Consider the following 244,371-nt stretch of genomic DNA (forward strand, 5'->3'; position numbering starts at 1 on the left):
ACACCAGGTCCGACCGCCCACTTCTCCTAGGCAACGGGGCCCGCCCCTCCCCAGGCTCAGCAAACGCGCGGAGCTTCGGCCCCTTTAAATCCGGCTGGAGGGAGGAGCTGGATTCTGAGTGACATATGGCAGCTCACTAAGGTGGATTTTTTATTTTATTTATTTTTTTAATGTTTATTTTATTTTTGACAGAGAGAGAGAGGAGTTGTGGAGAGGCGGGGTGAGCGGGAGAGGGCAGAGAGAGAGGGAGACGCAGAATCGGAAGCAGGCTCCAGGCTCTGAGCTGACACCCCTTTGCAGGGCTTGAACCTACAGACCAGAGATCATGACCTGAGCTGAAGTCAGAGCTTAACCAACTGAGTGAGCCACCCAGGTACCCCTTAGATGGCTTTTAAATGAGAAGAGTTGACTTTTGTCGATCCATAGTATAAAAAAAACATGGTCTGTCCACCTTAAAATGAAGTTGTAAAAATGGCTATTTGTCCTCAAGCTAAGCACAATAACGCGTTTCTAGTGCTGTATTTCCTATGCAAAGCGTGTAGGTGGAAAGTATACTAAATGTCTTACAAGGGATTTTTTTCATTTATTCCTGAATATTTTATGAGGTAACTATTAATATTATCCCCAGTGTCCAGATGAAGTTTACAGTTAAAGGTTTTTCTTTTAAATTTTCTTTTCAAAAATTTTTAAAGCATAAGTATCTTTTAAAAGGCAAAAAGTGCACCATTTGCAACTACATGGATGGAACTGGAGGGCATTATGCTAAGTGAAATTAGAGAAAGACAAAAATCATATGACTTCACTCATATGAGGACTTTAAGAGACAAAACAGATGAACGTAAGGGAAGAAAAACAAACATAATATAAAAACGGGGGGGGGGGTGGTATGAAACAGAAGAGACTCATAAATATGGAGAAAAAACTGAGGGTTACTGGAGGGGTTGTGGGAGGGGGGATGGGCTAAATGGGGAAGGGGCATTAAGAAATCTACCCCTGAAATCATTGTTGCACTATATGCTAACTAATTTGGATGTAAATTTAAAAAATAAAATTAAAAAAAAAAGAAAAGGCAACAAGTACAGGTAATAGAAATGTATTCAATGGGATATAAAGGGAAATCAGAAGTGCCTCCAACTATATAGAAAAACTGAATGGATGATAAAGTACTCATTCTAAAACTAACTTTAAAAATCATCTAGGGGTGCGTGGGTGGCTCACTCAGTCCGGCATCTGACTCTTGCTTTCAGCTCATGTCATGATCTCATGGTCCTGAGATGGAGCCCCACCGGGGGCTTTGTGCTGGGCATGGAACCTGCTTGAGATGCTCTCTTCCTCTCCCCCACTCGCACACAGGTTCACTCTGTGTCTCTCTAGAAAAAAAGATTCTAAAATTTAAGGTTAAGTTATAGAGAAACCATCAGAAAAAAGAATATAATATTTATCAGATCTATGGGAAAATAGTCATTCGGTTTGTAGGCAAAAGATATACCAAAGGAAAGACTGACAATCTCAAATATATAAAAATTTGAGAATTATGTGTAATTCAAAATAGTAACAATAAAATGATAAAAATGCAAGTTAACAAGAAAAATATATTAAATATGACAGAAGATGGAAACATTTCTTTCAATTTCATAAGAAAAATAAGTTTATAAGTAGAGTAAGAAAGAAAACAATATGAAAATGGGCAATAGTATTTCACACAAAAGAATCAACCTGTACACAAAATTAATTCATATAAAAATAGAACATAAACAGCCAATCATTAAATGCAAGTGTAAAAAAATTAGTTACAAGTAAAAAAAAAAATGTTTTGTTTTGTTTTGTTTTGTTTTGTTTTAATTTCAGTGCTGGTGATTTAGCATCAAAAGTAAAAGTATAGAGGCACCTGGATGGCTCAGTTGGCAGAGCATGTGACTCCTGACCTCAAGATCGTGAGTTCAAGCCCCATGTTGGCTATAGAGATTACTTAAAAAAAATCTTTAAAAAAAAAAAAGTATACATTTCTAGTGACAGAAATTGGTATCTTTCTTGAAGGCAGAGACCATAATAATGTATGGGAAGAACCATAAAGATATTCACATCCTTTGACCTAGTAACTGTACTACAAAAATGTATTCTAAGAAAATATTTCCATGGGGCGCCTGGGTGGCTCAGTCGGTTAAGCGGCCGACTTCGGCTCAGGTCATGATCTCGCACTCCGTGAGTTCGAGCCCCGCGTCGGGCTCTGTGCTGACAGCTCAGAGCCTGGAGCCTGTTTCAGATTCTGTGTCTCCCTCTCTCTGACCCTCCCCTGTTCATGCTCTGTCTCTCCCTGTGTCAAAAATAAATAAAACGTTAAAAAAAAAAAAAAATTAAAAAAAAAAAAAATTTCCGTAGAAACCAAAAAGTATGCAGGAAAATTGTCAATCCATATTGGCCCCAAACTGGAAAAATTCTCAATGCCCAACCATGAAGGAATGTGGTAAGTGGTTAAAAATGAGAAATAAATCCTATTAAAACTATTAAGTGTCCATTAAGGTTATCGCTAGGAGTTAAATAGGACCACAGACAATGCATGGCCTCAGAACCAAATCGTAATCTGTCCCCCAAGACCATAAGCCCAAAATGAGCAGGACCTTGTCTATCTCACTCTTGTCTCCCCAAGTGCCTGGCCCTGAACTGTTCACAGAACACTAACCACACTTCCCTCTTCTTATTCACTTTTAGAAGCTCCCCCAATTTAATTCCAGCCACAGAAATAATACTCCACAGAATCAAGCATCACCCATGAGCCATCTCCAGGTTGTATAGGGGAATTTTGATCTTTTATTTATTACACTGAGATGTACTTCTCTCTTCAAATCCTGTCCACAGCTGACCAGAAGAGAAAGTCACTTAATTCTGGGTACCTCAGGTTCCTCATATGGAAATTGAAGATGATAATGCTACCTACCCTAAAGCATCGTAATGAGGATTAAGTTAGATAATGTATGCAAAGTGCTTAGCATAGAGCCTGGCAGAGGATTAATGCTCTGTAAATGTAGGCTACTAAATTGCATAGCTTAATAGAACTCTCCCAAACACTGAAAAACCCTATTCAAGGCTAGTGATGAGAAACTGGGATCATGCATTTTAGAAGCTCTCTGTTGTAATAATGACACATCTTATTTTATGAAGGATGAGGATTATGACTTAATCCCTGGCAACAACCACAAGATGGAACAGTCATTTTGTAATGGACTCACTGTAGTCTTAAAAATCAAAAGAGCAATGAAAACCCATCTTTAAGAGGGAGCAGTGCTAATCTCAGTTTTGCTCCAAGTTGATTAATTTTTTTTAGAACCTCAGATTTTGTAGGAAGATAAGAAAAGGGAATCTAGGGGCACCTGGCTGGCCCAGTCGGTGGAGTGTGTGACTCTGTCTCTGGGTTGTGAGTTCGAGCCCCACGTTGGATGTGGAGATTACTTAAAAATAAAATCTTGGGGCGCCTGGGTGGCGCAGTCGGTTAAGCGTCCGACTTCAGCCAGGTCACGATCTCGCGGTCCGTGAGTTCGAGCCCCGCGTCAGGCTCCGGGCTGATGGCTCAGAGCCTGGAGCCTGTTTCCGATTCTGTGTCTCCTTCTCTCTCTGCCCCTCCCCCGTTCATGCTCTGTCTCTCTCTGTCCCAAAAATAAATAAAAAACGTTGAAAAAAAAATTTAAAAATAAAATCTTTAAGCGGTGCCTGGGTGGCTCCGTTGGTTAAGCATCTGACTTTGGTTCAGGTCACGATCTCACATTTCATGAGTTCAGGCCCCATGTTGGGCTGGCTCTGTGCTGACAGCTCTGAACCTTGAGCCTACTTCATATTCCGTGTCTTCCTCTCTCTGCCCCTCCCCTGCTTGCACTCTGTCTCTCTGTCTCAAAAATAATAAATATTTTTTAAAAATTTTAATAATAAATAAAATCTTAAAAAAATAAAAGAGAATCTAGAAAATGTACTTTTGGCCAACATACGACTCATAGGGTGAGCAACCGGAATGAACCTCATTTCGTTTCAAGGCTGGGTTTTCTGAGCCAGTGGCTAGCATCTGCCTGACTTGGGGCATAACGCACTCTCCAACACCCAACTGAACCCTGCTGTCCAGTTCAGGCAGAGTGTTTTGTTAATGCCAAAACAGCAGCCCTTTAAAATGCCTTATATTTCCAAATCTGTTTCCAAATTTGGCTCACTAAAATAATAGTTCCTTTGGGAGACTAAAGTCATAAAACCTTCTTGTCATGCAAATTGCTTCATCTATCTCTCAACTTTGGCTTCTTTAACCTATAAAATGAGATAATTGCTAGAAAAATCAAATTAGATAAAACATGTGAAACAATTTGATAAATGTGAAACATTACTGTATATAAATTTATATTGATACGTGTTCTGACCATATACAGTTGACTGTTAAATATATTTATGAGAATTACAATAGACAACATAGGGTGTCTAGGTGGCTCAGTGGGTTGAGCGTCTGACTCTTGATTTCAGCTCAGGTTATGATCTCAGGGTTGTGAGATTAAGCCCTACCTCTGACTCGAGATGAGTACAGAGCCTGCTTGGGATTCTCTCTCTCTCCCTCTCTCTCTACCCTCACACACACACACACGCACACACACACACACACACACACGCACTCTCTGTCCCTGAAACAACAACAAACAAACAAAAAATCAATAATGTATACGAAAATTGCAAGCACACTGCATGGAACAGAAGTTCTCCATAAATGTGAACTAAATCAGTACGAAGTGCGTCTTCAGTCATCTAAAATAACTCTACTGATAATACTTTTCTTAGTTTCCAGTCTCATCCACAGCTAGCTACAAACTTCCTTCCCTTCATTTGAGCCCTTGATTAGCTCAGGCTTCAGAGAAATCAGTGTTCTTCCTCCTACTTGGGGCCAGTCTCACACCTGTACCCTGGCTTTCATTTTCTCCATCTCCCAGGGGCCTCCCTACATCAAGTATCCCACTTTCCTTCCATCTTCAGCATCTCTCTCTTCTGAAAAAAATAAATAAATAAATAAGAGGGGTGCCTGTGTGACTCAGTCTGTTAAGTGTCCGACTTCAGCTCAGGGCATGATCTCACAGTTCATGAGTTCAAGCCCCGCATCAGGCTCTCTGCTGTCAGCACAGAGCCCACTTCAGATCCTCTGTCCCCCTCTTTCAATGTCCCTTCCCCGCTCATTCTCTCTCTCTCTCTCTCTCTCTCTCTCTCTCTCTCTCTCAAAATAAATAAACTTTAAAAGAAGCAGAGATGCCCACTCCTGTTGCTCCTTCCGCCCTCTGGCTCCTTCTCTGCCTTTCCATCCCTCTTCACGTCAGTGCTCCCTTAGAGAAGGGCATGGCAGATGTAGAGGGGTTGGATTCATGTAGAAGAGGCTGCCTCAGGCAGGGCTGGTGGCCTGGGCAGCTAGAAGTGGTAGAAGCCAGAAGGAAAACACAAGATGGTACCCTAAAGAAAATGCTGCAAACTTAAGACTGTCGTTAAAACCAAGAAAGAAGGGGCGCCTGGGTGGCGCAGTCGGTTCAGCGTCCGGCTTCAGCCAGGTCACGATCTCGCGGTCCGTGAGTTCGAGCCCCGCGTCAGACTCTGTCTGGGCTGATGGCTCGGAGCCTGGAGCCTGTTTCCGATTCTGTGTCTCCCTCTCTCTCTGCCCCTCCCCCGCTCATGCTCTGTCTCTCTCTGTCCCAAAAATAAATAAAAAACGTTGAAAAAAAAAAAATTTTAAAACCAAGAAAGAAGCAGGGGCCGTGGAGGCCCCAAATAATCAGATTTCCAGCAAACGCAGGAATAGAGCTAAAGGTTAAGAACAAAGGTGCAAATAGAATAAGGGAGTGTGGGACTTCCCCACGGACACAGCTGACATGTCCATGGTTCTTTCTGCTTGGAGGCTAACCTCACAGTATGAGGTTGGGTCAATCGTGACAGGGATCAACACAGGACACTTCTCTCTTCATGTGAGTTTCTTGAAGGCCAACACTCCCTTTCTGTACTTCTTTATCCCTCCTTTCACTTCTCAGTTCACTGCCAACTAACTTCCACCCCCCACTATCTCACCTTTGTGATAACAGTAAGAGGCAAGAGAGGTGCAAATTCTAACCCATGAGCTTCAACACTGCTTGAGCAGGGCTCTGATCTACAAAAAAGTGCAGACACACCCTCTCTAAGGTCACCAATCACGTTACCGTCAGCTCTAATAAAAGCTGACCTCAGACCCTGTGTGACTTCACCTCTCTGCAGCATTAGCATGATTGGCCATGCTCCATTTTATTTATTTATTAAGATTTTATTTTTAAGTAATCTATACAGCCGATGTAGGTCTCGAACCTATGACCCCAGGATCAAGAGTCCCACACTCCACCAGTGGAGCCAGCCAGGTGCTCCTCACCACTCCATTTTAGATCACTCCTCTGTTGTTTTCTGAACTCTCTCACCTCAGCTCCAGGGTTTCTATACCTCCTTCTCAGTCTCATTTTATTGCTTTTTCTTCTAGTGACATAGGGAGCTAGAGAACAAAAGGGAAGAACTTAGTCTGGGGGTAGAAATCAGTTAGTTTAGGGGCACCTGGGTGACTCAGTTGGTTAAGCGTCAGACTTTGGCTCAGGTTGTGATCTCGAGGTTCATGGCTCTCTGCTGTCAGCATGGATCCCACTTCAGATCCTCTGTCTCTCTTTCCCTCTGTCCCTCCCCCACTCTCTCTTACACACACACTCTCAAAAATAAATAAACATTTAAAAAAATTGTGAAATCAGTTTATTTTCTGGGAAAATGGAGTCTGAAGTGCAAATATAGATCTCCAATTAGATAAACATATACAATGGCTGGAGCTCTGGCAGCCATTTTGGACCATGAAGACAAAAGCCACACCCTATGGACGGAGGAAGTGGAATTGGAAAGAGCCTGGATCCCCAATGACAAGGAGCTCCATATCAAGCTACTTCCTGACTTCTTTTACATAGATAGAACTGAGCTTCTGTTTTTTAAAAGCCACTTACTGGATTTTGGTTTTTGCATCCTAATCCAAATTACCTACCAAATAAGATTCAAACATAACCAGTGACTTGGCCCCTGCTTACCCTTCCACTTCATCTCTTCCCATAGCATTTCATCGCTATTCGCTTTTACTTTGTTCCCAGCCATTTCAAACCACTTGTAGTTCTCTGAATACACTTTTGTGTCTTTGCATGTGTTTATCAGTGCTCCTGTTGGTGTCATGGAGCAAATGCCATTAGCCTATCTCTACCCTCCTTGAACTGGAGTCTCTGCAAAGACTCCCACCCAGGCAACACAGTATTCTAGGAATTCCACAACATAAACCAGGCTGACAACAAGATGAGCTCTTAACTTGTGCAAAACCTGTCCCAAATAATCCATAGTTATTCTGAAAATAAAAGCTAGTATTTTTTTAAGATCCACCAGAGGGAGACAAACTGAAAGAAAACAGGTAGAAAGAATTCAGAAGCAAAGCAAGCACATTTGAAGCCTTCTAGATTAAGATTTAAAGAAAATGATTAACTCGTACTAATTAATGGTCTTTTAGGATACAAATCTATTACAATTTAGCCAGTTTCATAACTTTTTACTTGTTAAAACATGGGCTATATTCTTCTGCTTTGTAGGTGTTCGTATTTAGTTGCATTTGAGGTCAGTAACAAAAAAGTGCATTAAGACTATAAAAATTAATCATTTTAAAGTCCAAAGGAAAGGGGCACCTGGGTGGTTCAGTTGTTTGAGCTTCTGACTCTTTTTTTTTTTTTTTTAACGTTTTATTTATTTTTGAGCCAGGGAGAGACAGAGCATGAACAGGGGAGGGTCAGAGAGAGGGAGACACAGAATCCGAAACAGGCTCCAGGCTCTGAGCTGTCAGCACAGAGCCCAACGCGGGGCTCGAACTCATGGACCACGAGATCATGACCTGAGCCGAAGTCGGCCGCTTAACCGACTGAGCCACCCAGGCGCCCCTGAGCTTCTGACTCTTGATTTCAGCTCAGGTCATTACCCCAGGGTGGTGAGATCAAAATCCGAGTTGGGATCCGCAGTAAGTATGGAGCCTGTTTAAGATTCTCATTCTCTCTCCTTCTCGCCCCCTCCCCTACTCCTATTCTCTCTCAAATATAAATAAATAAAGAAGTAAATAAATAAGTAAATAAATAAACAAACAAACAAACAAATAAATAAAAATCAGTCCAGAGGACAAACTGGAAGTTGAGGAAAAGTGGTAAGAGCACAGCAGCTGAATTCCACCTATGTCTCTGTCATAACTTAATGATAGGACCAGACTAGTCTCTGCTGCCATTTTCTTACCTGTGAAACACAATTACTGCATTAAATAATTATAGCTAGCAAGTATTGGCTCCCTTCTTTAGGCGAGATATATACATTATCTCATTTAATCTCCATAACCCTATAAGGTAGGTACTATTACTGTAGTTATTGCTGCTCTACAGATAAGGGGAAACTGAGTTTCCAGGAAGTTAAATAACTTGCCTGATACTGTACACTTATTAAGTCACAGAGCCAGGCTCAGGAATCAGGAAATTGGACACCATTGCCTGTGCTCCACACCACTGCTCTTTTTTTACGAAGATTCTTTCTGGTTCTCAAATTTCTGTGACTTTATGATAAGCATAAGAGTTAAACAAATGGGGGCGCCTGGGTGGCTCAGTTGGTTAAGTGTCCAACTTTGGGTCAAGTCACAATCAAGCCCCATGTATTGGGCTCTGTGCTGATGGCTCAGAGCCTGGAGCCTGCTTCAGGTTCTGCGTCTCCCTCCCTCTCTGCCCCTCTCTCACTTGTTCTCTGTCTCTCTCTCTGTCTCTCAAAAATAAAATAAACATTAAGGGGGAAAAAAAGTCTTAAACATAAAGATAGTTTAAAATCTGTCATAGTTTGTATGTTCTTTCTAAATTCTAACACACATTAGACCAAGAGCCTTGGAAGTATGTACCATAATATGCTTGTACTTTTTGATATGGTCTCATGATGAAATCTGTATGAATTCAGCTGTGATCACTCAGAGACACATTCTAAATACATTTACCAATACTACCAGTAATTTAAAAACAATTACATTAAGCTAGTAATCCTTTTTTAATATAAAAAGAAAAGAACTCAGGGATTAGTAAATGTTCCAGCAGCTCTTTTCTCTTTGTATCATACTGGTTTCATTCCAGAGAAGATTAGTAAGATTTAAAAACCATTGGCAGCCCCGAGGCCTATTGGGTAACCAGTTTTTATATAAAGGAAGCTCTAGGGTTCACTTAGGAAGAACAATTTTTTTAAACAGGCCAGTTTTGACTTTCGTTGGTGTCTTCTTCCCATGGTACTTTGCCAACATGGCCCAAGGTCATTGTTTACATTCTGTTGAAAACATTTTGCTGACGCTTCCAAGTAGAATTTGAAGGGGTTCAGGACAGGCCCCCCAGAATGTGCCACTTTGGTGTGCGGATTATTTTGAGTTGAAAGCAATCAAGACTCTACTAGCTCAAAAGAAAGTTTTGCCTTTCCCTTAACTACATAGATGAATCTAAATGGATGGGGGGAGGTGGGGAAGGGGGGAGTCTTTCCAGAACAAGGGTTATTACCAGAGATAAATTTTATCTGAGTAACCCATCGTATGGCAGGGCAAACACCTAATTACCAAACATCTACTCTCCTTATTATCCTGTAAAGTGCATTCCTTTTTTTTGAAATCACAGGCCCTTAGCCCCTTTTCTTTGGTTCAGGATGACATATATACTTCATTTTGCTTGATTGGCTGTAGAATTTCCATGCTATGTAGATTCTCTGTACGTATGCTATTAAATTCAATTTTCTCCTGTCAATCTGTCTCATGTCAATTTGGTTCCCAGTCCAGCTAGATGGACCATGAAGGGGACAAGAATTCTTGCTCCCCAAACAGGGGACAGGACATTCTTGCTCTCCCCAAAATTGTAGCTGCTTCCCCAAAGGGAATGAAAAATAAGACTAACTTACCTTTTGACAAGTATAAAAAAAGACGAGATGGTCTCAGAAAGAATGTTGAATATGTGTAAATCACTCAGCTGTCCATATTAACCCGCAAAGAGTTTATAATCTCATTTCTTTTATTGGTTAAATTTCAACCCCAGTACTGTCTAGAATGCCTAGAATGGTCTAGAATGATGTACATTCAGCTGTGTTTATAATCACTCTTTGGTTTGTGTGTTCATATAAATCAGTGTTCTCATTTAAAAAACAGCATGAAAAAGATTGTGCCAAGTGATTGCTACTTATATTTGTGGTTTTAAGAGAGCAGTTGCCAAGTGGGAAGCCACCTGGATTACAAGAATTACATACGTCCTCAGTCTTTCCAGAAGGGAGAAAAGGGAGTGTCTCTCCAGTTTTGTAGCTTCATGAATAATTCCACACCCATCCGCATGCCTTTACCCGTTTGCATAAGGCTTTTTTTTTCTTCTTCTTTTTTTTTTAGTTTAGGCCACAGTCTGTTCTCTGAGTCACTCAGGAAAAAAAGAAATCCACAAAGAGAAAGAGTTTTACATGTTTTTTTTCCAAACACAATGATCTGGGGCACAACAGAGTTTAGTGTTCTCCTTAGATTAACATTTTCTCGGTTTCCTCTAGCATACAAAGATGAGTAAATGATGGCATTTTGCTGTCTTCTATGAGGAACAGTGTTTCACAAGCCATGGTGGAGGTTTAAATGGACTGTATGGGCTTAATTCACGTGAAACTGTGCCTAAATAATTTGTCTTGTTCACTCTGTCCTTTATTCCTCCCCAGCTGCGTTTCTTAAATATTATTAATTAAATTTCTGTACCACAAGCCTTTCATTGGCCCCAAATATCCACTCTAATTGACAACAGTTTAGCTTGAGCAGTTCGAGATTATATTCCTGAGAAAAGCAAATGAAAACAGACTCCTAGTTTATCGGTTTGCTCCCCCTCTCCAGAAATCTAATAAAGGAATGCAAACTGCTACCCTAGAAATCCATTCCACTATTTGAAAATCGAAAGCAGGCTGTCCAATATAAGCTACATGTGAATTTTAAATTCTCTAGTAGCCATATTAAGAAAATAAAAAGGGTAATTCATTTTAATAATATATTTTATTTAACCCAACATATCAGAAATATCATTTTAATACACAATCCACCTAAAAATCATTAGTGAGATTATGTCCTTTTCTCAGACAGACAGTATGTATTTCACACTTACAGAACCAGCCACATTTAAGTACTCAATAGCCACAATATCGAACAGGGTAGGTCAAAAGGATCTGTCTCTCTTTCTTTCTCTCATTGCATACAGGAATGAGAGAGCAGGGCTCTAATATGTGGGTTCAAATATTATTTAGTCAGGGATGCCTGGGTGGCTCAAGGTGGTTAAACATCTGACTTTTCATTTTGGCTCAGGTCATGATCTCACAGAGATGAGATCAAGCCCTGTGTCAGGCTCTGAGCTGACCATGCAGCCTGCTTGGGATTTTCTCTCTTCTTCTTTCTGTCTCTCCCCCTTGTGCCCTCTCTTTCTCTCTCAACGATAAATAAACTTAAAAAAAATTTTTTTATTTAGTCAATCATGAGAGGATTGCACTCTACCCAGATGACAAAAGGACAGAACACTATGTCTCCCCATTTCTCTGACCATGTGCTTCATGGCCTCTCTTCATACCTCCCTGGGACTTCATATACCCCTGCTAATGTAGGTCTGTGGTTTGAGGCTGTTTCTGACTTCATGAAATTGAGCCCACTCCGTGCTCATGTATGCCAGACTGTGCTCAATTAATGCTAGCTTCAAAATTATTCCATTTCCTTTTCCCCAGCTCAGAATCCCTGCTCTCTCCCTGCATGAATTTAGTATCCTTATCGCAGAAATGCCCAGCAAAGTACCAAGTCAGCAAAAGAGTGAGGACAAAGCATGAAAAGGATTGTGGGGACCCCGGTCTGAAACTCCAGACACCTGAGCCAAAGTTTATTTTTTATTTTTATTTTTTTGAGTAAACTCCATGCCCAACGTGAGCCTCAAACTCACGACCCAAGATCAAGAGTTGCACACTCCAACTGAGTAGACAGGTGCCCATGGGCCCTGAGCCAAAATTTAAAGATTCTTCTTGTACTGAGCTCAGGAAAAGGATAAAAAATTCCTTTAAAAAATATTATGGCAGGGGCACCTGGGTGGCTCAGTCAGTTAAACGTCTGACTTCGACTCAGGTCATAATCTCACAGTTCATGAGTTTGAGCCCTGCTGTCAGTGTGGACCCTGCTCTGGATCCTCTCTCTCTGTAGCCCCCTCCTCTCTCAAAAATAAGTAAATATTTTTAAAAAATTATTTAAAAATATAGGTATTATGGCACATTCCTGAGCTCCAAATCAACCTTTCCCGTTGTTTCTCTTGCTCCCCTCAGCCACTCCCCGACTGCCTTTTTTTTTTTTAACATAATGTTCCATTTCAGCATATCTACAAGCCCAGGATTACACCCAGGATTCTAAATGAGATGTGAGAAACTCATTTACGTAGACGAACCATTACTTCCTCTGCTCTATGAGGAAATACCCTGTTTGCAACTAGACTCTCCGCGATCTTATTATCCAGCCCTAGGACTCTTTCCTCGTTATTGTCAGCAATTCTAACAATTAAGACTTCACTTAAATGTATTATGGATTCTACTCTAATGCATGATCTTCCAGCTTTGCGAGACTGAATTTCATTAGCCTCGTTTCTGCCCATTTCCCTAAGCTGTTTAAATCTTTAGTAATCTGGCCCATTCCTGGAATGTAGCAACTGATACTCCTTCATCACGGGTTCATCTGTAAATTGACCTTCTTACCTGAGTGCACAATGCACTCAATTCTCCCTTTGTGTTAAAAAGTACCTAGCACAGGGTAATACGGATGGCACACTGCCGACAGGGGCCCTGCTTTTCTAGGCTGGGGGTGTGGTCTGAATGTGGGGTACCCGGCCCTGGACCATCTGAGCCGTGCTCCTTACTTCTCCCCACTCTGCACCTTGGAGTTGTAAGGGCGATGGGGAATCCTTTTCACATTCCCAGAGTTTTCTCTTCATTCCAACCTCCCTGCCCTGCTATAACCCTCAGCTCCAGCCACACTTGCCTTTCTGCTTCCATTTCTAGGGAGGGGAGAGGTTTTCACTGAGAAATTAAATCCACGCGATGGGTATGGGGATTCTCTTTCTCTTCACTGTCCCTCCCACCCCTTCCACATTCCTCCCTCTTCTCCCCACCCCTGAACGTACTCAGAGCAACAACAGAAATGCCAGCTTTAATGATGGCTAGTAATGCCTCTCAGTACCAATTTTGCTGTTCACCTGGGTGCTCTGGGTTGATGCTTTGCCCCACTCAGTGCCGGTGGGGGTGAGGGAGGGTGGGGAGAGGGGGGAGCTGAGCTTTAACCTGGCGTCCGTCTCCCACCTCCTCCCCTGTTTTGTGTTTAACCACAATGGCTGAGTCTGCTTGGTGACAAAATGGCAAAACTGGAGTTTGAATCCAGGCCTTTGTGCCCCAGGCTTGTGTCGAGATCAGAACCAGGCTTCGAGGAAGATGAGCAGACAAGCGTGTGTGATTGTGGGAAGCAGACAGAAGCAGGGCGGGTGGCTGAGGCAGGCGGGCCAGGTAAGGTCACTGTGTCGGTTCAAGCGTGAGGTAATGAGGAACCTGGTTAAGACCAGGGGCAGAAACAAGGCAGTCAATGTGACAGACATCTTGAGGTGAGGAGTAATACAACTTGGGAACCTATTATATGAGAGTTGGGAAAGAGGGGGTGAGCAGCTGATACTGAAAGACCACGGAGCCGGTTGTCAGGAGGTGCCAGGAGGCCCAATCGAATCCGTTAAGCCTGTTAGATTCTGTATCCTCCTTTGTAAACTGATGTGGTTGGACAAACTGTCTCTCAATTACTTTCTACAGCTAGGGCTCCCTGGCTTTAACAGACGTCTGTGCTCTTCTCAACAAGTATTAAGCATTAAGCAATGCCCATCAACGTAAGATGTGTTTTCAAGAAACTGGCCAGTCTTCAGAGTGGTATGGTCCCATGAAAGCACTCACACGAGAGGTATCTCTTGCTTCTTTCACAGTAGATATCAGGAGCAAGACTTACTTAGACCCGGGCACCATATTCAACTCCCATGTGCTTCAGTTTTCCCATCTCTAAAATGGAAATGATAATAATGGTGACTACCATATTGGGTTGTTATAAGGATCAAATGAGTAAACTCATTTGCCTGGCACACAGCATTCAATACACTTGGTTATTGCCATTTCGTGTTTCTTGGTCCCTGAAGTCCCACTATTTAGTTTATCCAAATAGGACTTAATTGTTCCTTCAAGGAGAGGGGGGAAACAGGAAAAAAATTAAAGTAAGCCATTTTCCCCAAATCACAGTATGAATTAACTCATTAGAGTCCTTCTGATGTGAGCTAGAGCAAATTTAAATCAGAAGGAAGCTGGAATGGGGGGTGTGGGGCAGTAGTGCTGATGAGGAAGGGGGCTTGGGGCTTGGACAGTCAGGCAACAGCAGGGGGAGGACAGAAATGGCACTGCAAGAGGGGGAGAGGGGTGCAGGGTGAGGAGGGGAGGACGCAAGGTTACCTTTGTTTCCCACACACCGCACCGGCCAGGGGGGTAGGAAGGTATGTGGGGAATTGGTCACAGGTCTTGGAAAGCCAGGGTCCCGGCTGCCTGGTCCCCTCTCCTTCTCTGACTCTCTCAGGAGGCCTGGGCAGGGGGGGAATATAACCAGGCCTATTCTCTCCCTGGCCATAAAGAGAATGAGAAGGAGCAGCCGTGGCAGCTAAGGGAAAAATAAAATAAAGGGCCCATGTGGCCAGCGCCTCTGATAGCTATGGCTTCCACCTGTGTTCCTCCTTTCCACCAAAAAGAAACGAACCCATGGAGGAACAACAAGATAATCTCAGCCCACTTCGGGGCTTCCCAATAAAACTGCACATCTTTTAAGGCTTTGTCAACCATAACATCCAGGGGGGTCATTGCTGGAATAGGCTGTGGCCCGATCTCTCCGGATGAATGAAAACAATAACTTTCAGGACAAGTAGGTACAGTTTGTCACAATAGTTTCAGGATAGAATAAACGTTTAGTTCCTTGTTTCTAGAAACTTGGAAACAATCCTTCCAGATGTTGTTTTTTAAGTAGGCTTCGTACCCAACATGGGACTTGAACTCACAACCCTGGGATCAAGGGTCAGACGCTCTACTGACTGGGCCAGCCAGGCACCAGGTGTTTGGTATTTAATAATAACTCTCAACAAACATTTTCTCTCCTCAGATGTAGCTGCTGGTGTCTGAATTCTAGCTTGTTCCAGTGTGTCATGAGCCTCTGTCTTATAGTTAATGTTTAATATTTATACTAGACATATAGAACCAAACATTCCATCTTCACTTGGATGGTTTTCCTTTTAAAATATTGTTTTATGGTTGCGGGGCACCTGGGTGGCTCAGTCGGTTAAGCATCTGACTTCAGCTCAGGTCATGATCTCAAAGTTCATGGGTTCGAGCCCCATGTCAGGCTCTGTGCTGACAGCTCAAAGCCTGGAGCCTGCCTTGGATTCTGTGTCTCCCTCTCTCTGCCCCTCCTCCACTCATTCATTCTCTCTCTCTCTCTCTCTCTCAAAAATAAATAAACATTAAAAAAAATTTAAATACTGTTTTATGGTTGGAATAATAATACTGTTTGTGTATTATTTTTAATATTTTTCATTTTTAAAATTCTTGTTCTGAACCGGGGATTTTAAAAACCATGCAATAGTATGTGAGGCAGTAGAGCACAATTTTCATAATCATATAGAGCTGGGCTTTAATCCATGCCTTAGTAGACTAGCTGTGTGATGTTGGAGAAGTTACTTAGCCTCTCTGTGTTCAGTCTACTTATCTAAAAAATGGGATAATAATCGTTCCCACCACATGGAATTGTTGTAAGAATTGCATGGTTAATGAATATGAAGCAGTTGGCACATAGTAGGTCATTAGTAAAAGCGACTTCCTTTTTCTACCACCGTAAAGGTTTCCACGGATACCAGGTTTCTGTTGCAATAACGTGGATAGCAAACACCTCCAAAATCTCAGTGGCTTAAAACAACTACGGCTCATAGCTCTGTATGTTATTGGGGCGACTCTACCTCAGGCTGCAGGTAGAGGCTGCGCCTCTCTTTCTGGGAATAAGTTGAAGGGGCAGTGGCTAGCTGGCGTGCCTCTCACGGCACCCAAGATCACAAGAGGACAAGCCAAACCATGCAAGCTTATTTAAAACCTCTGCTCTTGTCCAAATCTGCTCTTTGTCCACTGGACAAAGTCACAGAGCCAAGCCCAAGCCAGTGGGCAGAAAGGTATTCCCCACACCCCACGAGATGGAGGGGGAGAGAAATGGCTGAATAGCAATCTAATCTGCCACACCTGAGAGTTCAATTTTCGTAAATTTCTGAATTATATATCAACAAGTAAAGAGAACTAGAGAACCCAGATCAAGATTTCATTACAATTCCTTTCCTAATATTTTAGGAGGAAAAAAACAACAACCGAGAATGCACATTAAAATATAATACAATTTGTTTACAAGCACTAATAAATACGGAAAGGGTTTTGAAACTATAAAGCACAGTACGAATGTGAAAGGATTATTTTTCCATCTGATTTATTTCGTGACACAGTGATTCACTTTTATGGATGCTCTCTATAAATTGCCAAATATTATACGTTGAATTCAGCTTTCCTTTTAACCATCATATATCCACAGTTTTTTAAAAAGGCATAGTCATATCATGTTATTTATAGTGTTTTTATTGTGTTATTTTATGTTTTACTAACATATGAATAGATTTTAAATGTTTTATTTTTAAGTCATAGGCTATATACACCTTTGTCTAAGTATTCATTGAAAACACAGTACAGTACTGTACTAGGAGCTCTAGGGACTAAAAAAGTCTGCAAAATGATGTCATGGAAGAAATCAAAAGGCTTGGACTCTTGCCCTAGTCCTCCAACAGGCCACTGATATTCACACTTTCCATCTCTAGGGGCACTAAGAGGGGAAAAAGAAGTAGTCAACCAGGTGGTCGCTCTGGCTCCAAATGTTCTGTTTCTAGATAGAGGCTATGGTCCTGCTTTGTGAAGAAATGGGAATGCCCAGGGCATAGAGGAGGGAACTTGTATGTCATTTTACCTGTACCAAAACTCACAGGTGGTTCTGCACAGAAATGCTAGATCCAGGCTGTCTGGCTTTGCGTCCTGGCTCTGCCACTTACCTTGGGCATCTTAGGTAACCCCTCTGAACATCTGTAAAATGTTGATTAAAAAAACAGTACCTACCTCATAAGCATTTGTGAGGATTAAAATGAGTTAATCATCAAAAGTAGTTAGAACACTGCCTGATACCCAGGAAATGCACAATGTTATTCATTGCCTCCGTTAAACAGTTTAAAAGTTTGTGTGTGGTTATTTTGTTCCTTACAGAATCATTAAGTAATTTTAATCTACAATAGTTCCTTTTTCACTCATCAGAGAAACAGTGCCTATTATCCAGTTAGAAAGGAAATCTAAGTTATTATCTTAGAAGTAATTCAATCATTAGCATCTCCAGTAGCTTTACATTGTGGATAAGAACCAGAGTCTATTTAAGAAAGACTGGTCTGCCGGGTTGGCTCAGTCAATTAGGCGTCCAACTTCCACTCAGGTCATGATTTCTTGGTTCGCCAGTTTGAGCCCCACGTCGGGCTCTGTGCTGATAGCTCAGATCCTGGAGCCTGCTTTATATATAGTTTATATTTATATTTATATTTATATTTATATTTATATTTATATTTATGTATATATTTAAATTTATATATATATATATATAAAGGGAGTATATAAAGGGAGATTGAGGTAATATTACTCCCTTTATATATATGTGTGTGTATGTATATGTGTATGAATATATGTGTATATATTTATATATATATAAATTTATATATATAAAGTAATATTACCTCCCTTTATATATATATATATATATGTGTGTGTATGTGTGTGTGTGTGTGTGTGTGTGTGTGTATATATAAAGGGAATATATATGTATATATATAAAGGGAGTAATATTACCTCAATCTCTTTCAGTCCATTACAACTCCATCTAGGCTTGTATGCTTTTTTTTTTCACTCCCTACTAATGTTAGTAAGAAAAATCAATCAGAAAGGATATAGATAATCCTTATTTGATTTGTTTCTTCCCTGTCTTGACCTTTGATGATGTCTTCACTCACCTCTACTTTCACTGATTATAGCATTCAAAACATAATCGTATCATTGGTTTCATTTTGTATTATTAAAAGCTTAGAAACTGGTCACTTAATATTTAATTGATGATTATTTGCCATTATTAAAAATTCTATTAAATTCACAGACCCATTTTCATAATTACCATTTTACTTTTTAGCATGTTTATTTTTTTTTAAGTTCATTTATTTTTAGAGAGAGAGAGCATGCACACACATGCAAAGCGGTGGAAAGGCAGAGAGAGAAAATCCCAAGCAGGTTCCACACTGTCAGAGCAGAACCCCACTCCGGGCTCGACCTCATGAACCGTGAGATCATGACCTGAGCCGAAATCAAGAGTAGGACGCTCAAATGACAGAGCCACCCAGGCGCCCCCAGCACGTTCATTTTAAATGCAATAGGGTAATGAAATAGTGTTTCTCCATCACAGCATAAAAGTTTACAGTAAGTGGCTACTATCTTGCTCTTTCAACCAATTAAAACACTGTCTTCATATTTATTTTTGGGGATCCTGCTCCGTCTCATGACATAGAAACATTATGAGCACAAAGCTAAGCCTTGATGCTCATGAAACCATGATAAACTTGTTATCCTTTGTTATTGTCAAATAACGTCTGCCCTTCCCATACACACCCCTACCCACCACCAGCTGCAGGGAAACACCAGTGTTCCATGCTGTGTTCAGCACTGTCAGGATGCACCGTGAATACTAAAACGTAAGCCTGTACAGCACTGTAACCAAGGAGCTCAGAGAAGCCATGAGGAATGGCATTGCTACCGAAGATGCCAAACCATGTGAAGAGTTAACTGTTCAACCCAACATTCACTTCACTAGTTGCGGGAAATGCTCTAAAACTCACAGCGACCTTCTTGCACAACTCAAGGGCGGGGGCACCATTCATGTAGTTATGCCTCCCAGCAGCCCTGTGAATTTGCTTTTATTTGTCCATCCTGGTTGGCTTTTTTAGAGACTAAAAAAATAATTCAATCAACTAAAACTCCCCAATTACCAGCATTTTCTCAAGATTAGAAGAGCAGATAATAAAGCTCACCCAAATCTCAGAGACATGGTCTTTGCTTTCAAAGCTGTTGGTCTGATGTTTTCAGATCTTTAAAGAAGCTTGACTTTCTGTAAAAGACCTCAGTGTATGTTAATCATTAGCACTAAGGATCATAAGGTCTAGAATATCATAAAATGTCACCATCACTGTCTATCAACAAAGAGCTGTGCAGCAATGACATGGCCTGGATTTCTGGCAATTTAATAAATGTATAATTAATATGATGGATTTCAAACCTGTGAAGACTGACCATATGAATGCATTTATACATTAGGGAAAAAATCTTCTGTAAGATTGTGTCCATATTTTGGTATTAGAAAAAGTAGTTATCATAAACATGCATCTGATTTTGTGTTTGCGTTTTTTTAAAAACATAAACTGATTGAGTTTGTTAGTCTCACAAAGGCTACTGAGGCCTTTAATTTTTTCATAAGACTGGAAAAAGCAGTATTTTTGCAAAACAGAATGAGGATTAATAATTTAGTTATTTGAGAATACTATGCATACAAGAGTGAAACCACACTCAAAAATTAATCAAGAAGAGCTATGGAGGTTTTGGGCACCTGGGTAGCTCAGTTGGTTAAGCTTCTGACACTTTATTTCAGCTCAGGTCATGATCTCACGGTTTGTGAGATCGAGCCCTGAGTCGGGCTCTGTGTTGACAGGCATAGAGCCTTCTTAGGATATTCTGTCTCTCTCTCCTTCTCTAGGTCTCTCTGCCTCTCCCCCACTGACCTCTCTCTCTCTCTCTTAAGATAAATAAACTTAAAAAAAAATCAAAGACATATAGTCCCAGCTCTCTCCTTCTCATGGGCTATCACATTTGCTTTCCTGATATTCTTCCAAAGATACTTCCTGTGTGTGTGTGTGTACATTTTATGTAAAATGGCATTTTTGATTAGGAGTTTTCTGTCTTATATTTTCGCATGCATAGAAACCATAAACTGTTCTGTGTGAAATGTCTTAAAAATCATAACAACTGTTTAAAAATATCCTGATTTCCTTTCTCTAAAGCACCACATTTAATGAAATGCACTCAGTTGCCTGACTCGTATGTCAGAGCAACTCTGTCAGTTCTAAAATGCTGCCCTAGTCTCAGAATTCACTTTACTATTATTATCTGACTGCAAGCACTTAAGATTCTCCAGAATTCCAATGAAAATATTACCAGGGTTCAAAATAGGAAAAAAAAAATGCTAGCAACAGTCCGTCTTTAATTAAAATTGTCCCTTCACTAGCAGATTCTTTGCTTTCCTTTAGTTGTGCTGGGTGTTTGAGAGCTTACCAGTGACATAACAGTTCAGATTGCCAGCGGTTAATTATCAGTACTGTGAATGTGTTCATGGAAGTTCTGATGAACGTTTAATCTTTCAGCAATGGTGTTCGGTACTGTTCTAGTAGGCAGAGAAAGCCACAGCAGATGGTTCCGGCTTGTGAACAGCGGGTAGAAAGCTGTAGAGTGGACTCAGATGAAGGAGGGGTTCGGACACCAGCCAGAAGAACTCAGATTTAATGTTGCTGTCAACAGGAAACTGCTGAAGGTTTCTGAGATTATACTCTAAAAGTATGTTCCTGCTCTGGATTGGAGGAACATTGAGTGGCAGGGGATCAGGAATTAGAATGGCCAATTCTAATTGGCTCTAGTAAAATTCAGATTTGGGGTTACGGAGACTTAGGCTTCTGTGGCAGCATAAAAATGTGGACATTTTGTTAGAAAAACAGACAGGACTTGGTGACTAAGCAGAAATGGAGAAGAGGGAGAGAGATGAGTCAATGATGACACCACGATTCTGAACATGGCTTGGAAAGTGGTAGCACACAGGCAGTAGGAAGTCACAAGGAGGGAATTTGACTTTTTTGTAAGGAACCTGATAAATTTGGCTCCAGACAGGGTGAATTGGAGCCAAAAGTTTGGTGGAAAGTTGAAGATGTGTAACTAAGGCACAAGTCAAAGGATAGGATTGAAGATTTTATATATATGTAAAATATGTATATGTGTGTATATATATATATGTGTGTGTGTGTGTGTGTGTGTGTGTGTGTGTGTGTGTGTGTATATGTATTTTTTAATAGAATATTTCAAATACATCAGACATAGACCAAACAGTAAAAAACCCTATCATCACCTGGCTTCAATAATGATCAGGTCTTAGCCAACCTTGTTTTATCCAGACTCTCCACCCCGTATTATTCTGAAGCATATTCCAGACATGGAGAGACAGATTTAAAAGTATGAAGTACAGGGGCACCTGGCTGGCTCAGTCGGTAGAACATGTGATTCTTGATCTTGGGATGTGGGTTCAAGCCCCAGGTCAGGTGTACAGATTATGTAATAAAAAAGAAAAGTATGAAGCACAGAAAACATAGATTTGGAAAGACCGCAGAGAAGTTTAAAGGACACCCTCTCATCTTACCAATGAGCAACACTAAAGATTAGAGATGGTAATGAATTTCCACTAGTTTAAAAAAAAAAAATACAACTGTGGAGCTATAACTGGAACCCAGTTCTCTGCAAACAGTTTTGTCAACTTTTCATCTTTGAGATGAAATGAGAAAAATAAGGATGACATGTGAATTCTTCAGAAAGCTAAAATTCAAAACATTACTGTTTGTAAACATTTTACAAATTACTCTTTGTAAACATATTTATAAAGTTAACGTTTGTCTTGTATTCACTTCATTTGTAATTCTGTCAAATAACACCACGGGTGCCATACATCCTAAACAGAATGAGAACATAGGCCCCCACCCTAACAGTGCAACAAGAAAACTGCTTACTTAATTATCGTTTGTTGGTTTTCATACCGTGGCCCTCCAGCCTCCGGGGTCACTGTAAGCATGCCTTGGAGACAACAAAAGGGTCCTATCTGTCTGGAGTCGGTTTACTTTTGGCTGCCAGGAAAGTCACCTTGAATGACACATCACTTCTCAGACCATGCCTCCCTACATTTGTAGAGCAAACTTTGTGTTGATTGTGGTGAGCAGAAAATATAACAAGGCAGTAAGAGGTGTATATAAATTCCATAGAAGGATGCAAGCTGAGTAACATTCAGCCTGCACCAAAAAAAAAAAAAAAAAAAAGATAGTTTTTATCAGAAAATACGACAGTTCATGGGTCCAACTTAGATTTAACTTTTTACTTAATCAGTGTGAGTCATAGTTTAAATATCTGGCAATGTTCTTTGCGAAGATGTGATGAAGCCAAAAAAAAAACAAAAAAACAAAACAAAAAAAAAACCAAAAAACTTTGGCTTTTTTTTTTTTTAATCTGATTAAATCCTCATGATGAGCCTGCGAGTTAGGTACTCTTTCCCCCACCACTGTCTCACTCACCTGCTGCCTTGAAGGAAGTGAGAATTTCAAAGAGGGTGGTCTATTACCCAATGCAATAAAACAGTTCAAAATGAGAGCAGGCAGAACATAAGAAGGCAACTGAAGGATGCATGAATAGAAGTGGGAACAGAAGCCAGTCAACGAGCCAATGAGGCTGACCAGTGGGGTTACATTATAGCCCAACACTATTTATTTTTGTTTAAATATAGTCTTCTAGGGGTGCTTGGCTGGCTCAAGTGGTACAGCATGTGACTCTTGATCTTGGGGTTGTGAGTTCAATCCCGTCGAATGTAGAGATTACTTAAAAAAAAATGTTAGTGCCCACTGGTGATGGTTTAAAAAGTTGAAGATTTAAATACATATAGTCTTCTAAAAATACTGATTTGCAAAGCTATCATCTCTCTATACTGCTTTTATTTATACATTTATACACAAGTTTGAGACTACTGAAAAAGTGCCCTTTCTCTATTGTTATCAACACTTTTAAGGCCCCTTTTATATGTTGAGCATGGTGGTGATGCTTGGATTTCAGCCTCCCAATCCACCGGCTACAGCACCGTGGGACCTTAATGGTTGCCTCATCCTTGAAATCAGACATACTTACCACTCAACAGTTAGCAAACATAGAATCAGGATAGAGAAAGCCAGAGTCTTGAGGGTCACATTCTTTGGGGAACCTCTGACCTCGTACTTTCCTTTGGGTGGGGACATTAAGAAACTACCTACTGAGGGACTCTAGTTAGTTCCATAAATCTCTGCCACGCCCCTTTGGGGAGGATGTTTAGGATATAAAGCTTAAGTGTCAATATTTATGTAACATACTATCTAAATCCTGCAAGTAAATTGAAACTAACAGTTTTTAAAGAAATGAAAGTACTGACGTATCAAAGCAAAACACCTATCCTTCGTTCCATTATTTAATATTATCAAGTGAATTAGCAAACTGACATTAACATAAAACTGTAATTGCAATGCAGCATTAACATAACTTGACATTATTTTGATAATAAGCAGCCCATAAGTATAACATTGTGGAATGTTATATGTTAAGCCAAATGGTGGAAAGAGCCTAAATGTCCATCAACTGATGAATGGATAAAGATATGGTTTATATATATAATGGAATACTACCTGGCAATGAGAAAGAATGAAATCCGGCCATTTGCAGCAACGTGGATGGAACTGGAGGGTATTATGCTAAGTGAAATAAGTCAGTCAGAGAAAGACAGATATCATGTTTTCACTCATATGTGGATCTTGAAGACCATGGGGGAAGGGAAGGGGAAAAAATAGTTACAAACAGAGAGGGAGGGAGGCAAACCATAGGGGACTCTTAAATACAGAGAACAAACTGAGGGTGGGTGGGGTGCAGGGGAAAGGGGAAAGTGGGTGATGGGCATTGAGGAGGGCACTTGTTGGGATGAGCACTGGGTGTTGTATATAAACCAATTTGACAGTAAGTTGTATTAAAAAAAAATGTTTACCAAGCTGAAGGGAAAACAACTGAGAATAAAACATATTTCACACTGATCTTTTAAAGAAGCACCAATCATTTCTTCCAGTTTCCATCATTTACTTTCTTCCTAACATTCATTTATTCAACAATAACCCAAGTGCCAATGTGCCCGCAGCGCACTGGGGACACTAAACGAAACTATCACCATTCTGAGTCTGACTGCTCGCTGTGCAGGTGTCCGGCTCTGACAGCAGCTCCAAGAGTATTGGGGGGAAAAAAAAGGCTTTGTCTAGACAGAAAAAATTTTATTTTATTTAGCAATTCATTTTCCGATTTTTTTTTAATTTATGAGAGCTAAAGGGAAATAAATATAATACGGTGGTATAAATCTGATACTCAATTTAAAAAAATTTAAGTTATGTTAAATTTTTTTTGCTTCATGTACATGTCCCATTGATTCAAACCATACAGTAATAAGATACAGAAATTTCATGGACAACATACACAATAAAAAATTGTTCAGTGGTATAACAAGTCATTTTTGAGAATTACTTTTATCATGTTTTCTAATAATGTCCATAAGATTAGCACCTGTAACCAGATCATTCTGTGTCTGTTTATCTTTCTGTTGTTCCTTTCTTTTCTGGTCGTGAAGGTAAGGGGAGTTTAGTAACTGTGGGGGAAGAATGGATCCTGTGGGTTTTACTCTTTTTGCAATATCCCAGAAGAGTCTTTTTGAATTGTTATTGATGAAAGTAATCGCCGTTCCATTTTGACCTAATCTCCCCACTCTTCCAACCTGAAATGAAACGCAAAGGACATTTTCAAAATGTTCATATAAAACCTTAATGTCTCTTGCAAGAAAATTAAGATTAGTATTTAAAGAGGCTTTACTAAGATTAACGTTCATCATTCCCATAGCACTTTTTGTATTGTACATCGCAATGTATTTTGTGAAATCAATTTAGGTAGACTGCCACCAGCATCTTTTTAATGAAATAGCTCAAACAGAAAATACGAAAGTGATCACATATAATACCAGTAAGGATTGTTTGTGAACCCTGTGTTTCAGTTCCGGTATCTTGTGAGGGGGTGGCCAATGACATGAAGATGTTTCTTACTGTGGATAGGGGTAAGGTAAAAACTTTCTGAAAGCTACTGCTTTTAGAGCAAGAGGACTCTTTAGAGTACTTCAGTGCCTTGAAATGTGAGATTTAAGTGAACTCATTTTTGCATAAAGTTCTCATTTTGATAAAATTAAATGAACACAAAATTGTGATGAAAATACATGATAAGGAACAAAATTTACTTGTCTCCAAATATACTGAGAAACTCTTCAGAAGAAGGGGGTAAATACACAGTCATGGTCAATTTCTGCTCCTTAACTGAAATGTAGAACAAAGTCTATATTCAGAGTATTTAAACGATTAGATCATTGCTGCCAATATATAGGACATTTTTAACGTTGTAAAAACAAAACAAAACATGGCCATCTATGGAATGAGACTGGGCACAAGAGAAGAAATGTTGCTTTATTTATGTTACTGAATTTTTCCAATAAAACTAAAAACTAATATAAAATATAGCTGCACTCACATACTAGAAGAGAAGATTTGTGAATCATGTATCTGATAAGGATCTTCTAGAATATATAAATACCTTTTACAACTCAATAATAAAAGGACAACCCAATTAAAAAATAGGCAAAGAATTTAAAGATATTTCTCCAAAGAAGATACACAAAGGGCCAGTAAGTACATGAAATGATATTCATTAGTCATTAGGGAAATGCAAATCAAAAGCACAAGGAGATATCACTTTATACCCATTAGCATGGTTATACTTAAAAACATAAACAACATAGGTGTTGATAAAGATGTGGAGAAACTGGAACCCTCATATATTGCTGGTGAGAATGTAAAATCATGAGGCCACATTGGAAAAGAATCTAGCAGTTCCTCAACATGTTACACACAAATTTACTATATGACCCAGCAATTCCATTCCTAGGTGTGTCCCCAACAGAAATGAAAATGAACATATGTTGGCAAGGATGTACAGAAAGAGTAATACCAGTACACTGTTGGTTGGAATGCAAATTGGTGTAGCCTCTGTGGGAAGCAGCATGGAGTTTCCTCAAAACATTGAAAATAGAATTACCATATGATCTAGTAATTCCACTACTGGGTATTTACCCAAAGAGCAGGAAAATACTAATTCAAAAAGATAATATGCACTCCAATGCTTATTGCAGCACTATTTAAATTTTTTTTAACATCTATTTATTTTTGAAAGACAGAGACAGAGACAGAGCATGAGTGGGGGAGGGGCAGAGAGAGAGAGGGAGACACAGAATCTGACGCAGGCTCCAGGTTCTGAGCTGTCAGCACAGAGCCCAATGCGGGGCTCAAACCCACAAACCTTGAGATCATGACCTGAGCTAAAGCCAGACGCTTAACTGACTGAGCCCCCCAGGCGCCCGTGCAGCATTATTTACAATAGCCAAATTATGGAAGTAGTCCAAATGTTCATCCATACATGATACATGAATGGATAAAGAAGATATGGGGTGTGTGTGTGTGTGTGTGTGTGTATATATATGTGTGTGTATATATATATATATAAAATGGAATATTATTCAGTCATAAAAAAGACTGAAATCTTGTCATTTGCAACAACATGGACCTAGAGAGTATAATGCTAAATGAAATAAGTCAGAGAAAGACAAATACCATGTGAGTTCACTCATATGTGTAATTTAAGAAACAAAACAAATGAACAAAGAAAAAAGGAGATAAACCAAAAAACAAACTTTTAACCATAGAGAACAAACTGATGGTTACCAGAGCGGGGAAGGGAAAGGGTAAAATAAATGAAGGGAATTAAGAGTACACTTATCATGATGAGCACTGACTAAAGTACAGAATTGTTGAATTACTATATTGTATACCTGCAACTAATATAACACTGTATGTTAACTAGACTGGTATTAAAATAAAAGAAATGAAAACCTACATCCACATAAAAACTTGTACATGGGGCGCCTGGGTGGTTTAGTCGGTTAAGTGTCCAACTTCAGCTCAGGTCATGATCTCATGGCTTGTGAGTTCAAGCCCCACGTCAGGCTCTGTGCTGATAGCTCAGAGCCTGGAGCCTGCTTCAGATTCTGTCTCCATCTCTCCCTCTCTGCCCCTCCCCTGCTCGTGCACTGTCTCTCTCTCAAATATAAATAAACATTAAAAAATTAAAAAAAAAACTTGTACATGGATACACACAGCATTATTCATAGCAAACAGAAAGTAGAAACATGCTAAATGTCTAGCAACTAATGAACAAAGAAAGGCAGTATATCTTTGGAATATAATGTAGCAATAAAAAATGTACAGATACATGCTACAACTTGAGTGAAACTTGAAAACACTGTGATAAGTGAAAAAAGGCAGAGAAGAGTACATACCTATGATTCCATTTATAGGAAATGTCTAGAAGAGATACATCTATAAAGACAGGCATAGAGTAGTGGTTGCTTAAGGTGTGTGTGTGTGTGTGTGTGTGTGTGTGTGTGTGTGAGAGAGAGAGAGAGAGAGAGAGAGAGAGAGAGAGAGAGAAGGAATGGGGAATGACTGCTGAAGGGACAGGTATGGGGTTTCTTTTCAGGATAAAAATATTCTAAAATTGACTGTAGTAATGGCTGCACAACGATATGAATATGCTAAAAACCAGTAAATTGACTTTCAAGTGGTGAGTTGTATAGCATGGGAGTTCTATCAATTGAGACATAATTTATTCTGAGGTATTTTATACTGTAACATAAGCTGTTCAAGAACATAACTGCAATACTCTCTAGACTCTAAAAGCTGACTCAACAAATTCCAAATTATGTGCCCAGAAGTCCCTGCCCCCTAAGTTAAAAGCAAACACTTGGGAATACCTACTATAATTTAAAATACACATATCCTTAAAAAACAATAATAAAAATAGAATAAAATAAAATAAAATACACATTCCTTTGACCTAGCAAGTCTCCTCCAAGTCTATTTTATAAACATACTGCATGAGAGAAACAACTGTATAGATGGCTGTTCACTGCAGCATTATTTAACAACAGAATATTGGAAATATTTGATTATCCATCAAATTGTAAAGGATTTATTGAATTATGGTAATCCATACAATACACTACCATGTAGCAATGAAAATAGATCAAGCCCAATTGAAAGCAAGTAAAAACATTTGAAGAGTTTAGAACAGTGCCTGGCCATATAGTAAGCACTCCATACATATCAATATTTTTTAAATGGTACCTATTATGTGTGCTAATAAGGAAAGATGCCTAAGATATATTTAATAAAGAAAGCAAGGCATAGAACAGTTGGAGGAATGTGGTCCCATTTACGTAATAAGCGTAACATGGTACGCATATACATGTGTACTTGTGCATAAACATGCATTTTATAATTTCTGCACCATTAACTGTTGTAACCACTCAAAAATAGGAGGGTTACCTTACAGAGACTTATTTTTCACTTTATATCTTTTGTTATTTGTATTATTTCTTATTGTGTATATGTACCGTTCAATTACTGAAGCAAACAAACAAAACATACCCAGATATAAGAACTAGAAAAGCAGAAGGATATGGGGCCATTCTGAGTAGAGGTTAGAAACTCTACATACTCAACACCCCCTGAGGCCATTGCTCAGGGTACACTGTGAATGTGAACGATAACTCATGAATAACTGAGAGCAATAGGGTTGACTTTGGGATAGCAAGAAAAAGTTACATAACTGTAATCAGCATGCTCTATTTAAGAAGCAGAGAAGCTTCTTAAGTATTTTAGTATTTTTAGAAAATTATTAAAAATTCAAAAGAAAATAAACTTCATTTATTTGAACAATCAACTCCTGTGTAATACTCAATTCCCTGATGCACAGGTAAATGAGGTGGGACCAAAGGGAGAGAAAGAGAGAGAGAGGCACTGCTATGTTACTAAGTCTGAGTAAAAATAAAAGCAACAATGCATTAAAGGCACTAAAAGCGTTTCAGTGGGTGATCCAAGTAAATGTGGCATTCAGAGGTAATTCTAAGAACATTACAGAAAGGCTTTACTTGAAAAGTCTGTAAGTGATGCCGGAGAAGGAAGACAGGTAGCAGTCAGTGAGATAACACGACGCTAAGAGAAAGCTCTATTTCTGCTAGAAAGAAGAGCCTGCTGTTATCTTTGGCAGCAAAATAAACAAAACTTTAATAGGCGAAAGACTAGAACAAATAAGGATATGAAGAAGAGATGAAGACAAGATTCCCAAAAAAACAAATACTTTAACGGATCAATTTTATTTCGGCCAGATAGACCAATTTAAAACAAAGCCTTTTCTTCCCCCTGATTATAAACGCTATTTAATATGCTCGCTAAGTAAGAAATAGAAAGGAAATTAAAAACAAAAACAAAAACCACTACTTAAAATTTTATTAAACTGATATTTTAGGTTATTTCCAATTATTTAGAAAAAAAAATTTTTAATGTTTATTTTTGAGAGAGAGACAGAGTGTGAGCGGCATAGGGCCAGAGAGAGAGGGAGACACAGAAGCTGAAGCAGACTCCAGGCTCAGACCTGCCAGCACAGGGCCCAAGGCAGGGCTCAAACTCAAGAATCATGAGATCATGACCTGAGCTGAAGTTGGACGCTTAACTGACTGAACCACCCAGGCGCCCCTCCAATTATTTTTTTAATCCATTTTAGGCACACATAGAGTTTTTAAAAACAAAATTTAGGGGCGCCTGGGTGGCGCAGTCGGTTAAGGGTCCGACTTCAGCCAGGTCACGATCTCGCGGTCCGTGAGTTCGAGCCCCGCGTCAGGCTCTGGGCTGATGGCTCGGAGCCTGGAGCCTGTTTCCGATTCTGTGTCTCCCTCTCTCTCTGCTCCTCCCCCGTTCATGCTCTGTCTCTCTCTGTCCCAAAAATAAATAAAGAACGTTGAAAAAAAAAAAATTTTAAAAACAAAATTTAGCTTATATACATGTATGTTTTAAAAGCAAAACTACATAAAGTTTATAAAATCTTTTTAGGTCTATGATAAAACTTATTTTTTCTTTTTTTAGAATACTGTCTCACTTTTTTTCATTTATTTTATTTTAGAGAGAGCAAGCAAGCAGGGGAATGGGGCAGAAGGGGGGACAGAGAGAGAGAGAGAGAGAAAGAGAGAGAGAGAAAGAGAGAGAGAGAATCTTAAGTCCTGACTCAGGGCTTGATCCCACCACCCTGGGATCATGACCTGAGCCAAAATCAAGAGTCAGATGCTCAACCAAGCCACTCAGGCACCCCAAAACTTTTTATTTTTTAGTTACCACTCTATTGATAATGCCTTGCCCAAGAGAACTCGGGAGGAAACATAAAATCTCTTTACCTGATGCACGTACTCATCCATACTTGAAGGCATATCGAAATTGACAACCAGCCTGACACTGATCAAGTCCAGGCCTCGTCCCAGGACTCCGGTGCTCACCACAACTTCATAGTCTCCTTCAAGTAATCCCTTCCCCGAAAAGCAACAAACTTCATTATTCAGAATTTATCTTATGTGGTTTTATCTAATTCAGATACCTTTTCTTCTTTTAATACTTTCTTCAACATTGTTGTTGCAGTATCTTTTCAGTAAGTAAAGGTCTTAGAATACCTGAGAAATCTGTGTGGTTTAAATTCTTCCCAACCACCCCCCGCCCAACCCCATCAAATGTTTTCTCTTAATGTACTCAAGCAAACCCTTTCCAAGGGTGAACTACTGCTCTGCCCCCGTCTAAACTGACCTGATTTCAGAAATGGTAGATTCTGAATTAGTAATCTATTTAGCAGATAACCCTGTAGGGAACAGGCTTATTGCTCCCAAGACACAGAAGCCTGAGCAAGAGGAACAATTAGCTGACAGTCACTGCTTGCCTGAAGTTAAAAAAGGTCGCTTTAAAAACCAGCTGGTAATAGGGGGTCCCTTGAAAACAGAATGCTGAGTGCCAAACCTTTAAAATGTTTTTCCTTTCTGTTTGTGACTTCTCCGAATGTATAGACACACTTTTTAGACCAGTGATTTTCTGCACTGCCTCACTCAGCAGATCTGCTCCCAGCTTGCAGTCCACAAATACTAACACTGGAGGCTTGAAGAGTTTCCTATCCTGAAAAACGAAAAACATAGGTCTAAAATTATTCATACAACATAATTTACAATGGGAAGTTTTTCTGAAAGCATTAGTATAAGCTAGTTATCAACAGGCTTATAGAGGAAAAATGAGTGTTAAAATGAATGTTTTTTAAATATGCACAAACAGAAGCACAACAGTCTACTGCTGTTCATATTTCTCCAATACTTCATTAATATTGCAAAAATAATTTTAAAATTTTGAGTGCAATTTAAAATTTTAAATACTGTTCATAAGTAAATACAAACATATTTAACTTAATACCTTATTTTTAAGTAACTGTGCTACACATATCACCCACTTAACAAATTTCTGCTTAAACAAGTTACCACTAAAAGATTCTATTTCCCAAGGACAGAATGATCAAGAAAGAACTTGTCTTTAACCCGATATATAAAACTACTAAAAATTTTTCAAACAAAAAATATTACTTAAGAATAGTCTTGATATTTAAACATCTTTCGATAATAGGGGGAAAAAAGGGCAATTCTGCATCCATACAGTAAGCTTATATAAATAAATATTTATCTGATCCCACAGAATTGAGGTAAAGCAATTTAGTTATTAAGTATCTATACTAAATTCCCCAAAGGCTGCATCTAAAAATCACAATCTTAAGGACTGTGAAAAATGCAAACACAATCTACAAAACAGGGTTGCGCAACTACTCACATTTAAGATTTCAAACAATTTTTTCTTTTTGGCTGGTTCTTCTACCCACAAAATAATCTGGCGCACACTGGAACAAGGCAGGTTCTTTTCCCCAGTGATAATTCTCACAGGATTATGCAGAAGCTGGCTTCCTAGTTGTTCTATGCTAGCTGGAATTGTAGCTGAAACCAAAATGGTCTGACAATCATTAGGAACGTTTTCCAAAATGTCAAGCACTTGCTGTTGAAAGCCCATCTTTAACATGGTATCAGCCTAAAATAAAATCATTTTAAAGTTAGTCCTACTGGCCATTACAACCCTGGGCCACCCAAGGGAAAAACTGAAATGATTATGAACATGAAAAATTAAAAACTTTTACACAGAAGAATATACCACAATGTCAAAAGGTAAAGGATAAATTGGGAAAATACATATTTATATAAAATTATACATTGGGTAATTACAGGTTTTCAATGATATACAAAGGTTTTTATGGCATTAACAGTGGCAAAAAAATGTATATATCCTAAATATCCACCAATAGGGGATTTAGTAAATAAATTATGGTAGATCCACATAATACAACCCTCTGCTATCATTAATTATGACTGGAAAGCCTTTTATTAAGTGATAATGAATCACTGCTAGCAGGAAAAAAGCAAAGTACAGAACACTATGTATAACATGATACCAGTTGTGTATACACTCAAGAAACTCAATTGTTGACTCTGGGGAGAAGGCTTGCAGGCTGTAGAAGGGGGTGCAATTTAATTCTTCATTTTATAGCTTCTTGCAAAGTTGTTTTTTTTTTTTTAACCATGGATGCATATTTATAATAAAATATTAAATAAGTAAAAACATTTACTGTTGGGGGCTTCCACTTCAGTATATACTCCTGTGTTGCCGGTCTTTAAAAACAATTTATGTATTACTAAGCAAACAGAAGGAAAAAAATTAAGTTAAAGCTGCTTCAAAATAATAAAGATTAAGGCTATCTTGATTTTTAAATACAATCTAGCTATCTATAATTTTGAAAAATAAGTTATTTAACTATTTTAGAGTATTTAGACTAAGGCATTGTATTTTTAAGCGTCCACTAACATACTATTAAAGTATGAACACACATTTTAATATTCACTCTGTGACATTTAAAAATCTAAAATAATCATGATGGTCTGGGTTTGAACCTGACTCTACCTATGACCTTAAATTAACCAAGGTAACGAATGGCTGTAAGCCTCAGTTTTTCCTTTTACAAATGGGAATGATAATGGCAGCTACCCTATAAGGCTGCTATGAGCATTAATGAGGATATATTATGAGCATAAAATATATAAAACACTTGGGACCACGTTCACAGCATGGTAAGTCTCAATGTTTCAATTTACTATGAGACACAGAGCACGCGCACACCCATGCTATGTCTTGCAAATATCCCCTGCTTTTCTTCAATAATCCCACTAAGCCCCCCTCATCTCAGGAGATGGCCTTGCTTCCCCTGGTTCAGAAAATAGAGAGGCCATCAGAAATAAATTCTCTCAGTTTCTCTTCTCATCCAAGCTTCCCTGCATCTAATCTGTTTACACTAACACACCCCCAAATCCAGCTACTTCTTTCCAGCTCACATTTGTGAGACTCCTCCTCATCCCGTCACCCCCACACCAGAAGCCATCTACCTCAAGCATCCAGAATCTTCTAGAACATCAATCAGATCCGTTACTCCTCTGCTTAAACCCTCCAGTAATTTCCCATCACATGTAGAATAAAATCCAATTGTTAAGCACAGTCTTCCAGTTTTCATCCTCATCCACTTCTCTGACTTCATCGCCTACCATTCCCCCATCTCACGTCCCACGACCCTGCCACACCAGCCTTCTATCCCCAACTACCCCATGATCACTCCCACATCAGCTCCTGAACACTAGCTGGAGACTGATGGAAGCAGTCTTTCCTCCAGATGGATTTTTGTGTGGCTGGCTCCTTTTTGTTCAGATTTCAGCATCAAAGTCACTCAGAGAGCCCTCCTCCCATACCAAATTGAGAAAACCCCTGTTGTCTCTGTCACACTACCTGTGCACATACATCTGTCAGAGCTTATCTCACTTTCCATTGTATCCTCAAAACCAAGGACAGTGTCTAGCATGTAAAAAGCCCCAAAAATGCATCTGATAAACAAACAAGCATTCATCAAGTCTAAGCACTGAAAAAGCACTGTCAGGCAGTTCACTAGTCAGTGTGTCCCAAATCTCCCTAAAGAATCACCCAGAATGAGTTTTTAAATATTCCTGGACTCCAACTCAGACCTACTGAGTCAGCATATCCAAATAAGAGATCTGGTCATTTATTACATTTGCTGAGTACACTGGGTAATTCTTACCATTAGGGAAACTTGGGCAAACACTGTGCTTGATTACTGGGATAAACCAAGGAACATAAAAGAAATTATAAAGTCTACATAGAGGTCAACAGAGCAGAGAGGAAAGAAGGCCTGAAGTCTATCTAGGGGACTGACAGAAGGTTTCAGAGCCACGGACACATAAAGGAAGAGCAGGTGGATGGGGTGGGAGAGAATTCTAGGCCAAAGAATAGGTAGGAAGACAGAGCAGATTTTCTAATTCCAAAAGAATTATCTTAGTTTTCATGCCTTTTCCTTTATCTTCATCGTCCTCTTAGAACAGAGACCTCTCTTTTCAGGGATATTACTTGTTCTCACTTCCTTCCTGGTCTCTCAAACTACACCATGTTTACAGACTCATCTTCAAACTCCATAAGCAGACACTTGGCCCCAGTCCTTGTCCCTCTCCAACCTTCCTCCCTTAGAGAAACCAGTGTGTCTCATGGATGCTAATGCACATTTCTCATATCCACACAGCATTTCATCCATCATTCACAAGAAATTCAACATTTCTAAAACCAAACTCAAATATTATTGCCAAGCTCCAACTCTTACCCACTTGCCCTTTACTTAAAATTAGAGGCACAACCAGCATTTATAGAGTCACGTCAACCACCTTCTTCTCCATCCTCTCTCATATTCAGTCATCAGAAGATTCATGAATGATTTACAGTGGTTCTCAGATGTCCTCATGACTCCCACTGCCTCCGCCCTGTCCCTGACCCTACTCACCTCTTGTCTGGGTTGCTAGCCACTCTGTCCCACAGATTCTTTCTTCTTTAATTTCTCTTGCACGGAGCAGCAGAATAACCTTGCTCAACCACCACTTTCCACTTGTGACACCCCAACTCAATAATTTTGAAAGCCTCATTGTTTCCCACATCAAATCCAAGATCTTCCTCCTCCCTTTCAAGGCCCTCTATAATTTGACCCCACCCTAACTACCCAACTTTACTTCCTATTATTTCTCAGGAAGAATGCTTCAAGCTGGTTGGTCTCTCAGTGCATGTACTTGGCCTTTCTGCCTCTGCCTATGTTAGCTTCTTCACCTGGAATACTGGATACATTCTCAAGTTTTCTAAATCCTTTTCCATCTGTGGATGACCAGGTCAAATCCCATTACCTCGGAGAGGCCATTTTTTACAGTGCCAATTCACACAATCTCTTATTTCTTTCTCTTGACCTTAATTGCACTGAAAAATTAGCATATCATACATAGTCCTGTTTTTTTTTTTTACTAACAGCTTATATCAGGCGTCAGCAAACTAAGGCTCTTGGGACAAACTCAGACCTCTGTGTGTTTCTGTGAACAGTTTTATGCGAACACAGTCATACCCATTTATTTACCTACTGTCTATGGTTGTACTGAACAGTTTCAACAGAGACCAAGTGGCCCCTGAAGCCTTAAATATTTACTATCTGGTCCTTTACAGCATGAGTTTGCCATTCCCTGGCCTACATTACACACTTTAGTACTTTGTATTTCAGTATATATGATAATGCTCTTGCTTAATTTCAAGTGTATATGTCTTTTTCTCCAATAAGGTTTCAGTACTTTGTAGGCCTGAATAGTATTTAAAATTTCTTTGTGATTCCATCCAAACTCATCTAGAGCTGGTCAATCTACATATAGGTCAGAGAGGAAAGAAGACCTAAAGTCTATCTGGGGGACTGATGGAAGGTTTCAGAGCCAAGGACTCTGAATAGCACTTCTATGCTGACTTCAGTTTCAGTACATGACCAATTATGTTGTTTACCAGCTCATTTCCTTAAATGCTGAGGAGCTGGGACAGAGGCTGCACATAACAAGCACTCAGTATAGGTTTGCTGAATGAATACTCCTTTTGTATTCTGAGCATAGCACTGAGGTGTCCTGTGAAACCCTATTAATTGGCAAAGATGGAAATGTCGTGAAGGGAAGCAAACAGGAATGGAAATTAACTTTAAAATCAATGTGATGATCCGTTTCTCAGGCTCATAAGATGGCAAGAACTTAAGAACATGGGCTTATCAACAATGGGAAGCCCATTCATACTTGCAGGGTGGCAGTAAGTCTGATGATAATCCAATGCAATAAATCAGTTGAACCAAAAGGCACACCAGGAAAATGCTGACCTAGCAGCACCTTTTAAAGGACTGAGTAACAGTTCACAATAGCCAAGGTATGGAAACAACCTAAGTGTCCATCGGCAGATGAATGGATAAAGAAAATCTGGTGTATGTATACACAATGGACTATTATTCAGACTTAAACTTCTTACATTTTTAGTAACATGGATGGACCTGGAGGGCATTAAAGTAAGCTAGACAGAAAAAGACAAATACTGTATGATAGTACTTATATGTGCAATTTTAAAAAGTTCAACATGGGGCGCCTGGGTGGCTCAGTCGGTTAAGCGGCCGACTTTGGCCCAGGTCATGATCTTGCGGTCCGTGAGTTCGAGCCCCACATTGTGCTCTGTGCTGACAGCTCAGAGCCTGGAGCCTGTTTCAGATTGTCTCCCTCTCTCTGACCCTCCCCCGTTCATGCTTTGTCTCTCTCTGTCTCAAAAATAAATAAACATTAAAATAAATAAATAAATAAATAAATAAATAAATAAATAAAAAAGTTCAACATAAGAAAATAAAAGTCAAATTCATAGAAAGTAGTAGAAAAATGATTGCCAGGGGCTAGAGAGTGGGTGAAACAGGAAGAGGTTTAGGATAAAAGGGTAAAAACTTTTGGTTATAAAACAGGTAAGGTCTGATATGCACAATGTGGTTACCATAGTTGGTTAACACTATACTGTATAACTGAAATTTGCTAAGGGAGTAGAACTTAAGTATTCTCACTGGGAAAAAAAAAAGGTAAATATATAAGGGAAAAAAACAGAAAAAAAATAATAAAGGACTGAATAACATTATTTTACATTTTTACAGGACTTTTCAGTCTATGAGACATTTTCACAATGTCTGGAAGATTAAATGACTTGCCCAGCATCCCATAGTAGGTAGAGTAAAGGCTCAAATCCCAGTCTTGCGGTCTCATCCAGGTGTTCTTTCCACACCCCCTGGCACCCTACTGCTACTTACTGGGCCCCACAGAAGGCAGGCCAGGTTGCCATCACTGGTCAGCACTTGGACCCCACATCTGTGACCCCTGCTGGGCCTCTGCTCTGTTACTGCTGTTGGGACGTGTGTGAAGGCAGAAGTGCAATGCCCTGCAGGCAGAACCGGCACATGTCCAGCCTGGGCTGACACATGGTTTTGTGTCCTCATGCTTGTTTACATGGTGGAATATCAGCAGACACTAACATATTTATTTTATCTTGTAAGCAAACCAAAAATATAAAAATGCTTATCTGCTCTCTGTACCACTGAAAATCACAACCACAAATGCCTATGACCACGTAGAAAAAAAATATAAAAGGTCATCCAATTAAGCATTCTCAGCTACTTCCAAAATCCCTGTTAATAGTTATTTGCCACTAATCCATTTATTTTTGTAGACAAATGATAGCCAGTGTCAAGTGTTTAAAAAACTTATCACTGAGAATACAGTAGCTGTTGGATTTGTGTTTTCTGTCAATTAGGAAAAGACAGCTAATTTTATTTATTAATGTGGTTTAATTTCAGTGCACTATACCTTAGGGTAGTTGCAATGCTACACAGGAACTAGCTTAAGAATGACCACTGCAATTAGGGGCTCCTGGGTGGCTCAGTCGGTTAAGCGTCTGACTTCGGCTCAGGTCATGATCTCGCAGTCTGTGGGTTCGAGCCCTGCATCAGGCTCTGTGCTGACAGCTGAGAGCCTGGAGCCTGCTTCGGATTCTGTGTCTCCCTCTCTCTCTGCCCTTCCCTCACTTGAGTGTGCATACGCTCTCTCTCTCTCTCTCAAGAAAAAATTTTTAATTAAAAAAAAAAAAGAATGACCACTGCAATTTTAAAAAATCCCTAATTTTTTTTTCCTTTGGGGAGAAAATGCCTGAACACACAGTGAGATTATATAACTATAATGTATTTTTCATAAACTATATAAAATTATGTAACTAATGTTCTAAGTAACACTACTTACTTCATCTACTACTACAATTTTTATACCACGGAGTTCTACAGAGCTCTGTTTTATTATATCCAGAAGTCGCCCAGGAGTTGCAATGATAACCTGAATAAATGAGAAAAAGATAATAAATTAGATAATATTCCTTCCTTCCTTTACTCATTCTTTCTATATATACTTACTGGGTGGCTAATATGTGCCAGTCACTGAGGTTAGGTACTCAGAATCAATGATGATTAAGTCAGACGTAGTCTCTGCTCTCATGAAACTTGTAACAAACACAAAGGATCAGATAAATACTCATGAGGTCAGTATGGTATGCAATAAACGGAGGCATCTGTCCAGTCCTCGCTAACATATAAGCTAAACCCTAACACAGAAGTAGTGAGAGCTAGCAAGGAGAGGACCAGGTGGAAGGAAAACATCCAAGAACCTTCTGTGGCTGGAAGGCCACAGAGGCTTCCGCGAGGTAAAAAAGGGGAAGAAAGACTTGGATGAAGCTTGAAAGTAGGCAGAGACCAGACCAGGAAGGGCTCTGCAGGCAGGCTGACCGCTATTTGGCTCCGTAAACAAGTGCAAATCCCTAAACCCCTTTGGGCCTGCTATTTCGTTTTAAATTAAAAGGTTGGGCACAATGATTTCTAAAGTTGCTCAAGGCTCTTAACAGTTTTATAATAGTTGAAGGAGTAGTTAAAAGTAGGCACTGTTTAGTCAAACTTCAGTAGGAGTCTTAGCTATAGCACTTAATAAATGGCGTGAGCCTCTGTTCTCACATTCATAAAATGGAAATGATAATTATTATAAAGATTAAATGAGACGGTGCCTGGCAAAAAGTCGAGTTACAAATGATCTAATAAATTCAATTGTATTCCACTTTTCAAGGACACAGCAACACAACGGCAAGCTCACAGAGAATGATAAAATTTCAGGGTTGTAAGGATCTGTATCCATAGAGCTATAGAGCTCTGCTTGGTTTCTTCAGAAATACTGTAAGCATTTAAATCCATTTCAATTATTTTGAACTGAGTTCATCCCTTCTATTCCTCTTCCACTTTCCCGCATTCTGCCAGTTTGGAAGTTAGAAACTTTTTTTTTTCCCATTCTTCTAGCACTTCCCTTGAATTTTAACAAATATTTGTAATTTAATAAAATCTAAAATTAATTGACATATGTACCTTTTTCTTGAACAATCAAGGGCAATTGATTTACACCAATCACAACCTTTCTGCACTTATATGCTACATTTGGCCGGTATTTTCCTTCTTTTTTTTTTTTTTTAAACCCACAAATTGTTCATGACTACTTTTTATTTGGTCAATATTTGTTTACACTTATCCATAGGCTTAGTATTGTCTTTGCTCGCCATTCTTTCTTTGATCCTAAACCTTCCTTTCCAGAATCAGATTCTTTGTACGTGGAATATCTTAGTTTAATGATCCTTTAGGTACTCTATTGGTAATAAACTCTCTCAGCTTTGTTCATCTGAAAAGGTGGCTATTTTGCCCTGGCTTTTGAAAGATCACTTTGTTGGACAGATTTTTTTCTTGAAATGTTTATTTATTTTTAGGAGAAACAGAGAGAAGGAGAGAGAACGAGCAGGGGAGGGGCAGAGAGAGAGGGAGACCAAGGATCGGAAGCAGGCTCTGCGCTGACAGCAGAGAGCCTGATGCAGGGCTGAAACCCCTGAACAGTGAGATCATGACCTGAACCAAAGTCAGATGCTTAACCAACTGAGCCACCCAGGTGCCCCTTGACAGACACATTTTCTCAGAGAGCATCTGTGAAAGACACGGCCCAGCATAGGGAGTGGGAGAGATAGGAGGGTGAGAAGGGGCCTCCATAGAAAGGTGGCCCTGCACAGGGTGTTGGTGGTCTCAGGGGGTGAAGAGGGCGCAGGGTGGAGCCTAGTTAAGAAGGCATCACTCTGTGGCAGTGGACAGAGATGAGGACGGGCAAGGGGTTACATAGAGGAGGATTGGTCAAGTAAACAAATATATAAAAGATAATGGGTAGCAAGTTTCTCACTGCCAGGGTTACAAACACGGAGACAGAAAACCCCAAAACAAATCTTGTTGTGTTTAATTAGAATTGGAAGTATCGACATGAACTCATGGTCTCCGATAAATACAGATGCAGAATACCCAATTATGGAGTAATTTCATCCTTCTATTCACTAAGAAGTCCTAGAAGCAATGATAACTCAATAGCAAAAGCCAACAGCAATGAGCCCAACCTAGAGCCCAGGTCTTGGTTTCTAAATACTATCCTGTAGCAAAAGGAATCATGGCAACTTGGAGAAAAGCATGATTCCAGGGCTGAGGCAAGGAAAGAACAATGGAAGCATGAACATCTTCTTCAGACAGAAAGAAACAAAGTGCTCAAAGAATGATGGGGATATAATAAAAGGACACAGAACCCAACTTGACGGTGATTCCACTGCTCAAATTGGGGACTACTGGAGAATCAAAACAAATAATGGTAATAACAGATTATAATCCTTTCTTTTTTAATTCATTTTTTTTAATTTTAGAGAGAGAGAGAAAGAGAGCAGAGGAGAGGGGTAGAGGGAGAGACAGAAGCTTTTTTTTTTTTAATGTTCATCTATTTTTGAGAAAGAGAGAGAGCAAGCACACATGCACAGTGGGGGAGGGGCAGAGAGAGAGGAAGACAGAGGATCCGAAGTGAGGTGGGCTCTGTGCTGACAGCAGTGAGCCCGATGTGGGGCTCAAACTCAAAAACTGTGAGATCATGACCTGAGCCGAAATCAAGAGTTGGATGTTCAACCGACTAAGCCACCCAGGTGCCCCCAGATTATAATCCTTTAAATGAAATAGGAAATCATGAGTCTATACTGATATAAGTATATATATATATATATATATATATATATATATATATATATATATATATCACATATATATATGTATATATTATATGTATATACTTGTATATTATGTAAGTATATATATGTATATATTATATGTATACATATATATAAAGAATAAGCTTGAAATGTGGTAAAGCACAAGAAATTTACAGTATGAAAATACTCCTCAAAATACAAAGGGAAAAAATAAAACTTTACAGTTACTTTATAGGTAATATCACCAGTAAAAGGACAAACTGACATTATGTATCATCTACAAGGATGTAATGAAAAAAACAAAGCATCTCTTCTATGATATTCCTTTCAAACATCTGTAACTTGAATCTAATCAATTGAGGGGCCTTCTTCAAACTAAGCAGTTTATAATCCTTTAAGTGTCAAGATCATGAAAAAAAAAAAAAAAAAGCAAAGACTGAAGAACTCTTCCAAACTGAAGCAGATGAAAGAGATATGACAACTAGATGCAAAATATGATTCTGAACTGGATTCTTGTGCTATTAGGAAAAAAAAAAAAGGTGATGGGACAATTAGTAAAACACGAATGGGGTCTGAAGAGTAGATGGCAGCAACATTAATTCCTGATGCATTCCAGTGTATCCATGTTAATTTCCTGATTCTATAACTGTATTGTGGTTACATGGGATAACCTCCTTCTTTGCAGGAATCACACTCTAGGGGCACCTGGCTGGCTCAATCAGTAAAGCATCCTACTCTTGATCTCAGGGTTGTGAAAGCCCCATGTTGGGCACAGAGCCTACTTAAAAAACAAAAAAGGAAATCACACTTTATAGTAGCTATGGATCCTTAGATAAATCCCATCTTTCTGAGATTCAACTTCTCAAACATAGAAGATGGGATATGCCAACCCACCTTCAAGAGCAAATGTGAAAACTGAATAGGATAATGCAGGTGAAAACATCCAACAGGATTTGGCATATGACAGCCACTCAATAAATTGTGTCCCTTTCTGATAGAAACAAACTTAAGGGGCACCTGGGCAGCTCAGTCGGTTAAATGTCTTGATTTTAGCTCAGGTCAAGATCTCCTGGTTCACGGGTTCAAGCCCCGCATCTGACCCTAAACTCATAGTGTGGAGCCTGCTTGGGATTCTCTCCCCCACCGCCGCCCCTCCCCTGCTCCCTCTCTCTCTTTCAAAAATAAATAAATAAACATTAAAAACAGTAAAAGATTTATTAAAAAAAAAAAAAACCTTAAAAAAAATTAAGGCTTGCTTGGCAAGAATTTAAAGGTTAACCTAAGGGCACCTGGGTGGCTCAGACAGTTAAGTGTCCGACTCCTGGTTTCAGCTCAAGTCATGATCTCACAGTTCATGAGGTCCAGCCCTGCACTGGGCTCTTCACTGGCAGCACAGAGCCTGCTTGGGATCCTCTCTCTCCCTCTCTCTCTTGCCAGCCACCCCCTCAAAATAAATAAAGTTAAAAAAAAGGTTTAACCTAAAATCACATTCCTTAAGGGCAAAAAAATAAATAAATAAATAAACAGAACAACAACTAGCTGCCATATTGCTTACAATGCTTTTCAAAGGCATTTTACCAAATCGGTGCTCACCTTAACATGTTGTCGCAAACGATAAAGCTGTGGAGGTAAGGGTAAGCCCCCTACCAGAAGCACAGTTTTCATGCGTGGCAGACCACTCATCAATTCTTTAGCTTGGCTCTCTATCTGAATGGCTAATTCTCTTGTTGGCGTAAGAATGAGTGCAGATGGAGTTTTGCTCTGCAAAGATGGGAAAAACAAGTCTAAAAGCACTGGCAATTAATTCCTGCAGATGTGGACTAAATCTTCAAAGTGATTCTAGGAACGTTCCAACCCAACTGGATATGAACCCTCCTGCCTTCTGTTCACTGCAGATGTTCTCTCCAAAAACCGTTGTAAATTGAACCCATTTCTATCGCTTCTCGGCCTTTTGGCTAAGATCAAGTGTAAATTGAACCCATTTCTTATAAAACACAGACATACAATGAAAAATCAAAACTGGGGCCAGGGAGGAGCACCCACAATAACCAAGGTGGGAAAACCGAAAGTTTGCTCCCAAATGGACTCTGCAATCTCCAGCCATGCTCCTCTGAAGAGAAAACCATGAAGATCTAGTTAAAGTTTGGCATCCCACCCTTGGCTCTCCTATGGATTCACTTACTGTTACAAATGTCCTATTTCCTGCACTATAGCTCTGTTTTGGACATCCAGTGAGTTTTACCTATATTTTAAACATGAGGTGCTTTCTTTTATTTTTTCCTCACATTATCTTCCACAATTCTTAGTTTTCCAAATTTTCCTCCTTTACCTCTCCTCTCTTTGCCTACATTTTGCACTGGTTTCCCTTCCTGCCCTACTGCAGACCCCACAAATTCAATAGTACTTGGTAAACATTGTGGTTAAAGTAATTATGTGTGTGTGGGGGGGTGCTTTATACACTATAAACTCACAAGTAAAGTAAGGCAGCATTATTTTAAGATGAACCACGAATCACATTTAAGGGTAGCTTTTGAACTCTACGATAGCGTTCTAACTTTGGTATAAATCAGTTTTTTCAAAACACAAAATCCAAGGAGGCTAAATGGACACAAAAATTGCAGGTCACCCAGTCAGCAGCATTTCTTTCCCCAGAGCAAAAGTTTACTTCTTGAATAGAAAATCTGTTGAAGATATTTTGTAAGGAAGGCAATTTTTAAGACCTTCAAGGAAAAGATCTTTGGTCCAATCTAATAAAAGGAAAATTCCCTAAAATTATGTTCTTCATACAAACTACCATCAGAAGCAAAATCACTAAGAGCACTAACGACTAAGATTATAGTTCAGTTTGCAGCTTTAATGTAATTAAGGCTGAAACTTGGTATATACCTGACTTGCTTCTGAGAGTAACACATGTGAACTCTTACCTCACATAAAGCTCGAGTGATAACAGGAAGAAGAAAAGCGGCTGTTTTTCCTGAGCCAGTATCCGCACTGGCCAGAATGTCTCTTCCCAGGAGTCCTACAGGAATCATCTGCATTTGGATGGGGGTTGGAACTTCATAGCCCGATTTCTTCAAGTTGAGATTTAAGGCCTCAGGGAAACCACAATGCTCGAAGTCAATAATAGGTCTGGTGACATCTTGCCCTTGAACTACAATTCCTAGCTGCCGTTTAAGATTTTCAATCTGGTCTTCCTGAAGGTTCAAAATAAAGGGGTGCTCTTTATAGACATAAAAAGCATTAAGTGGAGCCTCGGGCTCAGAATCAGCTTTCTGAGGACTGCTGAGTTTTAATCTCTCTTCCTTTTCCTTTACTTGCAGAAGATGTTTGGCTTTACACTCCAAACTACACACATCTTCGTCTGTCTTATCGCAGATATACTCTCCGTAACGACCACAAACAACACAGACAGGTTCTCCAGGTTCTGGCCAGCGCTGTGTTTTGGAAAATGACTTTACAGGCTCTTCAGAAAGATCGCTATCCTTTGCGTCCTGCTCAGGTCCAACCAAACAAACCTCAGCCAACTGGCCAGCTGTGCTGGGGAAAGGGCATGGTTCTGTGCTGGGCCTGTCTGACGTCGTGGCTTCTTTTGTAACTAAAGCATCAGTTGAATCATCTCTGCCTTCATCCAGCTGAAGGTCTTCTGCATCTGATTTAATTTTCTTAGCTGCACAACTTTTGCTGTCATCATTAGCATTCCTCTTGATTTTTAGAGATCTTGGAACAAACATCCTCTGATATTCTGTTGAGGAAATTATATAATGAGATTTATTTAACCCTCAATGAAGAATAAAATTCACATATAAAGTATGGTTATCTTGCAGTCAGCCTAGTGTCCCTGGGCTTTGCCTGAAAGGAATAGAAGAAGGCATCATGACACTACTTACAGCAAGCTTTTCTGCCATTCATCAATTTCCTCTGGTGAAAACAAACAGACAGCCCTTTTCCTTACACATGGGAGTGGTGAAACTTTGCACACTGCTTAGCACAGCCTTGTGCATACTGCCTGCTTCTGTTTACTGGCTACTTGCACTTTGAAATACCAAATATTACAGAAATTCTGGAGTAAATCCTTTTATTACGTTTTCACAAAACAGGAGAAACACTTCACAGCTGGAATCTCGAAAATCAAAACCACAAGGCATAGAGAAAAAATGCTATTTTGATGTAATAAGTAACCCGTATGTATTGCTATGTTCCACAGTGCTTAGCGCTTCAAGACCTGTTAACCTGATCTTCACAAGCTTGGAAAGTAGGTTAGCACCACCGCCCCCCCACCCCGGACATATATAGATATTTATTATGCTGTATTATGTATTCTATTATAATTTTTCACATGAGGAAACTTGGCCAGCTAGAGATTAAGTGGCTTGTCCAAGCTCACACCATTCTCAAGTGTTAGAACCCAGGCATTCTGGCTCCAGAGTGCAAGCTCTCAACCACTGCTATGCCTATCTCCACCAAAAATGTTTTTGCAAAATGACTGTGGGCCGTGAAACAAGGCTTTTAACCTAATTTTGAGCCTATTAAATATACTAAAACACCTTTCTCAAAAAAAATTCTTAGGATAAGTTACCAGATTCAATTTTTCCAGAAAAATTCCAACAAAAATGCAACTGAAGGTCTAGAATTACTATCCCAAGTCTCCGCGAATGTCAAGGAGGTGGGGAGAGGGACGGCTCTGTGTCGGCAGGGAAGAGCTTGGAACTCAAGGTCCTCAAATGGCGAAACGGAACCGGCTCCGGCAGGGCGCGGGGAGCGGCGCGGCTTCCCAGTAGCCGAATCCCTCCCGGGGCGCGCTCCCAGACCCTCCCCTCGGGCGTTGCCCCTCACCCCCGCCCCGCAGCCCAGCACCCAAAGGCGCACGCACGTCACGGCGCTGCTAGGAGACGGGGAGGGCGGGGCGCCGGATTCCGGCCGGAGGCCCGGGACCCCGCGACTGCAAGGGTGGGAGGGGAACTGTGTAGGGGGTGGGGGGATCCTACCGCCGCGGCCTAGCGCCCCGCGTCCCAGAGGCAAGGGAGCACGACGGGAAGGAGGGCCGAGCGGCCGGGGCCCGCGGCACGCTCACTCGCGCAGGCCTGGGGCGCGTCCGCTCCCGCTCGGGGCCGCCTTCCCCCTCCAGGCGGTGGGCCCAGTTTCCTGCCGACAAGCCTGGACCCGCTCGGCCACACTACGGTTAGGAAAGGCCGTGCGGAGCGCAGAATCCACTTCTCCGGGTTTTGGAAGGAGGCCGCGGCGCGCCTTAGCGCGGCGGGGAAGGCGGGGCTACCGCGGGAGGCGGAGCTTGGCTTGTAGCTGAGGGGGGGCGGGAGGAACGAGGGAGGGGCGGGGACTGGGAAGTTCCGCGCCTTTCCTTGCCCTTCCCGGTTCCCGGCTGCTGGTAAACTTCGGAGCGTGGCTGGAGCTGGCCAAGTTCTGCAGGGCGGGGCGGGTTTGGGGATCCTCTTGGAAGAATTTACGTAATCGAGTGGGCCAGGACTGGTGAAAAACAGTTAGACCGCCCGGAAAGACTGAAGCGGGTGGCGCGGGGGCCTGGTACACTTAGAAAGTGGGAAGTCTGAGTGTAAAAGGGAGGGGCAGAGGCCCCAGAGGCCTGAAAACCCGTTCTGCTTTTAGCTGGCAAAATAACTCTAAAACTAAATGGAGTAAGTTTAACATGATGTATTTGATACGCTGGATAATATTTCCATACTACCACACCCCACCCATCACCAAACAGAAAATAACACAAGTCACGGTTTTGGTCCCCATGGATTGCCATTTCTCTGCTTTGCTAGATTCTGGAGCCACATGCCCCCAGCAGCTGGTAGTTAGTTAAAAGATCGTGATGCGGAGAAAGGGGGGAAGGAAGGAGGAAAGCCAAGTTTGCCGACTTCAACATTTTTCTTACCTATTCAGAAATACTTTCAACCTAATGTTTGGTGCATACAAAATAGCATTTTGAGCAATTAACGTTAAGTTTTAAAGCGTGCTGATAATACGAAAGTCTGTGACTCCGCCACGTTATTGGTATAAGCATATATCCCTTCATCTCAGATTGAACACCTTGCTGCTTCCCTCAGCGACCACTATGCTGGATTTCTTTTCTCTCTCCTTTCCATTTTAGTAGTTTTATCAGAGTTGGATGCATTCCTAATTGATACATTGTTTCCTTTTCCTTCTTTTTGAGCTTTATAAAAACAATATATATCTAGCCGCGTGGGATTCACTTTTCATCATTCAGCATTTGTTTCTTTGATTCCTCCAAGTTGTTAAGCGTAAGCAAGCAGTAAAGCATTCATTTTTCCCGCTATAATATTTTGTACCTGTAAAGTTGTTTACGTGTATTTTCCTATGTACTTTTGAATTGTCTTCAGTATTTTGTATTTATTAGAGGCAAATTTACCGTGAAGCTAATGAAATTTGAGCTTCAGGGCCCCCACTCCCATGGGTCCCTTCCAAAGCCCTAAAAGAGGAGCCTTGTCCATGTGTTCACACGGTCATATGTTTTTGTAAAATCTTCTAACGAAGTATTTAAACCAGGATGGATTAGGACCACTTTTTCTTTATACTCCGGCTTCCCCTCCGTCAACACTTCTCAAGTTGGGTGGTGATAGATAGCAGCAGGCATTTGGGGATCCAGCCAAGGTGGGTTGAGTTGCAGATACATTTACTTGAGTTCAGTGGAATGTATTTATGGGTTTGCAGTCTGTTAATGTTAGGCTTTTGCTTCCCATCCCAGAGTAGGAAGGGGCAGGGACAAATGTCTTATCAGGATATGAATGTGTCCTATAGCATCCAGCATCAGAAGTATATGCATGTTGAGGGAAAAATATATAGTTTGAAATGGAGGGAGCTAGAAGCTGGTCTGTAAAAATTTATTAGATCTGTAAAAATGTAAGCAGAGAATGGTGTTCTGACCAATGCTTAAGTCAAATGGAAATTCTCTCCCATCAGGAATGTATTCATGATTATATCATTACAAAAGCACTTTACATTTTTCCTTTATTGATGGGAATCATTCAAAGTAAAATTTATCAGAATCCCTGAGTTTGTAGGTCACAGACAGTGATTCTGTCCAGACTTTTTTTTTTTTTACATCTTAAAGATTAATAATTAAAAAAAACTCAATTAACCATGGTAAAAGAAAGACTTAGTCTTTTTTATTCTCTCTACATAAACAACATTACAGAAATCATGGTCATGAAGAGGGATCAAAGAGTATGCAGTTTAAAAAAAAAAAAAGGAAAAGGGAAAGGTATAGAGGTGTGTAAAACACTTAAAAAAAATAGTATGGTACTTTACCCAGTTTTGTCACATTTGTAATTTGTTGTGATTCTTCTGCAATTATGTAATCTCATGCCCTCACAAAACTCAAATCTTCCCTCGTAATTACTAACAAGGCTGGTGGGAGCATTCTGTGCACATCTCCTGTGGATGTGCCTGAGTTTCATTTGAACCCAGGAGTACCACTTCTAGGTCAGAGGGTATGGGGTATTCAACTTTAAAAGGTAATGCTGAAATGTTTTCAAAGTGGTGGTACCAATCTATGCTGCCAGCAGCACTGATCGGCCCTTTCTTATTACTCCACATTCTCTCCAAACCTTATTATTATCAGACTTCTTAATTTTTGCTAGTCTATTGAGAATAAATCTGTACCATAATGTTGAGCATTTTTTCATATGTTGATTGTCCATTTCTATTTCTCTTCTAAGAGTTTTTCCTTTCCTTTCCTTTCCTTCCCTTTTCGAGAAAGAGAGAGACAGATCACGAACAGGGGAGGGGCAGAGAGAGGGAGACACAGAATCCAATTTTAGTATATGTGCTGCCGAAGCAAGTCCGAGAGACACAGAATCCAAAGCAGGCTCCAGGGTCTGAGCTGTCAGCACAGAGCCCAATGTAGGGCTCAAACCCATGAACCATGAGATCATGACCTGACCAAAGTCAGATGCATAACCGACTGAGCCATCCAGGTGCCCTAAAGGGTTTTACTTTTTAAAAACTATATTCTTGAGGGGCACCTGGGTGGCTCAGTCAGTTGAGCGTCCAACTTTAGCTCAGTTCACGATCTCACAGTTTGTGAGTTCAAACCCTGTATTGGGCAGGCTCGCTGCTGTCAGCACAAAACCCACTTCCATCTCCTCTGTCTCCCTCTCTCTCTGCTCCTCCGCTGCTCACACTCTCAAAAATAAATAAAACATTTAAAAAATAATAAATACAAATATATTCTTGATACCAATCTTTTTGTCAGTTGCATGTGTTGGAAATGTTTTCTCCCTGTTTATAGCATGGGTTTTCACACATTAAGAAAACATTTTTACTCTATTTTGGAAAAAATATCAAACTTACAGAAAAGCTTCATGACAAATACAGTGAACTCCTGTGTACATACCATTCATATCAATTCACAGTTTGCTATATTTGTGTATAAAATAGACAATATACACATCACTTTTGCTCATCTATTTGGGACTAAGTTGTAGCATGTATCCTTGAAAACAAAAATATTCTTTTACGTGCCCATTTCCAAATTTGGATAGTTAACATTGAACCGTTTTCAAATTCAGGTAGTTTAACACTGATAGAACACTAACATCCAATTCACAGTTTATATTGAAACTCAGCCCAGATGTTCCGATAATGTTCTTTAGAGCAATTTTCCCCCCAATCCAGCCTCCAGTCCAAGATTTTTTCACTTTCTTTATGGAATAAAGAAACTTTTACTTGGAAACTTTATGGAAACTTTATGGAAAGAGTTTAATGTAGCTGAAAGTGTCCATCTTTTCTTCTGTAGTTTGCAACTTGGGCATCTAAAAAGTCCTTGCCCTGCCCCGGGCTGGGGGGTTGGAGGGATGAATACGTTTTTCTGCCAGTGAAAGCACTATGTTTGATACCATGATGGTGGATACTGTCGTTGTACATTTGTCCAAACCCATAGAATGTATAACACTAGGGGTGAACCCTAAAGTGATGGTGGACTTTAGATGAAAATGATGAATCAGCATAGATTCATCAATAGTAACCAACATACCACGGAACATGTTGGGACGTGTTGATAAAGGGAGAGACTATGCATGAGTGGGCAGGTAGGTTTATGGAAAACCTTCAGAGGGACACGTTGGGTGGCTCAGTTGGCTAAGCATCAGATTTTGGCTCAGGTCATGATCTCTGAGTTCTTGAGTTCGAGCCCCACTTCAGGCTCTCAGCTGTCAGCACAGAGCCTGCCTGGATCCTCTGTCCCCTCCCTCTCTCTGCCCCTCCCCCACTCTCTCTCCCTCTCTCCAAAATAAAAATAAACATAAAAAAAAATTTTTTTAAAGAAAGAAAAAGAAACAATTCTTGCGTACCCTAAAGTCAAGTAATTCTTAGAATTTGGGAGGAAACTTTAAAGGTTTTGCCTTTCACATTCAAATCATTAGTCCACACAGAATTGGGTTTTGTTTGGTACAAAATAGGAATCCATTTCTTTGTTTTCCAAATGGCCAGCCAATGTTTCCAATACCGTTTATTGACTAGAATTTCTCCAGTGATCTACAATGACATCTCTGGTCATATAACAAGGTTTCATAATGTGCAAGTCTGTTTCCAGACTTCTATTCTCTTCCAAGTTCTCTATCCCTGTGCTAATACCATTCTGTCTTAATTACTTTACCTTTATAAGTTTTGCTATCCAGTTGAGCAAGTTTTTTTCAGGAGCGTGTTGGCCCTTTGTTATTACTATTCTTGGCCCTTTGTTATTACATATACATTTTAGAACCAATATATCAGTTTCCATGAAGTCCTGATGTGATTATGATTGGAAATACATTTTCTGTACATCAACTCATGAAGAAAATTGACATTTTTACAATATGACCTTCCTATATATCTCTAGTTTTTTAGGCTTTTCTTAATGATCTCCATAGAAATTTCTAATTTTCTCCAAAGATGCTTGTCTATCTTTCATCAGATTTATTCCTGGACTCATTATACTTTATATTATGATTGTAAATGGGCCCCTTTTAAAAACATGTTTTTCAATTGTTTGCTGGTTTATAAAATAAAATTTATATACTTTTTATAAATTTATATAATTTAATTTTTACAAATTTTATCACTTTGCTAAATGCTTTTCATATTCTAATGATTTTTAGTTTCAGTTTTCTAAAAATAAGTAATTTTAAGTAATGTTAGTTTTGCTTGTCTTTTCCTTTTCTTTCTCTTACCTGACTATACTGGCCAGAATTCCAGTGCGGTATTGAATAAATGTGACGTTAATAAACATTCATGTCTAGTTCCTGATTTTAAACAAATTAAATAAATAATAAATAAAAGCCTTTAAGTCACATGATTCCTCATTAAGAATGATGTGTTTTGAATGTTTCTCAAATACACTTTAAGAGCTTTTTTTCCTTCCTTGAGCTATCGGGATGAAAAATTATATGTTTTTCAAATTTTAACATCTTTGTATGCCTGAGATAAACCTCATTTGGCCATAATACGTTACCTTTCATATACCTGATATTTTATGTTAACATTTTTTAACCTGTGCATATAAGTGAGATGGATCTATAATTTTCCTTTTTCACACTCTTCATGGTTATACAGGCATCAAACACTCAGTTGGGGAATATTTCCTTGCCCCCACTCTCTGGAATAACATATATAAGATTAAAATAATCAGGGGGGTACCTAGCTGGCTCAGTTGGTAAAGCATTGGACTCTTGATCTCCGGGTCATGAGTTCAAGCCCCACATTTGATATGGAGATTACTTAAAAACAATTTTTTTTAATTTTTTTTAAATTTTTTTTTTTAACGTTTTATTTATTTTTGAGACAGAGAGAGACAGAGCGTGAATGGGGGAGGGGCAGAGAGAGAGGGAGACACAGAATCGGAAGCAGGCTCCAGGCTCCAAGCTGTAAGCACAGAGCCCGACGCGGGGCTCGAACTCACGGACCGCCAGATCGTGACCTGAGCTGAAGTCGGCCGCTTAACCGACTGAGCCACCCAGGCGCCCCTAAAACAATTTTTTTTTAAACCTGGAAATAATCTCTCTAAATTTCCTCTAAATAATCTGGGCATGGAGGGTTTTTTTGTGTGTGTGGAAAAATTGTTACATTGAGATTTACTGTCTTTAATAGTAATAGGACTAGACAGGCTTTCTCAGGAATTCAAGGTAAATATTATTATATGTATATTTTTCAAATATATATTTATTGCATTGTGGCCAGAAAAGAAACAGGACATTAGTTCTTCAAAATATCTTGAGATTTGCTTTATGAACTAGTCCCTGATCAGATTTGCAAATATTCTAAGTCAGACAAGAATGCTTTTTTTTACTTTTTTTTTTTTTTAATGTTTATTTATTTTTGAGAGAGAGAGTGAGACAGAGTGTGAGTGGGGGAGGGCCAGAGAGAGGGAGACACAGAATCAGAAGCAGGCTCCAGGCTCTGAGCTGTCAGCACAGAGCCTGACGTGGGGCTCGAACTCATGGACAGTGAGATCACGACCTGAGCTGAAGTCGGACGCCCAACTGACTGAGCCACCCAGGTGCCCCAAGAACGCTTTTTTTTAAAGTTTATTTATTTCGTGAGAGAGAGTGAGCACACATATGTGTGAGAATGGAGGGACAGAGAGAGAGGGAGAGAGAGAATCCCAAGCTGACTCCAGGCTTTCAGCATGGAGCCCATTGCGAGGCTCAAACCCACGAACGTATGAACCATGAGATCATGACCTGAGCTGAAATCAAGAGTTGGACGCTTAACCAACTGTGCCACCCAGGTGCCCTAAGAGTGTTTATTTCTAATAAATATATAGTTGCATATATTAAATAAATCAAGCTTAGGAGTTCAAGTTCAAATGTTCATGTTCACATTTGTCCATCAGTAGTCCTCTTACCCATTAATAAATAAAAGAGTTCAGTGAGTCTTCCATTATACCGGTGGATTTGTCTATTTCCCCCTGTAGTTCCTGCAATTTTAGTTGTGTGTATTTTGGGGCCGTTTTATTTTAGAATCAATATTTATAAAGTTAGTTAAGCACTAGCATGTCATAGGATCTTAGATCTGAATGCATTCACTGGAGTGCAGCCACAACCCCTGACACTCTTCATGCCCATACAGGAGGAACGATTTCACAGCACGCTGCCACACAGCCAATGGACTTATTGAATAATTTTAGAGGCAGCCAGCTTCCTACGTTATAGGGCAGCCCAGTTCTTCCTTGGAGATCTTTGCTTGATTATAGTCCCCACTTAATTAGACTCTAAGACCAGGCAGCATGTAAAGCATTTTACAAACATCATGTTTCATTCTCGCACAAGCTTATCAAGCGGGTAGTTTGTTCCCATTGTACTATGAGGAAATAGAGTAATGAAGCAACTTGCTCCAGGTTGCACAGGTAGTAGTGGAACAGCAGAAATTTAAGCCCAGGTTTGTCTCCTAAATCCACTAGACTACAGGTTTTGTTTATTTGTTTGTTTTTTAAGTCATCTCTCCGCTCAGTGTGGGGCTTGAACTCACAACCCAGAGATCAAGAGTCACATGCTCTACAGACTGAGCCAGCCAGGCTCCCCAACACTCCTAAGTTTTTAATTAGGTCTCAAATCATGTCGCTCTAACCACTATTGTTAATGTTCCCAGCACTTCCCAAATCCTTGGAAGCCTCAGAAGCAACTCAGCTAATATGCATTCCATAACCCTGCCCAGCTTTCCTCAGTTTTCTCTTAGAAGCTTTGGCCCTTTGCCATATGCCTTCTTTTTTTTGTTTTTGTTTTTGTTTTTTTTTTTGTATTTTTAATGTATTCTTTTTTTTTTTTTTTTTTTAAGACTTTCAGGTAATCTCTATGCCTAACATGGGACACAAACTCATGACCCCCGAGATCAAGAGTCACACGCCCCACCGACAGAGCCAGCCAGGTGCCCCACCTTCACGTATTTTTACTACTACTTTCAGAAAACTAGTCAGTCTTTCCATGTGGGATGCTTCATTCTTAATGCACAGCTTAGTGAGTTCCAACTCATTTCCGCTCCTGAGTTAGGCCTGAGGAACAAAGCCTAATATTTAACATCAAGTCCTTTATCTTCCAGGGTTTATAAATCAAACCTCAGAACCATGCAGGTCTCAGATGTATGTTCTTTAATAAAGAGCTCAGCACCTGGGTGACTCAGTTAAGCATCTGATTCTTCATTTCGGCTCAGGACATGATCCCACGGTTCATGGGTTTGAACTCCACATCGGGTTCCTGTGCTGGCAATGCAGAGCCTGCTTATGAGGCCGCTCTCTCCCTCTCTTTCTGCTCATTCTCTCTCTCTCTCTCTGAAGGTAAATAAATAAACTTAAGAAAAAATAAAGGGCTCAGATTCAAATTTCCTCTTAGGCCTCCCAGAGCACTATCTAATTAATCTAAACTGCTATTTCTGTTTTCTTCACAAAAAGTCTTCACTGACATGATTTTATGAGGGTCTTTTAATTGTGGGACCGCAGAAAACCTTCCCTAGAGTAGTTCACATGGAAATCACAGATGGCATTACTAATACATTCCTATTATGCATTATGCTTTATGGCAGGGAGGGACAGGAACATATCCAGGGTGACTCAATTAGACAAGAGTTGTGGAATGCATACATCCTCCGTAACCATTCTGAGAGTTTGCCTTAAGCTGTGCCTTAGAACAGGAAATGCTGCAAAGATGTGAGCTGACCTGTATGTTATTCTCAGGTGCTGTTGAGACATGTATGGAAATAATAATGCCTACCATTCTTTCACCCCAGGAATCTTCTGTCTCACACCTATTAGTTTATAACTACTCCTTACTCTTTTAATAGGGAGGCTTGGAAAACCTGTATAAATTTACATCTAGGTAAGGACAGTCAAGCACAGATTGATAATGACTGGCCTGTCGTTGATATTTTTTTCACTTGTACCATCACAATGAATCAGACCACAGCTCAAACTCTACAGCAGTTTCCTGATAAGTCATATGACAACACCTTCAAGTTCTAAAAATTGAATTATTTAGTCATTCAATAGATTTGTGGCATCTACCATGTGGCAGACCTGGGAATACAGTGATGAATAAGAAAGATCTAGTCTCTGTTCTCACCCAAGCTTACAGTAGAGGAGGGGAGACAATTACAGAGTAGTGAGGGCTAGGTATGAGAAAGGAAGCACAGGATGTCCTAGGAATGTATGGGCACATAATCCAGACTTGGGGGATCAGGGAAGACTTCCCAGAGGAAATGTCATCTAAAGTGAGATCTGGGGACGCCTGGGTGGCTCAGCCAGTCAAGTGTCTGACTTCAGCTCAGGTCATGATCTCGCGGTTCGTGGGTTCAAGCCCCATGTTGGGCTCTGTGCTGACAGCTCAGAGCCAGGAGCCTGCTTCCGATTCTGTGTCTCCCTCTCTCTCTGCCCCTCCCCCATATGTGCTCTGTCTCTCTCTGTCTCTCAAAGATGAATAAACGTTAAAAAAAAATTTTTTTAAGTGAGATTTGAAGGCTGAATAGGAATTGGAACAATTAAAACAGGAAAGAAAAGAGGAGGGAAAGGCACATGCAAGGAACTGAAAGGAGTCAGGTGTGTCAGTCTACTCAGGTCAGGTTATGCTGCAGTAACAAAAGACCCCAACATCTCAGTGCCAGTGGCACAACTAAGGTTTTTTTCTCATGCTGCAAATGTGGAAGAAAGACTGTAGGGGCATAAAACTGAGGTAGGAAGGCTAAGGCAGTGATTCAAGCCAGAAAAGATGGTAGGCTGAACTAAGGTAGTGGCAGTGGAGACAGAGAAGTGGATAGAATCAAGAGATTTGTAGAAATTAGATTAATAGCTCTTCCTGATGGATTGGATATGGAGCATGAAACAGAAGTCATAGTTGACACCCAAGTTCAATATATACTATGTAGCTTTATTTTTATTTATTTATTTATTTTTTAATGTTTATTCATTTTTGAGAGACAGAGAGAGACAGAGCGTGAGCGGGGAAGGGGCGGAGAGAGGGAGACACAAATCTGAAACAGGTTCCAGGCTCTGAGCTGTCAGCACAGAGCCCAACGCGGGGCTCAAACTCATGGACTATGAGATCATGACCTGAGCTGAAGTCGGACGCTCAACCGACTGAGCCACCCAGGTGCCCCTATATACTACATAGCTTTAACCACAAAGCATAACATGAAGATAAAAGCATTTATAGATGAACTAAATACAATAGCATGATAGCTATTTTATTATTGATAACTTTAGAAATATCTTCCTACTAATCTCAAACACAGCATGGAGTTTATGACCTCAGTGATTAATATTGTTCTTTCTGCCAAAGTTCCTAGTACAGATGCATTCACAGAAGTACAGAATTCTTGACAGTGATGCTTGTGGGATGCAAAATTAAGAGATGCTTTGTTAAGAGTATGTCTATTTTATAATTTGACATTCATCCTAAAACTTGAACTCACAAAGATGTCATTGGGGAGTTAAGGAAAAATAGATGGGTGCTGAGCTATAAAGTCTTCTTTTGTAAACCTTAGCAAAGGGAAATACATACAGGTTTGACTAGTTCAACATTGTAAGGCCATCACACTCTGAAGACACCATATGACAGCTATGACCATCAGAACACTTAGAAACCTGCTGCCAGTATGGATTCATTTTACAGAGGTAAAAATGCTGTACTGGATTCTCCTTTTCAAGGTTAGGGGTGTTGCTGGGTCATTAAATCCTTGAAAGAGAAAGAGAAGAGCATCCTAAGTTTTTCCAAGGAACTCTAAATTTCTCAGCAGTGGGACAAATTGAGAGCACCGATTCAGATATGTATTTTTTTCTTTTTTTTAAATCTGGCAATAACCTCCTTTCCTTCTAACTTTACTTGTCTAGCTTCTCCCACCGTGATCATTTTTCATCCACACAGGGACTGATAGTCTATTAATGTTTCTATTTTCCCCCAACATTTCTGCCATCTCTGTCTTCCTTTTCCATCGTATGCAATTTAGATTCTGTACTGTGAGGGTTAATTCCAACATGCCTACGATAAGCCTGAGCTGTTTCACTGAGATCAGAAATGTACCAGAATTACACAGACTCCTGTCAAGGCATGAAATGTGCTGATTAATGGTGTTGCTTTATGACCAAGAATCTGAGAAATTGGTTCCCTAGCGTCCTCCAAATACGACCTTATGAAGGTGTTGGGGTTTTTTCTTTAATCTTTATGAACTCAAAGATTTTAACATATTTGATGCATTTCAGCTCATGTCACTAATGTTTTCTTTCTGAAGCTGAAATTGTGCCATCTTTGACGTGGGAATCTCTTTAAGGTGGCTTCTGGGTCCTTCAGACATAATTAGTCCCAACAGTCTTTGTTTCCTTGTTTTCTGGTATGACAGAGCCTAGTCCAGAATCATCTTACATATTTTTGCCCCAGCTTGGGAAGATATTTCTGCCAGGAGCCTGGTTCCCTGAGTTCCCTTTAATAGAAAATGGTATTTAAAAGCCACAGTCTGAGCATTAGGAATGCTAATTGCTACTAACTTGATTGTTGTCTTTTAGACCTTTTTAGTGGACAGAACCAAGATGATCATCTTCTCCTCCTCCTCCTCTTCCTCCTCCTTCTCCTCCTCCTTCTTCTTCTTTTTCTTTTTCTACTTCTTCTCCTCCTCTTCCTCCTCCCCCTCCTCCTCCTCCTCTTCCTTCTTCTTCTTCTTCTTCTTCTTCTTCTTCTTCTTCTTCTTCTAGTTCATTCAATTCAAATTTAAAATTATAAGATTACAAGTTTATTTAACTCCTTTGACTTTATACTGGTATCATTTTTATACCAAAAATCTTGGTTTCTAAGAATATTAATGTAATTATTTATTTGCAAAAAATAATATTTGAATAACTTCAGAGTGACAACCAAAATTGTTACTAATCATATGATTACTGAAAACAGTTTTAAAGTCTTTCAAGTTTTAAAAAAAATTTTCACATCTATTCCACTAGGTATGTATAATCAAATTATTGTGTTTTGAATCCATGTAAAATAATCTTTTCTGTGTGGTTAAGACATGAAATCAATGTGCAGGTGGGCTGATTTGTTTCATTTTGCTTTTGAGTTTTAGGAATTGTTTTTCTTTTCCATTTTGATTTAGTGCTGTTTTGTGATTATGTAAGACATTTACATGATTTGAAATCAAATCTAAAAAGTAGTGTATATTCTTTTTTTTAATACTTAAGCAGTTTCCTTGTTGTTGCTGTTGTTAATATTTATTTATTTATTTAAGTTTATTTCTTTATTTTGAGGGAGGAAGGGACAGAGAGAGAGAACCCCAAGTGGGCTCCACACTGGCAGTGCAGATCCCCACACAGGGCTCAAACCTACAAACTGTGAGATCATGACCTGAGCTGAAATCAAGAGCCAGACATTTAACCAACTGAACCACCCAGGCACCCTTCAAAAATAGTGTATGTTCTGAAAAGGTTAGATTTTATCTTTGGTTCTTCTGCCCTATTCCTGCCTTCCTCACAGGTTTTTTTGTTTTGTTTTGTTTTGTTTTGTTTTTTTTAAGGTCTATTTACTTTTGAGAGAGACAGAGAGACAGAGAGAGAGAGGGCGTGCACGTGAGCGGGGAAGGGGCAGAGAGAGAGGAAGACAGAGGATCTGAAACGGGCTCTGGGCTGACAGCAGCAAGCCTGATGTGGGGCTTGAACTCACGAGCTGCAAGATCATGACCTGAGCTGAAGTTGGACACTTAACCGACTGAGCCACCAGAGAGCTCCCAGGTCATTGTTAAAACTTAAAAAATTTTTTGTCCGTGCTTCCAGTTTTGAAAATATAAGCAAATATTTTATATATGTGCACAAATATGTACATGCCTTTTAGAGAAACAGTAATTGCAACAGACACTTTTCTGTACTTTGTTTTCATTTAGCAACATATCCTGGAGATCACTTTATAATAGTGTATAGAAATACTCTTTACTCTTTTCCCTTTCTCCATTGGATGTTTGCACTATACCTCTGGTTTCCTGTTGATAACTATTTGAGTTGCTTCCAATTCTCTGCTATTAAGAGCAGCTCTGCAATGCATAGTTTACTAGACACTTTATTAAGCATTTACAAGTCTGATCATATTTCACTGAATCTGGAACTCTGTCGATTATAAGAGGCACCATTACTTTATGTAACACAAAGAAAAGAAAAACATCCTGTCAAATTAGTCCTAAGATACATCTCAGTTTCAGAGATTTAAAATGTTGCCGGGGGCACGGGGGGCGGGAGGGGGGCAAGGAATAGTGTACATCTTAAAATTGATGAAATTAGAATCTCATGTAACCCTTACAGAAATCCCAAAGGGAGGTACAATTATCATGAACCCCATGATGGAAGATAATTTTTCTTGCCTTTTACTCTATCCCTAACCCAAGAACTATGCTTGGCATGTAATGGACAATACATATTTGTTGAATGAATGAATGAATGAATGAATGAATAAACAAATGAGTGAATAAATTTCCATTTTATGAAGAAGGAAACTTTGAGTTACAAAGTTGATCTAACTTGCCTGAGATCAAACAACTATTTACTGGCAGAACCTAGATTTCATGCAAGAAAGTCACAACTCATATATATCTGCTGCATGGCACCCTATAAATTTATGATCACCAGCTACAATCAGGCCCTCAACAGTTCTATTGCTTTTCTCTGGTCAACTTGCACTTCCACTCATAGCAACAATTATTTTATTTATTATTTTTTTAAGATTTTTATTTTTAAGTAATCTCTACACCCAACGTGGGGCTTGAACCTACAACCCTGAGATCAAGAGTCATTCCACCAAATGAGCCACCCAGGAACCCCAGTAACCATTATTTTAAACCATCACTACCTCCAAGCCTCAAGGGTCCCTTCCCCCAATTTCCACTATCTCATTCCCTCACTCTGAGTAGAGAAACTTTCCTCCTATTTCATAGGCAACATGAAGCCACACATAAGAACTGCTTCAGATTCTTATCAAACACATAACCTTCCCATATCTACACTGATTCTTAACTCCTTTACTCTGTGCCAATAGAGGATGTGCCCCTCCTTCTACCAAAGGTTGATTCTTCCCCTGGGAGTTTGGATCCCAACCCTCCTGCCTTTTCCCAGAACCCTAACGCTGGTAGTTACCCCTATTCTACCCTACAAATTCAACCCATCCCTCTGCGTCAGCCAAGATGTAAAGAAGACCCTCATTAATTGTGAGTTAAACAGGAGAGAAATTAATTTCTCTGCCACGTATTTATTTAAAGTTTTATTTGTTTGAATACGTAACGGTCATTGTACAAAAGTTCAAAGGTAAAAATTGGTGTACCAATTGTACAATATTCCTCTAGTTCTTCTGGTTCTTTCTAGTTGTTCCTCTTGCAAGATTATAAATGGAATTTCAAGCCACAGGAAATGGTCCCTAAGGAGCATGTGTATTTAGAGAGAAGGGCCCTAGGACAGAGAGCTTATTTCAAAGCTGAGCAGAAAATAACCTGCAAAGGGTTTGAGAATAAACTTCATTAAAATAAAAAGAAAACCCAGAGATTGTTTTGATCTAGAAGTCAAATGAAGAAAACATTTCAAGAAAAAGAGAGTGTGGCCCTAATGCTCAGAGATTCAAGATAAGAATAGAGAAGTGACCATTATGTCTGGCAAGAAGAAAGCTGTTAATAACCTGGACAAGAGGACTCTTGCCGGGGGGATGGACTATGGAGAAAATGTGAGGAAACAAGTTAAGTCAGTGATTATGGTTAGTTAACTCATGAAATTTTGTTAAGAAGAGGATCAGAGAAACTAAACTAGAAATGAAGGACAAATGAGGTCAAGATAATTTTTTTCTCTTATAGAAGGTATTGTGATATATTGTTTGTGGAAATAAGCCATTAGAAAGGGGAAAATGTATTATTTATGTGAGAGAGGAAATGATTGCCGAAGCATAGTCCTTGAAGATGAAAAACTACATAGAATCCAGAACACAAGTAGAAGGACTGACCTTAGAAATGAACTAGGACACTTGATCCAGAGAATTAGGAGGAAAATCACATGGGTGTATATGAAGGTAAGTTGTAGTCTGAGTGGTTGTAGTTGTAGTTTGGATGGTCTGCTTTATTTTTTAAAGTTTTTTAATGTTTATTTATTTTTGAGAGAGAGAGACAGAGAGAGAATGAGTGGGGGAGGGGCAGAGAGAAAGAGGAAGACACAGAATCCAAAGCAGACTCCAGGCCCTGAGCGGTCAGCACAGAGCCCGATGTGGGGCTCCAACTCATGAACCACAAGATCATGACCTGAGCCAAACGAAGTCAGAGGCTTAACCGACTGAATCGCCTAGGCTTCTCCTTTATTCTTTACTTTTTTATGACCATAATTTAGGAGGTTTCAAAAGATAGAAGGTGTGAAAGAGTTGTTTTGAAGAGTGGGAAAGAGAACATTACAAGACATACAATAGGATTGTCAAGCAATACTAAGCACCCAGTTGAGATTTGGGGCCATGAATTTAAAGAAGTCTAGCGGACATGGTAAATAAGACCAGCTGAGTTATATTCAGCTGCTCTAGTATAGACCCAAAGCAGGCAGGTTGTTTGGTATAACCAGAGTTGGGACTTTCCTAATGAATACAACAGGTAGAACTCAGGGAAAGAGTGGCAAGGATTTTAAGGATATCTTCAGGAAGTAATTATAAATGTTAACTATAGACTTTTGGCAGGGTGAAGAGGAGGATGTGATGATATGGGTAGATGATTACAGTTGAGAAAATGATAGAATTTATGGATGGGAGTTCTTGATGAGGTCGAATAATTGCTGGAGCAGGAGTTCTAGAGAAGGGGAGCCCGAAGGATGGGTAATGGTGGCCAGAGAGTGGGATTCTTAAAGTCGGAATTTCAGAGGTAGTGCAGTGATTGTCATGGCAAAGCAAGGAATGTGACCTTGGATGAGTGAGGTCTGGTAGACGATTGGATTTTTAGAGGCCAAGAAGGCTGAGGAACTGAGTGACACCTGGGTAGCTTAGTCAGTTAAGCGGCTGACTGCAGCTCAGGTCATGATCTCACTGTCTGAAGAAAAAAGAAAAAATTAATTGGCCTCCATCAAAATTTAAAATTCCCTGAAAGAAGACACCATTAAGAAAATGAAAAGGTAGGGGCGCCTGGGTGGCTCAGTTGGTTGAGCATCCAACTTCAGCTCAGGTCATGATCTCACCGTCTGTGAGTTTGAGCCCCACGTCGGGCTCTGTGCTGACAGCTGGGAGCCTGGAGCCTGCTTCAGATTCTGTGTCTCCCACTCTCTCTGCTCCTCCCCTGCTCACACTCTGTCTCTCTGTCTATATGTCAAAAATAAATTAAAAAAAAAAAAAGGCTAAAGAACTGAGACACCAAAGTGTCAAATGGACCATCCATATGAAAATGGAAATTTCTAACAAAGAGAGAGAGAGAGAGAGAGAGAGAGAAAAGAAAAGGAGAGCAGTGAGGCAGGTGGGATGAGGACTAATTATGCCTTACATAAGGCCTGGTCTTTCCACTCTTTGGCTTCCTGAGGGGAAGATATTTATAAAAAAGAGAAGGGACCAAACACAATATGAAAGGAAAAAGCTAAAAAAGTTTGTCCCAACCCAATCTTCTGGCATGGTAACCTGATTGTGAACTTCAAATACATTTTACTCTCACCCAAATCTGAGCATCATTTCCTTGGAAATGATGAACAATAAAAAGAAACTGAACAATAAAAAGAAAAATAACCTAATTTTTAAAAGGGCAAAGGATGTGAATAGACATTTTTCCTAGAAGATATACAAATAGCCAATAAACACATGAAAAGATGCTGCACATCATTAGCTATTAGGGAAATGTAAATCAAAACCTCAATGAGATACCACTTCACACTAATTAAGAAAAAAAAAGAGGCAATAAGTGTTGACAGGGATGTGAGAAATCGGAGCCTTTGTATGTTGCTGACAGGAGTGTAAGGTGGTACACGGTCATTGTTCCTCAAAATGTCAAACACAGAGTTAACATATGATCCAGAAGTTCCACTCCCAGCTTCCAAGAGACTTGAAACAGGTGTTAAAACAAAAATTTGAACATGATATTCATAGCAGCATTTTTCATGACAGTCAGAAAGTGAAAACAGCCCAATATTCCTTATAAATGGATAAACATAATATGGTATATCCATATAATGGAACATTATTCAGCACTAAGAAATTAAGTGTTGATACATGCTACAACTTGGATCTAGAAAACATTAAGCTAAGTCTAAGAGGTCAGTCACAAAACACAGTTCCATTTATTTGAAATGTTCAGAATAGACAAATCTAGAAAGACAGAGAGCAGATTAATGGCTGCCTAGGGCTGAGGAGGGGTAATGTGTGGTAGAGAAAATGAAAAATGACTGCTAATGGGTTTCTCTATAGGGTCATGAAATGTTCTAGAATTATATTGTGATGATGGTTGTACAACCCAGTAAATATACTAAAAGACATTGAATTGTGCACTTGAAATGGGTGAATTGTACAGTATGTGAACCCCAAGAAAGCTTTTAAAAGTGTTAACAGTATCTATTTCTGGATGATGGGCTTATGTTGATTTGATCTTTTTGTTCATCTGTATCTTCTACAATGAACAAGTGTTTCTGGTTGTAGGAAAAGAGAAACAACGTTATTGGCTACAGGGTTTATCTCAACAAAATGACTTCTTAGAATTAAGTGTAGAGCTTCATGGGTTTAAGGCGATTCTTTTTTTTTTTTTTTTTTTTTTTTTTTTTTTTTTTTTTACGTTTATTTATTACGGAGAGATAGAGAGAGACAGAGCATGAGCATGGGAGGGGCAGAGAGAGAGGGAGACATAGAATCCAAAGCAGGCTCCAGGCTCTGAGCTGTCTGCACAGAGCCCAACACGGGGCTAGAACTCAGGAACCGCGAGATCATAAGCCGAAGTCGGACGCTTAACCGACTGAGCCACCCACGCACCCCAACGCCATTCATTCTTAAGTTAAATAATTGTCCTTGGAAGAAGGACATTCTCCCCATCCATTTCCCTCATCTCTTTACTGTTCTCTACTGTAAAATAGAGGAAGTTTTTTTTTTCCCCCTTCAAATAATGGAATCTGTGGGTGTTCCTATTTTTCTCACTTTGTGTGGTGATTCATTTCAGGCTGGATGCCTTTCCATTTTTGACTTTTCATTGTTTGCTGCATTGCAAGAAACTTCTGTACTTTAAAATCTTAATTTGGATGGTAATACATTCAATGTGATTTTGCAAATGGAGTTTAATACTTTAAGCCACTTTAGCAGATTGCATTCTTGTTCCTTCCCCTACCCCATGACAAGTTATCATTTGGTTTTAATCCCTTAACAGTGATAAATACAAATAACAATGAATATTGCACATTTAAAACAAATTTCAATTTGATAGTATAATGATATACTGTGGGAATTAACAGATGTGTTTAAACAGATTATAAATAGTCTGAGGGATTATATAAAAGTATTTTAAACAATTGGGGATTTTCTCTTTATTACATATAGCATATGTTAATAGGTTGATTAATCACTTTGCTGCAAGTGGTGGATCAAGCAGTACCTGATGATAACTGGGCTTAAGGAAAATAACTGTCAATTCATACTTGCTAAGAAGAGATCTACTCAGTTGAAGGGCCATACTCCTTTAAGCAGAAAAATCCATGAATATGTTATAATTTCAAATTCTTCTCCGACATAGACCATGAAATTAGAAATGACTACATTAAAATTGGAGGGGACACGGACCACAGAATCTGAGATAATTCATAGAAAAGCCCTTCCAAAAGTGAAAAGCATTATAAAATATAAGATATTATTATTAGTACTATTATTATTACACGAAGCAAGAAGATATATGCTCTTGAAAAGCATGAAAAGAAGCCCTCGCAAAAATTTTCAAGTTTTAAGTCTTTGTTTATATTTTGGTTGTGTTGAATTCAATGTTCTAAAAATTAGCAGGAGTTCTACAGAGGCACCTGGAAATTGGGAATGGGGGGTGACAGACTTCATTTTTATACCAAGTGTTGATTTCATTTAAACACAGGGTCTGGGGGTGCCTGGGTGGCTCAGTAAGTTAAGCATCTGACTTTGGCTCAGGTCGTAATCTCCTGGTTCGTGAGTTGGAGCCCAGCATTGGGCTCTGTGCTGACTGCTCAGAACCTGGAGCCTGGATTCTGTGTCTTCCTCTCTCTCTGCCCCTCCCCCATTCACGTTCTCTCTCTCTCTCTCTCTCTCTCTCTCTCTCTCTCTCTCTCAAAAATAAATAAATATTAAACACACAGTCTGGAGCTAAAGAAAGGAAAATAAAAAGATATTTTCGGGATGCTAATGCTGGTTTCAGTGACCACGTACATAAATAATCTTTTCATAATTAATTGATCACTTGTGACTTCCCCTGAATTCCAAGGAGGATACATGAAAGGCCTTTCTATGGCAGGCAGACCCAGAACTGTGTTAAAAACTGCTGTCAGAGCATTAGCTCTAGAAGGGCTTAAGTTGTGTCAAGAGCCAAGGATGTCATTGTGTTTGCATCTCTTGGAGACTATGCTTAAGCAAAAGATTAGTGGGGTGAGTGTCAGGGAAATGCTAATATAGTCGAATACAAGATACACCTTTCGCTCAGGGTTACTATGTAATAATTATTTTGGAGGGGGAAAAATCACACTCAGGCTCTATCAGAGCCCTTTACAGAGATTGCTTGCCTGTTTCCTATCTGCCTCACCACTTTCCTGTAATTCCTTGAGGGCAGAGACCCTGGATTTCTACTTTGGATTTCACCTTTGCAGTACTTGGCATATCAAAAATATGTATTTGAATGACTTACAAGGATTTAGGAGCATCTGGGTGGCTCAGTTGGTTAAGCATCTGACTTCTCAGGTCATGATCTCACAGTTCGTGGGGTTGAGCCCCATGTTTGGCTCTGAGCTGACAGCTCAGAGCCTGGAGGCTGCTTCCGATTCTGTGTCTCCCTCCCTCTCTGCCCCTCCCCCACTCACACACACACACACACACACACACACACACTCTCTCTCTCTCTCTCTCTGTCTCTCTCAAAAATAAATAAACATTAAAAAAATTTGAATGACTTACAAGCATTTAATAATCTAGCAAGTTATCAGTTTAAATGATTGAAAGTTATTTTCCAGCTCAAGGTAACTGTGGCTCTCAGAGGAGTGAAAGCTGTTAGCAAGTGCCATTTGCAGATTTTTTGGGGGGTAAAGAGAGTTTTTGGCCCCTGAAATTTTCCATCTTAATTAGTTTTGTCCCCACACCTAAAGTACTTTTTATAAGGTTGAGTCATACAAAACCTTGCACTGCCAGGCTGGAGAGCCTGTTTCTCTGGAAGGTAAAGGATTTAGGTAAGTAGTCCATTTGAATTACTCCAAATAATAACACCTCAAAAAAGCATTACAAATATTTCTGGTTTAGGATTCACGTTTGAGAAATGTGAAGAGGCTACATTTCCTGAGTCAAAGAAAATTTTACTGTGAATACGGCTGCTTCATCATGACCTCACTTGGCTTTCTATAAGTAGGCAAGTATCAATTTGTATGTCTCTAATTTCTTTTTTAATTTTTCTTAATGTCTATTTATTTTTGAGAGGGGGGAGGGGCAGAGAGAGGAAGACACAAAATCCGAAACAGACTCAGAGCCTGCTCAGAGCCTGACACGAGGCTTGAACCCACGAACCTTGAGACCATGACCTGAGCCCAAGTCGGACGCTTAACCGACTGAGCCACCCAGGCACCCCTGTCTATAATTTCTTAATTTTAATTTTTCACCTTGTTACTAAAAAAACCAGAACAGAACAAAACAAAACAAAAACAGTATTTAGTTTACTTTTCAATTACTTAACAAAACAAACAAACCTATATGCTATGACCTGAATGTCTGTATTCTCCTAAAATTCATGTGTTGAAAACCTAACGCTCAATGTGATAATATTAGGAGGTGAAGCCTATGCGAGATCCTTGGGGTGTGAGGGTGGAGTCCTCATGAGTGGGATTAACATTCTTATAAAAGAGGCCCTAGAGAAAGCTCCCTGCCCCTTTCAGCATGTGAGGACACAGTGATAGGGCATGACCTATGAACCAGGAAGTAGATCCTCGCCAGATACTGAATCAGTTTGCATGATGGTCCTAGTCTCCAAAACTGTGAGAATAAATTTCTGTTGTCGATAGTCTACTCAGGCTGTGGTATTTTGTTTTAGGAGCTGGTGTGGACTAAAACACCATAGGGGCTTAAATGTGTAATGCAGTTGGATATGGAATTGATTTCCTTTCATGATGTAAAAATTGAAAAAAGAGTGTATTAGTAATAATTTTACCTAGCCTTACTTATGTTCTACTTATAGGTAGATAGTGATGTGGAGAACAAAGGCAGAAGAAAAAAAATTAACTTCCTTACAACTTATAGTCCAGCGTGACCTTCCTCAAGGAGCTTAGCTGCCTTAAAGTTAGTAGTTTGCTAGAGGCAAAAGGCAACCTTAGCTTGACATTAGTCCGATTTCCAGGATCCTGTAAAAATCTCTTTGGAAACATCCTTTATCTCTACTCCCCCCGCCCCCCACCAAGATATGTGTTAGCAATCATCCTCCAAGCAAATGGCCCACTGATATACATCTTAAGGTCCTCATGACTAAGGTTTTACTAGACAGTAGTAAATGACCTTATCCTAACAGCAGCTAGCTCCTCAAGGTCCTGAAAACCTTGCTTCCAAATTCCTTAGAGATTTTCACTATCCCGAACCCGCTCCCAACTTGAAAGGATATGATCAGTCAGCCCTCGCAACCCCAGTGCAGCTCTTTCTGCCCACAGGTCCTGTCCCTGTGCTTTAATAAAGTCACCCTTTTTGCACCAAAGACATCTCAAGAATTCTTTCTTGACCATTCACTCCTGAACCCCAACATTTCATATCAGATAGAAAAAACATTTCATGATGATAGAAAAAAAAAAAAAAAAAAAGAAAAAAAAAAAAGAAAAGACAAGAAAAATAGAAACCCCAATGAGTCATCTTTGGAAGATGCCAGAGAACTGTGACATAATAAGACATATGTACTGGGTCTGTGCACTGGGTTCCTGGCACAGAGCTCGAAATCCCTGGAAATTTCCTGAGTGATAGGAGAAAGAGAAGCATCTTTTGTTCTTTAAAACAAGCCCTTTTCAATGACACCTAAATTGATGTTAATGATGTGGCTTTGAAAAACCCTTACCTATGGGATTTCGGAGGACTGGTTGTCTGGGGAACCAACCACCTGATTAGAGGGTCAGACTTTTAGCACCACCTCTGGCCTAGGGGGATGAGAGAGAGGCTGGGGATGGGCTTAATTAGCAATGGTCATTTAATCAATTACACCCGCAGAATGAAACCATGATTAAAAATCTAAACAACAGGATTCAGAGAGCTTCTGGGTTGGTGAACACACCAAAATGCTGGGAAAGTGGTGTGCCCAGAGACAACATGGAAGGTCTACACTCCTTCTCCACACCCGTTCCATTTAGCTGATACTCAGTTGTATCCTTTATAATAAAACAGTAATAGTCAGTGCTTCCCCGAGGTCAGTGAGCCACTATAGCAAACTATCAGACCTGAGGGGAGGGTTGTGAAAACCCTTGATTTGTAGCCATTTGGTCAGAAGCACAGGAACTGTAGCCAAATAGCATGAGTTTCCTCCCTGGTGAGTCACAGATAGAAACTACACTAGGTGAGTTATCCCACAAAGGAAACTATTTGTAGCAAATAAGGAGATCACTAGAAATAACTTCCAAAGCTGCTGTGTCTCCCCAAACAGGGGTAAAGGGGTTCTTTGTATTTAGGGTTACGATGAATATCTATCTATCTATCTATCTATCTATTTATGCATGCTTGAGAGAGAGAGACTGAGAGAGAGAACACAGTGGTAGAGGGACAGAGAGAGACAATCCCAAGCAGGCTTCATGCCTAGCATGGAGCTGGACACGGAGCTCGTTCCCACAATCCTGAGATCATGACCTGCACTAAATCAAGTGTCAGGTGTCCAACCAACTGACCCACCCAGGCACCCCTAGGATGAGTATTTAGATAAGGGAGGCTTGTCATCATATATAGAGGTGGGTTTAAGGTTGCACACGAGCCTTAAGGAAGCATGTCTATTACATACATTGTATGTTATGTAAATGAGGCTTGCGCTCTCCCTTGGGCAGAGATTTTAGTATTATGAGGAGCTAAAGGGAATTGTGGGTCATTCCAGAGGTCACTGCTTGGCCCATCTGTGCAGACACAGGTTGGGGGCTTAGCTCAAACTAGTCTGGGAGGTCTGGGCCCCCAGAGCTCTTTCTTCGGGCAGTCATTATTGCTTGAGGGGAAGTTTCAGTTTCCATCATGGGACGTTGTGCCCATAGGGTCTTTTGCCTGAGTTAAGAGATAAGTAGGACAGAAGAGCTTAAGGAAAAATGTGTGACAAAGGCTGGTGGGTACATGCAGGTGAGCACAGATGTTGAGTCTTAGAGTCTAGCTGGTAACAGTACCTGAAATTTGCATTTAGTAGCTGAAGTTAGGGACAATCTTGTGGGACTGAGCCCCTAACCACTGTGTGCTAACTCTGGGTAGTAAGCGACAGAGTTCCCCCCCCTTCTCTCCCCACATTTAGCCTTGTTGAGAGTAGAAAGAGCAGTATTTTTCTTTTAGGAACCAACTTATAATTCTAAAACCTTATAAATAAGAAGAAAAAAATCAAACAATTGCCTGTCTTTCTTGTACAAACCATACATGAGGGCAACCATTCGTTGATGAAATAAAGTTTCCTTTCAATAAATGAAGCAGGCATAATCTAATTAGAATATCACGGTGTGGGGACCTCTAATGAAATAATGGACGTAAGAAAAGATCATCAACGGCTCCTAAAAGCATTAGGTGAAAACCTCACAGAGAACGTGATAGTGCATGATTCACTGGCTTTGCCTGAATCTGCTGATCAATCTTAGCACCACAGAGAGAGACAATCAAATACTTTGTGCTTCCTGAAGAAAGTACACAAACCGCTCACAAAATGTTCATGCCAACAAATCGAACCTAAATCTGATGGAGCCTCGAAATGTGTTAGTTTACAGAAAATATAAGAGACAGGAGTTCTTTGAACAACATTGGTAGGATGCAATTAGCAAAATTCAGATCTTGGGGGGGGAAAGGAAAAATGACAAGGAAAAGAAAGGGAGAACAAGAGAAACAGAGGAGGAACCCAGTCTAAAAGAGATGGATAAACCAAAAGGAACATGCAACCCTTATTTGGTTCTTGATTTAAACAAACTGATTGTAAGAAACAAAAATTTCAAGAGCTGCCAAAATGACTGTCCCTACTAAAGACAAAAACAAGATCACAAGCCCACCTACTCACGTTGACTTTTGCTGGTGTAAATCCTATCATCAAAAAAGGTGTACCTCTTGGTTAACCCTTCTTGTCCAGGGTAGAACACTCCCAAAAGTCAGCACTCCCAAAAGTTCTTAGGTTTAACTGAGTTTGGGAGCTCATTTTCCCAAGGGCAGGCATCAGTAAAGGACCGAAGTCTTAAAGATGATGATCTTTTGCTTAAAGTGCCCAGAAAAGGGGGGTCATACAAAGAAAGGGAAAACTCCAAAATGAAATATCACCAGTTTCACAAATTTACTGCCATCCTTGGGCTTTAGACATTTGATTTTTCATACAGTCAATTCCAGATAATAGGCTGGTAGAGGTGGACTGCAGCACAGCTTGGATTGAGATGGTGACATTTGGTTTTTTGTTTGTTTTGTCCTTGGGTTTTTTTTCCCCCCAGAGTGTTTTAATATGAATAACTGAGAGATTACAAGACCGAATATTTCAAACCAAACAAGGAAGCCATTTTGTGCAGTTTTAACTCCAAAGCAACAAGAGAGCCTCCTGGCCTCCCAGCTAGCCCCAGGGTCACTTTTCAAGTGGATATGAATCTTAAAATCCAAATTAGAGGTGGAAAGGCATAAGCCCCTTCGACAGCACCTCTCATAAATAATCATCCATTCTATTTAAACACCTCCCAAAATAGGAAATCTCAGCCATATTCCATTTTGGTGAGGTTTGTTATGAAGTTTTATTGTTGCACAAGAACAAGTCTGCCCATCTCCCGAAACAGCACTTTAATTCTTGAAGACAGCTTTCTCATCCCCTGCTAAGGCAGCAACTCTCACCTGGAGTCTAGCAAATGTGGAAGCAGAATGAGGAGAATGCCCTCCTTTCGGACAATATCAGCAACTTAGAGCAGAAAAGGCTAGTAGTTTTGAAAAGTGTTAATTCCTGTGATGCCTCGTTGAAGTTAAAAATTTATTTCAGTGGTTAAAAAGAGAGCATGTGTGCTAAAATCTTTTAAAAATGGTTGTAAAGCCATTATCTTAAGTCTTCCCCTGATTAAACATTTCTTGCTCTTTGAAATGTTGGCAACCTGTATTAATATATATTATTATAATATTTAATAAAGTATATTATTTAAATATATATAATAAATAACATATATCATATATTATTAGTGTAACTATATATGTAACAAATATATATTGATATAAAAGAGTAAACTAATCCACTTTCCCTTTTAGGATTTGACATGGAAATTGCATACATCCCTTCTACTTGCATCTTATTGGTTAGAACTTTGTGACATGGCTACACATACCAGTAAGGGAACTGGGAAATGTAGTGTTATTCTGGGTAGCCATGGGCCTGGATAAAAATTCCCTTAAGAATTTGGAAGAAGAGGGGGTGCCTGGGTGGCTTAGTTGGCTAAGCATCTGGCTTTGGCTCCAGTCATGATCTCACGATCCGTGAGTTCGAGGCCCCTGTCAGGCTCTGAGCTCTCAGCACAGAGCCTGGAATCTGTGTCTCCCTCTGTCTTTGCTCCTCCCCTACTCGCACTCTGTCTCTGTCTCTCTCCCTCAAAAATTAATAAAACATAAAAAATTAAAAAAAAAAAAAGAATTTGGAAGAAGAGGAGAATGCATAGTAGGGAACTATTGACGGTCTTTGCTCCAGTAACTCTAAATAAAAGCCATATATCACACCATATATCACAATGATCGTGTGTCCTAAACTAAGAGTTTTAGTGAAATACCCAAATACAGGTAATATATATGTGATGGACACTTGTTCTTGGCTGCCTAACAGCACTCACTCTACTTCCCGTAACAATTCTGGTTTTTATTTGGGAATCCATTCTTCCTTTCAGTCCATGTAGTTCTATGGACATGCTTCCATTCTTGAATCCAGGGGTGTCTTCTGACTTAACTAGCCTGGCTAGTTAGAATATCACATTCCTTAGACAACAATGACTGATTCAGGAATGGGCACATGATTTCATTTCAGCCACTAGAAAAGCAGACTCTCCTTTAATTCTGCAGCCATCTTGCTACATGGAGTATGATGGTCAAAACCATTTTTTTTTTTTTTTTAAGTCTAGGATCCAGCCATGTTTGGAGTCTGTTGTACACTGGGACTTCTAAGCTACGAGATCTAGCAAATCCTCTTTTCCATTTTTTTTCTTTTATTTCTATCCTTACACTAGTTTGTAGTGGGTTTTCTGTAACTTGCAATAAAAACAATCCTAACTGATGCATGTGAGACAATTTCTAAATCTCCAAAATGTCAAATTATACAATAAAGAATTAAAATAATTTTTAGTTATTTAAAAAAAATGTTTTAATGTTTATTTATTTTTGAGAGAGAGACAGAGAGAGAGACAGAGCGTGAGCAGGGGAAGGGCAGAGAGAGAGGGAGACACAGAATCCAAAGCAGGCTTCAGGGTCTGAGCTGTCAGCACAGAGCCCGACGTGGGGCTTGAACTCATGGACTGTGAGATCATGATCTGAGCTGAAATAGGACGTCCAACCAGCTGAGCCACCCAGGTGCCCCTAAAATAATTTTTAAAAATCAAGTAAGATATCTGACCAGTTCATGTATTTCAATGAGTAAACTATTATCATTTGGCAAAGATGTCACAAAGCATCATTGTTCCACACCATACTTGCAGAATTTGAAGCACTAATTTGATTACAGGCTTCGAGAATTCTTTCTCATACGTTACCAACCAACTCATATTCCTGCAGATTCAAGAGCTTAAAAAATTTGGTGATTATCAAGAATCATCCTTAAATCCTTCCGGAATGAGGTGGGAGTATAAATAAGTTTTCAGAGGTATCAAGCAATTTCTTTCTCTTTCTAGTAGCTTCTTTTCTAGGCAACCAACTCTCTTTTTATACAGACTCCGCAGTCTCATTCTGTGGTTCTTAAAAAGCACCAATAATACTTCATCTTACCACTTAAAGTGAATAAATAATTCAGAATAAGATAGTACCAAATGTAACATAGGACTAATCGCATTTCTTCCACATCCCTTGAGAAATGTCTTCAAAGGAAAATACTGAAGGACGATTTTATGTATTCCTGTATTGTTTCCAATAATGTCAAAATAATAAGAAGCACTCACACTTCTTTCTGTCTGTTTGGAGAAGTCCCATGTGATGAATGGGGTGGTGCTATAGTTCAGTAATGCGGTCTCAGCCTAGACGGCTCCTGCAGTGTGCCAGACCAAAGAATACAGGCTGAAAGGTCTTCTAGGACATCTCCTCTAAGGTCTGATTGCATCAGAATTACCCTAGAAATAAGGGATTTTGTTTCCTCATTTTAAAGATTGGCAGAGAAAGGACTTTCATTCTTTTTCAGTAACCCATGTCAGTACATAACAAGCTTCACAAGAAATTAATCAACTATATTTTATCCAAATCCTTTGAGCTGATATTCTTCTGTTCTGGAAATAAGAAGCTGCTGATGGCTGTCATCAGCGTGAGAGCTCTTCATATATTTGGACACTATAATTAAAAGCCCTCCTTTTAATTATTTTTTTTATTTTTAGAGAGACTGCATGAGCTGGGGAGAAGGGGGGGGTGGAGAGAGAGAGAGAGAGAGAGAGAATCTTGAGACCCTGGGTTCATGACCCAAGCTGAAATCAAGAGTCGGACGCTCAACTGTCCGAGCCACCCAGGCACCCCTTAAAGCCCTTCTTTATGCTGACTATTTTAACTCCTTCAACCCAGTCATTCTCAACTGAGAGTGATTTTACCCCCAGGGGACATTTGGCAATGTCTGCAGATTTCTTTGGTTGTCACAACTGGAGGGAAAATGCTACTGGCATCTAATGGGTAGAGGCCAGGCATGCTGCTAAATATCCTGCAATGCACAGGAGGGTTCTACACACACGCGCATACACATGTACACACACATGCACACACACACACGCACACACGCACGCACACTCAGAAATACACTACACCCCAAAGAATGATCACAAAATGCTAACAGTATCAAGATTGATAAACTCTACCTTTTCTAACATAGTCTTCTTTTCCAGACCTTTATAATAATCATTAAAATTTTCTTTCGACCTCTGCTCAAACTTACATCATCCCACTTAGACTTGGAGCTGTTAATTACGTGTGACTATTACTGAAAAGTAAGAACAAATTCCTTCATAATTCCTTCAGTCTGTGATATATGTTGAGGAATAACCTGAAGTGACACGTCCTGTGTGACGATTATAAACACAGAACTTCGCTGGAGATGTAAAATGACCCGCCTCAAATGTCTGTAGACACTTGTATGGACTACAAGGGCCCATGAAAAGTTCTACTTAAATAAGATAATTGGAATATCTGAGCCTGATAGAAAAGGAAAGGAGCTGAAAGTGTGGGCAAGAAGAGGATGATCTTCCTGAGCTGTGGCCAAAGCAATAACACAGAGTGATAGAAAATGGAAGAAGGAGGTCCGCGAGGCCTGCTCTTACAACTCTCAATGTAAGCAACCAAAGAGAGAGGCTAAGCAAGGCCTCCTAGCCACAGATACGTTTTACTGTGACCTAGGGACATGTATTTAAGATATCTTTTGGTAAATTCTTAAACTTCTGTAACTTTTCCACTATCTGTTTATTTGTAATCCCCTGTTTCTCAATGTGTAGCAGTGAAAACCCTTAAAATGAAAAGACTAGTGTGTTTGCTTCAAAACTAGCTGGAGTGCCCCCCTCTAACCTTGGCAGACCTTGGGAAAAAAAGATTTCTGGAAGAAAAACTAGACTGGTCATGGCTAAGAAGAGAAGCAATCTGGGGAAGTCCTGAGATCCACAAGAAGAAATTTGGGATGTATGCGGGACTAATGCTGGGGTTGGAAAAAGTTCTTCAGATTTTCAAAGATGGATGCTGAGTTCTGTTTTACATAGAGCCTCACTCACGTAATACATGGTTTTCTGATTTTGATTAACATTTTGCTCCTAACTACTGCTCTTAAATTCAAATTATAGCTTTCCAGAGGATACGAAAAAGAAGAAGAGGAAGAAATGTGCTGAGGTTTGCACACAGATCAAATAACCATTCCATTCTAAAACCATAGATTCTGCCATTTGTCAAGATTTTCTGCCAGGTTTGACATTTCTCCTGCTTGATGTCTACATACAAATATTCACATTGGAAAGTCTAAACAAAAATCACTTGGTTGGCTTGAGTTCTCTGAGGGATATATAAAATGTTCCTTGAGGGGCGCCTGAGTGGCTCAGCTGGTTAAGCATCAAGCTCTTGGTTTCTGCTCAGGTCATGATCTCATGGCCCGTGAGTTCACTCACGGTTCATGAGTTCAAGCCCTGCCTCAGGCTTCACACTGACAGCACAGAGCCTGCTTGGGATTCTCTCTGTTCCTCTCTCTCTCTCTCTCTGGCCCTCCCCTGCTCACTCGCTCTCTATCAAAATAAATAAATAAACTTAAAAACATTTTTTTAATGTTCCTTGAAATTATAGTTCCAAGTATGTTTTTATGTTTAGATAACTCACAAAGACTTTCTTTCTTTCTTTCTTTCTTTCTTTCTTTCTTTCTTTTCACAAAGACTTTATTTTCACACTATCCGTTTAACATGAAAGATGATCTGGATGAGTATGAAAAGCTAACTAATTTCAAATTTATGCGAGGGAAAGATAAAGCCTGATGTCTCTGACATTCCCTCTACTTCCAACTCTGCCTACGTTCCAGCTTCATCTGCCAGCCCACTTGGGAGGCAGGAGGGACCTGGGCAGTGGGAATCAGAGGCCTGAGGTGATGCTTTCTGGACTGTAGGCAGGAAAGAAGCTGGGGGGCAGAGTGGGGTAGTCCTGATGCAAAGACCTGAAGATGGTGGTCCAACTACCGAGGAGGGGTGGTTGGACTTCTTGATGCCGGTGTCATGATAGAGCTGGCCTACCAGCAGGTTGATTTCTGCCCTGCTTAATTGTGCATGTTCTCCATGACCCCAAGCAGCTGGGGAGGAACCAAACTGAGGCCAGGAGAAGTTGAAGAGATCAGAGAGCAGGGGGGCTTCTTTCGTTCCTGAGGACACGTCTGCCACTATGCCACCGTTCGATCATTGACCGCTTCCCTTCCACGTTCTCAGGGCCACTGATACTTTAGCTGTTCCCAAGAAGCTAAATCCCAAAGAGAAAGCACAAATCGCACAACCAAATTAAGTTCCCTTACGTTATAGAGAACTGCTGGAGCGGACAGCAACTGCACGGCAAGAAAAAACGAATGAGGACCCTAAGGAGATCTAAGTGCAGCATAAAAGAGATGCTCGGAAGATGAATCAAACCATGATTGTCAGACTAAAAATTTAATAAAATGAAGGTCGTTGTTGGTATTCAGTGGAAAATTCAGTGGAAGAAATATCTCAAATGACAGAGCAAAAGTATAGAGAGATAGAAGTCATAATAAATCAATAAACTAAAAAGATAAGAGGTTTGGGATATAGAGCCTAAAGGATTGCTTCCAGAAGGAGGAAAATAAGCACTTGGGGGAGAGGTAATAATAGCAGAACACATTTTTGTGTTAAAGAAAGACCAGTGTCTGCAAATTCAAGAGGCTTACTAAGTTCCAGGCATGATCAATGAGAAACATATCCTGGCATCTACTGGTAAAATTCTTGAACTTCAAGAGAAAGGGAAAATCTTGTACGTTTCCAGGGGAGAAAAAAGGTAAATTATAAAGAAGAATAATCATACAGGCGTGTGACTTATCTTCAACTTTGGAGGCTAAAAAACAGTGGAGTGAACTACAAAGTACTGAGAAAAATGTCCAGAAATTCAAGAGTTCTAGAGGCGCCTAACTGGCTTAGTCTGTTAACCGTCTGACTCCTGGTTTTGGCTCAGGTCACGATCTCCCAGTTATGGGGTGTGGAGCCTTCTTGGGATTCGCTCTCTCCCTCTCTCTGCCCCTCCCCCATATCAAAATAAATGAACTTACTTTTTTCAATGTTTATTTATTTTTGAGAGAGAGAGAGTGTGTGTGCACGTACAAGCAGGGGAGGGGCAGAGATGTCAACACAGAGCCTGAACCAGGGTTTGAACTCACTAACTGAGAGATCATGACCTGAGCAGAAGTTGGCGCTTACCCGAGTGAGTCACACAGGTGCCCCTCGAAATAAATAAACTTAAAAAAAAAAAAAAGGAGTCCAAGAATTCTGGACCCAGGAAAGTTATCATTTACTTGTTAGTTTGGAAAGGTATTTGTAACTACACAAGCATTCAGAAAATATCTCATAGACATACCACCGGTTGAGGAAAAGACCTGAGAAAGCACACGAACAAATTAATCTGAGGAGAGCTTAGAAGCACAGTGTTAGTTATCTATGACTGCATAACAGATTACCCCAAAATGTGTGGCTTGAAACAACACTAAGCATTTATTATCTCTCACAGTTTTCATGGATCATGAGTGGCTTAGCTAGGGGGCTCTGGCTTAAAGTCCCTTAAACGTGAACTCATGATGCCGGCCAGGGTTGCAGTCCTTCGAAGACTTAACCGGGGCTGCAAAATCTGCATGCAAACTGGGGGTCTCACATGGCCAGCAAATTGGTTGGCTATTGGTCGGATACCTCAGTTCCTTTGCACATCAGTTCTTCTAGGACTGCTTGAGTATCCTCATGATATTGACGCTGGCTTCCCCCAGAGCTACTTATCTTTGAGAGAGGCAGGTGGAGCCCCAGAAGTCACACAGCATTATTCTATTCATTAAAAACAAGTAACTAAATCCAGCCCGCATTCAAAGATAGGGGACTTCGGAGAATCGAAAAATGCATGAACCACCACATAGATAAAATAAAAGCTAATGGAAACACAAGGAAAACCTCATAAAAATTCAATTATGTTGAGATATTTTAACATATCCTTTTCAGAATGGAACAAAATGAACAAAAATAAGGAACTTAGAGGAAATGAATCAATATACTATATTGAATATACATACATAGACCCTTACATTCCTCAAAAAAAAAAGAGAGAGAGAGAGAGAGACATATATCTTTTTTTTTTTAATTTTTTTTTTTACATTTATTTATTTTTGAGACAGAGAGAGACAGGGCATGAACAGGGGAGGGGCAGAGAGAGGGAGACACAGAATCTGAAACAGGCTCCAGGCTCTGAGCTGTCAGCACAGAGCCTGATGCGGGGCTCAAACTCATGGACCGCGAGATCATGACCTGAGCCGAAGTCAGAAGCTTAACCGACTGAGCCACCCAGGCGCCCCAAGAGACACATATCTTTAATGGTGAAATAATTTTTTAAAAAAGTGACTCGGAGTAAAAATATCTAGCAATATATGTGCAGGCATTATTTAAAAATTCATTATGTCAGGAACTGTTCTAAGTACTTTACATGTAATAATTCATTTCATTCTCATAATAATTAATGAAGTAGAATTATATAACTACTTGGAAATGAACAAACACACCCCCACACCCCTAGATTATCTTTGGTCCAAAGAAGGAATAAAAACTGAAATTATAAATGGGAGTGGATATTCCTTCATGTGCACTGATAACGGCTCTATTGATGTTAATGGCTCTCATCCATCCTGATTGGTAGGTGCTCACAAATACTGGTTGTTCAATATTTTTAATATCACTCCCATCACAAACTGCCTATTCTTTTTTTTTTTTAATATTTATTTATTTAGGAGAGAGAGAGAGGGCAGAAAGAGAGGGACACAGAGAATCCTAAGCAGGCTCCACTCTGCCAGTGCAGAGCCCGATGTGGGGCTCAAATCCATGAACCGTGACAGCCTGACCTGAGCTACAATCACGAGTCGGATGCTTAACTGACTGAGCCACCCAGGCGCCCCGTATCACAAACTTATCTAAAACGCTTTGAAAAGAACACTTCAGAACAAAAGCTAAGAAATTCAGCAGAACCTGAACTCAGAGGCAAACTGAATGTCCTTACTATTAAAGAAGAGAAGCAAAACTGAAAGAACAAAATTAGAATTAAGAAATTCTAATTAATGAGTTAATTTAAAAATGAACTAAGAAATTAGAATAGCGACTGAATATACCAAAGTACAAAGATGGAGTTAATGTGAAGATATTATAACTATAAAACATAATATAAAGCTGAACATAGTGATTAGAAAGAGGACCAAGCAGTTCATTCGGCATCAGTCAGACAAACATGTCAAAATTAGGTGCAACCGGAGGAAACCCAGAGGCACTGACAAGAGGGTGCACTGACAAGGGCCAGATCTTGAGGTCCAACATGGGTTATGGGAGCAGCAGGAAAACAAAGCACACACTGTCCAGGGACTTCTGCAAATCCCTAGCCCTCAACATCACTGAGCCTGAAGTGTTACTAATGTGCAACAAATCTTACTGTGGAGATTGCTCACCACGTCTCTCTCCTCCAAGAACCGCAGAACCGTGGTGCAAAGACCAGCCACCCAGCCCATCAGAGTCAGTAATCCCAAAGCCAGGCTGTGCAGTGAAGAACATGAATAGACAGCTTCAGTGCATGTCGTGTTTGTGTTAATAAAACCATAAAACTACAAAGAAAAAAAAACACAACTCCCTAGAACGCTTCAACAAAATCATAGGATGCATGATGACACTAAAACCAATCTCATTTCCACATGCTAGCAATGAACATGAAAATGAAATTTAGAACACAGTATCACTTGCAGTCACTCCAAAGAAAATGAAATACGTATGTATTTTATTTTATTTTATTTTTGAGAGAAAGAGAGAGGGAGCACAAGTGGGGGACGGGCAGAGAGAGAGAGAGGGAGACAAGAATCCGAAGTAGGCTCCAGGATGCAAGCTGTCAGCACAGAAACTGACGCGGGCTTTGAACCCACGAACCGTGAGATCATGACCTGAGCCAAAGCCGGATGCTTAACCAACTGAGCCACTCTGGCGCCCCATGAGGCATATGTTTTTTAAAAGTGTGAACAAAAATAAATAAATAAATAAAAATTAAAAATAAAAATAAATAAATAAATAAATAAATAAATAAAAGCGTGAACATGATCTGTGTTCTGAAAATTATGAAAAGTAAAATTTTATAAATCAAAGAAGATCTGAATAAATGAAGTGGCATATGGTGTTCGTGCACAGAGAGACTAAACACTGTAGAGATGTCGCTTCTCCCCAAATTGATCTATAACTTTAATGCAATTCCTATAAAAATCCCAGCAAGTTTTTTTGTTGATGTAGGCAGGCTTATTCTAATATTTCTATAGGAAGCAGCAGGTCCTGGAATTGCTAAAACAACCTCAACAAATTGTTTTGAATAAAATGGGAGGAATCACTCTACCTGATAGTAAGGCTTGCAAAACAGCTGTGGTAACTATGAGAGTGTGGTATGGATGGAGGGAAAGACACACAGTTTAGGGGTACAATGTAAAGAACTGGAAATAGACACACAAATATGCGCAAGTGAGTTTTGACAAAGATGCAAAAGAAATTCACTGGACGAAGAATAGCCTTTTTAATAAATGGTGTTGGAACACACAGATCTGCAAAGGAAAAAAAAATCTGGACTTAAATCTCGAAACATGATACAAAAGTTACTTCAAAATGGATTTCATGCTTGAATGTAAAATGTAAAATTATAAAACTTTTTGAAAAAAAAAAAAACAGGGAAAAATCTTTGGGACTTAGGGGTAGGCAGGGTTCTCCCACTTAACACCAAAAACGTGAACCATAGAAGGAAAAATGAATGAAATTGACCTCATCAAAATTTAAAAAAAACTTGCTCTCCCAAAGCCTGTGTGAAGAGGATGAAAAAGTCAACTACAGACTAGAGGGAAATGTTTCAAAACCACGTATCTAGTGAAGGATTCACATCTAGAATATATTAAGATCCCTTTGAACTCAGTAAGAAATCAAACAACCCAATTACAAAATGGGCGAAGATATGAATAAACATTTTACTAATGAGGCTCTATAAATATCAAATAAAGCACATGAAAAGATGTTCAACATCATTAAGCATCAGGAAAATAAAAATGAAATCTGCAATAAGGTTTCGCTACGTGCATCTCAATATTGCAAAAGTAAAAATTACTGGTAACACCAAATGCTGACAAGGATGTGAAGAAACAGGAACCCTCATGCATTGCTGGTGGGAATGTAAAATGTTGCAGCCACTCTGGGAGACAGTTTGGTAGTTTCTTATGAAACTAAACATGCAATTACCGTACAACCCAGCAACCACACTCCTGGGCCTCTGTCCCAGAGGAGTGAAGACTTATGCTCACACAAAAATTTGTACGTGAATGTTCAGAGCAGTTTTACTCCTGAGAGCCGAAACAACTGGAAGGAGCCCAGATGTCCTTCAGTAGGTGAACGGTTAAACACACTGTGGTACGTCTATACTATGGAATACTACTCAGCAATAAATAGGAATGAACTATTGGTCTGTGCAAAACCACTTGGGTGAAACTCCAGGGAATTATGCTGAGGGGGGAAAAAGCCAGTTCCAAAAGATTACATATTATATAAGCCCATGTGCATTCCATTTTTGAAATGACAAAATTACAGAAATAGAGAACAGTTTAGTGGCTCCAGAGGCCAGGGAAAAGGAGGTGGCTGTGGTTATAAAAGAGGAATATGAAGGATCTTTGTGGTAATAGACTTATTCAGTAGCTTTTTTTCCTTTTATTGAGTATCTTGACTATGATAGTGGCTGTAGGAACTCGCGTATATAATAACATTGTATAGAACAAAATATACACACACACATAAATAAATAAATAAAGGTAACCCTGGGGAAATCTGAATACAATTGGCGGATTGTAGAATGTCAATACCCTGGTTTTAATACTGTGCTATATAGTTTTGTACTATGTTACCATGGGGGAAACTGGGTAAAAGGCATGCAGGATGTCTCTGTATTATTACTTACAACTGCATGCAAGTCCATAATTATCTTAATTAAAATTTCAATATAAAATAACTTCAGATTTTATTCAGTATCTCAAAGGGCACAAAAAATATGAGAGAAATAAATGTGTAGTTTTTTTTCCTCAAAACACAAAGGGTCTAAATGAAGAAAAGTAAAAATCTTACTGAAGGACTTAAAACAAGATCTGAACAAAAGGATAGATTTATCACATTCTTGGAATGGGAAGACATTTTTAAAATGGCAACTCTCTGAAAATTAAGATACAAATTCAGTGCAATTCCAATTAGAATTCTAACTAGATTTTTTTAAATGAGTGTGAGAGAATGTTGGGTCAAAATATCTTAGAGCTCATATGGAAGAATAAAGCTCTATACACACAAAGAATAGTGACAGAGAACTTGCCTCATGAAATGTCAGAATGCCATCAAATTTCTGTGGCATTGGTGTGGGACCAATCAGGTCAGTAGACCATCAGAATCCAGAAAAAGTCCCCCAGACATGTGTGAACTTAATACAAGACAAAGGTGGTATTTCTATTTGGAGGAAAAGAATAGTTTATTACCATATGGTGTTAGCATGACTGGTTATCCATCTGGAAAAAAATACAGACATATCCTGTGTCAGACCACATGAATTATAAAACAATAAAAATTATACAAAAATAGCCAGGCAATGACATATGAACTTAGAATAAAAGATCTTCTGAACTAGGATAGGAAATTCAGATTCCAGTTTTCTGGGTTTTTAAAAAATTTTTTTAATGTTTGTTTATTTTTGAGAGAGGGAGAGACAGAGACAGAGACAGAGCATGAGTGGGGGAGGGGCAGAGAAAGAGGGAGACACAGAATTGGAAGCAGGCTCCAGGCTCTGAGCTGTCAGCACAGAGCCTGACATGGGGCTCGAACCCCCAAACCGTGAGATCATAACCTGAGCTGAAGTTGGATGCAGTGGCTCCGACTAAGCCACTCAGATGCCCCCAGATTCCTGTTTTCAAAGACATATTTGGAAATATAAAAATTAAAAACTTTTTGAACTAGAGCAAATACCAATTTAACAAATAAATGATGGAGTGGGCAAACACACATTGCTTATGACAAGAACAGGACCAATGTCTATAACGTGCAAAGAACTATAACAAATTGATAAGGAAACCCTCCAACACAACACACACACACACACACACACACACACACACACACACCTGCCCCAAGTGGGCAGACAATGTTCATAGAAAAGAAAATGCACAATGCCAAAAAAATTCTCAGACTCACTAAGGGTCAGGGAAATGCAAATGAAAATAGCCATGAAATGCTCTCTTTATTAATTAGACTGTCAAAAGTTAAAAGGAGTGATAATACCTATTTTTGGCTGGGCCTGGGAGAAAGAATTACTCTCATACATTTATGGTGTGAATGTAAAGTCTTTTGGAAAGGAATCGGGCAATACTGATTAAAATTAAAACGACACACATCTTCAACCTGGCACTCCTTTTGGAAATCCATTTCTTAGAAATAAAAGTCCCCAGGCTATATGCACAATGGTGTTTACTGTAGCATCATTCATAGTTAAAAATATTGAAACAAAGTGAGAGAGGAATGGATGGGTATATTACACGCATTCAGACTGTGAAATATTATGCAGCCACGAAGAAGAACACACTCACATTCTGCCAGTCCACATAAAGAGATTTTTTTTAAATGTTTATTTATTTTAGAGAGAGCACACGCACTCAAGTCGGGTGGGGCAAAGAGAGACGGAGAGGGAACAGAGGATCCAAAGCATGTTCTGTGCTGTCAGCACAGCATGTGGGGCTCGAACTCACGAACCGAGAGATCATGACCTGAGCCAAAGTAAAACACTTAAACGACTGAGCTACCCAGTTACCCCAAGATAAAGAGATTTTGGTAAGGTTTTATTGCATGATAAAACTAAAGTAAGAAAGCAGAACATATAATATAATATCATTATTGCAAAGCAAAAAATGATTTTTAGATCTACATAACTATGTACAGTTATATGAGTCTGGAGAAAACATAGAAAAATATGCATCATATTGTTCATACAAGTTCCCTGCAGGAGAAAGTGGTGAGACAGAGGAAAGGGGAGTAGGGGAAGAGACAAAGAGAAAATGCAAATTAATAGATAAAATGGAAAGACTAAACAAAATTAACATACTTTAGTATATATGGAGTAAACTCTTCTATGTAAAATAATGTGTGTGTAGGAAAGAGAGGTTATGCATAAATTAGAAAATATTGTCATAGATATATATCTACTAACTTGCAGAGAAATCTATGACAACCTGTCAAATGAAAAAATAAGTTAGAACGCACAGACTGAGGGCACTTTAAAAAAATCAGGACACAGTATTAAATCTTTGAAAATCTGGAACTGTATGGATTTTGTTTACATTTGTAAATATATTTCTATATTTCTTTACAGATAAAGAAATCCCAGTGTATCTGGATATATATTTGTATATGTGTTAACAAAATATTAAAGTTGGTTACCCCAGGGGAGTGGCAGTGAATAAATGGTATTTGAGCAGAGGTGGAAACAGAGGGGATAATTAGCTTTACCTTTTTTTTTTTTTTTTAAGATTTTGTTTTTTTAAGTAATCTCTACACCCAACATGAGGCTCAGACTTACAACCCTGAGATCAAGGGTTGCATGGTCTACTGACTGAGCTAGCCAGTTCCCCAGCTTTATCTTTTATATATACGTTTGTTCCATGCTATTTCACTTGTTATTAGAACTATGGGCTACTGCTGTATATTCAAAAAATCAAATAAAGCATTTAAAACAAAATGTAAACCCCAAGTTTTCCCACATGATACCTCAAACGTATGCAATAATCTGCTTGGAGAACACATAGCAAAGAGGAATACACTAAATGTTCATTTTGGAGATAGTTGACAGGCATCATTGGCTTAAAATGGATTTACTTTAAGGAACATAAAACTCACAGGGTGAAAAGACTTGCCAGAGGTGCCCTTGGAGTTGGAACAAGGAGAAAAGGCAGGAGTGAGAGCGTTCTGCTATTCTGGGGAATGGGCATCCATTCTAGAGTAAGGATGTGCAATGTTTCCTATGGGCCAAGTGGATACCATGCAAAGATATCCTTGAAAGAACTCCATCGAAGAGAACTGTCTGCCTGGGTTAGAAGAGGCTGTGGGTGACACACCAGAGGATGGAAATGATACAGGCCGGACAACAGTGCTGCGTCAGGACATCCAGTGGGAGTTCCAAAGACCTTACTAATGTGCTCTGCAAGAGCCAGCATTGGATGCCTGCCATGCATTAAGTAGCCAAAAAGAATTACAAACATCACCAGATGTGAGAAACAGCCTTTGCTTCTTTTCCTCTAATCCCTTCTGCACCACTGTCTCCAATCCTAAAGAAGTCAAGGGCAGTGGTGGGGAGGAGGTAGAGCTAGAACAGACCAGACCTTCACCCACTATGGGTCTGGCCTGAGCTGAGGGCAAGAGAGGAATTCTAAATTGAATGAGGGATTGGAAGGTTTACTGAGATTTGGCAAAAGCCCTAAATTTGCCCTGAAAACTATGGACCCTGCTCAAAAAGTTACTTAAGGGGTGGAGAAGAGAAATCCTACTCTGAGTATGCTTTAAGGAAGTGCTGGTATGTAAAAATCATTTCCTAATTGCACCCATCCAAGTTCAGCCCATTGGATAGCCGGGTTATGCCCATGAAGTCCTATGTCCTTAGCCAGCATTCAAGACCCTCCATCACCTGTCCCTGACATATCTTCAAGTTTATATCTTAATTACTTATTCCCTCTATTCCAAACAACAATTACGTATAACTTCCCATATCCTTGTCATCTCTGCTTTTCTTGATATGCCTTCCTAACCTCCTTTCTGTTTGGTTACACTCCAGTGTACTTCGAAAGCTTTTCCTTCAAGCCCCACTTCCTCCACAAAGTCTAACCAGCCCAGATTCTTAAGAGCCATTCCTTTCTCTGAGTTCCGTATTGCTGATTGGCAATAAAATAAGTTCTTCTGCCCGTAAGTACTCTTAGATCACACACCCCAGTTTTCTTTGGAAAATATGTTCACCGTACACCTAGCCTCACTGCTTTATATTGTCATTTATTTTCATGTTTAGGCCCCACCTCTCATTACAGTCTCCTCAAGAGCTGTGTTTCTGTCATGATTATTTGTTTGGTTTATTTATTTTTGTCCCATTGGACAAAGGCATCTGGTCATTTCATGGGAAGCAGGGCAGAGATCTGTATAATTCAATGAACCAGGAATCAAAACTGTGGACTCGTTTCCTATTTCACCAATGATCTATGGGCTAGGTTTCCAAAAGGGGCTTGTACCACTTTTTCTATTTTTGAAATGGGAACAACAATCTATTTTCCTCTACATAATCAATAAACATACTGAGGAGATGCCTGGTAGAGCACGCGACTCTTGACCTCAGGGTTGTAAGTTCAAGCCCCAGTTTGAGAACAGAGATCACTTAAAAATAAAATCTTAAAAAAAAAAAATCAGTAAGCATACTAGTAGAACCAAATGAGATGATGTGACCTGCTTTGCCCTATATAGGTAATTATATATCATTAGCCCTTTGCGAGGTCATCTCTGGACAGATGTAGAAATAATTGCTCTAAAAGCATACTGGTTTCTCAAAGGAAGACTTTTTATACTGTTGTCAATTTAGAAATCAAAATTTTAGTCTTTGAAGGAGCACCTGGCTGGCTCGGTCAGTAGAGCATGTGACTCTTGATCTTGGAGTTGAGAGTTGAAGCCCCATGTTGGGCATAGAGATTACGTGAAAATAAAATCTTAAGGGGTGCCTGGGTGGCTCCATTGGTTAAGCGTCAGACTTAGGCTCAGATCACGATCTCACAGTTCATGAGTTTGAGCCCGCTGTTGGGCTCTGTGCTGACAGCTCAGAGCCTGGAGCCTGCTTTGGATTCTATGCCTCCCTCTTTCTTTGCCCCTCCCTTGCTCACGCTCTGTCTCTGTCTCTGTCTCTCTCAAAAAAATGAATAAAAAAATGTTTTAATGAAATAAAATAAAACAAAATCTTAAAAAAATTTCAGTCTTTCAGTAATAAAATAGCTGGACCATGAATCAACAGTGATTCATTTCAAAGACTTAAACAATGTAAGGAGATCCTTAACTCAAGGTCTTCTTCAAACTTTAGGTTGAAAATCATATCCTAACTTCCATTTTCTGACTTTTTTTCTCCACAAAGAACCTTGTGCGCCCTACGACAGCAGAAGGCAGTTTACGCACAAAATCAACATTTGCTTCCAAAAGAAGCAAGTAGCCATAGTTTATGCTGAGGAACTACTACTGTATGGAGAAAAATGAAAGATGATGAGATAATCTAGATCATTCAAGAAGACAAGCCCAGAAACTGAATTGTCCAGATTATCTGCCATCATCTGAATCTGCATTGGCTTATTTCACGGATCAATCAGCCAACCCTTCATTTTTCCCCTTGGTTCTTTAAAACCTGTTTAGAGTGTCTAGAGCAATATATTTTTCACAGAAATAGAACACACAGTCTTAAAAATTTGTGTGGAACCCCAAAAGACTCTGGCAAGACAAAGCAATCTTGAGAAAGAAGAACGAAGCCAGAGTCACCATGCTCCCTGATTTCAAACTGTGGTAATCAAAACAGTACAGTATTGGCATAAAAGCAGACTCATTGATTAATGGAACAGAGTACGGAGCCCAGAAATAAACCTATGCATGTATGGTCAATTAATTTATGACAAAAGAGCCAAGAATTTACAATGAGGAAAGGCCAATCTCTCCAATAAATGGTGCAGGAAAACTGGACAACCAGATCACCACTTATCTCACAATATTTAATCCCTTTAGATACTTTCCAGTCCTGATTTCACTTGAGCCCTTTGCAGTGCTGAATACCACTGACTGAGCTCGTTTTGAAATTTTCTCCTTGCTTGGCTTCTGGGGAGATAATACAGAGCTGTGGCTTAAAAGCACAGGCTCTGGGGGCGCCTGGGTGGCGCAGTCGGTTAAGCGTCCGACTTCAGCCAGGTCACGATCTCGCGGTCCGTGAGCTCGAGCCCCGCGTCAGGCTCTGGGCTGATGGCTCGGAGCCTGGAACCTGTTTCCGATTCTGTGTCTCCCTCTCTCTCTGCCCCTCCCCCGTTCATGCTCTGTCTCTCTCTGTCCCAAAAATAAATAAAAAATGTTGAAAAAAAAATTTAAAAAAAAAAAAAAAGCACAGGCTCTGGAGCCAGACTACCTAATTGTGAATCTTGTCTACACCTTACCAGCTGTGCCACCTGTATCAAGATTATTGAAACGTTCTCTGCCTCCATTTCATTATCTTCACAATAGAGATAATAATAAGCGGCTCCCTCAAAGAGCTGTTGTGAGATGTCATGAATAAATACGTGTAAAACACCTAAAATAACCCTGGCACATACTAAAGAGCATGTGTTTGTTACGATTAGTCTATTCATATTTCTGGTTCATCTCTGAACCCCTCGTTGGGCCTCAGTTGTCCTTGAAGGTTCCGCCTTTTTCTCCCCAGTTCCCCAAGGTTTTTGTTTCCTATGATTCTCTGCTGTGCTTCTCCTCACTCTAGACACTCTCCCCAGGGCAATAGCATCCATGTCTCTAGATTAAGTGAGCATTTACATGGTGGAGGCTCCTTAGCTTTATTTATTTATTTATTTATTTATTTTTAAAATTTTTTTTTAACATTTATTTATTTTTGAGACAGAGAGAGACAGAGCATGAACAGGGGAGGGGCAGAGAGAGAGGGAGACACAGAATCTGAAACAGGCTCCAGGCTCCGAGCTGTCAGCACAGAGCCCGACGCAGGGCTCGAACTCACGGACCGTGAGATCATGACCTGAGCCGAAGTTGGACGCTTAACCGACCAAGCCACCCAGGCGCCCCGACTCCTTAGCTTTATTAACCACCCTGATCTCTCCTGGGAGCTCCAGAATTACATTTTGTAACTGATTACTGAACAGCTACATCTACAGGTACCACAGACACCTCAAACTCATGATATCGAAAAGTGAATTAATTCCCTTCTCGCCTCCAGCTTCCTAAGCCCTCACAAATTTCCATAGTCAATGGAGAAACCTAGCAATTAGGGTAAGCACTCTTCATTGTTAATAGCAAAGGGTATTGCAATGTTAACCCAGTCCAGAAAGAAGGGCCAGGTGCCATTTAAAGTGTTTCAGTGGTAGTCATCCCTCATAGACCATATGAAGGGTTTTGGAACAAAATGTGTGTGTCTTCAAGATAAATTTTGAGATACTTAGAGAAAAAGCATATGGCAGTCCAGGGCAGGGAAACTTCCTCTTTTGTCCTCCCACACTCATCTGAGCTAAAGCTCACTCCATCCCCTGTACCCAGCCGCAGAACACAGAGGAAGAGGAGGACTTGACCTGGAGCTTAGATCAAGGCTCTACAATTTAACAAACACATAAGAAGACTTGATTTTTTTAGGAAGAAGTGGCACATTCTAGAAAGTGGGAAGGAAGTAAAGACCATCAGGAGGGGAAAGAGTTAGGCCAGAGAGGGCTGAGGTGGGGAGAGAGCAGGGTAACCTCAGAGAAAGTGGGAGTTCTCAACTGGGGACACTGCGAGGATCTGAACAGCAACGCCCTGTGCTCTTACTGCCTAAAAGGGGCTGAACAAAATGGGTCAGGGGCACAAAGCCTGTTTTTCAACCCAATCCAAACCCAATATGGTTTGGATTTATCACTAGTGGCTTTGTGTAAAGAACTATTTACAGGTTCTTCAGAGCTTAGTATTTGTTTATTTCAGGAAGCAATTTTCCAAAACAGAGTCTGGAATAACGGAAGGGACCACCTCCCTTTCGCCTGAGTCACCAGCAGCAGAGGTGTATTTACCATGAAGATAATGAAGCTTCAGCTGTGGGGACACCCTTGAGCCCTTTCCAAGGCCCTTGGAGAGGCAACATACGCACCTGGTCAAATGTTTTTGTAAAATTAAACAGGAACATATTTTTGTATTCTTTTTCCCTCTCCCAACTGCCTACTTCCTGTGCCTATAAAATTATAGAAGCTTCAAGCTTCAAGCAACGTAAAACCTGAGTTGTCTGACTCTCTCGCTGCCCAGCCCCCCCGCGCCCCGCAACAGACTTTGAAAATGACTCCAATATGGACTATGCAACTGTAAGGAATTAACAACTCCCCTAGAAAAACAATAACATTAATCACTAAAAATATTTCCCTTCTGAGAGAATGACTTATAGACACATCTGTTTGGGGCAAAAATAAAAAGCAGAACACCTGTTTATCACATGGGGTTCACTGATATGGGTTAATGGCCCCACATTCCAACCAATCTCCCTTAAAGGCCCTCTTCCTCACCTCATATCTGTCCAATTGTTCGCTAGGTTTTATCCATGCTACCCTAGAAATTTGCTCCCCTCTCTCCACCTCCATCAGGCTAAGAACAGTCAGAACTAATATCAGAGCTCATCATTTTTCCCTATGCCACTATCATGGTCTCCACATGTATCTTCTTGCTTTCAGAATCAATACCTTGATACTCCATTCTCTAATATGATCTCTATGTCTAATATGACCTTTCCAGAAGCAACACCTGATTATATTACTCACTTGCATAAATATGTTCAGTGACTACCATTAACCACAGGTCAACCTCAACGGCCACTCTGCCAAACGGTGTTATGTTTCAGCTAATGCCAAGATTTCCCAAGTGCATGTAGAGGATGTTAGGTTATTTTAATTATTTGTCACGTGGATGAATTATTTCATTTTAATAATCATTTTAATGTGTGCTAGGAAACTAAAACTAGCATATCAAAGCCATGATTTCATGGATATCATTGCTTACAAGGGAGCTAAAGCAGGCATCGCAATGGTAACCTGCCTGTTACAGAAATTATAGACCTGGCACTCAAGTGCCAAGGAATAAAGCTTTTACACCAGAGGAAAATGAATGGATGTTCATTTTTTATATGTTTTATACTCATATATGTATTTACCAGAAGTCCCCCCACAAGATATGCATGATGACCCAGGAGAAGTACATCGTGAAGCAGCTCAAGTTGTAACATTAGGATATAACGGCTGAGAACTTTCACTACCAAATAATGAAAGACATGAATCCTCAGATTTGGGCATCACAAGAAGTACTAAGCAGGTTAAATAAAAATGCATAGAAACACACAGCACACCCTACACACAGAAAAGATGTTCAGGGGTGCCTGGGTGGTTCAGTTGGTTAAACATCCAACTTCAGCTCAGGTCAGGATCTCACGGTCCATCGGTTCAAGCCCCACGTTGGGCTCTGTGCTGACAGCTCAGAGCCTGGAGCCTGCTTCCGGTTCTGTGTCTCCGTCTCTCTCTGCTGCTCCCCGCTCACGCTCTGTCTCTATCTCTCAAAAATAAACATGAAAAAAAGATATTTAAAAAAACAAAGGAAGTGGAAGAATACATAGAAAAAGCAGAGTAAATAGGAGGCACAGAGTAAGATGGTAGAAATAAATCTAAACATAAATGGAGATAATCTGCTCAAATAGCAGACATAGATTGTCCAGTGAGACTTCAAAAATCAATTTGATACAGCGTATAAGTGTTGGGCAAAGTAACATGGACACACATGCTATAAACCGAATGCTGTGTCTCCCCCCCCGCCCCCAACCCAAATCATACGTGGAAGTCCAACCTTTGGTGGAAAGAATAAGGTTAAACGAGGTCATAAAGGTGGGGCCCTGGTGTAATAGGATTAGTATCCTTAGAAGAAGAGATAGCAGAGAGCTTACCATCTCTCTTTCCCTGTGTTTGTATGTGTGGGCATGCACACACCAGGGAAAGGTTGTGTGAAGAGACAGCAAGAAAGCTGCTGGCTGCAAGCCAGGAACAGAGCTCTCACCAGAAACTGAGTCAGCAGGAGCCCTGATGATGGATTAAAAAAAAATAAATACATAAAATAAAATGAAATAAAATAAAATAAAATAAATTTTTGTTGTTTAAGCCAGTCAGTCAAGTGTTTTGTTGTTATGGCAGCCTGAGCAGACTAATTAGACCACTAGCTACACATGATGTAAAATTAAAGTATTGCTCATTGAGGAAACGTAGAGGCAGAGAGCAGTGGACAGTACGTGATCTTCCTGTCTTTCATTATCCCACAGAGACATGTGTGTAAGTGGGGGCATTGTAAATGTGTCGCTTAAAAAATCCAAAGACAGGGACTCCCTCTTTATCATTCATATCCTTTGTCCATTTTAGTTTTAAGTTGTCTTTATTCTACTTCGAATTTTCCTCTGTGGATTGTGTGTGACGGGCATGGAATTTTATTTTATTTTTCACATGACTGATCAGTTTTCCACCACCAATCATTGAAAAGTTCATGCTGGGGTGCCTGGGTGGCTCAGTTGGTTGAGCGTCTGACTCTTGGTTTCAGGTCAGGTCATGATCTCATGGCTTTGGTGGGTTTGAGCTTCACATCACTTCACTGGCAGCACGGAGCCTGCTTGGGATTCTCTCTCTCCCTCTCTCTCTCTCTGCTCCTCCCTGATTCTCACTGTCTCTGTTTCAAAATAAGCCTTAAATTTTTTTAAAAAAAATTAAAAAAAAATCATTCTACATGTTTCCAGGGAAGCTGGAAGGAGAGACATGGAACATCTGGTTGACAATAAAACAATGGGGGCTTTTTTTAATGAAAAAACACTTTATAAAAAAAATTTTTTTAAACATTTATTTATTTTTGAGACAGAGAGAGAGAGCATGAACAGGGGAGGGTCAGAGAAAGAGGGAGACACAGAATCTGAAACAGGTTCCAGGCTCTGAGCTGTCAGCACAGAGCCCGACGCGGGGTTCAAACCCACAGATAGTGAGATCATGACCTGAGCCGAAGTCGGACGCTTAACCGACTGAGCCACCCAGGCGACCCCAAAAAAACACTTTTTTAAAAGTAATCTCTACACCCAATGTGGGGCTCAAACTCACAACCCCCAGATCAAGAGTCACAAGAGCCAGCCAGGTCCCCTGGGACCTTCTTGATTGGACAAATGAATAGATGAGGAAGAGAAGCTGGCATTACTGAGGAGCCGGCATCAGCCTGAGCTCTCACTGAGCTGTTTCGCGGAGCTGTCTTCACAGCAAGCTACCTCACGTAGGGAGGTAATGAGCCTCAAGGGTAGCCTCCTTGTCTCGTCAATAAGCAAGAAACTGGGGCACCTGGGTGGCGCAGTCGGTTAAGCGTCCGACTTCAGCCAGGTCACGATCTCGCGGTCCGTGAGTTCGAGCCCCGCGTCGGGCTCTGGGCTGATGGCTCAGAGCCTGGAGCCTGTTTCCGATTCTGTGTCTCCCTCTCTCTCTGCCCCTCCCCCGTTCATGCTCTGTCTCTCTCTGTCTCAAAAATAAAATAAACGTTAAAAAAAAAAAAAAAAAAAAGCAAGAAACTTAAAATATAAGGACACCAAGTTTGAAAAGGTAAGATGAGAAAAGATATGCCAGGTAAATGCTAACAAAAAGAAAGCTCCACAATCCAGCCAAAAAGCGTTATTGGGCACAAGGAGGATAATTATCCAATGTTAAAAGGAAATAATTTTCCAGAAAGACATAATAACTCTAACCTTGTGTGCGCCTAATAACATAGTCTCAGATTATGCAAAGCAAAAAGTGGTCCAAACTATAGGGAGAAACTGAGAAGTCAACAAACACGGAGGAGAAATTTTAATATTCTTCTCTCAGTAATTGATATATAAAGCAGACAACAATTAGAAAAACTACAGATATTTGAAAAACCCACACAGCAAACTTAATCAAATGGATATATGAAGAATTCGTCACCAGTTATTATGGGGCATCCCGACCGGGTGGAGGCCGGTGGCGTGGGTGGTGAAAGAATTCACTCAGGGCAGAACAAAAGAGAAGTTTATTGGATACAGTGAGGTGGGCAGGACAGCAGAGGAAAGACTGTCTGTGACAAGGTGGTGGTGAGGGGCCACAGTTATAGGGTGGCGTGAGGGAATATGGGAACATATAAATTTTCCCCTTTTTGGTAATCTTAGGAACTGTGCCTGGTTGTACCTGGTCAGTTCAGGCCTACAGTTATCTCCAGGTGGGTTGCTTAATGAGCCTGTTTGCATGCAGCTTGGTGGTCAGCTCAGGCCCTTCTGCCTCGATCAAGTTTCCATTGCTCAAGCCTGTTGCCTAAAAATGGCCTCTATGATAATTAGATAAATTTCATTCTTTCCAAGCATATGTGAAACGTATATAAAATACATCACAGGGGCGCCTGGGTGGCGCAGTCGGTTGGGCGTCTGACTTCGGCCAGGTCACGATCTCGCGGTCGGTGAGTTCGAGCCCCGCGTCAGGCTCTGGGCTGATGGCTCGGAGCCTGGAGCCTGTTTCCGATTCTGTGTCTCCCTCTCTCTCTGCCCCTCCCCCGTTCATGCTCTGTCTCTCTCTGTCCCAAAAATAAATAAATGTTGAAAAAAAAAATTTAAAATACATCGCATAGGAGGCCACAAGAAAAATCTGAGCAAATATCAAATCATCAACATCATACATTGGATGTACTCTGAACACAAAGCAGTTAAGTACACATTGTTAATAAAACGAACAACACCACAAAAGTACAAATCTCATACATTTGGAATTTAATTAATGTTAAGATTTTATTCTTTTAAGAAACTTTTTTAAGGTTTATTTTTGAGAGAGAGAGAGAGAGTGCAGGACGGGGAGGGACAGAGAGAGAGAGGGAGACACAGAATCTCAAACAGGCTCCAGGCTCTGGGCTGTCAGTACAGAACCCAATGTGGGGCTTGAACTCAAGAACCGTGAGATCAAGACCTGAGCCCAAGTCTGACGTGTAACCGACTAAGCCACCCAGGCGCCCTTTAAAGATTTTATTCTTAAGCAATCTCCACACCCAACATGGGGCTTGAACCTGCAACCCCGAGATCAAGAGTTACATGCTCCATGGACTGAGCCAGCCAGGCACCCTTACACTTGGAGATTTAAAAACATGTACCTGTATGTTGGGCAAAATTTTTATAGACTTTAGATGTCATTGTTCATTGTATGTTAAAAATGTTTCTTAATAAAAACACCCTTCTAAATAATTCCAGGGTCAAAAAAGTAATAACATAAAAATACAATTCTTATAACTGAAAAATAATGAATATATTACACATTAGAATTTGTGGGCCAAAGACTAGGGAGTTCTTAGAAAAAAATTTATAACCTTAAATTGTCACATTAAAAAAGAAAAAAAATTAAAAGTGAATGAGTTCAATTCAATGAATAAAGAGAACAATAGTGTAAATCCAAAGAAAGTAGAAGGAAGGAAAAAAAAAAGAACAGAGATTAACAACACAGAAGACAAAGAGACAATAGATCAATAAAGACAGAAGTTGGTTCCTAAAAAGATTAATAAGATAGCTATGTTTCTGGCAAAATTGATTAGATAAATAAGAGAAAAAGCACAAAGAAGTGTTTTGGAAACAAGAAAAAAGACAAATACTGAGAAAGACTGAAATAATGAGAAAATGCTATGAGGAAGTCCATGCCAATAAATTTAGAAAACATACATGAAATGGAAAATTTTCCCAGAAAAACTTAACTGATCAAAACTGATTCAAGAGAAGTAGAAAGCCCAAGTAGACTTTCAACCTTTAAATAAATTGACTCGAAGGTTAAAATTCTTCCTGTAAAAACACTCAGTCATGGACAGTTTCACAGGAAAGTTTTACGAAACCTTCAACAAGAAGATAGTTCTATTTTACACAAACTATTTCGGTTACTAGAAAAAGACAGATGTATATGAACACAATTTATAAAGCTGAGATCACCTTCATGTCACATTCAGACAAAGAAAGAACAAACACAAGGAAAATGTATATCATCTCAATCATGAATATAAATGCAAAAATATGTAAAAGTAGCCCTTATAAAAACTGATAATGTTCAGTCATTCTTAATTAAAACAAATCTAAACTACAAGCTCTTGAAATAAAAAGGAACTTCCTCGATCTGATAAAGGTATCTAGCAAAATTCTATGCCAGCATGGTCCTTAGCTGTGCAGATAGAAACATTACTTTTAAAGTCAAGAACAAACCAAAGATACCAGCTATCACAGCTTACAGTCACCATTGTACTAGAAGTTCAAACCACAGTAGTAAGGCATGAAGAAAGAGAAAGGTAAAAAATTTTTAAAAAAGAAACTAAACTATAAAAGACTGCACGTGATTAATTATCACAGTTATAGAAAATTCAGAGCATCAGTAAGTTATGAGAACAATAGAGTTTTAAAAAAGTGAACTTTATTTCTCCGTAACAAAAAAAAATAGTACCCAAATCCCTGAGATTCTTAGGAGTAAACCTTGCAAAACATGTGAGGGACCTTTTAAGAAAATAATCTGAAACTAATTGAAAGAAGTAAAAGAAGACATGTGTAAATGTAGAGATATATTTTACTCATTAAAAGATTCAACATTGTAAAAAAAAAAAAAAGCGTTCATTCGTTTCCAATTAATCTCTGAACTCACTGTCATTCCAACCAAAATCTCTATAGTGTTTCGACAAGTAAATCCTAAAACTTACATGAAGAGATGTTTTGAGGCAAAAGAACAAAATAAAGTAAGTTTCCCTCCCATGTAAGAAAGTGTATTATAAAGCTACAGTAAGAAAGATTGTGGCTATTAGAGTTAATGTTAGTTTAACTATAGGAAAATAGATAAATAGCAAGAAATAAAGACTTGCAAAATAGAACCATTCATAGATGAAAAAGGTATAGGGCATTACACATGAGTACATGAGTAAAGAAAGCACAAACTTTTTTTTAAGTTTATTTATTTATTTTGAGAAAGACAGAGACAGTGCAAGTGGGGGAGGGGCAGAGAGAGAGAGAGAGAGAGAGAGAGAGAGAGAGAGAGAGAATCCCAAGCAGGCTCTGGGCTACCAATGCAGAGCCCAATGCTGGGCTCAAACCCATAAAACCGCAAGATGAAGACTTGAGCCGAAACCAAGAGTCCGATGCTCCACCCACTGAGACACCCAGGCACTCCAGCGTGAACTTTTCAATAATTGGTGGAGGAAAAACTGATCAGTCATATGAAAAATAAAATAAAATTCCATGCCTATCACACACAATCCACAGAGGAAAATTCCAAGTGGCATAAAGACAACTTAAAACTAAAATGGGCAAAGGATATGAATAGGGAAGTCAAAGGAGAAATTCAATTACGGTGAACCAAACACACAGAAAACTCACTTGTAATCAGAGAAATACAAATGGTACAAATGCAAATTATAACCAAGCTAGCATTTTTCACGTATTAGGTCAGAAAAAAAAAAAAGTGAAACCCTGTGCTGGTATGGATGTGGAACAGGAGATACATACACTGCCGGTGGGAGCCTGGATTCGCATACTTCTGAGAGCAATTTAGAAATGCATATTTAGGTTGAAGGGTGCACCTTCACAATCCTCAGCAACTCTCATACACATGCCTGAGAAAATAGGCAGAAGAATATTTATTCTAACACCTTTTGCAACAGTGAACAATTAGAAATCACCTAGATATCCGCAAACAATAAAATGGATAAATAAATGGTGGTATGTTCATACCAAAAAATGCCATACAACAATCAAAATGAATGAATGTGAGCTAAGCAAGTGAACATGGGCAACTCTCAGCATTGAAAGACGGCATGATATCACTTATATAAAATTAAAAAATGTATGTCAGTACTGTATTTTATTACATATTCATATGTAATAAAACTATAAAAAGACACAGAGGAAAAACAGTTGGTGTGTAACTGCATCCGTGGGAGGCAGAGGGCGAGGATGAAATGGGGATAGAATATATAGAAGGTTTTAACTGCATCTGTAACATTGTATCTTTAAAAAGTTGAATCATGACGTGACTGGCTGGCTCAGCCCAGGAAGCATGGGACTCTTGATCTCAGGATCCTGAGTTTGAGCCCCATGTTGGGCATGGAGCCTACTTAAGAACAAAAGTTTTGGGCGGTGCCTGGGTGGCTCAGTCTATTAAGCGTTCAACTTCAGCTCAGGTCAGGATCTCACAGTTCGTGGGTTCAAGCCCCACATCGGTCTCTGTGCTGACAGCTTAGAGCCTGGAGCCTGCTTTGAGTTCTGTGTCTTCCTCTCGCTCTGCCCCTCCCCCACTCGTGCTCTCTGTCTCTCTGTCTCTCTCTCCGTCTGTCTCTCAGAAATAAACATTAAGAAAAAATTTTTTTAAAAATTTTAGGTTGAAGCAAATACGGCAAAATATTCAAATTTGACAAACATCAGTGGTCAGCACTTTATGGTATTATTTTCTGTAACTTTCTGTTATATTCGCTGTAACATATTCCTTAAAATCCAGTAGGAAAATATTTGGAAATAAGGAATTTTTTAATATAGTAAAACCAATGTTGCCTGATTTATAACTTTGAATTGTTATGTTAGTTACTTAATATGATAACTACATATTGCATGATGTTAGAAATATTATTCTAACATTTTGAACTTGAGTAACGATGCGTCTTATACATTGATTTCCTAACAGTGTTTTCTACTTACAGCAAATGAAGAAATTCTTTAAAATCAAACAGTGCCTTCTGAAATTGCTTCACTAGGGTAAAAGAGTGAAGACAGCAGTATTTAATGAAAATGAGGGAATGATAAAGGAAATTCAAACAGGCTGGTGTAGAAAATGGGGTTAGAGAAAGAGGAATCTGCTAAGGAAACAGGAGACACAAATAAGAGGAAAGAGGAAAAGAATTTAAAGACCAACAATAAAGGGAGTAAATTGAAAAGTAATGGAGTGGGTAATTCTTTATGTAATTATAGAAATTACTTGAACAGGCAAATGTAGATGCCAGATGTGATTTAATTTCACTGAGGCCACAGAATTTTACAGTTACTAATGTCTTCTTCAACACCCTTATTTCAAGATGGGGAGGGGTGCCTGGGTGGCTTAGTTGGTTAAGTTTCTGACTTCAGCTCAGGTCACGATCTTACGGTTTGTGGGTTCAAGCCCTGCATTGGGCTCTGTGCTCACAGCTCAGAGCCTGGAGCCTGCTTCAGATTCTGTGTCTGCCTCTCTCTCTGTCCCTTCCCTCCCCCCCCCCCCACTCAAATATAAATAAAACATAAAAAAATAATAAAATGAGGCATGTTTCTTCTGCTTTAGGTATTTTAATAGATAAGTGACATGGGGAACATAAAAATGGAGAGTTGAGAACTATTGTATTAATCCATTCTTGTGCTATTTCTATTTCTGCTTTTCCAGCAGAACATTCTCTGTAACACATTCCTTAAAATCAAGTAGAGAAAGTATCAAAGAAGAATCTTCTCTAATTAGGCCCTAAAATAAGCTTGCAACCCACAAAGGAGGAACTTGCCTACACACAGTTCCATTGCGATTACTGTGATTTTCTTTTTTTTTTTTAATTTAAAGTGAATTATATCACAGTTAAACAGCAAACCATGTTTTGTTTTTTTGTTTGTTTGTTTTTTTAATGGTTGTTCGATTTGTCTAGTCAGGAGGTAGCTAAAGAAAACCAGCAAACAAAAGTCAGCTTGGTTGGGGGATACACTGAGCTTGAAGTTTCTTAGTTTTGCTGAACTGTAAATGCACCTTATTACCTAATGAAATAAAACTGCCGAAGTCATGTTGGAGTTTTCCAGATAAACTTCACTAGCAGCTCCGGGAACCTTATGCTTAGCTGGTGACAGACTGGAACATTAAGTGGCTGACAAGAATCATGAATGCCTCTTTGTTTGCACAGAGTTGTGCCCTAGTGAGGACGCTGTCCTGCCCAACACTTGCCATTTAAACCTCCCTTTGCTGAGGTTTATAACTTGGCTGGAATGCTTTATTCATCATGCAGCCTTCTGTCAAGGGATTAGGGTTTTTTTCTTTAAATATTTTTAAACAAATTCTGAAAGCAACACACACCAAGTAAAACAAACCACACATTTTATGTAGAAACTGATTTTCTTCCTTCACGAATTATGTTCTCACCTTTTATTCTAAGACTTTTGGGGAACGGATGCAATTGGAAAAGTAGGTGCTTCAGGAAGATCTTTGATCAAAAACCAATCATACTCTTAGCAAGTATTTGTTACATAGTGTAGTTTTAGTTCTAGATTTGGAACCTAGGAAAAGCTATGACATTCCCTTTGGGAAAAGTGTCGTGATTTGTTTCGTTTTAGAGAGTTTTCTCTAAGAAAAAGTATCTGGGATCCTAGAGAATCAGTTTAAAAAAAAACACCTTGTAGTGAAAACTGCATAATGTTGTTCTGAAACTACAACTATTAATATATATGTTTTAAAAGATGATGACAAAATAGTTTTTTAAAAGTTCCAGGAAATTGTGCATAATCACGGAAGTGTCACAGAACTCAAAGATTCAACAAGGCTTCTGAGGCCACTTGGCCCATCTTTCCTCCAGGCAGGACTGTTCCTTCATTCTTTTACTCAGCACTTTCTCCAGTCCCTTTGGAATGTCTAAAGAAACACAATACAGTCCTTTGAATTACAATTGTTATTTTAGCATTTCATCAACTGGGGCAGCTTTGAGTAGAAATGATTTTTCTAAATTGAATGTTGCTTCTAATCTTCATTAGATTTAAATTTAAGGCGGTGACACTCTTTTTAATGTTGGAATTCTGTCTGGGGATGCTTATTAGCCTGGAAGGCAATTTATAGACTAAGTATTAGTTCCAACATTTACTGTGATTAGTTACCATGTTTCAGAAGAGACAGTTCTGTGTAGAGTCATGCTATAATGAGGTCATCATATTTTTGAGTTTTTATTGCTTTATCACATGCAATTATTCCACAAAATAATTTACTATCCATTTAGATGTTCAGCTGGAAGTGTCTGGTGAAAGAGTTTCTTGAAGGAAAGAAATCGAGGCACAAAACACGTTATAGCTGATGGATCCCCAAGAGTATTTGCCAAGAGAGCTATTTAAAAAAGTAAGAGGCACCATCACCTCAGATCAGCAGGCACTCAAACTGAGACTTTCCCTCTCAGATTCCAGCCCCTGTACTCAAATCTGTGCACAAAAGTGGGCATAATGATAACAGCAGAATGAAGTGACCCAAATGTCCATGAAGATGGTAACATTAACTCTGTGGAATATTATGCAGTGATAAAAGGAATGTGCTGGTCTGGGAACATTTCCAACAAGCATATAAAGAACAGTACATGCAGCATGATTCCAATTACTAAACAAAATGAACCTCCACCACCCCCCGCCATCCCCCCCCCCCACCAAAAGTAAGAGAGAGTTAAAATGTTTTATTTGTGAGCAACAGGAGTAAATAAACAAACTGAAAATCTTATTATCACTTAAACTACAAACTACATCTTCTGTCTTTTATAACTATTGCTCTTGGAGAGAGAATCCTCCACGTGAATCCTGCTGCCATGTTGTGAGGACACTCAAGCAGCCTTGGAGAGGCCCACTTGGTGAACAACTGAGGCCAAGAGAGTTCTAAGTAGAATGGACAACCCTATAAGCAATTTTACCAAAATCTCAAAATGCAAACTTTCTGAAAAGTGGGACAAATAGGCTTTACTTCTGTGTTTTCAGTGATTCATCCTGTCGCTGTCAGCAAATTTTCTTCTTGGAAAAAGACATTTAGGGCTGTGGATCCATTCTTTTAGTTCTATTCATCAGTAAAAACCAAGTATCTAATTAGACTATCTAGAATCACTGTTTTTATATTGTAGTTGTTTTTATTATTTTTTTAATTAAAAAATTTTTTAGTGTTTATTTTTGAAAGAGAGAGAGAGAGAGAGAGAGAGGGAGAGAGAATGAGGGAGGAAAGGACAGGAAGGAGGGAGACACAGAATCAAAACCAGTCTCCAGGCTCTTAGCTGTCAGCACAGAGCCCGATGCTGGGCTTGAACTCACAAACCTTGAGATCATGACCTGAGCTGAAAAGTCAGACACTCAACCGACTGAGCCACCCAGGTGCCCCATATTGTAGTTGTTTTTAAATATTCCCTCAGCTATAAATAAAATAGCTATTTCCTAAAGAGTTCATTTGAAATTCTGTGGTGCCCATCCACAATGGGCACAAAATGAATAAACATTCTAGGAGGATTGGGAGGAGGGAGGAGAAGGAGTATTGGTCTATCACATATAAATCTGTGTTTATATAAGTCATATAAACCATGGAAATGAATATTTCTTAGAGGGAGTAAAATGTAATCCTCAAAGCTTTTTTCTTCTTACCAAAGATCCAGAGTGGTTTATACAACCCTTCCCATTGCTATTTGGGAAGATAAAAGGAGAGGGAGGGAGAGAATGTGGAGGGGAAGAAGGATAAGGATAGGAGGGTAGAGAGGTTGAAAGTAGAAAGTGTGTAGAGGGGGTTGGAGAAGCAAAACAGAGAAGAACATTTGCTATAATGTCATTGGTGGAGAGCAAATCACTCCCCAGGTCCCATCTCCAGGAAGACTTTAGTGACCCCTCCCCCAATGCACTGTCATATCCTTTCACTATTGCTGCATAATTGATTAACCCAAAACTATCTCATGCAGTTTCTCAGGGTCAGAAGTCTAGGGAAAGTCTAGGAGTCACTATGGCTCAGCCTCCCACGAGGCTATTCGCTTTCTCTGATGGCCTGCCAGGGACTGGTGGGTGAGCTTCTAAGATGGCTCACTCACATGACTGCTAGCAGGCAGCCTCAGCTGTTCACCAGGTAGACCTCTTTATAAGCTGCTTGAGTGTCCTTACAACATGGCAGCAGGATTTCCCCAGACCAAGAGATCCAAGAGAGAAGAAGCAGAAAGCTGCAATGCCTTTTATGACCTTGTCTCTCCAATGATTAGCTTATGGGCACTGTCCTTTGTGCTTTTTTCTTATTCTTTAGAATTGAGTCTCTTTTTTCCATCCCAAATTCAAGGGAAGGGGAATCAGGCTCTATCTTTTGAAGGGAAAATTAAAGAATTTTGAACATATTTTAAGCCACCATGTCACTTACTCTCCTTGGGCTGGCAAAGGCGTTCTACTCTCTGCTCTCTTGTGTTGTATGGTAGGTATTACATTTACATCACTGTGACCCCATCATTCTTTTATTCAATTCATAATGAAAATTACTAGTAGAAATAATAACACACACACACACACACACACACACACACACACACAGACTATGGCCTGGACTGCATACAAAGTTGTAATGGATAAAAAATTCCTTAGAGAATCACATCTTTTTAACAAAATTATAGGTATAAAAATGTGACTCAGGGAAATTGAACCTGTTAAAAATAATGGCTACAGAAGAAAACTTACAGTAGCAAGTTGCTGTTAGAATTTGATATAAACAAGAGAGTCATACAAAAAAAAAAATCTTGGTTGTAAATTTACATGGAAAAGAACTAATTCCGGTGAAAATAATCTCAGGAGAACATTAAAAAAAAAATCGAAACAAAATTGGGAATGGTTTAACTACAGAGCAGAGACAGTTGACCAAAGAACGAAATTAGTCTAATGACACTCTCTCTGAAAACACTATCTTCACAATCAGCATTGTTGGTATAATTCTGATTAAAATGCTTGTGTTAGTACATAGAGTAAAATGTTCTAGAGATCAAAACAGTGGAGGCTCAATATTTCTGCAGACCAAACACCTGTGACAGGGGAGCTTGGCCGGCTCAGTCAGTAGAACGTGCAACCCTTGATCTTGAGGTCGTGGATTTGAGCCCCACATTGGGTGTGAAAATTACTTGAAAACAACAAAATGCCTATGACAGTTTATCTACATTAAATGTCCTTTCGGTGGGGTGGCAGTGGATGAATAGCTTTTTAAAGTTTAACATCTAAGGCAGAAACTGGAAATGAAAAGATTGACAGAATTCACTACAGAAAAACAAGTACATCCAAAAAATGCAGTAATTAACATTACATCAAAAGAGAAATGATCACTTGGAAAGATGACTGTATTTGACAGAAAAAGAGTTCATATGTTTAATGTCTATCTCTCACAAATCAATATGAGAAGAAGACAAACACCCTAATAATAAATCTTTGGTACAATCTTTCTGAAGGGCAGTGTAGCATAAATATCAAAAGACATACAAAAATGACTTAGCAATTCACATTTAATTTATCCATACCTAAGAATAATCAGTGAAATAGGCAAAGATATACTTTTGAGAGCATTCCTTATAGCAGTATTCCTAAAGACAAAAAATATAGAAATAACAAAAATATCCTATAATAGAGGCTTGGTTAAAACCTAAAAAGTAGAGGTGCCTGGATGGCTCAGTCCAAGTCATGATCTCATGCTTCCTGAGACTGAGTCTTGCATTGGGCTCTGCACTGACAGTGTGGAGCCTGCTTGGGATTCTCTCTCTCTCCTTCTTTCTCTGCCCCTCCCCCACGTGTGCTCATTCTCTCTCTCTCTCTCAAAACAAATAAAAAACCTAGAAAAAAGTTTTTAAAAATTAAAAACAATACACCCATATGATGAAATTCTATTATGCATTAAGTTGATGTTTTAGATGAGTATTTATTAATATCCCTTGATATTAATATCAGGGTGCTTGGGTGGCTCAGTCAGACTCTTGATTTCAGTTCAGGTCATGATCTCATGGTTCGTGAGTTCGAGCCGGCATCGTGCTCCAGGCTGGCATTGGGGAACCTGCTTGGGATTCTCTGTCTCTCCCTCTCTCTCTCTCTCTGTCCCACCCTCCCCCTCTCTTTCTCTCTCTCTCTCTCTCTCTCAAAATAAATAAACTTCAAAAAATAATAATATTAATATCAAGGTCTATTAACTATAGTATTACATAAAAGAAACAAGTTATAAGTGGGATGTACAATACAAGCTCGTTTTAGTAAAAAATGAATGAAAGGATAAACAAAGCCTGTCTCTGGGTGATGAAATTATAAGTGTTTATTTTTTCATTTGCTTTTTGTTTTCCTTTGTTTCATTTCATTTTTTGAGAGAAAGAGTGCTCATGCACAGGAGAAAGAATATTAAGCAGGCTCCATACCCAATGCAGAGCCCACTGTAGGACTTGATCCCACGACTGTGAGCTGAGCTGAAATCAAGAGTCAGATGCTTAACCAACTGAGCTACCCAAATGCTCCAGCTTTTTTTGTACTTTTTGTATTTTTTAAATTAAATTTTTAAGAATGTTTATTCTTTGAGAGAGAGAAGAGAGAGAAAGAGAGAGAACACAAACAGGGGAGGGGCAGAGAGAGGGAGACACAGAATCTGAAGCAGGCTCCAGGCTTTGAGCTGTCAGCACAGAGCCTGACGCAGGGCTCGAACTCACTAACTCCAAAATCATGACCTGAGCCTAAGTCGGACGCTTAACCAACTGAGCCACCCAGGTGCCCCCATATATATATATATTTTTTAAAGAAATGACTGGATTCCTTTTATCATGAGAGAAAAATTGTGTTTTAGGTATAAAAAATGCACTCACTTGCAATTAGAAGGATGTTTTTTTTAATTTTTTTTGTATTGAGGTAGTGTTCCTTAAGTTATTTATGGTATTTTCCTGCTTTTAATGAAAAGAAAAAAACATACTTAAAAAAAAAAAAGTGCTGGCCAGGATTTGGGAACAAGCTGCGGTTACATCCACCTTCTTCTGATCCCGCCCCCACATTTCTGCTCCCATTTCCCACTCCCACCCCAACTCTAAAAAGTTAACCACACTAGCTAAAGTGGCCCATGGAAGATAAACAATAACATTTATTTCCAGTGAAATAAAAACTTAAATGGTGTAAGGGTATCCAACCTGCTTGAGCCAACCGCTCTATGTGGATATTCACAAAAACATACAAGACTCAGTGGGGGAGATAATTGTTTCTATTTGCACACATCCAGGTGGTTCCTAGTACTTCCAATTCCAAACAAATAAAATATTCCATTTTATTTACAAGTGGTCATTATTCTGAATTATGTCCACCAGTGTAATATAACAAAAAATGTTTTAAAATACAGTAAGAAATAGGTTTAAGCAGATTTTGTGTGGATTAGCGAAAGCACGAGAGTATTGCTTCTATTTTTAAGGAAACCTCTTTTATTTCGGAATTGTGGACGACTTTCTCAGCACATTTGCTTTTCTTTCCTTTTCAATTCCAGCTTTCATTTTGAATCACCTAAAAGTGAAATGTTTAGGGCAAAAATAACGTTTTGACTTCTCTAGCTTCCATAAAGAATACCATTCTGCATGCCACAAGCTTTTGCCTTTTCTAATTCCCAAGTCAAGCTGTAATTTTCCTCTTCTAGTTTTATCCAGAACCTTTAAATTAGCAACGTAAGAAACTAAACAGGAAGTTACATTTCTCTGATCTGGAAAGTTAGGAGGAAGATGGGCAACAGATGAGAAAACTAAAGTAGGAGAAGGAAGCCACCATATTTTGTTCCCGTTAATCAAAATCATACATTCAGAATTCTCCTATTATCCTGACTGAAAAGACCAAACATCAGAAAGAAGTACAGTATATTTTTTCAGCTGTCTGTAGATCATCATGAAAGGAATGATCATTGCCTGTGTCTACCAATAGTTCCGAATCTATTTTGAAAGAGGTCCACAAAAGTTTAAGCATAGCTAAGTAGTGCTTTAAAGGAAGATTTGATTTACATATTTAGTGGCCAAAAAACCCCCACAACAACTTAGCCTTTAGGCCATGACTTGTTCAAATACCAACATGTTTGAAAATACCAACATATTTGAAATTACAATAATAACTGTTTCCATAGCAAATATGATACACAAAAACAACAGATTTTGGCTTTGTTTTTCTGAATGCTGTTTGGAGCCAGTTTTGTTTAAGAAGCTAATCTGGAAGTTCAGTTGACTAGAGCCGTGACCTCCAGACTTTGGGGTTTCACAAAGCAGCCAAGTTTCCTAAATGAATGAATAAATAAATAAACTGGAGAGTAATGAACATAGGGTTATTAACCTTTTATTTTACCAATGAGGATACAATAAAACACCATCATAATCAATGATCGCCATTATTTCACAAGAGAAAGGACATTTTAACAGGAAAAAAAAAGCAAGAAGGGACTAACCTCATAATAAAAAAAAATAAAATAATCCTTAAGAGGAAAAAATTAGTTTTATGAAAAAATTATTACATTTTCTCAGTGCATATTTTAATAAAACATAATAGACTAGTATTCAGGAACCCCTGAGAACCACTACAGTATTAAGGAGATCAACTTTCCGTTTTTTATTCCCATATAAGCTAGTTATGTTATATTGATCTGTTCCACGGGTCTAGAATGTGTGTTAATATATACATTTTTTTGTCTGTTAATTTACTGATTCTTTCAACTATTCAACAAATACTATGTGTGCTCTATTATATATTAGGCACTGAAGGAGATTATAAAGCAGAATAAGATTGTCTCTTCTCTTACGGTACACAGAAAAAGTTTTAATTCGAGCCCAAACATACCATAACAGAGCACAAATAGATCAGGGAAACCTAGGGACAGAGGGCAGGGAAAGTGACACGGCACAGGTGGCATTTAAGGTTTAATTGTAAAATGAGATTTTGATGGCTTATGTTGGTCTGGTGGAGGGCATTACGGAGGAAGGTGAAAATTATCCCAACCAATAAGGCTTGGAAAGGATCAAATATGTTGAAGATCTTGAGAGTAATTTGGCTTGCTATGAATAGGAGAGTACTGGGGAAATACGGATAGGCTATTTTGCAGAGAATCTTCAAAGTCAAGGCAAAGGTTTAGACTACATCTAGTAAGCAAGGCATTGCCACCAAGCAGATGAACGGGGATGGAAAGACTACTGAACTTGAGATCAGGAGCTATGACTTTCAGTGTTAGCTGTATTTTTCCCATGGAGGCTTGAGAAATACTTTTAACTTCTCGGAGCCTCTATTTCCCATCTGTAAAATGAGATTAATCCCCATGTTACATGCTATTTTACATGCTAATGAAATTAAATATGATACAGTATTTGAAAGGTCTAGGACAGCACTGGACGTGCAGTCTGCAACCATTAAAGTGAATATTGTTGAATCATCAAAATTCAGGTTTAGGAAGATGATGAGTTTGAATGTGTGGGTTCAAGAAGAGAAACAACAGAACAAACTGATGGTTGCCAGAGGGGCGAGGGTGGGAGATGGCAAAATGGGAGAAGGAGAGTGGGAGGTACAGGTCTCCAGTTATGGAAAGAATAAGTCACAGGGATGAAAGTATAGCATAGGGAATCTAGTCAAGGGTATTGCAGTGGTGCTCAGTGGTGACATATGGTAGTTACACTTGTGGTGAGCACAGGGTAACATACAGACTTACTGAATCACTATGTGGTATGCCTGACATAATGTCACATTGTGTGTCATCTATGCTTCCATAAAAACAGTAAAGAGAGAGAGAGAGAGAGAGAGAGAGAGAGACACTGAATGGGAGTGAAAGAGAGGGGATGAGAAATTTGGGGGAAGAGAAATGAGTAAATGGAAGTGAGAGCTATTTGGATGGCTTGCATGGATGGGACGAGAGAGGAGAGCTTCAGGATGATGACGTTTAAGCATGGAATGGTGCTCTTTGCAGAATTTGGGAGACTGCGGCCAGAAGCCCTGTGAGAGGGCAGTGTGGGGAGTTTGTTTTTGATTGTTCAGTTTGAGGTCCTAGGGCTGTATCTGGGTGGAAATGGCCAGCAGGTTTAGGAAGTTAGGAGAGGAGTGAGAAGTTGAGACATAGATTAGGGAGTCACCTGCATAAGGATGAGTGAGAATTGAAGCCATAAAGACACCATTGCAATGCCAAGAGCGGAGTGTCGAGGAAGGTGGGGACCAAGGACTGAGTTTTGAGTAGCTCCTCTACTGGCTGGGTGAGCAAACAGAGAAGGTGCGGAAGGTAGCAGAGAGGCGAATAGGAAAGAAAGACCAGGGTGAGAAAGGCCAGGTGTTCCCAGGAAGGCCATGGTGCCCGAGGGAAGGTAGATTTAAGAACAAAGGAGCACTCATAAGTGCCACTTGCCACGGAGGCCAAAGACACAAGAGCAGAAGGATCAAAACAAGGAGCTCATCAAGGACTTTTGTGAGAGCAGTTCAGTAGTGTGGTAGGAGCAGAAGTTACACTTCAGGAACAAGTGAAGAAGTTAGCTAAAAATATATGCTAATTTATATTTTGAATAAGTAATAATGCTTATGAATCAAAAGCTACCAAAGCATAAAAAGAGAAAACTAGGTCTCTCGACTACTCCTCAGTTTCTTGTGCATTCTTCTAGGAATATCCAGGGTAATTCCATGAATACATATGACTTTTATTTTTTTATTAAAATTTTTTTAATGTTTTTTTTCTAATTTTTGAGAGAGAGAGAGAGAGAGAGAGATGTCTTGGAAATCTCTCCATTTGTTGCAATGGATCCTTACGTGAAGGGTCGCTCCCTTCCTCTACTGATGGGCATTCAAATTTTTTCCATCAAGAAGTTGATAACCCAACCCCAAATCTTCCTGGTTGACTAGGTGATACTCTACAACTCTAGATCTTGATGACTTAAGTGGTAGGACTCCTGTATTTACTAACAAACAGCTACATCCATCCTCTTCTCTCATCCCAGGGTTGATTTGGTTCTTGCCTTCATGGAAGGATTCCATTTCCTGCTCTGTAACCCCTCCTAGCTTTTCCCAATAGTCTCATCATAAAGCTTTCTGGAAATAAAAAAGTCACCCCTGCTCAAAAGATTTAAATCCTGAATTCGAGGCATCTGATTGATTTAGCCTTTAGTTATGATCTCGTAAAGTATATCGATGCCAGGCTCCCACTGAAGACTGTTGGCCCTGGAAGTATCTTAGAAGTTGCCCAAACCCACCTCTTTGTTTTACAGCAGCGGGAACCAGAGAGCAGAGAAGTGACATATGTTCCCCCAAATCATATGGCAGAACAGTAACAGAACCCAGGGTCTTTACTCCCAAACCAGTGTTTGACCCCGAGCCAGACCTTGGTTTAAGTAGGGGATACATAAAGGAAAAATGTCTTTGGGATCTGGGAAAATATAATGCTGTGCCTGGGAACGTGAGAGCCAGCGTTCACTTTCCAGTTTGGACTGATTCACAGCACTGATTTGGGGAAGTCATGAGTTTCAGTTGCTCAGTTACACATTTGGCCTCATACCACACAGGCCATGCAGAAACCGTTGTGAAGGTTGATGAGGTAATCCTTATAAAATTCTGTTAGCTATTCAGATGGAAGCCACAACTGTGTCCAGAAATGATAGAATGCTGGATATACAGCATAAACTTTTCAATCCCATATTGGTTTATCAGATGCTGCAAAACTTCAGCCAACCAAACATCTTATTGTCATCAGCTTAATCTTTTCTCCCCCTCTATTTGGTCATTCATATATATATGTTTATTTACTTATTTTGAGAGAGAGATAGAGAAAGTGGGAGAGGGAGAGAGAGAGAGAGAGAGAGAGAGAGAGAGAGAGAGAGAGAGAGAGAGAGAGAGAGAACTCCAATCAGGCTCTACACTGCCAGCTCAGAGCCCAATGCAGGGCTTGAACTCATGAACCATGAGATCATGACCTGAACCGAAGTCAGATGCTTAACCGACTGAGCCACCCAGGTGCCCCTCTTTGGTCATTAACCTGGTTGATTGCACACCTGGGTGCTAAGGATGCAATGTTGAACAAGACAGCCGAGGAAGCAAATTTTAAATGAGAAAATGTGGGGATCTCAGGGCCAAGCAGCCCAGCTCTCCTTCACTGTCCTGTCTCTATCTCTATAGGCTAGAGGCCTTGTTTCTTCACTTACAGAAATCTTCAGTGTGTCCCCTCAAAAACAAAGAAACGAAGTACTACAAAGTTATTATTATTATTTTTTACTTATTCTAGTTCCTTGAGTTTTGAAATCACACAAGGTCCTCACCATTTACTCAAATCCTCTGCATCTTGGTTTCTCCATTTGCCAAATGAAGATATGTAGATTGTGGTGAGGATTACGCAAATGTAAAAGTGGGCCTGATACAAAGTACTCAGTAAGAGTTACCCTCTATCGCTGTAACCATCTGAAAGCGGATGATAGTATATGTAAACATGCATTCAATTAAAAAGTAACTTTGTACTGCTTAATGGTTTCTTTGTTTCTTTGTTTTTGAGGGGACACACTGAAGATTTCTTTTCCTTCAAAAAAATTTTTTTTACATTTATTTATTTTTGAGAGACCGAGAGGCAGAGCACACGTTGGGGAGGGGCAGAGGGAGAGGGAGAGAGAATCTGAAACAGGTTCCAGGCTCTGAGCTGACAGCACAGAGCCCAACACGGGCCTCGAACTCACAAACCGTGAGATCATGACCTGAGCCGAAGCCGGACGCTCCACCGACGGAGCCACCCAGGCGCCCCTGAAGGTTTCTGTAAGTGAAGAAACAAGGCTTCTAGCCTATAGAGATAGAGACAGGACAACGAAGGAGAGCTGGACTGCTTGGCCCTGAGATCCCCATGTTTTCTCATTAAAATTTTGCTTCCTCGGCTGTCTTGTTCAACATTGCTTTCTCAGCACCCAGGTATGCAATCAATATTAGCTAATGAATGAATGAATACATTTATGAAATCTGTCCAAAGCCAGAGAAATGGAGGATGGCCACAAAGAAGAAAGTCTGGCTCACATCATAGATTTTTCCAGGAGAAAGGAAATAGAAGGAGAATTATATATGTAGGAATAGTGTAACTGTTGCCTAATGGATAAAGAGTCAATTCCTGAAGATAAAAAAAAAATAAATAGCTGTGCAGTTGGACATGCTGGCCCAAAGAATCATTGGGTTTTGTTTTTGTTTTTAGTGAAGTCAGGTATCTTAAGAAGGTAGTGGAGAGCACTCGATTTTGACAGTGGTATTCTGCAGAGATTTCCAATTTTTAAAAGAGATCATTCTGCAGGTGTCACAAAGAACACCCTATTAGAGTGTCTGTCTCCCTGAAAATGAATCCTTCTTCTTTGTACTCAGGGTATTTCTCTGTTAATAATAGCCTCCTACGATGACCCCAAGTTTCACAGCCTCCCTGAAAGTGAAAGCTGCTCTTTGTGTAGGCTGCCCTCCCCCCCCCCCCCCCATTCCTAAACACACTCCTCCCCAACTGGGGTCATGGTAATGCCATTGCTACTAAATGTATCACCACTGAATCAAAGGACAAGTCAGAGCAACTGTCTTTGTTTCCTTCTCTTCCTCATCATGTTTATTTAGGTTGAAATGGTTTTCAATAAAATTTGACAAGCATTTACCCAGCACCCATTGTGAACAAAGCATTGTGCTAGGTCACATATGCAACATAAAGTCAATTAGGCATGGTTTCTGGCCTTGAGAATCTTGTATTGACTTGCAGATTATTATGACTGGCAAAATGTTTCAGTATCTCTCTTCAACATGTCCAGGCTATAGGTTTCTCTTAATTTGATTTGTTGCTCTAGAATTCAGTTGAAGGTGAATGTGAGTACATTGGATTTAACAGAAGTCTTGAAAAAAACCTTCTGGATCCCTCAGCTAGATGTTCTCTCTGCACTTTATAACTCTTATAGCACTTAGCTCTTTTACATTGTATTATATTTATCTATGTACATGTCAGCCTTCATAATCTAGGGAGAGAACAGGAACCGGGAAAGGTGCCCAAGGAGTGGAGCCAGAAGACTGGTGCTTGTTTGGGAAGGCAGACCCAGATATGAATCAGCCATGAAATCTTAACCTCTATGACCCTCATTCCTGCATCTAGAATTGCAAGATAATAATAATTCCTATTTCACAGAATGGATATGAAAATTAAGGTAGTTAATGTGAATGTGCTTTGTAAACTAGTACTCACACGTTAATTTTCTCATCCCCTATGGGATCTGGCAAAAGGCCTTGCCTATGAGGAATATGTTTTTAACATTCATTAACTTATTACAAAATGACATCAACCACCTTATGGTGCATTCTCCTTCTTACATTCATTTCCTAGCCCACATTATTAGCAGGACTTATCGGTAGTGCTCTAGTAGGTTTAGGGTGGGGTAATTGCAGGGATTAAATGGGATCAAAAGGGCCTGCTTGCTGGTGGAGCTACCTTTTGGATTGTGGGGTCCAACGCCCTTCCCCTCATACTTTATATGTCTTGTTTCTATCTTAAGGGCAGGTAATGTCAGGGAGGCCCTAGTAGTTAAAACACGGGCTTTGCAGAAGGACAGTCCTGGGTTCAAATCTTGGATCTGCCAGTTTACTAGTTGTGCGTTATTGGCTAATTTTTAAATTTTTCTGAGCTTCGGTTTTCTCACCTGAAAAATGAAGAACACAGGATTTTTCAGTAATTAAAATTAGATAATGTTTTAAATGCAAAATGAGGAGGCATTAGTGAGTCACATCACCTTAAGCGTTAACTGCAAAAGACATCCATCCTTAGTCCCTAAATGTTAATTGAGCAACCACCATGGGGGCTGAGCAGTGTACAGGTGCTGGCGAAAAACCCTGTCACCAGTAGGAAAGACAGCCCATGAGGACAGGGTGCTCTGGGAACAGTAGGGGAACCTATGTGACAGCCCTGACTGGGATGTGTCAGGAGCTGTCTGGGAAGGCTTCTTGGAGGAAGTGATCACTGTGAAGAGGCTTGTCAAGTAGGAGTAAGCCAGGTGGACAGAGGGACCACACCGAGGACACGGAGACCTGAGAACACGTGCCCTTCTGGGAAAATGGAGAGCAGCTCTGACAAAATGAAGCCATACAGGTTTGTCGATGCCAGATCACGGTGGGTGGCAGTTTGCTGTGTGAAAGAATTTATGCTTTATTTGGAGGAAACAGAGAGGCATTGGCAGACGCGCTCCCTCACCTAGAGAGAACGTTTAAACGGAGAGCATCGAGTCAAGAAGAATATCCTGATGTAATAAAATTAACACAGGTGTGGAGCCTCGCAGGTTCTCAATCCTGGCGAAGCCCCGTCCGTGTGTGACTGCATCAACGCAGTCAACGCCATTCATCTCTATAATTTCGTGGTCAACCAGCGAGGACACCTAACCCTGTAGGGTCACCTCGAGCTCCAAACGGGCTTCATGCACCTCAGCTTCGCAGCAGGCTGTGTGACCCATAACAAGCATTTTAACGAATGTCGGCGCTCTTTGCCTCACCACTGGGTCGCTAAAGTACGAGAGCTATTGCTAGGCCTTTCCCTCCCCTCCCTTCCTTCCCTTTCCTCTTTCAGCGGTGTAAGCAGCAGCCGCAGCAGCCAAACGCCAGGGACGAGGAGGATGTCCACTCAGGCGAGCGCTCCTAAGCGATGATTAAAAAACAGCCGCACCGAAGCCGGGGCGCGGGCGGGAGCGAGGCTGGGCATGCTCAGAGGGCCGGGCTGGCGCGCGGCCGGGATCTCGGCGGCCGGAGGGAAGCCGGGCGGGGGCGCAGGCCGGAGCGGCGCCGGCGCGCATGCTCAGTGCCCGCATCTGCTCGCTCCTTCCAGTGCGGCAGCCGGAAAACCGCAGCGGCGGCGGCGGCGGCGGCTGACGGGGAGCGACCGAGCCGGGCGGCAGAAGGGGGAAAAAAATACGAGGGGGCATAGCTGATAAGGCAGGACTGAGAGCCCGGGATTCACGGCCTCTCGCGGGCCGCCGCCTTCGCCGTCCGCAGGGAGGAAGGCCCGGGAGGCGGCGGCGGCAGAGACGGCGGCCGGAGAAGGAGGAGACGGCGACGGGAGGGGAGCGCAGAGGAGGGGCCGCGCCGCCGGCGGCCTGGGAGCCGCAGTGATTTTGACGTTTTCCTCCGCTCGGTCTCCGGCGGCCCCCGACCGGGCTGCGCTGCGGGGGGGACGCCCACCCCGTCCCGCGCGCCCGGCTCGTCCCTCCGCCCGCCGGGGCCTGAGGGGGTCTCCGCGCTCCGCGGGAAGGGAAGGGGGAGGCGGGGGCGTGCGGGCACCGCGATGGCGGGGACATTTTCCACAACGTGATTGTTAAAGCCTCCCCCCCTTCCTTAAAATTCCGGGCCCTTCCAGCCTCCCCCCTCCCCCCCAGCCCGTGTGACTAAACGGAGACAAAGGGGAGGCGGCCTCGCTCACACGCGCGCTCGCGGGGCGGGTGGCTCGGCGGGGCGCCGGCGCGGGGCGGGCGGACGGACCGACGGACGGACGCTGCGCCGTCACATTCCTATGCCCGGGAGGAGCGGCGGCGGCTCCCGCGGGAGGCGGCAGGCTCGCGGCGCGGACAGCTGAGCTTCTCCTCCCTCGTCGCCGCCCGGGCGGGCCTCGCCCCGGCCCCGATGGTTTGAGCCCTTCCCTCGTCCGCTCCCGACCCCCGCGGCGGCGCGGCCACACCATGTGAAGGTTAGAGCCCGGACCTGCCGACGAGCCGCCGTGAAAGATGGGGGATGCTGCAGACCCCAGGGAGATGAGAAAGACGTTCATTGTTCCAGCCATCAAGCCCTTTGACCACTATGATTTCTCCAGGGCCAAAATCGCCTGCAATCTGGCCTGGCTGGTGGCCAAAGCCTTTGGGACAGGTAAGTGGCGTCTTCCCTTCCGTCTTTCTCCTTAGGATGTACACATCCCGGTTTTTTTTTTTTTCTTTTTTTTTTCTTTTTTTTGTTTCCGATCATCGGATGCCCCTCGGTGCGTGTGTTCTCGCACAGGTTCAGGGAGATGATGGGGGACTGGGAAGACAAGAAAGAAAGGAGAAATTAGGCAGGTTTGGTCTTCAGCCAGGTGCTCCTGAATGGTCAGGCGGGATTTTACCCAGATTTCTTTTATTGGGTAGCAGAGGTGTTTTGTTGTGTCCAGTAAGCTGTTTTGTCTTGTTTTTACTTGGGGCGGTTTTGTGGTTATTTGCCTCGTCGTGCAGCGTACATTTTCCCCTCGGTCATAATTGTGATTACACCACCAAGAAATCTGAGCTGGTTTCTTTGATTATTGAAGGACGTGGACGGCACATAGTACTATATTGATTTTGACATTTGTAATGATGGCTGCTGTTCAGGCTTCCTAGAATGTAAGGTGGCCTGTGTCGAAGTGCAGTGTTGATTTTTCTTGTCATTCTTAAAGCCTGTATCATCCTTCCCTACACATTCCAGGCTCTATTAAACCAGTTATTTAAAACCAATATTCAGCTTGCTGATTGTGGGATGCTATTTTCATTTCCTATTATCAGTGAGATATATTCCTTTTACCAACGGTATCTTGGTTTCATAAATTAAGAGAAACAAACACTCCCTACTATGGGATTTTTTTTTTTTTTAATAGTAGAGTTTCTTTGAGGGCATGTGCTGTTGACACAGATTGTACAGTGGGGTAGCAATTAAACATTCTCTCCGTTACCCAGTCTTTGCAAAATAACAGGAAAAGGGCCTCCTGTTGTAATTCCTTAGCTGTTGCTTCAGGAGCCCATGTTGTAGAGCCCTGAAAAAAATTAGAGAGCTTTTCATAGGAAGATGCTCGTGTAAGGAAATTTCCTCTGATAACTTCAGGAATCATTTTGTAAGGTTTCTCTGCCCTAGTTTAAATAAAGTTTGGATGTGTAAAATATTGGTTGAAAAGTTTCTCAGTTTTTGCAGATATTTCTCCAGATGTTAAATAAATCTGTTTGGTTTTGTTTTTTTTTTTTTAATTCTTTGTGGGAGGAGAATGACTTATTTCCACTCTGAAGGCTGTGAAAATATGGGGGTTAATGCTCTCGTTCATTCTTAAACATCATGCATAGCTGGATGTTTTCAGAGCTGCACATTTTAGTTAACTAGCAAAGGAATCTCAGTGTTTGGGAAATTATTTTAATTCATTTTGAAGGAAACTTTAACGTGATTTTATGTTTATGACAACTTTGTTTTATTTAAATTCTCATATTTTGATATTGAAGTAGAAAGATGTTAAGGTTTTAAAACTGGCATCAGGAGTAAGTGTAATTGAAACTCATCTTGAAATAATTTACATTTTAAAGATTTATTTGGAACTAAATGTGTAGAGTAACACATAGGAAGGAAGAAGCACAAAGTGTCCGTGTATTTTTATTTTCTGGCACCATTGATATCAGCAATGAGAATAATAGATGTATTTTGGTTTTAACGTAAGCAGCATGCTGAAGCTGATATCCATTTGGAGGAGAAATGAAAGCTATTTAAGTATTTTGGAAAGACAGAGGGAAATTTACGTGGCGACCTATGTGGAAAAGCAATGTGTATGAAATGGAAGGTAGGGGAATAACACGGATACTTTCTTTCCTTCTGAAACTGAGAGGATGCTTATAGTACAGATGTCAGAATGTTGCCCTCGATTCACAAAGGCTACTAACCAGAAAGTGGCCTACTTTCGGGATATATGTCAGGCAAGTTTGCCAGATTCTGGACCGCTTGAGGAACACATATTGAACACACTTAAAAAGAAAGGAAGTGAAAGGAATCTAATATCAATGGAATCTGTTGTGTGCCAGGCACTCTGTTAGATGCTTTGCGTGAAATTATACATCAGGGATTCACAGCAAGTCTGTGATGTAGGTAGTTTGTTCCCCATTTTTAAAAAATGAGGCTGCCAGTGCACAGGGAAGTTAAACAACTTTCCTGTGATCACACTTTTAGTAAGGGTGGAGATACGTTTTCATTTGACTGACTCCCAAGGGCATGGCATTGGTGGGGGCAGGGTATACCTGCTGTATGCCTAGTACTTTAAGTACATTGCTTCATTTACTCCTACAGCAACCCTCGAGGTAGATACTGTTCTCATTTTACAGATGAGGGAACAGGTTCAGAGCTTTGAATTTGTTTGAGATTAAACATCTGGCAGGTGGTGGATTTTGCATGCCAGCTCAGGTCTTTCTGACTCTGAAGTCTTTGCTCTTTATACCACTGTGCAGAGTGTGAAAAATGTGCACATAGTACATGTTAGAAGTCTTATTTATTTATTTTTTTATTTTCTTTAAAGAGTGGGCAGATCTTAACATACTCTCCGAAGGCTTAGATGAATATTATTGGTACTTGGTTACATTTGCCTTGGCAACAGTTGGAATGGATAAAAAGATCATACTCAAAATGGAATGAGAACCAAAGTTAGAAGACCTTAAGAGGGTGACTTAGTAACAGAACTTAATACGTTATTGAGAATGTTATGTTTGTACATTTTGTTTATTCTTTAATCAACAGACTTTCAAAGTATACATTTATATGGAGTGAACAGAAGAAAAGTCACTTCATTTTTTTTTATGTAATTTTTTTTCTTCATTTTCTGCAAACATTTAAGTGGCAAATGTTAACAGACAACGTATTTCAAAAGTATTACCTAAGGGTATTCAGTTAATCTTTCAAAAATATTAGCCCGACTTGAAGTTGTGATTTACCAAATTGCTTCTTTAACGATGATATAAGAATCTTCAGTTATTAATTTAGTTTTTTTTTTTTCTATGAGAAACTTTTTAACTTTTGATATATTAAAAAGTAGTCAATTTTAGAATCATATGTGTTGGAAAAGTCATTTAAAATGATAGCTAGAAATCAATCATGGACATAGAATGAAGTTATTGAACCATACAAAATAAATAAAGTACTAGTATTGTAATACCTAGAAAGCAGTTGGAGGTTTTACTTCATTTGAAGTCTTATTTCTGAAGCTTTGAATTATATTCTTCTCATTACATTGAAAATAGTCCAAAGAGCCCAAATCTTAATAGCTTATTTTGTAGAATAACACAGATACAGTTTTGATCAAATGAAGAATAAGTTTGTTTAGATGAATTTTAATAAACAGATGCTCATCACTTGAAGCAAATTCCAAAAGGGCAAGTTAAGCTGTACTGTCTCTGCTGTATTTGAACAGCTTAACCCATTTAAGCAATGGTATTGCTGAGTTTGCTTTAAATGTTCTGCTCCTCTAAATCTTTTAGGGAAAATGATGGGTACAAAACCTCTTTATGAAATTCTTGAATTTGAAATTCTTAACATGGAATTTAAGGCCCACTTCCTAGTGTTAATATATCATTTCAACTTTATCAACTATCATTCTCCCTTTTTAAAAAAATTTTTTTAAATGTTTATTTGTTTTTTTTTTTTTTTTTTTTTAAACGTTTATTTATTTTTGAGACAGAGAGAGACAGAGCATGAACGGGGGAGGGTCACAGAGAGAGGGAGACACAGAATCTGAAACAGGCTCCAGGCTCTGAGCTGTCAGCTCAGAGCCTGACGCGGGGCTCGAACCCACGGACCGCGAGATCATGACCTGAGCCGAAGTCGGACGCTTAACCAACCGAGCCACCCAGGCGCCCCAATGTTTATTTGTTTTTGAGAGAGAGCGAGAGAGAGAGCGCACAAGCAGGGGAGGGGCAGAGAGAGAGGGAGACACAGAATCTGAAGCAGGCTCTAGGCTCTGAGCTGTCAGCACAGATCCGATGATGGGCTTGAACTCAGGAACCGCGAGGTCATGACCTGAGCTGAAGTTGGACACTTAACCAGCTGAGCCACCCAGGTGCCCCTTATTCTCTCTTTTTTAAAAAAAAATCATTCTCCTTTTCATACTGTTTAGTTTAGTAGTATAAAATCATTTATCCAAACACATTTTGCTGTCAAAATCCTATGTAAGCTCTAATTTATATACATGTGTAGGTTGTGATGACAATGGGTGGCATTGTGGTTAAGAAAGACTAATAGCAGAGAGGCCAGTTAGGGAAGTTATTGCAGGAGTTAAGGCAAGATATCAAGAAAGCTTATAGTAGAGTGGAAATGATAAAGCTGCTAATATTTATTAAGTACTTGCTGTGTATCAGGCACTTTGCATGTATTACATAATTTTAATTCTCATAACAGCTTTTAAGAGATGGAAACTATTAATCATTCCAATTTTACTGATGAGGAGAAGGAAGCTCAGAGGTTTAGGGAACTCATCCAGAGCCATTCAGTTTATAGAGCTGGGGAGGGACACAGAGAGAGATGGAGACAGAGAATCTCAAGCAGGTTCCAGGCTGTCAGTGCAGAGCCCAACTTGGGGCTTGATCCCACGAACCATGAGATCATGACCTGAGCTGAAATCAAGAGTCTGGACAGACTGAGTCACCCAGGCAGCCCCATGTTGCCCAAATATCTTATCTGAGAAATCCAATAAAGTAGGTAGCTAATAATGTAGATATGGAGTATGATTGGTAAGTTGAGGATAGAAATAATTTCAGGGTCTTCTGTGCATAAAATGTAACTGAAATTGTAGTAGATGTGAGGGTGATGGAATGTAGGGTAGTGAACACTTTACTTTGAGAGGGGGTGCTGAAGAAAAGGAGGCAGAATTAAAGCAATCAGAGAGTTAGAAAGAGAATTAAGAAAGTATAATAATTCTGAGGCCCTGGAAGGAAAAATTTCAAGGGGGTGGTCTCATTAACAGTGTCAAATGCTGTAGGTTTTTATTTTGTTTTTATTTTTTTAAAGATTATATTTTATTTTTATTTCTTATTTCTTATTTCTTTTTGTTAAGTATGCTTCATGCCCAGTGTGGAGCCCAATGCGGGACTTGAACTCATGACCCTGAGATCAAGGCCTGAGCTGAGATCGAGTTGGACGCTTAGCCGACTGAGCCCCCCAGGCACCCCTAAAGATTTTATTTTTTTAAGTAATCTCTACACCCAGTGTGGGGCTTGAACTCACAGGCCCAAGATCAAGAGTCACATGCTCTACTGACTGAGCCAGCCAGGCGCGCCTATAGGTTTTTAAACCATGCATGCCGTTCTGATAAGGGAGATGTGATACAGGTTGTGACTGTAGTAGAGTTCAGGAAATATATAAGGGCCATGTAACTGGAATGGTGACATTCAGAGGGAGGGAGAGGTAAGGGAGGGGGAAAGGGTACCACCAGCGTCAGTGATCTGTGAAGGAAGACCTCTGAAGTGGAGGTGGTAGTTAGACTTGATCCTGAGGTGAGTCAGACTGAATGGAAAGTAGGCATTGTAGATGCGGAGATAGTTTGTGCAGGCATGGAGTTCTGAAACCAACATAGACCAGTAGGATTGGGGAGGTTTATGTAATGAAGTGTAGTAGGAGATCCAGCTTGAAAGGTAGATTGGAACAGAATTGTTTGAAGAGCCAGGTTAAGGAATTTGGTATTTATTTTGTAGATAAATTATTCTAAGCATATTGGATTGAAAAAGTGCTATGACTAATTTGTTAAACACATACTTTGTGCTAAGTACAATTTTGAACATTTTATATTTATTATTTCTTTTAATTCTGAGAATGACCCTATTAAGTGGAAACCATTTTATTTCTTCTATAACTCTAAAGCAAGGTTTCCCAACCACAGAACTATGGGATGGGTAATTCTTTTTTGTGGAGGGCCATCCTATGCATTGTAGGATTTTAGCAGCATCCTTGGCCTAGTTGACAGTAGTATTCTCCACCGTCATTTCCAGTTGTGACAACCAAAAATGTCTCCAGACTTTCTCAATGTCTCCTGGGAGGCCAAATGACCCCAGCTTGAGAACAATTGCCATAACAATTTTAAGATATACATGCAATTTAAAAAGGGTTTTTGTACATTAAAGTCCAAATTAATTGTAAGACATCCTGATTTCAGAAGTATTCAAATGGAACATAAGAATTTAGGAAATTGGATAGTTTGCCCTTTTTGTTAATGAGCAAACAGGTTTAGAGGGCTTAAATAACTTGCCTTTGATCAACTTGTAAGTGGTGGAACCAGAATTATAGTCTAAACCTTTATGATACTAAAATTTGTATTTTAACCTCTATGTTATATATGCTTTCTGTAGTTCATCACAATTTTATTTTTTTAATGTTTATTTATTTTTGAGAGAGAGAGAGAGAGAGAGAGATTGAGTGCAAGCAGGGGAGGGGCAGAGAGAGAGGGAGACACAGAATGCGAAGCAGGCTCCAGGCTCTGAGCTGTCAACACAGAGCACGATGCGGGGCTCGAACCCATGAACCACGAGATCATGACCTGAGCCAAAGTCAGATGCTTAACTGACAAAGCCACCCAGGAACTCCAGTAGTTCATTACAATTGTATAGTATTGGAAGTGAAGGCATGAATGCATGAAAACCTTTCAAATATAAGTGTTAAATTTGTTTTGCAGAATTGAAAGTTTATTTAATCTGGGGCTCCTTGGTGGCTCAGTCCCTGAAGCGTCCGACTTCGGCTCAGGTCATGATCTGGCGGATTGTGGGTTTGAGCCCTGTGTTGGACTCTGTGCTGACAGCTCAGAGCCTAGAGCCTGTTTCGCATTCTGTGTCTCATTCTCTCTCTGCCCCTCCCCCACCGTGCTCTGTCTTTGTCTCTCAAAAATAAATAAATGTAAAAAAAATTTTTAAAGCTTATTTAATCTTAAACAAACCTGGTATTTGATAAATTAGTACAGAAATATAAAATATATTTAACATTGGTCTGTCATTTCAGAGTCTCCTCCCCCTCCCTAAACCCCGGTGAATCTAGTTTTCCATGTATACTAGTTTATGGACCTTTTCCATTGGTACATTACAAATAATAATACTTTATTTATTTTTAATTTTATTTTTTTTAATTTACATCCAAATTAGTTAGCGTATAGTGCAACAATGATTTCAGGAGTAGATTCCTTAATGCCCCTTACCCATTTAGCCCATCCCGCCTCCCACATTCCCTCCAGTAACCCTCTGTTTGTTCTCCATATTTATGAGTCTCTTATGCTTTGTCCCCCTCCCTGTTTGTATATTTTTGTTTCCCTTTCCTTATGTTCATCTGTTTTGTCTCTTAAAGACCTCATATGAGTGAAGTCATATGATATTTGTCTTTCTCTGACTAATTTCGCTTAGCATAATACCCTCCAGTTCCATCCATGTAGTTGCAAATGGCAAGATTTCATTCTTTTTGATTGCCAAATAATACTCCATTGTATATATATATACCGCATCTTCTTTATTCATCCATCGATGGGCAACAAATAATAATACTTAAATGTTACACATTTATTAGTAGTGACAAGCTTGGTGCTTTAGCTGAGATAAAAGTTGTTTTCATTTATGACATTGATCACTTTCCATCCTGTGCCTTGCACAGTTTTTCCTTTCCTTCTTTAACATTGATTCTTCATCAACATAACATTTTAGATTAAAGGCGTGTACAGTAGTATCTTTGCAGTTCTCATACTACCACTTATTCCCTTTTTTTTCTGGGGCATTTTCCTGAAGTACTTTTTGTCTTGGTTTCCCTACTTGCTGAATAGTCATGGTAATAAGCATGTGTATGCTGCTTTGAGTTCACTAGAAGAAAAAATTGAGAAGTGTTAGAATTTATCAGTCTCACACTTAGGCTACCTTTACATATTCTGTGAGCATTGTGGAATGGGATTATATTTCTTATAGTAACTTCAAAGAATTATTTTTATTGAAAGTATTTTTCACTACAAACTAGACAAACTAGAGGCTGGGCATATAGCAGTAGGGAGGCCACTGAGCTCGTTCTGTAATCCTTACAGCTGTACTCTGCGGTATTATGCCTAGTAATGTTTGTGGAGTATTCTGTTTTCTTTTTTCTTTTTTTTTTTTTTTTTTTAAATTTTTTTTCAATGTTTTTTATTTATTTTTGGGACAGAGAGACACAGAGCATGAACAGGGGAGGGGCAGAGAGAGAGGGAGACACAGAATTGGAAACAGGCTCCAGGCTCCGAGCTGTCAGCACAGAGCCCGACGCGGGGCTCGAACTCACAGACGCGAGATCGTGACCTGGCTGAAGTCGGCCACTTAACCGACTGCGCCACCCAGGCGCCCCGGAGTATTCTGTTTTCTTAAGACAAAGAGATGGAATTTCCGTTAACCGGAATAAGTGTTCATCTCTGCACTCCATATTTCATAAACATAGGTTCCTGGGAGTGTGTGTGTATGATCTTAAAAAGGTGTTTTGGAAGTGCCATATTCACCAATTCCCAGCTCTCTCCTTCACACCATTTTTCTTTTTTCTTTTTTAAAATGTTTATTTCTTTTTGAGAGAGAGAGAGAAAGAAAGAGGGAGTGAGCAGGAGAGGGGCAGAGAGAGAGGGGAACAGAGGATCTGAAGCAGGCTCTGTGCTGACAGCAACAAGCCTGATGCAGGGCTCAAACTCATGTGACCTGAGCTGAAGTTGGACGCCTAACTGACTGAGCCACCCAGGCGCCCCTTCTTTTTTCTTTTTCTTTTTCTTTTTCTTTTTCTTTTTCTTTTTCTTTTTCTTTTTCTTTTTCTTTCTTTCTTTTTTAAATTTTAGAGAGAGTGGAAGCAGGGGAGAGGGGCAGAGGGGAGGAGGGAGAGAGAGAATTTTAAGCAGGCTTCATTCACCCTCTTGTGTGGAGCCCAGTGTGGGACTCCTTCCCACAAGCTAGGATCATGACCTGAGCCACCCAGGTGCCCCCACACCATTTTTTGTCTCTAAAATGGGAATTGTCTCTCTCTCTCTCTGCCTTTCCCCTGCTCTCTCTTTCTCTTTCAACATAAACAAATAAACTTAAAAAAAGTAAACATTAAAAAACACCCAAAAATCTTTTCAAATGGGAATTGCATGCAGATTCTGAGTACTTTAGGCTCTTGGATAAAAGACATTTGATGAAACATTTGAAATATTTTAAAAGACGTTTGTCCTCAACCACGGTAGGTTTCAAAATACAGTTGACCCTTGAACAACATGGATTAGAGCTGCATGGATCCATGTATATATAGATTATTCTCAATAAACATATTGGAAAACTTTTTGGAGATTTGTGACAGTTTGAAAAAACTTGTAGATGAACTGCATAGTCTAGAAATACTGAAAAAAAATTAAGAAAAGTTAGGTATTATGAGAATACAGTATATAATACAACATGTAAAATGTGTTATTAACTGTTTATATTACTGGTGTGGCTTCTGGTTGACGGTAGGCTCTTAGTAATTAGTTTTTTGGGGAGTCAAAAGTGATATGCAGATTTTTGACTGCATGGCGGGGGCGGGGGTCGAGTTGGTACCCTTAACCCCCTGGGTTGTTCGAGGGTCAAATGTAGATGGTTTCATTTTTTTCTGCTGGCATTTTCTACTGCTCTCCAGATTCTCTTTTTCAGCTGTCTTCTTGTTTTCCCTTCTCTTTTTTGATGACATTCAAATAAAGGGGTTGCTGATCTTGTTAATTTTTCTCTAATTCATAGTTTTGTAGAACTTTGTAATGTAACAGATTTTGAAATAGCAGAAATTTGTCTTTTTTTCCAGCCACCTCCATTTTTAAAAAATACATACTAAAGATTGTGATGATATCTTGAAAATTTACTTTTTGACCCCAAAATATTTTTTGAACAGATGAGACAGGCACAGATTGAAAACTCAAAAGGTATGTCAGGGTAGTTCTAGTGAAAAGTCTCCTTCCCATCTGGACCCAGAGTCACTGCCATTTATTTAAAGCTAGGTGCCATCATCAGAAGTCTGCTTTTTAAAAGATCTCTTAAAGTACACTTAAAATGATTAAAATGATAAATTTTATGTTATGTGTATTTTACCACATTAAAAAAAAGATCTCTTAAAAACAGTAGAAAATGTATTGAAAAGAGACTAAGATTTGCAAAGGGGAAATAAGTAGGAAGTCATAGTCCAAGTGAGAGATGATGACAACTTGAATTTGGATTGCAGCAGTGGATATGGAAAGAAGTGGGTGAATGTAAAAGATAGGACTTGGTGATTGGGCATGTGGGAACAAAGATGAGATTGTGGGAAGTGTTAAGATTGCTTCTGTTTACTGAGAAAGGGAATAATGGAAGAGAGCCAGGTTGTGTGTATGTGCAAAGAACAGCATGGAGTTTGAGGAATATCTAAAATGGTGGTGTGTGCATTAGGCCTTAAAAATTCATATGTGGAATTTAGAAGATCTTTGGGATGAGACACATACATGGTTATAAAAAGAGTAACTGCCAGTCACTTTGAAGGAAAGTACAGAGGAGAGACAAGGGGACCTAACACAGGAGAGCCAGCAAAGGAGCCAGACGCAGAGTAACCAGAGAAGAGGAAAACAAGGCAGGGAAGTATGGAATCTCAAGCATAGGGAAGAGAACACTGAAGATGAGGGAGGTGTAAGGTTGTACTGAGACAGATTAAGCAAGAAGTCTCATAAAATTCCATTGAGTTAACACCGATGAAGTTTTTTTTTTTATTTAAAAAAAAATTTTTTTTTTTTTAATGTTTGTTTATTTTTGAGACAGGGAGAGACAGAGCATGAATGGGGGAGGGTCAGAGAGAGAGGGAGACACAGAATCTGAAACAGGCTCCAGGCTCTGAGCTGTCATCACAGAGCCCGACGCGGGGCTCGAACTCACGGACCGCAAGATCATGACCTGAGCTGAAGTCAGGTGCTTAACCGACTGAGCCACCCAGGCGCCCCAACACCGATGAAGTTTTTGATGACTTGGCTGAGGACATGTTGAGGGCAATGTAGAAGCAAAACTGTGACCATAGTAGGTTGAAAGTTAATGAGAGTATCTTCACTTGTGGTAACAAAATCCAACTCAAATCGGCTTACAATACAGAGGACTTATTGGCTCATATAACCAAAAAAATTCTGAGATAAGTTGGACTTTTGATCTGATTTGATCAGGTCCCATTTCCATTTCTTTGTGATTCCCCTAGCTATGCCCTTCTTTATGTGTGAGTTTCATTCTCCAGCTGTCTTCTCTCATGGTAGCAAATGGCTGTAGTAGTTCCAGGCCTCACATCCATCCACGTCCATATATCACACTACTCAGAGCTCTTTCTTAATCACTGAAAGTTGTGTACTCTTCTTTTTTTTCTTTCTCTTGAAATAAACAAAGCCATTTGATTTTAGAAAATATCAAATATGTCCAGTAACAGTAAACTGCCATGTACTTTTCACCCAACCTCCATGATCATCAACTCATAGCCAATCTTGATTTATCATTTACATTGATTTTTCTGGCCACACTGATTATTTGAAGCAAATCCCAGACATTGTATCATTTCATCTATAAGTGTATTAGTGTGTATCTCTAGTCAGGAATACTCTTTTTAAATATAACCATGGTACTGGCATCATCACAGCACTGTCTGTTATACCACTCCGTATCCTTAGTATTAAGATTTCTCTGATTGTCTCATAAATCGTCTTTATTTTTTTGTTTTGCACTTCATTTGTTCCAATCTATATCCAAATAAGGGTCATATTTTGCAATTGGTTGGTATGTCTCTTTAAGGGTTTTTTTTGAAGGTTTTTTTTTTTGAAATTTTTTTAATATATGGGCTCTTCCTCTGTGTCATTTTGTCTTGCTTCCATTTATTTACTGGAGGAACCAGAGTGTTTGCCCTTTAAAATTTCCCAATTCTGGGGGCGCCTGGGTGTCTTAGTTGGTTAAGCGTCTGACTTTGGCTCAGGTCATAATCCTACAGCTCGTGGGTTCAAGCCCTGTGTCAGGCTCTGTGCTAACGGCTCAGGCCTGGAGCCTGCTTCCAATTGTGTGTCTTCCTTTCTGCCCCTTCCCCGTGTTTGCACTCGCGCGCACGCATTCTCTCTCTCTCTCTCTCTCTCTCTCTCTCTCTCAAAAATAAAATAAACATTCAAAAAAAATTTTTTTTAATTTCCTAAGTCTGGATCTCCATGGTATTGTTTAATAGGTTTCCATAAATTGGCAGTTAGATCTACAGAATTCTGTAGATTCAAGTTTATTTTTTGGCATACTTCACAGGTGGTGTGTATTTTTACCAGGAGGTGCTTAATGTCTAGTTGTCTCCTTTTCTATCATGATTTCATTTATTAGTGAGAAAGGTCTTTTAAATAGAAACTTCTCTTGGGGCGCCTGAGTGGCTCAGTCGGTTAAACGTCTGACTCTTGATCTCAGGGTCGTGAATTCCAGCTTCACATTGTGATCTGTGTGGGGCATGAAGATTACTTAAAAATAAATAAATAAATAAATAAATAAATAAATAAATAAATAAATAAATAAATAAATAAAAAGAAAAAGAAACGTTTAGTATATGGTTACCCTTTGTGGGAAATTACCTTCATAAATGATAGCCTCCAAGTAAATTACCAGGCAGACTACTCCAGAGGTCACAGAAAAGAAGATCTCACAGACCTAATTAAAATGGTTAAATCCTATGGTTTGTTAAATCAATTTACAATGAGAAGCAAGGAGAAAGAGATCAGGTAAGTTAACACATTTTAGATAGAGTGCAAGCAGGGAGAAAGAACCATAGTCTGAATCCTGCAATATACAGTGTTTATATGTCCATCTCTTTCTGCTACATTAGCCTTCCCTAATGATGATGGTATGGTCACAGGACCAGAGTTGAAGTTTCAACAAGGAGGCCCACAGTGACACATAGGCCAGTGATACACACTTGCTCTATCAGACAGACACAGGGAACAAGCATGCCGGGCACAGCTGTGGGTTACCAATAAGCCTGATGAATAGCCTTGGACTTTGTGTTACTTGGTCAGAGGACAAGCAGGCCGGAATGGGTGTTACCAGTAGGTGGCCATATTAAGGACTCATGGATATTAAGTATTCATGTATATTTAGTGTTCATCGTCTCTTGTTCGTTTGTCTCATGCATATTCAATATAGCATGAATATTTAGGGCTTTACGTATATGTTTAGTATATCATGAATATTTACCTCATGAATATTTGGTATCTTTTGGGGTTTTTTTCATTCTTTTTTTCTTTTTAAACATACATGATACAATCCACTTACCTTTATTTAACATATTTGAATTCTATGTTTAACAAACTTTTTGCTTACTAGTGCTTATCTATACTTAAAAGCTTTCACCTATATTTTACAAACTACAAACATATTCTTTTGTAGAATTGAAGAGTCTAGAAAGTGAAAGTACATTACACTGAGGTACAGGGAAGGCAGAATAAATGCTACTTCCTTCCCTTAACTGGGGGGAATTTGCGCCAAACTGTGTGGGTCACTGGCCCCCAAGAATCTGAAAGGGTAAAGAATAGGGAGAAAGAGCATTCTAAATTGTGACCAGAATATGCAAAGGCAAAGGCTCTGAAGTGTAAGAAAGTGTGATTGTTGGGAACTGAATGTGGCTAGCAGGGATGCATAATACAAGGTGGTGGGTGGAGACAGGGATCTTCCTTCTAAGGTCAGAGGGAGGATTTTAATCCTTAAAGAAGTTGGAAATCATTGAAAACCCTAGAATTTGTGGTAGCATGTGCGACATGATCAAATTTGCTTATTGCCTATAAGCAATGGGTGGAGAATGCTTTGACAAGAGTAGGGACAAGAGTAGATGTGTGAAGACAATTAGGAGTGAATGAAGTAATTCACATGAGAAGCACTGATTGCCTGGGCCCAAGAGATGTGAGTTGAGACTGTGAGAAGGGGATGGATTTTATTTGGGAGTTGAAGGAGAAGGAGGCATTAATGATGACTCCTAGGTTTCTGGCTTAGGCAACTAGATGGATTGTGGTATAGTTTGTCGATGTGGGGAATGCTGGAAGATGAACAAATGTGGAGGAAAAGACTGATTTGGGACATTTTGAGGTTTCATGGTGTTTTCAGTGTAATTTCAAACATGTAAGAATAGTACAAGGAACTCCTGAGTACCCTTTAGCCAGATTTATCAGTTGTGAACATTTTGTCCCATTTATCATTCTCTTTCTCCCTCCCACACAAACATGTGTGTATATATATACACATAATATTTTCTGAACTGTTTGAGAATGCATGAGAGACATTGTGTCCCCTACCCCCAAATACTTTAGTCTATCCCCTAAAATGAAGGATGTTTCTTATATATAATCTCAGTAAAATTATAACAATAATGAAACTTAACTTTGATACAATATTATTATCTAATCCACAGTCCAAATTCTAATTTGCCAATTATCTTAATGTCATTATTGCAATTTTTTTTTTTCCATTCCAAGATCCAGTCCAGAATCATGCATTGCAGTTAGTTGACCTGTCTCTTTGGTCTCCTTTAACCTGAAATAGTTCTTCAGTTTGTCTTGGTCTTTCATGATGTTGACACTTTTATAGACTGAGCACCCTGAGCTGCATGCTGAGCTGGGGCTCAAGCCCCTTCCTTGGGCACTGTCTTAGCTCTTGCCAAACCTTCTTTGGCCTGTGGTACAGGCAGCCAGTTCTCTGCAAGGGCCACCTGGGCTGCCTCCCCTCTTTAGGTTCTTATACCCTCCTTTCGAGTGTGGGCCCCTATTTAGCAGATATCCCCTCTGCCTTTGGTCTGAATGACTGGGATGGTGGCTGCTGGTGCTGGCAGTGTCCCAAGAATACCCAGACAGTATGAAGAAAAACAAAGTGCACAGAGACGTACCTTCTCCCAGGCAAAAATTGATGGAGATCCAGGAACTAGACACCATTTCCCAATCCATTCCTCCTCCTGCCATCTTCTTTGGCTTTCTTTTTTCTTGTCCTTTTCTCTTCTCTCCCTTGGCTGACCCACCCTTGTACCCCCTCTCATCACTGCTGCCACCGCCACCTGTCTTTCCACCAACAGATGTACCCTCTTGCCCCCTTGCATGGAACCATCTCTGCACTGTCCATAGGATTTGGGCAAGAGTGCCCGGGAGGCACCCAGAAACCAGTTGGCATCTAGGTAGCCCCCAAGGACAGATGTTTAGCCAGAGGGACATTTCCTTAACCAAGATATAGGTGCTAGGCTGATTGCTACTAGAGTTTAGCAGACAGAGCTAGGAAACACACATATGCATACATAGCATAAAGTAAATATATTTCTTTTTCTGTATATAGATGGATGCATAACACCATGTGTTCAAACTGACACTTGGCATTTTAGTCCCAACACCACAGAGTTCGTTCTAGTCTTTCTAGTTCATTTCTAGTCCCTTCCTATATTTGTAGCTCCCCTTGTCAGTGAGAAACTTGGCACCCATTTTGAATTTGGGGTTTCTTTGTGACATCCAAGTGAAGAGTTGGGTAGGGTAGTTGGCTTATAAGGATCTGGGGCTTGGAAGAGGTGCTTTAGTCTCACAGGGTAGTGGGAGGAGTGGAGGAGGTAATTTAAGCTCAGGAATGCTGAACAGCACTTAACACATCATTTGGTAAGTGGAAGGGTAGAGGGAGTTCACTTTTTTTTTTTTTTTTTAATTTTTTTTTCAACGTTTTTTATTTTATTTTTGGGACAGAGAGAGACAGAGCATGAACGGGGGAGGGGCAGAGAGAGAGGGAGACACAGAATCGGAAACAGGCTCCAGGCTCCGAGCCATCAGCCCAGAGCCTGACGCGGGGCTCAAACTCACGGACCGCGAGATCGTGACCTGGCTGAAGTCGGACGCTTAACCGACTGCGCCACCCAGGCGCCCCGAGGGAGTTCACTTTTAATTGGCATCTCATTTGAAGGCAAAGCTCAGTGTTTAGGTACTTGTCATTCTTTTAGTAAACATTTGAATGCCTGCTGGGTTCCAGGCACTATTACTCTAGGCACTAGTGACACAGGATAAAGAAGTATCCTGCTCTCCTTGAGGTTACGCTGTAGTGGAAAGAGGCAGAAATAAACAAACATATATTATAGGATAGTAATAGCTGTTATATAGAGAATTAAAATAGGATGACTGATTGGGTGGTCAGGGAGGGTATATCTGAGGAGGTGACATTTAGCTGTCATCTGAATAGAATGAGCTATCTATGTGAAGGTTAGATTGAGGAATGTTAGAAGCAGAGGGAATAGCGAGCGCATAGACCAAAAGGCGTGAACTTGGCATGCTGTAGCAACAGAAAGACTTGGGTGTCTGGAGCATAGTGGGCTGGGGGAGGGAGAGGAAGTTGAAGCCGGAGGAGGAGGAGCTGGTATGTGTGCAAAATATGGAGAAACTTGAACTCAGAGAAGTTAATTAGTGCACTCAAAATCCCCTAGCAAGTAACTACTAAAATTCAGACTCATCTTTTAAACTCCATTGCCCATACTTTTCCCAAAGCCCCAATTTTCCCCACTATATCATGCTGCCCCACCCCCTCTTTTTTTTAAATTTCAAAGAGCAGGGGAAAAGAGCAAGGGGAGGAGAGAGAGAGAAAGAAAGAAAGAATCTTAAGCAGGCTCCATGCTCAGTGCGGAGCCCCAGATGGAGCCCCTGACATGGGGCTCAATCCCCACCCAGCCCTGGGATCATGACCTGAGCCGAAATTAAGAGTTGGTTGCTCAACCGACTGAGCGACCCAGGTACCCCATATCATGCTGCCTCCTAATGGTAGTGAATGTAGGTTAACTGAAAACAGGTTTGGTTTTGAGCGTTTTACTTCTTTGCAGAAGTAAAGTGTGGCCTAGGAGATAACTTTAAAGTTTTCCAAACAGGTGCAAAGAATGAATTATGATTATTAGCACAGAATCTGGGAGTTGAGGGGAGTTTTGAAATATTAGAGTTGTTTTAGGACAAGACTAATGACTAATATTTTTTAAAGAATAACATTTTCATTCATTTATCAGGTATGTATTGAGTGCTTACCATGTACCAGGCATTAAGTTAGGTGCTGGGGATTTATATCCTGGTGAATAAGATAGACCTGGTCCTTGCCTTCTGGTCATGTATAAGGGTATTCATTTTAGCACATCTTTGTCAATAGTGGGTTTTAAAAATAATTTTCCATTTTTTTAGGTAAAAAAATGACTCATTATAACTTTCTCTGATTACTGGTAGTGTCGGGTTTTTTTTTTTTTTTCATGTTATTGATCATTTTTAGGTCTTGGTTAATTTCAAGTTCAAGGTCTATGGATTATTTTCAGTTGGAGTTTTTGAAACTCACTAGTTCTCTCTCAGTAATTGTTTTAGAAATAATTTTTTAGGTTTGGAAAATAAGGCAATATTCACATGACCGAGCATTATGATAATTTCTGAAATGCATTCCCCTCTTACCTCTCTACTCTTCATTGTTTTAAAGAAATCTGTATCATTTGCTGGCATATGTATGCAACTAGTAACTAGCCCATCTTTATAGAAAATTGCCTTGAGTAAATTACTGTCTACTCCCTTTACTTGTACTTCAAGCATTTCAGGTGATTGTTAATTTCAAAACTTAGATCTAGTTAGGATTTATGATACGATTAAGGTAAGTTCTGCTTAAGTCCTGGCACACAAGAAAAACTTGTCTCTTATCCTTTGCAATTCTAGGAGTGGTGATTCACTCATCCATTCCTTAAGCATTAATTTCTTACCTTTTGTGTTCTGGAGGTGAGGGAGAGGGTGAAACCTTTTATCTTTGATTTTGTCTGTTTCCTAAAATGCTGTCTCAGTTCATTTGTTTCACAATGTGCTATAGTTCCAAACTTAAAAAAATTCGTTTTGTATAGTTAGCAAAATGATAGACATTTTTGAAGTCGTCTTTTAAGCATGTTTAGTTCTTTAAGACTTGTTTTTGAAAGTGACCTATTTTATATTACTCAGTATGCAGTTTTGCATTCTTTTGGGGGGGGTGGGAAAATCTGTTTTTGTAATATTCTTTGGCTTGCTGTGGATCTTTTCCCTTTTTCTTGTGTCGGGATCTTTTTAAACTTTTTTTTTTTTAAGTTTATTACTGATTTTGAGAGAGAGAGAGAGAGTGAGCACACATGTGCATGAGTGGGGGAGGGGCAGAGAGTGAGGGAGAGAGAGAGAATTCCAAGCAGGCTCTGCAACGTCAGTGCAGAGCTTGTTGTGGGGGTCCAGCTCATGAATTGTGAGATCATGACCTGAGCCGAAGTTGGATGCTTAACCAACTGAGCCACCCAGGCACCCTGCCTTGGGATCTTTTTAAAACTTACACTTTCATAACTTGGGTTTGTGGGTATTCCATAATAAAATGGAAGTAGCCCCCAGCTGCACGTCTTCTACCGTCTAGCCTTGTGATGTTGGCCAACCATTGTTATTTAAAAAATATATATATATTTTGTGAGAGAGCGAGTGGCAGAGGGGCAGAGAGACAGAGGGAGACAGAGGATCTTAAAGCGGGCTCTTGATGGACAGCAGAGAGCCCATTGTGGGGCTTGAATTCATGAACCTCGAGTTCTTGACCTGAGCTGAAGTCTGACCCTTAACTGATTGAGCCACCCAGGCGCCCAACCATTGTTACTTTTTAAGCTATTTAGCTAGATGGCTTAGAGCTAGGACTGCGTTTATCAGCTGTGTGCCCTTGGCAAGATAACCTTTCTTGGGTTCCTTATCTATAAAATAGGGGTAAGAGAATTGTTAATATTGAATGACAGAAAGCATGTTTAGGACAGTGTCTTGACACACAAAGGTCCTTAGTGTTACTATATTCTAAATATATATCTGCATATTGTCTGATTTCACCAAGTTTTCACCGCTTTCACCAAGTTGTTAGAAAGATTAGTGAAAGCAATAGATGAATGTTAGGTAGATGTACAGGTATGGTAGAGAAATTTGTAATCCTGATGATGTTAGTAGTCACTTTTCTTTGCACACCTAATGTTTAGATACCAAGTCACCTATATAAGTCGTTTTCTTTATTGTTACAGTAAATAAAAATCTACTAGGCCTACATTTTATAATAATTACCTTAAATAAATTCTCTTTTAGAGTTGTACTACTAAATAGCTTCTTTTCAGTTCCTATGATGCTAAATTTAATTTACCAGTACTGTATTCTGTAGTTTATACCTGGGCTTATGTATCACGCTGAGGCAGCTATTAAGGCTGGCTCACTACTGGTTAATGTGGCTGTGAAGGAAGAAGTGTTTTCAATTATTAAATGAGGATGATATTTTTAGATGTCACCAAAATCCCAAATTGATACATCTACTCTTGACCTCTTTCCAGAGTCCTATATCCCCAGCTGCTTTTTGGATATTTTTGCTGTCGTTTCTAATCAGCATGTCTAAAACCAAGCTTATGATCTTGCTTCCAGAATTAGTGCTTCCTGATTTTCTTTTTTCTATTAATGATGCCACTGTTTCCCAGGTAACCCAGGCCTAATGGTTTTTGCCATCTTCACCCCCTCCCTTTGCTTTATTCCTGAGTCCTTTTTGGGTTTGTTTTATAAGCAGTCTTTAAAAAAAATTTTTTTTTAACATTTATTTATTTTTGAGAGAGAGTGAGAAAGAGCCAAGAAGGAGCAGAGAGAGAGGGAGACACAGAATCTGAAGCAGGCTCCAGGCTCTGAGCTGTCAGCACAGAGCCTGATGCGGTGCTCGAACCCAAGAACCATGAGCTGAGATCATGACGTGAGCCGAAGTCTGGTGCTCAACCGACTGAGCCACCCAGGCACACCCCTAAGCAGTCTTTTATGTCTTTTATTCTTGACTTCATTTCCTTATTTATGTCTGATATTTACCTCCATCAGTATTGAAGACCAGATTATTTGTCCCCAAACGTCATATCAGTCTTCTTCTTTAAAACTAAAAGTAATTCCTTGTTAGCTATTAAATAAATGTTTGGCTATTATATATGTGTTTAAAAGAGATATTACTTTTGTCTTATCTGAACCTCCCATTACAGCTTTCCTGCTTACTCCTATCCTACATGAATGCCTTTCTCCACCCAAATTGTTCAGTTTGGTATCTCTTCACATCATTTCTTTCTTTCCTTCTTCCTTCCTTCCTTCCTTCCTTCCTTCCTTCCTTCCTTCCTTCCTTCCTTCCTTCCTCTCTCTCCTTGCTCTTCCCTTTGTTTAGATAGACTTTTGTTTTTTGACTAAGCAAATTCTGCCTATTTTTCCTATCCGATTTCTTTAAGATGAAGTCAAGTCAGCCCAGTATGATGCTTCCTGCTTTGAACTTTAAGCACTTAATTATTCATTTAGAACAGTTGTTCATTTAGCATTTAGTTTCTTTCAGTTGGTGCTCAATCATTCATTGTTTCTGAATTGCTTAACTTTATTTGTCTGTCTAGTCTTTTTGTACATTATTGGCTTCTTGAAGGTACGGATTATTTCTAATTCCTTGGATTTCCTCAGAACCATGCTGGTATATAAAATGAACATGCAATCATTACTATAATATTTGATGAAAATATTTTTCTTCTTTTCTTTTTTTATTTTAGAGAGAGAGAGTATGAGCAGGGTAGAGGGGCAGAGGGGAAGGGAGGGAGAGAGAGAGGGAGGGAGGGAGAGAGAATCTCAAGCAGGCTCCATGCTCAGTGTGGAGCCCAATGAGGGGCTCAATCCCATGACCCGGGTATTATGACCCGAGTTGAAACCAAGAGTCATATGCTCTACTGATTGAGCCACTCAGGCACCCCATGATGAAAATATTTTTCTAAATAATAGGAACTCTTCAAAAACTTTAGGATGAAAATTGCTAAGAAGTATACTAATACTTTGTGAATACATTTAAAAAATGTTCACTTTGATTAGTACAATGGCTTATTTTGAGCTTATATTAAAGCTGCCTATTCAGAAGACTCCTAAAATCAGTGATGGGGGATGGTTGGCCTCAAAACCTCACTTTTCAAAGAGAAGGCAGGCAAGGAAATGGCTAAGTGTCATGCCAGACTAGCCAGACCTATCAGGTTCTATGATTGTAGCTCCATGTTAACTTTTAACTTAGATGCCTGTCTTTACTTTTGGAAGACAAACCTCATTCTTGTGTTGGCTTTGATTAAGAGCACAGCTCACAGGTAAGGAGTGGGAAGAGGAAGGCAAGATACCTTGTTAAACAGTAAGAAGTGCTTTGTTTGTCTTGCTTTTTTAGTGATCTGGCTGCCATCAGATGCAAAAGCAGCTCCTGAGGTTGATTTAGAAGTAGATGTTGGGAGAGTGGGACTTGACATTCTTCAAGGGAAATGGCTAGCAGAAAAGAAACTCAGACGAATTTGGTTTCCTTCTCATGTCCCATTTGTAGACTCTCCTTTCTGTGTCTCCACTGAATGTATTAGTTGGGTGTCCAGGAGGGATTTTTGGGGTAAGATGGAGAGTGATAAGGCGGAGAGAACAGTGATTTACTAGGTTAAGGGATTAAAAAAAAAAAAAAAAGTTTGTTTATTTTTGAGAGTTGGGCAGGGGGGTGGGGGGAAGGGCAAAGAGAAGGGAGAGAGAATCCCAAGCAGACTCCACACTGCCTGCCAGTGCAGAAGCTGACATGGGGCTCGAATTTATGAACTGTGAGATCATGACCTGAGCTGAAGTCCAGAGTTGGACACTTAACTGAGTCACCTAGGTGCCTGTAGGTTAAGGGATTTAAAAAAAAGTTTTTTTTAACGTTTAAAAATTTATTTTTGAGAGAGAAGGAGACAGAGCATGAGCCAGGGATGGGCAGAGAGAGGGAGACACAGAATCTGAAGCAGCTACAGTCTCTGAGCTGTTAGCACAGAGCCCAATGCAGGGCTCAAACCCACAAGCTATGAGATCATGACCTGAGTTGAAGTTGGACGCTTGACCAGCTAAGCCACTCAGGCACCCTTAGTTTAAGGGATCTTTGAGAGTAGTTCTCCCGTAAACTATAGCTGTAACTGCCCCTCAATAGATTCATCAGGCTAAGCAAGAAGGGTGAGAGACCAGAGAGCCTGACATAGAGGGAGAGAATAAGTTAGGCAGCTTCTGTTTTGCAAGTGATTAGCTATACAACTTCAGTTAAGTGATTTTATGCTGTCAGTTGGCAAGGCCTAGCTTCCCCTGTAATAGCCGTTAGAGTGCGTTTTCTGGTTGACTGCTTGTATGTGAGAGTATTCGCTGAAATTAGTTTTTAGGAATCTTTTATCACATTCTATGGATTTGAGTGTGCATGTGGGAATACTTTCCCCAGAGTCATTAGACTTAGAAAACTTTTTCTTTCTTTGTAATCTTGTTTTAGAGTATACTCGGAACAATATCTTCTGTAAAGCAAATTTCTCTTTTCCATTCCAGATTAGCTGCCAAGCTCTAATAAATTACCTTTTCAGTTAAAGGGTATTGTTATTTTTGGAAGGAATCTTCGACATAATAATTATTAAATTGTGTTTCTTTATAAACATATTGTAAGAATTTCCCCCCCTCCCCCCTTAATCTTTATAGAAAATGTGCCAGAGGAACTTCGAGAACCATTTTACACAGATCAGTATGACCAGGAACACATCAAACCACCCGTGGTTAATTTGCTTCTTTCGGCTGAACTATACTGTCGTGCTGGGAGTCTCATTCTCAAGAGTGATGCTGCGAAACCCCTTCTGGGCCATGATGCTGTAATCCAGGCTTTAGCGCAGAAAGGTCTTTATGTAACTGACCAAGAAAAACTGGTAACTGAACGAGATCTGCACAAGAAACCCATACAGATGGTGAGTCTTTGTATACTCAAGATTACTTAGTTTGAAGTGTATACTTTTGAGTGTGAATTGTATTGTAAAATGGAGGAAATTATGTTTTGAGATTGGATTGTCTTCTCTGCCTAGAGTTTAAAAACTTAACATTTTCTTATAAACCTCGTTTCCAAATGAAGGAAGATTTTAATAAACTATTTTGGAATGTTTGGTGTCATCCTGATACCCAGGAGAAACAAATTCTTTCCAGCTACTTTAAAGTGATTTTTATGTAATTTAAAAATTTAATTTTCCCATCATAGAGACTATTTAGAGGAGATAGAAAATGTATCCTTGATTTTATTCTCGTTAGGAAAGAGATGAGATTTGTGAGTGTTCATTTGCATGCTTGAATGACCTCTTGGTGAATTTCTGCATATCATATATATTTTAGTTTATTTAATGACTAATAATACATTCTTGTGCACAACATACAGAATGACGCTCTCTAAGCTGGCCTGGGACAAGCATGCAGGAGCTTTGTCATGAGTCTCTGGAGACAAATTCAAAGTTTAGGTTCATTGTATGTTGCTTCAGTTTGGTGTGCTACTTTCGCCTAAGTTCACAAAACGCTGAGCACCATCAAGCAGGGTATTAGAAGGAAAAACACATTTGATTAAATCATGCTCTTATATGAGACTAATAGAAAGGGAGAGATATATGTAGAAGAATATATTTAGAAATATATGAAATTATGAAGTTGAAGAAGGATGAACAAAAATTCGTTTACCAAATCTAGTACTAAATGAGGTGGTGACCTACTTTCTGCCTATTTTCCTTCTTTAAAAAAAAACAAAACTGTTTTGTTACTTAAGAGGAATAGCAAATAACGTCCTAAGAAAAATTTAGTTAATAAATTTATGGATTCATAATAGAATTATTAAGGATAACTAAGAATGTTTATTAGCTGATATAAGATTTTCAACTTGCATTGATGACTCTACATTCACCTCGTGGGTTACCCTCTGAATTTTATATTGTGCTTTGTGTCCATATCACATATGTGAATGGTTTGCCAGCACTAGGGGTGAGCAGAATTCCACTTAGTGTCCTCGCAGTACCTCACGTTTGACCTCTCCAGAATCACTGCACGGATTGGAAGCTCCTGCTATGATTGTTTCCGCTTCCATTATTTCAAGGACAAGTAGATCATTTTAAAGCACATCAATGACTTTGTGAATCTGTGTTTGCTTAGTAGCTGCCCTTTCAGACACCATTTGATCTGTCAGGTAACTTAGTTGTCCTTAGGATAGATTCTGTATTTTAGGTCCTCTTTAATGAGAAAGAAACAAACTTAACATTTTCTACATTATTTTCTTAGTGCAGTTTGTGCATGTGAAGATAAAATATGAAGGTATTTGTACAATCTATTAAAAAATGAGGGGTTTGGAAGACTGCCAGTTGCATTACCATCAGGTTTATTTCACACTATATTGATCCTGGTGATAGCTATGAACACATTTAAATTTGATTGCAGGAAATAGTGTTTAAGGAATGTGACTTAAGTGATACAGAATTGCTGTTTGTCTGCTTTTAACTTCTCTCTGTGGGTTTTTAGGACACTTCATATTTGACTACATCATCTTGACTCTTTACAGTGTCACCTTTATTGACCTGTGTTTTAGGTGTATACTTTCAGCTTTTGTCACAATTTGATTTAAAGCTTCTCCGTTGCTGTGAAATTTTGATTGATGACAGTGTAATATTATATTACCATTTTTCTAAAATGTATGTGAGAAAATGTCTCTGAGTACTGTTAAAGACTGTTCTTTAAGAAACTGTTTTGTTTTGTTTTAGAGTGATGAGAGCAGTAACTTTCAGTTTTCCTTCTTTGTCCTGCCTTTTGGGAAGTATAATGAAAAATGGTGTGTTTAATTGCACTGGGTGTATTGACTGCCAGTTCTGCCCCCCACTTTCATCTCCAAATTATCTTAGTGCTTTTGGGGTCTTTTTATCTCTGTATGTTGCTTTGCAGACTTTTGGGAAAAGAGTTGCATGGTGGTAGCAAAAGTATCAACGTAACTAGAAGGCAAGTTTGATTAAGCAGTTTTTATTAATTTTGGGTAGGTGAAGATTGAGAAAAATGCCTTTTTTTTTTTTTGAAAAATGAGAACACATGTTGGAGAACATGTTTTTTTTTTTTCTTTTCTTTATCACAGTGCTTTTATAGACCTGTTTTGAGAGTATAACCTTTAAAGTGTTTTCTTCTATATTTACATCAATGGGAAAGTATTTCAGAACTGCTTTAAAGCCAGTTAATAATTATAATGTATTAAAATTCATTCAGCACATAATCATCATCTGTAGGATTGTTAGAAGGGATTGTAGTTATGATTTGCCTGTTGAATGTTATAAATATTGTAAGACACAAATGAAAAGAATATACACAGTGTTAGAATGCATACTGTTCTGAGAACTGACCTTAATGTGTGTTTGAATCAGCATTAAGTGTATGACTGAATGGTTACCAGAGGAGGAGTTGTATACACTAAAATCATAGGGGAATATCCTTCAACCAAAAGTATTGTAGCCCAAATCATGTTATCTGTCAAATTATTTGTCAAAATAAGTACTGGTATTTAGGATAATGTGAAAATTGAGGGATTATAGCAAATGGAGCCAAATGCTGAAAAAGACAAGAGTACAGAGAAGATTTTGAACTTTCTTCCATAGCAAAATGAATTTGCATGTGAATTGCATTCAGTATCATCAGGTTGGGCTGGGGGATTTGATCAGTGTCATAAAATCTTAAATTCACAGAATTTTATAGCCAGAAAGAATGTTAGAAATCAGAAACCAGTATATGTATAAAACTTCCCAATGATGAGGAACATGAGTACCTGGGAACTTTGACTAAGTTCTCCAGTCCTCTTGTCAGAACTGTGAAATTAGGACGTTTAGAAGAGGATTTTGGATATGTATTTTTAAACAGGTGTTGTGGGTGATTGTTATGATCAAGAATTTATGTGAAATTTTATCTAACCCAGGGTCATTTTGTATATGTGATACTTAGAATTTAGAGAGGTTAAGTAATTTGCCTAAGGTAGAACTGTTATGTAGTAGTAAAACTAAACTTAGAATCTGTATGAACTAGAATTGTGACTTTCTAATTTACAGTGCTATAATCTGAAGTAAGTTTGTGCAATTAAGTATCTGAAGTCATGTTTACCTAGCTGTCTAGCCTGGTTACAAATCAAACTCTTGATTGTGAATCAGTTTTCCAACCATTTTTGCATATGTGGGAAATAAGAGTTGATATTTGCAAAAGTCAATTAAGTAAATCTGTATATATAGTATGTGTGGTATGAAATAATGAGATTGATTTTCGTATGACTTGCAAAATAACATTAGTCAAATCTTGTTTTGGAACAATCATTATATAAGCAAAATTTATTTTGAACTGCTTTCTTTTAAATTTTTTTTTAATGTTTATTTATTTTTGAGACAGAGACAGAGCATGAACGGGGGAGGGGCAGAGAGAGAGGGAGACACAGAATCAGAAGCAGGCTCCAGGCCCTGAGCCTGATTCGGGGCTCGAATCCACGAACCGTGAGATCATGACCTGAGCCGAAGTTGGACGCTCAACCGACTGAGCCACCCAGGCGCCCCTGAACTGCTTTCTTTTAATGATTACCAAAAAAAGATTGAGTATTTTATTTGCCTAATGGAGATTAGAGTGGGCTGTTAGGCCACTTGATAAGTAAGGCATAAAATGTTCTCTCATGAAGTGTCAGTATTGTTATAATGGATATTTTTGGATATTTAGAAAATATAAGCTAAAAAGTTGTACATTTGTGCTGCTAGCCATTAAACTGCTTTATTGTAATGGGAAGGGCAGTGAAGCTGTGGTTAAAACATAGAAAGATGATAGAAATATTTTTTTACCCTAAAGAAGGATATTTCTGTATGTTAAGAGGTGTTATTTCGTTTTACCACATTTTGTGGTCTGTATTCAGCTGACCATTAATGTCTCCCTTGAATGACATTGAGAAAGAAGCCTGCAGGAAAACTTCATTAGCATGAAGTAGGTGCTCTAAATGTAAGTTTAAGCAACAGGGAACTGAGAGGTGGATGTGATGACTTCTGCTAGGGAGGATCTGGGAGGGCATCTTGGGACAGAATGACTAATAGGGTTTCAGTAGGTAGGAAAAGGGATGGGGTAAGAATGGTAACTGGGTTGAAGGAGTTGTTTGACTCAAGTTTGAAGTGTGAAATTAGGTTCTGTATTGCACGTTACAGTGTTGACTGCATGGAGACATAAAAGTGAGATGAGGCTAAAAAATAGGTTGGGGTTAGATCATGAAGAGGCTATGAGCTGAAGTTAAGGATTTTTAAATTTTCTTTTTGGTTACAAATCAGGATGTAAGTTTTCGTATTTTTTTCTTTGGTTTTTGTTGATGGTGGTGGTGATGGTAGTGGTGCTTTGTTGATTTGTTTTTTCTCTGCCTATAGTAAATAAATAAAACATTGCAAAACACTGTGGAATACTTTGTGAGCTCTTATAGTGTCAACTTAGTGTAAAATATTGCAGTTTATTAATTCTCAGATCTTTCTGATTTGCTTACATCTGTCTGTATACTTGTTCACTTCTCAGACTTTCTGGTGGTTCTTTTTATTTAGTTTATTGTGTCAGGCAGTGTGATTACACTTTATATACTGATCTCACATAATTTAATTCTTAGGATAACCCTAACAGGAAAATATATTGTCTCTGTTCTACTGATGAAGAAACTGAGGCTTTGAGAACCTAAGTAAGGTCACAGAGCAATCATAGTAACCAGTGAAGGCAGTCTTCAGACCATCTCTGTTTTAACTATAAATCCTAGTTCTTAAGTACTACATGTGGTGTGTGTGTGTGTGTGTGTGTGTGTGTGTGTGTGTGTGTGTATTTTATTGGTTGATTGTCTTTGCCTGGATAATGGGGAGGTAATTAGAATACGATAGTAGGAATAGGTAATAGGAAAGTAGAAAGTGGAGAGGAAGAAGGAAGTAGAAATGGTGTGCTACCAGGAAATCTGACTGGTGGTTTAAATCTTGGTTATTTGTCCATGCTTCTTTTCAAAGTAACTTACCCATTCTGTTCCTGTCTTGAAGGTTATATTAATTTCCTCTGGTAGGGAGTAACTGTAGCCTTTGACTTGTTTGACTGTTAATAGATGATGAGGCAGAGTTATGACAGAGCCTGTCTGGGTGGATATGAGTGTCTTGATTTTAAGAATGTGGAAGTTACCTAGTTACCATTATTTTTGCTGGACATATGAAAGGTGTTGAGAACAGAGAAGCTGGTCTCAGGAACATTGTGTTGTTCCTTTTTTCTTTGTCTTCCTTTCTGCCTTTCTCCCTTCCAACATATTGAACCTGTTTGGGAGCTATTGTTATGGATTTCCATGGTGGCATCATTTGTTGGAACCCAGTGTAATTTACTCACGTAGAGGCTTAAAAAAAATTTCCTCCTACTTAAGAAGATTAGAAATTGTGCTTTAGAGGAAGAGGATTATATAAATGTAACATTACAATAGTAGTTGAGATATTAATTTCTAGTCACCCTTGTATAATGCCTTGCAAAGTTATGAGCAGAACTTGTCTGTGAAAAATTATTTTAAATGCTCCTAGTTGTTGGTGAAAAGGGTTTTTAAAATTTACCTGTGGTGCTGGATCTCAATTTTCTCTTTCCCAAAAATCACGTACCTAATTTGGATTCCATTATTTCTAGGTAACATATTATATATACCATAGTTACCAGGTCATGTTATCTTTTGATATTTCATAACCATGTTTATTATGTTTGAATTATTGTTTATTTGTAGTAATTTATTTAGAACTCCAGGTTTACTTTCTTGTAGGAATAACTTGATGACTGGTGTTTATTTTGTCAGATGATCTCACAAAAACCTTTTATATTCATAATAAAACTAAAGTCATTCAGGCCTTTTATTAACTTATTTAGTTTAGTTATGGAGCTTCTGCTATGTACTGTGTATTATCTACTGTGATTAAAAAGAGTTTCTGTCCTCTAGGGTCTTACTTTCTACTGGGAATTATAGAAAAATAATCAAATTATAATACATATATTTTAGGAGTATAGAGGCAGCAAACTTCGTCCTACTCTTATGCTGAGTTTTGAAGGAATTTACTAGGTAGGCACATGAAGGGCGTGTTATAAGGTGGTATATATGAAAATATAACAGGATGTTAAAAGGAAATGTGAGAGCATCATGATATGCTTAGGGAAAAGCAAGGGGTTTGTTTGATTGTAGCTTTAGAAATTGGGTACGTATTAGAGAATGATGAGAAATGAGACCAGAGAGTTAGATGGGGACAGGGCATGAATGACCTTTTATGTCATGCCAAGTGTGTACTTTATCCTGGAAATGATAGGGAGCTACCAGTATAAGGTTTTAAACCAGAAGGGATACCATCAGATTTGTGTTACAGAATTTCACTCTGGTGGTATTGTGAAAGAGACAGCACTTACGAGGCTGTTAAAATAACCAGAGACCTGAACTAAAGCAGAAGCCTTTGAGATGCAGAAGACAGTTTGATTGGGAGAAGCATTTTTAAGGTAGAGAAGATTTTTGACTCATCAGAGCTGGGAAATGAAGGAAAAGAGAAGCCAGAATAGGACCAGCAGAAAGATTTTATCCTTTGTATCAACTCTAGTTGGTGATTAACTACTAGAAGCTGAGAAAAAATAGCTTCTTGGTTTCACTCTCTTCTGGGAGGCTGAGGGTCTAGATGTTAGTTAGCTTCTCCATCCTCTGTTGCTCCTGGTGCTTTTGAACCCTGATATTTTCATATAATGATGGTAAAAACAAACAAACAAGTAAAGGGACGGCTTTGTAGTTTAGAAATCTTAAATCTCTTATTTTTGATGAGAAAGATAGAGGTGACTCTGTTTTGTCCTGTTTCTTTTTTCTTCTTAGTGACCATTGGGGAAAAAAAAAGGTTGTACGTAAATGAAAGTGAGTCTTTGTATATACAGAAAATGAAATAAGATTGATCTGCATTTTGTTAGACTATCTTGCTGTTTTTTTAGTTTATGTTATATATTTACCATGAGCACAGATAGGAATTCATTTATTTAATAGATATTTAGTTCCTACTGTGTACACTAGGTTAGACACTGGTGAAGGAGTTGGATGATCTCTGCCCTAGGGGTTATGTGGGATTGAAAGAGCTGCAGTATGGAACTGGGATGGGACCGAAGGTGCAGATTTGTGAGGATGGAATGAGGGATTAGCAGAATTGAGCATATTTGACAAATGTCAGTTGTTAATGCAACATGTGAGAGAAGTGGCTACAAGTTGTCTAGGTGAGGAAACTAACACCCCTAAAGGTGCATTAACTTGCCCAAGGCCAAATAGGTGATAAAGCATGATGGTAGGATTTAAACCTTGTGTCTGCTGCCTCCAAAGCCGTGTTTATAACATTTATACCACATGACCTTTCAAAAAGTCCAGCCAGGCTAACAAGTAGGAAAACAAGTGAGATTGTATGTAGAATCTAAAAAAACAAAAAGCAAAACAAAGAAGCTCATAGATACAGAGGACAGATTGGTGGTTACCAGAAGTGGCAGGTAGGGTGTAGGCAAAAGGGGCAAAGGGGATCAAAAGGTACAAATTTAGAGTTATAAAATAAGTAAGACATGGAGAAGTAATGCACAGCATGGTGTCTACAGTTAATAATACTATATTATGTATTTGGAAGTTGCTGAGTTAGTAAATCTTAAAAGTTCTCACAAGAAAAAAAAATTCCACATAACTATGTATGGTGACAGTTGTTAACTGAACTTATTGTGATCATTTCACAATATACACAGATACTGAGTCATTATGTTGTACACCTCACCTGAAACTAATATACTATTATATGTCACTTAGACCTCAGGTAAAAAAAGCTACTGTTGGGGCGCCTGGGTGGCGCAGTCAGTTAAGCGTCCGACTTCAGCCAGGTCACGATCTCGCGGTCCGGTCCGTGAGTTCGAGCCCCGCGTCAGGCTCTGGGCTGATGGCTCGGAGCCTGGAGCCTGTTTCCGATTCTGTGTCTCCCTCTCTCTCTGCCCCTCCCCCGTTCATGCTCTGTCTCTCTCTGTCCCAAAAATAAAAAAAAAAAAAAAACGTTGAAAAAAAAAAATTAAAAAAAAAAAAAGAAAAAAAAAAGCTACTGTTTCTATGGTGCTTAATAGTTTATAATGCATTTACATTTTTGTTTTTTCTGTAACGGAAAAGATAGGGCAGTTACTATCATCTCCTTTTGACAAGTGAGGAGACTTTATGGATGGATTTGTTTAATAGATCTTTTTTTAAAAAATTTTTGTAATGTTTATTTATTTTTGAGAGACAGAGACAGCATGAGCAGGGGAAGGGCAGAGAAAGAGGGAGACACAGAATCCAAAGCAGGCTCCAGGTTCTGAGCTTTCAGCACAGAGCCTGATGCGGGGCTTGAACTCACGAACCACGAGATCATGACCTGAGCTGAAGCCGGACACTTAACTGACTGAGCAACGCAGGCACCCCTAATCGATTCTTATTTAGTTCCTTCTGAAAGAGGTATAGAAAGAGGAAGTGAACAGATCATGATCAAATAGCTAGTTAGTGACAGAGCAGAGATAGTTCCCAGGTCTTCCTGACTCCTAACCCAATACTTGTTCTACAGATAAATTGTGCTGCCATACTTTTCCTTGTCCTTGTCGATTATAATGTGCACTGATTCTGGGGAGGTCTGCAGAGAATGTCAGCATGAAGTACAATGTCATAACAGTGAGAGACTGTGCAGCAATGAAGGGGAATCCCAAGAATAGGAGTAGTAGGGGGAAAAGGAGATTGTTTTGGTCACTAAGGGGACTGTCTTAGTCTGTTCAGGCTGCTGTAACAAAAATACCATAGATTGAGTAATTTAAGAACAAACTAATTTTTCTCAGTTCTGGAGGCTAGAGAGTCCAAAATCAAAGATCAGCAGGTTGGGTTCTGGTGAAGTCCTCCTGGGTTGTAGACTGCCAATTTCTCATTGTGTCCTCACATGGTGGAAAGGGCAGGGATTTCTCTGGGGCCTCTTTTATATGGGTATTAATCCCATTCATGAAGGCTCTGCCCTCATGACCTAATCATCTGCCAGAGGCCTTATCGCTTAATACCATTCCCGTGGGCATTAGGATCCAACTTAAGAATTTGGGGAGAATACAAATATCTAGACCATAGCAGGTACTCTTTTCTTATATAAGTGATGTATCTCATTTAGTGACCATTGGCATATAAAGTTACATATTTTAAGAAATAGAGTGATTCACTTTGCAAAATACTGTTTTTATTTTAAAAATATTTTAGGATTCGTTTTCATAATGCTGGTTTAGAAAAATAGAAGTTATTGGGGCGCCTGGGTGGCGCAGTCGGTTAAGCGTCCGACTTCAGCCAGGTCACGATCTCGCGGTCCGTGAGTTTGAGCCCCGCGTCAGGCTCTGGGCTGATGGCTCGGAGCCTGGAGCCTGTTTCCGATTCTGTGTCTCCCTCTCTCTCTGCCCCTCCCCCGTTCATGCTCTGTCTCTCTCTGTCCCAAAAATAAAAAAAAGAAAAAAAAAAGAAAAATAGAAGTTACAATATCTAAGTTTTTAAAAACATGTGAAATGAAAAATATTGTAACGTTCAGTATATTTTCATTATATTTCAAGTTTTGTTCTTATATCAAATCCATTTTCTTCTTTATATATTGAAACATATTTTGTAGTTCCCCTTTTTTATCTAGCTTTATTGACAAAAATTGCATATATTTAAGGTGCACAACTTAATGTTTTAGTATACATATTGTATATATTTATCATATTGACCCAAGTATTGTGTCAGGTTCATAAGGGCTCAGTAAATGAAGTGCTAATTTCTGGCCACAAAGATGAGATGTTTTAGACGAATGGGATGGTGGACAACTTCTTAATTCTCCAGAGACCATGTATATACTTCTGACCCTGCTCCTGGCCATTGCTGATTTATCTAAGGGTGAAGATACCTGATGTATGGTGGGCTGATTGGATTGTTTACTGAGAATCTCTGAAACCCTAAATGGAGAGCACATCACAGCACAGTGATAGTAGGTGGTTGGAACTACCCCGTCATACCAAGGCAGTGCCCTAGGCAGAGAAGTCTATGAGCCCCTGCTGCTGAGTTCCTTGGAACTGCTCAGTGCCTGTCGTTCCGAGCTTAGTGGTTCAGCTCTTCTGTAGGTTCTATGAACTATTCCAGTGTCCTCTCAATAAGTCCCAATTTTTGTTTAAATTAGCATAGTTAATTCAACATTTATATTTGGTTGCTTGCTATTAGAACTGTAGCTATACGTTAAGTAAACAAAAAGCCATTCACTGATTTTTTTCCCCAGTTGAAGACTGATTTTAGCTATAGGGGTAAAATTGAATTTTTTTTTTTTAATGTTTATTTTGAGAGAGAAGGAGAGACAGAGCATAAGCAGGGGAGGGGCAGAGAAAGAGGGAGACACAGAATATGAAGCAGGCTCCAAGCTCTGAGCTGTTAGCACAGAGCCTGACGCGGGTCTTGAATTCATGAACAGTGAGATCATGACCTGAGCTGAAGTCAGATACTTAACCAACTGAGCCACCCAGTCGCCCCTAAAATTTTAGAGCCGAAAGACCCTAGCAATCATTTGGTCTGGAGTTTTGAAATTGTTTTGGCTGTGACTCACAGAAGTACATTTTACTGCAAATGTATTTACCATAGTCTACTTAGTTATATGTATATTACAGAAACAAAAGTATTTATACTTGTGACTTGATTTTTGTTCAGTTTAGTTGGAAAAAATATTAGTTGTGACTAACTGAATTGACTTCATGTTATGACCCATGAATGCATTATAAACCCACGTTAAAAAGCCAATTTAGGGGCACCTGGGCGGCTCAGTAGGCTGAGCGGCTGATTTCAGCTCAGGTCATGATCTCACCATTTTTGAGTTCTAGCCCACATGGGGCTCTGTGCTGACAGCTCAGAGCCTGGATCCTGCTTCAGATTCTGTGTCTCCCTTTCTCTTTGCCCTTCCTCTGCTTGCCGTCTGTCTCTCTCTCTCTCAAAAATAAACATTAAAAAATTTTTTTTAAAAATTAAAAAACAACTCAGTAAATTCCTTTATTATTCTAGAGAAGAGCAATAAATGACAGTCTTGGTATTGAAAACTAAATAACATTCCCATGTTTTTCTTAAAAATGTATTTTGGGGCTCTTGGATGGCTCAGTCGGTTGAGCATCTGACTTCGGTGCATGTCGTGATCTCACTGTTTGTGGGTTTGAGCCCCTTGTCGGGCTCTGTGCTGACAGCTTGCTCAGAGCCTGAAGCCTGCTTTTGATTGTGTCTCCCTCTGTCTCTGTCCCTACCCCACTCATGCTCTGTCTCTCTCTGTCTCTCAAAAATAAATAAATGTAAACAAAATTTTTAAATTGTATTTTAATATGCCGTTGTCAATGGCTTCTGTTTTAATGAGAAAAAATATGGGAATAGAGTTTGTATGTAGACTTGCCTTCTTAAGATTTATTTTATCTAATCTCTATGGTATACTGCTGCCAGATTAATTTTCATGAAATGACACTTGATATCTATCTTATTTCCCAATTCAAAAACTGTAATCATTCCCTTTTTTTTTTTTTAATATGTTTGGCTTTTCATAGTTAGCCTCTAAAGATGATGGAAAACTTTTTAAAATATTTTTTTGTTTTTTTATTGAATTATTTATTACATAATTGATATGTAATATTAGTTTCAGTTGTGCAGCCTAATGATTTGATGTTTGTATGTATTGTGAGACAATCACAGTAAGTCTAGTTAACAGGCATTGTCATACATTGTTACAAAATTTTCTTTTCCTTGTGATGAGGACTTTTAAGATTTACTCTCTTAGCGGGGCGCCTGGGTGGCTCAGTCGGTTGAGCACCTGGCTTCGGCTCAGGTCATGATCTCATGGTCTGTGGCCCACATCGGAATCTGTGCTGACAGCTCAGAGTCTGGAGCCTGTTTCGGATTCTGTGTTTGCCCGTCTTTCTGCCCCTCCCCAGCTCACACTCTGTCTCTCTCTCAAAAATAAATAAACATAAAAAAAAAAAAAAGATTTACTCTCAGCAACTTTTAAATATACAATACAGTATTATTAACTGTAGATACCATGTTATACATTATGTCCTCATAACTTAAGTCATGTAAGTTTGTACATACGTTTTGACCCCTTCACCCATTTTGCCCACTCCCCACCCTCCACCTCTGGTAACCACCAGTCTGTTATCTATATCTGTGAGCTTTTTTTTTTTTTGTTATTGTTGTTTTTTAGGTGTCACATACAAGTAAGATCATATGATATTTGTTCTCTGATTGACTGATTTCACTTAGCGTATGCCCTCTAAATCCATCCATGTTCTCACAGTTGGCAAGATTTCATTCTTTTTTATGGTTAATAATATTGTGTGTGTGTGTGTGTTCACATTTCACATTTTCTTTATCCATTGATGGACATGTAGGTTGTTTCTGTATCTTGGTATTTACAATATTAATTCTGTAATAAAGATGGGAGTACATATATCTTTTTCAGTTAATGTTTTGATAATTCACTCTCCAATAATGAAAGTTTTATATTCTTTTTGTTTGTAATTAATGCCATCTTCGTAACTCATTCAAAGTAGCAAAAGCTAAGATACTTAGGACGTTGTCTGATATTACAGACCTGCCAGCAATAATTTTTAATGTTTACTGAAGATTAATTAAACATATATTAGCTAGGACTTTTCATCTTTTGAAACAAGAAGAAAGATAAGTATATATTCGCTGTTGGTTACTAAGCTTCAGTAGATGGTACAGTAGAAAATAGTTTATATATGATACATAATTATTACTATGTAATTATACACATACATATATAATTGGAGCACAGAGATTGAGATGTTTCAGCAGGTTTGATACAGAAATGTAGATTTTTCTAATTTGCACAATTATAGTCCATTGCTGTAGAGCAGTGGGTGTTCATAGCCGTTGTCTGTAGGTGTCCCTCCCCCCCTTCCCCCGTGTGTTGAACAGAGGGATCTCCCACCTCAACCCTGTGATACCAATCCATTTTTGCAGCTTGGTGGATTATAGCAGTTTAACAAATTGTTTTTTTAAAAATTTTTTTTTTTTTCAACGTTTTTTATTTATTTTTGGGACAGAGAGAGACAGAGCATGAACGGGGGAGGGGCAGAGAGAGAGGGAGACACAGAATCGGAAACAGGCTCCAGGCTCCGAGCCATCAGCCCAGAGCCTGACGCGGGGCTCGAACTCACAGACCGCGAGATCGTGACCTGGCTGAAGTCGGACGCTTAACCGACTGCGCCACCCAGGCGCCCCAACAAATTGTTTTTAATTCATGTCAGTGATGGGGATTTAAAAAGAATAGTTGATCATTAAAAAAAAAAAAAAAAAAACAACTTTAACAACTGTGCCATTTGGACGCTTGCTTATGTTTAGACACCTGGATAAATGAGCTTCTGTAATAAAAAAACAATCTTTATAATACTCAGATTCCTTCCGAGTCTGTACTGTTTTGTGGCTGAAGAGGGTTACAGTGAACTATGTTACAAAGTGAGATATGTTACAAAGCTGTCCCAGAGATCTTTCTTTTCAGGAAGTTCTTCTGATAAACTTGCAGGAATGTAAGAATGCTGATTATTTTTTGCCTGAATCTGTACATTTTACTTTATGGTTAAGCTGTCAAACAAGTAAACAAAACAAGGTAACTTTAGAGAATGGTAAGGACTATGAAGAAAGTAAAAACAGGATAATGTGATCTGAGGGAATTGTATGCTATTCTCTTTAATTAGAATAGTTAGGGGCATCCTTAAGTGGAATGTATTCAAGCAGAGGTCTAGATGAGGATCCGGTTAGGCAAAAATAAGGGGAAAGAGCATTGCTGACAGAAGGAACAAATTCAAAGGCCCTGAATTGATAGGTTGTCCAAAAAATAAATAAACTTCATGTCTGGGTGATAAGATTCCTAAGAATTTCCTGGAGGAAACATTTTCAGGAATTGAAGCTTTAGGGTTGCATTTATTTACCATAAGCTTATATAATTTGTATAATATGAAGTACATGTTTCAGTAAGCATTTGTTGAAAATTTCTCGGCATGGGCAATGGGATGTAGTAATGAGAAGACAGACTAAGCCCTTGCTTTCACAGAGCTAATATTTTAGTAGCAAAGACAAGCAGTAAAAAGCTAAACAAATCGCAACAATTTCAGATAGTTAAAATGCTGTGAAGAAAATAAATCCAGAAGAAGTGGCTAGAAGAAGTGGAACATGATACTTTCATAGGAGGTGGTTAGGGAAGTCCTGTCTGGAAAGTTGACATTTGAACTGAGACCTAAATACCAGAGGGAATGGGCATGTGACAGTCTGGGAAAAGAACATTCCAGGCAAAAAGGAATAGAGTAAGGTTAATGGCCTTGATGTAGGAGTGAGTTTGGTATGTTTTAGGAACAGAAGGCCAGTGAGGTTAGTCATGAGCAAGATTGATAGGGAGAGTGGTATGAGACCTGGTTAAAGATTGTAGCCAAAGCAGGTAGAGCCCTGTAGACCACGATAAGAAGTTTGAATTTTATTCTGAGTGTACGTGGAAATCATTGGAGGATTTTAAGTAGGACGATGAGTTTGATCTTGTTTACTTTTTAAAAAGTGCTTTCAGGTTGCTTTGTAGACAATAGGTGTAGAAGGTGAGGTTGGGGGCAGCGAGAAGGGTGGGGTGAAGCGTCTGGAGAATCAGGAATTGTATTTTAGACATGTTAAGTTCTCAGTGCCTTTTGGCTGTCAGTACTTGAATTTGTGAGTCTGAAGTTCAGAAGTCCTGGGTGAAGATTTAAATTTGAGAGTCATGAGCATTAGAAGTCCATGGGACTGAATGAAAGCACTTAGGAAAAGAAGGTGAGTAGAGAATCATTAAAAGCCATTATAGTAATTATAGCAGAGAAGCTTCCTTTCTCAGGATTGTCAGTATTTTAATATAGTAATATTATAGTAAGACAAAATAATTTGAGAAAAGACTGGAAAGAAAAGACATGTGTGTGAGAACTTTAGTAAGTACATAGTACTATGTGCTAATATAAAATCACTATTTCTTGTGTGGTGAACCAGTGAGTTAACAGGTAAGAACATTCAAAAGCTTCTTCCTCCTATCATAAAGTTCTCCCAAGCATATTCTTTTGAAAAAATTAGTCTTAAGTGTTGAAAATGCAAGGAGTTGGGTGCTGTTATCTTAGTATTTGGTCAGGGAGCTGAGGAACATTCCTGTTGTCCTTTGAGTAAGACTTCAGATTGCTTTGTAGAGAAATACTTGAAAGAAAAGGCAGAAAAAGCAAAGCAAGGCAGAGAAAACATTTAAAATGTGTTAGCTCAGGTTTGGTTCTGGCCTCCAGTACACAATTCTGGTGCTACACTGGCCCAAGTGAAAGGGCTCTTGTCCTTAGTTATGTTGGCCTAGAACCAAGTAATAATAAGATGTCCTTTATTTTCCTGTCACAACCAAACGTTGGACTGATTACTCCAGTAGGGCAGTGGCTATCCTGCCTGTTTCAGAGGAAAAAGAACCTGAGAATAAGAGAGAGAAGCCTGGGCAAGGGTGCAGGGAGGGCAGGAAAAAGTAGAGAACTGTTCAGTAGTGGAAGGAGTGGGAGAACTTGAGTGAGAAGCAGAAGGAGGGACAGGCAGTGAGGACTGAAGGTGGGGAAAGGAGCTGGAGTGGGGAGAAGATAGCATCCAGGCAGGTGCTGCGTCTAGCTCTCTTGGAAAATCTCTAAAGAAGAGGGAAAGAACTTGGTTTTTCTCACAGATCTTCTTCATATCTTACTGGTCATAGAGAAGAGAACAAGAGAAGGACGACTGGCCTTTCCTTTACAGGGAGCAGGTCCTGAGCTCATGAGCACTGCTGACACATGGGCAGCCAACAGAGAAGAGGCCGTGCATGACCTAGTGGTGACATTGATATTTAAATACACCATCCCTGCAAAATGTGGGGGCCTAGTCAGTGTTTTGGAGTGTATTTCTTACCGTATTTCTCTTTCCTGGGTGGAGTAAAGGAAAGGATGGGGTTGCTCAGAAGAGAAAGAATATTAACTTCTCCTTAAGTCAACTTTATGATTAAAAGGATTCAGATTTTAAATTTTTTGTCTATATGATAAAGCTACTTCAAAAAAACACTTAAGGGGCGCCTGGGTGGCGCAGTCGGTTAAGCGTCCGACTTCAGCCAGGTCACGATCTCGCGGTCTGTGAGTTCGAGCCCCGCGTCAGGCTCTGGGCTGATGGCTCGGAGCCTGGAGCCTGTTTCCGATTCTGTGTCTCCCTCTCTCTCTGCCCCTCCCCCGTTCATGCTCTGTCTCTCTCTGTCCCAAAAGTAAATTAAAAAAAAAAAGTTGAAAAAAAAAAAAACACTTAAAATTAGTTGGAGGAGACATGGTGAAACATCTTGTGTAATAATCTGAAAGGACATAGAATATTGCATTTATCTCCGCTTTTTCTTTTAGTGTCTTGTTTTTATTGAGATGTAATTGATATATACCACTGTATTAGTTTTAGGTATACAACATAATGATTTGATATATGTATATAAGCAAAACCTTGGGTTGCGAGTAATTTGTTCTGTGAGTGTTCTGCAAGACAAGCAAACATTTCTAATAAATTTTAACTTGACAAATGAGCAATGTCTTGCAACATGAGTAGTACATGATGGCGAATGTCACATGATCACAACTGAGCCAGTAGTTATTCTCTCTCTCTTTCTCTCTGAGGGATTGTGGGTGATCCTCTCCCATGCTCGGATGCTTGGTCTCAGACTGCAGCGTTTGGCAGAAATCAGTGATTTTTCAGAGCATTGGAAGGTGCCCACAACTGGCAATAGTGTATTTTTTGTCACTTCAAAGCACCTATGGACAGTTATTTGTTTGACCATGCAAGAGTAAGCTTCATTCTAGGTCATTCTGGCTACCTGCAGACAGAGGCCCTTTCCTCTGCTGCCTTATTGCCAGTTACATTAAATACAGTATATGACAAGAGTTTATTAATACTGTACTGTAGTCAACATCTGTGCAAGTGTATACAATGGCTGCCATGCAGAAAAAGATTTCCATTGAACCAACAGATATCAGTGATTCTGTTAGTGATAGTGAAAGTTGTCCTACACAATAACCCCCTTCCCTCCTGTCTCTCTTACACCAGCCACGAAGGTTTACAAAGGTAAGTGCAGGCTAATTTGTTTATTTTTCTTTATATTTTGTATTTTCTTTATTATTTTGTGTTACATTACAGCATTGTAATCATTTTATATGAATATTTTTGGGTTGTGGAATGAATCATCTGAATTCCCATTATTTCCTGTGGGAAAATTTGCCTTGATATACAAGTGCTTTGGATTACAAGCATGGTCCCAGAATGAATTATGCTTGCAAACCAAGGTTTTACTATATTGTGAAATGATTACCACATTTGTTATTTCTCCATTATTGAGACTTTTGTTTCTGTGATAAATGAAGAAAGATGGTACTGATACACTATAAGTACTAAAAAACTTTATCTGTTAAAGCCTGTTATTGTAAACTTCTAGAAGTCATTTTTAGGAAAGGTGTATTATAGATTTCAGTTTATTTATATGTGTTCGAGCCAAGGTGCAATTCCTCAAATCAAGTTCTTAATAGGGAAAAATGTTTACTACTTTACAGTTGTTCCACCCAAGCAAGGCTAATAGAAAGTATGCTTTTTATACAGAGTCAGCTTCACAAAGACAGGGCCATGTTGATCATTTTTTCCTATTTCCAGTACCTGGGCCATAGAAGATAACTGAATCAGTGAAGGAATAAGAGATGTTAGTGAACATTTAAATGAAGAGTTAAGTATATTTTGAAAGAGAAGTCATTTAGAATTACTACTAAGAGAGCAGTGGAGATTTGGTTTTGGTTTTCCTACAGATTTGAATAGAGTGAACTGTAATTATTTCTAACGTGAGTATTTATTGAGTTTCCAGCATTAGGTGTTCTGGGGGAGGCTCCTGAACTCAGGGAGTTTATAATAGAATTTGATTAAGTGATTAGATTGTTAGCTGTCTACTTTATCGTTTTAACATAGTAAGTGTCTATCCACTTTCAGATAATCATCGGTAAAAGAGTATACACTTTTGGTTTCAGTTAGCTTACTTGCTGACTCCCCTCTCTACCTTTGCTTTTTGTGTTCAGCTGTGTTGTTAGAATATAACAATTAATACGGGTGTATCAAATCACCACAATGTACACTTTAAGTTTCTTACACTTTCATATGTCAGTTATTCTTCAATGAAGGTGAAATTAAAAAAAAAAAATTTAACAATTCTGTTTCATATGTAACACCTGTATTTTTACCAATTTGTTTTCATGAAGTGAAGCATGCATGAGATATAATTAGGTCTATTAATACTAAGGATGTATTTTGGGAACTAAATCCAGTTACAATATAGTTGAAATTTTTGCTCATATTCTTTCATTATGTAGTTGCATTGTATTGATCTAGAAATATTTTAATTATAAAAGCTGATACAGAGTTTTATTTTTTTGGCCAGAGCCATTTTTTGTTTGTTTTTTTTTGTTGTTTTTTTTTTTTTCAACGTTTTTTATTTATTTTTGGGACAGAGAGAGACAAAGCATGAACGGGGGAGGGGCAGAGAGAGAGGGAGACACAGAATCGGAAACAGGCTCCAGGCTCTGAGCCATCAGCCCAGAGCCTGACGCGGGGCTCGAACTCACGGACTGCGAGATCGTGACCTGGCTGAAGTCGGACGCTTAACCGACTGCGCCACCCAGGTGCCCCCAGAGCCATTTTTTGTAAGCATAGATAAAATTTAAAGAGTAGTAAGTGACCTGTGGCTTCTGCTCAGTTGCCCTGCATAAGATGATGAGTGCAGCGATCAGATTCTTTGCCTCAGAAATCTGAACAAATCATGGGAGGAATTTATTTGTCAGCAAATTAGGAAATTAAGCAGAGTCCTGAGGTAGAGTTAGGGCTGGAGGAGCCATGGCAAACCATGTTGTTAGGGATATAGGGAGAGTGCCTAGAAAGGCTTCATAACCATCTTTCCATATTGGTGAATATAGATTCATACACTCATTTTTGAAGGCTTCCCAATACTCTGTGGCATGAAAATACCATAATTTAGTTGCCTTATCCTTTGTTGATGATGTTTTGCTTCTTCACACCAAAAAGTTTTAAAGCAAAACAATGACATGATCAGAGTTCAATTTTTAAAAGATAGAAATAATGAGGCTATGTTACCTAGCCTAAGCAGGCTGAGTATATATTGTAGTGACCTTTATTGAAATAGGGAAAAGAGGAGAGGAAGGAATTGAAATGGGGGAGATAGCTATGGTAGAGTGAATAATTGATCATGGATTTAGTTTTGGACAGATTTAAGTTTAAAATGCCTTCAGGACTTCCACTAAGAAGACATGCCCTATGAGGTGTGGGCTGAAGACAGAGATTTGGGAACCACCTGAGTAGTAATAGTTAGCTGAAGCCATGGGGTTAAAATTCCCAGGGAGGGGATATTTCAGAATGAAAAGAAGGCCATGGATAGAAGCACAAATATTTAAGTAATGCATAGAATAGAAGATACTGTGGAGAAGAGTCAAAAGTGTAGGATAAAGAATTGAACAACCCTGAGTTGTATCAGAGTCTTCTTGATCTATATGGTACCTACTTCTGATTTTTTCCCCCAGTTTGCTAATCATTTTTTGGTCTTTTTATCTCAGATAGGGAAAATATTTTAGCAGCCTGTTTAATAAATACAGAACATTAGGATATATGTATAGTAATCTTGCAGATTTTTCTAAAGTAGTTTTGAAATAAAAACTAACAGTACCATTTTTTTTTTTAATTTTTTTTTTCAACGTTTTTAATTTATTTTTGGGACAGAGAGAGACAGAGCATGAACAGGGGAGGGGCAGAGAGAGAGGGAGACACAGAATCGGAAACAGGCTCCGGGCTCCGAGCCATCAGCCCAGAGCCTGACGCGGGGCTCAAACTCACGGACCGCGAGATCGTGACCTGGCTGAAATCGGACGCTTAACCGACTGCGCCACCCAGGCGCCCCACCATTTTTTTTTAATTAAAAATTTTTGTGGCACATAGGTTCAGAAATTTGGGGGATATTTTGACATTTTATCACCTGCAATACTGTATCTTGGTACCACTTGTGTATAATAAGCTTTTCCTTCTCATCTTTAACAAAGTTTATGTCATACCACTAGCTTCCCTATAGTTATAAGAAGGCCTTGGAGAAGGCCTGAAAATGCAAGGAAAACTAATTTTTAATCTTTTATTAAATAACATTATTAAATAATAGCATCATTTGTTGAATTTTAATGATCTAAATTAGAATTTAAGTTTAATAATGTCAATATTTAATGATTCATTACAAATTAATGTTTTAATGGATTTATATATATCTTGGTCTACCCAGATTATGAAGGTGGCATTTTATATGGGCAGTACTTGTCCACTTTTTGAAGCTGTGCTAGTCATGTGTTGCCATCCAAGAGGGTAAAACAAAACCTGAGACTTTTGATCTCTTTGCATTTTTCTTCACCTTAGAGTTCACAGAGTAAAGATTTGACAGTTCTGTTGTAGGTAGGAGCATTTCTTGAGAATTATGTCATCAGGTTATTGGGGGGGGGGCAAGGAAAATTGCTTTGTAGCTGACTAGCATCCATTTTAAGCACACTGGTTCACATATTTGAACTTCTTTCAAGTGAGCATCCCTGCAACTTAGCTGGTGAGGTACCTCCCAGATCTATGGCTCTTTGCTTTTTCTGACAGCTGTTGCTCTGTGGGGTCTGGTCAGTGTCTGTGTGTAGAGGCCATGAGACTGGCTTAGGTAAAATGTAATCATTTAGTCCCACCACTATGCCATGTTAGTCTGGGCACTGCTTGCCAACGGGCATTCATCTAGAAGGAAGTGGGTGACCTCTAGATACTTGGTAGGTTGGAGGAAAGGTATTTGTGCTTTTACTATGCTGTTTGAGTTTCTGCCAGAGCTATGTTCAAATGTGGTGAAACTTCCCCTGTTGTTTCTCTGTCTTAAATTGTCTTTGCATTTTCTTAAACCTAGGTTGGGTAGTTACCAAGGAAGACATCGTGACCTTCCTTTTTGTCTTTCTCATAGGTAGTGTTGGGAAATGCAGCCTGACTGGGTGGTAGGGCCAAATTAGAGACAGCTATGATTGTGTTGTGTTTCTTTTTTTTCTGGTAAAGTGAGTACTGTCAGGAGCATTTTTCATACACTCCCAGCTGAAAGAAATCTGCTGACAGACTTCCTTTCAGGCAGTTTTTTCAGGGTTAAGTGGAGCTTTTATTGATGCTTATTTTCATATGATAAAGCATATTTCAGTGTATTTTATGTAGCTTGTTTTAGATTTGAGATTTGAAGCAGTTTTTGACTCAGCATCAAATATGCCTGGGAAACTTTCAAATCTGGAAAGCTGTAAAGCACAAACATACTTTGAAGTACACCACATGTGACTGGTTAAAATATACTAGGAATGTCATCTTGGTTAGCAAATGAAAGAACATAGCTGTCATTTTACATTGTTGGCATAAGGTGGCAGTAATTATGTTGAGTGGTGGTGGACAGGCCTGAGCTGCCATATATAAACTATCATAAAAATAAATCTTGCCCAGGTCACTATGGTTAGGACATTTGGAAAATATATATATTCTGTACTTAAATCTGCATCTGTTGGATATAATAATCTATTCTAGTGTTTTTTTTCATAAAGACAGGGGTTTATTATCTTGGTGCTGGTTGTTTCTTTCCTGCTTACATGTCTTTGATGGCTCATTGGCAACTCCTTTATTAATGGACTAGGCACGTGAAGGTGATGTTACAGAAATCTCCTAATTTAATTCCTTAAACTATTAATGGATAATACTGTTTGTTTGGGAAAACATAAAAATAAATGATTACAATGAAGTTAGAAGATTATCTTTACATAATAGACTATTCTGTAGGTTAATTCCGTAGTCATATACTGACTAATACCTTAAGTAATAAAAACACTGTAAATCTTTATATCACTTAGAACTTTTTTGACTACTTTGGTACACATCTCAAGTGATGTTGTGAGGGGATAAATCAGGTATTATCCACATTTAACAGAGGAAGGTGAAACTCCATGAGGTCTAAATGACTTCCTAAGGTCAGATCTTTCCTTTTAAAAACAAACCTTGTTGAAGCATTGTTTAAATAAAATAAACCTGTTTGAAGTAAATCGTTTTGAGTTTTCACAAATGTATGCATTCATGTAACTACTATTCCAGTTAAGATATAAAATGTTTTTATCACCCTCTAAATTCCTTTGTGTCTCTTTGCCTTCGGACCATCACCCTACTCCAGGATCCCATTAATCTCCTTTCTGTCACTGTAGGTTATTTTTGCCTGTTCTAGAATATCACACAGATGAAAGCATAATGTATGAATTCTTTTAAAATTGGATTCTTTTGCTCATATTTTTGAAATTCATCCATATTATGTGTAAATTGTTCCTTTTATTGCTTAGTATTATTCCATTGTGTGAATATCACAATTTGTTTATTCACCTGTTGTTGTTGGACATTGATGTTTCCAGGTTTTTCACCTATTATAAGTAGGTGAACGAACATTTGTGTTTCTCTTAGGTAAATACCTGGGAGTTGAATTGGTGGGCCATATTTATGTAAGTGTATATTTAACTTTTAAGTAGCTGCTGAGCAGTTTTCCGAAGTGGTCATGCTTTTTATATTGCCACTAGCAGTGTATGAAAGTTCCATTTGCTCCAGATCCTTGCCAACAGTTTTGGTATCATCATTTTACTTTCAGCCAGTCTGGTGTGAATTAGTGTCTTCTTGTGAATTAATTTGCATTTCCCTGTTAACTAATGTAATTTAGTGTTTTTTTTTATGTGCTTGTTGGGTCATTCATAAATCTCCTTTGTGAAGTGTCTGTTTAAATCTTTTTCTGATTTTCTTATTGGGCTTTTTATTTTCTTATTACTCTGAGAGTTCTTTATATATTCTGACTACAAGTCTTCTGTCAAATACTGTACATCTATTGCAAATATTTTCTCCTAATCTGTGCTTTACCTTTTCATTTTCTTTAAAAAATTTTTTTTAAATGTTTTTTTTATTTTTGAGAGAGAGAAAGAGAGACATGAGTGTGAGCAGGGTAGGGGCAGAGAGAGAGGGAGACACAGAATCTGAAGCAGGCTCCAGGCTCTGAGCTAAAACTCACAGACTGTGAGATCAAGACCTGAGCCGAAGTTGGATGCTCAACCAACTGAGCCACCCAGGCGCCCCTACCTTTTCATTTTCTTAATGGTGTCTTCTTTCAGGGAATTTTAAATTTTGATGGAGGCCAATTAATTTTTTCTTTTTTCTTTTTGTTGAGAGCGTATGTTCACATGCACATGTGGGGTGGGGAGAGGCAGAGAGGAAGGGGGGCGAGAGAGAGTTCCCACAAGGTGCAGAGAGCAGTGGGGGTGTGAGGGGGAAGCAGGGCTCACCCAAAGCGGGGTTTGTGCTCACCCAATACAGGGGCTCGAACTCACAAATCATGAGATCATGACCTGAGCTGAAGTCAGATGCTTTAACTGACTGAGCCATCCAGGAACCCCTCCGTTTTGTCCTTTGTATGAGATTTGTACAGGTTTTATAAACCTTAGAATATTTTTCTTTTTTGGCAAGAGTTTTAAAAAACTAGAGAAGCAAAATCTTTCATATTTGTGTGTATATAAACTTTTTTGGTGCCTTCATTTCTTTGATTAGATTTTAGTTTCCATCTGGTATTATTTTCCTTCAGCTTGAAGAACTTCCTTTAACATTTTTTGTAGTGCATATCTGCTGATGTCATCTTTTCTCAGTGTTTCCTTATCTAAAGATGTCTTTATTCTTCCTCCATTTTTGAAGGATATTTTTGCTAGTTATAGAATTTTAGGTTGGCAACTTTTTTCTTTTAGAACAATAAAGATGGCATTCTACTTCCTGGCTTGCCTTGTTTCTGAGAGAAGTCAGATGTTATTCTTACCACCATTCTTCTGTATGTATGTGCCATTTTCTTTAGCTACTTTTAGATTTCTTTCTTTATTATTATACAGTGTGGTTATGATATGCCTTAATGAGCTTTTCTGTTTGGGATTTTTTTTTTTAACTACTTGAATCTGAGTTTGTAGTTTTCACCAAAATTGGAAGAATTTCAACCATTATTTCTTTGAATATATCTGTCTTCCCCCCCTTTTTTGTACTACATTTACATAGCTGTTGTCCCCTGGGTCACTAAGGCTCTGTTCTTTTTTATTATCTCATGCTTTTTTTTTTTTTTTTCTTTTGGTGCTTTATTTGGGATAATTTCTTTTTATGTGTCTTCAAGTTTACTTCAGTGTTTCCTCTGCTGTTAAGCTCATCCAGGAATCTTTCATTTTTTGTACATTTTTTACACCTTCTTAAAGGTTTGTTTATTCTATTATGAGAGAGAGAACAAGCGAGCAGGGGAGGGACAGAGAAGGAGGAGAGAATCCCAAGCAGGCTCTGCACTGTCAGTGCAGAGTCCAACATGGGGCTCAATCCCACAACTGTGAGACCATGACCTGAGACAAAATCAAGAGTTGGACACTTAACTGACTGAGCCACCCAGGTGCCCCTCCTCTAAAGTTCTTAACGTTCCAGTCTACATGGTAAGTGAATGTTAGACTGAAAAATGACTTGGTTCTAGAGGATTTAGGTAGAGTGGTGTTTACTCTTTTTATAATAGTAATTATTTTTAAAGCATAGCATTATATCTTAAGGTGTCTGATTTAAAAATAATTAATAATAGTCTCCAGCAAGGGGTGCCTGGGTGGCTCAGTCAGTTAAGCATCTGACTCTTGATTTGGTTCAGGTCATGATTTCGCAGTTGTGAGATCAAGCCCCATATTGGGCTCTGTGCTGGACATGGAGTGTGCTTGGGATTCTCTCTCTCTCTCTCTCTCTCTCTCTCTCTCTCTCTCTCTCTCCCCCCCCCCCCCCCGTCTCTCACTCTCTCTCTGCTCCTCCCCCACTTGTGCTCACTTTCTCTCAAAATAAAGAAGTAAACATTAATATATATATATATATATATATATATATGTATAAAATAATTGCTTTTGTCAAAATGGGTGCCATGGACAAGCACATTGTGTTCAATGTCATGGAAGAACTAGTTTCTAAGTCTTCTAGTCATTACTATAATATGTGTTTCATGCATATTCATTCAGCAAGTGTGATCACTAATGTGTGTTAAATATGGAGCTTCATCATGGGAACACATTCCTTGCTTTTAGGACACTTAGAATCTGGAAGGGGAAGCAGACAAGAAACTAGGCAGTTACTTTATGGAAACTGCTACTGTTAAGTGCTGTGGAACCTATCAGAGGGCATCTAATCCTAATCTAGTCAGAGGTAGGGATTAGTGGTGACAGGGAACTTTCTGGATACTGTGATATTTTGTCTAAAAACTAAAGAAATGCATAGAAATTAGCTTAAAATTTTCTCATGGGTAAAAGGAATAGTTGACTGATGATTCCATTTAAAAGCACAGAAAAGAAGATGTGTATTTTATTCATTGCCACATAAGTACTTGTGAAATTTTTAAATAACATTTTTAGACTTTTATGGTTTGGCAGTTCTGTGTGTGTGTGTGTGTGTGTGTGTGTGTGTGTGTGTGTACATGCATGCATGTGTATTTGTGCTTATATGAGTATCTCTGAGTAGGCTGCCTCATATTACTACTTCTTTGATAATTTGAAATATTACTGCAAGTTGAAAACAAGAAAGTCTTATATTTCTGGTCTTATTCCTGTGTTCTCCTTCAAAAGTATATTCTGGGGCAGCTGCCTTCTGTGATTATTTCCTTTCCTGAAAGACCCTCACAGGCGTTTACTTTGTGTATGAACTAGTTAGGTTAAAAATTAAATTAATACTGACCAAAAATAAACTATTTTAAGTAGGATCCACACCTGGTGTGGGGCTCGAACTCATGACCCTGCAATCAAGAGTCGCACGCTCCATGGATTGAGCCAGCCAGGTGCCCCACTATTTTTTTAATTTTAACTGTGCCTATAACTTGGGGCTCTTCTTTTTGAGAGTAAAAACTTTAATTCAGTTAAAACTTTAAACAAGAAAGGTAAATTGGGAAAATTGAGCTACCCATTATATTAAATAATTTAGTACTTCAGTTTACTATATTTAGCAGTCTTCTAAAGGTAAAAGTGAGATAGTTTGTGTTGCATGTTAATGTGTAGTTCAAGCTGATGTATTCACATTTATAAAAGTATTGATTATTGTAATCTCAAATCAGTGTTTTAAGAGGATTATTGGAATACTACTCAGCAGTAAAAAGGAATGAAACTGTGGATATATACAATAGCTTACATGAATCTCCATAGAATTATGCTGTTTTAAAAAGACACCCCAGTGGGGCGCCTGGGTGGCGCAGTCGGTTAAGCGTCCGACTTCAGCCAGGTCACGATCTCACGGTCTGTGAGTTCGAGCCCCGCTTCAGGCTCTGGGCTGATGGCTCGGAGCCTGGAGCCTGTTTCCGATTCTGTGTCTCCGTCTCTCTCTGCCCCTCCCCCGTTCATGCTCTGTCTCTCTCTGTCCCAAAAATAAATAAAAAACGTTGAAAAAAAAAAAAAAAAAAAGACACCCCAGAAATTTCATAGTGGATAATTCCATTTATGTAACATTCTTTAAATGACAAAACTGTAGAAGTGAAGAATAGATTAATGGTTGTTAGGGTTTAAGGAGAGGGAAGGGCAGGAGGGAAGTACATGTGGCTAGCAAAGGGCAGCAGGGAGAGATCCTGGTGACGGAAGGTTCTATAGTTTCATTGTATCATTGTCAGTATCCTGATTGTGATACTGTACTATGGACTTGGAAGTTGTTACCATTGAGGAAGCTGGGTAAAGGGTCCATGGAATCTCTGTGTTGTTTCTTACAATTGCATGTTTTCTCAAAATAAAAAGTTAATCACAAAAATGTTTTTGAAGAATAGATGTTTAAGATTAAAAAGAAATGCCACAGTTTGGAGCAGAAATAATTTCGGTGACTTTTGGCAAATGCTTCACTGCCAGTGAGGCTGAATTGTAGTGATTGAGTATTTTGTTTCTAGAGTAGGACAGACTAGGGTTTGCACAATTAGCTGTTTGACTTTGGACTAGTTCTAAAACTGGAAGCTATGGTTTTTTATTGGTATTGAAGAATGAAAATATTGTCTACCTTCTGTGACTGTGAAGATTAAATAGAATAGTGCTTGTGAAGCATCTAATGTACTTGACCTATAATAAGAGATCAGTAAACTTTAGTAATTATGATGGGTTTTTATTGCCCGACTTCTATTCCTAGGGTTTTTAAAAAGTTGAATTTATTTCTATACAAATTAATTCAAAATAACATAGTTAGCTTTGTATTGTTTTTAAGGTTATTTATTTTGAGAGAGAGAAAAAACGAGAGAGAGCATGTGCGTGAATGGGGGAGGAGCAGAAAGCAAGAGAGAGAATTGCAAGCAGGCTCCACAGAGCCTGTGGTGGGGCTTGATCCCATGAACCATGGGATCATGACCTGAGCCGAGATTAAGAGTCAGACACTTAACAGACTGAACCACCTAGGCACCCCTCTTGTATTGATATAAGAAATGGTTACTTATAACAAACAAAAGTCCAGGGTGAGATGGCTTTATAAGTGAATTCTATTGAACATTTAAAGAAGAGTTAATACCTATCCTTCTCAAACTGTTCCAAAAAAAAAAAAAAAAAAAAAAGAAGTGGAAGAATTGCTTCCAAATTCATTCAATGAAGCCAGCATTACTCTGATACCAAAACCAAAGACACTAGCAAAAAAAACAAAAAAAAACAGACCCATATCCTTGATGAACATAGATGTTAAAATCCTCAACTAAATATCAGCAAAGTGAGTTAAAAAATACATTAAAAGGATCATTCACCATGATCAAGTGGGATTTATTCCCAGGAAGCAAGGATGGCTCAATATATGGAAATCAATCAATGTGATATATTACATTAACAAAATGGATAAAAATCATATAATTATCTCAATACATGCAAAAAAGCATTTGACAAAATTAAACACCCATTCATGATAAAAACTCTGAACACAGTGGGCATAGAAGGAACATATCTCAGCATAGTGAAGGCCATATATGACAAACCCATAGCTAACATTATACTAATTTAATGTTTTATGTCAATTATACTTTAAAAAAATATTGTGTTTTATATTTGAAAGTTGCTGAGAGTAATTCTGTCTTCTCACAAAAAATGATTACTTGTATATGATGAAACAAAATAATAGCTAAAAGGAATACAGTTTATTTTCACTTCAGATCTAAAATTGCGCAAGAATAAAATTGGTCTTGGAAGGATTCCTGCAAAGAAACCTGATTCATTTGGATGTTACTGATGCCAGGACAGTGTTGTGACCTAAAAACATTTGCGTCTTGCTTTCCATATTTATGGTATCAGTAAAGTGGCCTGAATTTTTTTTTTTAAGTTTTGAGATTATGAGAGAGGTGAGTGGGAGAGACGATCCCAAGCAGGCTCTGCATTGCCAGCGTGGAGCCCGATGTGGAGCTTGAACTCACAAACCGTGATTTCAAGACCCGAGCCGAAGTCAGATGCTTAATTCAGGTGCTGCAGTAAAGTGGCTTCTATTTGTTTTGAAACCCCAGTTGAAGGCATTTCATTCTTAAAGCTGTTTTTCTTGATTTTTTAATCTTTTTTTCTTTTTTTTTTTTGGCTTATTGAAACTTTCTCAGGTACTATATCTGATGGTAGCAACAAGACTGACAAGTATTGCTTAATTGGAACTACATTAAAGTTTTGTATTTTCCTGTACCCATCTAATGACTTCTTTTTTGAACAAATAAACATTTGAAATACATTCCTTATGAGGTATAGTTTGGGAAGAAAGCCACCAATAACCTAGGAATTAAAAAAGTAAACAGAAACAACTTATTCTGTGGATGTATTAGCAGCTCCAGTGTTAGCCAGATATCACTCAGACAGAGCTTGCTCTATAAACATAATGTTTTGGGATAAGAATATCAGTACAAGATCTGTAAATTCATCTTTAGACCTTACCTGACTTAGGTATAGCATATATAAGGATGTATGTATAAAATGTACTTAACTGATTTCTGTGAAAAATGAATATGAGTTTTATGTTTAGCAAAACTTTATGTTTTGCTAAAAAGTTAAAAAATATTTGACACTAACATTCTGTCATATTTGCTTTTATCTTCTCTTTCCTTCCCTTCCTCTCTCTTTCTGGAGTCTCTGCTAGTGTGTGTGTGTGTGTGTGTGTGTGTGTGTGTGCGCATACACACACACACACACACACAATCATTCCAGAATCTTATGAAAACAACATTTTTCTGCATAATCACAGGGCCATAATTACACCAAGAAATTAAATGTTACAATAATATTATCTAACACATAGTCCATATTTTTATTTCTGCAATTATCGTGCCTAAAATGTTCTTTATAGCTTTTTCTTTTCCTTTTTCAAGCCAGGGACCAATCAAAGATCATCTGTTACTTTTTGCTGTCATGTTTTTGTTCTCTTTAAGTCTAGAATAGTTGTCTCCCCCCACCTTGTTTTATTATTTCATGACATTCATATTCCATAGAATGGAAGCAAGTTAGTTTGTAGACTATACCCTAATCCTGACTTGTCTGATTGTTTCCTCCTAATTAGATTCAGATTGAAATTTTTTGGCATGAATGCTACATAGGTCATGTTGTATACTTTCAGTTGAATCTCATCAGGAGGCATATCATGTCAGTTGGTCCCATTATTGGTGATGCTAAGTTTGACCATATTTTCTTTTGTAATTGGGAAGCATTGTGTGGAGTTGATTGCATATTGTTCCTAGTAATGCTCCACCTAGTGGTTTCATAGTCTGTTGATGATCTGTGCCAAATTAATTACAGCATTGGTGGTTGCAATATGGGGATTTTTATTATTTTTTTTTTTTAATTTTTTTTTTCAACGTTTTTTATTTATTTTTGGGACAGAGAGAGACAGAGCACGAACGGGGGAGGGGCAGAGAGAGAGGGAGACACAGAATCGGAAACAGGCTCCAGGCTCCGAGCCATCAGCCCAGAGCCTGACGCGGGGCTCGAACTCACGGACCGCGAGATCGTGACCTGGCTGAAGTCGGACGCTTAACCGACTGCGCCACCCAGGCGCCCCAACAATATGGGGATTTTTAAAATACTGTCATTCCTTTTACATTTCTTACTTGGCATTATTCTGTAAAGAAGAGCTTTTTCTTTCTTTCTCCCTAAATGATTATCATCATGAACTCATGAATGCTTTTTGTTTTTAATCCCTTGTATTATAATTCATTATTGTCATTTATCTTTTATTTTAAATATTTATTTTTGAGAGAGAGCATGCGTCGGGTAGGGGTAGGGGGTGGGGGGAGACAGAGGATCCAAAGCGGGCTCTGCGCTGACAGCACAAAGCCCAATGTGGGGCTCCAACCCACGAACTGTGAGATCATGACCTCGCCGAAGTCCGATGCTCAACTGACTGAGCCACCCAGGTGCCTTTGTCATGAATCTTTTTTATACCCATGTGGGCCCATATTTGGCCAGTGGGAGCCCCATGCAAGCTGGCTTGTATAATCTTTTGACATCTCCCCATCAGTCTTTGAATATTTTTTTCTTTTTGACATGACTATATTCCAAGCTCACTTTGTATTTTTTTTTTTTTTTTTTTTGCCTCTGACTTGGAATCAGCCATTTTCTAAAGAGCTTTAGTTTTATTTTAATGGGGAAATGCTACTTAGATACCAAGATCTGGGCACAAATGTATTTATTGCTACTTTAGTAGTTATTGCTTCTAGGCCCTTTATTCAAGTTAAGGCTAGGAAAAATAGATGTATATAATCATGAGTTCTTTATTGGTTATAATTCAAAACTGAAACCATAGGGTTCTTCCATATTTGAATCTTACAATAACTACCTGCCCCCAGGATTCCTTCCCAGAGAGGTGCATCCCCAGCCTGATGCAGCTCTTGCCTGGGGACAGTTGCATTGCCACCTGTGCCCACCTTAATACGGCTTTACCAGCTGAGATCTACCTCCATCAGCACTATCTCACCGTCCACCAGCCATGCTCTAGTTAGAGTGCCGGAAGCATTTCTACAGTTGTTTTTGTGCATTTTTCAATGTATACTGCAGCTACTTCCAGCCAGGATGAGCTGTCTGCTTGGACGATCCAGGTTACCTCCTGGTTACAAAATGGCAGGGCTTTTGAGTAGTCCACCCCAACCCTATTCTTAACATAAAACCATGTTCTTTTTAGAGCATGAAATGCCTTGTACTATTATTATCATCTCATTTTCCAGATGAGGATATTGAAGCACAGAGAAATTGAGGACTTTGCCCCAAACCATATGGTAGGTGGCAGAGTCCAGGTTGAACCCAGGCACTCTACTTAAATAGCTCTTGCTCTTCTTAATTTATGCTATTAGACCATAGGGTTTAAATAAGATGTAGTAGATGAGACCTGATGAGTGATTATTTTAAGATCAGGAAGAACTTCATCAATCAAATAATTTTGGATGTTTCTGCTAGGTTCTAGGAAGTCATGGAAGGCTTTTGCTTATAGAATGTTGTGATTAGAGATGCGCGGTAGAAGGTTAATTTCTTGTGGCTGTGGAGACTGTTGGAGGCAAGATTCCAGTTAGGATGCTGTTCTGGGCCTCTTTGGGGATCTAAAGAATCACCATCTCTAAGGTTTGGGCTAGGGAATTTGTAATTTTTTGATGATAAGCCAGATTTGGAACCACTGCTGTAAACTATTTCCTTTGTTTACCATATTTACTTGACTACTGGTATGCTGTTCCTTTATATGTCCACCCAGCGGAACCTCATTTAAAGTACACTTGCTGTTAGACGTTAAACATATTCCAGATGAAGTTGATGGAACTCCTCAGGACACATAATGTCTTTCATTGGTCAGGGGCTTTTAATAGATGTTTGGGCTGTACTGTTTTTTGGTATATATTCTTTTTCAGTAAAGATTAGTATCAGTTTGCTTCAAGTGATCTTGAAAATAGTTCACCATTGGGTACTGTGATTGTCAAATTCACCAAATGTAAATGACAGAATATAAACCAGATGCTCATACTACCCTTATAGAAACAGATTAAAGAGAACTCTTAGCTGTTTTGTTGTGTGCTCTATTTGTTAAATTTGGGCAGAACTAATGTTGAATCTCATGAGAGGGGTATTTTGAATCCCATGGACGTCTCCTTTGGCATAGCTGCCGTTTTCACCATTCCATCTGGTGATAGCAGAGCAACAGTGGCACTTTTGGTCCTGACCATGTTTAATACAGCTTGGGTACAACATCAGTATGTCAGGAACAACAGTGCCCTAACTCTCCTGTAGGTTACAACTAAAATCTTTGTTGGTCAATGTATATTCCTGACTTTGTGTTTAAGGCTAGTGCTTTTTGCTCTTTGGATCAACTTACTTTTGATAGGCTGGATTTTTGATATGTGAAGATTTCCTTATACCAAAGGACAGACCTTATGATTAGAAGCATAAATTTTTGGGCGCCTCAGTCAGTTAAGCATCTGACTTCTGCTCAGGTCATGATCTCCAACGATTAGTGAGTTCAAGCTCCACATTGGGCTCTCTGCTGAGAACTCAGAGCCTGGAGCCTGTTTCAGATTCTGTGTCTCTCTTTCTGTCTCTGCCCCTCCCCCACTCATACTGTGTGTCTCTCTCTCTCCCAAGACTAAACATTAAAACAATTAAAAGGCATAAATTTTTTTGTTGAAAATTTCAATTTTCATATCAACTGTAGACATCTATCTCTAAGATTCTGGCTACTTCAAGGTTGAAGGGTGATTTATTTTTCTAAACAATGAGGTATTTTAGATATTATTAAAAATAACATTTGCTTATTTCCATAAGTTTGCATTCTGCATATCTTTAAGCAGGAAATATCTATATATTGATGATAAAAAGAAAAGTAAATAAATATGCTAAATTCTATTTTCCTTTTGCAGTTTTTTATTTTCAATTTCTTATGGCTCCAACTAATCTAGATAAAATATATATAGTTTACTTTTAAAGATCATCATTTATGATCTTTCTTAGACATTCCTTAAAATACTAAAATACTTCACTACCTAGAAAAATAAATCACCTTTCACCTTGAAATATTTATAAAGATACTTTGCAAACATATGGAATGGATTACTTAAAGCCATAAATGGTGATTTATGGGGTATTTATACTGAAAGCGTGGGAGGAGAGCATCAGAAATTAATCTGATTTTTTATTTTGGCAATAGCTTGTGTTATATAATTGACGTACCATATAATTCACTCATTTGAAGTGTATAGTGCAGTGGGTTTTAGTATATTCAGATGTGTGCAGGCATTTCCACAATTTAAAAAAATTTGTGTCACCCTGAAAAGAGACCCAAGCATCTACTTAACACCCTTTACTGTCACCCATCCTATCTCCCCACCCACCCACCCCCAACCCTAAGTAAGCATCTACTTAACTACTTTCTATCTCTATATATTTGTCTATTCTGGACATTTCATATAAATGGAATAATATGATATGTATTTTTGTGTTTATGTGATTGGCATCTTTTACTTAGCATATTATTTTCAGGGTTCATCTGTGTTCTATATATCACTCTTTATTGCTGAATTGTATTCCATTGTATAGAATGTATATATTTTGTATATCCATTCATCAGTTGTTGGACATTTGGGTTGTTTCTACCTTTTTGGCTATTGTGATATTTGTGAACAGTTTTTGTGTGGACACATAGTTTCATTTCTCTTGCATATATAGGCCTAAAAGAATAACAAGATCAAATGGTAACCTTTGTTTCACTTTTTGAAGAACTGCCAAACTGTTTGCACAGTGGCTACATCATTTACATTTTCACTAGCAGTGTATAGGAGTTCTGATTTCTCCACATTCTTGCCAACAATTGTTATTATCTGATTTTTAAATTATAGCCTTCCTAATGGATATGTAGTGGTATCTCAGTAGGGTTATAAGTGCTGTTTTACTTTTATCTCCATGTTAATTAAAGATAAATGAAGCTTACAGTAAACTTGTTTTATAAATAAATGATAAAGTATAATTTTCTGAATTGGAATTAACTCTGACAAACCCCAGTCTGATATGTATATGCTGTGCACATCACTTTAGCAGAACGATTCAAATACTTCATGTTCATGATTGATTTGTTAAGTCTTGGCTCCTTCTTATACCCTTCTAGGACTACTTGGACATTGGCACTTAGAGCTACTATACCACAGTAGGCCAAGACCTGGATTCTTCTTAGGAATTTTTTTTAAATTCCATGTCTAAATCTGATATAAGAATAATAAAAGACATGCAATACTAGGACTTATATCTTACTAATTTTTGAGACTAATAAATTTCTCACCTATAACACTTAAATGCTTCTCCTTATTTAATAGCTATTTTTATATTTAAAAAACCTGTTTTCTGTCTCTCAAAAAGTAAATAAATGTTAAAAGAAATATATTTAAAAAAAACCTTTATTTTTGAGAGAGAGAGCAGGGAAGGAGCAGAGAGAGAGGGAGAGATAGAATCCCAAGCAGGCACTGTGCCTTCAGCACAGAGTCTGAGGCAGGGCTCAGTCTCCCCAAAATATGAAATCACAACCTGAGCTGCTATCAAGAGTTGGGTGCTTAACCGACTGAACCACCCAGGTGCCCCTTTAATTTTTTTTTTTTAATTTTTTGAGAGAGTGAGAGAGCATGTGATGAGTAGGGAAGAGGGGCAGAGGGAGAGAGAGAGAATCCCAAGCAGGCTCCACACGGGGCTCCGTCTCATGACCTGGGACCATGACTGGAAGTGGAAATCAAGAGGTGGATGTTAACCAAGTGAACCACCCAGATGCCTCTGTGTAATAGCATTAACTTTAATTTCTAATACATAAATGTAACTTGTTTTGTGTAGAGTCCACTGATTGGAGGTAACAAAAATAAAATTTTTGTAACACACATACAGAACCTAATACTGGCCTTTGTATGATACTTTAAGCTCTATTCAATAAATTCAGTGGAATTCTGTAGCCTTTCCTTTTTCATTGGAACTGCTTTTTATTCCGTAAGCAGTCTTTATACTGCTGATCGTAGCATATTCTGCTCTGCCCCCCGGTGGCCTCAGTGCACAACTGTTGCTTCTGCCACGGCTGTTGGAACTGCAAGATTCTGTCTTGCCTCCTGCTGCAGTATGCAGCCCCATAGAGTGGGGCACTGGGAGGAGTCTGCAGTGTGGATGTGAGATGGTTATGGGCTCTAGAGCCAGACCTCTGGGTTTGAATCCCTACATCACTACCTCCTTGCTGAGTAACCCTGAACAGGTTACACAATTTTCTCATCCAGAAAACAGGTGTAGTAATAGTCCCTCTCACAGGGTTGTTGTATTAAATGAGTTTAATACAAGTGCTGAAAACATTGCATGCTGAAAATATTACATGGCACATAGTATCTGTGTTAGCTGTAGTTGTTATTATTCTGATCTTAACTCTTTAGGTAAGAAATTAAATATGTGTGCTTTATCTAGAGATATAAATTACTCTATATTGATTGTGACCTAGAGCTTATTATTTTTTTCTTACTACTGATCTTTTCTAGATTCATTATATACTTTCTGTTTTATATAATTTTTAATTTATCTGTACCTCATATTGTAAAATTAAAGGGTAAAAAAAGTCATATTAAAATTTGAAAGTTTAGTTTAAAGAAGTGGGTGATTATCATATAGACATAACTATAAGGACAATATGAGAAAATGTTTTTATTTTGAAAATGTATTACTAATCGTACTTAGTGTTTAGCATCCTAATTTTTGAAGTAAACTATAGATTTTATATGTGTGTTTTGCATACTATAACAAGGTAATTTCTAAGTAAGTTTTTTCTTTGCACCTTTTCCTTTCCTCTTTTTATATATATTATATGTATATATCCATACCTGTATGTATATACATATATGTATGTGTATGTATAGGGGCGTGTGTGTGTGTGTGTGTGTGTATCTTGAACATTATTATAGTACAGTGTTTTTTCCACTCAGTATTGTATTATTGTGCATATCCCTATTGTTAAATAGTTCAGGATACCATAAATAGCTCATTATGGTTGTAACATTGTTTCCTTCCTTTTTGTTATATATAATACTGTAATGGTCACTTTCATTCACATAGCTGTTTTTTCCTCTCAAATTATGTCTGTAGAATAAATTGCCAAGAGAAAAAATCTTGGTAAAGAGTACATGAATAGTTTTGTGGCTCTTGAAATGTTTTCCCACCTTTTTGTTCAAATTATGCTTTTTAATGCTATCAAATACTGATTTCTGAGAACTTTCTTCCTTAAATCATTGTGCTAGGAACAAAGATGAGAAAGACAGTCTGCTCACTAGGGCCAGAAGAGTTGAATGGAGAGGACACATACAAATAAATGACTTGAGTGAAAGGAGGTGCTAGAAGTGATAACAGTGTGCCGCTTCGACTCTGAAGGAATAACCGGGCTACCTGGGCAGTAGCAGTCGGGAAAAGACTTACTGGGTAGAGTAGAACGTGAAAATATCTGAATTTGAAACAATTATTTATGGCTATTTTTCTTTCGTGCATGTGTTTATTTAGAATTTCCAAAACATATTTCTTGCCTAACTAAATAACTTAATTTCTGCCAACGGCATGATACAATAGAAAGAGCCCATTAGATTTGGACAAACTATTTAATTGTCTGAACTTCAGCTTCCTCACATATAAAATGTGTAAGTGATATTTCCTTTAGAGAGTTGTGAGGGTTGTAGAAAGTATATGATCTCCGGCTTTATTTCAGAAGAGATCTGACATGAAAGAACTAGTATATTAATAACATACTTAGCACAGTATCTAGTACCTAAGTTAGACTTAATAAGTAGGAGTCACCATTGGTTGTATGATTGTTGTTAATAAGATAAAGTATCTGCCTTTCTATAAGCAGTGCTAAATTTTTTTTTTTTTATAAATTTTTTTTTTCAACGTTTTTTTATTTATTTTTGGGACAGAGAGAGACAGAGCATGAACGGGGGAGGGGCAGAGAGAGAGGGAGACACAGAATCGGAAACAGGCTCCAGGCTCCGAGCCATCAGCCCAGAGCCCGACGCGGGGCTCGAACTCACGGACCGCGAGATCGTGACCTGGCTGAAGTCGGACGCTTAACCGACTGCGCCACCCAGGCGCCCCTAGCAGTGCTAAATTTTTGATAGGCTAGTCTACTACCTCCTAGTCGAAACCACTTTCTTAAGCTCCAGTGTAAAGCTAGCTCCCCATTCCTTCTGGTGACCCCCCAGACTAGCTTCTTCCCTTCCAACTTTCTTCAGTTCTTGCTAGTTGCCAGGTACCATGTTAGGTATAGGAAGTATGAATATAACTAAGATAATGTCCTTGCCTTCAAGAGTCTTACTGTCTAACGAGGGAAACAGGGTTGTATACAGGTAACTGTACTATGATGAGAGAAGTCAGTGATTCTCAGTCCTGGCTTCTGGGGAACTTTTTAAAAATACCAGTGCTCATGCCCTACTTGAGATAAGTCAGAATTTAATGCAGGTATAAACACTTATTTTGTGGGAACCTGTACTCATTCTATAGGAAAAATGAGTCATTTTGATTGGAAAGTGAATTGGAAAAAGCCTTTAGAATGAAGATAACAATCAGGCCAATGTCAGGACTTAGTCTAGATTATAAGGAGGACAGCAACAGCAAGGGCATGGAAACTTGAAAATTGGTGACAGATTTGGGGAATGGCAGTCTTCTCTGGCTATTTTGAAAGGAGTGTGATTTGGTGGAAGGAAATGGTAAGTTAAAAGGCTAGAGTAATAGGTAGGGACCAGCTGTTAAAGTACTTTACGTCTGTTTAAGGAGTATAGACTTTAATATACAGTAAATGAGGTAGACTTCATGAGAGAATGTGATATGGTGAAATCTCTGATTTGGAAAAATAACTAGTCCCTAGTTTATAATATCTTCAAAAGCAAATTCTAGATAGATTTAAAGCAATAGAAAAAGAGGAAAATATTTCTGTATTTGTGGGGTGGGGAAACCTTTTGCAAACGTGAGATAAGTTCTGGGTCATAAAGGAGAATAGCAAGATTGACAGATTTTACCAAGTATCTATTTAGAACTTCTCTGTAGCTAACTATACTACAAATAAAGTTGAAAATCCAAAGGCACACTAGGAAGATGTATTTGCTATCTGAATGACACAGAGCTAATATACCTAATATATAAAGAGCTCTTACAAATCAAGAAATAAAAACAGATGAACATCTCAAAGAGAAAAATAGGCAAAAGATATAAACAGGCAGTTTTCCAAGGGAAAAAATACAAGTTGGTTGCTTAACATGTAAAAAGATGCTCATCGTTATTCAGCGTAATGCAAAGTCAAATGAGTGTGTGTGTGTGTTTCTTTTTTTTTAAACTTTCAGACTGACACATATGATAAAAAGTGAATGGTACCAAATGTTGACCAAAAAAAATGTGGGGAACAGGCACAGTGATAACATTCTTGGTGGGAGATAAAGGTTGCTGCAGACTTTCTAGGGAGCAGATTAATGGTTATTTATGAAAACTTAAAATGTGATTGCTCTTGGGTCCAGTAGCCCCACAGTGAAAAATTATCCCTGGGGAAATACAGTGTTGTAGAATTGTTTATATTGCCAGCAAATAGGAGACGATGTAAATGTTTATCTATTTGGTGTGCATTAAATTTTTTTTGTAAGAATACTTACCGAACTGTTCACATTGCTAGGGGAGGAGGACCGGGAGGGGTAGTTTCTACTTTATGTGTTTTGTAATGTTTGGAACTTTTAAGCGTCAGGGTGTAACAACACTTTTGTATTTAAAAACAAGCAAACACGCACAACACAAAAAGGCAAAGGAAAGACTGGAGGTCCTGGGTTGCTGGACGAATAGGATAAGGAAAAAGCTGGAGCCAGGAGAATCAGAGAGTCCTTTGCCTTGTTCAAGTGTGAGAAATGTTGATGGTCTGCACGGGAACTGTGGCAGTCAGAAAGAGGAAGACGGCAGATTTGAGAGACATTTTAGAAGCAGGATCTAGAAACTTTTTCTACTATGTGGTTATGAAGCTTGAGGAAAGAGCATAGTCAAAGATGCTCTGAAGTTCGTAAATTGTATTGCTGGGTAAATGATTACAACATTATCAAAAATAGGAAAAACAGGAAAAGGAACATTCCCTGAATAGAAGAGAATGAGTGTCTTAAAGATCCTCACTAATTATTTCAGTGATAAGTTTGTTTGGTTCAGTTAGCTTATCTCTCATTTGTGCTTTCTTATTAAGGCTTATCTTCTGTAGTCTTTAGTTCTGTTACTTTTTGTTAGGAATTGTTACTAATATTGTAAAATATATCATTAGCAGTTTCTAAGTGTAATTTTTAAACTCTGTTCTTGTTTTATATTTTCAGAGTGCTCATTTGGCCATGATAGATACCCTAATGATGGCTTATACCGTAGAAATGGTCAGTATAGAGAAAGTAATTGCCTGTGCTCAACAGTACTCAGCTTTTTTTCAAGCCACGGATTTGCCCTATGATATTGAGGATGCTGTCATGTACTGGATAAACAAGGTAGGAATATGCTCACTTGAGTAAAAATGAGTCTCCTAAGCAGGAAAAGTACAATCTTTAATCATATATTGCCACTCTGCTGTAGATTGCAGGTTTTGTCTGCTCCAAATTCTTATTCTGAAATATATTTTTTAATGTTTATTCATTTTTGAGAGAGAGAATGTGAGCGGGGGAGGGATGGGAAGGGGGGACAGAGGGTCTGAACTGGGCTCTGCACTGACAGCCCCAAGCGTGATATGCGGCTCGAACTCATGAACCATGAGATCATGACCTGAGCCGAAGTTGGATGCTCAACTGACTGAGCCACCGAGACACCCTCTTATGTTGAAATCAACCCCTGATGTGATGGTGTTAGGAAGTGGGGTTCTGGGAGGTGATTAGGTCATAGCCCTCATTAATGGGATTAATGCCCACATGAAAGAGGCCCCAGCAAGCTCCCTTGCTCCTTCTGCCATGTGAGGTCACAGCAAGAAGATGGCCGGGAAGCAGGCCCTCCCCAAGCACCAGACCTGCTCGTCCCTTGATCCTGGAATTGCCTGCATCTAGAACTTTGAGAAATACATTTCTGTTTATAAGCCACCTATTCTGTGATTATTGCTGTTACAGCAGTCTGAACAGACTAAGGCACACTCCATTGTTGTTTTCGTTTTAAATCAAAATGAAAGCTAAAGTTGTTTAAGTTACTTAAAATTTCCCATTACCTTTTGATTAAAAAAATTCTGTTAAAATGATGAAAATAGATTTCTGTATATTCTACAATATCTGTAATTACATTTAATAATGATTTAGTTCATATCAGATTACTAGAAAATTTCCAGCACTCAGAGTAGGGTGTTGTATACACTGTGGGTGTTCAGTGAGTATTTTTTGAATCTAATAATGAAGTAATTCCTATTTCCTATTCTCTGATTCTTAGGTTTGCTTGACTGAGTTGCATAAGACTGTAATGATTGTAGATTTCTCTTGGAAATTTTTATGGAACTGTGATTAGTTATTTATGCTCTGAAGATGCTTAAGTTGTCAGCTTATTACTTCCTTTGCCAAATTGAGTAGTTAATCCCTCCTGATTTGCATTTGTTTGTAACTATCACTCCAGAAAAAAATGAAACCTTACCCATGAGCAAGACCTGAGCAGATCTAAAAGAAATTGTACCTTCAGGTATCCTTCCTTGAATGCTTGCATAACGAGAAGCTAAATGTAAAAAACTTCATTTATCATCGTTATCAGTATCAATGTAGAAAGCCCATTTAATACTCTGCTCCTGGAGTTCCTTGATTTCTTCCTCCTTAGCTCTGGACAATCATCAGGATGTAACCTTCACATCTTATTGCAAACATCTCATTCTTTCTTTTTTTTTTTTTTTAAATTAATTATTATTTTTTTTAAATTTTAGAGTGTGAGCAGGGGAGGGGGGCAGAGAGAGAGAATCTTAAGCAGGCTCTGCACTGAGCATGGAGGGGCTTGATCTAATGGCCGTGAGATCAAGACCTGAGCTGAAATTAAGAGTTGAACACTCAACTGACTGAGCCACCCAGGCACCCCACAAACATCTCATTCTTAAATAATTCCTTCACTTAGTCAAATACCCCTACCGTTAACAGTGTTCAGCTTCATCATGAATTCCAAACCATTGTGGCTGTTAATTCTTACAGTCTCAGTTAAGATTTCTTTTTTGAACTAGATTGTTGCAAGTACTGTCAGTTACTTTGCCTCCTTTTCTCTCCCTGTGATTTATGTGACACAACCCTGGTTGAGCTCAGTTACCTGCTTTCTCTCTAGGGTGCAGCTATGGATATAAAGGAGAAATTTACACAAGGAAGCTAGTTTCGCTTTAAATTTATAAGCACAGACTTCAAATAAACACTCAGTGCTTACTGCCAGGCCAACAAGTGTGTCCCTAAGAAGTTCACTTTCCCACACTTGAATCATCCTTTCTTCTCTAATCCTCAGACCTTCCATAGCCCATCCCTTGTTAACTGTCAGTTGAGGACCTTGCCTCATCCTTTTTTTGAGACCAGAGATGGGAAGTCATCAGGTGGGAATTTTCTTTTTGCTACCAAATCTGTAAACCTTTCCACATCAGTATTCATTGTCTTTCTGTCTTTCCTGCTTTTAAAGTGGAGAAAGTGACCCCTCCCCCTTCCTGTCAAAGACCAGTTTCTCATTACTTATTACTCTAGAACTCTGCTTTCTTCCCTTGTCTTTGTCATTGGTCCTCTGTTCAGTTCTTGTCATGCTTCCATGTGTGTTAGAGTCCCCAGGGAACTTGTTAAAATGCAGGGTCTGACTTGTTGGGGTTGGGGTTGGGGTTGGGATGGAGAGTCTGCATTTCTAAGAAGCTCCAGTGATGCTAATGCTACTGGTCTGTGCACCACACTGTGATTCCCTCACTCTCCTGCATCATCCAGTTCTCCCTCCCTATTGGACCATTCTTACAAGAATACAGACTTACACTAGTGTTTCCCATTCTGATAAAACTTCCCCAACCCAATTCCTCCATACACAGAACTTCTCCAAAGAATTATTTCCTCATTCACTGGCCTTCTCTGCATTCTCTCCCATCCCCACCCCTATACTGAGTTGGTTTGGGAGTTGGCTTTCATCTTGACAAATCGAGTGAATACTTCTCTGTACTTCTCTTAAATTCAGCCTTTACTCCTAAATCATGTGTGACCCTTCTAAAGTTTTGGTGGAGAACCCAAGGTGTTTACCTTGGTGTGGGACTCGAGTGCCACACCAGCTCCCCCGTAGCAGGCAGCTTCTTCAGCCTCTCAGCAGTTGTTCCCCCCTCCCTCCCCCTTCCCCCTCCCCCCTCCCCCACCGCCCCCTTGACTCTTTTGAGTCTTTCCTACACGTGCATAGTTCAGGGCTCAGCCAAGGATTTGAAGGCAGTTTAGATGTGTAACTGGGGTGTCCCTCCACAGTGATTCCTTCTTTTCCAGGATCTTCCTCAACATCCAGCCATTCTGACAGTCTCCGATTTCTCCCTCAGTTCTTCAATCCAACACAACTAGTTTTCTGCTTGGTTCGATCCACTGTGCATTGTGTGAATTGAGGAGAAAGCCCTTGAAAAACATAGATTTCACTCAGCATATTGCCTCCTTTCAAAGGTCACATCCTTTCCCATTTCTGTCTGCTTTTGATTGCTCTCTAATACCTTCGGCAGTTGCTTTTTTTGTACTTCGTCCAGTTTATAACTGCTGTTCTGGGGAGCTTAGTGTGATACATGCTATTCCACTGTTATCAGAACAAAATCTCAGAATATCTTTTTAACAGTGTAACTTGAATCATGTCATTCCTTTATTAAAACTTTTAGGGGCTTCATTTTACACTTAAAATGCAGAATGCACCATGGCCTACATCCTGTGCATTTCTCCATTCTCAGCTTGGGGCCACTGTTCTCCTCTCACACTTCACTCACTTCATTCTAGCTGTCTGCCTCCCCACAGGGCCTTTGATCATGATGTGTCCCGTTCCTGGGCAGCTCATCTCCCGGTTTTTGCACGGCTTCCATTCCATTGTTTCTTTCTTTGTTGATAAATATTTTTTTATTTATTTTGAGAGAGAGAGAGAGAGAGAGAGAGAGAGAGTGAGTAAGTGCAGGGGAGGGGTAGAGAGAGAAGGAGAGAGAATCCCAAGCAGGCTCCACACTGTCAGCACAGAGCCCAGTATGGGGCTCAAACTCACAAACTGTAAGATCATGACCTGAGCCAAAATCAGGAGTCAGACACTTAACTGACTGAGCCACCCAGATGCCCCATCTCAGTGTATTTATGTTTTTAATGTTTATTTATTTTGAGAGAGAGAGAGAGAGAGAGTAAGCAGGGGAGGGGCAGAGAGAGAGGGAGAGAGAATCCCAAGCAGGCTGCATGCTCTCCACGCAGAGCCCGATGTGGGGCTCGGTCTCTCAAACCTTGAGATCATAACCTGAGCCAAAATCAGGAGTCAGACACTTCACTAACTGAGCCATCCAGGCACCCCACATCATTTCTCAATTTAGACAGCACTTTTTCCTCACAACCTTGTCTGAAGTGGGCACCTGTCAAGTCTTATTTTCTGCTGCAACACATCTTCTTTACATCATAGCACTTCCGAGAGTTTGTAATTATTTTGCTTAATTGCTTAAACAAACTAGGATGATCTTGGGGCACCTGGGTGGCTCAGTTGGTTAAGTGTCCGACTTCGGCTCAGGTCATGATCTCACGTTCATAGGTTCAGGCCCCACTTCGGGCTCTGTGCTGACAGCTTGGAGCCTGGAGCTTACTTCAGATTCTGTGTCTCCCTCACTGTCTGCCCCTCCCCTGCTTGTGCACACACAATGTCTCTGTCTGTCTCTCTCTCTTTCTCTCTCTCTCTCTCTCTCCCCCTCTCCCCAGAATGAATAAATACACATTTAGAAAAGAGAACACTAAAAAGAAATCTAAGTAGAGTAATCTTTGTGAGGATAGATACAATGCCCATCTTTCTTTTTTTAGTCTTGGTGCCTAGACTAGTGCAGTGTTTGGCAGAGAGATGATGTGTAATAAATAAAAGAGGTAGGTACGCTACAGAATTAAGCTAGGCCTTTTAGAACTTTGGGAATTTATAGAAGGATAAAGAAATCACTTAATTAAGAATGTTCAGCACCTTTATGCGGCCATATCCATCCTATTCAGTTTTTAGAAAGAGGTTGAAAACATTTGATTCAACCTGAACCTCCTAGTGTACTTTTTCTTGCTCCAATCTACGAACACCAGCTTTGTTACTTATTTTCTCATCATGACTTCACTCTGGCCTCTCAGATTTAGTATGTCCTTGTTCCTTTTGGCTCTTATTTTGGGTTACCCTAACCCAGTTGCCATTTTTTTCTGGATAATACACCCATAGGTATAAAAAACCTACCATAGAAAAGTGAGAATAACATAGCTAAAATAGCATGATTGGCAGAAAATGAATTTGAATTTAAAAATAAGCAAAATCACAGAAGACAAGATTGTACTAAATGACTGACTCATGCAGGGGTACCCACAAGTTACGAATACATGAACCTTAACATTATTTGGTTCTACCTCTCTTTCCGGTTTCATCTTGTAACCCCTCCTTTCCTTGCCATGTTTCAGCCATACTGTTTTTTCAGTTCCTCAAACATACCAGATTTTCCCCACCACAACGCCTTTGCTTATATTGTTTATTCTTTGTCTGGAATACTCTTTTTTCTATTTTTATCATGGCCAGCCTCTCATTTTTAGGTCTCAGCTTAAGTTACCTCTCATGGAGGCCTTCTCTGACACACCCAGCCTTCCTAAAATAGGTCCTCCCTCTCACCCCCATTATTTTCTTCTTATCTCTCTATTTACAGCTCTCCTAATAAATTGCCTTTTTGGCGGGGTGGAGTTGGGGGTCTCTTGCCCTTTTTTTTTTTTTTTTTTTTTTTTTTTGGTCCTATGAGGATAGGGACCATTCTGGATTTATATATATCACTGTATCCCTAGCCTCTTAATACAATGTCTGTTACATAACTAACATTCAGTAAATAGCTGTTGAATGTGTGAATAAATGAATGAATAATGGTTTAAAGTATCAATATATGACCGATTTGCTTTTTGAACAGAATTTAGATAAAAACTTTTTAAAAAATCATGAAGACATTTCCAAACTGATAGATCAGTTGCGACTACATAGCAGTGAATTAGAAAGTATTTCTTTTTTAACCTAAAAAAAAAAAAGAAGACACACACACCACCCCCCCAAAAACAACAGAATAACTTATAAACTTTCCCAGGTTTTAGTCCCATCACCTCTTTCTGCCTAACTCTCCCCACCACACAATTGGTAAATTGATCAAAATATGTCAAGATGCATGTGAATTATAAAGCTGCTTTGTAGCACATAAATTACCAAGACAGAAAATGTTAGTGATTTTGGCAACATGTTGGATTAAGACTACAACCTCCTACTTATAAACACCTAGACATATGTTTGATAAACTGTAATTAGAAAAGTTTATATTACAGAGGTGAGCTTTAAAGAAGGAAAAGGAAGTTCTCAGGTGCCAGGAAAAGTGGGGCCTGGAAGTTTTGGTGGCTCTCCCACTGGGCTGTCAAGCATATGCTAGAGTTTTAAAGTCATTTGGACACAAGGAAAGGCCTTGGTTTTGCCTGCTGTGGGAAGTAGGAACTGCAACCTCTATTTAGACCCACAAAAGATGCACAGAAAGCTGGACCCTCAGTGAAAGGGAGCACATCAGCCATGCTTTTAAGTGCCAGAACACCCAAATACAAGTAGCTTAAAGGATTTATTATCTCACATAGCAACATAACTGAAGGTGGGACATATCCAGGGTTAGTTAATTTAGGGACTCAACAGCAGCAACAAAAATATAGGGGCTTTCCTTCTTTCCTATTCTGTTATTCTTTTTTTTTTAATCGTTTTTATTTTGTTTTTTGAGAGACAGAGACAGAGTGCTAGTTGGGGAGGGGCAGAGAGAGAGGGGGACACAGAATCCGAAGCAGGCTCCGGAGCTGTCAGCACAGAGCCTGGTGCAGGGCTCGAACCCACTGACTGCGAGATCATGACCTGAGCTGAAGTCAGACCCTTAACAGACTGAGCCACCCAGGCGCCCCTCTATTCTGTTATTCTTAATTCTATACAATGTTTCCATTTGTGGTTGTATAATGGCACCAGTGATTGCAGGGATCATACCCAGTCACAATAATGTCTAGCAAAGATGAGAAGGTCTTCTGGACTCTTCTGTTTACAAAACTTGCCCTCAGATTGTCTCCCCACCAGGAGGTCCTGTTGTCTAAGATAGATTCTTTTGCCTGTACCTAAACCATCTTTTAGCAAGAAGAATGAGGCTATCATGATTTTCTTAGGCTGATTATGAGTTTCCCTCTAGGTCTGGGAAAGAGGCCTCCTTAACTGAACATGCAGGAAGATGAGCACTCAGCTGATGATCAAGGAAAATGGGAGAAGGCAACAAAGTAACAAAATACTAGTACTAGGCCAGTAATAATCTTTCTGGCATCTGTCAGAGAAGCAAATTTAAAAATACTCTGAAAGTTCACTTCCACACCCAAAGACAGCGGGGGAGGGAGAGTCTTTGCTGCAAATTCAAAAGTACTGACAATCAAAAATTATGAAACACATGGAGAAGTGAGGGTTACATTGCAAGAACCTCAGAGAGTAAGGTTCTTACTTTCTGAGTAAGGTTCTTACTTTCTGAACCTCAGAGAGTAAGGTTCTTACTTACTAAATGTGTGGGGTTTTTTTTTTTTTTTACATTTTATTTATTTATGTTTGAGAGAGAGAGAGAGAGCGAGCACAAGTGGGGGAGAGGCAGAGAAAGTGGGAGACACAGAATCCGAAGCAGGCTCCAGGCTCTGAGCTGTCAGCACAGAGCCCGACGCGGGCCTTGAACTCACAAACTGTGAGATCATGACCTGAGCCGAAGTCGGCCGCTTAACTGACTGAGCCACCCAGGGGCCCCAAAAATAAATGTTTAAATGACTGGAAATAAAACATGGAATAAAAACTATAGGAAAGAATAAGGCCCCATGGGGACATAACGGAAAAATAACCAAAATAACTTCAGAAATCAAAAATGTTGTTCATTAAAAATCAAAAGTTTAAAATAGAAGATTAGATGTAAAGAGGGAATTACTTGCCAAAAGGAAGTTACCCAGAATGAAGCCCAGAGAGATGAGATGGAATATATGAAATCAAGATTAACGGAATTCCTAATTGGAATTCCAAAAAGAGATTACCAGAGAGAAGCGGGGAAGAGAGAATATATTTGAAGAAATACACAATTTTCTACAACCATTGAAAGATACAAACTTTCAAATTCAGGAATCACAATGAGTTCCAACCAGGATAAATTAATACAGATCCATACCGACACATATCATAAATCTGCAGAACTCCAAAAATTCAAGACAGAGCCTCTGAAAAGAATGGCAGTTAGACTGTAGTAGCCTTCTCAGTAGTAATATTTGCGCACAGAAGACAATGTAGCAAAGTCTTCAAAGTGCTGAAGAAAAATAATAATGAACCTAGGGTTCTAGACCTTTTATTCAAGATTAAAGGTGATACTAAGATTTGTTCAAAGAAAGGCAGTTCATTACTCACCTTTGCAGAACTACTGAAAGATTGTACTTCAGTAAGAAAGAAATTGAACCTAGAAAAAAGAGGTGGGATGTAGGAAGCGATGATAAAAAGCAGAATTGTTACACATTTGTGTAAATCTAAATAAGTATTATAAAAAATCATAATATCTCATTTTGAGGCCCATAAGAAGCAAACTATAATTCCGAATGAAAAAGCATGGAGATGAAAGGGTATGATTTGATTTAAAGGCTTTCTGAGGTTTTTGTATTATTCACGAGGAAGGTAAAATACTGAATAATTTTAGACTTACACTAAGGCAAGGATACACATTACTATTTGTATTTTAAATAAAAAAAAATGTTTAAAGTAATCTATACACCCATCGTGGGGGTGGATCTCACAATGCCCAGATCAAGAGTCACATGCTGTATAGATTGAGTCAGTCAGGCTTCCCGACAGAACAAACTGAGGGTTGCTAGAGGGGAGATGGGTGGGGGATGGGTTAAATGGGTGATGGGCATTATTAAAGAGGGCACTTTTTGGGATGAGCACTGGGTGTCATGTAAGAGATGAATCACTGGGTTCTACCTCTGAAGCCAAGACTACACTGTATATTAACTCACTTGAAATAAAATTAAAAAATAAATAAATAAATAAATAAATAAATAAATAAATAAAATGAAAAAATTAAAAGCTAATGTATATTTTTAAATTAATAGATATTTTAAATCTAATATATCATTTTAACAAATTTATTTTTACCTAATTCATACTACTAAAGCCAAATATTGTTTTTTGTTTAGTTCACTAGGCCTCAGCACTTGTTCAGATGGTGACCTCCCTCTGAGTCATGATGAGCTCTCTAATACATCACATCCCTTTAATTTTTCCTTGAGATGTACAAAAAAATATCATGATTCAACTTCAGTAGTAGAACTTTCTAACCAGCATTTGGGAACTAATTATTAATAATTATTAATAAGCCGATTATTATATTCATAAAGCTAATTATTATAATAATAAGCTAATTATTTCACTTCACTGTTTTGGGTACCCAAGTAGGTTAAGTAGCATGTCATGTCTTGTCATGTCTGCAACATGTCTTGTAGTTTTCTTTTTTTCTATTATGAAAGTTAATGAATTATCAACATGTAAAATTTTCTTATTATCATGATTTTGGTATTTAGGATGACTTATACCATTACATCACCTTAAAGTATTTTATTAAGGTTTGTTAAAGCCCCTATAGAGATTTAACCATCTGGTATAACTTTGAGGATATGTTGTTTATAAGAATCTATGGAACATGTGCTATGTATCATGTACTTTACTTGGTATATTTTGTATATTATTTCTGTTGTCCTCTGTGTTTTCTCAGTTGCTTATTTATTTAATGACCTATTTATTATAATAATTTCAGTATTATCAGTTTCTGTGGGTCACAGATCCAGGCCCTGCTTCCTTGCATCCTCTCTGAGTCCGGCCAGGTTGCAGTCAAGGCATTGGCCAGACCTGTAGTGTTATCTCAACGTATGACTACAGAATGATCCATTTCCAAGTTCATGTGGTTGTTGGCAGTGTCCATTGCAGGCAGTTGGACCGAGGGCCCCAGTTTCTTACTGTTTCTGGGCTGAAGGCAAGGTTGGCAGGTTCTTGCCATGTGGGCCTCTCCATAGGGCAGCTAACAGTTTGGCAGCGTGCTTCATCAAAGCCAGCCAGAGTTGGCTAGCAAGATGGAAATTAGAATGTTATGTAACTTGATCTCTGAAGTGATATCACCTTAGTTGTCACCTTAGTTGTGTCCTGTTGGTTAGAAATATAGGCCCAGCCCACACTCCAGGGGTTCAGTGGGGACCATTTTAGAGCCATAATATCCCAACTGCTTTATGAAATAGCTTTTATTAAAAAGTATCTAAGGCTCAGAAGTATCAAGAAATTATTGAGGTCACAGCTTGTAAGTACAGGTTTTGAATCTAACCTAGGTCTTTTCTAATTCTGCTGTCTCTTCTATTTTGTTTAACCAAACCGATGATCGAAGTAAGAGAGCAACTAGGAAATCTTAGAACGCTGCAGATTCACGTACCAAAATAAATTTGTTGATTAAATTCCTTACAATCCCTTAGAAATATCATGAGTATAGAAGACTCTTAGTGACTATTGTTCATTAAATTTATCATAAATTAAAATTCTCTATTTGTTTTTAGCCACTGAACTGAATTTTAGGCAATAGAAGAGTTCAGAAAATTATTGATTTAGTTTAGAGTTATAGTGGTTGATAATGGCATAATGTTTTCCAGAGTGCCAGAATTAATAAATTTGAACTTTATTATTATTAGAGTGACCTTAAAATTATTAGCTCAAAATCCAGAATTGTTTAAACTATTCTTAAGAAATATTTTATGCAGTACATAGACTGTTTCTTAACCTTTTTGGATTATGGACTGTTTGAATAATCTTTGGGAGATAAATTAAACCTTCTCCCAGAAAAGTTCTCATACAGAAATTTTTTTCATCTAATTTAGCTGTGGCATTATGACCGCACTAAAACCCGCTCATGGTTCAAGGACATATCTATGAAATTACAGATTAAGAACTTGATTCAAAGGGTTTTCTATACATATATATATATACACACACACACAATAAAATATTATTCAGTCACTAAAAAAAAGGAAATCTTGCCATTCGCAACAGCATGGATAGATCTAGAGAGTATAATGCTAAGTGAAATAAGTCAGAGAAAATACCGTATGATTTCACTCACATGTGGAATTTAAGAAACAGAATAAACAAAGGAAAAAAGGAGACAAACCAAAAAACAGACTCTTAACTATAGAGAACAAACAGATTATTATCGGGGGGAGAAGAGAATGGGTGAAATAAGTGAAGGGGATTAAGAATATACTTATCTTAGGGTGCCTGGGTGGCTCATTCAGTTAAATGACTCTTGATTTCGGCTCAGGTCATGATCTCATGGTTCTGAGCCTTGGCTCTGTGCTCACTGTGCAGACCCTGCTTGGGATTCTCCCTCCCTCCCCCGCCCCCCCCCCTCAAAAAAAAAAAGTTTGTCTTGATGAGCACAGAGTAATGTATAGAATTGGTGAATCACTGTATTGTACACCTGAAACTTGTATAACTATAATGCTGTATGTTAACTATACTGGAATTGAAAATAAAATAAAATAATGCTTTGTGCCATTTGAAAAAAAACCCTAAAGTGTTTTTTTTCTTTTCTTTTCTTTTTTTCTTTCTTAGTGCAAGCGGGGGAGAGGGGCAGAGGGAGAAAGAGAGGGGGCGGGGGGAAAGAGAGGATCTTAAAGAGACTCCATGCTGTCCGTGCAGAGCCCGATACGGGACTTGATCCTGAGACCCTGGGATCATGACCTGAGCTGAAATCAAGAGTTGGACACTCAACTGACTGAGCCACCCAGGCGCCCCTCCTAAAGTGTTTTCTAACGATAAGAAAACATTAATTCTAGGGAAAATAATTTTTTTTGCTAATCTCTTTTATAAGAGATTAGAAAAAATTTATTAAAAAAATAAAGTTTTATTGTTTCCTAAGCATTAAAATTAGAAGTTGTTGAGTACCCTTTTTTCTCTAGCACACTAAGCAATTCTTGACATACAGTAGGTACTCAACAAATATTTAATAAATTAATGAATTAATTTCAGAATATCAAATGAAACACTTGTAAAATACTTTTTTCTGGTTGGGAAAATGAAACTTTCTCATTTGAATAGTACTGATATTTGACATCAGAGATCTGACCACAGGCCTTTCAAGGTGCATGTTATTTTATCATCATATTTGAATATAAATTCAAATTAGTGTTTTTATATTTTAAGGTAAATGAGCATTTGAAAGACATTATGGAACAAGAACAGAAATTGAAAGAACATCACACAGTTGAAGCTCCAGGAGGTCAAAAGGTATATATTTCAAAGAAAATAAGGTGTCTTTATGAGACTATGTATGTTCACATGTATGTGTTGTTTGAGAAATACATATATTAATTAATAGATATGTTCATTAAATTGTTTTTTGGTGGTGTTGTGTGCCCTAGAAAGCAGGTCATAAATACCAAGTGAGTGGAAGTGCAAAATGAAGGTTAATTGGGTGGAGGTATTTAGGAAAAATTGTTAATGATTAGAACTCAATTTGTGGAGTACTTGGCAGAAACAACGACTTTGCCTTTGGCAAAGTGTATGAAACAACAGAAAACATTTTCAGTGTACCAGCCTTACAATGACTTCTCTTAAGACCAGCCTTTTAAATATATTCCAGTAGTTGTAAGTTGTACATATGGTTATTCTGTGAAGAAAGAAGCAACATTAATATGGATTCATTCTTTAAAAATTCGTGTGGCTTTTAGAGTTTCCTTCTTCGAAAATTTGTGTTTTTGTTATAATGAGAGCTCTTTAATCATGTTGTGTAGCATTTGAATTGAGGTGTAAGAAATTATAATTATTCAGCGACCTTATTGTCCAATTTGGATTATTTAAAGTTTATTATTATACAGTTTTTCTGTTCATTTTGGGCTAATGCTCCTGGTCACTGATACCTCTGTAAGAAGAGAAAGAGAAAAAAGGAAGGAAGGGGAAAGCTGTTTTGTGTATTATCAACTGCAACAGAAAACTTTGTGGGAGACCACCTACAATTTTGTCAGAGCTTGATGTTTCGGCATCACAGTGAATTCCCTCATTTAGCTTACTGACTAGCTCCTGAAAATACTATCCATACTTGATTCTTCATCCTAACTTTGTTGATGTCCTTTCCCCCTAAAGGTACATGAGAATGGAAATCTTTTTTTTCATCACCCAGATCACATACTCCATTTCCCTGCCTTCTGCCAGCTTCTGCCTCTCTCTTCCCTCCTGCTTCCTCACCCTCCCCCACCTCCCGCCATTGCCGTCCTTTCCTATTAGTTTCCCTCCTTTTCTCTTTCTCATCCCGTGGGAGTTGAAACCTCTGCCCCCAGTTTTGTGCCTGGAACTAATTGGGAGTAAGTTAGATGGCATCATCCTAAATTATAATACTAATGGCCTTTTTCCATGATATTTAAATGATTAAATCCTATAGTATTGCATACACATCATGAACTAAATAGGGATTTTATATGCTGGCATAGGACCCAATAAACATTATTTCTGTTGGGGGAAAAATGCCATTTATATTCCGAACAGAGTAAGTAAGCCTTACTTTTGTTAAAAGCTATATGGAATCTGGACACTACTTGTATTATACCTCTTTGACTTTTTAAAAACTATTTAAGTTTATTTATTTATTTTGAGAGAGAGAGAGAGCATGAGTAGGGGAGGGGCAGAGAGATGGAGAGAGAGAGAGAGAGAGAGAGAGCGAGAGAGAATGAGAATCCCAAGCAGGCTCTGCACTGTCAGCACAGAGCCCGACGAGGGGCTTGAACCCACTAACCATGAGATTGTGACCTGAGCCGAAACCAAGAGTTGGATGCTCAACCAACTGAGCCACCCAGAGGCCACTACCACTTTGTGTTATAATAGCACTTCCCCATGCAATTTCACATATTGGTAACCTCACAACCAATATTTGTTAAGTGAATGACTGAGTAAATGAAGGAATGAATGTGATTCATTTTTAAATATGTGGATTAATACATATTTTTATCTTAGCACAACACATGTTTTTATTTTCAAATGAATTTTCTTTTTTTCCCCATTGATAGAATCTCTGTGAAATCTATGTGAAATTGACAATGTCAGTTTTACATTACATAGTCTTACTGCAAAGTAGGTATCATCATCATGAAGAATCACTCTGTGACAGCATAAACTAGGGAAAGCAGTCTCTATTACCTAGCAGTGAGATTTTTGGCATTCGAACTAGTTGATTTGGCTGGAAATTTAATCATTTCATTCTTGATTTTTATTCCTACAAAAGCAACATTCTTGACCCTGTCCTCTTTTTAGGGATGAGAGAATGACTTGCTCTTCCTTATTGCTATGCGATTGGTAGGAAGTTGCCATGCCTTCCACCTACTTAAGCTAGCTTGCCTAGTGACCCAGATGCTAGCCATGTTTTCAACGTGTTTTTTTTTTTTTTTTTTTTTTTTTTATTTTTGGGACAGAGAGAGACAGAGCATGAACGGGGGAGGGGCAGAGAGAGAGAGGGAGACACAGAATCGGAAACGGGCTCCAGGCTCCGAGCCGTCAGCCCAGAGCCTGACGCGGGGCTCGAACTCACGGACCGCGAGATCGTGACCTGGCTGAAGTCGGACGCTTAACCGACTGCGCCACCCAGGCGCCCCCTAGCCATGTTTTCTATGATTTATCCAGCTATAGACAGAGCCCATGGTGTTGGATGATATTTCTTACTTTTTGTCCTTGCCCACCTATTCCCAACTTAGATGTTCAATAAAATCTATTTTATGAAACTTTTTTTTTACAACCATCTTCTTGGTAAGATACATACATACGTTGAGGGATACTTGCACTGTATATTGTTAATGCTGGATGAAAAGTAGCATTCCAAAGCTATTTTCCTTAGATTGTTAAATCTGCTAATGGTGTATTTCTGACTGTTGGATTGGTTGGTGTCCTTAAAAGGAAGGCATTTTAAGTAGTGCCATGTTTTAGGAAAATGTTTTGTTTAAAAAGTTTACTAATGTTATTTTCTGTTTGTTTTTTTCTTCAAGTTGCTCTTTTGCTTCTAATATTCATTTTTATTCTAAAGAGGATGCCTAGTTAAATGTGAATTTCAGATAAACACCAAAAATTTTTTTTTTCAACGTTTTTTTTTTTTTTTTTTTAAATTTTTGGGACAGAGAGAGACAGAGCATGAACGGGGGAGGGGCAGAGAGAGAGGGAGACACAGAATCGGAAACAGGCTCCAGGCTCCGAGCCATTGGCCCAGAGCCTGACGCGGGGCTCGAACTCACGGACCGCGAGATCGTGACCTGGCTGAAGTCGGACGCTTAACCGACTGCGCCACCCAGGCGCCCCAACACCAAAAATTTTTTGGTGTAGTTGCATGAACATCTCATATTTTTATTTGCTAAATCTGGCAACCCTACGTAAAAGATCTCTAAAGTTTATAGCCATGACATGAAGCCCAACATTCATTCTCTTAAGGGGTTTGTACAGAGTGCTATGGCAAAATGAGTATAGACAAAGTAGAATAGTTCTGCCACTGATTAAATTCATGACTTTCACCAAGGCACTTGACCTCTCTGGGCCTCATTTTCTTTATCTGCAAAAATTTTAAAGTTGAATTAAATGGCTTCTAAATTCTGTGACTAAAATGATTTTCAAATTTTTCCTTCTCAATGTATTAGTAAAAGTAAGGAATTCAAAGCAAAAGGTTAGTGAAAATATTAAGCAGTCGGTTATCATAAAGTTTCATATGTGTATATGTTACTTGTAGTTTTATGATAACTGTGGAATACCTAAGAAGGTTTTCTAGAAGATGTGGGACTTGAACATGGCCTTAGTAGGTTTTATGATATTTGCAGAGGAGGACACTAGGTCATAGGGAATAACATAAGTTACAAGTAAAATGTATATTTAGGAATTGGTAAGTAGACCATTTGGATATTCATGGGTGTATATTCCTAAATTTACAGTAGTAGCTCTATAGAGAGTAAAGTTTGTTTCTCACAGTATTAAAAGATACATGTCTACTTGGTGCAACATTCTTCACTTTTAAAACAGAAATACTGGTGAGATATTTTATAGAAGGGTGGGAATTGGATTAAGGAATTGCCTTTGGAGAAAAGAAATTAACTGAGTTCTAGTTGCTTTTCATTTAAAGGTATAGTCTCAAAATAGACCACACTTTCCCCAGTGAGACAGTAGGTGAATGCTTCTACATCTTTGCTTGATTACCTCAGCCTATGTGAATTTCCACTTTGACCCGAGTTCCTTAGCAATTAAAAACTATGACCAACTTTTAAAATTCTTTTTATTCAAACAGTACTTTAGATACTATTGGAAAGAGATTTTTTTTTTTTAATTTTTTTTTTCAACGTTTTTTATTTATTTTTGGGACAGAGAGAGACAGAGCATGAACGGGGGAGGGGCAGAGAGAGAGGGAGACACAGAATCGGAAACAGGCCCCAGGCTCCAAGCCGTCAGCCCAGAGCCTGACGCGGGGCACGAACCCACGGACCGCGAGATCGTGACCTGGCTGAAGTCGGACGCTCAACCGACTGCGCCACCCAGGCGCCCCGGAAAGAGATTTTTTAAAATAACATCAACTTTTTAAAAGTTTTGTTAAATCCAGTTGTTTTTGTTGTTTGTTTTTTAAGTAAGCTCTAAAGCTCTGTGTCCAATGTGGGGCTTGAACTCACAACCCCAAGATCAAGAGTCACATGCTTTACTGACTGAGCCAGCCAGGCACCCCAGAAGAAAGAGTCTAAAGTCAAATACATTTGGGAAATGCTGCCTTGTCTGTGCCCCTTTAAAAATGTTACAACCCATTTTAGCACATTGAAGGCCTACATAAGAAGCCTGTTTCTCAAATATATTTAATCTTTGACCTCTTCTGTGAATGACTTCTATTAACATCCTGTGGAATTACTGTTATTTGCAGCATGCTTTGGGGAACATTGATTTGTAACCTATAATTTTGTAATTGATGAAGTTGCCTATTTCATATATAAATATATAAAACATTTAAAGTTCTAATATAGTACATCATTCTCAGATACATCATTTGATTTGATTCTTAGACTTACTTACCTGGTTTCTTTTTCATACCATTATTTCAGTCAAATAATTTTGAAGACTTCACCTGCCTAAATTAGATCATTTTTAAGGAATTCTACCCCTAAGATTCTATTCTATAACCATAGTTTATTCTTGTGTGGACTTCTGTGGTCAATGCTGATTCTTTCTTTATACCTATTGCCAATATACTATTTTTCTTTCATAGTCATTTACTTGCGGTTACTGGTAAAGCAACTTCCCAATCTAGAATATGCCTGTGTTGTATTATCAACCTATTTAGTATAGTTAAATGAGGAACTTAGCATTTTAAACATATTTAAAATTCAGAGATGGTACCATGATATTTTTTTTCTCCAAGCAATATTTTACAAAGATGGCTTGCCCTAGAGAGATGTAAATATGAGTTAGGTATGCTAGCACTATGATTTTCATCTTTGCCTAAGAACATTGTAGAACAGATTTCTTTAACAGATATATAGGTGTTGTTGGATACAGACTCAACAAAGATTTGGACTGGTATAGACTTAATATAACATTTTTTTTAATGTTTATTTTTGAGAGAGAGAGAGAGAGAGCTATGAGTGTGGGCAGAGGAGGGACAGAGAGAGAGAGGAGACACAGAATCCAAAGCAGACTTCAGGCTGTCTGCGCAGAGCTTGACATGGAGCTCAAACTCTCAAACCGTGAGATCATGACCTGAGCCGAACTTAGGTGCTTAACTGACTGAGCCACCCGGGTGCCCCCTTAATGTAGCTTTTTAAGAACATTTATTTTGAAATATTTCAGACTTCTGAAAGGTTTCAAGATAGAAAAGAACCCTGTATACTCTTGACCCAGATTCATCAGTCTAACATTTTGCTGCATTAATTTTCTCTATATATTTATGTGTGTGTATACAGGTATGTATGTGTGTATATACACACACACACACACACATATACATCATACACAAACACATATGTATGTAAATGTTTCTGAAACATTTGAAAGAGGGTTGCACACATCATATCCCATTACCCCTTCGTACTTCAAGGTGTATTTCTTTTTTTTTTTTTTTAAACATTTTTTTTTAACATTTTATTTATTTTTGAGACAGGGAGAGACAGAGCATGAACAGGGGAGGGTCAGAGAGAGGGAGACACAGAATCTGAAACAGGCTCCAGGCTCTGAGCTGTCAGCACAGAGCCCGACACGGGGCTCGAACTCACGGACCGCGAGATCGTGACCTGAGCCGAAGTCGGCCGCTTAACCGACTGAGCCACCCAGGCACCCCTTCAAGGTGTATTTCTTAAGAACAAGGCTGTTTGTTTATATAATCAAAGTACAAGTGATTTAATGTTAGTATCATACTTTGATCAGACTTAGAGTCTATATTCCACTTTTGTCACTTGTCCCAGTTGCATTCAATTGTACATTATAATTTTTTTTCAGTACAAGATCATGTCATGTATTTAGTTGTCATATCTATAGTGTTTAAACAGGACTAGTTCTTTAGCTATTCTCTTTTGCTCGTGACCTTGACATTTTTAAAGAAATCCCTCCATTTGTTTTCTTCTGATATTTCCTCATAATTAAGTTGAGGGGTTGTTTTTTTTAGACTGGAATGCTATATAAGTTGTGTCCTTCTCACAGTATTATATCAAGAGGCACATGATACCCATTTGCCCCTACTGGGTGATGTTGATTTTCATTAGTTGGTTAAGATATTGTCTGGTTTCTTAACTTCATGGTTATTATTTTTACTTTTACAGTAAGTAATTTGAGATGACATACTTTGATATTTACATTTGACCCTTGAAAAATGCAGGATCTTAGGGGTGCCAACCACCCATGCAGTCAGAAATCTGATTATAACTTTTGACTCCCCAGAAATTTGGCCACTAATAGCCTACTCTTGACTGGAAGCCTTACTGATAACATGAACAGTTCATTAACAAAATATTTTGTATGTTATATGTGTTTTAATTTTTTTTTTTTTTTTTTTTTTAACGTTTATTTATTTTTGAGACAGAGAGAGACAGCATGAACAGGGGAGGGGCAGAAAGAGAGGGAGACACAGAATCTGAAACAGGTTCCAGGCTCTGAGCGGTCAGCACAGAGCCCAACGCGGGGCTCGAACTCACGGACCGTGAGATCATGACCTGAGCCAAAGTCGGACGCTCAACCGACCGAGCCACCCAGGCGCCCCATGTTATATGTGTTTTATACTGAATACTTATGATAAAGTAAGCTAGAGAAAAAATGTTATTAAGAAAATCATAAGGAAGAGAAAATACATTTCCAAGATGGTACTGTATTTATTAGAAAAACCCATGTGGAAGTGACCTGTGCAGTTTCAAGCCTGTATTGTTCAAGGTCAACTGTACTAATTTTAATTTGCTCAGTACTACAATATGTATATAATAGTTTCAGAGTCTCTATGTGTATACCAATGTGAAAAAGAAAGCCACTAAGGAGTTTAAGATTTGTTTGCAATTCTTTTTTCTTCTTTTTTGGTTTGTTTTACCCTTATAATGCTTTTATATGTTTCCCAGTTTTATTGAGATATAATTGACATATGGCACTGTATATTGGTTAACATCCATCATCTCATGTAGTACAATATAATTCTTCTTTCTTTAGATTGATAATATATGGTCAAAATACTGTGTTCTGAAGTTGCTTGGGTTATTCCTTTGAAATATATTTGGGTTTATTGGTTTCTGCTTTCATTTAGTTGTAGTGACTTTTTTGCACCATCCTTGTTGATTTAATTTTGTTTTTTTGAATATATAGAACATTATATGATTTCCAAATTATATTAATTCCAAAAGTCAAAACTCGACAAAAGTGATAATCAGAAAGGTATTACTCCCTCCCTGTATCTCTTCTACCTCTTTCCTTCCCCTCACTCCCTGCTAACCCTTGTAGGTAACCAGTTGGTTTGTCCTCATTTTTGTTTATATATATATATATATATATATATATATATATATATATATATATATGTATATATATATAATCACAGTATTATATATTGTTTTATATATAGGTAACATATATAACAGATATACTGTTTTATATATATATATATATATATATATATATATATATATATATATATATATATGTTTTTTCTCCTCTAACAAAATATATTTAATCTTTTGCAATTTGTGTTGTTCATTAACAGTATATCCTGGAAATTGCTCCATACAGTCCCTAGATACCTTCCTCATCCTTTTTTTGCAGCAGCACAGTACTCTGTTGTGTGTATGTACCATAGTTTATTCTACCACTTTCCTATGGGCATTTAAGTGTTTTCTAGTATCTCGCAATTACAAATAATACTACAAAGAATAATGTCCTTCTGTATTCTTGGATTTTCAGGGTAAATACCCTAGGACTTGGATTGCTAGATTGGAAGGTAAATGCATTTGTAGTCTTGGTAGCTAGTGCCAAAGTCTCCAAGGGGTTTGTAACATTTTACACTCCTGTTGGCAGTGCAGCATAGCTCTCAGACCTACAAAAGAGAAGACATTTCGGTCTCACGGGTCGTGAGGTGACAGGTCACAGCTCTGACTAACTCCTTAAAGAATTCCAACTTTGTGAGGTCTCCAGGAAAGGCCCGGTCAAACCAGCATCCTCCCAAAGTGGCTTGAGAACACCTAGAAGAAGTTCAGGAATTATCCCAAATCCCAGAGAGGTTATAGATACCCGGAGGATGACATAGAGCTATTTGGGGAGTATTAATGGCAAGTCCTAAAACAACTAACCAGAATTTATGATGAGTCATACATATGTGTGTTGAAGACAGTGCAAAGGAATGCTGGAAATGGGAACTATTCCAGAAAATCTGAACTGCCCCGGTTGGCCCCTGTCATCAGTAAGGACTTAATAAAAATAAGAAATTTTTCACTTGTTGTCTGTGGCCTTTTAAAATGTTTTGGTCTCATAATTACATCTTAAAACAGGATTTGAAGTTGCTGTTTGCCTAGTTCTCTGAAAAGTAAAAGGAGGGGAAGTTGCTATTCACTTCAGAAATACAGTTGTCCTTCAGCAAGGAAATTTTGCTGTATATTTGAACTTATTGAAGTATGAGTTTACAACCATGAATAGCATAGATATTTATTTGTTCTTTTAGTATATTTACTTTTTTTTTTAGTCATATTTCCTTCAAATAGCCAATCTATATGGTTTTCCTGTTCCCTTGAATAGGATTGCTATCACTAAATTAGGTCAGTGGAGAGGTGGGAAGAAGGCCAGAGCAGTCTGAATTAGTGAAAAGTCACATTGAATATTTTACAAGATATATGGAGTAACTTGAACCTTCACACCTCTCCTGTTTTGAATAATTGGCAATAAATTGCTTTTTATCAGTTTCCATATAATGGATTTTTCTAGTCTCAAAAAGAAGAAAACCCGTTTTTGAAGTTTCTGTTATCCGTTGGAATCCTGACACATTCTCAGTGGCTTCCTTCTTTTTGCTTCTGCTCTTATGCTTTTTATGGTTATCATAACTGCAGTTGCCAAAGACTTCTGGTTAAATGACAGATTAAAATATATGCAACAAAATTGTTAAGGTTATTCTTCCTGATGCAATAAGAAAAACTTACTGGACATGTTCTCTCTTTATGGAAAGTTGGAATTTTTCTGAGTCTTGAGATGACATTTTTTCTGATTCTTGAAGTTCTTGAAAATACTTTATTCATATTATTTTCCAAATAGTCTTATTTTTACAGTTAATTTTATGTAGGAAAAACTTTTAATTTTTATTTTTAAGTAATCTCTACATCTAGTGTGGGGCCTGAACTCACAATCCCGAGATCAAGAGTCACACTGACTGAGCCAGCCAGGAGCCCCTGTAGGATAAACTTTCTACATAAAAGTTGAATATGAATTTTAATTCAGACCCCATTTAGTTTGGTTCATTCAACAAATGTTTATTCAGGGCTGTTAGAAATTGTGCTAGGAAATACAGAGTTAAACAATCACAAATTATTAATTCATATTAACTGAAATTATGAGTTTATTGTATTTATCATTTTGAAGAAATAAAATTATATTCTTTGGGATACCTCCAGATAGTAAAATTAATAACATTTATATTCTCTTTATGTAAGTAGCTACTTGCCCTAGAGACTCTGTAAAAATCTTAGTAAGAATTGCCAACTAGTCTTCCGTCCATTAATTAAATGAAATTGTCATATAGTTGAAAGAAATTATTATGTTTTTCAAGTCTGCAATGCGGTTTGCTTTATTCGTATATTTACTGATACAGTCTTCTTTTCCCTTGGGAAAGAAACACTGCCTGATCAGATTTGCTTTACTAATGTTTAAGAATGATAATGATTGCAAATCTAGCTCTAGAATCTTTCTACTTCCCTTTTTGTGAAGTTTTATTTTTTATTTTTATTTTATTTTTAATGTTTATTTACTGAGAGAGAGAGAGAGAGAGAGAGAGAGAGAGAGAGAGAAGAAGAAGAAGAAGAAGAAGAAGAAGGAGGAGGAGGAGGAGGAGGAGGAGGAGGAGGAGGAGGGGAGAGAATCCCAAGCAGACTCTGCACTGTCAGTACAGAGGCTGATGCAGGGCTCAAACTCATGAACTGTGAGATCATGACCTAAGCCAAAATCAGAAGTCAGATGCTTAACTGACTGAGCCACCCACGTGCCCCTGGATTTATTTTTATTTATTTATTTTTTTAATTTTTTTTTTTCAACGCTTTTTATTTATTTTTGGGACAGAGAGAGACAGAGCATGAATGGGGGAGGGGCAGAGAGAGAGGGACACACAGAATCGGAAACAGGCTCCAGGCTCCGAGCCATCAGCCCAGAGCCTGACGCGGGGCTCGAACTCACGGACCGCGAGATCGTGACCTGGCTGAAGTCGGACGCTTAACCGACTGTGCCACCCAGGCGCCCCAGGATTTATTTTTTAATATGATGTGTGATTCTAGAACTCAGAAATAAAATTCTTTGCTGCCAAAGTATACAGAATATCCTGAATATCTGAAAAATGAATTTTTGTATTGGGAGAGGAGATGAGGGGAGGAGAAGGTGGAGGTCTTTATTAGTAGGAACCTGTATATTTAAAGTATTAATTAACATTTAAAAAATACTATGAGAACTATAACTTGGAACTCCACTTTCAGAAACTTTACTGTCACTTGTTAATTAAAAACCATTCTGATGAATTTTCCCTTTACCTTTTGCTTTCCCTTTTTTCCCTGCTGCTTCCTCTGAAGTCTCCTTCCAAATGGTTTTGGAAACTGGTTCCAGTAAGTTTGCCCAACTACTTCAACTTGCTGTCCAGAAGTGTAATTACAGAATGGTATTGTTTGTGTCTTGCTGGTATAATCATTTCCTATAATTCTGTTAGTTGCTGCATAGAGATTGGATTTTATGGTATTTGATCATAATGTAAAATAAAGAGATAAAAAAAATCTGGCCAAAATTTGGATTAGAAGCTTTAAAAATAGTTTAAGGTAACCATTATTTTGCTGGTCCTACTGATATTTACAGACTGTCGGTAAATAGGTGTAAAAAAAATGTATGGATAGAGATTCTCATTAGTTTTAAAAACTTTAGGAGAAAAGTGAGTATGAATTGTATATGTAAATTTTTTGTATTTTAAAATATTTTTGAAGGAATCATTTCCTTTCAGCCTGAGTTGTAGGGTACATTTTTTGTTTGATAAAAAGTGACATATTCCCTGTGGTCGTACCAGTATTGGACCTAAACTGTATTCAGTTCTGATTTGACCTGAAGGGTGATTCTTTCAGGATTAAATCTGGGTGGATAGACCACGTAAGAAGTATTTTATGCCCTCAGAAATAAAAATATAACTTAGAAATACAATATAATGTTGAAAGAGAAAATATGCCCTTTTAAATGCTAAATTTCTCAGTTTGTAGAAAGAATACAGAATGTCTCCATGCAGTAACTTTATAAAGCCATATAGTAAGATAAAGTGCAAAAGACTCTATAATTCTCATGAACTGCAAATGGGAGTTGTACAGGACTTGAGGATTAAGTTGATTTACCTGATACATCTTCTAGGATATAAGCTGCAGGAAAATGTTTTAGCATACCACTCATAAATCCCTGATAGTCTATTCTAAACCATTGGCATTTAGTGCTAAAGCCTCACAAGGCTTTGTGTGTGTGCCTTGTACAGAAGTGCTACTTGGCAGCAAGCAGTAGGACAAGTTACACAATTCAGTTCTTTGTTTCATGACCCTGAGCACTCGACTCAGTCCAGTTCAGACTGTAGGCTGAAAACAAGCTACTCCTAGAGATCTGGGAAGTTTGGGAGTGAGCCCAGCCAGTTTGGAGGATTTCTGAGAGGGAGACTATTTTGTTTCTAGCTGGCTAGAGAAAGGGGTGTAAGGATCTGGAACTGTGGCTTACTTACCAAATGTGAGAAGGGTAGCCTAAGGCTAGAAGATGCTACTGGTTGATTTCTTCTTTCTTTCTCTCCTCTCCCTTCGCCTCCTCTCTCCTCTTTTTTCATGGTTGAATTTTAAACTGTCTACTAGCAGCAAAGTAAGGGAGTTTTCTAAGGATATTAAAATCAATAATCCATTGAAGAATTTATATAATGCATGTATGTAAATTTTTTCTGAATATAGGTACTCTGAGTTTGGGACATACCATTCAGTGTGGATGCCTGGTGTGCACTGATTAAAAAGAACAAGCTCTCTGAAAATCTTCAAAAGGAAAAAATGTTCCATGAATCTTGGGTAGACAGAAATAGGAATAAATAATTCTTCATTAATGCATATACTTTGCTGAGGGATATCACTTCACCACCTAATAGTAAATATTCTTTTTCAGTAAATTATTTTTCTGTTCTTAGTCTCACAAAAGTATTTTATTTCAGAATTATATTTGAATTATAAAATGTAGAGATGACCAGTTCAGATGGAGTTAGAAGAAAAATTAGTTTTGGTTACTTTTTAAAAAACTTAAAATGTCAGTAACCAATATAATCATACGTTTCCTAATAAAGCACTTCGGTATGCATCTTCCTTAAGTCATCAGCATTATTCTCTTGGCTTTAGGAGAGCTAATAGCTAGTAGCAGGCCAGCCTTTAGTTGTTGCTGGCTATGTGCCCAGCAGTGTGCATGGCACTTTACGGGCGTCACCTTACTTCATCCTTCAGTGATCCTGTGAAATAGGTACTATTATTATCCCCATTTTACCTATGGGGAAACTGAGAAATGAGAGTTTAAATGATTTGTCCAAGATCACAGAGCCAGTAAATGTCAGAAACAGGATCTGAACCTAGGTCATCTGACTCAAGGGCTTGTTCTTGTCACCACTGAGTTCTCCAGCACATCTCGGTTTTTAGAAAACTCTTGTAAAGTTGTGTCTGGTCACACCAGGCAGTCTTTGGAAAACAAAGATTTCTTCTGTTTTTCTGAGGGGGAACAGAAATCCTTACATTTGCTCTGTCCTTGAAGAAAACCTCACTTGGGAGGGTTTTTTCAGTTCCACAGTTACTACACTTCATTTATGTTATCTTAACATTCAGATACCAAGCCAGAATATCTTGGTGATATTCCAGTTCCTCAAAGTGATATTTCTTATTGCCAAATTTCCTGTAGGAATAGTATCATATTCTTAGACCTGCTCCCCAATTTTGAAAATTCTTACAATTCTGCTCAAGTGGCACTCTTGCTCTTCCCATAAAATAACTTGTGGTCTAAATTCTAGCATTAAAATAAATGCATTTTATTATCTGCAAAAGGACAGAACTGACAATTTGGATACAAAGTGTTCAGAATCTATATTGTGATGCTTTTATATTTAAATGTTTAGGCTAAATGTCATTTCATATAAATTGGCAATATCATGTTATATTAAGTACTTTGGAACTATAATGCTGTTGCTCTGTATTTTACTTTGGTAATATTTGGTATTATTTAGAAAAGAAGGATGTTGGTGAGTAGTTTTTATTTCTCTTGATTTGTATTACTGATATAATCTACAATACTGGTTTTTTTTCCTGTATGTTGGCTGCTAGTTACTTATTTTCATCTCTCTCTCTTTTTTTTTTTTTTTTTATTGTAGGCTCGTTATAGGAAGGAGCAAACATTGCTCAAGCAATTGCCTTGCATTCCATTGGTAGAAAATTTGTTGAAAGATGGTACAGATGGCTGTGCTTTAGCTGCTCTTATTCATTTTTATTGTCCCGGTGTGGTCAGATTAGAGGGTAAGTGTTCCAGTGAAATATTGCTGGACTACAGAAAGATGGTAACAGGTATTAAGACAACAGTAGCAGTATTTAGTAAGTAATGAAGGCTCTTTAAAGAACCTTCTTACGTATCATCCTGAGGAAGATAGTTGAGTAGGTGTGGTAGTGCTAAGTCTTTTTGTGGAGTGACCACTATGTTTGTATGAGTCTGTAAACCAGATTCCACGTAATTGGGTGTTTGTTCTAAGCCACTAGTTACAAAATGAATATGAAATGTATATTATCAAATTAGCCCCAAGTCATCACCTTGCTCTTTTCCTATTTGAAGATATTTGTTTGAAAGAAACCATGTCTTTGGCCGATAGCCTGTATAATCTGCAGCTGATTCAAGAATTTTGCCAAGAATATTTGAACCAGTGTTGCCATTTTACCCTGGAAGACATGCTGTATGCTGCTTCATCCATAAAGGTAATTTGTTCTTGGGTTTTTTGGGTGTTTTGCTTTAAGTTTTTGGAAAAAAATATAACTAGATATATAAATGGCATAGTAAGGTTAGAAATTAACTGTAATACTAGTCAAAAGAGCTTTTGAAAAAAGTTTTATTTTTCTGCTTATTTTATGTCTCTGTGTGTGTGTGTGTGTGTGTGTGTGTGTGTGTGTGTGTGTGTTTAAATACACTGTTAGCTATAGGTTTCTTTTACAATATAAAGCTAAACTTAAAGTTATAGTACAAAATTGATCTATTGCCCTAATGTTAGCACAACGGAGGATAAGCCACTACATGTTTCTGAGTCTTAGGTAGATGCTAATACAGCATAAAGGAGGGAGCATAAAGGAGGTTCTGGTCACTTTCACCGCTCAACAGGACCATGGAATATGTCCAGAAGAAGGAATCGTTCAGGTCCCAGGACTTGAGACAAAACCTAGGGAAAGAAAGAAGGGAAGGAAATGTGAAAATAGTCTGGAAATGAACCTTTTAAAAAGGACTTCAATTTCATGAGTGTGTGCTTTGCTTCAGAATATCATACACACACTGCCTGTGAGTCTTAGGCCACTGCGCACGGCCATTCTTTCAAGAACTATTTAGTGAGCACCTAGTAGTATTCTGGGTGCTTGGGATAATTAAGTGGACAAAACAAAGATCCCTGTTCCGGTGGAACTTGCTTTGTAGTAGTGAAGAGAGATGTGTGTCAGGCATAACTGCTTCTGAGTGAGTTAAAAAGCAGCCACTTGTCCCAGAATTTCATGATGTGACACAATACCTCATTATTCCCAGCACCCATAGCTACAAAGTTCTTTTATGTCTTTTATAGACCTAAATTGACCACTTCTGTTTCAGGATTTTAGGAATAAATCATCTGATAATAGATTTTTTTAAGTCTGGCTGAGAGGAACAGCTTTTTTATCATTCCAATCACAGTGTCAGCCTTAACAGAAACTGCTAATGGACCCCTCTTACCATAAGATTAGTGCCTTGGGGTTCTTTAAATTTTTTTTTTTTTAATGTTTTATTTATTTTTGAGACAGAGAGAGACAGGGCATGAACGGGGGAGGGGCAGAGAGAGAGGGAGACACAGAATCGGAAACAGGCTCCAGGCTCCGAGCCATCAGCCCAGAGCCCGACACGGGGCTCGAACTCACGGACCGCGAGATCGTGACCTGGCTGAAGTCGGACGCTTAACCGACTGCGCCACCCAGGCGCCCCTTTAAATTCTTATTCTCTGATACCTATTTTTTCTTTCACTCATTTCTGGATCACCACAGGTAGAAGATAGAGCCAATGGTAAAGGCATTTCCAAAATAAGCCACTGTTTGTATTGACCAAAAGTAGTGCCCACTCCCCACTATCTGATGCATCAGAATAAAAATGTTAATTTATCTTGATCAAAATGGAAGTTGGGGAATAACTATTTCCATATATATTTTGTTAATGCCTTTTCTTAAACTTGTCTGTTAAAAAATTTAAATACTACCTCTGTAATCACAAAGAAAAGAAATCATCTCATTAAATACATGGTGACATAAGATCAAGTACATTTGTTTAAGTTGTTTACCTTGGACTGCCGACACATAACATGTAGCCCTGATGTTTAAATCAACTTGGGCATGATCCAGATATAAAGACATTTTCTTACATCAGGCATATTTAAAATATATAACTGACAGATATACCTGGCTAGAATCAAAAAGACAAGAAATAAGTGTTGGAGAGAATGTGGAGGAAATGGAACCCTTGTGCACTGTCGGTGGGAATGCAAATTGCAGCCACAGTGGAAAACAGTATAGAGGTTCCTCAAACAATAGATCTACCATACGATTCAGTAATTCCACTACTGGGTATTTACCCAAAGAAAATGAAAACACTCTGGGGCGCCTGGGTGGCTCAGTCGGTTGAGCATCCGACTTCGGCTCAGGTCATTATCTCACGGTTCATGGGTTTGAGCCCCACATCAGGCTCTGTGCTGACAGCCCAGAGCCTGGAGTCTGCTTCAGATTCTGTGTCTCCCCCTCTCTCTGCCCCTCCCCAGCTCATGTTCTGTCTCTCTCTGTCTCTCGAAAATAAACATTAAAAAAAAAATTGTTAAGGGGCACCTGGGTGGCTCAGTCGGTTGAGCGTCCAACTTCAGCTCAGGTCATGATCTCACAGTTCGTGAGTTCGAGCCCCGTGTCGGGCTCTGTGCTGACAGCTCAGAGCCTGGAGCCTGCTTCGGATTCTGTGTCTCCCTCCCTCTCTGCCCCATCCCCACTCACGCTCTGTCTCTCTCTGTCTTAAAAAAAATTGTTAAAAAAGAAAATGAAAACCCTAATACAAAAAGAAATATGCACCTTATATTTATTGCAGCATTATTTACAATAGCCAAGATATGGAAGCAGCCCAAATGTCTGTCGATAGACGAATGGATAAAGATGAGGTGTGTACACACACACACACACACACACACATACACACACACACGTTACTCAGCCATAAAAATTAATGAGATCTTGCCATGTGCAACAACATGGATAGACCCAGAGGGTATAGTGCTAAATGAAATAAAAAAGAGAAAGACAGGTACCGTATGGCCTCACTCATATGTGGAAGTTAAGAAACAAAACAAATGAACGAAGAAAAAAAGAGACAAAAAACCCCCAGACTCTTAGATACAGAGAACAAACTAGTGGTTGCCAGAGGGAAGGCAGGTGGAAGGATGGGTAAAATAAAGGGGCTTAAAAAAAAAAAAAAGTAACTGCAGAGAAGGCTTTGGTCACTTTCCGTATTCTTTGCTAAATTATTAGAATCACAACTTTGACTTCCATTGAATATTTGAAGACTTCAAACCTTTAAGGGATTGCTTGGTCTGTGATACTGGGCACCTTGTTACTTGGTTAACTTTAATAACAAGTGTTTATGAGAATAAAGGGAGTGAGCACTCTCTTCCCCTCTTGGTGGATGTATAAACTGGTATGGTCCTTTTAGACACCAGTGTGCCATTGTCTAATCAAATTTGAAATGCACAGAAGTCATGTATGAGGATTGTTTATGGTGAATAGTTAGAAACAATTCATCTTAGGAAGGACATAATTAAAATATTTTGTCATATAGCTGAGCTGGTTGAAAGGAAGGAGGTGTAGGTATTTTTTATTGATTCAGAAAGCCCTCCAAGATGTTATTAAAGTACCAAACATAGTATGATGTAATTTATATATTAAAAACAATTTTTTTTGTATTTGTATGCAAATCAATGCATGGAAAAAGGTCAATTAGAAAGATAAACACAAAACTGTTAACAGTGATTTCTTCTGAGTGTGATTAGAATTTAGGGGAGGGGCGCCTGGGTGGCGCAGTCGGTTGGGCGTCCGACTTCGGCCAGGTCACGATCTCGCAGTCCGTGGGTTCGAGCCCCACGTCAGGCTCTGGGCTGATGGCTCGGAGCCTGGAGCCTGTTTCCGATTCTGTGTCTCCCTCTCTCTCTGCCCCTCCCCCGTTCATGCTCTGTCTCTCTCTGTCCCAAAAATAAATAAAAAACGTTGAAAAAAAAAAATTAAAAAAAAAAGAATTTAGGGGAAAGTAGTTAAAGCATACTTTAAATTCTGTGTTTTTTGTATCTTAATTTTTTAGCATTGTTTACATTGTTTAAGAATGTTAATATACAGTTGTCTGTCTTTTTTTTTTTAATTTTTTTTTAACGTTTATTTTACTTTTGAGACAGAGAGAGACAGAGCATGAACGGGAGAGGGTCAGGGAGAGGGAAACACAGAATCTGAAACAGGCTCCAGGCTCTGAGCTGTCAGCACAGAGCCCGACGCGGGGCTCGAACTCACGGGCCGTGAGATCATGACCCGAGCCAAAGTCGGCCGCTTAACCAACTGAGCCACCCAGGCGCCCCTACAGTTGTCTGTCTTAACTAAAAGGAAAGAAAAGCTTTTAAGTGAAATTAATTTGGTATCATGCCTGGAATATGGTAACAGATTTATTGCTGTTTAATTATCATAAATCCAGAAAGAAATGATTTTTTTTAAGCTTTAGTTACTGGGAAAACTGTCTCTTACTATGCTGACATCTTGTGGTCAAACATGGTATCTTCCAAAAAAAATACCAAAGTATTTTTTCCCCTGAGCTTTATTGAATATAATTGACATACAATATTGTATAAGTTTAAAGTGTGCAAAATGATTACCGCTGAAGATTAGTTAACACCTCCACCACGTAACATAATTACCATTTCTTTTTTGTGGTGATCTACTCTTTCAGCAACTTTTGAGTATACAATATAGTATCATTAACTATAATCATTAGATTCCCAGTTATTCACTTAGAGTTGGAAGTTTTTACCCTTTGACCAAAATTTCCCCATTTCCCCAACCACGCAGTCCCTGGTAAATACCACTCTACTCTCTGTTTCTGAGTTCAGGTTTTTTAGATTCTACAGATAAGTGAAATCATACAGAATTTGTCTTTCTTTGTCTGACTTATTTACTTAGCATAATGCCCTCACAGTACACCAGTGTTGTTGCAAATGGCAGGATTTCCTTCTTTCTCATGGCTGAATAATATCCCACTGTATATATGCATCACATTCTCTCTACCTGTTGATCTGATATTGACAGACATTTAGGCTGTTTCCATATATATATATATGTATGTATCTTGGCTATTGTGAATAATGCTGCAATGAACACAGGAATACAGATTTTCTCTTCAAGATCCTGGTTTCCGTTTCTTCAGATAAATACTCAAAAGTAGAATTGCTAGACCCATATGGTAGTTCTGTTTTTAATTTTTTGAGGAATTGCCACACTGCATCCCATAGTGGCTCTACCAGTTTACATTCCCACCAACAATGTACAAGGGTTCCCTTTCCTCCACATCCTTGCCAACACATCCTTGCCAAGATAAGATTATTCTTATCTTTTTGATGATAGCCATTCTAACAAGTGTGAGGTATTTATCTCCTTGTGGCTTTGATTTGCATTTCTCCCATGTCTAGTGATACTGAACACCAGAGTCCTTAAAATATTAATTTCTTATCAATTGACAATTTAGTTGAACACTTAGTGTTTTTCCAAAAGATCTAGACAGCTTTCAGTTAACTATACACTAGTAGAGTGGAACCTAGGACCAAGACTTTAAATATAATTTTGTACTTTGGCTTTAGAAAATACCCTGTGGAGATAAGTGTAAAGAAAAACTGTAGATCATGGTGATCTTATTCCCAGAGATATTGCCTGTCAACAGTTTGGTATTTTGCCAGGTGACCTTTTGTTATATATTTATTCATTCAATAAATATTTATTGGCCATCTATTATGTACCAGGCACTGGTTTTGTTTGTTTATTGGTTTTTATTTGTTTTGTTTTGTTTTGTTTTGTTTTGTTTTGTTTTGTTTTGTTTTGTCTTGTTTTGTTTTGGGGAGAGAGAGCACATGATCAGGGGAAGGGCATGGAGAGAATCCCGAGCAGGCTTCATGCTCAGAGTGAAGCCTGATGTGGGGCTCCATCTCACAACCATGAGATCATGACCTGAGCCAAAATCAAGAGTCCTAAGCCCAACTAGCTGAGCCCCCAGGCGCCCCCCAGGCACTGAACTGAAGATGTAATGATGAACACGAGCTTTGTCCTTCTAGACTTTATAGTCTGATAGTCTGAGGAACCCTGGAAAATACGGTATTAGATGAAGCTGGAGAAATCAAAAAGGGACCCAATCAAGTACCTTCTTAAAGCCCATAACCAGTTTCCCAAGAGCAGTGGAAGTAGAGGAAGGGGTGTTATACTTTGAAAAGTTTGTTTGGCTTAATAGTCAGAAAGCTAGTATATTCTAAACAAGAAGTGGAAACAGTTTGAATCAGAGTAATTATGAATATGGAGAGGAGTAGGTGGATTCCAAAAATATTTAGGATATGCAAAATTTGCAGGCTTTGGTGATGAACTGGATATGTGGAGGGAGAAAGAAGGAGGAATCAAGGAGGACTCCTAGATTTCTGGCTTGCATACTGGGATAGTGATGCCATTCAGTGAGATAAGACTGAAATAAGGTCAGATTTGTGGGGAAGATCACTAGTTCAGTTCTGGATATTTGAGGTGCTTTTGGAATATCCAAGAGAATGCTCTGTAGACCACTGCATATGTAAGTACAGATGGGAGTTATTTGGTAGCTGACGGGCGTGGATGGCAGTTTACAAAGAGGGGAGACATCAGGAATATCAGATGCTGCTGAGAGGTCAAGTAAGATGAAGACTGAAAAATCTGTTTGATTTAGCAACATATGTAAATCATTGGTGACTTGAGCAAATGCTGTTTTGGAGGAATGATGCACCTGAAGGCCAGACTGGAGTGGATTAGGGAGCAGGAAGGATGAAAGGAGATCGTTAGCACAGGCCTACCATAGAGAAGTGTGTGAAGAGGTAAGAAGGTGGGAGTAAGGAAAAACCGGAGAATGGGGAGTTACTGAGTGAAGGTTTTCTTTTGTTTTTCATGTGGGAGATTTGAGCATGTTTAAAAGCCAAGTAGGAAGGATTCAGTTGAGGGGAAGAATAAGAAATATAATTAAGAATGTAAAGTTTCTGAGGCGGTAAGCAGGGATGGGATCCAACTCATAGCCTTAGGGATTATGAGCATTCTCATTTCCTTTCTAAAAATATCAAATTTTAATGACTGCTTAAAATAGTATATATTGTATATGTTTGAATATTCTGGGAATTTATAGTTCAAAGCAAATGCTGAAAGTAGGAAACTTACCAAATTCTCTTCACCAATCATGCCTGATAGGTGCATTCAACCACCTATCTGACAAGACCACTTAAATGTCTAATGAACATCTAAGAGTATTAACTCACAATTCCTTCCACTACCTATTTATCCCAATCTTTCCCATTTCATTAAATGGGAAACTATAAGTTACTGAAGACAAAAACCTAAGTCACCCTTGACTCTTCTCTTTCTCTCACTTCCTACACACATAGTAGCCTTCTGGAACTGTCAGGTAAGAGATGAATATTTGAAAGTCACCAGCTTAAATATGAGAAAACAGAGAATGGATGAACTCTAAATGACAGTATATAGAACTCTGAGGATTATTCATAATTAACAGGTAGGAGAAGGGCAAGGCATTGGAAAACACTGATATTTCCAATGATAATTTTGAAAACTGAAATTTAATATGAAATAAGATCTCATTAAATATTAATCAGTAGTAACAATAAGATGCCAAATACCCACAATTTAAAGGCATACTATTTTAAGTATTATAAAAACAGATTTTGTATAGTGCTATATTTTAAACTTGCCAGATGCCTACAATTAAAATAACTTTTCATGGTTTATAGCTTTCAGGATATATACATCTTAAAATATAAGCTTGTAGTAGAAATGTGCTTTTGAGGACCCTCTTAGTCTTTTCTTGTATTTCTTATAATTTTAAGCTATTTTAAAAATTATTCACGTTTTCAAATATAAATCATAAGAGGCAAATGACCTTGTTAACTTACTATTACCTTTTCAAAGTTAGGTAGATATATTATATAAATAATGTATTTCAAAATGAATAATTTTAACAATCTAGAATCTTTTTGTTATTTAGTACCTGAATTACTGTTGAGTTTAGCATCATCAAGCCAATAGATACCTGATGAAGGTTTGGAGAAATTTCTAGGGATCTGGAAAGAGCTTAATTTTTTTTTTTTTTTTTTTTTTTAAATGATAGACCCTCTTTGGTGTCAAAGGCTGTTTTTCTTTTTACCGACTTTGGATGAAGAGTATCTTACATATTAAAAGTTCTACACAGAGGTATCAATGCCTGCCACATAAATTGGACTGCAATCCTGGAAATATAGAGAAAAGCAGCAAAGAGGTTTTGAATAGCTGTGATAAATTTTACCTAAAAGTGTTAATACTCTGTCCCAGATTTAATAACCTAGAGTAAATATAGTCCAATGATGAATGAGATTTAAACCTGTGTTTTAATAAGTAAAACAGAATAAATTATATTTATCGTTACTTTCTTGGTCAAGTTTTACTTATTTTTTTTCTGATTTTCTTAACTCTCTTATGTAGAGTAATTATTTGGTGTTCATGGCAGAACTCTTCTGGTGGTTTGAAGTTGTGAAGCCATCATTTGTTCAGCCTCGTGTTGTTCGTCCACAAGGAGGTAGTAAGTGTTGCTGTAAACAAACAAAGTTTATATAACCTCACCTGGTTATTCTATTTGAGAGAATCCTATTATTGTTATAAAACAGCTAAATTCTCTGAGATACAGGTGATTTAGGAGAGAACGGCTCTGAATTTGAAGCCTTGTGTGGTGGAACTTTTAACTTCAGCTGTTTGCCTACTTCTTGTTGTATCTTTTATCGCCACCTCTAGCTTTTATTCCCCGTTAGATTCTGAATTTTTAATATTGTTCCCTAGAATCCACTTAAATGATGGCTTGGTTTTAATCTAGAATTTGAATTTACCATTAAACCATAAAAAGGTTTATATATATATTATATATAAAGCCTGGTATGTTTTATGATTATTACAGTATCACGATGTATTGATTGCACATAAGGAAACTAATACGGAATAAGAGGGTCACTGTAAAGATCCCTAGAAATAAAGAACAAAAAAAATCATTTTTCTAAACAAACAGATTTTCCATTGGCTTCCATTATGAAACCAGAGGTTTATTTCTATTGGGAAAAAAGAATCCTAAATTATAAGTTTAGTTCCACTAAAGAATTTTCTTCCAGGGATGCCTGGGTGGTGTCTGACTTCAGTTCAGGTCATGATCTTCCAATTCATGAATTCGAGCCCCCTGTCAGGCTCTGTGCTCACAGCTCAGAGCCTAGAGCCTGCTTCACATTCTGTCTCCCTCTCTCTCTCTGCCCTTGCCCCCTGCTTGTGCTCGTCTCTCTGTCTCTCAAAAATACATAAACAAAAAACAAATAAACAAAAAGAACTTTCTTCCAGCATAACTATGGGACCAGTTCTTTCTGCTGCCAGTGGGTGTCCTGCCAAACACAAAACATGATTACTGTGCATCCCAGCTACCTAGCTGCTTTCCTTGGCTCCAGATTTTGGTATTTTTCTCGCCATTACCTTGTTTTCTTCCCTGTCTCCTCCCTTCTAAGAAAATTAAAAGAAGGAGATCAAGAAGAAGGAAAAAAGATGTAGTCAAAGGAGAGGCATGTAACTCTAGTGAGTAGAATGAGCTTGCTTCCAGCTTTCCATCTCAGGCAAAATTCTGTGAAATACGCAATAAAAAGAGTATTTCATCTGTTCCATCTCTAAGCTGCTTAAGGCAGACTCTGAATATTAAGCCATCCTGTATCAAAGAATACCTACAGATAAGCTGAGATCTTCCCTAAGGCCATGAAGTGAAGTCAGGTGTCTTTAGTAATTATCATAACCAATATTTGTACAACTTTTTACAATTAATATAGAATTTTCACATACACTGCTTTCTGTGATTTTTTTTTTAATGTTTTTTTTTTATTTTTGAGAGAGCACGCACAAGCAGGGGAGGGTCAGAGAGAGAGAGGGAGACACAGAATCCAAAGCCGGCTCCAGGCTTTAGGCAGTTGGTGCAGAGCCCAATGTGGGGCTCGAACTCACGAAATGTGAGATCATGACATTAAAGTGAACCGAAGTCATACTCAACCAACTGAGCCACCCAGGCCTGCGCCCCTGCTTTCTGTGATTTTTTATCTGTGAAGCCCACTATTCAAAATACTCAACAGCTATTACATTAGGTTTCAAAGGCAAAAAGTAAATGGAGTCTTCCCCCGAGTTATTTACAAAAATGTAAACTCTACCAATGGGTTTAATTATTGACCAGTGAAATTCTGTCTCCTGATTACCAAAATACCAGCTATTTCATAAAGGGACAAAAATGACTGTATGTAACAGATTCTATAAGAGCTTCTGCAAAATTAGACATTCAGATTTATTTTTTAAATATCTGTATTTATTTTATGTTAGGCCTCTTCCCTGCCCTACCCCCATCAGTTAGCCTTAATCAAGTGAATTTTTTTAAGCCAGAACAGTTTAGGAAGAGTTTTAAAATTTACCTTTGAAAATTATTTAAGAAGAAAATTTTAAATAAAGAAAAATTGGGATTAATTCATGAAATAATGTTGGAACATGCTAAGTACATAATTTTGAGGCTTTTATCTTTCGTTGTAGCTGAACCTGTGAACGATATGCCTTCAGTTCCTGTCTTGAATGCTGCCAAAACAAACATTGTGGACGGTTCGTGTAGTTCTGACTTCACTTCAAGGTAGATTCCAGAGTGACTTTATTTTCACTATTTCCATTCTACTTGCTAATGAAATAAAAATAAAATTTTGTTACTTTTTAAAATTTCAGTTGCACTTTGAAATAAGTTTTAATTAATTTACGGTATTATAGCCTGTTTTAACTTAAATGTAATTGAAATTTACACAGAAATGGGTGTTTCTTTTTTTTTTTTTTTTTTTTTTCAACGCTTTTTATTTATTTTTTGGGACAGAGAGAGACAGAGCATGAACGGGGGAGGGACAGAGAGAGAGGGAGACACAGAATCGGAAACAGGCTCCAGGCTCCGAGCCATCAGCCCAGGGCCTGACGCGGGGCTCGAACTCACAGGCCGTGAGATCGTGACCTGGCTGAAGTCGGACGCTTAACCGACTGCGCCACCCAGGCGCCCCAGAAATGGGTGTTTCTTAAATAGGTTTTTATGAATCACACTGAAAAGTGGGAGAATACATTCTGAGTTCAGATAACCAGCTTAAAACCATACTTTCGCTGTAGAACTTGTTTATAATTGAGAACTGCTTAAATGTAGGCAACTTTTAGGCCTCGGGGAAATTTTAAAATTCTGTTTGTATTTAAAACTTTTTAATGATTTTTAAAAATCTTTGACATTAATTTTCTCTCTTGTTTTCTTTGCTGGTTACTATAGCTAATCAAAGATCACAATAAAATGTTTACTGTATTACTATCAGGATAATCCTGATTTCTGACCCAAACATGTGGTAAAGACATTAGTTTGTTTAAAAATGTTTTTCAGCAGATCCTATAAGTAGTTTTTTATGTGTATTTATCAGAACCTAACATTTATATTGACTTTGGACTCCCTAATTTATCTGATTTTTTAAAGTTTTAAATCGATGTATTTTGTGGTGTTTTAGAAATTCAAGCAAATCCATTAAAATACATTTTAAAAATGATGAGCAAGACATTGAAAATACTTTATGAATTCTTGGCTTAATGTAAAAATATGAGCTTGTACTGAGCTGTCACCCACTGCTCACACTTAACACTCTCTCAAGTGGGTGTAAATGAGTGTGAAACTGGGACCTTGACAGAACCCTCAGAATACCCTCATCCCTTTGTGAGGGCTTCTTACCTCTGAACTGGCTGATGTCTGTGAAGTACTTCCTACAAATTAAGAAAGCATTTTCCTTCCCTTACCCTCTGATTTACTACTATGAATTGTCTTACTACTCCCATTAAGTTTTCTATTCTGTAACTATGCCTGAGATTTTCCAGAAAGAGGTTAAGATATTGCTGATCTAGGAGCTTTTCTATGTTTTTTCCCATGGGAAACATTTTTCTACGCGTTAATTTCCTCATTGTTTTTCTGGGTTGGTTACATAGTGACATTTCCTTTGTTTGAAAATTTAGAAGGCATTCAGTATTCTAGGTTCTAACTCTTGTAGTATTAAATCTTTAAAATCTTTACGGGGTGCCTGGGTGGCTCAGTCAGTTGAGCATCTGAGGTCGGCTTAGGTCATGATCTCACGGTTTGTGAGTTTGAGCCCCGTGTCAGGCTTCATGCTGACGGCACCAAGCCTGCTTGGGATTCATTCACTCACTCTCTCTCTCTCTCTCTCTTCCTCTCTCCCTGCCCCTTTCCTACTCTCTCTCTCTCTCTCTCAAAAAAAATAATAAACATTAAAAAAATAAAATCTCTAAAACTTACCACTTCAAGACTCAATTACCCCATAATTATTATTTCTAGGAATCTGAGTTGGACACTTTTCCAGGGACATTTCTGACCCTGGAAAATGTCTTAAGGCCCTCTTGAAAATTCTCTTTTCTGTTTCTCAGATTAGCTGAGTGGCTACCCTTACTCATTTTTCCTACAGATGGATATCTAAATTCTTTTCCTTGAAGAGATACTGTGTAGCTGTCAGTCTAGGATCCTAGTAATCCTCTCATTTCCGAAAGTCTCCATGTGGTCCACTGGAGTTCTCCCATTGTAGAATTTTTCCAGAAGGAGGGGCGCCTGGGTGGCTCAGTTGGTTGAGTGTTTGACTCTTGATTTCAGCTCAGGTCATGATCCCAGAGTCGTGGCATAGAACCCATGTTGCTTAAGATTCTCTCTCTCTCTCTCTCTCTCTCTCTCTCTCTCTCTCTCTCTCTCTCTCTCTCTCATTCACTCACTCAACTCACTCTGCCCCTCTCCCCTGCCTGTACACTCGCTCACTGTCTCTCTAAAAAAAATAAAAATAAACCGCTTTTCAGGAAGGAGTCAAGTTTCGACACTTTCTGAGAATAATGCAGTCACATGTACAAACACGATTGCCTCTAAATAATGAAGTTATGAGGGGGAAAAAAAAACAAAGGAAGACAGAAAGAGCAAAAGACATTTGTAGCAGCTACTCCACACACTTGGCTACTAAGTTGCTCAGCAGTTACACCAGATAAAAATTCTCTATGCAGATGTGGAAGTGAAACAATAGGAATTTAAAATGCTTTAGCCATTATTTGGAGAAGAGAGTGAATATATTTTAATTACTAACTTGTATATTCAGGATTAGCCTCCCATCATAGATGTAAGGGAGCGTAGAAACTGGGTGATTTTAGAGGCAGGGTTAACAAACAAACATGACAGGGGGCAATTGAGTATTCCCTGATAGTCCCTAACAAACGATCACAGACAAAACTGAGAGAAAATATGGTCTGCAGTTCAGGGAGGAAAGGCACAGGGAAGCAGATAAACATCTGCTTTGGAGAGAACAAAGGCATGCAAGTTCGTCAGGTGTTGTTGCCTTTAGTGAGCTTTTGCTCATTTGAGCATTCATTGTTGTTTACTTTTGAACTTTTTGGTTGACTAGTGCATCTTCTTAGTTTACAGTAGCCAAAAGATAATGTGATTTGAGGGATCTACAGAGTCACTACATACAACCTGTTCTCCAATTTATTCTCAACTCATTGGGGGTGGTTAACTTGTGCACTTGACTACATGGTAGGCTACGACACACTTGAAACTGGGCGAAAAATTCAGGCCAAATTTCATTATTAATTGGAGAACTAGACTACCTAATCCCCTGCGTTAGTTTGAATAGGGTGGAAATAAACAGGAAGAAATAACAGGAAAGCTTCATATCTTTATAGGAATTGAAGTCTTCAAGGTGCAGCTCGCGATATTGATTTTGATGTAATTGTTAGAGATGTACAGACAGAGGTATGTGAGCAGGGAGGCTTCCAGGATCTTTTGCAAGGGTTTTTATTACACCTGTATTTTCAAGAGATTTAAATTTGACCAAGATATTTCAAACTGATGGATGACTTTCATTTAACTTCTTCATTTCTCGGTTTTTCTATTTGTAAAATGAAAATAATATGCCATATTTCACCTCACAAGGACACTGAGGTGTGTATGAAAATATTTCAGGCTCTTTGACTAAAAGACATAAAATATAGATACATATATGCACTGCTATTTTTGGTTTAAACAATATATGGTTTTCTTAATTTTTTTAATTTAGGATAAAGAATCAGAGGTGATAATGTTTCTAATTTCAGCCATTTTATGGAAAGTTTATATAAAAGAACTAAAACATGTTAAAACATTTTTAATTTATTTTACATTGCAGTGGGGAAGGAGCTGCATTTACACACTCTCATCATCATTTGCCTTCTAGACATTCACACCCCCAAGCTCATTCTTCAGCCTCAGGTAATATTTTTGAAAAAGCCTTGGTTAACTGGGAAATGATTGAGAATAAATGTAAATAAAAATATCCAGTCTTTTTTTTTTTTTTTGAAGTGTTACATACACACAAATAGGTTGATCTGTTTCTCTGTACTTGCTTTTCTTTTTTTTTCTTTTACATCCAAATTACTTAGCATATACTGTAACAATGATTTCAGGAGTATATTCCTTAGTGCCCCTTACCCATTTAGCCCATCCCCCCTCCCACACCCCCTCCAGTAACCTTCAGTTTGTTCTCCATATTTATGAGTCTCTTATGCTTTGTCCCCCTCCCTGTTTTTATATTATTTTTGTTTCCCTTTCCTTATGTTCATCTGTTTTGTCTCTTAAAGTCCTCATATGAGTGAAGTCATATGATATTTGTCTTTCTCTGACTAATTTTACTTAGCATAATACCATCCAGTTCCATCCACGTAGTTGCAAATGGCAAGATTTCATTCTTTTTGATTGCCAATACTCCATTGTGTATATATGTGTGTGTGTGTGTGTGTGTGTGTGTGTGTGTATACACACATACCACATCTTCTTTATCCGTTCATCCATCGATGGACATTTGGACTCTTTCCATACTTTGGCTATTGTTGATAGTGCTGCTATAAACATGGGGGTGCATGTATCCCTTCAAAACAGCACACCTGTATCCCTTGGATGTACTTGCTTTTCTTAATAAAATGATATCTGCTTCTCCATATATAACTACTTACTTTTTAGTGCTATTAATCTGCAAATATTTGAAATCTGTTAAGTTGCTGTAAGTTAAAATTTTTTACATACTTTCAATGACTTTTTCTTTTTTGCATTTGAAGGAGGAATTAGAAGGTCTTCATCTATGTCCTATGTTGATGGTTTCATAGGGACGTGGCCCAAAGAGAAAAGGTAAACAGAGGGAATTATTTTTAGTATATTCACATTATCAACAAGTGCAGTTTTTTGAATTGCTATATTGTATACCTGCAACTAATGTAACATTGTCAACTATACTTCAGTAATTAAAAAAAGAGAAAGAAATGCTAATTCTGTTGATAGCTGTTGTTGATAGCCAAGTTGCAGTAGACTTTTAATTAGTACCTAACTTTGAAAAGGGCAATACAGGCAAATGGGGCTAAATTTGTTAAAGGTCGCCTGGTAGCCCTATGCTTACCTTGAGGACAATAGGATTATGAGAAATGGGAAAAGAAAGAAAGTATCATTTCAAATAATTATTAAAGGATTATCAAATCATTTCCGGGAGTGTTTAAGGATTTTCTCTTTCAATGTTTTTTTTAGATCATCAGTGCATGGAGTTTCGTTTGATATTTCTTTTGATAAAGAAAATACTGTACACAGATCCACTCCAAACCGAGGAATCACTCGTTCTATTAGTAATGAAGGACTTACTCTGAACAATAATCGTGTATCTAAAAATATTAGGAAAAATTTGTCCTTCAAGCCAGTAAATGGAGAAGAGGAAGCAGAAAGCATTGAAGAAGAACTTAATACAGACTCTCACAGTGACCTCAAATCTTACATGCCCTTTAATACAAATGAACTAAATTCTAATGAGAATATTCATTATAAGCTTCCAAATGGAGCTTTACAAAACAGAGTACTTCTGGATGAGTTTGGCAATCAGATTGAGACACCAAGCATTGAAGAAGCATTACAAATAATTCATGATACTGAAAAATCTCCCCATACATCTCAGCCAGATCAGATTGCTAATGGCTTCTTTCTTCATAACCAGGAAATGAGTATCCTAAATTCAAACATCAAGCTAAATCAGTCTAGTCCTGATAACATAACTGATACAAAAGGTGCCTTGAGTCCCATAACTGACAATACTGAAGTAGACACTGGAATTCATGTTCCTTCAGAAGACATCCCTGAAACTATGGATGAAGATTCTTCTTTGAGAGATTATACTGTAAGCTTAGACTCTGACATGGACGATGCCTCTAAATTTCTTCAGGATTATGATATTCGAACCTGCAACCCCAGAGAAGCTTTGAGTCCTTGTCCAAGTACTGTAAGTACCAAGTCTCAGCCAGGGAGCAGTGCTTCTTCTAGTTCTGGAGTTAAAATGACCAGCTTTGCAGAACAGAAATTCAGGAAACTGAACCATACTGATGGGAAAAGTAGCGGAAGCAGTTCTCAGAAAACTACACCAGAGGGCTCTGAACTTAATATCCCTCACGTGGTTGCTTGGGGACAAATCCCAGAAGAAACAGGCCTTCCACAAGGACGGGACACTACCCAGCTGTTGGCCTCTGAAATGGTGCATCTCAGGATGAAACTTGAAGAAAAGAGACGTGCTATAGAAGCCCAGAAGAAGAAAATGGAAGCCGCTTTTACTAAACAGAGGCAGAAAATGGGAAGGACAGCATTTCTTACTGTTGTGAAAAAGAAAGGGGAAGGGATTTCCCCTCTTCGAGAGGAAGCAGCCGGTGCAGAAGATGAGAAAGTATATACTGATCGAGCAAAAGAAAAGGATTTGCAAAAGGCTAATGGACAGAGGAGTAAGTCTCTGGCAGATATCAAAGAAAGCATGGAGAATCCTCAAGCCAAATGGCTAAAGTCTCCAACCACACCCGTTGATCCAGAGAAGCAGTGGAACCTGGCAAGCCCCTCAGAGGAAACTTTAAACGAAGGAGAGATCTTAGAATATACAAAGTCCATTGAAAAGTTAAATTCATCTCTGCATTTCCTACAACAAGAAATGCAGCGCTTGTCCCTTCAGCAGGAGATGTTAATGCAGATGAGGGAGCAACAGTCCTGGGTGATTTCACCTCCTCAACCCTCTCCACAAAAACAGATTCGAGATTTTAAACCCTCCAGGCAGGCGGGCCTGTCGTCAACCATCGCACCCTTTTCGTCAGACTCCCCCCGTCCTACCCACCCATCTCCACAGTCTTCCAACAGGAAGAGCACATCTTTTTCTGTTAAGAATCAAAGGACTCCTAGGCCAAATGAATTAAAAATAACACCTTTGAATCGAACACTGACGCCCCCTCGGTCTGTGGATAGTCTTCCTCGGTTACGGAGGTTTTCACCAAGTCAAGTTCCTATTCAGACTAGGTCGTTTGTGTGTTTTGGGGATGATGGAGAACCTCAGTTAAAGGAATCCAAACCTAAGGAAGAAGTTAAAAAGGAGGAATTGGAACCCAGAGGGACTTTGGGAGAGCATGTACATAACCCAGAAGAAAAGGAGATCAAGCCTCTTGAGTCCACAGTTTCTGAAGTCCTGTCGCAGCCTATCACAGAGACAGTACGTCTGACACCAAATGAGGACCAGCTGAACCAACCCTCAGAGCCTCCTCCTAAACCTGTTTTCCCACCTGCTGCTCCGAAAAATGTTAATCTGATTGAAGTTTCCCTCTCAGATCTGAAACCTCCTGAAAAGACTGATGTATCCGTTGAAAAATATGATGGAGAAAGTGATAAGGAACAATTTGATGATGACCAGAAAGTATGCTGTGGGTTCTTTTTTAAGGTAATACTAATCTTCCCAGTTTTAGGTATTATCATTAGATGGGTGTAGCTTTTTTAGTTGTAGCCCCTTTTGTTACAAGCTGCCATTAACCCTGAAATACACTTTGGTGCTCCCCTTGGTGGACCATAGTAACATTAAAGCACAGCGAACAGGCCTCCTTTCACCACAGCCACCAGACGTGTGTAGATACACTGTTCTTGCTCTACTGCCTCTCTTGCTCACTTTCACAAAAGCCTTTTAAAAAATGTTCAGCTATTTGGATTTCTTCAAAGATTGCCAGTTTGTGAAAAGCACATAACTTGGCATTGTATGTAAGCGTATTTTAGGTTTTGTTTTTTTCTTAATTTTCAACATCTTTCCTTATGTTTGTTTCTTAAAAATCTAAAAAAAAAAAAAAAAAAAAAAAGATTTTAAATTGAAACAGCAAATCCTACTGGAATAAGAACCCAAGAATATTGAAGTGATTACAACTGCTAATTCTACTTTTGGTTATTTAATATTGGAAATTTGTAACTTATTTTAAAGTTGATCTCGGTGATTGCCCTTTATGCCTCTTTTAATGTTTAGAAATTTGAACATGAGTCATATTTTGTCTCTTAACCATGTAAAATGACTATTTTTTAGTAGAATACGACTATAGACATGATTGGATACAGTTTACTAATTTTGGAGACCCTTGTTACCTCTGTTCCTTGGAGAGAAAGGAACACAGAGGGGAGGAAATGCTTTAGTGTCCAACGGGCAAGCACATCTACACCTTCATTTCCATTCCATCATTTATGTGATAGAACTGTGTAGGTAATTTTTTGGTGCTTTTACTCGAGTTTTCTTTGTTGAGTATATATTTTAAGCAAAATTTTAATGCAGTTTTTTTTTTAAAGATTTTTAAGTAATCACGCCCAACGTGGGACTGCTCAAACTCACTACCCTGAGATCAAGAGTCACATGCCCTTCTGACTGAGCCAGCCAGGCGCCCCAATTTTAATGCAATTTTAAAAACTGAGGGGAAACTCCCTACTTTTAAGTTATTTATTAGGGTCCAAAAAAATCTTGTCTTTACTTCCTTTTTATGGTTGTTCTTTGTGAATTTAATAGGTTTTGAAAACATGTAATTAAGTAAGTTTAATTCATTTCTTCCTCCATAATTTCTGCAATGTGTCCATGTATGGTGGGGTTGGAATAGGAATAGTTCATATTTTCAGTTATAAATGTGACCACAATTGAAAATAAGAATACAGGTGCCTACAACATTTCATGTTTTTCAATGAATTCCTACTTAGGATGATCAAAAAGCAGAAAATGATATGGCAATGAAACGGGCAGCTTTGTTGGAGAAGCGACTACGGAGGGAGAAGGAGACTCAGCTTCGGAAGCAGCAGCTGGAAGCGGAAATGGAGCATAAGAAAGAAGAGACAAGGTAATAGACAACTGAATTAATGCTGATTTCTGGTGCTTTCTTTTCCTGAAGTATTGGTTGCTTGTACATTTTTATCCTCAGTTTGAGGCATTTCAAAGTAAAGTTCTCCAGAAACGTTGGTTTAAAATAACTTCACTGGTTTTGTTTTTTGTTTTTTTTTGCAGTGCACTGCATTTTTGGGCCTGCTTCTTCTTTTTTTTTTTTTTTATTTTTATTTTTATTTATTTTTTTTTATTACACACAAACATATTTTTTTTAAAGCAGTCATTTACTAATGGTATGTTTATTTTAACATTCTAAATGATCTCAAGCATATTTTAACCAAACCATTTTTTCCCAAGGTGCTGAAATATAATAATTCTCCCTTCTCACACCACATACTCTCCAGTGTCTGGTTTCTTTAGTATGAAGAATAAGAAGTTTAACCATTTGGTTTCTTAGGCGTAAAACTGAGGAAGAGCGCCAGAAGAAGGAAGACGAGAGAGCACGCAGGGAATTTATCAGACAAGAATATATGAGGCGAAAACAACTGAAGCTGATGGAAGACATGGATACAGTAATTAAACCCCGTCCTCAAATAGCAAAACAAAAAAAACAGCGTCCCAAATCTATTCACAGAGACCATATCGAATCTCCCAAAACACCAATAAAAGGTCCTCCAGGTAACACAGCTTACCATGAAGAGTCTGTTCATAAAAAAAACACCAGCCTGCTCTGTCATACTAACTCAACTGTGCCTTGGTATGCTAAATTGGATCCGTTATTTGAGATGATGCATGCTCCTTATTTGGAAAACCAAAATGAGCAAAGCAAATGAGCACATTAATGACTTGATGTGTTATGTGTGCATGCATATATTCAATAGAACACATGTGAATGCTGAAACATGCAATTTAAATACTAACCTAGTAGGGAACTCTGCCCTCAGATATAATCTCTCTGAATTATTAACTACCCTCTCTATACTCGTACATTTAAGGATCAACATTGTGTGCATGGAAATATGTAGAAACACACTAGTACAATAAGGAATATAAAAACAAGAGTTCATGAGTCCCTCCTTTAAGACAGAAATGGTCAAACGTCCAAATCTATAATTTTTGAAACTTAGAGGATGTGTCTTTTCTTAAAATTTAACATGCATAGACATTTAAAAAAATTTGCATTAAAACTAAACACCGTGGAGAATTTTAGAGTATTCCCATAGTGATTCTAAAACTGAGGGAAAATAACAACATAACATTGACTGTTTAAAGAGACCTCTTTTGTTAACTTTTTTCTTATGATTAAAGTATCAATGTATATTACCACTTTCCTTGTGGAATAAATCCTAACAACAGTTAGTTTTACTGTTATTTCTTAAAAGCTAATTTTATTTATTGCTAATTTTATTTATTTTTTAATGTTTATTTATTTATTTTGAGAGAGAGTGCATGTGCACATAAGCAGGAGGGTTGGGCAGAGAGAGAATCCCAAGCAGGCTCCACATGGTCAGCTCAGAGCCCAAGGCAGGGCTCGATCTCACAAACTGGGAGATCACGACCTGAGCTGAAATCAAGAGTCAGATGCTTAACTGACTGAGCCACCCAGGTGCCCCAGTTCATTGCTAATTTTAATTGTGTGCGTGCTAATTTAATATAAATTGTGTATATATGCATGCAAGCATATTATGTGTTTAGATTAAAAGAGAAAAAAAACTATAGAAGCTCAATTTTCATATGCTGGTGTTCTCTAATGAACAGACTCTTTTCTAGCTGCTCCTTTTAAATTTCTAATTTTGTTTTTATTCAGGATCACGAATTTATCGTGTTTTTTCAGTCTCTAGCCTTTCTTTGGCATCACTGAACACAGGTGATAACGAGAGTGTGCATTCAGGCAAGAGGACACCAAGGTAAATCCGTAATGTGAACATTTTTCATAGAAAGAATATGTTCCCCACAGTTATGTTGTATTTTATAATGAATGAATCATAGCACAAATCTTTATAGTTTTGCTGACTGGGACTATTTGTGTTTCCGTTAAAAGAAATTTACATATAAAGAGGTCTATTCATATTTGACTGTTTTTTATCTTTTAGAATTTTAGTTCCTGACATTGATAAGGTACTTTTTATAAACTGTAAAACATTAACAGTAATTGCTGATATGGTTGTGATAAAATCAGTGTGCAGAAATAGTACATGTTTTATGTAAGTGCCAGCCTCTTTAGTTTATTTCCCATGCAATATAGTTTTTTCCCCTTAGAATATTTCCGAAGTAGGTTGCCTGACTTAGGAAAGATCTCTTTTGTATTACTGTCTCTGTCGGATATAGATTAGAAATGAAAGGTCATATCTTACTACGTTATACTATAATACCCATATATAAAGAGAGTGTTTGTAGTGACAGGCATCAGCGTTGAGTTTTAATCTTTGCATTACCATCCTAAGCCAGTAACTGCCAATTTTCATACGGAAAACACTCATCCTTTCCATCAGCAAGGACTTACGGAGTGCCTGCTGTGTCCAGACACTTGGATGTATAGCTATGAGTAAGACAGTTACAGCATCTTTTGACTTGTAAGCTTCCAGGGTGATTTGGGTTGGCACTGTCACATATACCCTTCTGGCCCCCAAATGTTCTTCTTTTGTTTGAGACATAAAAAATATTTTATTTACCATTTAGATCCGAGTCTGTAGAAGGCTTCTTGTCTCCAAGTCGTTGTGGCAGTCGAAATGGGGAAAAGGACTGGGAAAATGCATCAACAACTTCTTCAGTGGCTTCTGGAACAGAATACACAGGTTAGTGTTTGTCCATTTTTAGGGAGACATTTTAATTTAACACAGTCATGAGAATAAATACAGGCTATACTACCGTTTCATGGGCTCATCTCTTGGTCTAGACATGGGAAAGTATGATCAAGAACACTGAGTGCAGATGGTCCCTTTCAGGGAGTTCAGTTTCAATGATACAGTTGCACTTAGGGAGGTAGTGACTTGTCCCAGATGAATTGAGATCAATTTCTAAACAAAATTAGCAATAACATTTACACCTCATCCGTCTACTTCTTTAAAATGCTGGCCATTTCTGTGTTGTGGTTTGGGTCTGAAGAAGTTTGAGAGAGGTTCTATTCAGCAATACATAGGTCCTAAGTACCAAGAAAAGGCTAGAATCCACAAAGGCCTCTCTAACATCGGGATTTCAGGTATCTAGAGTTGTGCATCTTTAAAACATATTAAGGGGGGGTGGGGCACCTGGCTGGCTCAGTCGGTAGAGCATGTGACTCTTGATCTAGGGGTTGTGAGTTTGAGCCCCAAATTGGGCGTAGAGCCTACTAAAAACAAAAAGTACTAAGGGGCTCTAAAAGATAAGAAGAATGCATTGGATCCAGAGATCATCCAGCCTCACATATCTCTATCAGGTCCTCTTCCAGCCTTTGTTTGGGTAGGCGTTATTGAAGCAAAAGCAAGTTGAAGAACAGAATGTAGGTAAGATGCTTTTAAAGAAGTGCAGCAGGAGGGAAAACGAGAAGAAATGTGAGCAGCCGTTGAGATCTGAAGTGTTAAAGGCACAGAAGGACATGCAGGGGTGGAGCAGGGGGCAGTGGAGAGTGCCTCCATCTGCTGGTGACCCACTGGAAATGGAAGCCCCATGAAGGTCTAAGGAGGCTAGAACTTGCCAACTTTCCATGTGTACTTCACTCTGTTACTCCCCCCCTCCCTATTCAGTGGCTTTTAATAGCCTCCTCCTGTGGCCAGTTTGACAGCCTTTAATACTTGGAATTGGACAGTATTTCCTTGGTTTTCCCCTCTGCTTCTATGTTAGGTTCACTTAACAATCATGTTTACCAGGTATGCTGTTCCAAACTTAGAGCTACAGAGTAGCAGTGATGTGCCTGACCAGCTCCTGCTGTAGGGCTAAACTGCTAAATTTTCAGGAATTATGCAAGCTGTAAAACCACTGGCAGCTTGATATTAGCCATGGTAGGAGTAATTTATATCCCAGAAATAGGTAAATGCTAATTCCCCCCCCCCAAAAAAAAAAAACTGGTTTCTCAGCTCACTACTGAGCGTAAGGCGCAGTCCCTGCCTTCCAGGATAGAGTTTAGTTAGTATGAAGCGAGGAGACTTCATAGTAGAAAGTTCCCTTCATAGTAGGAATGTTCCAGGAAAATGGCAAAAAGTGCTTCTGTGCTTTCCAGACCAAGGAGTATCATTGGTTAAAGAAAGCAAATGCTTAAAAAACTAATATATGTGGAAGAAGAAAAAGATGTAGCTTTTTCTTGTCTTTTTAAAAGGTGTATTTGTTCATGGATCCATTCTGCTTGAAGTTCACCAGTAACCTTATCAGATCTGAGAAAGGTGACGCAGACAGTGTGACAATCCTAGCGATGTCTAATTTGCAGCACTACTGTCCCAGAGCAGCTTTGGGAATATCCTCAAGATACATCCCTGTGTGGATAAGACTTTTCTAATGGAGTATACAGCCGGTCAGGAGAGGCCTTCAAACACAGAATTTGACTTCTTGTTATAGTGTTTCCTCAGTATAGAAACAATTGTATCATTTAAACATCGTAGTATTTCTCACTTAGGAATGGTATTTTTATTTTGCTTCTAAATTCTTACTACAGGACCAAAGCTCTACAAAGAACCCAGTGCAAAATCCAATAAGCACATAATACAAAATGCTTTAGCTCATTGCTGTTTGGCTGGAAAAGTAAATGAAGGTCAGAAGAAAAAAATACTGGAGGTAAGCATGTTTGCATAAAAATTAAATTTGGCAACAACTGTAAAATTGTAATTAAGAATCTTTCCTATCAATCCAAGAGAAAATGCTCTTCATCCCCTGCTGGGATTTCAACAGCATATAAAAGATCTGTAACTACGTTTTAATTTTAGATTGAATTAGTTCACTTTTCTAGAAGACTGCAGGCTTCATTAAGATTGGGATAGACTTGGATGATAATGTAAAATTATAAATTCTTTTTTTTGTCCAGAGTCACTCATTCATGTTTCATAAATGTAAATAATATAATTTTCCTTTTTTAAAATGAGGCTGTATTGCAAAGGAGATCATCAGTGCCTGGTTTGTTAATGCTTGTTTGACTAAGATCAAGATTTGGCAGCTATTTCTACACCAGGGGTACCTGGGTGGCTGTAGGTTAAGCATCTGACTCTTGATATCAGCTCAGGTCATGAGCTCATGGGTCATAAGTTCAAGCCCCGCACCAGACTCCGCACAGACAGTGCAGAGCCTGCTCAGGATTCTCACTCACTCTGCCTCAAAATAAACAAACAAACAAACAAACAAACAAAAAGTTTCCTACATGATAATATTCACAGAAAGCCAACCGAACCTCAGTAGTAATATGTTCACATACATTTTTAATTAGAATGTAGTTTGCTTTTATAATATACATTTTATCTTGCCTATTCAGAATTAGTTATATAAATTTTATACAGCAAAATGTTTAAGAGTTTTTTTATTGTTGTTTTGTTTTGTTTTGTTTCATTCTAAAGGAAATGGAGAAGTCAGATGCCAACAACTTTCTAATCTTGTTCCGGGATTCAGGCTGCCAATTCAGGTCTTTGTATACTTACTGCCCAGAAACTGAAGAAATTAATAAACTGACTGGGATAGGCCCTAAATCCATCACTAAAAAAATGATTGAGGGACTTTACAAATATAATTCTGACAGGAAACAGTTTAGCCACATACCTGCTAAAACTTTATCTGCCAGTGTCGATGCCATTACCATTCATAGTCATCTATGGCAGACCAAGAGACCAGTAACACCCAAAAAACTCCTACCCACTAAAGCATAGGACTTGGGAAATATCTGCTTCAGAACATTTACGGTAAATTTGCACTTCATCTTTCCTGCCTATAGAGAATCTTTCTAATTGCCAACAAGACTTTTATTAATTGAAACTGAACACTGAGCTCTGTTGTCATGAACAACTGGAATGTAAACCACAGTATTTTGGAGCGCAGAAGGTGCTGACGTAGGTGGTAAGTCCAAGTCCAGGTGATGAAGGACACGTTTTGATTCACAAATGGAGATTTGTGTCATCGGGTTTACCTGCTTGATATTAGACACACTGAAGCACTGAATTCTCACGGACACTAGTTGGACTTAGGGTTGAGATGTGGCTAAGATTACAAACTGTATGTTTTGTTTGTTCCTTTTTTTTTTTAAACCTTTTAATGTACATGCTTGTCTTCAGATAGTTGATTTTGCTTTTTTTTCTCTCCTGGAGGTTTATTCTAAGATACCTTTGTATTTTGTTTCATGTGGAGACCATGAGCGTAGGAAATGCGCCTTCAGAGGTAACTTGCACCTTTCTTACGATGCTAAGAGAAACACTAGTGTTTAGTTTCACAATAACCCTCATGTTTTAATGGTGTTAGAGCATTTGCAAGAATTATTCTAAGTATTTACAATTCTGTATTTATTATTCACTCAAGTATTAACATTTCTCTGTTAAATAAGAGGAGGTTTTGTCAAGAGCTGCTAGTAGGTTCGCTTTAAACCACATGAGCTTAACCAAGAACGTGTATAAGAAATTGCTGATTAAATCAGTGCTGTTTTTACACCACTTCTGGCCAACTCAGAATAATTTAGATCGTCCTTTTAACAAAAAAGGCTTTCTATCTCTTTTAAAGTAAGTCACTTTATAAGCTGGCAGAAGTAAATGACACTTTGAGAGTAGTCTTTCAATCTGAAGATGTAGGGCCTCTGTCACAAGTTCTCGAGAGGTCTTTCCCTTATATTTATAACTGACATAAAAATTATATTTAGGATTTTTAAACATGTACAAAGGGCTACATTTTAATTTTAAAATAGCTTCACATTATTTTACTTATATTGGGTTTTTCTTTTTTTATTCTCTTCAAGTGGAACAGCCTAAAGTACACACTTGAAATCTTCTCTTCATGATCTTTGTTCCTTTAACAGTGTATATCAGAGGGTTAGTTGGGGAAAAACTTCATTCTCAGGAAAAGACTTGAATGATCATGTGACCCTGTTATGTTTCAGTGTTGTGATAACTGTGTAAACGTAGAGGGGAGAGACAGTATTGTATCATAAATGAGATGCGGGGTTTGTTTTCTTTTGTGGGAAGTAGAGACTAAAATATATACATTTCTCTAATCGAGGTGTTTAGAGAAATAACTAATATCTCATATGATGTATTTACTTATTTTAAAAGAGAATAGGAATGAGATGTCCCTGAACTGTACTTTTCTATTATTATAAGGCCTTTAGGCATCAGTGCATCTGGGTTATCAACATTTTCTCAAACGCTGTCAATATTTTACTGTAATTTATGTTCTTATATTTATGTATATTTGTTAAAACTGTAAAGAAAATTTCAGATTTTTTTCCAATACCTGTGCAAGATATATGTGTAGCTCAAAACTATTTGTGATCTACTGTTTGCATGTAAGAGACCAGGATATGTAACTCTTATATTTTAAGTGTATACATATTGTGTATATAATATATGAATATTAAGAATGGGGAATTGCACATTTTACCTTTCAGACAACAGTTTCTATCACAGAAGGAAATGATTGTCAGATTCATGTTTAGATTAAGACTAGTTTAAAAAATAGTAAATCTAATCAAAATATGGTAAATAATAGTCAAAAGGAGAATAAGCACTTTACTAAATTTGTTCTTTTCAATCAAATTTCCCTATCAAGTCCATCTTCTTTGTGATATTACCTGGCCATTAAATTTTTAAAAATTGGATGCAAGACAGTGGAGGGACTGTTTAAAACTAAGTAGGACCACCCTTTCTTAAATTTATGTGTGTTCAACAATGAATGTCCATAATGTCTAAAGGTAGAATGTGAACATTGCTACAAAAGTTCATTGCTCTCAGTATAATATTTTACTTTATTAATACAGAAGGAATATGGATATATTTCTTTAAGTCTGCAGATTTTTTTTTATTATGGTGCAGCTTTTTAAAAAAATTATGTTTTAAAAATTATACAAAGGAAAATCATGCCATTTCATGAAGTCTGGAGATTTCCATCAACCTTGTTGAAACACACTGGTGCTTTCATCATTAGAGGTCAAATTACTATGACAATTATTCACTTAGGTTTTGCCAAACACTTGTCATGGTTTCCAGTGCAGCCTGTCAAATTCTGCTATTTGACACAGCTTTGGAAAGCTTTTCATTCCTCCTGACTTTTCAGTTTTGTTTTAGAATGACTGTTACAGTTTTTATTTGGCTGTTTAAAGCCAAATTCAGCTTTTTAATTATGGTTTCACGGACACTGTTGGGCAATGTACGGCGTATGGTGTGCTTACCTGTCCACTCTAGAGCATTGCTTACAGGTTTTTTTAAGATGCTGTGCTGTAAAATACTGTCCTATTTGCTATTTCCTGGTACAGTGTAGTTTTTCCCCTTTCATTTGAATAAAAAGCATGGCACCAAATGACTCCTTTTCTGTTTCTTGAATAAACTGTGGGTTTTTTTCCCTAATGTTTGAACTTGGGTGAACTCATCGTATGGTTTTTTTTATCTCTTAACCTATGTTTAAACGTAACAGTTTGAAGAGGCAACTTTTAATGATATTAGGCACTATCTGAATACTGACTTACGCAGTGTTAAAAAGTCTATAACTTTCTGTGCTAGTGGTGTATAAATGCTTCTGTTCATCTTTTTTTTTTATTTTATTTTTTTTTTATTTTTTTTTAAATTTTTTTTTTTTCAACGTTTTTTATTTATTTTTGGGACAGAGAGAGACAGAGCATGAACGGGGGAGGGGCAGAGAGAGAGGGAGACACAGAATCGGAAACAGGCTCCAGGCTCCGAGCCATCAGCCCAGAGCCTGACGCGGGGCTCGAACTCACGGACCGCGAGATCGTGACCTGGCTGAAGTCGGACGCTTAACCGACTGTGCCACCCAGGCGCCCCAATGCTTCTGTTCATCTTACGTTAATTCTGTCCATGTTAAATCGCTTTCCTTTGGTGAATCATTAAATTGTACCACAGTTAACACTGTGTACCTTTGAAATTGAATGGCTGATGAACTCACCTTAGCCAAAACAGTTCCTGATTTACTCTGTAAGTTTCACTTTGATTTTGAGGATTCTATTCATTCAGACCGGAGCAATTAAAAAAAAAAAAGACCTGATAACAAAACGACAAAATCTTCATTAATAATTACATACCTGAAGAAATATCTGCCATTGCTAAACAGAAGCATGGCTCTCTACCTTTTATCCTTTGACAGGGTACTCAAAGCTCAGAACAGAGCCGTGCTTCCACAATACTTTCTAATGTAATTTTCAGAAATAAAAATACTTAACCATAAGACTCAGGCAGTATTGGAGAAGGACATAGAAACCGAGGTGCCTTAGAACCCACACATAATTTAAGAGTGTGCTCCACGATCTGGCTACTCGATAGTTCCTAACTAGGCAGAGGAAAATGTTCTGCAGTGCAGAGGAGCGTTTTTATTTTGTAACCTGTCCACACAGAGGTAATAAAGAATAACATCCAGTGAAAGAAACGTAGTTGTGATACTCTGACCTAAGAGTCAGGCATTGGAAAAGCACACGTATAAAATGAGTGTGAAGTTCTGTCATCCCTTGGAAGTGTATAAATGCTTAAAATACAAATCTGTATCTCGTTAAAGGACAGTTTTGCTTTCAAAAGAAGCAAATGAGGGGCGCCTGGGTGGCGCAGTCGGTTAAGCGTCCGACTTCAGCCAGGTCACGATCTCGCGGTCCGTGAGTTCGAGCCCCGCGTCAGGCTCTGAGCTGATGGCTCAGAGCCTGGAGCCTGTTTCCGATTCTGTGTCTCCCTCTCTCTCTGCCCCTCCCCCGTTCATGCTCTGTCTCTCTCTGTCCCAAAAATAAATAAAAAACGTTGAAAAAAAAATTTAAAAAAAAAAAAAAAAAAAAAAAAAAAAAAAAAGAAGCAAATGAAAACTTCCGAGTCCTTTTGGGGAGGGAGCAGTGTGTGTGTCTGGGCTGGGGCATCCCAGCTGCTCTTCCCATGAGGCTATGTAGCCTCTAGCTTCGGTCGTGTGCTTCTGGCCTGTGTGATGTGCGGGCCTGCGAGCACCTCGGGATTCCCAGTCCAGACGCTCAGACAGCAAGAATTAGTCTGTGCTTCTGTCCATGTCACTGTGGTGTTTGCAACTAAACTCCTCTATCCACAGTGGCTTATATTTATGTCAGAAAAAGGAAAAAAAATGACTTCTTTCACTTTCCACTGAAGAAGATACAAGCAAACAAGTTGACAAAAAAATGTTTTAAGACCCACTGAGGCTTTTTTTTTTTTTTTTTTTTTTTTAGCCATGTTAAGCAAAGTCACCACGGCAGTTAAAAGCACTGATGTATTTTATTCTGTTTAACCTCAATCCGTTATTTTAGGTGGCTATCTGTTCCTTTCTTCAGTAGCCTCTGTTGGCATCAGAAGCATCACAGGGCTCAACGACACACAGGATGGCATGTGTCGTTTGCTGTGCCACAAGTTTACGATTCTATTCAGCTGCAGTGATTCCTGACTCCACCCAGTTATTCATACTTTACGGTTTGCATGTTTACATGAGAAAGGAAGTGCGGCTCTCAAGACCGAAGTAAATTGAAACTCTTCACGTTAATACTGCTTTAGGATTTAAAGTTTCTTATTATTTACTTATTTCTTTTGCTTTCTGTGAAGAGCCATTAACATCTCTATTTCACAGATGAGGTTGATGAGGCTTAAAAGGTCAGGAACTAGCAGGGACCCAGAGCTAGGAGGTGGCAGCATCACAGCTGGAGCCTAAATTCAATTTCACGTCCCCTTCACTGTGCCACACACTGCACGTTTTCCACTGCTGTAATAAAACTACTTAGAAGTCTGGGGGCGCCTGGGTGGCTCCATCGGTTAAGCGTCCGACTTCGGCTCAGGTCATGATCTCGCGGTCCGTGGGTTCGAGCCTCGCGTCGGGCTCTGTGCTGACACTCAGAGCCTGGAGCCTGTTTCGGATTCTGTGTCTCCCTCTCTCTCTGCCCCTCCCCCGCTTGTGCTCACTCGCTCACTCTCTCTCTCAAAAATAAGTAAACGTTAAAAATTTCTAAGAAAAAAATACTTAAAAGCGTGACGGTTGCACTGGTCAGTAACGTATTTACCATTGAAGGAAAACTGAGAACTCGCCTAATAACTGTAACCAGCATCCACACAACAGCAGCCAATACCAGACTAGTGTCCCTGTGCTCTCAAACATCTCGACTTCTAAGGACAGAAGAATGGAGAAATTACAGGTGTGGTGGAAATAAATGAAAGCTGTCAGCAGGCTGATCAAATGTATCCAGAAAACAGTAATTAGGTGCAAGAGACCGGGTCACAAAGACACGGGGGCTCCTCCATCAAGGAGCCCGCTGTCTGGGGGCGGATGCGGTTAGACCTTTACAAACATCTGATAAACTCTATGCGCTAATAGAGTGTGGACCCAAAGTAAAGGGCAGGTAAGCCAGTAAGACGCCACATCCTAGTGTTCTTTCAACTTGAGTTTTGAACTGCACAGACCTCGGTTCTGGCAGCTGAGCCTTAGAGGCCTACTTTATGATCATCATCGCTTGACAAAACTAGCTGATTGTCAACTGCGTCCTCTTTACTTCCTTAGCCAGAGGCACCTGTGTTGCACTGTTTTCGATCCTCTGTTGTCCCCTCCCACCAGACACAGAAAGGCTGGTTGTGCAGTCCCCTCAGAGGGCTGACCTTGAACACTTGAGAGAACCACGGACACATCTGCACGTGAGGCAGTTCATGCTTAGCTTCTTTTTCCTTACGGTCGGTGCCTAAACACAACAGGTGTTCCGAAGTTATTTATCAAATGAATAAATGAAAGAAGGCTGCCTCGTACTGTCTGGGTCAACTTCAAAATCACGCCCAAAATTTAGTTTGATTTCTGCTAGGCCCCCACGAATTTCCTGCTATAGATACTCCTGCCCTAAAAATGGAAATTCGACGTTGACTTCCCTGCTCTGACTCCCTGTGGTTCACACATACCATTTCAGGGGACCCAAGTGCAGCTTGAAAATTCAAACCACTGGTGGCTGTGACAGCGACGTTCCGATTCCCTACTTTCTCTCTTAGCTCCTCGTACTCTGCCTCTGCCCAAATTACGGCTCAGTTCTCCTCCGTGCCCTGCTCGTCCTCCTAGTCTCCGTCCAAGAAGGCTGCCAGTACCAGCTCCACTGACCCCTCGGCCTGCAATCTCCATTTCCAGCCCCGAAAGCGGCCTGTGGCCCCACTCGTGCATCCAGCTTCCATCTTGGCCTTTCACCTGGAAATTCCGTTGTCCTCAACCTCAAAAAACTGGTATCAACCTCCTAGTAAAACCGACTCCTTCCTGGCGTACATGTAGCCACCGTGGCCGGAACCTTTCACGTTTTCTCTTACTCCTTTTTCCCACATGGAAGGCGCCTTATGCCCAGACAACCACCAAATGCCATCAGTCTTCACACTTTTAAACTGTTCCTCATTTTCACTGCCACCAGTCTTGCGTCCAGGCACTTCAACTTTGCAAGAGCGTCCAAGTAGTCCTTCCCTAGTTCTGTTGCCCCCTCCCCCCCAAACAGTCCCGCCAACCGGTACTCAATTTTCCTCAAACACTGCTTTCACTTTGTCATCCCCACTGGTCAAAAACTCCTACAGGGCCTTATGTTCACAGTATAGAACTCAGACTCCTGAGAGCAGCATATAAAGCCCCCACAGGCTTGCCCCAACTTGGCTTTTCAGCGACATCAGAACATCTCATAGACACCCAAGAGGCACACTAAAACTCAGAAGAAATTGACGTTTCAAGGTAACTCATCAAAGTAATCACGAGAAGTATCATGATGGGGGTGAGAGAGGAGGGGGCTGGGTTGTTGTGAACTGTAACCCTTTGGCACTTGGGAATACTAACGGTCTCACTCGCCATGTTGTAAGTACTCCTTCCTATACACACACCTCTTCTTCAGAGAGGCTGACCTGCTCTGACCTTGATAGAAGGCAGGATATCACAGTCAGCCTCACGTCAAACATGTATAGTTCATTTTCTCGGGTAGTGTGTGAGCTGCTTGAGAGGAAGCACCATGTCAAAATCTTGGTATCCATAATGCTGCCTGACAGACAGTCAGTCCTTGGGGCGCCTGGGTGGCTCAGTTGATGAAGCGGCCGACTCTTATTTTGGCTCAGGTCATGGTCTGGCAGTTGCTGGGTTGGTGCCCTGCACTGGGCTCTGTGCTGACACTGTGGAGCCTGCTTGGGATATTCATTCTCTCTCTCTCTCTCTCTCTCTCTTTTTCTCACAAATAAATTTTAAAAAATTTTAAAAAAGAAAGAAGGTGCTTGCCCCGTGGTAGGAAGGGGCTGTTTACAGTCAGTCTGAATTGAAGGTGACCTTAGAAACTGGTTTCCCTGGTCAGTGGTGGAATCACAGCACTGGGGTGGGGCATCCCTATCCACGCACAGGGAACACTGCTGAATTCCTGCTGCGAATGACTGGAAATGCACACTAACGTTCCCACTCCAACTTTCTGTGAAGTCACTGAAAAGTTAATGGCAAGTCCCAGTTTAGAAGCTTCTGTGGGCAGAATCATTGCAAAGAGAAAATGTTACTTCCTTTCCAAACAAATTCTGGGTCCATTTTTATATTGAGGGACTTCCCTGCTGCTGGTCTTTTAAGTTTCTGATGGGTTGGTTTTTTTGCCTTGAACCTTTGAGCTGTGGAAACCTGCGAGGGAGGGCAGATAGATGGGAGCCTTACTTTCCTTGAAAGCCACACTCTTCCCCTCACCCTCCACTTCCACCCTAACTCCTCCCCCAGGCCTCCTAAGGACCAACAATGAAGTCTGGGGGGTATCAGGCCGGGGGACCATTACACAGCTGTGGGCCACAAGGCTTTCACACTGAGTCACCCCTCAGCAGCGTGGGCTGGAACCCAAACACTCATGTCTAACTCAGACGCTGTCCTTTCCCGGCCACCCCAGATTTAGTATCTGAAAGTTTCGGAAAGAAACATCTGAAACATTCTGCGTGGCCTCTGGCATCCAGGGTGGGGTCCCTTCCCTGGTGTGTGCCCGCCATCCCTCAGGTGGCTAGGCTGCAGGGCAGGGGCAAGGACTGTCCTTGCCTTTTTTAATCTACTACTCCCGCCTGACATACGCGCACGCGCGCGCGCACACACACACACACACACACACACACACACAAGCTTCTCCTGTGGGGCTCAAGGGGATGTGGTCTATGGGAAACCTCATCTTAGCAACCAGTCAGGAACAGTGAGTAAAACAGAGGACTCCCCATTCCCAATTCAATAACTCAGCAAGAGAGGGCGTTGGACGCCCAAGGAGACATGGCTTTCAAGGTCGCCCTCCCACTCAGCACGCGGAGTCGTCACCGTTAACCTCCCTGTCGGCCACAGCTGCACTGGCATAATGCCATCTGTCTGCGCTTTGGTCCTGTCAGCAGTTTGTCTGCAGCATTCTGTCACTCTGTGAAATTCACCATCGGTGACGCCAGGCCCAGGGGAGCTCTGGTTGTCTAAGGCTCGAAGACCCGCCCCCCCCATGGGGATTATCTCCTGGATTCCCAGGGCAATCCCAAAATTATTTGCTGATCACCCACTGTGTGCAAAGAAAGCATCATGTCCTGGAGGGGAGGAGAAGCGGCGTGAGGAGGCGAGTCTGGCATCAAGACAGGTGAACACAAGGGCAGTCTTCCGTGACGCGGCGCAGGCTGGAACACAGTGTGCTGGGGGTGCAGGTGCAGAGCCCATAGGGAGGGGAGGGCCTCTACCGGATCCCCCACTCGGGGTCAGGGCCTTCATTCCGCTGGGGCTAGTATGACCTTCACGACACCCAATCAGGTACATAGAATCACACCCATTTGAAGATGTAGAAACTGGAGCCCAAGATCGCCCCGCTGTCACGTTATGAAGTGATGCAGAAGCCAGACTCGTGCCGCTAATAATCTGACCTGTTCTGTTTGCTCACTGACCACAAGCAGACACAATGACATATAAGATACGTATTTAGTAAGTTTGACATCACAACACCGCAGGGTTTAAAACAGTATTTTTAATTCAACAGTGTTGGGAAAATTGGACAGAAATCTAAAAAAAAAATTACACTCTAGGTAGATTAAAAAAGATGCTACAGAATTATTTTTAACAAGAATACAATTGAATGTTTTCAGATCAAAGAAAAAGTAACATTCTAAACTCTGAAGTTGCTAAGAGCAACACATTTGACCTTATGAAAATGTAAAACCAAAAAAAAAGAAAAAAGAAAAACAGCTAAGAAAAAAGTCTGGAAAAATATTGGAATTAAATGGGATAATGCTTGGGGCGCCTGGGTGGCTCAGTTGGTTAAGCGTCCGACATCAGCTCAGGTCATGATCTCACAGTCTGTGAGTTTGAGCCCCACGTCGGGCTCTGTGCTGTCAGCTCAGAGCCTGGAGCCTGCTTTGGATTCTGTGTCTCCCTCTCTCTCTGCCCCTCCCTCACTTGTGCTCTCTCTCTCTCTCTCAAAAATAAATAAACATTATTGAGAACACAAGCTGGTGCAGCCACTCTGGAAAACAGTATGGAGGTTTCTCAAAAAACTAAAAATAGAACTACCCTACGACCCAGCAATTGCACTACTAGGTATTTATCCAAGGAATACAGGGATGCTGTTCCAAAGGGACACATGCACCCCCATGTTTATAGCAGCACTATCAACAATAGCCAAAGTGTGGAAAGAGCCCAAATGCCCATCGATGGATGAATGGGCAAAGAAGATGTGGTATATATATACAATGGAGTATTACTCGGCAATCAAAAAGAATGAAATCTTGCCATTTGCAACTACGGGGATGGAATTATGCTAAGTGAAATTAGAGAAAGACAAATATCATATGACTCCACTCATAGGAGGACTTTAAGAGACAAAACAGATGAACGTAAGGGAAGGGAAACAGAAATAATATAAAAAACAGGGAGGGGGCCAAAACAGAAGAGACTCATAAATATGGAGAACAAACTGAGGGTTACTGGAGGGGTTGTGGGAGGGGGGATGGGCTAAATGGGGGAGGGCCATTAAGGAATCTACTCCTGAAATCATTGTTTCACTATATGCTAATTTGGATGTAAATTTAAAAAAATTAAAATTAAAAACAACAGGGGGCGCCTGGGTGGCTCAGTCGAGTAAGCATCTGACAGCTCAGGTCATGATCTCACAGTCTGTGAATTCGAGCCCCACATCGGGCTCTGTGCTGACGGCTCAGAGCCTGGAGGCTGCTTCGGATTCTGTGTCTCCCTCTCTCTGCCCACCCCCCCCACTTGTGCTCTGTCTCTCTCTGTCTCTCAAAAATGAATAAATGTAAAAAAATTTTTTTAATAAAAAATAATAAAAATAAAATGAATAAACATTAAAAATAAATGGGATAATGCTTAACACTAAATAGTTCATATAAATAAAAAATATAAGATTATAGTAGATAAATGTATGAAGGACATGATTAGACAGTTCACATAAGAGGAATTAAGTACAGAAAGACTTTGAATCTTATTTATATTCAAGGGAATGTAAATTAAAATGAGGAACCACTTTTACCCCATTACCTATTAAAGTGGAAAAAGTATATTTTGCTGATGAATATTTCTGACACGACTATGTTGAACCTGTTACCCTTGCACAATGCCATACAATGACTGTCACTATAAGCATCTATATCAAGCCATTTTCAGACTTTTACCTTATATCATGAGAACGATGTGAAAGAAAAAGTTCATACATGCAACTATTTGTTACATATTTCTAGAACAGCAAAAAAAAAAACAACAACACTAGAAAAATCCAAAATATTCAAAATCAAAGTATTAGAAGCAGCCTAGAAAAATGCAGATTTATATGGCATTAATCGAAAAAAGCAGCCTATAAAAGTATGTACATTCTAACTACAAATGACTCTGAAGTAGCTGTGTAAAAAAATATGTGGAGAACCTCTGAAATGGAATGTGAAAAAAAAAATCTAAGAATATGGGATTACAAATAAATTCTCTCCTTCTCTGGTCGGAAAGAAATTCACCAAAGTGCAGTACCAGGCCTGAGTGGACTTGGCTTGTTTTATATTCTGCAATCTAGTTATATGGCTTTTATCATGAAAAAGGCAAATATAACGTTCAAAATTTTCCCTAAAGGTTAAAATTCTGTGTACGGAAAAATTAAAATTGGCCGGGGAGAAGATGTAAGAGCTTACACATATAGCTCATAAAAGGGCAGAAATTAAAGGAACCTACTCTTGAAAGTAACCTAGTTCAAAGCAATGGGTATTTTGTTACGTAGCTTGTTCTCAGGCTCGTACCAATCATGGTGATGGACAGAGAGAAGCTCTATGCGCAAGGCGAGGCTGACCCACATAACAAAGTCGGTCCAGAGAGAGGAAGGCCCATAAGGTACGGAGGCCAGAGAAGGCTCCTGAGGGCAAGACGGAGAACGAGGGAAGACCACTTCTGCTTTGCTTTGTTGACACCTGTCAGAGACTGGCCAAGATTCTCAGCTAAGCAGGAAGAATATTCTATTCGTTGGCTTGTTTCTAATCCTGTGGGGAGTCCCCCTGAGAAGGAGAAGAGAGAGAGTATCGTGGAGTTAGTTAGCCTTGGTCACTGCAAGTTGGATAGAAATCTATCCGGTCTTTGATGCCTCCTCCCCTCCAGACAGGTCCACAAAGGCCCACAGGACTCGGCCATGGCACAGAGAATCCACCACGTGGCTCTAGGCCACGACTTCCCTCGGGTATGAGACCATAGCCCCAGGAAGCCAGAATCTCTGTTTTTGCTAAACAACCTACTTCTCCTTCCCCCTCAATCCCCTGCCTAGGCTTCCCTCTCAGTCCCCTGCCCCATTCTTCTTTCTCACCTGGTGGTTTCCTGGCCCATTCATCTCTAGCTTTCACGGTCACTCATGCCTTCTCTGCCCCAGACTGACTGTGCCTGAGGGGAGGTGAAGTCCAGCAGCACCGGGCCCGTCCCCAATTGTCCCCAGGCTCTGGCAAGCAAGCGCTGTCCTTGCCAGCCTTGTAGGGAAGGAGGCTGAGGCCCCCTAGGCCACCCAGCCTCAGTGCCACTCACCAGCAACCGTGTGACCAGACATTAGAAAAACTGCTCTGAGTCTCCAGCAGCCCACAGGTTCTCACCCTCTCTGGGTGGTCTTCAGAGGAAACTCAAGCCTGAGGTTTGGGATGCCCATGGAGGGACGGGCCAGAAACCAACGACTCCCTGGCCTCTTCTCCTGCGTGCCTGTCCCCCTCTTGTAATTGGCTGGGCAGAAACAGTCTTGACAAGAACAGCCTAGACACAGACATGCCCAACTCTCCGTAATTTTTCCCACTCCCTGGGCATTCCCATGGGCCACAGGGACCTGAAGCTAGGGTGACCGTATGTCCCGGTTTGCCCAGAACAGTCCTGGTTTGTGGCCTGAGTTAATTACCATAGATCCTTTTTCACTCTCAGAAGTGCTCCGATTTGATCATACATGATTTCATCACCCGACCTCAAATCAACAAGAAACAGAATCCATACACACACAAGCCTCTCTGTATTCCCGGGCCCAATGAACAGCATTCATACAGTTCCCAAACACAGCCACCCAGACCCATCTTTTGACTCCTCTCTGCTGAGATCCACAATGTTACAATGATCTCTTGAACAGATCCTCGTTTTTCTGTCCCCACTGCCAGTAATCTATTTCATATGCTCCCTATCCCCACACAAATAATCACAATAGTCCACTCTGGGGCCTGGGCCTCCACCCTGTCCAATCCATAGTTCTGCCAGTGATCCTTTCAAAACAGATGGATGTCATGCCCTACTCTCAAAGGTCCAGTGGCTCTCCACTACCTACAGAATGAAATCAAGATCACCCTGTGATCTGCTCCCTGCTTCCTCTCCTGCCACCCTCCTCCCACCTTGGCTCTGGTCACACTGGGCCCATGTACTGCTGCTCTGTTCACCCTTCAGCTCCTTCCTGGACCTAAACTCAAGGGCCGTCTCCTGGAAGACCTTTTCTGATACCCCCTCCCTTCAGAAGTAACTGTTCTTTCCTCTAAGCTCCAAGAGAACTTTGCTTTTCACATTTACCAGTTTGACTTCTGGCAGGTTGGCCCCTGCACATACTGTATATGTATCTATCTCCCCTGCCTAAACAACGAACTTCCAAGGTCAAGGTGGCATCTCTCTCTCAATGCCTGAAAACAGTGCCTGCCACACGAAGGAGCTCACTGTTAAGTGAACTGAATCAAATAAAACTGATAATCCACCCAATGGGTCAGTCACTCGCTCCTGATGACAGTGTGGTGGGGTCTGGGAGAGCACACATATTGAAACATGGGTTCCAGCACAGCATCTCATGGGAGGGATGTCTGCTAGGAAGAATTTGGACCCAGAACAAAAGCAAAGATAAACAAGCAGGACCATACCAAAATAAAGAGCTTTTGCACAGCAAAGGAAGCCATCAACAAAATGAAAACGCAACCTACTGAATGGGAGCAGGTATTTGCAAGTGATGTATCTGATATGGAGTTAATACCCGATATACATAAAGAACTTACAGCTCAACACCAGAAAACACAAATAATCCAATTTAAAAAAATTTTTAACATTTATTTATGAGAAACAGAGCATGAGCTGGGGCGGGGGGGGGGGGGGGGGCAGGGGCAGATACTGAATCTGAAGCAGGCTCCAGGCTCTGAGCTGTTTGTTAGCACAGAACCTGGGGCGGGGCTCGAACTCATGAACCATGAGACCATGACCTGAGCTGAAGTCAGACACTCAACCGACTGAGCCACCCAGGCGCTCCAAAGAATCCAATCTAAAAAATGGGCAGAGGACCTGAGCAAACATTTTTCTAAAGAAGACATACAGATGACTAACAGACACATAAAAAGATACTCAACATCACTAATCGTCAAGGAATTGCAAATCAAAAACACCACGAGAGATCACCTCACACCAGTCAAAGCGGCTAATACCAAAAAGACAAGAAATAACAAGTGTTGGCAAGGATGTGGAGGAAAGAGAACCTCCATGCACTGCCAGTGGGAATGCGAACAGGTACAACCACTATGGAAAACAGTATGAAGGTTCCTCAATAAAAACAGAAATACCACACATTTGGGAATCTACCCAGAAAAAATGAAAGCACTAATTAAAAAAGATACTTACACTCCTATGCTCATTACAGCATTATTTACAATAGTCCAGATGTGGAAGCAACTTGTGTCTATTGGTAGACAAATCAACAAAGGAAATGTGGTGCGTGTGTATATATATATACATATATATATAAGTATATATACACACGCACTGTCTATTCTATGTATACGCTAATTCTATGAAATATTAATCAGCCATAAAAAAAGACCAAGATCCTGCCAAGTAAAATATTCAGAGAAAAGCAAATGCCATTTGATTTCACTTATATGTGGAATCCAAAACAAAACAAAAAAAAACCCACAAATAAACAACAGAAATAGACTCACAAATACAGAGAACTCGTGGTCGCCAGAGAGGAGGAAGGTTGGAGGGTGGGCAAATTAGGTAGCGGATTAAGAAGTACAAACTTCCAGTTATAAAACAAATAAGTCACAGGCATGCAAAGTACCGCATAGGGAATATAGTCAGTAATATTGTCATAATGTTGCACGGTGACGTGATAACTACACTCGTGGTGAGCACTATGCAATTGTCAAATCACTATGTTGTGCACCCGAAATTCATCTAATATTATATGTCAACTATACTTTAAACACAAAACACAAATAATCCAATTAAAAATAATTTTTAAAATTGTAAAAACTT

The 244,371-nt window shown here is 39.1% G+C and overlaps 2 protein-coding genes and 1 long non-coding RNA gene across 13 annotated transcripts; 1 reads left to right on the forward strand and 2 right to left on the reverse strand.

Annotated features, from left to right (window-relative positions):
- Positions 1-24,401: 24,401 nt before the first annotated feature.
- Positions 24,402-46,511, reverse strand: DDX59 (DEAD-box helicase 59). 4 transcript variants are annotated; one of them, XM_058700084.1, is made up of 8 exons: positions 46,327-46,511; positions 44,180-44,997; positions 42,849-43,016; positions 38,408-38,497; positions 31,980-32,231; positions 31,131-31,283; positions 30,524-30,652; positions 24,402-24,916 (listed from the first exon to the last, which is right to left on the reverse strand). In XM_058700084.1, the coding sequence occupies exons 2-8, from the start codon at positions 44,984-44,986 to the stop codon at positions 24,653-24,655; spliced, it is 1,863 nt and encodes a 620-aa protein (XP_058556067.1). In that variant the 5' UTR covers positions 44,987-44,997; positions 46,327-46,511; the 3' UTR covers positions 24,402-24,652. The 4 variants fall into 4 exon arrangements, with proteins under 4 accessions (XP_058556067.1, XP_058556068.1, XP_058556065.1 ...); XM_058700085.1 differs by having other exon boundaries at positions 31,980-32,156; positions 46,241-46,511; XM_058700082.1 differs by having other exon boundaries at positions 46,241-46,510.
- Positions 46,512-115,108: 68,597 nt separating this feature from the next.
- Positions 115,109-231,984, forward strand: CAMSAP2 (calmodulin regulated spectrin associated protein family member 2). Of its 8 annotated transcripts, none has more exons than XM_058701628.1 (18): positions 115,109-115,879; positions 138,240-138,499; positions 178,097-178,258; positions 190,194-190,277; positions 201,272-201,304; positions 204,103-204,244; positions 204,555-204,694; positions 212,759-212,855; positions 214,868-214,961; positions 218,548-218,630; positions 219,473-219,542; positions 219,933-222,135; positions 223,416-223,552; positions 223,994-224,214; positions 225,344-225,443; positions 226,216-226,331; positions 228,161-228,279; positions 229,050-231,984. In XM_058701628.1, exons 1-18 carry the CDS (start codon positions 115,741-115,743, stop codon positions 229,353-229,355), a joined length of 4,506 nt encoding a protein of 1,501 aa, XP_058557611.1. In that variant the 5' UTR covers positions 115,109-115,740; the 3' UTR covers positions 229,356-231,984. The 8 variants fall into 8 exon arrangements, with proteins under 8 accessions (XP_058557611.1, XP_058557613.1, XP_058557612.1 ...); XM_058701630.1 differs by having other exon boundaries at positions 225,371-225,443; XM_058701629.1 differs by having other exon boundaries at positions 212,759-212,852.
- On the reverse strand, positions 204,195-226,324 carry LOC131496237 (uncharacterized). The gene is made up of 2 exons (XR_009254392.1): positions 226,209-226,324; positions 204,195-205,149 (listed from the first exon to the last, which is right to left on the reverse strand). It is a non-coding gene; the product is annotated as an uncharacterized LOC131496237 (long non-coding RNA).
- Positions 231,985-244,371: the final 12,387 nt, after the last annotated feature.

This window comes from Neofelis nebulosa, chromosome 15, assembly GCF_028018385.1.
Source record: "Neofelis nebulosa isolate mNeoNeb1 chromosome 15, mNeoNeb1.pri, whole genome shotgun sequence".
In the NCBI taxonomy this organism is placed as follows: domain Eukaryota; kingdom Metazoa; phylum Chordata; class Mammalia; order Carnivora; family Felidae; genus Neofelis; species Neofelis nebulosa.

Excerpts from the sequence above, each read along its gene's own strand:
- DDX59 (XM_058700084.1), bottom strand. The coding sequence starts at position 44,986 with ATGTTTGTTCCAAGATCTCTAAAAATCAAGAGGAATGCTAATGATGAC. Across the intron at positions 38,498-42,848 it reads GTTTGCGACAACATGTTAAG|GTTATCATTGCAACTCCTGG; the intron begins GTGAGCACCGAT and ends TCATTTATTCAG. Across the intron at positions 30,653-31,130 it reads AAAGGAAAAACATTTTAAAG|GGATTACTTGAAGGAGACTA; the intron begins GTTTGGCACTCA and ends TTTTCGGGGAAG.
- CAMSAP2 (XM_058701628.1), top strand. The coding sequence starts at position 115,741 with ATGGGGGATGCTGCAGACCCCAGGGAGATGAGAAAGACGTTCATTGTT. Across the intron at positions 226,332-228,160 it reads TTCTGGAACAGAATACACAG|GACCAAAGCTCTACAAAGAA; the intron begins GTTAGTGTTTGT and ends TTCTTACTACAG. Across the intron at positions 228,280-229,049 it reads AGAAGAAAAAAATACTGGAG|GAAATGGAGAAGTCAGATGC; the intron begins GTAAGCATGTTT and ends TTCATTCTAAAG.